At 41.3% G+C, this 243,793-nt stretch overlaps 4 protein-coding genes and 1 long non-coding RNA gene across 10 annotated transcripts; 3 read left to right on the top strand and 2 right to left on the bottom strand.

Moving 5' to 3' along the window:
• The first annotated feature begins 8,833 nt into the window (after positions 1 to 8,833).
• AOAH (acyloxyacyl hydrolase) lies at positions 8,834 to 85,964 on the top strand. Of its 4 annotated transcripts, XM_088166165.1 has the most exons (22): positions 8,834 to 8,969; positions 9,355 to 9,500; positions 19,772 to 19,867; positions 24,923 to 24,983; positions 26,073 to 26,172; positions 33,984 to 34,043; positions 39,731 to 39,801; positions 41,105 to 41,165; positions 41,672 to 41,742; positions 42,262 to 42,310; positions 42,652 to 42,700; positions 43,803 to 43,897; positions 50,950 to 51,041; positions 53,602 to 53,684; positions 58,653 to 58,689; positions 60,455 to 60,529; positions 66,328 to 66,500; positions 68,766 to 68,824; positions 68,906 to 68,965; positions 70,480 to 70,576; positions 79,299 to 79,375; positions 85,625 to 85,964. In XM_088166165.1, the coding sequence occupies exons 2-22, from the start codon at positions 9,356 to 9,358 to the stop codon at positions 85,751 to 85,753; spliced, it is 1,740 nt and encodes a 579-aa protein (XP_088022291.1). In that variant the 5' UTR covers positions 8,834 to 8,969; position 9,355; the 3' UTR covers positions 85,754 to 85,964. The 4 variants fall into 4 exon arrangements, with proteins under 4 accessions (XP_088022291.1, XP_088022306.1, XP_088022297.1 ...); XM_088166180.1 differs by lacking the exon at positions 70,480 to 70,576; XM_088166171.1 differs by lacking the exon at positions 79,299 to 79,375 and having other exon boundaries at positions 85,625 to 85,812.
• A 3,137-nt stretch (positions 85,965 to 89,101) lies between these two features.
• Positions 89,102 to 116,068, bottom strand: ANLN (anillin, actin binding protein). Of its 3 annotated transcripts, none has more exons than XM_014886881.2 (24): positions 115,931 to 116,068; positions 111,558 to 111,711; positions 110,904 to 111,188; positions 110,151 to 110,497; positions 109,238 to 109,460; positions 108,038 to 108,225; positions 107,794 to 107,901; positions 107,190 to 107,310; positions 106,232 to 106,348; positions 105,493 to 105,719; positions 104,901 to 105,052; positions 104,433 to 104,580; positions 103,665 to 103,800; positions 103,179 to 103,358; positions 102,426 to 102,552; positions 101,573 to 101,621; positions 101,437 to 101,493; positions 100,003 to 100,041; positions 99,643 to 99,664; positions 98,519 to 98,631; positions 93,929 to 94,015; positions 92,341 to 92,448; positions 90,804 to 90,976; positions 89,102 to 90,481 (listed from the first exon to the last, which is right to left on the bottom strand). In XM_014886881.2, the coding sequence occupies exons 1-24, from the start codon at positions 115,946 to 115,948 to the stop codon at positions 90,358 to 90,360; spliced, it is 3,303 nt and encodes a 1,100-aa protein (XP_014742367.1). In that variant the 5' UTR covers positions 115,949 to 116,068; the 3' UTR covers positions 89,102 to 90,357. The 3 variants fall into 3 exon arrangements, with proteins under 3 accessions (XP_014742367.1, XP_014742368.1, XP_088022284.1); XM_014886882.2 differs by having other exon boundaries at positions 111,567 to 111,711; XM_088166158.1 differs by lacking the exon at positions 110,904 to 111,188 and having other exon boundaries at positions 115,931 to 116,067.
• Positions 116,069 to 116,148: 80 nt separating this feature from the next.
• LOC148225191 (uncharacterized) lies at positions 116,149 to 117,811 on the top strand. The gene is made up of 2 exons (XR_015804221.1): positions 116,149 to 116,449; positions 116,637 to 117,811. It is a non-coding gene; the product is annotated as an uncharacterized LOC148225191 (long non-coding RNA).
• Positions 117,812 to 128,047: 10,236 nt separating this feature from the next.
• Positions 128,048 to 157,304, top strand: MATCAP2 (microtubule associated tyrosine carboxypeptidase 2). The gene is made up of 7 exons (XM_014886873.2): positions 128,048 to 128,222; positions 135,079 to 135,758; positions 143,976 to 144,119; positions 146,232 to 146,364; positions 147,550 to 147,855; positions 148,366 to 148,463; positions 154,168 to 157,304. The coding sequence occupies exons 1-7, from the start codon at positions 128,198 to 128,200 to the stop codon at positions 154,327 to 154,329; spliced, it is 1,548 nt and encodes a 515-aa protein (XP_014742359.1). The 5' UTR covers positions 128,048 to 128,197; the 3' UTR covers positions 154,330 to 157,304.
• A 4,435-nt stretch (positions 157,305 to 161,739) lies between these two features.
• EEPD1 (endonuclease/exonuclease/phosphatase family domain containing 1) lies at positions 161,740 to 221,453 on the bottom strand. The gene is made up of 7 exons (XM_014886876.2): positions 220,227 to 221,453; positions 190,271 to 190,322; positions 175,562 to 175,672; positions 172,085 to 172,219; positions 170,801 to 170,933; positions 163,607 to 163,801; positions 161,740 to 163,506 (listed from the first exon to the last, which is right to left on the bottom strand). Exons 1-7 carry the CDS (start codon positions 221,078 to 221,080, stop codon positions 163,307 to 163,309), a joined length of 1,680 nt encoding a protein of 559 aa, XP_014742362.2. The 5' UTR covers positions 221,081 to 221,453; the 3' UTR covers positions 161,740 to 163,306.
• Between the last annotated feature and the right edge of the window lie 22,340 nt (positions 221,454 to 243,793).

Below are 243,793 nucleotides of genomic sequence, written 5' to 3'. Positions count from 1 at the left end.
CCCAAAATGCATTTCTACTTACTCATTCTTCCAGAAGAGATGAAGAGGTGCCCTTTTCCTTCAGGAGGTGTGGTTTGGTGGGTGAAAGTCACTTGATACCCACTTTGTTATCTTCCAGGCATAGTGTTAGAACAAGATGTTTCCTCAGATATTTTCATTTTGAGAAAAAACTCCAGTGAGGGGAAGAAGTTTTATTGGAGGTTGTTTAACACCCTCAAGCTTTGTTGCTAATTTATGTCGGTACCTTTAAATATATGCAAATGCTGAGGCTAAATGATGAATGGTGGCAAAAACGTTACGAGGAGAAAAATACACAAATACTCCGGTGTTAATTTGTTTTCTAAGCCAGGAAGATGGGGGAGATACTATTTCTGTGTCACACTTCAGTAAAACCTGGGTAACATTCCTGAGTCCTCTTCTCTCTTTGTATCAGTTGGTACAGCATTGACTCTACAGCATTTAGGCAAACTAAAAAGAATCCCTGGTGTGGTGTCCAGCAGCTTAATTTAAATACAAACTTTAAAAAAAAAATTAAAAGGAAAAAGGGAGGAAAGCCTGAACCATACTTTTTTATGGCTGTGGACATTCCAGTGCAAAAAAGATTGGTCCAGGCCTAGAGTCTTTCATTGTGGAAGATAGATAGATTTGCAAAGCAGAAGATTGCTTGCTCATTTTTTCTGAAAAATTTATTTGGGTAGATTTTGCCTAAGCCTATTGCCTATATCCCTCATATTTAAATAACCTTGTACTGAGCATATATCCGGGCTCGAAATGGATTCAGTAACTCATTGCAATATATTACAGCTCTTTTTTATGCATCCAGAGCAAGAGCAGAAAGACATCAGAAAGGTATTTTAAGAGAGTAAACATGTATCTGAAATGCTATTTCTATTTCATTGAATTGGCTGAAAAGGACTGTGGAAGGCCAATAATGAGTGAGGGAGGCAGGCAGCCATCCCACTGTGCATGAAGGATGGTGTCTTGATTGATGATTTAATGACTCCAGTGTGTGTGGAGAGGCCAGAGACCAGGAAACTGACCAGGCAGAAATATCCTGTGTTTAAGGCACAGCTTGAGTGGGGGAAGAAGAGTGATGCAGTGCCTGCTTTCCCCCTCACTAACAGTTTGATGGTCCTTGTGCTGCTGGTTTTGATTCTCATGGGGCCATTCCTCATTGTGAAGGCAGAAGTCATGCCTACCTTCTCCAGGTTCAAGTCTCTTCTGGGATGAATTAATGCATCAGAGTCGCATCAAGCCCCAGCTGCTTCCCTTACATCCATAAAGAAGGGGCTTGAACAAACTCTGTTGTGTATAACAGAGTATTTTCTCTAATAACCTAATTTCTGGAAGACGACAAAAAATAAATGAAAATATAGCTCTCAATCTGATGCTAGAGGAAAAAATAAAGGTAGAGAAAGAAGCAAATTTGTGGGATACCCAGACAGGATAAGGAAGCAGAAAGGATGAAAGGTGTTCTGAGTAGAGAGCCATTTTGGAGAGGTATGTGTCTGTGTGTCTGTGTGAGGTGGCTATGAACAGTGGTAGATAAAAACAGCTGCCCTTGTCATCTTCTTGTATGTATGCAAGTCTAAACCATTGATGTTGGCTACCAGCATAAAATCTGATGCAAGTGAAGAGACAGACAAGTGCAAACAAAGCTCCATGAATTTTCCGTGATAGAGCTAGGCAAATTGTGACAGAAGAAGTTTAAACTGAGTATTAGGAAAAATTTCTTCATGGAAAAGGTTGTTAAGCATTGGAACAGGTTGCCCAGGGAAGCACCTGGGTCACCACCCTTGGAGATATTTAAAAGATGTGTAGATATGGTGCTTAGGGACACAGTTTAGTGATGGTTTTGGCAGCACTGGAGTAATAATTGGACTTTATTATCTTAAAGGTCTTTTCCAATCTATATGATTCTATGATCTGAAAGTTGAAATGGAAAGGGATGATCTCATGCCTGAGTTTGGCTTGTCTGTATAAGACTAGATTATCAGTGCAATCTTTATTGACTGCTACATCAACCTCATCTTCTTGAATTAGAGAATGTATATTCCTCCAAGTGCTTTGAGTTCTTTTATACAGCCTGACTTCTCTAGAGAGCATGAAGACTCTATACATGGCTGGCCTGTAAATTGCCTAACCAATATTTGAAAAATCAGCCTGCATTGCCTTTTCATATTAACCTATAGGTGATTGTCCTGGGGTACAATGCAAAAATGTGTATTCTATCACCATCTGTTGAAATGTGGGAGGGGTGGTGATCCTTATTTCTGTGGGAGATATCCTCTGCTGATGTGCCATCCGATAAAATCAGATCATTGTTATCTTTTCACAACCCATCCTTCCTCCAGAAGATATATTCTGTTAATGGGCCATTAAGTCCTATTGTGTGACTGATAAGATTACATCATCCCATTGGGAGATGCTCCAGCCAGGGGCAGGAGCCAAGCCTTTCCTACCCAGATAAAAAACTGGGGTTTGGGAAGTGAAGGCAGTCCTTTCCACTGGATCCCAGAGGGAAGTTGGACCTTTTCCACATGATCACTGGACCTTCGGAGGAAAACTGCACCTTCTACAGGAGCACTGCTTCAACTGAACCACATCTGTCATCCAGGAGGACTGCAGCCACCATTTATACGGACTGCTACTAACACCCTGACTGACGGGGTGTCAGGTTGTATTTCTGACTTTGTCGGTGGTTTTTCTTTCGTATTATTGCATGTATTTTATTTTTTCTCTTTTTTTCCTATTAAATTGTATTACTGACTTGGAGTCTTGCACTGGTTTTGCTTTCAAACCAACACAGTGATGGATACTATTCTTGAAGGGCTATTTTGCTATTGGAATTTGTCCAGGTCAGCTGCAGGTCTTTTATTATCAAGGCAAATTAGTGAAACATCTATTTTAAAAGACCAAAAAACCACAACATCCCCCACCCTGTTATTGAATAGCAAAGTGCCACCACAAAACGTATGTTGTAGAGATCCCATTTCTGAGCACGGAAGTCCCAGTACAAGCATCAATCAATATTCTTAAATAATCTTCTGAACTTTAGTATGTGCTAAAAATGCCTCTAGTGACATTCAGCACTGTTTCCTAGCCCAAATACTGGGAATAATTATCTTTTATTGCCATCTGTTCTGTGTTGAGATTAAGAGGCTGTTGACCTGCAATTCTTTTATTTGCATTACTGGAGGAAAGATCAAATGGAACAAATATAACCAAACATTTATTTTTCTTCTTTGATGTTGTGATGTTTCCCTTGTAAGTGCTTACAACCTGACAGCATCTATGGCAAGCTTTTGCCACCCTCCATCACGCTTCATCAACAGTAAACTGGGAGCCTGAGAGGGTTGCATTTCTGACAAAACCCAATGCAAAAGCAATAGCGCTGCAGGGATCAATGCAGTAGACAAGATTTTGGCTTGCCTAGCAGACTACTAGCTATTTATGGCAAGGCAATAGTCACACTGAGTTGGTAATGCTTGGATCTCACTTCTCTGGGATTTAAATGAGTACCCGAACTGCAGGACAGCAGAGAGTCTGTCCCAGGCTTCCTGACTTGTATTTACAGCTGGCTCTGAGTGACTCTCTTATCTAAGGCCTCTAACAAGTCTTTCAGTAATATTGCCACACTTTCTGGTTTCTTAATTGCCAGAGTTGAGGGTTTGGGGTATTTTTGTATAGATAATAGCAAGAATTAAGTCTTCTTTAGATTGGAAAAGGTCCACAACTGTGCCCACAGAACTCACACTGTAAACTCTATGTTAGTAAGATTACTTCGGGATTTGTAAGGTCATCTGCACACAATAAAAACACAACAGCCAGGTTTGTTTTCTGCACTAAGATCAAGCAACTAAGGAAATGTACTGCATGACCAACAATCACAGAGTCAAAGAATTGTTTAGTTTGGAAAAAGACTTTAAGATCAGTACTGTCAAGTCCATCACTAAACCATGTAAATTATTATAGGGCTCTTTACAGGCAGTAGTAAGAAATACACTTTGAAGATGCAGTTCATCCAATCTTTGCTTTGCAGAAAGCCATCTTTAGTAGAAAATCCAAAGTCATCTGCTTTTGTCAACCATAACAGCCAGACCTTCCCAGAAGTGCACAACCTGCTGTGAACAAGTGTGCAAGGTGAGGTAGCTGTATTTTTCATGGGTCCCCTGTTTGAAAGCCTTAAGAGGCTTTCCCACATTTTGTTGTATCCAAACTGAAGTAAGTCATGTCAGTGTTTTGCATTTCTAAGAGCATAGATATCAACAGCCTTGCAAGCTGGGACAGTTAATTTCATTAAAGGTGGCAGAATAAAAGGATAATAATCTCAGCTACACCATGACAATAACTTGGAACAAATTTTTAGATATGAGTGGAAGAAAATACTGGTTTAAATGCTTTCCCTGCAGCTTTGAATGACAATGAGATTGAGGAACTCTGAAAGAGACTCATAACTTGAACTGCAAGCAGCAACTGATAAGGAAACTGGGGCAGAGGGAATGACTCAGTTGGCTGTGGTGCAGTCGCAAATCCACATGAGGCTCTGGAAATGTTCATCCATGCCAGTGATAATGCACCAACTGCAGAGATGCTTATGAGAGTCAGAGAAATTTGGAGAGCAGTAATGAAAAATAACCAATGCAAAAAACCACTGGGAACTTCAGAGTCAAAGGGCACAAAGGACACTGTTTTGAAAATTAAAGTATGAAAAGAGACTGAGGTTATCTTTGATCTAAAGGTTTCTTCCTGCAGGTTTTATCTCTCCAGATATAAAAATACAAGGCTTATATCTATTCCCTTAAGAACTGAACAGCATGTCAAAGAGAAAGGGAAAGAAAACCCTCCAAGATAACATTTAATCATCAGAAAAATGCATGCATGAATGTGACAAAAAGAAAAAAATGCGTATCTTAAAAATGAATTTGTAAAAGAATCTAACCAAACAGGAAAAAAAGTGCAGTAATGTGTGCAGTGACTTGGACAGAATAGGATAGATAAATATACACTGCCAGCTGATCTCCTTTTGTAAGATAACTATTTCATATTTCTTTTTTCAGTAAGCGGCCCCTAATCCTGACAGATGACGAATCAATTCTTGCTCGTCCTATTTTGGGGCTTCAATGAAGTATTTTCCATCCTCTTTTCTTTTCAATGGCTTTTTTCAATGTATTTGCCGTATACATGAACAGATCTTTTGGGACCCTTTATAGAAAGCAGCATTGAAGCTAACTTCACACTCACATCTCATTTCACCGTTCTAATGGCAATCACATATTGCTCCCTACAGGGAAGGGGTAACTCTTAAATCATGTTTAAGACCTTATTCAGGAAATCAGAAACCCTAATTCAGTTCTTGGGATCAGCCTTGAGAATTGTATTTCTTCACTAGCTGCACATGTACCCTAACACTGCTCTGCCATCATGGAAATTCAGGCTTATCTTTGCATGTTTTGCCTCAGGTTTTTGGCAGCCATCACGTGTGCAAGTTTCTCTAAACTCTGCTTAAACTGAGAGAGGCTTGAGGGTGTGGCTGGCATGCTTGGGCTGGGAGTTACCGAGCGGAGCACTCCATTAGCCCCTGTGGCCTCTCTGGTGACCTCCAACCAAAGCCCTTCCCTATATGGTGTGTCCCCCACACATCATACTGACTACTGACTTGGATTTAATTCTGGAGGCCCCCACATGTGCTAAAACTCCCAAAAAAACATAGACTGGATCAAGCTGAGTGAGCTGAGCAAGCTCTTCAGTGTGTCTTGGCATCCTGAGAGCAACTACAGAGAGCTGCAGGACTTTGCTTTGGAGCAGAATTTAACCAAAATCCTGCAGAATAACGTACATCTCTCCTGATCCGTGTGCTGAATGGAGGGAGCTGTGGTCCCTCCCATTTCCTCAGCAGGAAGCAGCAGTGGGTGGGCCAGCTTGTACCATGGATATGCATGTGTATTTATTTATGCGTATATTATCATTAGTCCAAATTCAACCTTGAAAAAATTCAACAGACTCTATGTCTTCTGCCTAATAGCAAGTGAATGACTGTGGAGCTGGGTTATTTCAGGGCACTGAAGGTTTCCCATCTGCAAGGGGTGGTGATCTCACAACACCTCTGGCTCTGTGCTGTCCATGCCTTCTCTTCAAAAGCCACATGTGGAGATTCAGAGACACAAAATATTGACTGCATTCTCAGTACTATTGAGGTGAGTAATGCTGCAGGCAGATACTTAGTGGGGTGTCTAGGAGCATTTCTGCAGAGTTCATTCCTCCACCCATTTGGCTCTCATGGTCTCCAAAGGCAAGTGTCAGGGCTCTGAGGCACTTATGAGCTATAACAACCCTGAGCAGCCCCATCAGCTCTGAGAACCCACCCGAACTACACTCCTCTGCCACCTGGCTGGACCTGCTGTAAGCCCAGGTTGCAAACACATTGGAAAACAATAGAGCTGAGGAGACAAAAATGGTCAAAAGCTGCAGGGTGACCCTACCAGACCCTTTTGGACAGGGGATACCCCACACATCACCTCATCACCTCTCTGCACCTGGTGCTTTGCAGAGGGCAGAGCTCCCTTTGCTCCAGCTCTCATATTCTTTATTTCTAGGCAGGCAGCTTCTTCTGAGTCATCCTTGACCTAGGTCTACTTCTCTGATTTGGGTGTTGTGCATAACCTAATGGAAGCATTTATGATCAAATCCCTTCCTTTGAGGCTGGTCTAATTTGGTTTTTACCTCTCATTAACATCATTTATGCACTTACTAAGATTAAAAGGCAACATCAAGTGCTCCTTGGCTCCTGTACCAAGACAGCTGTAGGTCTTAAAATCTGCTTGGCAAAAAGCAGGATTTGCTATCTGATTTGAGTGGGAAGAAGAAAAAATTTGCACCAGTCTGGGGAGGGGCCAGTGGAGGGGAGAAGGTGGAGGGTTCACCTTCTGAGCCGGTCTCTATATCTAAGTATGCAAATCCCTCATTTCTCTTACCAGATGCATATTTTAAAAGCTTTGTGGGTTTTTTTTCTTTAATTGGTTTAAGAGCTTCACCAATGTGTAAGGCAGAGTGCAAAGCAGTTCTGTGTTACACACAGAGTTATCTCACCGCTCTTTCCAAAGGCTACAATGAAAGAGAATAACACAGCTGCTTACAGGATTCAGCTACATGCTTTGCAGGTTTACATGCCTGGGAGCAGCTTGGGATCTGTCTCTGTACTTTGTAAGTGCCATTGTTTTGCTTTGTGTTTTGCAATAGATATAGAGCAGAAACCATTCCAAAGACCTCTCTGCTAGGAAGGTTTTTCTTGCCTATTATTAGCACTCCGCTTTTGCAGCAAGCAGTCACGAGCCAAAATAGAGAGTTTTAAAGGACTTCAAAGTGTCATTGGGAACCAAGTGATATGTGTGTTACAAAGGGTTTAATGGAGCTGCAGTGCTGTAGCAGTATCTTTTTATAGAAAGTTTTTACAGCGTTAAGAAAAACATCATGCAGATTTCAGTAGGATTAGCATATGGATAAGGTACTTTGCAGTATGATTTTTCTTTATCTGCTATTAAAGAAAAAAGAAAACATTGCTAGCTATTGGGAGAGTGATAAACAGAAACTGTTCTGCAAAACTCAGGCAACAGCTATTGCCTTCATTTTGGGTTTAATTAGTTTTTATATTTTTTTAAAGGAAAGCATACATTTGAAAGCAAATGGTTTGACTTAAAGAACAGAAATACAGAGTGATTTGTACATTGAAGATTTTTTTTTCCAGAGCCACTAGATTATATCATCATTAGCACAAGGCAAATCTTCATCAAAGTTGAGGCAAACTTTCTGCGACTGTCTTTAAAAAGTCATAGGGGAGGCTCCGAAGGAAGGAAGTGGTTTGCAAAAAACACATCAAATACTGAAGCGGATCTGATCCATGTGTGATCATGTTGGTCTGCAGGAACTGGCTGGCAATTGCTGATTTTACTATCTCCTCTAGTTATTCTTTTTACAACACCATGTATAAATCTATTTTAATTTTTTCCTGGGAAGCATGTAGGGATACTTTATGACACAGGCTCCTCATTGTCCTTTAGCAACACATGTCATTGGCCTGCCCACTTCTGAAGAGACAGACAAGGAATGGAAAGATGAGTACCCGTTACTCACTGTGAGGGGAAGAGACTTGCCCAGGTTTCATACAAAAATACAGAGGCAGAGGTGGGGCATAGCATTGGCCCTCCAGTGCCTCAGTCCTAAATCGCCTCCTTAAAACCATCCTTGCATCTGCAGTGTCTGGGATGTAGCTGTTTGGACTTGTTCCACCTCTAAAGTCACTTCATTTAAACATGTTTTGCTCTGCATTTGCTTCAGGCTGGGAAATGACTGGTTTATGCATTGTCTGAGGGATTAAAAAAAATAGAGACAGGGAAACCTTTAGTTGTTGTGACTGCCAAAGTAGGAACAGCACAGGATTTCTCAAGGCTCTCAGGTAGCTAGGGGCTGCAAGCAAATGTGCTCAAAGCTGATGAGAGCAGGAGTTCAGCTCCCAGTGCTACCCTCACACTGGCAGCTGTCTCCCATCCCTATGCCTCAGTCACAGCAGAACTAAGGCCCTGGCAAAACCCCAGCACAGCAGCCCCATCCCTCCCAGCCCTGCGGCTCCATCTTGAGCAGTGTCTTTCATTTTTCACTCAGTCCTCCCAAACGGAAACCCTGGTCAGAAATTTTACAGAAGCAACCAGAGAGATATTTTCTTTCTTTTCTGTGGAGGAGGGCAGAGGAGTGACGGCACTGGGGGAAGGGTTTGTAGAGTTGTTTCTTTTTTCCTTTTTCCCTTTTCGCAACACTAGTTTTTCAGGGGAGTGTCTTGTGTTACTAATGCTGAGTGGCTCTGGCAACTACTGCGGTTCAAGGTCGTTAGTCATCTGCTGCTGCTGCTGCAGGAGACACGGGAGTGCTGAGCCAGAGCTGTTCATCCAACCCTCTTGGTCCTTCTAGGCCAGCAGGTTGGGAAGAGCTGCACATGGGGCAGTGGGGTTACGTGGGGGTGTGGAGAGCAGCCTGGGGTCAGGGCCACAAGGGCATCCTCCCAGCCTGGTCACGGCCTGCACAGGTCTATGGGTTCCGCTGGGCTTAATGGGTGGCAGGGCCTGAGAGGGGCTGAAGGGTCAGGACAGCACCTGTGATGTGCGAGTGTGGGATCCTCCATGCACCCCATGAGAGGGCAGACTCTGTCCCGCTTGGGAATCTGTCCCCGTGTTACAGCTGCAGAGGCATGCCAATCTCCTTTCTCCTCAAACTGCACCAGTGCAAGATATTCCCTGAGAGTCAAGTGAATACAGGTCCACTTGCACCCTTTCTGCCTGATTTCTTCCTTTTTTTCTTCCTTAGGATGAAGGAGTCTAGGCAAACATTTCTTAATTTATTCTTGCTCTTGCTTCTGCTGAAGACTTCCTCTTCCTCTCCCCCACCTCGTGGAAAAGACCCACGACCTCCTTCGCTCCCCTTTGGGCTGTACAAAGGACACACTTGTGTTGGTATGTATCCGGGTTTTGTTGGCCTGCTGGACTAGTTCATTCCTTACTTCACTGGTGAGCCGAGAGTTGTTATTCACATCGTAAATCACTCCTTTATCTATTTCAACAGCTGTACTGTAAAATACCTGTAGTCTGAAACAGTCACTGAAGATTTTTCAAGACCATCATGGGATCTGGAATTATTTTATGATTTTGTTTTTGACTAGCTGCTTCTCACAGTTCATGTTTTTGCTCTGCAGGGAATGGCATCTGAAAAGTTGGCTTTAATGTCTGTAGGTCTGGGATATGGAAATAGGATATTATGAGGTCCTAGTGTTTCTTAGGGTTCACAATTCATTTTGCTTAGCTGGCAGGAAGGCATGATTCTCTTCAGACTTGCCCAGGGTCTCTTCATTGATTTCAGTTCCTGGAAAACTATTCTTAAGAGTCGTTGGTCCATACTTGGGCCAGAGATCTTTGTGGTCTGGATGGTCATGTCTGGATAGCTGGGTTGCAAAGGCTGCTTCCTCATATTTCCTTTACTTTTTGTGTGCACACATGTCTGCATGACCCATACTGAACTGGGGCAAGTTGGCAACCCCCTTCTCACAAGACTTCAGGGACTGTGGTGATCCCCACAGTACCTATAGCTGGGGGTAGAGCAAGACTGATAACACTGGAGTCAATATAAACTGTGGATATCTCTGCACCAGAAATGCCCTTGGCATGGCGTGTACCTAGGGAGATGTGGTAGCTTATATTTTTTTTATGTGTGCAAATGGATATATCTTATGCATTACAATCAAAAGCTTTATTTTGTCATCAGCAGGACTTGTTGATCTTATAAGCCTTTTTCAGCCTAAAATTTTCTATGATTCTTTCAGCTTCCCAAGGCACATTTGTGCTGGAAACTTAAACCCTGTCACAGCTCTCCATCCTTCAGAAGGAAATAACGCTTTCCACTGTGGCTTGGAGAATACACTTGTAAATAATAATCTTAAACTTGATAAAAGTGGGTTTTTGCTTCACTTCTGAGCCACCTACAGTACCCCTGACAGTTTTCGTGGGGCAGTGTGAATCAAAAGGATAGCAGAGTCAGGGTGGTGAGGGGGTTCACCCACCAGGCAGACCATGAGAACATGGGGTGAAATGCAGAAATGGCTGTGAGGGGCTGTCCTTATTTGGGCTAAGGAGCCATGCAAGTGGTGACTGATCAGCTGCCAGAGCTAGGGGGAAGTGGTGTTGTTTAGTGGTGAGATCTTAAGGCAACTGCAGTTTTGATGGCACAGGAAAGGCAGTCGTCATAGTCATCTGTGGGATTTTTACACTAGTGGTTTTTAGATGTCAAATTGTGAGCATTGTCTGCCTTTTCCATCCTGTTGACCCAGAAAGTTCTACATTCCACACGTTGCATTGAAGTTGCCTTGTGCAAGATAACTTGTCCTTTTTTTTCCCCCTCCTAAAGGGAGGAGAGCTGTGCTAGCCCCACTGCTGGGACTGAGAATCTCTGTTCAGGGAGGAGACATGAAAAGCACTACCTCCCACACCAGTTTCTCTTTCTGAAGTGTCCCTTCAGCTAAAAACATCTTTGTGAGTTTGGCTCAGGACACAAACAGACTGAGCCCACCGCTGTAAACCACAAGATAAAAAAGAAGTGTGGATAGTGCTAAAAGGGCATGAGCCAGGGCTGGCAGGGAGGGCTGGTGGCTGCTAGCCCAGGTGGCTGCCTCTGGGCTTTCAGTGATTAGCTTCTCATTCGACTAACTTTGAAAATACTGTGTCCCCTCCTGTTCTCAGGCAGAAAGGGAAAGCACAGAGGAACTGATGGTTGCACTTGCCATGGCTTGGAGCAGGGGTAACATCAGCTCTTGCATCTGATTCAGTGACCAGCCCTCTTAGGAGCACATAGTAAGGCAATATCAGCTTGTGATTTCCTTCCAACAACTCGACCCCAGATACTTAGTTGGCTTCGTTTTCCATCTGGGAAGGTAATGAGAAAGACACATGAGTACTTCTGTGTCTTCTTTGCCTTATAGATTAAGGCCAAGATGATTTCATAGAATCAGAATGATAGAATAGGGTTGGAGGGCACCTTAAAGATCCTGTAGTTCCATCCTTCTGTGACATGGGCAGGGAAGCTTGCACTGCATCAGCTTGTGCAGAGTCCCATTCCAACCTGGCCTTGAATAGTGGCAGAGATAGGGCACCCACAGCTTCTCTGGGAAACCTGTTCCAGTGTCTTTTCACTGTCACCATGAAGAATTTTCTCCTTAAATCTTGTCAAATTTTTAATGTAAGAAACCCCTGTTGCTAAATGCATAGAATACTTTCCTGAAGAAATTTTTCTTTTAATGCAAGTTTAAATGTGTGGTCAGGTGTCTAATCTTTCAAAGTTATCTGCCTCCCTTTTCTGAGGGAAATGAGGTGGCTACACATTGAATTTCTTTTCATTCCTGTGTACCACCTGCTCGATTGAGATTGCTATGTTAGAAGCCAAAGCCAGTCAGAAAGTGAGTGCTCTTTCAGTAACAAAACCAAGAAGATATTTCCCATTAAGTATTTCCACTGAAAGTATCACACTTCTTGAAGAAGTATGTGAAAATAGTATGACAGAAGAGTGGAGTGCATCTCTGGTACCTCTGTTAAATGTGATACAACTTGGTTGCTTCCTCCTTCTGCTCCCCTTGCTTGCAGCACTCCCAGGATAGACACCATCATCTGCCCCAGTATATTTTGGTCATACTGGCAAAGCATTTGGGTAATTCAAGTGGTTTCCCTGCCCTTAGCAGATCCAGGGAATGGTATTTTGGGTAGGCACCTATGTGCCAGTATGGAAAAGGGCTGGAGGAGAGGAGGATGTGCCTCTGGTGAGGTTTAGGTAGCAGTTTTAATCACCTTCACTAACTGTAGGAAGAGTCATATCTTTTTTTCTGCATTTTCCTGAAAAATGTGGCTGCTTCATTCAGAAAAAGGCTTTTCATAATTGACTGGAGGATGCAGAAAGTGAGGGGGACACTGAAAGATGGACGGGAACTTCTGTGTTCACCTCCCTTCAACATAGTAAGAAAGGGAATTTGGGGAATGGTAGATTAGTCTGTTAAACATCAAAGCCTAGAAAAGTTCTGCAATAGTTATTAAAACTTTTTAAAAACACCTTCCAAAAGTAGTGCCAGATCAATCTAATTTTCTTTCCCAATGGGATAATGCCATGTAGACACAGAATAAGAAGCAGATATTATAGCTGGGCTCTAATAAGGCTTTTGGCACTACCTCAGCACTAATCTTATGCTTGAGAGATGTATGACAATGATTAAGCTTCTACAAGGCAGAACAAAATTGATGGGTAGTCTTCTTCAGAGTGTAATTACAAGTGGCTCACTCCTTAAGCAAAAGGATGTACAAAATCAGCTCATTCTTGGACTTCTCTTTTGAACATACTATCATTTCCTATTTTCACTAGCCAGGGTAATGACATTTGTGCTATTAAATCGAATCAGTTCATGTAAAGCTGAAATAGTTTGCAAGTGAAATGGAGGGCAGAATTAAATTCAAACCAAGCTTGACAACTTGGAGTACTTGCACCTGAAAAGTTAATTTCAATATGGGAATGTTGAAGGCACTCACTTCAGAAGAAATAGTCAATGACACACACAGCAGATGAGGAACAACCAGCTGGGTAGCATCCCTAAGGAAGATCATCTGGGGCTTGCTGTCATGAAGCATGCACACGTGGCATGCACCGAGACGTGCAAACAGAAGTCAGCTTGCAAGATGTGTGAAGTAACCTGTTACCTTTCTCAGCATTGACAAAGCCTCAGAAGAATTTCTGAATCTTCCCTTTTGGGGCTGTGCATCAAGAATGATGCAGAGTGACAGGAAGTTTCCGAGAAAAACAAGCATAAGCTATAAAACAAAGAATGAATAAATTAGAGTTAATTAGTCTAGAGAAGAAAAACTTGAGAAAATATGTATCTGTCTGTGAAAACATTAAAGGTTCATAAGAGCCATGGCAAGAAGTAACAGAAATGGATACTAGTGGGGACATTCAGGTAAGGAAGAGGATTTTCTTATGGCAGTGATAAGTGAGCAGAGTAATAAGTTCCTGAGAAATCTGTAGAAGACCTCATTAGAGATCTTTACCAACTGTGTCAGCCCTGTCCCTTCAGAACAGCCTAGATAGTTTAAATCGTCTGTTAGGGCAGAGGTTTTGTAAGAGGACTTACTCCAGGCCAGTATTTCTGGAATTCTGCGTTGTGACTGCAAGAAGCATTTGCAAAGAGCAGCATTTATTTGTTTTCCCCCTAACAGCAGACTGCTCTGCTCTATTGGTGATTAACTTTGGTTGCCCTTTTCAGAACGAGGTGTTTAGTCAGGGAGCCCTCAATAGGGCCAGACAGCAGTGTTCTCCATTTTTTTCTGCTAGCAAGCAGAGATCCTGTGGGTCAGCAGACAGAAAAGCAAATTTCCCTGTCTTTGTGCTCGATATAATGCCATTCTCAGCAGCCTTTGCAGATCACCACCTCCATTCAGCCAGGAGCACACAGTTCCTAGCATAAGAAAAAGCATGTTTTCAAAATGTATTTTCAGCTCTGATTGCATTAAAGAACGGGTGTTTCTGAGCTACCAGCAGAGTAAAATGCTGACCTCTACCTGTGTTGATTTGTGCAATAGTCACTGTCCTCAACAGTTTGCCTCTGTATAGCTGTGCATGAGTGCAACGCTGAAATATGCCCCTTGGAGTGGCAGCAGGACCAGTGGCATTAGGAGTTCCTGATAATTTCACACAATGGAACATGCCAAATGGAGTTGGAGGCTCTTAACAACTGTGCTCAGACACAGTGGTTGTGCACATATTGTCTGGCGGGGGGGGCACCATGACAAAATGTATGATTTACAGCTCAGTGAGCTCTATAAAAAAGCCTTGCCCAATATCAGTGTAGCACCACAATGTATTTTACTATAAGACTGGGAATCGACTTTGATTGCAGCTAATTCAGTTCCAAGCCATAGCAGCTCTGCTCACTTCACCAGCATTGCTCCGTTTAATCAGCAACAAATTTTGACCTGATGATCAGCAATGAATATTAAATTTGATTATAACATTTTTCCTATTATTATACTTCAGCTAGAACAAGCACAGGTATGGGAATGGTACAGCAGAGATACTAAAGCAATCACCCAGCAACTTTTCAGCAACTGATAGTAAAAATTTATTTTCCAAAATGACCTTAAGTCTTACTGAAAGCTTATGACTGTAAAATGTATTTACATCTATTGACCACCGTGAAAAGATGTGCTCAGCATAACACATCCATATCTATGTGTGTATGTAAATATGCAATCACATCTATGTGCATTTGTAGATACAGATAGTCTTGTACATTTTACATTACTGCTTGCCTTGAGTGTAAAATCATTTTATTGATGGCCTATTTGGATGCTGATTCCTACATGTGTGCTCTCACTCTTGTTCGTGTTAATCCTACAGAGAACTACTGCTCGTGTTTAAGGCAATCACTTTTACTGCTTTTAGGAGCTGTATATCTGAAAAAAAGTTTCTTCACCATCCTGAAATGGTGAAGCCTTTGCAACAAGGATAAAGTTATCCACTTACATTAACACCCCTTGCCAGCATTCGGGCTTCTGTAAATTTCCAATACCCTTTCCTGATTTGGAAAAGAGAAATATGTTAGTGTCACACATACATGTGCAGGGGTTTTTTCATATTAATTAACACAGGTAACATTTCTATTGGAAATGCCTAGGGTTATAGATTTTGTTAAATAGGGCTCTTTAAAGTGTAATGTAGGAAACACTAGGGATACATTTGGCTGCCAGGTATCCCTAAAGTCTTCCTCTAGATGGAAACTGAATTTCCAGTTTCCTGTCATAGCTGTATCAGAGTCCTTGTTGTATATCTAAATGAAACAAAAATGAATTACTAGAACTCTGAGGACCTGAGGTGGCCCACTGCTTTTGTATGAGCAACAGAAATAATAATTGTTATTCCAGGTTTTGCTGGAATTTGTTACAAATGCATTCAAAATGCTGCTATTGATATGAATATTTTAAAAATGTCTTTAGTCACTACACTATATATAATTTAATGCCCAGTGATAGATTTGTTAATAGTGTACCATTTAGTATTTCCAAGATATTTCATAATACTTAGCAAATTAAGGGTGAAAGAGTCTTGTGTATGCCAATATATTTGAATATGGGTACCTATAATTATGTTCCCACAGCTCAGTATCTCTGTAAAATACATTAATTCTATAACTGGGATGGGAAGCAAAGTCTGAGTTAAGAGACTTTATCTCTCAGATCCATTTCCAAATTACCTTTTAAAGCAAGAAATCCTCTGGCTTTATATAGGAAGATAACTGTCCTTACTTTACATATATGGCTATGTCATTTGAGCTGAATATTTCATTGAGCTGGAATGAAATCTTGAGATTATTAAGGACTGTTATTTGAAAGTATCATCTCAGTAATGAGAAGCAGCGCAGGAAGGCAATATGGATATTGGGCCCTGTTAGGAAAGGAATGTATAGTAAGTGAGATGCTGGCACAGGTTGCCCAGAGAAGTTGTGGAAGACCCAACCCTGGCAGTGTTCAAGGCCAAGTTGGACGGGGCTTTGAGCAACCTGGTGCAGTGGAAGGTGTCCCTGCCCATAGCCAGGGGGTTCAAACTAGATGATCTTTAAAGTCCCTTTTAATCCAAACCATCCTATGAGTATATGAAAAAGAAAGGATTCCTGTATTGTAGCTTTACATAATCATGGTCTGCCTGCACCTCACTGCTTTAATTACTTATGACATTTGCAAGAATATAAACTTTTTAGTACTCTGCCATCAGTAGAAAAGCATATCCAGATCTGGCCAGCCATTAGCAGCTACTGCTTGCTTTTAATTTACTATTGTTGGGGGTTGAATTGTTCCCTTTTCTTTCTGTGGAATTTTCTCCCATTGTTATGCTAAGTAATTGTGGCTACACCTTAAAACGACAGATAATGTTCTCTTGTAGGGGGGTGGGTGGAGGGGGAGGGGGGGGAACCGGAAAAGGAAAGGTGGGACGGGAGGTCTGGAGCGGGGGACTCTCTCTCGCTTGGCTCGTGGAGTGGGAGGACAGTCCGGGCTCCGGTCTGGCATCTCCCCTGCCATCCCAGTGCTGAGATCCACGCTCCCACGCTCCCTGCCGTTGGACATCACTCTGCTGCTCTCCCACCTCACCCTATTATCTCCGGACACTCTGCTGAGCACCACGACCGACACCATGAGGGGGGGAGTCACTTTCCCATCCCTCTCACCCCTGGGCTGCTGTCGCCATCACCCAGGCCCTTCAACTGTGCGGGACTTGCCCTGCCCCCACAGCACCGGTAACTGAGCGCAGGGAGAGGCCCTGCGGCCAAAAGGGACTGGAGCAGAGCTAGACTGTTCTGTTCTGTTGCCAATTTTTATACCTGTTGTTGTTTTTTTCTGCCTTGTTGGATATCAGTAAAGAACTGTTACCCTTATCCCCACACCTCCTGCCTGAAGGCTTCTGATTTGGACCTAAAATAATTAACAGGGAGGGGGTTGCATTCCGCATCTCAGGAAAGGGGCTCTTGCCTTTCCTTAGCAGATACCTGTCTTTCAAACCAAGACAGCTGTGCACCCTGGAAAATATGAAAGGAGTAGCTTCTCCCTGTCTCTCTGTTTGGACTCTTTTTTGTCTTTCTGACTTGTAGACAGCAAGATTGATAGATGAACATCTGACCTTGGTAAGAGTAGAAAGGAAAGCACAGAAAGACTGTGTGTTTAAGTTATCATTTAGGTAATTTAATTTTTCTGAGCATCCATCCTCATTAATAAAATAGACAAAGAAGTCAGGGCACAGGTAGTCCCTGCTGTCTGTAAGTTGTTCATGTGTGTTAATAATATAGCCTTTATGCAGTGACTTTTAGACATGTTCTGGTGTGTTTTCAGGATTTGCAGTGCCATCTCAGTACTAAAGGCTGGAGTCTGTCCAGTCAAGTCTGTCCATGCTACCCTGGCAAAGGAGCCAGGGTCTGTTTTCTGTCCCTGAGCCAGTGCAGGGCATGATTTGCACTAAAACAGCTGAAGTCTCTTGCACTCTTTGACATCCACCCCCCCAGCTGTGGGAGTGTTGGATGTCCTGTCCCTGGAAACGGTTGAGATCAGGTTAAATGGGGCTCTGAGCAACCTCATCTAGGTGAAGATGGCCCTGCTTACTGCAGGGGCTTGGACTAGAAAAGTCCCTTCCAACCCAAATTATTTTATGATAAGGCTGAAGTAAGGTTAAACCTTAACAAGAAGGCCCTGGCCTGTTCTTTGAGACCAAGACCTGAATACGTTATACCCTTCATATCGGATCTTCCCTTTACTTTTAGTTTCGATCCTTAGTACTCAACTTTTTTTTTCAGCTATTGTGTTTTTAATTAGTTGTTAATTCCTGGGAGTAGTTAGCCTCTCGCTATTTGGGGAGTTGGGGAGGGGGGCAGGAAAGAATGAGTGCCTTGCTTCAGGGTTTTTCTTGGTTGTATCTGTTTCCATTTATTCTTCAATTCTTTTAGGCTGACTGGAGGTAATGGTTCTTAGCATGCTTTATAAATCATTCTGCAGAAGATCATGAGTGAGCCTTTTATTTAATAAATGTGGAGAAGTGGGCTTTTATCCTTGCAAAAGAGATCACAAATTCACTGTAATTTCTTCTGGATTACTGTATTTGGGATAGAAGTAGTAATAGAAGAGTCAAAAATATTGGTTTTACAGCAAGTTCCAATTGCCCTACCTTCTCTTTTATTTGCCATAGAAACATCAGTTATTTATGTTGAAAAACAGCACTTTGATTTGTCAGGAAAATTAATCCACAAACACCAGAGGTTTATGTCCAAAAAGGAGACAGAGGAGTCCTTTTTGCTTTATTCGAATAAAGGGAGAGGCCATGTGACATTCCCCTGGGATCTCTCAAATTTTTGGAGGACGCAGCCTCCTTTTAATCCTATTTTCCCGGCCGCATTTCCCTCTCTCTTTCCCCATTGGCTGAGGTATTTGAGAGGCACAGACTTCCCGGAACGCCTGATACCTGAAATTCCCCTCTAATGTGTAACCCTCCCTTTTAATTTTTAATTCTTATAGAATTCATAGTTTTCCCCCCCCCGTTGCTTCTTTCATCTTTCGATATCCAATTTCATTTATCAGCAGCCTTACAGTTTGTTTGTAAAGGCAAACATCTTTTTCCATTCATCAATCAATGGAATCCATCCCATCGTTTCTTTTATCTCTCAGTGCTAGCCTTATCTACAAGCAGATCCACAGCTCATTTGTAAAGACAAATTCAACATTCCTCTCAGATTTAATAGCACATAGGTATGGGTGCTTGGAAGGAATTTAGAAGCTCACTTTGAAGAGTTGCGCCAGTCTGAAAACCTGAACATTAATGTTCTTGAGCTTTGGAACAAGGTAAGTCTGCAGCCACATCAAATTGCTGCAGCTCACCTCCATTTCTAGACTCTGCTAGAGCAAGTCTCAGAGATGAGATTGCTTGCACAGCAGAGGAAACAAGATTTGGTTACAGGGATTTCAAAGAGAAATCTTTATTCAGGCTGCTGGAAACTGGCAGCCTGGCTCCTTGATCGTGTCTGCCTGGGATACCTACCTCTCTTGCACAGGCTCTAAGTCTTGGCAGGGCCATCACTCTGGCTACCAGGTCTGACTACAGTGGGCAGACTTGGCATTGCCCAAGCTGTATTCCTCATAAAATGGTGAAGCCACTGCAGAGAAAGCACAATGCTGACCTACAGCAATTTAAAATTTACTTAAAATAAATGCTCATCATGTGGATTTTGAATGACAGTTCCGTAGGCATCACACTGAATCTATTTACTCCCCAAAACAGCAGAGGGAAAAGTGCTGCACATGTCATGAAACACTTCATTAACCTTGTTCACACCCATATTAGTGATGAGAAATAACCAGATTCATAGGTCATAGGAAGTGGTTTCTTTCCAAGCACAGAGGCAGAGCAGAATGAGCTGTGAAGACATTTTGGTTTTAACAAATGTGTATCTTGACTCAGCAGCCCTGTGCGTGCTGAGCATCACTGGGCTTCACAGGAAAGTTTGTGAAAAAATGATGCCATGGATGCTCTCTCATGATAAGCATATAGCATATATATTTGTGATGTGATTTCTCTTCTGTAGGCAGTTACAAACATTTGCTTTCTGGTTTTAATACTTCTCTGTGTGGCTTGTGTGGATTCCTTCTTTCTGATTTTTGTTTTCTTGAAGGATGTGTGCTTGTGGTGTCTGTCATCGAACAGCTTGCACAGTGGCACAACAGTACAGTAAAGGCAGCCATGGAGAGGCTGTGTGACTACATACCTGGTAAGTACCAAATAATGGGCCATATGTTGTGTTGGTGCTGATGTATTTCCCTGTTAATTAAAAGCTCACATGGGAAAGCTGAAGAAACTTTATCCTTCTTTTTTGCAGTATCGTAGATGCCTGTAGCTGGAAGATAGTAAGTTGCTGTTTACAGGAAAGTCAGTGACATGGTGTGCTGGTTTGAAAGTAAAACCAGTGCGAGACTCCAAGTCAGTAATACAATTTAATAGGAGAAAAGAGAAAAAAATAAAATACATGCAATAATACAAAAGAAAAACCACCGACAAAGTCAGAAATACAACCTGACACCCTTTCAGTCAGGCTGTTGGTAGCAGTCCATATAAATGGTGGCTGCAGTCCTCCTGGATGACAGATGTGGTTCAGTTGAAGCAGTGGTCCTGTAGAAGGTGCTGTTTTCCTCCGAAGGTCCAGCAATGATGTGGAAAAGGTCCGACTTTCCTCTGGGATCCAGTGGAAAGGACTGCCTGCGCGTCCCAAACCCCAGTTTTTTATCTGGGTAGGAAAGGCTTGGCTCCTGCCCCTGGCTGGAGCATCTCCCAATGGGATGATGTAATCTTATCAGTCACACAATAGGACTTAATGGCACATTAACAGAATATATCTTCTGGAGGAAGGATGGGTTGTGAAAAGATAACGATGATCATCTCCCTGATTTATCAGATGGCACATCAGCAGAGGATATCTCCCACAGAGATAAGGATCACCACCCCTCCCACATTTCAACAGATGGTGATAGAATACACATTTTTGCATTGTATCCCAGGACACATGGCTTCAATTAGATTCAGAGCTGGAATTTTGTCCCAAAGTGAGAGTGAATGGGGCTTTATTAAGCCCCACATACATATGAGCACCAGCACATGCAGACCAGTTCCCTTCCTTTTTCCTCCCCTTTGTCTCTTTGTTTGCAGCTTAAGAAAAGATTCACTGTATGCTCCACTACACCTCCTGTTTGTTGATATGGATCTTTATAGCAACAGTGAGATGAAAATGTTTTCAGCAGCTATGGGAACTGCTATTGTAAAATTTTTAAAATGAGATGAGGCTGACAGGTGTAAGATGTGAGCTTTTGGTGTGCACAGAAAAGCTGAAACGTAATTGGTGATACAAATTTCAAAAACGATAGCTATTCCATGCAAATATATGTAAGACTTCCCTTTTTCTGCACCTTATTTTATCTACCCAAAGGAGGTTGCAGCTCCACATACACACCTTTAAATAAAGAACAGTCTGAATGCCAGAATAGCTTTGTGCTTCGCAAACCAATCCTATAACTATTTAGGTAACTAGATTTCACATTCATGATATCTTTTTAATGTTATTAATGTAAAAAGATGGCTTAGGATTCTTCATTCAAATGTCATTTTTATACGATTTAATGAATTGTATCTCTGAGAAATCATCTCACTCTGTAGAACCCAGTTTCACAGAAGATACATGTATAATATTAATTCCCTTCTTTCCAAGGGAGGATTTCCCAAGGCAGAACGGGGCAGGGAGCTAATTCCTAGGATTCATTCATTGATAGAATGACTCTTACCTGATTTCTATTACGTAAGTCATATCCTCCGTATTTTAAATTACAGGCACATAACCATGAAGGTGCAATTAGAAGCACTGATACTGCTATTAGAATACAATTTTCTTCTTTAAATTATGACATGCTAGCTCTGTGCTCATGATTGACTCCAGTGGACCTTGTTCTTCTGACATGTCAGGATGTTTCTTTTCAGCTGCCATTCTTTACACACATAAAATCCTATTATCCTTGTAGTTGAATTTGTATAATCCAGTTACCTTCTGAGATGCATGGATATATCCAGCAGAAAAAAACCTGGCCCTGAACTTGAAAGGAGTGAAAAATCCTATGTATTTTGTGGGAGCTACAGTGTAACCCGATTTATCCCCTCCTGGGAGGTGAACACTGCAGCCCAGCAGGAATCAACAGCTTCCTCTTGCTGCTCGAAAGAGTAGAAAAGCTTTGGATGCTCCTGAGAAGCAAACCTACCAAAGCAGGTCATACATTTCACATGGAGAAACAATTTCATTATTATATATATGCCTACAATCGATAGCAAGAATAACAGCAACAAATTAATGGCAGTGAGGCTTTTCCTAAGGCATAAATAGGAGTAGGTCTCTAAAAACCCTAGAAAGTGGGTTTTTTTGAGGGCCTCATATAATTCTGATTACAGTCAACTCAGGTCATGTGATGCTCAAGAACAAAAACTGTTTAGAGAAAAAGAGAGAAAATTTCAGTACCTGTCAGTCCCACTGAATGTCACAGATTGTGTAGCAAACAGAACTGCAGCCTCATTTGTATGGAAATACTTGCAATGTGTGTAATTCAAGTGACATGGCAAATAAGCCTATGAAAATAAGAACAGTAATGTCATGAGTCAAGAAGGCTCTTCAGCAGATAGAAAGGCCAGGTCTGGGGGAAAAGGCAGTATTTACAGTGTCAGAGGTGCTGTTAGCAAGAATGTTTGTTTACCTGGATACTGACTGCTTGATGACACAGAGGTGTCTGACATCCAAAATATGCTTTGAGACCCTCTGTCTCTGGCTTTGCCTCTGGGTCATGTTCTGCTTCTGTGTTGACCACTGCTGTGTAAACACTTTAGAGTTCAAGTGCAAATGGCAACATGATAATAGCATCTTTTTTGCAAATATTTTTCCTCTGGGATTCAGCCGCGTTTGTATTTTAAGGACTATGAAGGAAAACCTTTCGGACTGTTCCTAGGGGATCTAAGGGATCTTAGGGAATCTCTTTTGCCTGAAGCAAGTGTACTCTACATTTTCTCTAAATTTTCCAGCATTTAGTTTTGTGTAAGCTCTTTTCTTGCCCCTGAATACCCACAGTTATTCATCATTTCTCTCTTTCCCCGTCTTTTCTGACTTACACTGCTTCTTCCTAATAGAGATTTCTCTCTGCAATATCTTCTCCTTGTGTGTGCTAGCAGACCTGGAGATTGGCGAATACATGAACACAGCCTGGCTCCAATGGCAAGTCCTGGAAGTGCTGTCTGTAGCTTAGGTCTTGGTGTTTCGTTGAAATCCAAAGCCTGAATGGCACCTGAATCTTCCAAGAGGACTTTATGTGCTCAATGATAATTTAACATCATTACTATTCCTTTTGCCTCACATAATTTTTTACACCATGGGGTAATTACACATTAAGTTTCCTATATACATAAGGAAATCAGTGAGACCAGCAAAAAACTTATAATTCCCCAGAGCTGATAAGCAGCCAAAATCTCTCTTCTCAGATACCAGGAGAGGTTACAGCAGGCAGCAGGCTCCTCCAGAGCCAAAAATGTTGTGGAAACCAGCTGATTTGGGAAACTCATAAGGAGACCATTGCCTCTGATGCACGGTGGAGGTGTTGGGGAAGCCAACCAAGTTTGCTTGCAGGCTACTTTAGGGAGCCAGGTATCCCACTGGCAAGCCTCATAAGAGTATATTCTAATCAGCAGTGATGCCAAATACAGGGTTATTGATGTCTGGAACATCTTTCATTTTAAGTGAACGAGAATAAAATCTAATTCTAGTCAGGACACCAATTTTTACTTTTAGGAGCAGATTGTGCCTAAAGAGCTAGTAGTGAGGAGTTATGTGGCAAAGGAGGCAAACAATGAAGCTAATAACTTGATTGAAATAAAACATCTGTCATGGGATAAGAAAAATCAGCTACTCTAGTTACAGAAGCTGCCTGCAACACCATGAGTAGGAGGGTGCTGGGAAAATTATCTCTTTGTTCCCTGACATACCTGCCTGGTACCAGTCCTCTTTTCTCAGGTGCATATTGCTAGCTGGGATGTCTGCAGTCCTGGCAGGAGAGTAGCTGTGGGAGCAGGAGCACACCCACACCCCCCAGTGGAGGCCCAGCCACAAGGATTTATACCCTCCACACAGCAAAACTACCCAGCTGTATTCAGCAGCCCTAGGTGTGTCCAGCCTGGCACTGGTTAAAATGAAATATTCAGCCCAAAGTTGGAGGGAAGTGACTGCTTTGGGTGTGTCTCTGGTTTTTCTCTGGGAAAGATGACAATACTCTGTGCTTTCTTCACCTTCTTCTTCACTTTCTTCTGTCTTGGGTAATAGACATGCAAGAGAAAATGATAACTCTAAGGAGTTTGAGGAGCTGCGAGTTTGTTGTCACGGCACTTGTGTGAACCTGTCTCTTATGACATTTCACAGCACCACCCCCTCTGGAGCAAGGCCTGACGCCTCCTTTGCAGGATATGTGCATGATTAACCAGCTCCAGTCTGTTCAGGCCAAGAAATAGGCAACTTTCCCTCTTGGGAACTGTCAGATCAGTGCCCTGCTTGTATTCAAACCCCCATTCTCCCTCAGTGTCTTTGCTTGGGTGCATGGATCACCTGTTATTTTACAATAGTACCTTAAAGAAATCTCTGATGAACTGTCTTATAGACGAGATGCTTCGCAGATATTAAGGAAACCACCTGAGCCAGCATCTCAAAAAGGCACATGGCTGTAGACTGTGAAAGGAAGCCAAATGAAAAGTGTCAGGTGTTTCTTTGAATGCAATTACTATTGCACAACTCCTGCTTTCCACAAAACAAATTCTCTTAAGTTCACAAACCCCCAGAAGCTCTGAGGCAGTTCTAGGAGTAGCATGAAGCCCAACAAAACTTTCAGCACTTTGATTTATGTGTTTGTTTTCTTTCTTCTTTCAAACCTACTGAGATGTTTATTTAATCTGCTTAGAAGATGCTGTGTCATGCACAATTTCTTTTGACTTTTCCATTATGCCATACTCGGGAAAATTAACAAAAGTTAGTTATCCTTTTTTGTCTTTATCATGTGACTTACCTAAAGCCAGAAGGGTTTTGTGCAAGATCGGAAATTCAGATTATCTCTGGTGATACACTGAGGTCAGAGATTCACATGCCTTCCTCTAAGGTAAATCAGCATTCACCTTAAAGAACCAACTGCTGCTGTATTTTGACTGCTGTGAAACCAGTTTCAACATGCTCAATTACTAAAAAAAATAAAATTCTATTTTCTAGAAAAACTGCAAGGTTTCTGTTATATGCTTGCTGAACTTTATGGACCACACATAGCTGAACTGTAAGTATTGCTGTGTCTTCTCAGATTTTTGCTTAGTTTGTTCTTGACATGTAGAGATGTGCTGTCAGTTGAAGTGAAGGGATTTCACTCCTAAAATTACATCATTATTAAAGCAGAGATGCTTCAGAGTGATTCTGGTTTGGCATTTGGCGCAGTTATTCCTGAGTGAATAAGCACAGGCTGCCACTGGTAACCCTTTTGATATTCCATTTAAATCTCAGATCAGGCCCACCTGATATAATTATCTTTTGAAATTCAGCTCATTTGGCTGAGGGAGGAATTTGAATAGCCTGTGTATGTGAGACAGGTTCTATAAAATAACAGTGTTGCTGCTTGGTTCCTGTTTTCCATTCTACCTTTAATCAGGCTTTTTAATTGTAAGCCCCTATATGCTGTCAGCCCCAACCTTGCTGTGCACTCTTGGGGAAGCCTACTATTTAATCTAAGTGATTAAAAAAATAAAATGTAGGTTATTTTATTCCTCTTTGAAAGATCTTAATTTAATTAATAGAGCTTTTACTAGAGCTTCTTCTTCCCTATGGCTTTTATTTTTGTTTTTAAAACTAGCCAAGGAACTGCAAAGTGCTTACAGGACTATAATCAAACATTTTAATTTAATTCTGGATTATCCCAGAGGTGTGTCCCAAAAAGGAAGAAACAATTCTAACACTCGTGCTTAGTGATTAAAGGTTAAGGATCTTTGAAGGATTTCTGGTTATTTTGTTGAGTAGATGATGAAACATTCATATGTGCCAAATTGCATATGCATTAACTCTAACCTGTAAATCTATGTCAAGCTTATAATTTATTAAAAATCTAGAATAGTTATAATGCATTTGATTCAGGTGCTGCATGTAGACCACAGTCCTTTTTCATCATCCTGGGTTCCAGTTTTAAATGCTGAGTAAGATGTCGTGGCAGAAAGTCATTAGAACCCAACACTGTACTGAGCAGCAGTTATGGGCCATGGTGAAGTGAGCTGCAATGATTGTGTGGTGTTAAGAAGACTTAGCTTCCCATGGAAATAGCTTCTGCTTTCAAGAGCCCAGAAAAATATAATAGTCTTTGTTTATGCACTATTTCATTCAGCATAGACAGGGAAATGAATGCTGATGTGGTTTGCCATTCCTTGAGGCTGTGTAAACAGGAACCAGGACAGCTGCTTTGTCATCTCTACTCTCCTCCCAAGGTGAGTTGGTTTCCCACTTTTCTTAAAACTACTGGTTGTGGAATGTCTTTTAAGCTGGAATTGAGCAGTTTGAAGCTTCCACTGCACATGCATTGTCTAGGAAATAAACATTTAGAGCATGGACATTCCTAAAAACTGTGTTTGAACAAAAGGTACATACTACCTGTAGGGACCATCATCAACTGGGTTGAGGGTGTGTGGGAGTCACACGGCCAAATTCTCCTGTACTAGTCTGGATCAGAAAGGAAGGGTAGGTACTTTATTGTTAAGCAGTACAATAACCCCTAAGTGGATACTCAGCTGAGGTTCATCTATGCCACCATGTTACTACGGCACAACAAGTGATCCCCACATTGCCTGATCTGCTGTGACAGCCTGCATGGGCGCAAGTTACCTGCTGCAAATGCAGGGCTATTTGACTTGGATTAGTCTGCAGTGCAAGAGGTTTAAGCTAATGTGCATTATCTTTTGCCACAGGCTGAAACCATATTTAATTACCACCACTTCTCTGATGTACAGTTACTTGTAAGCACATTTGCATGTCCCTGATTGCATGTCCTAGACCTCTCATACATATCTGCATAGGTGTCTAAACATGGGCTGTTTGTTTTGGGATTCTTTTGGTTGTGAGTAATTTTTTCCATCCCAGCCACCATGCACCTCCAGTCACACTAAAACCGTGAGTGATGGGGGGTTGTTTGGTGGTGTTGAAAAGCAAGCTATTCACTTCAGCACCTATTTTTGGAAAACTTTTTCCCTGCATCTGGATGGAGAAAGGCACATTTGATTTTCCAAAGGCCTGTATGAGATGTTTCACACAGGATCTAGTCTGGAAGTCATTGAAATCAGGTAATCTTTTTATGGGTTTCAATGATCTGCAGTTCATCTCAAAGATAGATTTAGTTCTGCCAATATTAAGGTCTGGAGAAACACTTGCCTTCCAAGACTGACAGTAACATTTGGTTTATAACAGGTGTGAGTCTATGCTCCATGGTAAGTTAACATAAAGATCTATAGATGTGCAACCACACAGGAGTGAAAGAAGATGAGTGCAAGAAGCAGAGAGGGCCCACACCAACTCGACTCAACCAGAATATTGCCCAAACTTTATCAAACAGGTGCCATCAGAAATCCCCCATCCTGAACTGAGTGTCAGAAGTGCAGAGTGCTTCTTGAAGTGAAAGAGGATGCAGGCAATAAAATGCACTTAGAGGGATGGGCTCACCATGGCTGCACAGTGAGTTAGGCTAAGGAGCCTGGAGAAAGGGGCTTTAAATTAAGGTGGCTCTTGTGAAGAAATTAGAACACCTGTGTTGAAATGTTAGGCTGATCACATAGAAGGGAAAGGATGCCACTCCTAGTGTTGCTGTCACATCTTCGTGAGCTCTTACCCACTTCCCAGAGCACGTATAGGACCAAGATGCTGACTCCTTCCACCTCCAGCAACCACTTCAGTGAGTTCACTGTCCAGAAGGAAAACAGCTGAACGTGGTGGGGCTTTGGTTTATTTTCTTTAAACAAAATTTGGACTCTCTTTTGCATATCTGGAGACTGTCCCTCAGAGTGAGTGGCTCAAGCAAACTCTCTTCCCTTATAAGTGGTAGTTAAACTCCTTTCTGTCAAGGTATTTGTTTCTCAACAGTAATAAAGGAACTCTACCAACAAAACAATTTTTTTTACTCTGTGCTCTTCTTTTTGGCTCTCCTCTTATCCCAAGAGAGCATGAGGAAATGGGAGGAGAAGAGCAGTGCTTGGAATTCATGCTCAAGTGGTTGATAAATTGCTCACAGTAACTCTGTGACTAGTCAGACTGAGTAAAGATGAATTATGGGCGAAAAAAATTAATATACAATCAGAGACACAGGTGCATAAAATGCAGTTTACCTCACATTTACTTCTTTAGTTTGTAATATGATTGATCCATTTTATCAGTTTTATGAGTCTGCAAATGTTGGCACAGTCCTCTGCCAAGTGTTTGAACGAGACTTTAATACTAATGACTGTTCTGTTCAACTCTATTGGTTTTCAGGTACTTCACTTATTCATTTAGACTTTTGGATGCCCATTTTCCCAAAATTAGTATCATACTTGTACTGGCAAAGGGAGTGAAAGAAATAGCATTACCTGTCCTTGGAAGGCAGTATAATGCCCAGATTAATTACCTCTAAGGTGGAAAATATCAACGTGTATCTGCTTTTTCCATAATTAGTTTATTTTCTTCAGTTTGGATGCTGTTGCTTTAGTGAGGTTGTGTGTTTTGAGGAAGATGCCCTGTTTCAGAGGCCTTTCAAACTGTCTGCTTGATGGAGACACTGCAATCTGTATAGATGAGACGTGCATCATTTTACATACTTCCTTGGTCTCTGACAAATTAGCCAAAATTACTATATTTTTTTTTGCCAAGCTACCTGGAGCTATTAGGACGCTATGACTATTCTGGAAGAATTTGCTCTAATTATGAATAAAAAATATTGCTCTGTTCACATGGAGCTCAGTGTTCTCAGCACGGAGCTGGAGGAGAAGGGCATCCAGCTTGGGCAAGGGCAGCCTCCTGTTGCTGGGGCTTGGGCAAGGTGGGCTGCTGTGCTGGGAAGAGTTTCGGGAGCAGACCTCTGATGTTGGTAGGGAAGACTGGAAGGGGCCCTTGCAGCTCCTGGGTCACCAGCATGACTGTGCGACCAGATGTCCTTGTAATGGGTCCTGTGAGCCCCTTCTAGCCACCAGCAGCTTGTAGAGCAGAGCAAAGGTTCTTCTCTGCCCTTAGTATGAAGGTAGCAACACTGGGGTCTCCTTCAAGTAAAGAGACAAACTAATAGGGCACATGAGAAGAGAAGGCTTATTAAAGGTGGCTGAAAAGTGGACGGTATCTGAAGCTGCTGGGAAATTCTTTGTGGTTGAAGGTACCTCTGTAATGCACATTGTGGTTTAAGCCACATCAACAACAGATATTCTAATACGGGCTGCAGCTCACTCCAAAAGGCTGACCATAGTACAGGCATCCAAGATAGCTGGTTTAGGATGACTGGATAATGTTTTAGCCGAAAATGTTTATTAGCTCGTATGCTGGAGGACTTTCTGCACAAGGTCGTGTAATACAGGGATACTCCTCTAGCGAGTGAAAAGGGCTGAAATAGGGTGAAGAGTTTTATGCACTGCCTACCAGGTTTTTTTTTCTGGCCCTGGGAACAAACAGGTTTGCAGGACATTATTCTCAGTTTGTCTCCAGATTGTTTTAAGCCAGCTGGCCTGTGTGGTTAAATGGCAATACTTCAATTGATTTGTTGAGGCCAGAATAATGGCTTGATTTCAGCACTGTGGTCATGCTCTAGTAATCACTAAAACAGTCTGTGTTGGAAGTTTGTGCTCCATCTTTCTGCTTTTTAGGGTGCCTCTTCTGCTTCCCATCCCTTTTATGCTCCAGATTATCAGAGACCTTTCGAGTGCATATTTTGTCTTAATCTTCATCAACAGGTTTTTGGTGGAAGTCATTTTACATCAGCAAAAATATACATATTTATGCTCTTATAATTTTATCTTGCCAGAGTAAGCATTACTGCCACAAGCACTCATGCTGGTTTGTGTACCCTCTATAGGTCTTTCACTGACTTTTTACAAAGCCACATCCCTCATGGATATTACTGTAGTCAGTATGCTGTTTGACAAAGTAGGAGCCAATTCTGGGAAAAAGAAACCCTTTGGGGTTTAGTAAAATAAAAATACTCCTGCTGTTTTCTCTCATTCATCTTTCTCAGTAAAAATGTGAGATTCTTCCTGGGAGGTGAGACAGAACCAAACTCCAGGGTGAGAGTGCTTCTGCATTCCTGATTAAGTGTAGGCTGCCAGTCAAAAGTAGACTTTGTGACTGGGACCTATTTCCTTCTTTTGAGACCACAAGCTGTAAAGCAAGCATCTGGGAGTCAGGCTAGGTCCTATGGAGCCTTCCTTTTAGCCTTTGTTTTTGGAAGCATGTAAAATCTACCAAAGTGTGAGTTTTTGCTACAGACTGAACTGAACCCTGAAGAAGCTACCTATAGACGGGTAATAGCAGAAGGCATAGTATGAGTGCTAGATGCTCTTCTTTTACTTGTTTCTCTGCATTTCCTCTGCTCCTCTTCACTGGCAGAAAATAAAGTAAAATAAACCCTGCCCCAACTGAAAATCCAAACAGCCAAATCATACAACCCCAACATTCCTCCAAATAAATCGGAAGGAAATAGGGTGGCATGGGGTTTGCAAGGTGGTGCATGCAGCTGTGCTGTGCCAATGTAGAAGCTGTCTCAGACAGGACCCTCATAAACAAGCCTTGGACAACCCACAGTCACAGAGATATTTGGGGTAGGAGTGTGGCCGACAAAAGTGTGAGGACAAGGAAGCACTGCTCGTAAATAAATCCCACTTTTAGCTGTGCTATTTGAGAAACTTTGCAGAATTTTGCTATCTTGGTACTTTTGGTTAAAGGATGATGAAAATGAGTTAGAAGAGAAACTTGGAGTGCTTTGTAAATATCTGGTCTCCTGGGAAAAAGCTGGCTAACAAGGATGATAAATGAGAGAGAATTAGAGTTGGTTCATGGATTTGTTTACTATGAGAAATAATCTGTTTGCCAAAAGAGAAATCATTACTGGGAATGCATGGTCTCTGTGGAGAACACTAAAAGAAAGCAGTGAATGAAATCCCAGTGACAACCAGCCCTTGGTCTCATCCATGGTTGGATATCTTGTGCACACAGGGTGGCAGACTGCTCCGGTTGGGGTGGATGATGCTGGCTGTTCCACAGGACATCAGCTGCTGAAAGCCTAGGGAACCACTTCCTTGGTGGTGTTCTCATACCATGGGAAAAAGAGGAGGCTCCTTGCTAGCCAAGGTGCAGCAGGAAAGGCTGTATGGGTGGTATGGCATTCAGTGGCAGGCTGACATGCTGGAGTCAACCAGGGATTACAGGTGACCTATGAAACTGGGAGTATTTTCTTCCCAGTGGGTGTTTCAACTGCCAGTCTTCTACAGTCCATCCTGGAGTCTTGGCTGAAGTCACTTGTGAAGTGAGAGAAGGTGTCAACTTTAGTGCTTCAGAGAGAGCATTTTCTATATACAAGGTCAATCCAACCTTTTCCTCTCTTGTTTTCTACTTTCTGAGTGCAATATTCCTGTAGCTTTCTGAAGCATGCCTTTCTCATAAGCTGCTGCTGTGAGCAAGAAAGGGCTCTCCTACCCTGCCCAGCTGAAAAGGATTGATACATCCTACCTCTCTGGGAATTTTCCTTCTATTATACTCAATTTCGAGCCATTTTTCACATCTGCCTCTCAAGTAATTTTATTGCAGAAATTACAGCAGTTGGTATTGTATAACGTAACTGTAGTAAACGTAAGATGCGTGATTGGTTTTGGGTACAGCAGTTGCCCGAGGGAAGAAACTAGAAAACAGTGTCTTGGCTCATTGCTAGCTTCTGTCATCTATTTGTGACATACCCTGATTTTTAGAAGGCTATAGACACCATGAATTAAACATGTATTAACTACATATATTAATGTGACACATATATTAAAACCCGGCAGCTTAGAAGTCTGTGTTCCTTGCTGCTTATGTTTATTCGTCCATATCCCTTTGTGTTGTTCACCATAAAATTTGACCTTTGAATATCATGGTTAATTAATTTGCTTTGATCACTGCCTAAATCAATTATAATGCCATGCTAAATTTTATCTCCAGCATAAAAATGCTTGCAATGGTTACTTTAAATACTAAGTAAGTCTGCTTTAATATTCTAATTTGACATGCTGCTGTTTAGAAAGGTGCCATCACATGAGGGACATTTTCTTTTTTTTCCAAATGCTGTAATAATAGCTCTTGCTGAAGCATCCCTATTTCCCCCCTTGCTGAGTTTCTGTAGCTCTGTCCAGATAAATATAAATTCGTGCTGACTACCTCAGAGCCCTCAGACCCAGTTGATGTTAGGCTGAGAGTAAGAGGCACTGATACCAGGACATTTTCAGACAGAACAGTTTGTCCCCACTAACAATTTTGAGCAGAAACCAGATGCTGACATGTTTGTGATACTCCAGATCTTTTTTTCTTTTGAAATGTTTTCAAAAATAATTTATTTTTATCTCCTTTTTTATTTTAAGTTTGGGGATTTTTTTGCCAATTTTCAAAGCCTACAGAACATTAGTTATTCCTGCTGAAAGAGACCAAACAGGCAGTGCTTTCAGCCTTCCTCATGCTGAATGCTGAGGCTATCACATAGTTACTGCCTCACAGATATGGTTGTTTTCAAAGGTGGCCTAATAAATGCAGCACAACATATGGGAATTGTCATCACTGAGATACAAGAATATTGTCCTGAATTGAAAATGGAGCAGCAGGGGGGAGCACACTGGAGTTAGAATGACTCCTCTGACTGTCTCTTATTTTTTTTTCCTAAATTGGAGTTGTGAGAACTTCCTTTCTTATGGAAAGATATGGCTGAATTTAGAAAGTGCTGTTCATCGAAGTTGTTAAACAGTTGTTAAATATTTTGGATGGCATGAGCATATCTGGGGCATCTCTTCACCTCCATGACTTGGACGAGTCCTTGTGGCAGACGAAGTAGTGTAATCTTTCTGTGCTGTGATACAAGACAAATTTCTTAAGGCCAGGTCAACACTTAACAGCATGGTGCATAAACAGTCCCTACTTATTGCCCATGCCTCAACATTTCCTCAGGCAGCACCCAAGGCTGAGGACCACATGGGCTGCAAAGATGTATTTGTTGAGGTTTTTGCAATGGCAGAGCCTTGAGGAAAGCTTGGATAGCAGGACCGTGGCAGTGTTTGGCAGTTCCTGGCCATGGCAAGTAGCTGTCAGGGAGCATTTGACCACAGTCTTGCTGCACCACACATGGCCCCTCTGTCCTCCTTCTGCCAGCAGAGCTGGTTCTTGGCTGTCACTCACACTCATAGATGGTGCCCTTTGCACAAAATTTCCTCTGCTCCTTCAAAGACCTTGTGTGCAAAGGATTTCAGGAATTATTTGCGTATCACTAGTAGCTGACTTATTTGTAACCCATGGCCTTATGATGGCCAACCTGATGCCTCTCCAAGATCTTTTCTTGGAATGGTTCTCCTGTTCTTTCTTTCTACAAAGGTATAAGTATCCACATTGTGGAGGTATCCCAGAATTCCTCTTCAGCACAAATTCACATGGACCCAACAGAAAAACTACCTTGCCACTGTCAGCAAGAACTTGCTCTCCAGGGCAGGTACTTCCAGAATAAAAAGCTAACATTCCTGGATCCTAAGCAGGGGATTTTCCTTCCAAACTCTGTTCCCTGGTTTATACCTTCCTGCATGCCATGTTCTCCTGCCAGGATGAACCTCAGCTGATAACTCTTATCCATGCAAGAGCAAAGTGTTTCCTCTGTACCCTTCCACAGCAAGCCAGACTGACCTTACATGAATAACACTCCTTTAGCCTTTTAATGGATGAGTTTTCCTTCAGGAGGAGTCACTAGAGAAGTATGTCCTCTGCAGCTCATGCAGTCTAGTCAGGCTAGGAATTTCAGCTCTTCAGCCACTCTGGACTTTTCCTTGGGAAATAAATGATGCCCTGGAGTAAAATAAATGAACTCTTGCAACTGGAGTTTCATAGAAGGTGACTGGATAATTGGTTGTTAGTCCTGTAAAAAATAACTGATGAGGAGTTTGTGGATTCATACATCATTTCTATGCTGTGACTGATATTAAAATAGAAAAAAATGGTAGGAAATGGGGAGAAAAGTTGATAGGATACTGTGAGGCTGATCTGGTTGTTTTTCATTTTGTTCTTGCTGTCGTAGGTGGGACTGAGTGTTGCAATAAGAAAAGCAAAAAGAATTACGAAGACTTCCAAGGACCTGGTAAGAAATCGATGGCATTAGGGTGTTTTACTCTGTACTAGCATTTTATCAGGAGTGAGTCCTTGTTTGTTTTGTTTTTTCTGACTGTGAATACTTCTGATTAGCATTGAATTGAATGCTGACTCACTCCTGCTTGATACAGGATGTGCTCTATCAGGTGACACTGGAAGAAAGAGAGGGAGAAATAAAGAAAAATTATGAAAGTATGGGGAGAGCATTAAAAAAAAAAAAAAAGAAAAATGCAGCTACCTTGTAGCTGTACGTAAGTGGATGCCTCATGAACTGACCCACTGCTTCAGAGCAGACCAACTGTGCTTTGGGGCTGTCTGAAATTCAAGCAATGGCTTGAATGTAAATTCTGCATATTTTTCCTGTATTTGTGAGATGCTGTCTTTGTCTCTAAAATTTGAAAAATGGGATTTCAAATCTTTCTGTCTCCAACAGTTTTCAGATTTGTAGAGGATCTCTAAAGGGTAACAGAGAAGGGCAGCAGCTTTTATTCTGCTGGGTTCACTTAGTTGAGTCAGTTCAGCCCTAGAGTTGGATTCCAGTTGTCTTCAGGCACTTAATACAGAGGAAATGCTTTAACTGTTTGTGAAGAAATTAATGATATTGCTTATTCCTGTGATGCTACTCACAAAAGTGAAAATTGAGGTTCCTAATTAGCCTTTAGGTAATTGCCAAGCCAGGGAAATTAATGAAGTGCTGGAGAGATGGGCCTCTGCTACTGCAGAACAGCAACCAGGATCTCTTACGCATTTTCGGTGCTGTGCTACTGATGGCCTGAAATTTCCACTCAAATTGCATGAAATTTTTATTCTTCTTTCCCTGGAGAAAGTCCCCATGTTAACAACTGTAATGAGATGCCCTGAGTCAAGCAGGTCTTCTCTGTGAGCTGGAGATCGGGCACAGGCACAGGGTTGGAGAGGGACTGGTATGGGGATGCTGCCCCTTGAGAAACAATTCCTTTGCTTCCTTCATGTGCTATATCCTTGGCATATTGGGCTGAGTCCCTCACATGGCCAGCCACATCCTACTCTCTTGTGCTGGGTGTCCCACATCCTTTCAGGATGTCCTGGGTGGGGTTGCATGGTTGGCATCAATCTTTGTGTGCAATAGGCTCTCCTATTTAGCCTTTACTTTCCTGTATCCTCAAAACTGCTCAATGCCCCAATACCTCTCTCAATCGCCATTGGCCCTTGGCCCCTTCCTGCTCCTAGCTGCCTGTTTACCGTGGGAAGGGCAAACAGACTGGAAACACAAAGGTCACAGCTGGTTTTCAATGTATTTCCAAACCTCCTGCACAAGGTCAGCTCAAATTAAAACACGTATCATATGCTTACCTGGGCCTCTCCTGAAGTTATTCTTAGTGTGCTTCCTGTAATGACTCGGGCTGAAACTTATTTTTAACCTGGAAAATAGAAAATAGCATTTACAGAGGCATTACTTCAGCCTGCAATTTCCCATTTACCCAGACTGAAGTTACTTTCAGATCTAGAAAAATAATGCAGTAAGAAACACAAAGGAGAATCTCTAGGAGGGATCACAATGTGAATCATGTTCTCATAAGCCATGTATCCCAGAGCAGCAGTGTGTGATGAAATAGTAAGGAAATCACCTGCCCAGTCTCAAGGCTGCCAAATCATGATCTGTTACCTGCACAGGCAGATACTCCTTAGTGAGAGCTGAGGTGCTCTCATTGCCTGGAGAGAAGATTACCTGGCTGAATGTGTGGGTGAGGAATCAGAAACACTCCAGCTGTGGTAGGACATCCTTGCATCAACATCAGTTAAGAAAGAAAAACATTCATCTGGCCTCTTTCATGCTCTGGCTCATACTAGATCAAAACGTCAAATTAGATCTGTTAATTCTTCCTGTATCTGCTCTTCTGGTTGCTTTTGCTGCATTGCATGTTTGGGGAAAGCCTTCTGAAGAAGTTCTTGCAAGTTAACATCTTGGCATGGCAGCTGTGTGTGACTGTGCATAAAAAAAAGAGATGTGATGATGGCTGTTGTAATGAGAATGGGAGATCCATCTGGATACCAGGATTTCACATTTACTTGGAATTTCTTAGGATCATTATGAGTTTGGGAAAAAGAAAAGTTATTCAGCAGATGTAGAGATGCAGTGAAAGCAGCTACAACTAAAAAAAAAATCTAATAAATGTCTCCATTCATTAAAAGAAGTGAGCTATCCGTAAGGCACTGGCTTAAACCAAACACCAACAAGCACTAGGGACTCATTGTTATTCTTTTTAGTAAAACCAATTAAAATAATTACAGAAATATCATTAGGGAATGTTAACAGGCAATGAACAGGATATTAGTGTTATCAATCACTGTGAGCATCTCTAGCACTAACTTTTCTTGTGGATGGAGAAGATACTAAGGAATATCTTTGAGCAATAGCAATGAAAGAATGGTGATTAGAGTTCTGGCATTTAATGAGAGCAGGCATCATTTTTACAATCCTGTCATGACTATGAGGTCCCTGAAAGTCACAGCCTGGTAGTGGGACAAATGGGAAGCCATGGAGGGAGCCCAAAGCGAACTGACAGGCAGAGAACATAAGCTGATCTCCTGCCCGCCTACTCTTGTTGCACAGGGGCAAGTTGTCTGTCAACAGCTCATGCTGCAATTGTAGCCTGTCTCTGCTGGGAAGGACACGATAGTGCCTGCTCACAAAAAGATTCCCTCTTTTTTCATACCTGTATTCCTTGTCTTTTGAGAGTAACCCAAGACACCCTCAAAGAGTAGATGAGCCACTCTCCTGCACAACGCCAAGCAGAGCTAAAGCATTACCTCCAGATCTCACTGTCCTACCTGTTGTGGGAATACAAAGGCTGTGGAGCAAGAGGCTGCTGGGCTTCAGAATGCTGCTGCAGCTGGTCCTCAGCAACACCCACAGCACTGCCAGGTCATCATCATGCATCCACTTCCATCAAAGTTGGGCAGTCTTTTTGATTGCAGAATAACCTTCCTTCGAAACCAGAAGGAAGCCAGTCAGCAAGAATTTTCGAGAGACTAGCTGAGAAAAAGGCAGGAAAGATTTTATTCTGTTTACAGCAAGGGGTAAACTTTTAGCACAGCCTGTGAGCAGAATAAAAGGAGGTTTTATTTATGTATTTATTTGTTGCAAGCCCTGTAGTTTGTCTTTCTGGTGCGGTTTTGGCTCCAGGTGCCTTAACTTCAAAGGCTTTGCGTACTGTGACTTAGGCTGAAGTGAAAAGCTGACAGCTCAGATGAAGACCCTGCAAGTCTTAACCTGGTGGAAGGCTTAAAGAGCCTCTGGTGCTTCTGTTGGCAGGATTAGTCCTACATGAAGGAGAGGGGGTGGCACTGTTAGATCTATGATTTGCTATGAAACAGCAAGAGTGAAGCGCACAGCAACACGGTCTCCTTTCAAGATGTGAAAAGGACGACTTTATTGTAACACTACATTCCTTATAAACACTAGTTCGCAGAACTGAGAATAAAATCAAACTCATTGGTCCAAGGAAGACAACACCCCCAGTAAACAAGCTTTCACCAAAACACCATGTTCTCACACATCTCTCCTGTCACAAGACCAGATGTTGTCACAAGACCAGATGTTATCACAAGACCATTGTTATCAATTCTTTTAGCTTTCTGTTTTCCTTTGAGCAGCCTGAGAAAACTCAGACTGCTCTTTTCCCTGGCTGTCCAGTATACCACAGGGGGGAAGTGATTTCTTTCCTCTTTCCTGGAAGTTTACATAGGTTTGCACATCTCTTTGAGAAAAGCTGGCATCCTGTCTGTGCACCTCTCATGCTCTCTGCCCACCTGACCATACACACAGAGCAAAAAGGAGGCCGGTGTCCCAACCACACTGCAAGTCCTAAGCCAGCCAATAGCTTGAATACAGAGGTGCAAAAGGATGGAGAAGTGCAGAGGGCAACTGGAGGTGCAGCAGTGGGACCAGGTTGGCCTTTCAGCCTGGCTGGTTTTAGCTTTTTCCCCCCACTTCTTCTGTGGTTGTGTTCTGGTTTCTCATTTCATTCCACCAGTACCTCCTCCCCTTCCAAGCCAGTGTGAGTAAAACTTTGTCATTTGAGTGTGTTGGACAGAGCTGAAGAAAGTTAAATGCTGGCTTTTTTCAGGTTTCTTGTCTCCCTGACCTTCGTTTTTCTTTTCTCTTGATTTCACTGTTGCCTTAATCAGAAAGTGCACTATTACAGCTCCTACTCCACTGCAGATCTTTCCTCCTCCTCCTCCTTTTCAGTGGTACCTGAAAAAGGTGCCACTCTTTTTTGTCATTACCTTGCTGCATGGTCACTTCAGCCACCAGCATAAATGTTGGCTGCAATCTCTGTACTATGGGCTGTGTCCCCTCTCCATTACCCCAGTTCTTCTCTTCACACTGAGATCCTGGCTGTGGCATATTTCTGTGCCTGACCTCCTTCTCTGCAGCATGAGAGCCTTATCTCCATCACCCCTTGACACCTGTCCAAGCAAACACCTTTCCAAGGAGCACAGGCAATGCCCTATGTTCCTTGGTTGGCCTCACTGCCTTGATGTGCTGCCTCAATGCTCTCCTTTGTCACTCAGAGTTGTGGGGCTATAGACCCACATCGTGTGTAATACGATTCCATTGGCCAATTCCATTGGCCTCTCCTGAGCTGTATCCAAGCTTTACCTTCTGTTTTATATTGGGCGTGGATTGTAATATCATTAGGTTGAGGACAACCTTACTCTTTTTTATGTGTATATGAAGTATGTAACACGAGGCAGTTGGTTCAAGGACAGAGCTTTCAAGTGCTATGTCTGTATAAACAATTACCCTTCTTTGCATAAAGTTATGGGAATGCCCAGCTACTCATCTGCTCCATATTTACATGGTAAATGTAGCCTCAGTGAATACGGAGAATTAGGCTGTGCACCAATTATCCTTCCACATTTAGAGACCACTTGAGTGCCCTCAGTGTTTCAAGACCAACTGAACTTACAGTGAAGCCACATGAGCACCATATTTTTGGGATTAATTACCCATGCAACACAATTCATTAGGAAGGTATCTTTCAGCTTCTGAAGCTTCCTGTCTATCTGGAACATCAACTGGATTGGCAGGGCTATGGGCTATGGGCTACTAATGTTAAGGAGTTTTTCTAGCAGCTGCTGTCTTTTACATCTCACAGGTTTGGCCAAGATAAAATCTAGATTTCCAGGTAAAAATCTCATTTAAAAAAATCAAGGGTATTCTATGCACAGTCTGGATCTCTCATTTCTCCTCTTCTTAGAGTTGTCTTTGGCCTTTGGCATGTAGAAACCAGACTCATGGCTTTAAGTGTGTGGCTTTCACTAGTTTTGCACCATCAGGTGCCACCACGTTTACCAAACATGTAATTTTTTACAAAGAATGAAAAAATATTGGTTACATGAGAGAAGATGGAGAGAAGACTGGAAGCTTTTCTTTCCTTTTTGAGTTTTACAGGTCATTGAAAGCAAGAAGAGTTGGGCTGTAAAATGCTCAGCCTTAATCCTTGACTGCCATGTCAGGTCTAAATCCTCTGTCATGTAGCATCCTTTTTGACATCATTGGAGTTTTTGGATGTTTCTAGGCAGAAAATACATGGTTTACTTCTGTAATTTACTGACACTGAATATCCTAAGCTACACCACCTCTGTGAATTAATGCATCCATCTACTTTTCTTTTTCTTCCTCTCCAGAAAAGCTTCTTGGGGTTCTCAAGTGTATGTGCATTCCCTCTTCTGGCCAACCTGTGTGAGAAGATTAAATAGTATGTATACATTTTCAGTCATTAACCAGAAACAGAACATGGTAAATTTGCTTCTTTCTAAAGTCATCCTTAGATAATAGAGCTTCCCATACTTTACTTATGTTGGTTTCCTTTATAAAACCACTGTCTAGGTTGTACAGAAGGATCTTGCACAGAGTTAAGCTAAGTAATACTTTCACAGGGATCCTTGTGGGTGTTTTAGGCTTAAACCATTTGGTCAATTTTAGCGCATCCCAGAGCTCAAATATGTGGCACACTCACAGATGTGACATCTCCAAGAGGAAGTCACCTTTCTCCTGAGATTTTTCTGAGCCCAAGAAACTTCATCATTTAATTTGTTCACCCAGCCGTGAAACCCATGTCTCGGTGCAGGAAGGCCACCAGCATCTGCATAACTCCGTGAGGAACCCGAATTTAATGTCAGTTATGAAGCATAGAACAATCCCAAGGTGTTTAAGGAAGTCACGTTCATGGTATCCAGGAAAAATAACTCATGATAGTGCTGACTTTGAGTCAGTTTCTAAGAAAGGCCAGGGACATCAGCTGGGCAATTACTTGCAAAGCCTATTTGTCAACGTACTCCAATGACGTGGAGGAATACTCAAGCAGGTCTAAGAAGAATTCAGGATTATCAGCTGTATATTTGACTGATTTAGCTGCCAAGACTAACTTGCTCACCTATTTCTGCTCATTTAATTGAAACTGCAAATATCAGAAGTTTATTTGGTATGGGTTGATTGGCATAAAAAATCTTGCAAGTGTCTTTTGAAATGTTAGTCACGACACATAAGCTGAGTTTGAGTCCTGTGAGTTCAGACAGTGGAGGTGGGAATAAAATTGTATATCATATGTTGGATTGCATGTGTTCAACTCAGCCTTTCTGAGCTTTCCTTCATGCACTCTCTCACTACCTTTGGTTTTTTATTTCCTCTTTCTGTAGCTAAAAGAAAAAAAAAAGAATAAAAAAAAGAACCAAACAAAACCAACCAACTAAAAAAATCCCAAACTTTTACCACAGATTTGTCGTCCTCGTTTGTTTTAGAGCCTGCAGGTTTGACATTGAAGCTTTACAGGAGTCCATCAGCCTCACCTCCAGAGCTGTCAGCAGATATTGAAATACAGAATTTGCTCTTTTGGGCAGGATCACTTTGCTGAAGTACAAGCACAGAGCTACAACTGAATATAGAGCAGTGAATATCATGTCAGTTATTATCTGTTCTGTACACTTCGCTGTGTTCTTTACTTTCTTAATAGATTCCCTTCCATATGTTAATACTATGGGTTTTGTTTTTGTTTTTTACAGTGTTCTAAGAAATAAACTGCCTTTTGAAGATTTTGATGGAGATAAATTTAGTACTTTCCCAGTAAGCAAAACCTTTCCTTTGGTACAATAATCCCTTGATAAGAAGGATGTCTCTGGGATTCCTCCTACTTTCTGCAAAGCCTTATCCATTCATGTGAAAATAGGTATAGGAATAAAATGAATGGAAGGTCTTTTGGTCATAAAATGCCGGGTTTTTTCCTGGATGAAAAAGCAATCATTCATGTGTGCCACCTGGGGAAATGCACACATAAAGCTGTGCTCACTGCAGAAGCAAATTGCTCTGCTGCTGAATGGTTGTTTACTGAATTATTAAGAGGTGAAGTAAAGTCATATTAAACCAAGAAATAAATTGCCAACCTGTCTTATTTCTGCATCAAAGCATGCTAGGTGTCACTTATTAAAGCTTAGCAAAGGGACTCTGGAATACAACCTGTTTACTGGGTTTTATTCCTACACCTTGAGTTAGTTTCTCGTTTTAGATATTTTAAATTAAAAGTGCAAGAGTAATAGTGGCTGTCCTATCTGCGTGTTTCTCCTGGACTTTAGACCTTGAGGGGCTATCACTGGCGAGGCAGAGACTGCAATGACAAGAACACGACCGTATACCCTGGCAGACGGTAATGACTTAAATTATTTTAAAGGCTTCGTATTAACAGTGGCTTTGAGAAAAATGAGCTCCAGATTTTGTTTTGACCATACTCTTAGACAGCACATCACTGCTCATTGCTTGGTTTCACTGTAAGGGAGACAAGAGAGGATGATCAAGACCAGGGATGGGACTCATTTGAAGGGGTGGCGCAAACATTTCTTACCTTTCTCTGAAGCATCTTCAGATAAAATTGGTCAGACATACCAGAGGTGGGGAGGGAAACCATGCTACTGACTAAAAGGATAAGTTTTATTCAGCAACTTCCAGTATTAACTTTAAATTAATATTGCATTTTGCGTTTGCATTTTGCTTGGAAAAATTTCCTCTCCTGTATCCAAAGGGGGAAAAAACCCACCCTTCCATGCAGAAAGGAATTTCTAATTCCTTTTTAATCTTGGTGAAAAATGGCAGTGGGGATCTGTTTTCCCTGGTTTTTTGTTGTTTTTTTTTTAATGACATTTCTTATCCTTTTGTGTCTCCATTTTAGTCCTGATAATTGGGATGCAAAAAGTGACTCTAACTGCAATGGCATATGGGTAAGTAAATGAAGTTACACCTTCCTGATTGCTGTTTCTCTTTTGACCTCTTTGGTCTTTGATTTAGCTTACAAATCTTTCTTTTTTTATTTTTTCTAGTTTTATTAGCTGATACTAAGTTTGTTTATTGATGCTTATGATTGTTTAAATTATAGCTTATGTGATTAATTTAAACATACATATGCTTATTAATATAATGTAATGGAAAACATCATTATTATGATGCAGTGTCTCCTGCAGGCAAACATTCAAGAATAAATAAATTCTCAGCCTCTGTTTTGCACTGCCAGTCTTCAGGTGCTAAATAGATATTCTTATCTACCCCTTCTCTTCTCTAACAGGGTGTGGATCCAAAAGATGGAATTCCCTATGAGGAGAAATTCTGCAAAGGTAAATCATTAGAGTCAATGCAAGAAACCATGTGCCCTATGTATTAATTTTATAAATATTTCAATACTTGCACATTCACAAGACAAGGGAAAGACAACAGGCTTTACCACATCATGAGAGAAGCAAAATTATTGACTTTTTTTATCTTGAAGATGGATGAAGATGAAACTTGAAAAACACAGGTTATTTCCTATTAAAAGTCAGCTCAGTAATGAAGCTGAATACATAGATTGGGGACGGCAGCAAACTGAGATGTCAGCTCTGCATCTCCTCCGGTGCCTGAAGACTAATCCAGAGTAATGGCTTTGCGATTTAGGGAAGCAGCTTAACATTTGCATTTATCCAGTTTTACCTCTTGCAATAAATACAAGCATTTTTTTTCCAGAGAAGGCCTTAAAGGGGTGAAGTGATGGCATCAGCTGATCTCCTTGACCATGATGTGGGTGGGTGCTTGTGTGTCCACACTGCACAAATAAAAGCCTCACAAACCAGTGGTGGCTGTCACTCACCTCACCTTATACTGAAATCAGTATCCTGGAGATGAACCATTGCCTGGCAAGACTCGTCAACATTTTTAGATAAAAGGCTAATCTACAAACGTTAAGTGAGATTAATTATAAACCAGACAGATTGTTCTAGCAGAAATACTCATATGAGTAGCACATCCCCTACCCAGTTTTGTTATAAGGAACTTTGAGCAATTTTCTGAGTAATCCAAGTTCCCTAAATATTTAAGTACTTTTTAATGCATAATCTATGGATAGTAAAAATATACACTGTGCACAGCAGAACCTCTGCTGAAATAACACACAATTTGAATACAACCATAATTCTTTTCCAATTAGCAAGACCTTCCCGTTTTTCATGCCCAGTCCCCAGTTGTTTCTCTAGGGTTGTTGGCAAATGCCCATTAGACCGTTTCTGCTGCAGAAGGAGTGAAAATCCTCTTGCAGTGTCTGAACATTTAAGCCATGTGAAGAGTGGTGTCATCAGTCACCCTGTGACTCCATCAGCTGCTACTGCTGTCCCTCTTTAAGCACTCTCCAAGCTCGGTTTCAGTTTGCTCTTTCTGCCCATGTGACTAACAAAATTCATCCATCAGGTGCAGACTCGAAAGGCGTTGTGCTCTTGGGAGACTCAGCCGGTGCTCACTTCCACATCCCTCCGGAGTGGATGACCATCACGCAGATGTCAGCGGTGAGAAATCACATTCAGCTAAAACCACTGATTGCCATTTGCTTTCTCTGTTATGCTACAGGTTGTCGAGGGAAAACAAGTGCAAAATGCTTCACTGCACTTGAATTTGTAGTTATGGTCTCACGTGTAACAGTCCCCTCCCACATCTGCTCCTATGAAAATAAAAAAAACACAGCCCTGTGCTACTGCTGCTCCTCCGACATCTGTGCAATTGGGTCAGGGAAGAGTTTGGCTGCAGTTGTCTTGGTGCTGTGCCAGAGACACAAACCACATCTAGCTTTCCATGCACATGCCTGCAGCTCAAGGAGACCCGTGCTGTCTGTGGCATCAGACCTGCCATTAGCAGGCTGGTTGGAATGGCTCCTTAGTGTGTGAGTGTTTGCAGAAGTGACCCTGCTGACAGTCGGGGAATTTCTGCTTGAGGCATCTGGCTTGGAAATGACATGCTCTGGATTGTTTTCCCTCATCCTATGGTATATGTAAAGCAGGTCTCATAACTCCAGTGTTTGTTTTTGAGGATTGTTGAACAAATGCATCTGCAGGTGCTTGAGGGTCATCCAAGTATTTATAATAGATTTGTCCTTAAGGGAAGAGTTCCTGTGACCATAAAATAATCACTGCCACACTGATGTCTATCCTTGAGTGGTATCCTAGCATTTCCTATTTTCAAAAAACAACAAAATGCACCTCATTGTGAACTATACTGAGCCTGCTGCACTTCACTGGCATGTAATGAAATAATTGAGAGGAAACGATCATTCCGGCAAACTGCAATTATGGGATGGAGATAAATGTGCAGGTATGTTCCTGACCTTCACCGTTGTTTCATACCCTGAAGTGCTGTTAGTCCCTAGCCAGGGAGGACTCTATCTTGCCCTTTTCTGCACAAGGGTCTGTTGCACAGGGTTGAAGAGATAGATCATCATTGCCCACCTTTCTTGATGGAAACCTTCTACTCATCCACTGCTGTCTGTAGAATAAGGTTACAGACATTTTCTGGAGACCAATTCTGTTTCCAGATTGTTAGTAGTTGCAGTGCTGTGGGAAGTCTGAGAGTTTCATGGGGTTTTTTTCCACTTTTGCTCCCACAGCTGATTTAAATGTTGCAGATTAGGAGTTGTTTTTCTTTGTTAAATGCTTATGAGAAACAGTTAGATGGATGACACTGATGACAGAGCTGATGAGGAACATAATAAATTAGCACTAATGATGATTGAGATTATCTCGTCTAATAAAGATGTTCATAATACTGATGTCAATGATGATTCTGACAGTAACACTGGTAGTAAAGCCATGTAAGCAAGACCAGTTTTAGACTATGTCAGCGTTTTATTATCACTGTAATGAAGATTTAGAAAGAATTTCTCTTGCTTGAAGCTCACTGATCCACCAGCTGATGGGTCAAGGTCTACTAATAGCATGCCAAGGCACAACCTTCGAGGTTGGGAGCTGGAGTGCAGATTACAAAAGTGAGTTTTGGAGGCTCTTTGTTTCTGTCTGTTGAGTGTAGAGCAGCTTGCATGGGGAAAGATCTGGTGCACTCTGTGTAAAGCCCAAAAAATATATGTGAGGTTTGGGATAGGAAACAGCATGTTTTTATTCTAGGATTATTTCCTAGCTTTCCTGCCAACCTGGCAAAAATATATCAGTTAAATATTAATGCAGACATACAGAGATCTCAGTTGTTTAAAAACTATTATCTGTGATTAAACTCTAGCAAAAGTAGAAACTTAATTAATTTGGAGCTCACCATGACTGTGGAAGTTGTCACCTGAGCACAAAAGTGCTAGCAATACCATTTCTGAACTAACTGAGATTTTATCACTGCCTCTTCCTTTTCCTTGTCCTCTGTGTCTTGCTTTCTCTGGGGGGAATATGAACAGCAGCAATTTAACTGCCTTGGGGTTGTGAAGGTGCAATACTGCTGTGTCTTGTGTTGTATTAAATGCCGCTTGAAAATATTCTTCCACTAGATTTATTTAAAAAATTAACTGATTTGTTTTATCAGTTCAATGACTTTTCAGTGCAAGGCTTCCCTCAAGGAGAATTTTGAAGCACATCCAGGGATGGTTTTGTGACCAGAGGGAGTGCAGGAAGACTATGTCCTCATCTTACAGGAAACATCGTCATTCTGGGACCACAAGCAACAATTTGAAGTTAGACTTTGGAAAGGAGAGGATAAGACATCAGCTTTGTGTACCTGCTGTTCCCTTGTGCTGTCTAACTCAAGACACTTTGCTTTGATTCTGCCAAAATTTATTTGATAAGACACATAAAAATACTAGTTTGTCAAATGGTTTTATCCAGTCAAAGTTATAAAGTTCAAAGCTTTTATTTCCATTTCAATAGAATCTCAAACCTCTACATGGAGTTTCAAATAGGACTTCCTCGCCCCTGCCCTATCCAAGTTTTTTATCACGTGTACAGGAAAAAGTTGTGCTTCTGTTAATTCAGATTTATTCAGTGTATTATGTATACAAAACTTTAATATTTTTCTATATTTTACATATTCATTTTATATGCTTTCTATATTTCATATATTTCTTATTTATATTTATCCTTTTATGTGTTTATATATACAAGTGTTTACATCTACAAGTGTAAAGTAAAATTTACACTTGGTAATAATGCTGTGGGCCCATCTGCTAATCAGTACCACATCAGTGGCAGCTGTAAATTCTAGTTTTAAAGCTAATTAGGTGAGGAAATCATTTTTCAGGAGAGACGCTGAGTGTTTCCTGAAGGGGCTCTGTAGAATGGTTGTTTCCCTTGATTTTACTGTACGTAGTCTACCTTGCAAAGGAGAGGCTGTGATGAGCAAGGAAAGAGAGAATGTGAATGAGAAGTTCACTCAGGGTGTTGTTTAGGTAGCTGGATATTCAGTACAGGGATGACAAAATGGGTATTTGGGCTGAACAGCCTTGAATTAGGATGTCCATGACATTAACTTGAAAAGCATTGCTGGGAAGATGATATACACTGGATTTTGGATTTCGTGGTCTAATTAGGAACTTACTGCTCTCTTATCTTTGTATTGTAAGGGTCATAACCCCTAGTGTAATCTGGTTCAGGGGGACATGCTTCTGTTATATATCTCATGTTGTATGGCATACATCAAGTTGTATCATTCACCTTTCCCATATCAAGTCCTCTGGCATGGTAAATATCAGAGTGGGTACTCCTGTTTTCCAGTGCTATTTCCAAAGCCTTTACCTAGGATCCAGTCACATGTACAATTAGCATCCCTCTCGGAGTATGTTCTTCCCACAAAGAGCACATGGAGACATTACTTGGTATGGAAAATATGCATTATGAGGTGGAAAGATCTTTAAAAACTGCAGCTCAGGCATGCTATTTCTACAGTTGAAACAAACCAACAAACTAAACAAAAAAAACACCACTCTTTCCTATATAGGGGAAGTCACGAGTACCTTACACAAAGAGAATTATACATCTCTAAGAAGGGGTCAAGTCAACTTTATTTTGGCTTTCTAGTTATCAATAGTTCTTGGATTTGCCAGACTTTTAAGAGTTTCAGCAAGAATTGAGCTGAACGTGCATTCCTTTATCCTGAAAATTTGGATGCTAAAAATTAAGTGTAATGCAATAGACACTCACTTTATAAGGTTTAGCAAAACAGAGGTACTATTGGGGTTTTTTTGAGGTAGATATTTTTTGCAGAAAGCTAATATTGAAAACACTGGTATGTCTAGTGATGGATATTGTGCTCCTGCTGCTCTGTCCATCTGCTTACAACTGACATCCAAATAGCTACTAATTACAGAATTTTTCTGTTGTATGTCTGAAATAGAAGCAACTTTCATATCTCATTTTAGACACATGTTAATTTTTAGGTAAAACACTATATTTATAAATGTGATGGAAATACCCTTTCTAGAAAGATACAATTTAAAACTATTGGATTTCTATTTTGTTGCTGAATAAAGAGGAAATTAAATCCTACATTTATCCATAGTCCAGTAAATACCTAGCTGCCCACAAACTCAAGGAGTTCTCAGGTATCATTAAAGTAACTGTATCATATTATTTATTTCTTATTAGCAGAATTCATCATTTCTTTAAATGTGGATTCAGGATGTCCTGATCCCACTGACTTCTTTTTTTTTCACCACTAGAAAAAAAGAGGAGTTTGATGTGTGAAATTGTTTTTAAAAACATTATCTAGCATTCCTCTAGATCCAGTGAAATGCAGGCAGCTCTCTCCAAGCTAGTATTGTCATGACTAAGATATTGCATTTTGTGGTAAATAAGGTAATAGTTTTGCTAATTTCAGACTTCTGTCCCTTCCAGCTTTACAGAGCAGAAATAAAATTCATGCTTTTTAAAAAAGATAGGCTATGCTTTTCTCAAGAGCTTATGGTTTGATTATTTGTATACTTAGAATGATAAAGTTGTCTGTGGTACTTAATTCTCTCACCAGGAATTGAATAGCATTAAAATCATTATAAAAAGAAACACCCAATTTTCTTTCAAATTAAGGTATACCTCAATGATTTCAGGATTTCTAGGACTGACATTTCTAAAGGCTTGTATGAGAGTTAGATTGCCAGTGTCCTTTTGTATTCTGATTTTGAAAATCTCTTGCCACAGCAACCCTGAACCTTCTTCCATTTAAGCACAGCTTGGCATATGTGTGTTTAGCATCAGCCATGGCTTTAGCTGTCCCATGCTTCAAGGTAAGACACATCTAGGAGACAAGGATAGTCACTGAAATTAGACCCATTTAAAGCATTTGAGGCTAAAATATGGCATTTGATGCTAGGCTGGAATAATTTTCTACTGATTCTCTGCTAAAATCTGGCACGTGGGCTGAAGTAGGTTTCTCAGCCAGAATAGTTTAGAGAATGCTATTTAAACAAGGCTATGCTCAAGAGAGTTTTATGCTAAAAGTCAACGCAGTTGCACCTCTAGAGTGGGACACATTTGCATCTGAGATTAAGCAACACAGTCTGTAAGGCTGTACTTTCCAAACTGCATCAATGCAAAGTTTAAGGTTCAGCATTCTTCTGAATTTTCCATTAAGTACTCATCTTCACCCTCTGGACAGGAAATATCTTCATAAGTCTGGCCCTAAAGTTCTTTGTTGGAACAGTGTCAATGTTAAATGTATATACAATTTTCAAATGCAACTATAATTTTAGGCTCAAATGTTCCTCTTCAAATCAATTTGCAACTCAATTAGGTTCTGGAAAGTTCATATTTAAGCCAAGTTTGCAGGCGAAAAAAACAAACAGTTAAAAATTACTGGAACTTGTCCAATGAAGATATTGTTTTGGAGTGCCAATGGGAAATAATGAGAGAATTATTCATAAAACGATTTGTTTAAAAAGTATTAAATAAAGCTTATCTCTTTTATACTCTAATATATGTGTCACTTATAAGAGATCATATGTGTAGGGATTTTTTCTGTGCTATATGTCTGTTTGTCTAACCTCTAAAGAAAACCTGTGAGGAGGAAAATATTGCAAATGGCCAAGCTATGCTGTATCCCCCACTTCTGCTCATAGCTATGCCCTGTAAGTGCTTTATTGCACACAAAACGAACAGATTTGAAGAAGGCAAATTTGAAGTTTCCCTGCAGCCTCAGAATACGAATATTTTTTATTTTTATATATATACACATACACTCGGACACATATATGTATGTGAGAGAGAGAGAGAGAGGAAAAAAACTGAAAGATAATTAAGACAGGCCCCCTTTTCACCTTGGTAACTAATGCAAATGTACTGTAAGTGGGTCAAATGTGCTGTTACATGCTTTAAACAGGTATCTGCTGTGCATTAGACTGCTCAGAGCTCAGAACATGGCTTCAGGATTTTCTGTCCCCCAAACCCCTTCCCCTTTACTTGCCTTTTCTAATTTTCCCCTGCATCTCCCTCCATCCTCTTACAGTCAAAACCCTTAGACATATACTTGGTGGGGAGCACAAGATTTAGCTCTCTGGCTCCTCCGTTACTCTGACCCTCCTGGATAAAGAATTACCCACCTGCTTGTTTGAAGTCTTAAGGAAATCCCACAATTGCTTGAAGAGAAAATGAAGCTAATAAATTATGTGGATTGAACCAGTCTATAGGTTCTCTGATTTTATGTTTTGACCTTCTTTTGGTCATTACCTTTTTATCAGCAGTTTTTCCTCTTTATGAGCACACTGGATTTGTACATTTGTCTTTGCAAGCATACCCCAGACTAGGAGAAGCTGGAAATTTACTCTATGTTCTGTCCTTCTGAGGTGGCAAAATTTATCAACGCTATTTTTCTAACCTTTCATGAGTTTTGGGACATTCAGAAAACAGAGTGGAGAAGAACAGGGCACTGTGTTTTGAATGTGCAACATGGCTTGTATCTGTAGAGAGACTTTCACAGGATCAGTCACTGTAAAAAAGTATTAGGGACTAATATCAGCAAAACAGAGAAGGGTAAAGGATGCATGTATTTGCACAGGACAGTTATGTCAGACGATCTGTTTTTCTCCCTTGTCCTTGCCATGCTCAGAGGCCTTTCGGACTCTGTTGCTTTAGTGCTATCCCCAAAATTTAGTGAGAACCAGGAAGAGGTTTTCGGGCGATCAGATGTTCTCAGCTCATCCTGCTATAGAGGGCAGGGGAGCTTTGAGACAATTTGGCATTATGCCTTTGCCATAGTCTCTGGGAACATCATGCTGTCATCTTCTCTTGTGCCCAAGGCTAACACACCTTTGGGCAGGATGGATGCTGGAGCAATCAGCTGCTGCCTTGGGAGTCTGCACCTGCAGTACATGCTCACATCAGGACGAGTTTTGGACTCTTTTAGGAAAAAAGGGTGTCAAGAGCTGCAATTCAGATATCTCCTTTGCTTTTCCTTCTTCCGTATCTTCATGTCTTCTGTCTTACAAAAGCCAACTTTTTAAGTATATGCATACATAATTAGCACTACTAGCTGTAATCTCAATTGCTGCTGTCCGCCTATTGCTCTGGCTAAGTGTTCAAATTTGCTAAGAGGATTTTAAGTCTGTGAGGGTGAAACCGGGTTGATTTAAAAATTTCTCTTTCAGAAATCATTTGTTAATCTCCCCATGGCTTTCAGTGATGAGCTTGACTGGCCCCAGTTCTCAGAGATCACTGGATTTCTGAATTCCACTATCGGGTAAGCCAACAGACAGGGTGGCCAAGTCATAGCAGGTCTCTAGGTCTCTCAGAGCACAGCAAGGAAAAAAACCAAAACATTGCTTGGAAGGAAAGAGAAAAATAGTATTCAGCTCTGCATCTGGTCTTTCTAAAACCAAGATCAACTCTGAATCTAGGGTTTTTAAAATATATTTGAAATATATAAGCAAGTCTTCTTGAAATTCAGGATAGGTTTTAGAACCTGTCAATCTGTAATTCAGAAGGAGAAAAACCTCAAAGAAATAAAAGATAAACTATTTTTTTTACAAAATTCAGGGGAAGGAGAGCATTGCTGAAAGCAACAAAAATCAGCCTTTCACTTTTCTTTTTTTTTTTTTTTAAATCCTCTTCTTCATGTGTCTTGGGGTGACTGTATGATGCCTATATCCCCAAATCGTCTGTTCTGTTGGTGTTGAATATTAAATTCTGCAACTTTTAGACTGGTTCCAGGAGTGAAAGGGCAGAGGGGGGAAGAAGAAGAAGTGCAGAGTTTGTTATCAGAGACTGCACTGGCTCCCCCGCATTCCTGCTCTCCTGCGGTGGACAGCGAGAGAGAGAGCTCTCCTTTGCTCTTGGTTAGTTTTTTGGCTAGCTGAGGCAGAGAAGCCCCCTGGATTATTTTTTTTGTTGTTGTTTTTTTGGTTTTTTTTCTTTTTTTTCCCTCCTATTTTCCTGGAACTGTCTGAACCTGCTTTGGACTGAAAACCCAGAAGAGCACCGGGAGCTCACACCTGTGGCCCACCGGGCCCGGCCTGGGCCGCGGCATCCCCAGCACAGGAGAGACTGAGAGCAGACTGAGTGAGCCGGGCAACCACGGAAAGAACTCGTCTAAATCTGCCGTCTCTTTGGAACAGCGAGAGGTTTTGCTGTTTGATATTGTTCATTGTTGTGTTGGGAGGTGTGTTGCCTGTTGAATAAACAGTTCTTTTTTTCCACTTCTCTCCAATTTTTTTTTTCCTTTTTTCCCGAGGGACCTCATTCAGAGGTTTCCTCCCAAATTTGCCCTAAACCAGGACACTCATGTTTCCTTTTTGCTGCTAAAACAGTGAAATAAAGGGTATCCCCATGGTTATTTCATAGTGTTCCCTACTGGGGGGAAATCTTTCATCTCCCCCTCCCACTTTTTTTTTCAACCCATTTAGAGGGAAATAACAAAAAGAAAATTTGAAAGAGTCTGTCACCTAATTTGCTGTGTTAGTTTGGCTCATGTGGATGGGGAAAGTTGCAGGGATAGATGGAAAAAGTAAGTCTATGCTAGAAGGGAAGGAAAATAAAGTCCAAACACAGAACACCTTGAAGTGCCTGTTGTAACTGTGAAGTCTAAAACAAAAAATCTTTTCATTAATCATCTCTCTGGCCAGCACTAAGAGGCCTTTGAATCCTGCAAGAGCTGTAGGATGCAATCATCAACCAGTGCCTGGTCTGACTTAAGTTTCAGATAATTTTTGTGTCTAGGATAGGTCAGGAATACAGCTGAATGCCAAACCAAGCATGAGTCAAGCCTGAAGAGGCTTTCTACCAGCAGAATTTAAAAGCTGGCAAAATAACATTCTTTTGCAGGAAAAATATCTGCTGCACCATATACTTAGACTTTTTGTTTCCTTTTTTCTCCCTGTGCAAAATCCAGGCTCTCAGCCTCAGTTACATTCACACAGTATCTGCTTTAAGGCAGTTTATTACTTGACAAGTCAACAGGAAAGATCTATGCAGCCTTCTCTATCAGAGCCATAGCAAAACCAACATTTAAAAATCTGTTACAATGCCCAGCCTCTCAGTACACAGTATTGGTCTGGGCTCCAAAGAATCTGAAGTTCACAAGTGATCAGCGCTTAGAACTGCCCCTGAAGTTGTCAGTGATAAGCCTTGGTCGAGTGTTCAGTTTTTAATCTCTTCCTCTCTTGAAAGAAAAAAACAAACAAACAAACAGCTGCAGCCCAGATGGAAATTACCATGTACTCATGGCTGGAAGCTTGATCTTGTCATCACCCTTTGGGCTGTTATCCTTTTGATTTGTTTTTTGCTTAGTTTTTTTTCATTTTTCTCAACAGTGAAGGAGATAAAGAAGAGAACTTAGAACAGCACTCATAGCCTGTTTTCAGATTAATCTGTACAAGATTTATAATGTTGGGAAATGATTGCCCTGCCAATATTTCTTGTCTTTACTTACTGTTCCATAACAACCAATTGAAAAGTCAATTTGTGAACAACGAACAAAATTTTTTTGATAAATGTATAACAAAAATGTTTTTAAATGCCTTATCTGAAAGACCAGGATAAAAGCACTGTTTCTGGATGGAAAAATGTCAGAGAAACTCTTAATCAAATTATAGTTTCTGAGGAGATATCTTTGCTTTATTTTAGGCCACTCTGTTCAAGATTAAAAAGACTTATGACCACAAAAGCAGAGAGGTGGTGAAATAGAAGAATAACTGGAGTATTGAGTTTTTCAGAGACAAGAACACACTTCATTTTTAGTATCAGTTGTATTTTCATCATTATCATATGGCTTAACCAGCTTGTATTTTTTCAATTTATTTCAGAGGGTGGACAGACTCTCTGTATCTACGCTTACGCAAAAGAAATCGCTGTAATCACAGAGACTTGCAGAACATTTCCCAAAATGGTATGTTAAATTTTTAAAACTTTTTTTACTATTATTATTTTTAATATTACTAGTGCTAATAAGTGATAATTGATGCTGCATTAGCAAACATCTGTCAGCAACAAAGAGAAATCCCTTCTTAGTTGCCTTCATTTCTTATGGAAAAATAAAGAACAGCACTTACTTAACTCAGCACTTAGTTAGCCCAGTGGTGCTGGCATCTTAATGTGCTCTCAGAACAGACTTTTAATGGGTAATCAAAGACATAAACAAAACTTAATACTGAGAGGACAATGACAGGACAAAACACTGTTGGGTTTTGATTAATTTATTTTGTGAGGCTGGCACACATCATCTTTCTAATAAAAAGGATATATATATATGTAATATGCATATAAATGCGTATGCGTATATATGCATATGTAATATGCTATAAATATGCTGCAGACCTGATCTACCTAGAATTAAGGAAAGTGTCTTGCATGGTACCCCAGACGCCAGTGTGCAGTGAAGAGGAGGAAGATTAATACAAGAAATAATAAGTGGTTAGAGAAGCAGCTAAGCAGGGAAGAGCAGTGGGTTTGAGAGCAAAGTGTGTCCCTCCTGCATCTCTCCTGAGGCTAATGCTGCTTTACATTTGGAGTGGTGACCTTAGAGCAAAGACATGCTTGATGGCTTCTATGAATGATTCTAAATTGGAAAGTATTAACTATCCTGGAGTGGGATACATACAGGAATAATTTAGATGAGCATGGGAACAGCACTGGCAGGAATTGCAGCAAATACCACTGTACAAAACATGCATGACAGAAGTAATTATGTAATTTACAGAAGTAATTTACTAGTTCTCTGTAAACTAGTGGCCCATCAGCCAGAGGTCATGGAGGGGCAGAGCCATTGAGGTACAAATAGAAATTCCAAGAAATCATCAGGAGTGCAGGGTAGAAGAGGAAAGAGAGTAAGAGAGGAATGAAGGCAAACAAAAAATCCTGAGTTGTCAGAGGAATTGTGTGAAGGGTTGACAGTACTCTTCCTTATAAATTGAAGTTTATGATGTTAGCTTTTGTTTCTTGGATTAGCTGATGTCCCTAACAGCTGGTTTAAAAGACACTTGAATATGCTGTGATTATGCCTTTTTGTTTCTATTGTATTTAATTAATTTTCATGCTTCCAAAAACTGGCTACAGAAGCTTGAGAAAATTTATTTTCCTCGGTTAGATAGTTTGGCTCTATGGGATGTTCTTCCTTTCCAGCAGATGATTCATGCTGGCTACAAATGAGAAGCCCTGCTGCCTCTAGAACTACTTAGAAACTTACTAAATTGTTGGAATTTCCTGAAAAAAAAAAAAAAAGGGATCAGAAAGGATCTGCCCTGGCCCTCCACCTCCAACAAACAGATACATATGAATATCTCTAAGGCAGGTGCCAAGAGAACAGTGCTGGAGTCTGTTGCCCAGAACAGGATGAGGAGCAATGGCCATAAGATAAAATCCAAAAAGTTTCACCTCAACATGAAGAAGAACTTCTTTACGCTGAGAGTGGCAGAGCACTGAACAGCTGCCCAGGGAGGGTGTGAAGTCTCCCTCTCTGGAGAAATGCACCTGGATGCATTTGTGTATCACCTGCTCGAGATGACCCTGCCTTGGCAGGGGAGTTGGACCAGATTATATCCAGAAGTCCCCCTTAACCCAAAAAATTCTGTGATTCTGTTAGTCTGTGATCTTACCTGGCAGAAGAGTTATCATGATGCAGGGATCACTTCGAGGCTTAGGTGGCATTTTCACCTTAAAAATTGCATTCTGGTGCCAGCACTAATGACACTGGCAATGCCTCTCGTATGCCTTCCTCCTTCCTGTGGTATACATGGTGCTCCTGAGGCTTTAAGTCTTCTGTGAATGTGTTTTCTGTCTTTGGTGTCATCAGTCATGTGCTTCTGATTTTCTTGTCTGTAAGTTGCAGGGCACTAGAGTTGGTGGCTCCCATCATTGCATGCCCCCAGCTGGGCTTTCTGGTGAGAGATAATTTTAAAAAGGACCAAACTAAATGGTCAAGGATGACTAGGTCAATAGTTCTCATTCATATCCAGTATGTCTCAGTACCTGATACCCTAATTATCTTGTTCTGCTTTTTACATTAATGGGAGTGATACTTAATGTGCTTCCTTTTCCCAGTTCCCTTGTAGATTTTTTAATAATCTCTCACTGTGTTCATAATTCATTTTTCTTTCCACATATTCCCTTTCCACTTACACTACAGACACGTACAGGATATAAAAAAGAGGTGAGCCTGTGTCAGGGGAAAAGACTGCAGAAAATTAAGAAGTGAATTTTAAAAAGGGAAAAATTACAAGTGAGAGAAGAATTTCAGGATATCTTCTCTAAATCATCACACTGACACTACATTGTAAAGGTTCATTTTTATTGCCTCATTTGGTGTAATAGTTTCCGAGAATGGGAAGATTTAAAAAGCCACGCTTAGTGCCAATAAAGCAAACAGCTGATCACCAGCCTGACCTAACCCCACCCGGGACAGCTAAACCTTTCTCTGAAAATTATGCTTTACAGCCCCACATGTGTGCAACGAAAGGAAGCCGATCTGGTGGAGCTAGAGCCCAGGGATGGCAAGCCTATCCAAGCACCAAGAACTATGTTTCTTGTCCAGCTCCCCTACAAAAGCACCAGCATTCTATCAGACTCAGCACGAAGGGACATTCCCCCACTGCTCTTCTCAGGACATGCATCTTCACTGTGGAGAAAGGCTTCTCCAGCCTCCATGCTAACAGGATTTCTGCCTTCCCTATCTTAAGAAATCCCATTATCCTCTGGAGGTGGTGGACCCTTCCCTCACAACTGGAAGCAAATTCAACCTTGATTTCTCAACCAAAACTAAAAAAAACCAACCTCTCACTGGTCTGAGAATATTTGGAAAGCAACAGAGAGAGAGAAGGAGAAAAGATGCAGGGGTAGATTCCAGGGAATTCAACAGTGCGAGAGTAACTGTTTTGCTTTGTCTCCTTTTCTCTCTCAAACGTTTTCACCACAGATTGCATATTGTATCATAAAAGCTTCCTTGAAGACTCGATTTACCCATGAAAACTGTTTTCTAAAAGACCCATTCATTTTCTTGATGATTTGATTTGTAACTGTGCTAATGCTTTCCACAGAGCTGCTTATAACTACCTATGCTTGTGGAAGTAATATATACCCAAGAACAGCTTATGGCTTTTTTTTTTTTTAAATAGATTTTAATTTCTAGAGATCCCACTAGTTTATTTATGCTGAAACTACAGCCACAGTCCAGGGAGCCTTGTGACAGAATGGCTTGAACAGGGGGTGTTCAGCTCTAACTGAAAGAAGGGCTATTAAACAGAAAAAAACCCACAATTGCTGGTAGTTAATTTCCAAGCCATAGTTTCTAAGGTTTTTGTGGGCCTCTTACCCTGCTGAAAAGAGCTTCTCAATAGAAGGGCTAGATTTTTGAATGGATCAGCAAGCCCCAGGAGAGAAGTAGCAGATTGATAAATTCATTTTTATCTTGGAAGAACTGGATTATTTAAAACATAAAGGATTCCTTGATATATGTGATTGGCATCACTGTGAGTGATAATAACAAAGGCATCGCTATTAAAATGCAAAGTGTATTATTGCTACCTTAGGGGTTTATCTCTTAGATCTCTTCCCCCATACCAATCCAGCAGGGATTTAATGATATTCTGTCCACAAGTTTCCCCTCAAAAGCTGCAGGGAAGACAGGATTTACTTGTCAAAGCAAGCTTCAGAAGCGCAATGCAGAAAAGATAAGAGAGAGACCAGGGAAGAGTTGAGCTGAGAATAAGAGAGTAATTAAAGAGGAGAAGGAATGAAAAAAAGAGGAGAGAGTGAAAATACTGCAAAATAAGAGCAAGTACTACCTGTAGGATCTGCTTCTCTGAAATTTATGTTTCTGTATTTTGTTATGAGGTGAGCTTCTTGCAATCAGAGACCTAGTCTCATCTTGACCAAAGCATAAAGTCTTTTTGGCTCCTTGTTTGCTATCCTTCCTGTACTGCGGGTGATGGAGTTTGATTTGTGTTCTGGGGATGGTTGGGATGAATATGCATAGCCTATAAAGACCTGCTAATAAGTTTAATGCATAAAAGCTGTACTAAATGGGAACGCTTTTCTCATTCAAAACATAAATGGAATATTACATACGCTCACAGATATTTAGGTGTAGCCAGCTCCTTTCCTCAAGGAGGAGAGATTTTCATCCAACCCTTTAGGTGAATTGCAATTGAAATGCAGAGCTTCTTGGGAGGAGTGCAGCTGGCCTAATACTACTTTTTCTAAGTCTGACACTTGTGGGAAGAGCAGTGCAGGAACCCAAACACTGGTGTCTACAGCTGTTTAAGGTGTTTTATGGCATCTTTCCCACCTCCAGCTGCCTCTCCAGAAGTGCACAATCTCTCATGCGTCTTGTGATGTATCTGCCAGCCCTGCTGCAGGTGTCTTCGATACTCTGGGATTTCAAAAATGGCACTTGGTGCCTATGTTTAGGACCTGAATCAGTCCCAGTATGGTATAGCTGTGAGACACTCTCTTAGAAGAGTGAGAACAGTTCCCTTTGCAATTTATAGGGAAAGTTAAAATAGATTGACTGTTGACAAGTCAGGTTGGCTGGTTTACAGGAGACTACTCTGTTCAACAGACGGGAAGAAGCTGCCGGAACTGGATTAAAAGCCAGATCCAAACAACCCTGCACTTAAAAGTATTTGATTTTCTACAGGCTGAAGTGTGTGACTCAGATAAGAAAGCAGCAGGTGCCTGGATACAGCTTTACTTCTTAATGCCAACACCTAAAAAGGTTACAGAGATGAATTGTTGCTCCATTTTTACTTTTAGTTCTTCTGCATTCTTGGAAATATGCAATGAATGGTTTTGCATTCAGAGGGTTTTTTTGTCACTATAACAATGTTGTACTATTTCTCTCGTTCCCCCTATCTGTGATCAGGTGGTTCTTCAGGAAACATCCTCTCTTTAATAAAAAGGTGAGTGCTTAACAGGACTCAAGAGCTAACTCGAGGTACAGAAACACTGATGAAGTTCTATCTCTTTGACAGAAACAATCCACTGTGAGGATTATATGAGTGCACAGCTCTTATATGAAGCACAGCTTCCCTTGACCAGTGTGCTCTGTGGTGTTGGCTGTTGCTTCTCTAGTATCAACATTAATAAACGGGGAAAAAATGGGTTTAAGTGTGGATATCACCATCTCCAGGGCCTTGAACTTGGCTCTGTTAAGCCAATGGAGCATTTCCAGTGATTTTAGGGAAGAGACTAAGTCTTTCCATAAATCTCTATGTTGGGTCCCCTGTCACGATCTGCTGTTAATACAGACGGGAGTCGTGATGGTTCATTTTGATTTCATTGGGAGCAAAAGGCAACAACAGGGGACAAGTCAGTTTGCTCAAAGCAGAAATGCACTTTTATTGAGTGCCAATAACTCAGTTTTTCAATAGAGGGAGAGTTAAAGGAAACAAAAGTAAAGAGAGAAAGAGAGAGAGAAAGGGGGGAATGGGGAATAGCTACCAACAGACGAGATGGATGTCCTCGTGGTCTGGCCCAATAGACTCTGGTGTCCTCATGGTCCCAGCCAATAGACATGTCTTCTGTGGGGAGATCTCAAAGGCTTCTCCAGAGGGTCACTTTCTTATAGTCCTTTTCCAAAGCAAGTGGCATCCGGCCAAGAGGTGAGGAGATTTATGGGCCATTGTGAGGTGCTCCAAGACAGAACATGCAGCGGCGCTCCGAGAAGCAGCTGTAGGCATAGTACCGGTTTGAAGGCACTGAACCGGAGACAGCACAGCAAGCACAGTACACCAGCAAACAGTCCCTTGGCCAGCATCCACCTCGGCCAGGCCAGAACTCCTGTCCAGAAGCGGGTGGGGGTCCTTGGGACAGCCTCTATCCTCGCAATGGTCATGAGGTGTATGAGGGAAACTCTGGACCGATTCTTACAGTCCCCTTAACTGTGTGTAGCAATGTAGATAGACATGGGCAGGTCCTCTGTTATTTCCATATGGATATAACTGAGTAGCTACTGGGTAGTGAGAGGCTGCAACTCTCCTTTCACATTAATTTGGGTGGGTGTGGGTCAGCTGGGCTTTAGTTTGCTTGACACTGATATAATTTGTGTCTTAAAGAATTGATTTTTCTCTCCTCTAGAAAAAGTAGGAATGACTCCTTGCCCTCTAGCACTGAGTTTCAAACCACATCCTGATTTGATCTTGTGTTCAATTCTACACATAGATTTAGTTGTCAGCCAGACCTAGTCTTCCTCTCTGATCTATGATTAAAATATTCCCATTTTGATTGACGTCTTTGCCCCAAAGTTAAACTATTTGATTTGGCTTCTGAATAATACAAAGAAAATAGAAAGTGAGCAGGAAAAGCAGTGAAAAAGAAAAGTCCATGAGTAGCAAAAGGGAGAAGTGAAAAAAACTTCATTTAAGTCACTTTACTAAAATATAAAACTGGAGCAAAAGAAAACAACCACCCAAACAAGAAACAAACAAAAAAACAAAAAGAAAAAAAAAAAAAAAAAAAAAGAAAAAAAACCAAAAAACCCAAACAAGCAAAAAAGACCCTAACACCACGTAAAATCCCCCCTCTCAAACATAGGAGTACAGTAATTTGGGTATTGGCCATATCCAACCGGGATACTTCCAAATGTGATCTCACACAAGCATGGTGTGTGATTCAGACACTGAGAGTGTATTTCCCTGTTAATAGAGCTCCATATTTATCTTTTAGTTTGGCCAGAAACCAGCTGTTGGACAATCCAGCCATAGTTATCTATGCTACAATTGGGAATGATGTCTGCAACGGGTAAGGTGTAAACTAAATGAACATTTATATAGCATAAATTTGAATTCTTTAGAGTACTGCTGATTGCCTGGACATTTAAGTCTCACTGTTTTGTGCTTGTCCATAATGGCATTTTTCTTTGTTATTGGTCCTTCTTTATTAATTTTTTGCTGAAAATACTTGTTTTTCCTTACCTGTATTTGTCATAGGCACCTACCAGTCTTTCTTTCTTTCTTTCTTTCTTTCTTTCTTTCTTTCTTTCTTTCTTTCTTTCTTTCTTTCTTTCTTTCTTTCTTTCTTTCTTTCTTTCTTTCTTTCTTTCTTTCTTTCTTTCTTTCTTTCTTTCTTTCTTTCTTTCTTTCTTTCTTTCTTTCTTTCTTTCTTTCTTTCTTTCTTTCTTTCTTTCTTTCTTTCTTTCTTTCTTTCTTTCTTTCTTTCTTTCTTTCTTTCTTTCTTTCTTTCTTTCTTTCTTTCTGTCATAAAATAACCAATGGTATGTCTGAAGTAATTATTTCTACCTTAGAAGAGGAAAGGAACAGTAACAATGGGGAGGGGGGAAGGGTTTAAAAGCATGTATATTCATTTTACTCAGGGTGCTGCCTCCTCTCAGGAGGGAGAGCATGACTGGTTCATCATTTCTGAGGAATGACAACATATCTCAAGGACTGTTTTCACCCTGCCTTTGGTGCCTGCACTATTTGCTGTGTTCTCCTGATGAGGTGTTTTGTCTTTCTGGCTTTACTCACGTCATAAGCTCTGCAGAAGAATGAGCTGAAGCTTTCAAAACTAATAGTTCTGCTCTTACCCATTAGCAATGCTCACAGGGACACTGAGAGGTCACTAGCTGGATGCTTCCGTTCCTCCTGGTAGTGGGAAGGCAGAAAACATCTTGCAACCAGGCCAATGCACATCCTTACTGCAGTTTTGGTTGTAGGAGGTCTGAGTGCTGTTGCTAGTGCAACATTATTTTCCCCATGGTCAATCTTCAGCTTTTCTTGTATGCAGAAGAAATCAATCTGACTTACACAGAGACTTTCAAAACATGGACTTTAATAAATGCTGCATACTCAGCTAACTTTCTTTCCGAAGGTTTTGAAAGTCTGTCCTGGTTTCGGCCAAATTTGGGGGAAAACCTCCAGGAGGAGCCCCCAGACAGCAAACCCCACGACTCCTCCCCCCCCCCCCCCCCCCCACCGGGTTCGGGAAGAATTTCCTTGGAGAAGAGTGGGAGAAAAAACCTGTTTATTTAACAAGCAAGACACTCCCCAGCACAGGGAAAAAAACAACACCAGCTGACAAAAAACTCTTTCACCGTTCTGAAGGGATGACAAGTTCAGTCTCTCTGGCGAGTGGTCGCGCAGTTATCAGTCTCTGGCGCTGGGGATGACTGCTGCAGGTGACAAAGTGTAGCCTCCCGGTGTTTCTTGGGGTTCCCAGGTCCCCGTCCGTTCAGATGGTATCCAGGAGAGGGAGGGGACGGGGTGGAAGAGAAAACAGTCCAGGGAAAAAGTTGGACTGCCTAGCTGAACTAACTAATAAGCAGAAAGCAAGGGCAAAGCGAAGGAAAGAAAAAGGCAGAAGCGAGCAAGCAGGCAAGCAAGCAGGCAAGCAAGCAGGCAAGCAAGCAAGCCGAGCTAAAACCTCTCCTAAACATAGACCATGGGGGAGGTGAGCCGGCTGATAACAAGACAAAACAAAGCTTCACTCTCAGACTCAGTCCTGGAAGCACAGGACATAATACCAAACATAATCAGGACACACGATTGGAGATAGAAACACCATAACATCACCCTAGGACAAAGTCTTACCTACAGGTTGTATAATGAAGTGGGAGTTATATGTAGGCTGTCAGATGTAGCCATGAAAATGGTAAAGGTTTGGTGTCCTAAAACTACTTAACATGGTTGAAACTTTGCCGGGTCTTGTGCTCCAGACGAGGATGTCTAAAGGCCAAGCAAGCTTTTCCTTGGCACTGCAGAACCTGAGAGCCCTCAGCTGTGGCAGAATTTGGGCCACAGAGCCACCTTTTAGGTCCTTTCCTGGCATGACCCTCATCCTAGCCACAATGCAGGCAGCACGCAGAAATCACCTCCCATGAAACCTTCACCCTCTGTTGCTCGTGCTCTCTCTGCACTCCTACTCAGAACTGCCAAATCTGCCCTCAGCACCCTGCTCCTGTTAGGGGAGAGATGCACAAATGCTCAAAATCAATACTACCATGTTCTGACTGAGAGGGAAAAGCAGTCACAGGCTTCCTGGTACTTGCTTACAAGACTGTCCTGTGGATCTGTTTACTGGGAAGCTTATGGAGACAGCATTGCATGTATTGCCAGGATGATAAAGCCCGTACTTCCCCCTCCACAAAAAAAAATAAAAATCCACCTTTGCTGAAGTTCATGGCTCCTGCCATGGAGACTTTCAAGGTATCTTCTCACAGACTTGAACCAGGCTCTGTTGTGTAAATATTTCAATTCTGCTGTGTCACTGCCTTTGCTAAAAGCACATCTTTTTCTTTCATTTTATTCCTCATTCTGCAGGCTATTCTTTTTGCTTACCCTGTCTCTAACACTGCTTTCTACTCGTCGGAAGTAAAAAGAAATTTTCCAGAAATTTAAACCGTTTTGAACTTGCCTCACCCATTTGTATATTCCAAAACCTTCCAGATCAGTATCTAATGGTTGCTTGAAACTCTGATGTCTTTTTATCCTAGCATTCACTATCTGGCAGAGGCACTTTTATCTGCTCTAATTCTCACTGCTGTTTTCTGTCGGTTTTCTTCCAAAACATCTCTACATCACAGCATCAAGAGAGGCTATCAGGCTGTAGTGATCCCTGTGACTCCTGCAAGGAAAGATTCCACAGCTTCTGTAGCACCGTGCTGTTTCCATTGAGGGGGATGGACAGCTGAGAGAAATTTTTTCAGTGTCCAGTTACTGTGTAATTGCCCTGGCTCTGATGTACCTACAGAGGTTACAGAGGATGCAGAGCACCTGATGGGTTTGACTTCAAACCTAGGGCTTGGCAAAAAAAAAGTCTTCAAGGACAGCTCTTACCTGCAGAATTATGACTTTCCTGGCCTTATTATGTATTTTGGCTTCAAAAGAGGACAGTGTCTTGAGCATACCAGAGACACAGCTCTTCCCAAAGCATTGTTAAAATGCAGGTATTTCATCCCATGTGAAGAGGAAGGCAATGAGTAATGTTTCTAGAGGGAAAAGATAATGAAATTGGCAGCCTGTGTTACACATTCCCAGTAGTCTCTACACCTTGGTGTCCAAACAGGGGGGTTAGAAAAATAAAGACAGATGGCAATGGTATCGCTCAGCCCACCGAGGTGTAAAGATGGGATACAGAGACCTAGGGAAAAGAAATCGGACAAGAAAATAATGAGCACTAGAAGTCTCAAATGCTGTACACTTACTGCAAATATTAGTCGTATTTCAGGCATGGCACCACTTCTGCAGCCTCTCCTGCATAAGTGCACAGATCTGCACTTATGGTATCTGCAACAAACAGCAAGGTGATGGCAGCAAAGCAGGGTGAGCAGAAACCCATCGTGAAAGGATCTTGTACAAAGTGACACCAGTGCCAGCAATAGCATAATGCCCCTTTATTATATGGCTATCAGCACCAAAGAGCTGGTGCACCCCTCCAGCCCTAAAAATAGTGTGTAAGCAGGCAACACCTCTAGTTCTCATTCCCTGGGCATACTAGCCCTGTGCAGTGAGCCTAGGAGAATGAAGTGAGGGTACCACAACAGGCCCTGATGCTCACCCAGGCACCTTGGAGTCCTTACGGCAGAGCCAAAATCGAACATGCCTACAAGGTTGCTTTCTTCTCATTTGGATTTAATTTTATAGCCTGGCACAGAAAGGAAATGTGAAGAAATATACTGACATATCTACATGACTTCAACACTGTATGACAAGAGAAAGTGGAATTTTGAATGTCATATTAATTTTGGCTTATGCTGACATGTTTACTTGTGGTAGAGGCGTTACATCAGAACAGTATTTTGAAATCAAGTGCTGCAACACCGGTAGGTAAAATGAAGTAATTTCAGAGCAAATCCACAGTCTTACTTCAAAAGTAGCTTGATTCGGTGGATGTCACAAGGAAAAACCTGAATCCTAATGCTGTTTTTCAGTTCTCCCTGCTAGAAAATCTCAAACACTTCAGCAGCACATACTGCATTAAGATAAATTTCTGGGCCCAGGAAACTCACACAATTACTATTTTGTGTGCAAAATGCAGCTCATTGAAGAATTCCAAATCCTTCTAAGGGAACATGGTTCCCCCACACAGGACTCAGCACCCACTCCCCCACTCTAAATCCAAACTTTGAATGCCTTGAGACAGAACAACAATGCCTTGGAAAACTCCTGCTTCTATGGTGTTCACTGACAAGACGTCTGACCTAATTCACCAGCAGCTTGCTCAGCACTGCAACCATCAAGTTTGCCTTTCTCTTACCCCCTGGGAAGCCAAGGAAGAGATGAAAAGACTTTGCAAAGGAAAGAACCTGATGGAGGCCAATGGAGCCTTCTGGCCAGGAAGATGATTTCTTTTCTACAAGCAAGGAGCGCAAGTAAGAGGACAAAATGTAGGAACCACTAAAACAATGAGGCTGGTCATTAGTGCAACCTGTCTTTCTACTTGACCTTTCCTTCTGAACACCTTGGTCAGCTGAGCCACACCACCAAGACAGAATGAAAACTGTCACAACACCCTGCTTCCCAAGGTGGATGGATCCTCTCTTGATGGGATGGGACAACCTTCTCAGGACTGTGTTCCCCCCTTGCTGCCAGTCCCTGTTACAGACATGTGCACCATGAGAGCACAGCAATAGCTCTCAGGCAGGAGAGAGCGTGAACTCTTTTTCTGTAATAAAGTGGTTGCTATAATAACATAATTAGAGCAGTATTCTCCAGGCAGCCCGGAGTGGTTTTGCTTGTTTGTTTCTCTTATATAAATTGAAATGTATTTCAACTTTAGGATTTCATTTCCCCCACACACTCCTGCAGCATTTACAGCTAAATACAAGAGGGGAAGGATAAACCTGAGCTGGGAAATCTGGCTTGAAGAGATTCATGCCTGACAATGAGCCACAAAATATGGGCATTCAGTCCTTGTGGAACACTGACACAGCTCCTGTACCCCAATGGACTATTTTAATCTTAGGTATCACCTCTCTCTAGGTTCACACATTTGTCCAGACCCCTCTCCTGCCCTCCTAGGGAGCTGTAGTAAGAGGTATAGGACATGTGAGAGACAAAACTAACTTAGATATTCCTACCTTGCATAATCAAAGAGCGTGTTGAAGGTAAGATATGCACAGCAACCCATGGGGAAAGAAGTCCTACTTTCACCCGGCCGTGATGAAGGATAGGTTTTGCGTCACTTCTTTGCTTGCTTTCTCTCTTCTTTTACTTCTTTCTCACTTATTGAACAATAACTGCTTTGGTTTGGTTTTACCTTGACACCCAAGTTTTCTTGCTTTTACTCTCTCCTCTTCCCCTGTCTCACTGGGGAGGAAAGGGAGGAAGGAAAGCAGGTGAGCAGCTATGTGATGCTTAGCTGTGCACTGGGTTTAACCCACAATAGGAGTCCACTCTATAAAAAAGGGATTCGTTTGTCTGGTTTTGGCAGAGAGATGGGGCACACTGAGGGAGGTTTTTATATCACGTCTGATTTTGGCATTTTTCTAATGTTTTATTCAGCTGACTTAATGTCAAGAGCAGCCAACAGAGAAAATGACAGTTTGGGGTGCCCTTTTGGGGATTCCTGATACAAGGTCGTATTGGCATCCTCTTCTTTAGGGAACGTGACACGCTGGCCCACATGACCACGCCCAAAGAAATGCTCTCCAATGTGGTGCAAGCTCTGCAATACCTGGATTCCCACCTTCCAAATGGTAGCCATGTGATTTTAACAGGCTTGGTAGATGGTCGCTTCCTCTGGGATAACCTGCATGACAGATACCATCCTCTAGGTAAATTTGAGGTGTTGTGGGGTTCCTCCTGGTTATGTGCCCATTCATGTTGCCTTCTCTCCCTAAAAAAATCTATGAATCTATTGATGACTTCAAGCAAACCTGACAGAGTGGAGGAGATATGAGAAATATGAAGCAGATATTGGCTGTGCTGCAGATGTGGGAATGACAGCTCTTACCATGCCCAGTGCAGGACAGGTTAGAACCCTATTCTGGTTCTCTGTTTCCCCCACCAGCCATACCCACCCAGCTCCAAACCAGGTTCAACACATGCTGTGGTAGTGTAAACAAGCTGTTCTACCCCAATCTTGGCCCAAAATTGTGGTCATCCTGATTGTTGTTACAGGTGGAGGTGGGTATTTGGTTTGCACTTACTGACTGGTGGATGTTGTGGTAAAACTGGATGTGGACCAAGACAGAAGATTAAGTCCGAGGGTTGCAAAAGACTTTTTTTATATTAGAGAAATAAATTTTCTGCCAGTGCTGGGTGCCTAGCACCTCCTACACTATTGTGCAGGCATATTTTGGGACGTTTCCTCAGAGTGTGAAGTGCTTTGGGGCATTTTTTTCAGAGATTTGGAGGCTGCCTTTTGGAGCCTGTCATCTCAGGGTGTGAATGACACAGTACCTCTGACCATTAACAGACCACTCATTCCTTGGCTTTCTAGACCAAAAGCATGTATTTACTTGTATTTGAGTAAAATAATCTTTTTTGCATCTGACAAGCAGGAAGTTGTTGTCATAATAGTTCTCTTCAGGAAAGAGAGAGAGAAGCTAAATCATATCATTAAAATGGTAGATTACAATGTCAGATGATTTTGGCAACCACTGGGTAACACAGCTTGCAGCTGTGCTGTGGTTTCCCCAAGGTTCCCTAGTAATTACCAAGGGGAAAGAAATCTTCCCCATTTCTATTCCTATATTTTTGTCTTGTAAGCACTATACTAGTATCAATGGGAAAAAAAAAAAAAAAAAAAAAAGGAAAAATCTTATCCCTTTCAGGGCAGGGGAAACCTGTCAGAATTAATTTTTAGTCACATAAACCCATGTCTTCCCTTGAATGCATGCTTATCACAGCAACAGTTCCCCTAACTAGCTGGGTATCTAATTATCACAGACAACATACAGCCAAATCAGGAGTGGTTAACTATAGGATCAGTTGGAAAATTTTCAGAGGGGCTGATTTGCCTTAGAGGGACCCAATTAATTCTAAGCAATAAGGGATCCCTTCTGGCACATCTTCCAACAGGCTGTGAGCAGGTTTCCCCATTTGGCTGCCAGTCAGCTGTGACCAGCCATCAGTCTGTCTTTCTGCCACATCCCTGGTCCCCACAACAGCCCATCCTAGGGCCTCATGCTTCAAACTACAGGAATATGGAACATCCAAATAGCCAGAACTGTTCCTAGATCTTTGAAATCCCCACCTTTTGCTTTCTGGGCAGCTGAAACTCCTGCTGGGTGATGGGTAGCTTTGTGAAAGGCAGGAAACACATTTGTTTCAGGGAGCCACTGCAAAGCAACCTGAGAAGCTCTTTTCACTTGGGAGAGATTATGCTGTGCAGTTCCTAAAAACAACAATAAGAAATTCCTATTTTGTTACTCAAAAAGTATTAAAGCCTGATGGGATGATCAGTGTACTACAAACAATAATACAACTAATAAAAAAAATGTGGCCATTTAATTCCCATCTTAGTTGTAGTTACCAGAGGAGCAAAAAGATTGAGAAAATGGATAATTTTCTCAGCATGCCAAGCTATTGCACAGCACAGTGAATTTTAGGGAATGTTAGCTATGTGTTTGACTTGGTAACTGAATTTCCTCACCCACACAAGCATATCAACTTCGCTCCATAACAGCAAAATTGTTTACCCTTTTAAGGCCAATCTCTGCAAAGTAAATGCTAAACTCAGAGTATATACAGGCACCCCTCAGCTTTGCAAACCCTGCATTTCTTTGGTGGGTGAGAGACAGGTTAATGGGAAAATAGGAGGTAGGCATAGGCTGTGATGACTAACCCCACACAGGAAATAAATCACCTATGAAAGGCAGGAGAGGGATGTGGGAGAAGCAAGTGTGGGGACATGGGCACCTTAGCAGGAAGGATGCCTTGATGGTGGTGGGAGGGTACCCTCGGGGTAGGGGGTGTGGTGGGCCTCTTGGGGTGCCTCTTCCCACCCAGGGGTATAAGGCATGGGAATGCACAGATGTGCAGAATGAAGTCATATTTGATCATTGGGCACATATTTGGCTCTCTGTGCTTTGCAGGACAACTGAACAAGGATGTCACATACAGTCAACTCTACACTTTCCTCGACTGCCTCCAGGTATAATCTGCAGCTGTAGCTTAGGAGCATCCCCTTTCATATTGGTCCTTGTCTAAAACCCCTCTCCTCATGCCTGCCCAGGTGAGCCCCTGCAGCGGCTGGCTGACACCCAATGAGACCCTCAGGAATCTGACCTCAGAGGTAAGTCTTAATGGGACTGCAATGGGATCACCCCAGTGCTCAGACACTCTGCCCTGTGTCTGAGTTCTCGAAGCCTAATTGCCTCAAAGGCAAGACATCAGAACATTTTTTGTTCCCAAAGGCAAGGAGAGGTTGTGGAAACATCCACGTTTATTCTTTCAAATCCCTCTCAGGCTCTGGGAGGCAGCTTGCTCAAGTTAAGGGATTTGTGAAGGTATTACTCAATGCCAATGCTCAAGGGATGCGATCTCCCCAAGACAAAACTGTTTGGATTCATGTTCTTTAAGAAGAAAATGTGCCTGATAAGAAGGGAAAGGCTTTTGAATCAAGTGAGCTGTTGGTATGACAAGACAGCTGCATAGATTTTTCTGGCGGTGGGATCAGGTCCTGAGAGCAAGAGCCTTATCCTTTTTTCATTTGGGATTTATGCTAATCTTCCTCAGACACATTTCTGTGGGCTTAATCACCAGATGGTGTGACCAGGGAGCATCCAGGCTCAGTGCAGGAATGGGAACAGACAGAACAGAGATGTCTTAAAACTCACCCTAAAAATCTGGCTGCAGAAGTGAATGACACATAATAACAGCCACTTATTTTCTTATGGTCCAAGCTGATTTTTAATCCCAGCAATCCCCTGAAGCCATGTAAAAGGAGCCAGTAACCAAATATTATCAAAGGTGTCGTCTCTGTGTATAGTTGTATTAATGTTAGAATTCACTAAACAGCAAAATATGACCTTGATTTCATCAAAGCTTACATATGTATTTCATTTTATGCCCTGTCTCTCTTGACTTCAGAGAAGGCCATTAAGCAAATTCCTAAACCTTTGCAGGATTGCAGCTTATATATTCATACCAACAATACAGAACATAGAGTACATGTAACTTCTGGCCATGAACAATGCATATGTCTGCAGGGTATGCATTAATCATTCTGAGCCCCTGTCTGAAACTAATTGTATATGTTATTATCCAAACTCCACAATTATGATCTCTGTTATGGCTGCAGAAATTACATGGGATGTATCAGTTAGGCAGACACTCAGTGGTGGTAATTTACTCTTCTGAAAGTAAGAGTGGAATTTGGTCAGCACAGATAAGCATTATCACCCCCAACTTAGTAGTAGCAATGATAATAGGAAAAGAGGACATTTCTCTTGTAGAAAAGTTTTGCATTTCTTTAAGAAAGAGCTCCAAAAGTGAGAAACTTATATAAATAAGTGTAGGGACACTACTAAAAGAGGTCTCCAGTGAAATAAGCATATGCTGTAATAAACTTATAAAATCAGCTGAGGCCCCAGTGCAGCCTGTGAGGATGAACTGGGTAGTCCAATGGCTGGTGGTGCTCATGCAAGTCCATGTTCTTATGACGAGCCTCATTTTATCTCCGGTCCCCCAGTTGAAAGGGCAACATTAGCTTTCAAATCCCTGCCTGCACATTAGTGAAAAAAGTTGAATCCATGCAAAGCAACATGAATAGCAATGAACAGTCATTAAATAGTTTGATTTTTGCAGAGAGCATTACAACTTTCCAATGTCCTGAAAGAAATAGCAAGATCTGAGAAATTTGCCAACTTTGATATTTTCTACATGGATTTCCCACTGAGACAAAGTAAGTTGGTTTTTACCCTGTCCTTCTCACAAAGCATTTATTCAAGTTCTGGCCTGCTGGTGTGCTGCTTATATTTTGATTCTGTACCAGGAGAAGTATGGTCAGCCAGCCTAGGTGACCCTGCTGTCAGGGCTGCAGCCAAGGAAGTATCCTTAATGCCAGCTTCTCCTGGCTTCCATGGTTAGGGTGACCAGGCACATTTCCTGAGACAAGATGCCACCACCTCCTTGTGGTTCCTTGGGAACCACAGCCTCCCCGCTGGTCCCAGCTGCTGGCACCCACAACCCCAGTGATGCACAGCACACTGGCCACTTGCTCTTGGGTAGCAAGGTGACAAGGACAACAGACGTGCCTCTGATAAAAAGCAGCTTCTCAGGCTGATGAAGACAAAAAAGAAATCTCAGCTCAAATTGGTCCTTAATATTTGGTTTTACTTTTGAACATTGCTTTTAAAGCAGGTTATCTAGGCTAGAGATGCATACCTGCAATAGTCAAAGTGGTCTTCATGAGATGTAGTTTACTTCATCACTGACTGGCTTCAAGGCTAAGCAGTGCCTTGGGAAAGAGATCTTTTCATCAGCCATTTTCCTGCCTCAGCAACACAGTCCTCTCACTATTCCCGAAAGTAGAAGCACCTGTCCCATGAATAACTGGCATCTTTCCTATGTTTCTTTAAACACCTACATACTAGTGTAACTTTTGAGTTTAAGAGGTTACAAAACTTCTCTTTCTGTGATCTTTAGTGACATTAAGTAGGCGCATTACCTAAATCACTTTCTTCTGTAACTGACACTTAAAAATAAATTAAAACATCCAGAAAACTTTTGTTGTTAAGCATGAGCGTGAGCAGACAATGTCCCTGTGGGGCTGAAGACCAACACCTGTCCCTGAATCCCTCTCAGCTCTGCTTGCCTTGCAAGATGCATAGGGTGTTGAGTTCCATCGGCGTGGGATCTGAGACAGAAAAATCCCACACTGTGATCCATGTGACAAAAGCCTTTATTCAGTTTTGACGTCGCTTTTTATACCCCTTTCAATGTTCCCTGGCAAGCGTCTGTGATTGGCTCACAGATCAGGCTGCCCAGCCCTCTGACCAATAGCTGTCTGCAGCCAGGGCTGGAACTCATTGGATTAAATCCTTGTCTGTCTCTAATCTTGTCCTGTCTCTGTTCTTTGGGGGCTGGCCTTTTAAACCAGGCTGTTTATCCAATCAGTAGTCAGATTAACTGCCCAGTACAAGCCAGCTTGCACTGTGACAATTCCCCACTTCTTTTTCATTAATTTGAAGAAAAATTTTGAAACACAGATGTGCAGCTTGTTCTCTGCAATCTTGCCTGCAAGGGCCCTTTTGCATGCAAAATCACATTAACAGCATTTATTCAATTGGAATGGGGTTTTACCTAGCTTAATAAATTTGGCTTTTTTGGATAGTGATGAGTTCCACATACTAGAAGCCGCAGGGCTTTTGTTCAGGGGCAGTCAGGTGAATTAAACACTTTTGGTTTCACATGTAAACAATTTAACTGTTTAACAGCAATGTAACTTAACTCTATAACCATGAAACTTTAAACTTTTCTTTTGAAATTATAACCTAGTATAACATTCAGTTTTAGAACTGTGCAAAAGTCCAACTTGATAAAACAATTTGTAAACATTAAAACATTTTGTAAACAAACAACTCTGTTATTTCAGTGTCCCATAACCCTGTGAGGTAGGTGCAATTTCTGTCATTTACTTACTTAACCAATGATACATGAGCTTTTGAGGTCTAATAGATGATCTGGGATTTTCACTCAGGCACTTTGCCTGCTTAACAGGCTGGCTGGGTTTCCAATTCTATCTTTTAGAAAAATTGCAATATTTACTGCCATAAATCCTTTAAATTTAAATTTTTTTAATTGAATTTTATAAGCTTAGTATTCCAAATTATGGATGTGCTTGATGTATCATTGGAGTTGTGTTGTTTTTATTTAGAAAACTGTTAACATAATTTTCAGCTTGACATGCTACAGGCTCAATGCTTAATAACTACAGTGTTACAATTCAACATTAAACAAGAACCACTTAGTTCTAAATCATTAACATTTTTTTAAAAACAAGAAACCGTTTAACTTAAAACCATTTCAAATAAAAACATATGTATTTCCTTTATTCCTTACTCCCCTTTCTTTGTTTTATTTAAAAAACAATACACTAGATAACTTGAAACTCTTTTAATTAAGAAAATACGTATTTTCTATCCTTTCTCCCCCTGTTTTGTTTTTAGAATTCAAAACAAGAAGCAAAACATACACCTTTAAATTATTTTTATGTGGTGAGAAATACAATTACTGACACGTTATAATCCAATTTTAGTGTTTAATACTGTTGAAGAGTTTTCCTTTAAATGATAACTTAGGAGAATCTTTTCTGGATAAGATTCTTCATGTTTATCCCAAAGGAAGGAATTTTTGCTTTAGCAAGGCTAAATTCGATAGTCAAAATGATTTCATTTTAAACTCAGAAACATTCGGATTTTATAATTTTCTCTCCTTGTCAGTCAAATTCCAATTTGGCCACAATTGAAATAGACTGAGAAGGTTTTGATGATGCACATTTTCTTTTGCATAGTTAAAATCCCAACATGGCCAGAGTTGAGACTTTAGACTAGGCAAAATTTTTTATTATATTTTAAAACAAACCTTTGATAAATTTTAAACATTGTAAACTGAAGTGACAAGAGGAATATACTTTAGAAATTTTGCAACTGTGATTTGCTAATGAAATACCTTTTACTAACTGATCCATAGAAATTTGTTTTGTAGAACTTAGAGTAAGCAAGAATTTCAATTCTTAAGATAGCTGATTGAGTATGATGCTATTGCAATGTATATGAATAAAGTTAGCAAACATTCAACTGTGAACATCAATACACACTTTAAAATTTGTAGACTATATTTGCAACTCTGATAAAATATTCCTTTAGCAACTGTAAGAAAACAGGTTAACAAGGCAAATATCAACTTAGTAAAACTTGCAAGATATGCAGACTTTGCTAAAATCAAGCTGGAGGTGGATGAAGCAGCTGTTGAGCTCTGCTGAAGGTGAACATTGCTGGTTGCATTGCCACGATTGACTAGGTTTTTTAATCTTCATTTTTAATGTTCTGGGTTTTCCACCTTGAATACAAGGTGAATTGAGGTTACTTTGTCCTCTAGCCTTCTTTTGTAAGGCAGGAATTTTGGGACAGTTTGCTTTCATGTGGCTATGTTGTCTCCGATGGAGGCGATGTGCTCTCAGCCTTACTGCAGTTGTAATAGAATTAACTAACATTTCTATGTCCAGAGCTGCAGTCCCAAATTTTGCACATGCATTAATCATTTCTTCTAATGATGGATTTTCTTTGGGCAATGCACTTATAATTTTTCTACAGTCTTCATTTGCATTATTTTGCGCTAATTGTAACAATACTAGATTTTTTGCATCATTATTATCTACTTCCTTTTCTATGGTATTTTGCAATCTCTCTATGAACTGTGTATATGGTTCATTTGGGCTTTGTTTTATGTTTTTATATCCTTGGGTTGGCTCAGACATGTTTGTAACCTTATTTAGGTCTCTCATTCCTAGTTCTTTTGCCTGGTTTAGTATCACAGAATTTAAGCATGCTTGGGTCTGAGGATCTTCCATGGGACGTACTCCTAACAACTGGGGAACTCATACCCCAAAGCACGGATCTTGCTGTGATAATCTCGAGTTTTGCAACTCTTGCTCCTCTACATATATTATTCTCCAGGTTGATTCAAATATTGTATACTGTAGTGGAGTACAGAGTAACTTTGCAATTTGCTTCATATCATAGGGTGTTAGTTCACTATCAGTTACGAGTTTAAGCATATTAATCACAGCAGGGGATCCCATCCCATGCTTAGCAGCTAACTGGCGTAGCTCTAAAATGATTTGCCAATTGAAAGGTACATGTTGATTAGGTGTTGTTCAATTACTAACTGGGAAAGCCTCAACTGTCCCATTCCCCTGTTACCGGCTGCCTGGTGCTGATAAATTCATTGGCACAGAAATTAATACAGCAGTTTCTATACCCCCACATTATATCGCCTTTTGTTTTACCTCTGACCAGAAGATTACCGGGTCCCTGGAAGAAACAACCTGTGATTTAAACATTAGCGGGGCTGGAGCTGCTGTTTGAAGGTTGGCTGCTGAGATGCAGCTTGTGTCCTTTCCCTGGATGTGTTGGCTGTTCTTCTGTGCAGAGACCTCTTGGAGCTGTTCCGTGCTTGGCTCCTGGTGTGGAGAAACTGTGGGTGCTGTATCTCCAGCAAGATCGGGGCTGATTCTCAGTTCTGAAATCGTTTTCGGGGCTTTGGTGCTGGCATTTCTCAGTTCCGATGCACTTCCATGTTTTTCTTGTGTCTCTCCTGGTGTGACGTCATCATGGCACGCTTGGTGTCTGGGCTCGGTGGGGGTCTCCATGGCGACTCGGGGTGGCACCACGCCCTCTTGTCGGGGCAGAGACACGCCCTCTGGAGGCTGGGCTGGGGCTGAAACCCCTCCCCACAGAGGCAGGGCTGCTCCGGGCCGATGCACAGGTCAGGACTCCGCCTTCCTGAGGTTGGACCAAGACCGCGGGAACCTCCCCCCAAGGCGTGGTTGGAGCTGGAGGCACGTCCCACCAGGGCTGGGTTTGGGGCAAAGGCGCGCCCCCCCCCCCCAGGGCTGGGTTTGTGGTGGAAGTACGTCCCACAAGGGAGGCTGTGTTTCCTTTCTCCCTCCCCTGGCAATGTGGCCACTGCCATTTTGGTATTGTTCTCGGATGTCTCAGGCAGCAGTTTGGGGTGTTTTTAGAGTCTCTGGCCTGACAACTGAGGAATTACCAGCCAGTAAAGTCTCTCTGCATGGAGTAAGTACCTTTTCTTCCATGCTTTCGCTGGATAAATCAGCTTTTATCTCTTTTATCAGCTTTAAGGTATTTTTCCAAGGCTTTAAAGCTCTAATTGCATTTTTTATCATTTTTTAAGGCAGCATTTAGTATTTCTTCTCCAATTTTAGTCCAATAGTCTATATTTAATGCAGTTTCTACAGTCGGTTCCACCCCCTTTTCTTTTGTCCATAGTATTAAATCAAAAAGAATTCTTTTTCATATTCAATTTCCCAGTCCTCCAAAAACTCTGTCCATACCTCTATCACTGGATGTGTGTTTGTAGAAAAGAAGCTCCCCATGGTTTTCTTGTAGCTTTTCGGCTGAAGTTTTCCTTCATCTCTAGGACGCTCTGGCTGTGGTCAGTTCCTGTCACCTCTCTTTTTTGGGCGTCTTTCTTGTCTTTTGGACGTATTCCTGACTCTGGCCAGTGTTTTCCCTGCCTCCTGGGCAGCACCCGTCTTTATCAGATGGCCCTGGCTTTTTGCCAGCCTTTCTCTGCCTCTTGGGCAGTTCTCTGGCTCTCGGCCAGAATTCCCCATCTCTGTGGATGGCCCTGGCTCTTGGCCAGTATCTACAGTCTCAAGGATGGCCTGTCTCCCCCGCTCGCAGCGGTATGGCTATGCCAGATCACGTCGGGGTCACCAGATGTTGAGTTCGATCGGCATGGGATCTGAGACAGAAAAATCTCACACTCTATGATCCATGTACAAAAGCCTTTATTCAGTTTTGACGTCGCTTTTTATACCCCTTTCAATGTTCCCAGGCAAGCATCTGTGATTGGCTCACAGATCAGGCTGCCCAGCCCTCTGACCAATAGCTGTCTGCAGCCAGGGCTGGAACTCATTGGATTAAATCCTTGTCTGTCTCTAATCTTGTCCTATCTCTGTTCTTTGGGGGCTGGCCTTTTAAGCCAGGCTGCTTATCCAATCAGTAGTCAGATTAACTGCCCAGTACAAGCCAGCTTGCACTGTGACAATAGGGGTCCAACTTGAGGAAACACCCAGCATGAGCTGGGAGATATCACAAGGAGAAACACACTCTTTAAAAATGGATCAACTTGAGATGAGGGATTGAGTTGGGCAACATATTTCGAGTAGTTAGACAGTCATGGGAAAGTAGGAAAACAGCTTTTTTTTTCTATATCCAGCCTGAACCTCTCATGTTACAATTTGTCTCTCCCTCTCCCAGTGTGCACTGCTGTGAAGAGACTGGCTTCATCCTCATTGTTTTCCCACAGGCTCTTCCCCAGAATGGACCATCTCTGTCCCTCAGCCTCCATTCATGGGGCGAGAGCTCCAGCCCTTGCCACCTGGGGGCCTCTCCCAGATAGCCTGAATGTTTAAATTTTAAAAATAGTCTATAATAATTAGGAAAAAAGCTTGAGCTGCATTTTCTTGTTTTTATATTTACATAGAGAAGTAGTTTCATGTGGTCCTTATTGAAAAATTTTGTCTGGGGACTATATTTTAAATTCCAGCATGCAGGCATCTAAATCCAAAGCCACAAAGGGACAGAAGAACCCTGTCAATACTTTAAAGTGTATTTCTCTAATGCTTCTCCCCATTAGTGTTTGGTTGTCTTTGAAAGCACAGAGCTGCCATGGCACCTAACATTATTTTTAAAAAAATCTACTTTTGCAGCCAAATCCTATCAAAATTCAGAAACTTATTTTATTCTACATGACCCAATTCAGGAAGTTGGTTCTGGGTCTCATGAAGACCATGGAGGAGGAGGAGGAGGAGGTAAAGAAGTGAGAATGGGAGAGGCAGTCTTTCTGTCCAAAAGTTTATGTCAGAGAGGTGGGCTTCTTGTTCATTCTTGTAGCACAGAATTCCAAGGGTGTCCAAGTCTCCTGGCAGCTTTTGCCTCAGCTACTTAATATTTAACAAGTCATTAGGATTTGGAATGAACTGCCTGCTGGGTAGGCAAATTACTTTAATAAGTTAAATTACTAACTTTAGTTAATTTATTTGCTTTCACAAAAGGAAACATCTTAATATAATTTGCTGTTCTTGATTACATCATATTAAATAAATGAAGTAAACAAAATCACACATGCATATACAAACATCAGCTTTGAAAGACACATTGCAAAATTCCCTGCAGCCCTGGAGCCAAGGATTTGAGCTTGCCATCAGGAAAGCTGTCAGATCGTGAGTGTGCTCAAAAGCCAGCTAAGGCTGCTGACCTACTTTTCTGGTCTCTTTCTGAAGCAAGCGGCAAATCCTCCCCTAAACTCTCCAGACATCAAATATTTAGCAGTGGTTACACATGGAGTATTTTGATTTCAGGCTGGCCTGGGCATATATATGTACATTGCAGGTCCCAGGTTTCTCCGAGTGAAATTTGAGTAAATTAGCATTTATTCTATATTTAGGTGGGTGTTCAAGTGCACATGTTGACCTTGACTGAAGGAATTAGTGGTTCCTTTATGAAGCAGTGCAATAAAGAGGAGGATAGGGGTTGCTTGTTACGCCTTTTCCTTGATACGGATGGGAGCAAGTTCCAGTCTAGTCCAGCCAAGGCAACAGGCATTTCTAAGACAAACTCTGGACATACTCAGCTAGTGGATATTTGCTGGACTGCTCTAAGATTTTTGGAAGTCAGGTATCATAGTATAAATTGACCTATCTTGATACAAATTTTATGTATCTTACTTCCTCCTCTGCTATTTCTGGCACTGGAACAGTAGTCTATGTACAAAGTAAAACACAGTACACAGCCTTGTACTCCATGTACAATATCATATACAAAGGGTTAAGTTTACTCTGCATCTATATGTGCACTGCATGGTGTAATCTAAGGTAAATATATGTTATGCCCAACATACTGTAAATTTAAAACAAAGCTACAAGCCCCATGTCTTGAAACAGATTACTCGGGCACTACCTCAAGCATCACAAGTGGGTTTCTACAGTCAAAGCAGGAATATCACCTCTCTATGAATTAGAGTTAGCATGGGGACCCAGACTTCACTTTTTGACACAATAGCCAGGGTCCAAAAACCAGTGGTAAGCTCAGATCAAACTGTGGTGCTTGAATGGAGAACATTTTCTTCCTGACAGGATGCCTGTGTAATGCTATTAAGAATTCTTAATCTGTCATTATGAAAGGAATTACTGAATTTACAGTCTGTTAATGCCATATCCACTAGTCCCATGTTTGATCACTCCACAGCCCTTTTGAAGAGAGAAAGCTTTTTACTTCTCTAATGGCTCCAGGGCTTGCAGCACAACATCATTTGCATTGAATGTCATGCTTATGTAATTCAAAAGGTTATTTTGTTGGAGTTGAAAAAGACCACTCAAAAGATAAGTAACCAAAAATGAGAGTCTGCTCATGCAGACTTCAGCTCATGTGAATATTCTGCTACCATCTCTTTCTCCAAAAACTGCTGTTTTCTTTATATCTATTTATTTTCTTTTGCACTGCTGAAGATGCAACTAACATGGGAAATGCAAAAGCACTAAATCAGTATTAAATAATTTACAGCTTTACTTGCTACAGCATCTATCTTAGTTGGGAGGGAAAGTGAATTGTTTTATGATCATTTGTGTTCAAAGCGCTTCCTTGGATAAATATCGTAGAGGGGAAAAAAAACAATAAAGGCTTAAATACTGCCCCAAGGAGAGGGGATTGTACACACTACTGGCTCTGACAACTCTATATGAATTATCATAATCTTCACACAGAGCTGTCATGTGCTCAAAATACCAGCGGTGTTTTGAGGAGGAGGGGGTACATCTCTGGGTGGGCATCTCTGTGCTCACTGGTGATAGGCCCCTCTGCTTGCGCTCTTTGCAGCGGCCGAGGAGTGGCGCAAGATGGGAGGCGAGCCCTGGCAGCTGATCGAGCCAGTCGATGGCTTCCACCCCAACCAGGTAAAATCCCGGACCCAGAAGATGGGTGGGAGCAGGTGGGATGTGGAAGCATGTGAGATGCAGGAGAATGTGGGATTCTGGTGTCTATTGCTGCCCCAGGCATCCAGTTGACATGCCACGGGGATGTAGGTCTGGGGAATCTGTCTATTTTAAAGGAGAGAGAGTCATAGAATCATTTAGGGTGGAAAGACCTCTAAGATCATGGAGGTCAACCATTAACCTAACACTGCCAGGTCCACTAGTAAAACCTGTCCCAAAGTAGCACATGTTAAATACCTCCAGGGATAGTAATGCACCCACTTCCCTTGGCAGCCTGTTCCAATGCTTGGCAACACTTTCCCTAAAATATTTTTTTCTAATATCCAATCTAACCCCTCTCCAGTGCAGTTTGAGGCCATTTCCTTATGTCCTATTAATTTTTTCATGGGAGAAGAAACCAACTCCCACTTCATCACAACCTCTTTTTAGGTGTAGAGAGCACTAAGATCTCCCCTCAGCCTCCTTTCCTCTGGGCTAAAAAACTTCTGTTCCCTCAGCTGCTCAATAAGTCTTGTGCTCCAAACCCTTCCCCAGCTTTGTTGCTCTTCTCTGGACAAGCTCCAGTACCTGAATGTCTTTCTTGCTGAGAGGGGCCCAAAACTGACCATTGGATTTGAGGTGCAGCCTCATGAATGCTGAGTACAGGAAGACAATCACCGCCCTAGCCTTGCTGGCCACACCATTGCTGATACAAGCCGGGGTGCCTTCTTTGGTCAACCTAAATGACAGCTGTAGCCAAAGAGCCGGTATCTCCACTTCTGATGGCTGCACTCTGTTCTGACTCCTGCAAGGTCTTCTGCCTATTTCCCTCACTGATCAGTACTGTGGCCAAACAGGTCTTCATGCACAAAACCTGATCCTTGCCACTTAGGGTGACCAGCTGCCTGCCCAAACACCCATGGGAGTTTTGCAGGATCAGGACAGTAAGGCAGCACTGCCGAAACCAGACAGAGCCCCTCCAGCCCTGCCCCTGCCCTGCAGCCTCTGAGGCTGCAGATTTGTTTGTCACAGTCTGGAACAAAGATTCTTTTTCAAGTTATACATTTAAATTGCTTATGCTCAGCAGCTACTTATTATTATATTTTCATTTGCTCATTTGGCCTTCTAGGACAGGTGGCAGGAGAAGGTTTGCAGTTGGTTTATTACAGAAATAAACAAAAGGGAAGGAGAAGCAGCTGCTCCACTGTAAATCCTTGCTTCGGCTTGATAATCTAGCGTGAGATTGCCTGGTACCCACCATGTTCACTTCAAATTAGTTTTTTTCCAACCTTGTAAAACACATGGAGAGATCATGTTCTGCAGTCAGCTGCAAAAAAAAGACAGTTGGTTTTCTACACACTATCTGAAGGTTTTCCTACACATGTGCTGCAGTCAGTCTCCTTTGCAAACAAACCCCATCACACTGCCCAGCCACTGGCAGTGCCATTTGGTAGCTCCCCCTGCTCAAAATCATGGGGAGATTTTACGTGTGAGATAATGCCCTGCATGTGTTGACTCCAACAACCCCACTTCCATATGACCCAATGTGGTGAAGTTTTCCACACTGGGAAAGAGCAGTCAGTGGAGAAGAACTTCAACAGGAGTGAGTTGCAAGCACTGATGGATTCCAGCATTTCAGCAGCTTCTCCATTGACTGTTCTGTCAATTAAGCTAGAGGAGACCTGCAGGGGGAAGTCCAAAGGCAGAATAGATGCTTTAGGTGCTATCTTTTACACCCCTGTTAGGCACAAGGCCATACAGTGCCTTGTTAGCCCTGCCAAATTACAAGATCCTCCTGCTTGTAGATTAACACCTACATAGTTGAAATTCCTACCTGTCTACCACAGAAGTACCAGGAAACACCTGCATGAAAGTATGAACTCGCAGCCAGGGATGTGGAGAAAGCGTGCCTTGATTTTTTGCTGCAGGCTTTTTGCAAGGAAGCAATTAGTGAAAACCTGGCAAATGAAATGAGAGCAAAAACAGTGATGAAACAAACTCCATTCCCAACCCTGCCATCTGGGGAAACTGCAATATGAAGTCTGGAGTGCGATGGAGACTTCTGTATTATTTCCTTTGCATTATTTTCCTCTCTTTCCCTAGCCTGAGGCTAGCCTGAGGTTTCTTATAACCCCCAGCACCAGGCCACAGTGGGAACCAGGCTTGTCATATCACAGCTTTTCATCCAGCATCCTGCCCATCCTGCATCCCACCAGCAGCTGCAAGGTAACACAGAGTTGAAGGCAGAAAATATTCATCTTAGCAGGATCCTTCCTAAGCCACAAGAAAATTATGAAAGGACATTGAAGGGCAGCTGCAAATCTGCTAGCGGCCCCCAGAGTGTTAAGCTACAAGATGCAGTCAAGCACTGCCATATTTCACTCTCTCTGGACCTGGCATCCTGCAGTGGTTATGATCTCTCCTTCCTGCTCTTAGGATGACATTAATGCTTTATAGGTACATTTTCCCTTACAGTCAAGGTGCCAGCTGTAGATATGCCACACTTCAAGTGAGTTATTGTCCTCCTAGGATTTATTAATTAGCCTTATTCAAACATCCACCATTGTAAATCCATTTTTCTTTTCCTGTTGGCGTAGTCTGTTATCAACATACCACTATTTGGATTGAGACTCAGCACTCTGCCCCAAAAGAGTGACTCTCTTAATAAACAGAAGGAGAAGTGTGAGCAGAGACTGCTATTTTTGAGTGTTCTTAAGGAAGATGATAAACACTCCTCGTACAAGTTTTATTTAAAGTTTTACTTTCTCCTGACATGAATGCCTCTGGCCAGGTATGGTTTCTGTAGCATATAGAGCTGCCTAGCAGGAGAGGATTGATTCCATGCAACTTGTCAAGTGAACAGAGGCTCTTACTTCCATCTCTGCAGCTATTCTCCACACCTCACAGACAGCTTGATAAATTCAATGGATAAGATACCTCGCCAGGGCATTTCTGCTTAATTTTCCCTCTGTAGATCTCGAAGCACCTGACAAATATGAACTAATTTTTGGATTGAGAAGTGCTCCAAGGAAAGCATAAACATCTTAGCTCTTGCCTTCAATGGAAAGAAATTTTGAAGTTTAGGGTGAAGGAGCCACTTTCTGTGCCCCTTTCAACCCAAGGCTGAGCTGGCAAGTATGATCACTAGGTGATCCCTAATGACTGTGGTACAGCAACGTGGATAAACTGGTGTCTGTTGTCAACCCCTGAATTTCACCTCTGTTTATCCACTGTCTTTAATTTTTAAAAAATAAAAAGTAGTCTGCCGGTATAAACATGGCAGAAGCAGGTGTCAGCATGTATATTCAGGAATTCAGATGTCCAGACATTCTGGAGGGATGTGGGAGGGAATTGAACCTTTCTAACTAAAGCTTGCATACTTTGTAAGGAGAAGGAAAAGAAGATAAGAAAAAAGGCCACACTTGCCCTGTCCCATAAGACCTAGTGCAGATTTTCATGCATTGGAGAAAGGCTACGTTAGGCACTCAGGCAGGAAAAACTAGCCCACTCCAGGGAATATTTTATATGAAAAAAATCATGAAAGATGGGATAAACACCAAGTACTGATTTATTGAGCTGGACCTAGAACTACATTCCTTTCCTATAAAGTTTTTTGTGGGAAAAGGGCTTTCTTACATAGCTTTTCTAAGTTGCAAAACCGGAGAGAGCAAACAAAACACTCATAATTGGCATAACTGCATTCCAGTAAAGTTTCAAAGCTAAGATTTGCCTCCATCAAGTTTTTCCCAAAATGCGCATCTCAGGATGGAGGTGGAGGAAATTCATGCTATTTACTTTTAACACCTAAAAGTAAAGTGATTCATTCAGTCCTCCCAAGTTTCCTCTAGAGCTGTTTTTGAGACACCATTCCCCAAAGTCCAGCTTGGTTGTCCTTGGAAAAAATCTGATTTTTTCTTCACAGTGACTATAGAGGGAGCCCAGGGATTTTCTTCAGCATCTCCTTCTTACAACAAAATTTCACTGCAAATCCTTGTGAATGCCAGATGGCTTCAAGGACACCGCTTCCCTCTAGAATAGTCGATTGCTTTCTTTGCCATGCATTTCAACAGGACCCTGCATAAACCACTTCCTTTCTTGCTTTTATGAAGTTTCCAGGGAGAATGCGAAAGCCCTCACCATCACAAACTGGAACATGAGACGCTTGGAAGATTCTTAATGTTTATGTACAGGCAGGAAAGCACAGCTTGAGTGTGATTAGCTTTTTCCTTTTTCTTCCTTAAGACATAGCAAAGCATGTTCCAGGCAGAAATAAAGAGAAAAAGCTGAAGTGATGCATATCAGATGAGCTGGGTATTTACACTTTGCTGAGAATCATGCCTATCACTTGTTTGGTGCAGAAGGGGAAAACAGATAGACAGAAGCTGGTGAAAAACCACAGCTGCCTTCCAGTTGCAGTCACCCAAAGCTCTGTGAGAAATGGGTAATGCTTCCTTTTAAAAACTTGCTTTGGGGTTGTCATCTTCACAACAAAAAAAATAATTGCAAAGTTTATAAAAATTATACCACTTCTCAAAGTACAAGAACTTTGAAATTTAAAAAAGACCTGCAAGAAAGCAATTTCCAGAGTCACAAACCCTTCTCTGTGCTAAACTACTCATCCAGAATTAGTTATTGAAATCATCGGGACATCAAGAAATCATGTGTGCGCAGGACCTAATTCAATTTAGGGCAGTCTAAGCACATATACCTTGAATTAGAGGCATATATGTTAAATTAGTTCAGCATTAGTCTGAACACTGTAGGACATACCTCCTTTACAAAGGGTGTACCATGCAAAGACAGTAGGGTTTTTTAAACCACCCACCCAACCAATCAATTAACCAACCCCACCTATCCTACTAAAAAACACATGGAAGGCTTAGGGAGGTTTGTGAGGGAAGTTTGTGAAGAAGGTTTGGAGACTACCATGCCAGAATGGACCACTCTGACAGGGATGGGTCTCAGCCCCCTGGCTGCCACAGGGTGTCCCAGAAGAATGTTTGGTCACAATAGAAACTGCAACCAGGAGAAAATCCTCTAATTGAACAAATCTCCACTATCCCTCTTCCCTGCCCCAATTCCTTCATTAGTTTAAAAAGACTTTGAGAGACCAGAGTCTAAGAGCCTCCAACCCACAAGTTACTCTTTGCACGTGAGGCCTTAAATAAAAGAAAGATTTTTGTCTTCTAGCCCATTATAAGAGCTTATTTTAAAGCACAGGATTTAAAAAGTAGCACATAAATTCCCCACAGGCTCCAGTACCTTCCAAACTCCAAAACAACAGTACTCAAATAGTTTGATTTTATAAACCCACCTTGGCCCTTAAAAAAAAAGAGGCTTTTTTAGCCTTATTTAAACCTCATAATTGCAATCAATATCCATATGTTGAAAAGATTGGATGGAAAATAAAGTTCCCATATAGGCCAAATATTACTGCAGGTCAGGAGTATAACAAAAATGCCTTAGAAAGGTGTACAAACTTGGATAAAGGAAACTCAGGCTTTTCTCTCTGTCCCTTTCTGCTACCACTGATGTTTTTCACCTTGGCAATATAGCAGATAAAATTTCTCTTTGATACATAGCTTCTAGAGCAAAAACCTCTTTGAAAGCTGGAGGGAGACTGATATTGAGGAGAAAAACTATTCTACAATTTCTGCGGGTCTCATGGGAAAAAACTCTGAAGACAGCTCAGTAGCAGGTGCAAACTCAGAGCATCAGACACAGTTAGTTATGAAACTAGAAATAATTTGGCCTCTTTTTCCTCAACACCTGTGGTTTCCTCCCAGGAGAGCACAGAAAACATTTATTAGAAGTACCAAAGATATTTGGGAGCATGAATTACTTTGGACTTGCAAGAGTTTTATGCATTACACTTTTGACATACTTTCAAAATGTCACAGGAGAAAAAAAATTTAAAAATCAGACTTCAGGGCTTTGAATTAGCAGTTTATGGACTAGGAACATAAGGCATCTGGAAGTGTTTGGAGACAGACTATCATCATTAGACAAATGACAGGTCAGGGAGTTGCAGATATATGACCCTCATCCCATTTTTTTACTGTTTGGGATTTGGGCCTGCTCAAGCAGCTGGAATGGGGTATTTCCTTTGGTTAGAGGTTACAATCCATCACATGATTATACTGGGCAGTCTGCCTTATGGTGGGGTCTTCTAAGCTCTAGCATGAAATGACTGTATTACAGAGGCACAAGAAATTGATTTGTGATTTGCAGATTGCTGCAGCCCTTGGAACAGGCATTATCTGGCACAGGGCGCTTCATGAGTGGCCTCAAGTGCTTGGCAAGGCGAATCCATTCAACGACCAGATTGAAGCCATATTCAAAGATCAAGGTGGACACTGATTTCCGAACTGCTGGAGCCCTCACGTGATTTATGGTGGCACTTCCACGAGTCAAGATGATAAAAGACACACACAAAGAAGGGGGAAGGGAAAGTCATCAGAGTCAGTAGCAGTGGACATGATAAGAGCATTCTTTTCAGTTTGTATATCACCTGCACAAGTAGGCTATGCTTTTTCTGTGGAGCTACAAAAATAAAAATCAAAGTATAGCTGCTAGCTAGACCATTTATTGTACCAGTCTGAAAATGTGTATTTCTTTAATCCATATATAGCAAACTCCTAGCCCTATTTTTTTTTCTTCTCTAGAACATTTCTAGGTTATTTGTCGTGTTTCAACAGTTAATTTGATCCCCAAAGGAGAGGGAGGGGACCCCAAACTCATTATATTGCTATAAATTGTATGTAATTGCCTTGACTGTCAATACACTATTTAGCTGTTTTTTACTTATTAAAGTGCCAGGAATAACAAGGCACTACAATTTCAATATGCCTGGCAGCATCAACACAGGCTGACTGAGCACAGACTCTCTTCCACCATTAATAAGATATTAATAAACACTTCATGTATTCAAAGCAGGTTGCTTTTTTTGCTTCCTAAGAAATAGAATATGGCTAGTTCTATGTCTTTTACAGGCATAGCTGGAGAATCACTGAAAATACTGGGCAGCCCTTACTTCATGGGCTGACTTGAAGATGGAGAATTACTTTGTTTTTTCACCAGCTTATCCAATGCTCTCAGTAAAATAAAGAAATATTTTAAAATTGGAATCAGCTCTACCCTACCCATAATCTTACTGATGATAGAGGGATCAGAGAGGATAAAATGGCATTAATTATGGGTGGAAAAGATCTGGTAAAGAGCAAGCATTAACACGACATGATTAAAACCAACCCCAACAGCCCAAAACTCAGGTAGAATTGTTCTGCTCCTTGTTCTGAGCACAGCCCTTGCACACAACTGTGTCACATGTGAGGCAGCTCTTGGGCTGTGGTCCAAACCCAAGGATAGGCCTGGCTATAGGACATGCACCCACTCAGCATTTTGAACAGGCAAGAGATAACTTGGCTAATACTATTTTGATTGACGCATGTATTATTGCTTTCTTAGATCATGATCCTTTTTATAGAGTACAGTCAATGCTGGGTCTTTTATTAGGATATTAAGATAGAAATTCCTTTGGGATGACTGCTAACGCATAAGTAAACATTCAAGTCACCTACTCTAGGAAACCAGAAGGGAATACATTCCTTAATTGAATGAGACTTGTTAATAAGTACCCAATTCATTCAAGGCATTTAGATGTTCCCAAATATCCAGTCTCCCAAAGACTAGTTTCAACTGCAGAGGCATGCCTTGGGAAGACTATTTAGCATCAGGAGGAAAAGGAAATCTCCTTTCTTCCTGTAGAAATTCTCTTCAAGCAACATAACATTCCATGTACCCTGGCCAGGTAAAGCACTTCCTATTTTTTTATTACCTATTCAGGACTCTGTATCTTTCATTAAATACAACAGAAGGACAGAGACAAGTGCATCCACATGTTTTTACTACAGCCCAAGTACAGCACAGGCAATAATTACAGAATATCAGGTTATTTTCTCTACATCAACACATAGAAGTGTAGCAATTAAAAGGGGGAAGGGAGTCATGTTCGGAAGCCTAATTTTCAAGGCAATTTCTTCACAAATTATTGTATTTCATTTGAGGTTAGGATTGAATAACACCAATTAGGAGTTTTACAAAGTAGTGAAACTGACATTTCCTCAGCTAAAATAAGCTTCATTGCCCAGAACAAAGCATTTTTCTCTTAGAGACTTTCTTACTTGTGAACTTCTTGAGTTTCTGAACAACAGGGAGAAAAAGGTTTCTTCTAAAATTAGAACGCATTTTCAAAGATGACCTGAAACTTCCATAGCAGAGTCCCAAAGCAAAGCCCTCTCAAAGGTTTGTCCAGTACCATTGCTCCGTGCTGGATACAGGGTCTCAGGACACCAAGGAATGGGCTTGCCCCTAGCTGAAGGCACACTACCCAAAGCACATGCCCTTGTGCCTCAAGGTGAGCTCTGCACCTCCAAACCCAGCTGCATGCAGAAACCTGATACATAACTAATGCAGTAACTATGTGTTGAGAAAGATGAATTTTGGGACTATTAAGCGATGAGCTTTTACAACTGCTCTGTCTCTCTATTCTTTCAAATGCAAAAAAACAGCTGAAGATCTGCAATCACAACCATCAATCACTTACACATATCATTCTAAAAATATATGCCCTATACTTAAAAAAACACTGTTGAAAAAGCTTATTTATGCTAAAGCAGTGACAAACTATGAATTTTAGTCTCTTCCATTAGGTTAACTGTCTCCTGGTGCTTAGATTGGTTGAAGCTGAAAAATGCACAGGGAAAAGAAAAACAGGAAAAACAAGTTTCTCTTGGAAAACTAAGTATATTTCAATGCAATTCAAACTTTATTAGCAGTATATAGTTCTAGAAGGAATGGTCTGCCAAGATCTTTTTTGGGAAAGAGTCAGCATGTGAATAAATACAGAAGGGATTATATCACTGGTTGGGTCCAGCACACTGCATGTGGGAAGGCTCTCTTGATTGTTCGGTAGTTTGCAAACTCTTTCATCGCAAAGCCTTAAAAGAGCAGAGGAACATGGGAGGGGAGGAGGCAGCACCCAGCAGTGCCAGCCAGGAAAGCATAAGCATAGCTTCCTGCTAAGCTTGCGTCCTATGCTTCTGCTGGCTGCAGGAGCCCATGTCCTCACCACTCAGAGCCTGTGCCCAGAAGTCACCATACAGGTCAGTTTTTCTACCTAACTGCACCTGTTGCACTTTATACCTTTTCCGTTATGAGGAGAACTTCTTGCACAATGAACAAACACAGATTGATTTCTACAAGGGATAATAGTCCAATTAGCCTAAATTAAAATGTTCTCTTGAATATCATCTAGTTCTGTTCTTAACACCTTTCTGTGAACTTATTTCATAATTCAAAATTTAATGATTTTAACTCACTTGGGAGTTTAGACAGCCTACCACACATCTACTGCTGAAATTTGCTCTTGCACTGTCCACGTTATTCTGCTGCCATGTCTGTCACAAAAAAAAAAAAACAACTAAAACACAAACATCTCTCCTCTTCATATTTGATGAGCTGCTGCACATGGACAATCCGGCCTCCCACTACAAAATTCACCTACCTACATCCAAGGCTTCACATTATCAAGTGGAATTCTGGGATACATGTACAGAATAGAATCTTTCCTTAAACATTGTGTGAAGCTTTTCTTCAGCCTACAAATTAGTACCTCAAAGGCATAGATGACATTATGAGAAAAGCGGGAAGGGTTTAACTTTTTATTTTAATTGAATGAAATAAATCTTAAGACATATTATTGAAATATTTAAAGACATCAAAAAAGAAAATGAGATTTAAAAGCAAGTACAAAAAGAGAAGGATAAGGTAACAGAATTTAGTGTTTTGAGTGTGAATATCTAACAGCAATAGCAATTTTTAAGTTTTCCACTACTGCATTCCTACTGAAGTAATGAGCTGGTATTTCAATACGCTCAGTGAAAAGCTGTGAAAACTGCAAGTTTTAACTGAGAAATGTTGCCATTTTCATGATGGGTCTGAAGTACTGTTTTGATAAGCATTTGTAGACATGTCTATGAGGGGGAGGAAGACCCGTTCTTTCAGCCAGTGGAGTATTAGTTGGTATATAGCAGCTTTGCACAGTCTTATTATCAAACAAACAAAACAAAACAAAAAAAAGGCACTTTTACAACCTATTAACCTATTCCTGGTTCTCAAATGGAGAATTCTAGCTTGTAAAAAACCACAAGTCCCAGGAAATATTGGTGTATACTACCCTAAACTTAAATTTTTGCACGATTTCTTTTATATAATAGTCCTAACAAAAATATTCAAGACCTTCCATTTCTATCAAAGTGCAATATATGGCATATGTAATTCCACATCTGCAAATCACATGGTGTACATGCCACACACTTATCCATACTAGTTTGTATGAGAAATTGCAATAGTATGGATATCTTGTGCATGTCTTTTGTTCTGACCACAAGGATGGTGTAGAAGCAGAATTATCTATACTGCAAGTTGTAGAATAAAATTGACTAGTTACTTCTATGCCTGATCATTACAAAAGAACAAATGCTAAACATTAAATCTTGTGCTTCAGCAGCATCCTTGTTAAGAGTATTTTGAACTATTGTTTTTTTCAGGGAGCTGAGTTATCTAGAAAGTTTGTCTTTCACTAGCTAGTGCCTCCCTTCCTGCCCTGAAGTGTGATTTCCTGCAATAATTTAGCTGTTCAAAAAAGATAATGCATTTAGCGAGAAGACTTCCAAAAAATGAGTTTTATAAATATTTAGCACTTCAGAAACGGATGCCTACCGTACTCAAAACTAGGAAGTAAAAAGTTTTTTAAATTTTTAAAGTGAAATAAAAATAACATAACATAGCATAACATAGTCTTGTATAATGTTAAATACTCTCTCAAACTTAAAGCATAAGTGACCCAGAAGACTTCCACATTTTCATTTACATTATTTTCTTATGTAGTTCCCTTCCCAAGTTTAAAGCTTTCTAGTAGGTTTGTAGCAGGCATCAGGCTGCCACATGTGAAGGTCAATGAGGACTTGGTTGAGCTTTTGCATCCAAAGGTTACGCTCTTCTTTAGTATCAGCAGACAGCCAGTTCCTAGAAGGCAAGGAACCCCATGGATTATTCTCCATCTCCAATTAGTTATTGTAACGAATGTCAAACTTATCAACCATAGGAGTCCAAACAGCAGGCTTAAAAATTAAGTCAAACATTCCACAATCCTGCTACCAAGACATCTGGCATTTCCACTCCTAGAAAGCAGTTAGGACTACAAGTGAACAAAACAGTTCAAGTGCGACCCTTAGCATTTAAATGACCTTTGCATCATTATGACAAAAGTTGTAAAGCTCCTACATTACTAAAACTATCACATAAGGTAAAATACCCTCCCACAATCTCCATGATTTTATGCACTCACTTTGTAACACAGAGTGTGTCTCTGCATTGGCTGACAAGGGTCTCACGGTCATCTTCTCTCTGAGGTCGGACAGTTATTAGTTCAAAAGTGTTGGGACGGGCACAGAACTCCCTGTTGGCAGGTTCAATCTGATGATTAGTGCAGTTAGCCAAGTTTATCCGGCCCAAAGGATGCTGAAAGTGAAATCAGTTAATCAGTCAAGAACACTGTAAACAAGAGTAATTCTGAACAACATATGCTTTCACAACTTTGATGATATTAAGTGAACACGTCTTCTCTCAGTCAGCTGCTCCATACAAAAAGGTGATATATGTGCAGCTGTAAGAAATTTATTTAAAAAAATACTCCATGATTTAAAGTAATCATGGCCTAATGCTAATATTTCCAAATGACATCTATCTCTGCACAATGGAACAGATATACTAGGGGTGAGGGGAATGCATTTAGTAAGTTTAGTATTTCTGTAGATCACCAACATATAGCTGACTCTCTCTCTGGAAAATAGTGAAACAAGTCTAGATTTTCCAGAACAGAAGCCAGAAAACAAACCAAAGCTTTTTTCTTGCAGATAAAAGCAAAATAGGAATCACCTTCTTGTTTAACTTAATTTTCTTTTTTTTTGCTATCTTATCTTACAGTAGGTAGGGATTTTTACCTCTCTCCTGGCAAGGAAAGAAAGTACATTGATATATTTTGGCAATGTCAACCATCAGAATATGGTCCTCCTCTGTTAGCAGGGAAGAAACTAATCTCAGGCATCTGGATTGGCAAAGAAGTCCCAAAAAGATCAAAGTTTGCCACAGAGTTTGGGAAAGAAAATGTTCTGCCACTAAATAAGAAAGTGTTTAATGGTAAATAATTTCAGTGAGCAAGAAAAACCCTCTCGGAAAGCAGTCTTGAAAAGAACCTGATAGTATTTTAGTACACTGCAGGAACACACTAAGGAGACAAGAAGTGACACCTCAGTGACAGATGAACCTTTGATTTGTCTCATTAGCCCAACAAGAACTTAGTTTTCTGTGAGAACCATTTAAGAAGCACCAGTTCTAGTACAATGAGGAGCTGCAAAAAGACAAGGACTTCAAATAAGACAGTCTATAACTACAATTATGCTTCTACAATATACAAGGATTGCCCACTAATTTTTTACCATATTGTTAGTCATCATTTCATCCAAAACTTAAGGCAACTAGATACGGTCTGCTTATTAAGCTGTACAAGTCCAATCAATTTCAATTAAATAATTAGTGATTTAATGAGCACAATGGAAGGCCTTAAGACTAAAGGGGAAATTAAATCTGGATCCTCCATCACTTTTCCTCCTTTCCTACCAGACAGGAAAGTCAGTTTCTAAGTTTGCCCTGATTTAGGTCAGCTTTATGAAAACAAGCCCCCTCCATTCCCCAAGGAAGCTTTAGGAGCTTGAATCCTATGCTTTAGCAGTTTAAAGTCTAAATATTACTGTCCTTAAAAATGAACAGTTGCTTGTGTAGGGTACCACAGAACTTGAGACTTAAGCTTTAGAAAACAGCATTACCTTTAGTTTCTCATCATCTGGGTATGTCCAATAGGAGATACAATTTCCAGACAGCACACACCAGCGCCTATGCCATGCTCCAAATCCACTGACATCTTCAAACATAGTCTTAAAAACAAAAAATTAATGGGGTAACTTTGTACCTTGAGCTTGGTCTGTACTTGACTATTTTTCTACCAGAATGGTTCTCTAAGTGCAACCCTTCATAGGAGTAAATGAAAGAGAAGGAAACAAAAATTATACTGACAGAGGCTTCTACTTGGACAGTTTATTTATTTTCCAGATTGTGTAGAAAATTAGCTCACGCTATCGTTCTCAGGTTTGCAGCCTTTTGATAAAAGGCACCTATCATTCTTGTTTAAAATTACCAGATTTTCATGTTGATAGTGACAAGCACTCCCATTATTTTAAGATAAAGAAAGGTTAATTATAGTATATGCAGTATGAATGATTCACAAAGCATGTTCAAAAAACGATTTATTATTATTAGATATTTGAGTAATTTTAATCCTAATATGTGGATTAAAAAACATGCAGCTATTCAAGAGGCCGCACTTAAGAGAGTCCAGTCAGTTCAAAAGAAAATAGAAATTTATTTTTAAGCGTTTGCGTTGGCAGTTCTTTTACTGGATGCTGGATTTCAAGCCCATTTCCTTAGTATTGGAATGGAGAGTTTAGTATCAGACTTCTATTCCCGATATCTCTTGAACTCATACAGAGCTTTTTATGTTTTTTCAATTAATGTGTGAGATTCTCACTCTTCACAATTCAGATTATAATATTCAATGATGCAGGGAGTTTCCAAACCCTTACTCCGAACAAATTCAGAGTATGTACATAATTCTTCAGGTTTTACACTTTGCATACCAGAAGCAAGTATTTCTCAAATTAGTACACAGAAACTTGGGACAGCAAACACCATGTAAAATGTTTACATCTAATGAAATCTGTCCAACTTCAATTAAGTAAAGGGAAAGGAGACAGCAGGGTTTGGAAAGAGTCTAAAGAAATCATGATTTCTGGAAACACCAAAATAACAGCAAATGTTAATGTTTCATTTTCATAGCACATTTACTGCCATCTTGTGGACATTTCAAGAGTTCCAGCTGTTAGGCTCAAGTATCAGCTGCATTTTCTAGGTCCAGTTTTAGAGAGAACTGCACAAGAGGTTTCTCAAAGAAATACTATTGTTTCTTTGCCATTTCGAAAGGCTGAAAACACAGTGGGAAAAACCCAATAATTTGTTTTTATAAGACACACACAAAAAGAGTCCTGTAAAATTTTCTGCTACAGAAATTAAAATCTCATCTAACTTCACAGATTTTAGCAAGAAGGTTAACTGAAGTTCAAAATAACAAATAAACAGAGGTTTAGGAGAGAGATACACAAACTCTAAAAGGTAGCCTTAACTTAGACAATTGTAGAAGATAAACTAAGAAACATTTGCGGTCTGATTCAGAGATGGAAAAAAAAAAATCAAGCCAGTTTTACGCTTCAAACATAGGTGTGACATTAAAAAGTTACTATATTTAATAGGACCTGTAATTTCCAAGGCAGGAGTTTGAAGTGAATACAGTAAATACCTTACCAAGAACCCTTTCTCCTCCATCGAAGAGTCCACTTGGCATTTCAATTTCAGATATATATGACCTTCCAAAGGAGACAAAAAGGGAACCTGCAAAATGTAAACCAATCATTTAATTTTGACTCCTCTCAACTAAGTCTTACCAGTTCAAGCAAGCCACCTGCACCAACATGTTAGCACTGTCTTGTTCTTAGGACCTTCAGCCAGAAAGAAGCAGTCACTCAAGCAAGACAGTAATAATTGCTTTTGATTTCAAATTCATTTAAAAGCTTTCCAAGAATTATTTATTAGTTTGTTCATATATATAAACATGCACTCTAGCTATAAAGACAGGCTCTTCAAGCATAGTTAGAAACAACAGAAGGCACCAGTCCACACCTTTCAAGCTTCTGCCTCAGTTTGACACCAAGTTGTTTGGAAAATATCAAAGTGAGCTTAAACAGGAATGGTACTTGGATACCATAAGCATTTTTGGCAGATACTGATGTAGTAGTGCCTACTCAGATAAATCTTTGCATAAAAGAAAATCTAGAAAGGGGAAAAGTAATGAAAACAGTTCATGACTGGCACTCAAGGTGTTAAAAACACCTGTTATGTAATTTCTAACAGAAAATGTTCCTAGTCCTATCTTCTGCTACTGGGAAAAATATAGTAGCTTCATTGCTATACCAGAGGTCAGTTAAACAGTTATTTGATAGTCAAGAGTTTTGAGGAAGAGCATGCAACAAAGGTCTGCCTTTGAGCTTTCCCTAATCCCTCCATACATAATGCCTCATTACCTTGACTACTCCCATGAAATCATATCCTTTTTTTTCCCCCCGACAAGTAAACTGAGGCAAACTTCTAATTCAACAAGTAAATGATGACATACACAGTATTCTGCACAGTGTATTTTATTGCTAATCTGAATAAGCAATGCTGCTAAGAATCTTGAAAAGAAGTTGACAAAAAAATCAGAAACCTTAGTCTTTTGTATTACTAGAAAATCCAGGAAGGTCGATGTTGCTACTCAAATACAAATAAAGAACTGTTTGCCAGGGCATAAGTACAGGCATGCATACACAGTAACAAAATCACTTTCAGTACTATGGAATCAATGGCAATCAAATGGAACTAAATTTTGCTAGTAGCTAAGATGAACAGGAGTAACCCTTAATAGTTAAAAGTGCTCATCTGTGGGCCTCAGTGCCTGCAGAACACCAAAATAGGTGTTGTGATTAGAAATTGGTCACCTTCGAATTGCAGACATCCTGCAGCTTCCTCCCAGACATAAGACACACACAAACAGGTGATCAAATTATTTTTATATGTTAGATCTACTCAACTAACACAGCATGTATGGCTTGCTCCTGTACTCAACAGGAATAGTATAGCACAGAAAAATTCTAAGCATTAGGTAGGAGTCTGCATGACCACTTGAGAAGCAATAAATAGTAAAACAATTCCATGTAACAAAAGTAAAGAAATCCAGGACTGATGCAACTTATCAGCAAAGACAACTATAACCCTACATGCTACACCAGGGAATAATGGCATCTAACCCTAATAAAGCACAGTAAAATCCGTTTCTGAATGAGGCCCTCAAGGACGTTTGGTCATTCCCTGCTTCAAGGTCATGAGTTTTTTTATCCCCTTTAAGTTTTACGTCAGAAGAGAAGAATCCAATTTATGAAATTGAACAGTGAAGAACTATGTGACAGGCAAAGCAAAGAGGTTGTATAACAAACACAACAGTTTTGCAGAGCCTACAACACCATTACTAAAGAAGGTCTCAAAACACCTTCCTGTACACATAACGAGAAAATACTGAGTTCCAGTCAACAATATATCTCTTTCAAAGGTTTAATGGTGATGGAAAGAAAGCAGTTTCACAAATATCCAGCTAGATGAAAAACTAAGCTAAGCTATCTTGCATTCTGGTGTGGATATTCAGGTATTTGCCATAGGAACACAGCTTACTCTCGTTGATTATCTGTAAAGGGTCTCAAGATAACTCAAGAATTTGAAAAACTGGTTTCTTAGGATACTTTTGATTAAAAATAGGAGATGACAGATACTAAAATTACTTGCTTAATTTTTAGAGACAATATGAAAATTCATCTAAAACACTTTCTTCTGCAGGACTCAAATTATTAACTAGACAAAACTATTTTCATAGGTTAAACAAATTATTTCTGTTAACGATATCAATTCACATAATTTCTAAAGCCAAAAACATATACACCAAGCAAAATATTATAAGTGCCCATTTGTGTACAAATAGGGAGCTCATTTTTTGACATGTTTAGTATTTTCAAAACTTTTTGCTTAAAAAACACAAATGTCTTGCTATGTCTTGTCAGAACAAGGTTAGGATAAGAAGCAAGATTATTTAGGTCCTGAGAGATTTTAATTTTCTTCAGCAGCAAGTTGAGTTCAACCAACATTTAGGCTGCCAGACATTTTTCTCTGCTTCTCTTATCAGCACAGCAGATGATTTTAAGTTCTGTGTAGTTCATCAAGAAGCTGGCTCAAATTTCCTGACTAGAAATCTTTAAGAAACACACCAATTTATTCTGAAGCAAGAAACACCCTCCCCTAATGATCTAGGAAGCAAGAGAAACATGCTAGTTAAGGAAAAACCCTAAGTAACCTAAATAACTGAGTTCTAGCAGCATGCTTATTATTGTGAAAGACCAGAGGTAGAATTCTGCTAGTCTTAAAGGCTTCTTCTAACATTTTGCGTTTAGTTAGTAAATCTTTGTAAGCAGTTTCTCAGAAGAATAAAAAAAAAAAAAAAAAGCTGCAAAAAAGGTCAGAAAGAAATGAGCAACATGCACCAAGAAGCAGTTTAACTATTTTAAATTATAAACTAAAGGATCATAGCAACCTTGTCCTGGAACATATAGCCCAACAATTCTTTTTCCTCCCCCTCAAAATTTATCTAGGGAAAAAAGAAACATGCTAAATACAATTAGTGTAAAGTTATAGTCTAAAAGAAAAAAGGACACAGTTATACATGAGTATATTTTGGTCCTTTATACCCTGAGTTTTAACAGTACATAAGTAAAAGAGGGGAATGACACTCAAAAAAACCATTGTGGCATCAGTTTGTTCCATATCAGAAATGCATGAAGCAAGTTAAGAAGCAGCTGTTTGGTACAGCCATAGGACAAGTCAAAACTGAAATTTTACTGAGGTAGTTATTTAACAAAAAATCCCAAACAAGTCATGAATAATAATTGCCCTTTTTACCAGATTACTGTATGACTGTGACTGCAAAAACTTAACCAAATGATAGTTTCCCTGGAATTCTTTTAAAACACTGTGCTTTTGCTATATTTCACTAGTCCAGTGTCCTGTCATGCAATGCAAAGCAATGAAGTCCAAACCTAAACTGCTGAATATAATGCAAAAGCTAATTCCATTAAATCCAAGAACAAGGGGTTTCCAATCAGGAAGCTATACACAAAGATTTCTACATAGTTCTGGTATAGTATTGTTCTATATAGTATAGTTCTGGTGAAGAGGAACATTTATGCTGAAGAACCAAAGCTGCTACTTCTGAAATTCACATAGTAACAACAGTGAAATTTAACCATTAATTTTTACCAGCTGTTTCAGTAAAGGGATCTACTTCTATCTACAAAAGGTAAAACTTCTAAAATGCAAGTTGGGATTATTGGGATATTGTGTTTTAAGGCTCATACACAAACACAACTAGTCCTTGTTTTCTCATCTCTTATCAAAAGCTGTAATTGCAATAATACTATCATCACAATAAGACTTGATTAGACAAAAAAAAGAGAAAATTATTCTTATACTGCTGTTTGGGTAGCTGAAGCTGTGATTTAATACTACCATAAACTGCATTAACATTTTAATTAATTTAAACTAGCTTAGGATAGCTGGTGGCATAAACACCTATTAAAATAGGTTTTAAGTACTAGGTATTACAAGGTTAGAGATTACAAGGAATGTAAGAATGTATTTTTTGAACTTCTCATAGCAAAAACCAACAAACATGTTTAGACAAGGAAGTAATGACATAAAACTCAGTAATAGCTCTCAAAAAAATTAAAACAATTTGCTTCTACAAATTTAATTGTGATATGAAAGGGAAAAACTCATACTCCTAAATACATTCAAACGGCAATTTTTAAGTGCAGAAAAATTCAAATACTTCATTATCATTAAAACATGCTTAATGCCTTCTTTAATGATAACTGCAAGAGTAGAAGCAACAATATGAAGACAATGTATAGAGATGCCAACTGCATACATCAATTTTTTGTCAGTGAAAGCAAATCAGTAATCAAATTCCTTCATTATCTTTGCATAACCATACCTTACACTAAGCTGCAGAAATGAAAGAGCATCTGGCATAGTAATGTAAGTCTCCCTGTTTATCTCAAAATTACATTTAATTAATATGAAATCATATGTAAGTAACAATTAAGCAAAAGTTTTTAATAACTATATAAATAACGTATCTATAAACTAACATATATGTTTCATTTCTAGGATGGTACTTTTACCTGAAAAGTAAACCCAGACTAACTTTTCTAGTAGCATGCAATTACCTTTGTATTAGTAACCAATAATTTCCATTACCTGGTCCAGTGCAAATTTGGTATTTCCTACAGAAGACAGTGATAACTTGTGGGATCCAACAAGGATGAAATTTGTACTCCGTATGGCATTTGGGCCACCTGGACTGGCCATGGCTGTGGAGAAGAGTTTAAGTGAAGTCATAACAAAATACACAATCAGGATGCTGCAAGGCTTAATAAAAAGTACTTTATTTGCACTACTGTATGCATGCCCAGTACTCCAGAAGTGCTCTTTGCAGTGCAGCCCAGCAGCGCATTCAGAGAGAATCTTTATATACACCATTCCTCCTCAGCAGATCTTTTCTTTCAGAAACAAGCTTTGAAAACATCCACAAAGGAGAAAACAAAGCATTTTAAGTCTCAGAGGGATAGAGAACATGCTAGGGCACACTACAAAGCACACATGCCCTGCAGTAGGAACATGGCTTTTCAATCTCTTAACCTCAAGTGACACACTGCAGTCTTGCAGAATTTGTACATCTTTCCTTTGCACTTACATCATGAGACACACACACTGTAGCTCAGGAATTTTACTAGCTGCAGCAGCATGACACACATTCCAGATTTAGTTCATGAGCTCCTTATTGCTGCCTTATTTCTGCTAAAGCTAGCTCAAGTATGCACTTCTCTAACTAAAGTATGAGATAACACTTTTATCCACTTAGAAAAACACTTAGAGATGCTGTTTTTCCCTGTCAAGAGTCAGAAATATATAAACAAGTTTATACATGTTTTTTATATACAAATATATACGAACAAAACACTACACACAAGCAGTATTTCAGGATCTGTTCATATTTTCAAATTATTCTGTATTACTTTGCTGACAGCAGACACTAGTTCTCTACTTTAAAAATCATTGATTTAGTTTGAATTCTTACTTTCAGGAAAAAAAATGTACCATGGGTACCTGATACCAGATTTTAATTTTGATTTTGTAAAGATATCTTCTGTTAAACATAATGGCAACTCGGATATAAGCACAGGGCCAGTTTTTGGGCTGGAAAATTTAGTGTTTCTTACTCACAAATTGTCATCTCTTACAAGTATTACTTACTGATACAGTAGCTTTGACAGCAAGTGTAGATTATTCATCCTGGCATAAGATGTTTAGACTTAACTTACCTGGAGTAAGAAGGTTGCTTTTCTACGAAGAGAAAAATAAAAGCTTAATGAAAAAGAAGTTCTGACAGTTTCTACAGAAGACAAAGCTAAGGTAAAAATAAGTTAGATTTGAAGTACTTTTAAAGACCCAATCAAATAGAAAAAAAATAGAAAAGAAAGTCCAAATAAATGTGTAGTAACTGCATATTTCCAGCATTATACATGTAACAGAGCTGTTGACAGAAAGATTTAGCAGAAAACGCTCTATAAATTGTCAAGACAGAAAGAACCTGTTATGGGCACAGCCTTAATCTGTGCGAGAATGTGGCCCTTGGAAGGGGTCATAGTCAGATCTTGTTACAATATTACATTCATACTTACCGAGGTAATAGATGTTAATAATCTCTTTGGAGTAATAACCTACAAAAGAAGACAAGAAGATAAATGCATTTGCTACTGAATTTGTCCACCACATTTGCATGAAAAATTCCAGTAGTTTCCCTGTCTAGTTATCTCACATCTTGAATGGGTACTCATTACTATGAATAAGTCTTTGGTTTTGACTGCACATAATATATCTCAATGGAAGAAATTCTACATCTCAACGAAATAATTACTGCAGAAAAGTTAAAGCATGCATTAACTTGGAATGATTAGCATATTTGAGAAAACCAGTCTTAGCAGGCCCTATTACCTATGTAATGGAATTTCAAAGTTACATATGTTTAACTAAAGCTAAGAGTTAAAATAAAAGTATGGATATGTTGAATATGCTGCTGTTATATATAATTATTTTCAAATTAATATCTCAAAGTGTGAGACTATATATTAAACACAAACAATATTTATGTACTCTTATTGAGGCTGAAAGACAAGTCTAAGCAGCTTGTCAAAAAGCAGATATAGGCTGCCATTGGCAAACCTATATAACATCATATCAGCAGCTTGTCTACAGTAGCACAAAATCATTCAGTTTCAAGTGAAAATTCCCTTAAACTACAGCACAGGAAAGAAGCAAAGTCTGGGACTTGAAACTTTTATTAGAGAATAGATGGAAGCTTTCACTGTGCCATATCAAAGAATAAAGACACTTCTTATTTCTGCTTGCAGACACAGGACTTAAGTACTCATTCCAACTGTTTTGAAAGACACTCAAGTTTCTTGTTTTTACCAAGTGACAGATATCTTGTCAAGGAGGAAATCAGCCATTAATTCACTCCGTGCTCTAATAGAATGAAAAGAAAAATATACATGCGCTCCCCCAAAACCAACACAAAATTAACAAACTACCACATAAAAAACCAAACCACCTCCAGAAAGGCTTGTTCAGTGTTACATATCCTTAATAAAGCACAAACATTTGATATGCACACTCTTATTAAAACAATATTTATTTTAAAAAGTAAGCATCTAGTGCTTATACTTAATACTGGAGAGAAAGAGTTGTTTTTAGTTGATCATTAAAACCTTTAAGACAAAGCAAACTCCAAAGTAGGGCATATTGACTGGCATAGTTTCACTGAAGGGGAGAAAAAGGGCAGTAAATCACTATCACAGGCCCCAGACCTAATAAGTAAAGGTCTGCAAAGCATAGCATTTTGCAGAACTAGTAAGACTTCTTCCCCACTAATATATTTCAGACTCAATCAAGTGCTGCAGGTCCAATCTACTAATTGCTGTAGGTCTCCATAATCCATCTGTCATGGCAGATGTTCCAAGAAGGAAGTAAAAGCAAGCAACAGATTGTCTATCAGTCAGTTCTCCTAGTGCACCTTATGTTAAAATATTACATACTGATTTTCAGGTTTCATTTACCTTAGATTTATTTATTTTTTTCCTTTTATCAGTGCTTGTAACTTCTTTTCTCTGCACCTGTAAGGCAAGAAGGTATTAAGAAAGCACACCACATCATTCTTCCTTACAGCTCCTCTTAACAGCAACTGATACATACCCAACTGTAAACTTCTATATTTATTTCAAAGTCATTTGACACATCATGCCTAAATGGGAAGAAGAAAAAACAAGTTAAACAAACTGAAGTAAAAAGGCTTTTGTTTTGGTTTGTGGCAGGGTTTTGAGGGGCTTTTGCTTGTTTTGGTTGGTTTTGTTGGGTTTTAAGTCACTCTTTACTTCTTCCCTCCTTTTGCTCCTTATAACAGTCCAAGGAGCAAGAAGATTTTAGTATATAATTATTTTAAAATACTTTCCAGAACTCCAAGAATGGGAGGGGAGGACAAGGAGCAGATGACATGCATCTACTATTTCTCAGATTGCACCCTCTCCATTACAGACTGGATTTTTTGAGTAAGTAGCTTTAAGTGAAGATTCCAGAACTTTAAAAACAGAATTTATTTATTTTGAAGACTGTGCTAACTACTTACTAACAGTCATTTGAAGTCTTTATACTTTTTTAGCTGACATGTGAGAGTCAAAGTTATAGTTGTAAGAGCACTATTTTTCCAGATACCAAAACCAAATAGCTATATAAAATGTTAGTTGCTGAAAAAGAGAAAAACACATCTCAGGCACAGCAATCCATCTGTCATTGCAGGTGTTCTAGGAGAGGACAAAAGGCAGAAAATGCAAGAGATAAAATAGCTGATGGATGGTTGAGTAAGTCTAGGTTGCTCTTCTGAGAGAAGTGCCTTCCAGCTATTTTTTGAAGGAGGAAATAGCTATACTACAAAATCTCTCCATACTTTGTTGCAGATATGAAATTCCTATAACTAAGACTTTAAATGTTTTTATGCATGTTCCACCATCAGAGTTAAAACTGGTTCAATAAAGAGTTTCTTTACACTTACATAGTAAACGTCGTAGTAAAAGTAAGAGCATCTCCATTGAGAGAACTGGCAGTACTTGCTAATGGAGTTGCAACCATGTTTTCTGCTCCAGATCTCAGTATTATTACATAGTAGTAATTTCCTGCTTCTGTAAGTACACATCAGACAGTTTGGTTAGCCAGAGGACTCAAAGTATCTTAAAAAAAATTCCCAAATACTGCATTGCTATTAAGCACATCTCTGTTTCACCCTACTTAAAACATTTAGTTACAGTTGAGACTTGATTATAAACTTAATCTTGAAACAATTTTATTTTCTTTATGATGTATCTACTAGTAAAATTGTCTCCAGAGGATTCACAGCTACTGCTTTACTGCCTGGGGCATCTCAGGCCAGACCTACATTAACCAGTGTATGAAAGGGGAGAGGAAGAACTTTTAGACAGATCAGCAGATAATCCTAGCTCTTTATACTCCTTAGGTGTGCCAGCCTAACTACACATCAGCTTTCGCTGAAACATTGAAAAATTAGTTGGAAGCAGATGAACTCACTGCAATAGCTAAATTTTCATTACCTCTAGATTTCTGAGAACATCGGAAAGGACAAAAAAAAAAAAAAAACCAACCCAAAAAAACCAACCAACCAACCAACCAACCAAACAAACAAAAAAAAAAATAAAAAAAAAAAAAAACCAACAAGAAGAATGAACCAGAAATATATGTAGGGAGAATGAGGAAGGAGGAGAAAAAGAAAGCTTTTATTTGCTAGTTTTACCTGGCTTTTGAACTGCAGCACATACAAAATCTGCTTTTAGAGGTAGACACATTTCTGAAATGGAAACAGATCCCCTGGAGGGAACAAATTCAGTGGATGTAGTAGTTTTATTTTTTTTATAATGTGGTCTTTCGTTCTTCAGTTTATTCAATTCTTCCAATAAAGCAGTTCTCTTCTCAGCTGCATGAAGAAATTAATTTAGTTCTATAGAAGAAAAAGTACTGAACATTTTTTTCTGCCATAAATATGTAAAATGCAGCTTAAATTTTTATCATTTTACAGTGTAGTAGGAATATAAAGGTCAAAACAGATACTAAAAATGTCCTCTTGCCTAGAAAAAGCTGACAGATACTATCCTGTTTTATTCCCAAGTGAAAAACTATTAATAAATGGCCACAATGTAACACAATAAATGAGTAGGGAAGAAATTATGAACCCTGTCAAAATGTTCATTACAAAGACTTGAATTTGAGTATAAAAACCAACTTGCAAAGAGAAGAAGTCTCTCTGCTTCTGCTTCTTCTTGTGACCCTTTTCCATGTTCCTCATCAAAACAGCAATTCAGAGCTTGACTGGCTTGATAAATCACTGTCTGTTGCATGTTGATCTTATTGTTCAGTTCCTAGAGTAAACCAACAGTAAAAATTACTACCAAGAAGAGATATTCAGTGTTGTGTTCAAACAAGGAAATGTCTCAAGATGAGCATTTTGGGGGGGGCAATGAAAGAAGAAAAATCAGATCCTTTAGAGAAAAGTACAAAAGCCTTGCAGTTTACCATTACCTCGACAAAATAACATTGCAGCACAACTTTTTTTTGATGTCAGAGGTATGGTGGGGAGTGAAAGACTCCCATATTGTATGTTCCATATCCCACCTACTCTTCCCTTCACCGGGGGAAGCAGCACTAACCAGAAATCCAGCAATATGGATAAACAAAGCACTAGTAAAGATCAGATTACCTACTGAAAGTAGGTAGTTACAAATTCTGCCTAATTCAAAGGCAGTGCTAAGATGCAGATTGTCTTCTTTTCAAAATAATGGCTCGTTCTCTCCAGACTTAATCTATAATACATCCTTTTAAGAGAAGCATCATCAGTTCAAAATTGCATCATCATTCCCTACCATTAGGTATTTATGCTAAACAACCTAATTTTGCAGTTCTAAGCAGTATGTTAGTGTCCTGGACATTCACAAGGGCAATTAAATTGGAAATAGTAGATTAGAAAGAGGATTTTAAGAAGTATATTAGGTACCTGCATTTTCTTTTTGATATTGACTTGATCAGATGGGCCATTTCTTCTCATTTCTAGTTTCGAAGCAACATCTTCTTTGCGAACAATTACTTGTTTTATTGAAGGACTATAAGTTTCCTTAAATCTTTGGGATCTGTATACATCAACACTTAAAAAAGGAAACACCACAAAGTGTTTCACAGGTGTGCCAAGCCTTTTTAATAGATACATAGATACGTATTATATATTGAAGTTTTCCAACTTGCTTAAAGGGCTTTAAAGAAAGCTTTCCATCAGCTGATTTTAAATTTAAGCAACAGAAAAGACTACACAATCTACAATACTACAATAAAGGCTGAGATCTTGCAAAACAGATTAATTTGTAGCTTAATTTTGAGTTTGAGCAGTATGCATCTTTAAAAGAGTTAAAAAAGCCAGTGTTTTAACTTGTACACTTAGAGAATCAGGGGTGGGGGTTGCATTTATTACCTGTAAGGAAGGTTGTAATCTTCTGACATAGAGCCAGTACTGTCTCCAGATTCTCCCCTGGGAACTCTAGTCCTTTGGAACTTCTCAGACGTCAGACTTACATCACTGATACTGCTACCTTCCCCTGTTGACTTAGAAGGAGAACCAAAGGCCTGAGGAAAAGAACACATTATATTACAGATATCTGTTCACATAATAATCTGTTTTCTCTCTCCTTTACTTGTTTTACATATAAGCAGTAAATTTGCTTAATACTATTTGAACAGATGATATTGTACAAATATGGGCATAGAGCAAGTTTATGTATTTAAGGACACTAACAAATTATCAGTGAGATGCCACCTTTAGTTTCCAAATCAGTACAGTTACATAATTTCAGCTCTTCAGATTTTGCATCAGCAGTCATAGCACTCATGTGCTATACTATTTACAGAGAAAAATAACTTTGCCTCGTTATGCTTCATCAGCAAAATACCACTTGTAACTTCTTTATTTGCCCAGATATCCTCATACTACAAAATACCACAGCTCACAAGCCAATCAGACATCTCTGTAATAAACAAGCCCTTCCCCACCTTCCCTGAATTCTCACCTCTGAAATAATAGATTCCACAAGAGGGGTTAACAGAGACATTGATGAAATGTTCAGTGACTCTTCCTGCTCATTCTCATCACTTTCATCTTCCAGGCTCATGCTCATTTCTTTCTTCAGCTTTTCTATGTCTGGACCATCCTCTTGAAGAATTTCAAAAATCTCATTTATCACTTTTGAGCTATTCATCTCATCATCCACATGTGTTTTGCCTTCATATACTTCACCTGAAGGGTGACATTTTTAAATACATTAGTAGCATCAAGAATCTCATAAAACAAAGCTAGAAGCAAATTCATTTTGCTTTACAAGCAAGCTTGATTAAAAAGCACTTCTTACAGTCGGGCATATAGAACCTAAAAAGTACACTTCCACAGCTATTTTAATATATAGTGTTTTTACATAAACTGCATAATTAATGCAGAAAGGAAATGAAAAGACACATTTTAGACAAATTTCACCCTTTTAGTTCAAATACATCTTAACTGCAAGTCCAACAGTAGAGCAGTCATTTCTGTCCTTTCCCAATGAACTTTTAATGTCAGCTTTTCAATGTTCCTTGAAGACTTCAGTGTCAAGAGAGAAGGCTTAGATATGATAAAAGAAGTTTCCTAATTTGTTTTATATAAACCTCATTACAAAGCACATGGGGGTCAGCAAATGGATGGTGAATTCTACACTGTCCTAGACAAATGGCCATAGAGAGCTAAATTATTAATATAATCTACTCAATACAAACCTTTTGGTTTCTCATCAATTTCTTCTAGTTTTGAGACAGACATTGCTTTTACAGGGCTCTTTGACTCAGCAATCTTCAGAGGACTGGGTTTATCAGTCTCTTCACATTTAGAAATACCTAAGGGGTTTATAAAGAAAAGAAGTATTATGTCTAGTCTTTATTTTAGCTATTGAATTTTAGAAGTTTTATTAACAAAAAGACCACTAGATTAAATATTCCAGTTAGCCACACGTCAGGAAAAAACATTAGAATACCCTCTACAACCTGTACATCTAAATTTCCATCTTATAATCAGAAAACTGACATCACAAGAACAATGCTGAAACCATAGTGAAGTCCTGACACTATAGAGAAAAAAGGGAAAATTTTAAAGACAAACAAAAAAAATTCACTACACAGAAACCACTGCATGCAAACCAAATTTTTCTAGAAGGTCATTTGATCTTACAAGTAAACAGGATACCAAGAGTGTTAAGCAAGTTCAGACTTTTTCCACAAAGATTCTTCTGCTCAGTAAGCACCAGAAAGGACGTCAGGAGCACATCACAATATTTTTCATGTGTCCTACCATAAGAATAAATATCAAAAAAGGATACTGACAAGGGAGGAGTTCCCTCCCATTAGATTCTAGTGGAAATCTGGATACTCAAGTACAGAATAGACTAAATATGTAATTGACAATTCTCATTCACTTCCCTGCACTTAACCTCCATTAAAGTTTGAAACTTAGGTATACTCATTGAAAAACAAAAATACAGTCTTGCCTTGCCATCCTTCCAAGTGGTATAGGAGTACAGAGTACTACTATAATACAAGAAGATTTAGATAAGATAATCAGTAACCAAAGCAGAGGTCCAGTTCCACACATCAGTGTTACTGGCCTCTTTCATTGCTCATGAATATCAAGTGCAGTGCTCCTGCCCAGCACTAGTGACAGGCAAACTGTGACAATTCTCACCTGAAGACTCCACTCTGGAAGACTTTACTGGCCTGTCACCTGCTGATGTGTCTTCTGATAATTCAAGAGCAGATACATCTGAACCAGGAGGATGTTTTGGACTAGCCTGAGATTGGCTTTCCTGGCAAGAACAAAAATAGAATGCATTCAAGAGGTAATGTTCAAAGTGACTAAAAAAACTACCAGAAAGAAACACATTTTAACATTTGCTAGGAAAAAGAAGTTGCCTATATTTACTATATAGTAAATCCCTATTTACTTATCTAAGATACATAGCTGAAGTAGTAAAGAGTAAATGTTTGCGTGAGGAGCTATTTTGCTTTTGCAGTTAGAGAACATAAAACCCCCCACACTTAACATCATCAAAAACTAAATAAATCAATTGGCTCAAAGCAGCATCCCTTGTCTTAGTTGGTTCTACAAGAGGTAAAAAAACTGATACTTGGTTAATAATCATACAAATCATTCCACAAGTGGTCTTGTGCAGACCAGGCACTCCCAAAGCACAGGTTTTTATCTTTTTTATACATTTCCACATCTAACTCTGTATTCAGCAAACGTTAAAGCAATTCAAAGTATCATATTTTGATTGATCACACATTACCATTTTAGCTTCTGGAAGCTTCTTCTTTGAACTGTCAGTTTTCTCCACACTCCCCAGATTGCCCCTATCAAATCGGCCACGAAGGCATGCAAGCTCTCTTTCACGTTCCTAAACAAATGAAGGGAAATGGGAGAAAAGATGACAGCTTTAAGATGTCACAACACTTCAGATTCCTCAGGTAGCGGCAAAACAGTAATAATCTTCCCCAAGCTCACAAGCTAGCTATGAATGTAATAAGTCGTACCTGTTTAAGCTGAAGTGCTAAACTGGCAGTAGAGGAATTTTCATTGAGAAGCCTCTCCTGGACTGTCCTTGTATTTCGGGTAACAATGAGTGTTCTGCACCCTGAAGTATTCGTAGCAGGTCTGTCTGCACTACGCTCTTGACAGTGCTCCCCAAAGCGTTCCAGGAAGGGCTTAATTCCTGATTCCCCTACAAGAACAATTATTTTGCCTTGGAAAAAAAACCCTCGAAAGTAAATAAATCACTGCACTTTCATATCCTGATGAAGGTTCCCAGTGAAGCAATTAAGCTGTCTCCTTTACAGCTCTTATTTCATTATACAAACTGAACCCAAAAAGCGAATCATAACAGTGATGTTAATAAAACAGTAAATCAAAGCAAGTAGATGTCTCTCTCTTACTACAGCCCATATGTAAAACACCAGTTATTTAAACTGGTTTGCCTTTTCCAAAATCCTCTAAAACCAGCCTCACTTATATCTTTAACAGAAATAAGCATTCTGTTACACAAAGAGAATATGTTGTTTGGCATCCACTCTGCTTGATTGAGCTTATCTTACTGTCAGCATATCTAAAACTTGCTTTTCTGGCCATCACTTTTAAGAGTTCAAGCTGTTAGTCCTGGTTCCTGACATAATAAGCAGCTGAATTTAAAACTGAGGATGTTCACATGTTTTGACATCAGTGCTATCACTGAAAATAAAGACATTGCAAAGTTAGAGTATCTATGTGGCAAGCTTTGATTTCTTCTAAATATGCAGGCTCTTAACAGTATATCAAATGGATACATATAGTATCCAACAATCTGAAATAAACTTTGAGCAATCTCAATTAATGTTAGGGTGCTTTTGCTCTTAAAAGTTACTAAAACCATATAATTTTCTGAAAAAGTTTTCCTACAGAACCCGATCCACCTTTTTTTAGGCATTTTTATAAAAATACACAGGGAAAACTGGAAGAAAATCCTCCAGTTTTGATCAAAAATCTAGAAATCTATATCCCCTGCAAAATACAGAATTTTAAATAAATTATACAAGTTACAATAATTATCACAGCTCTCATCAGCATTTTACTCAAGCTACAGTTGAAAATAGGTATTATCTGGTATGGTACCTTAAATTCTTAACAAATATGTAGTTTTCAACACAGCACACATAGGCCTAATTTGAATGAATATTTACTGAAGCTGAAAAATAGACTACCTGGTGTTGTGGGTTTACCCTTAGGTTCAAGTTGCACATGTGTTCCTTTGACTGGCTCTGCTTTGGACTGAAGTGGTTGAGGCAAAGCTGACTTCGCCGTTTGTGTATGCCCTTCAGTTTTCTGAGGGCTGCAGGGATACTCTGTTGGCCGTTGTTGTACTTCAGATTGTTTAGAACAGGGATCAGTAGCTCTTGAAGATTGTATTAAAATACTGTTTGGATCCTTAACAAGGGAAAAAGAAAAAAAAAGGAGACATATTCTCTCAAGCAGAAAAAGAATGAAAGCACTCTGCATAGCATACTATCACCTAATACACCTATTCCTTCAACCAAAAAAAGTCAAGAACAAGTGTTAAGCTTTAAATAGACTTTTTTTTTAAATCCAGTATTTCAAATGGTTTCAGCATTTGATTCCAGGTGGTCTTGCCTATTTCAGGTATTATCCCACATTTCCCTAGACAAGAACACACATGGCAAATATTATCATTGCAGAAACTGCATAAATTGAATAGTAAATGTCTAGTACTACTTATTTCATCATTCTGATTGAGTCTTCATACAGCAATAATATTTACAATTTCAGTCAATCAACTACATGAAGTTACAGAGTGAAACCCAGTATCTCTGTAACAAGTCCCCCTTCTGATGGTCAAGAGCAGCTATCAAGCACATTGATATCAACAAAACACATAAGTACTCTCATCTTTAAGTCTCAATAAAAGGAATTCTAAGCTGTTTCAGACCTGCTATTAAAAAAAGGGCATGTGGGATTGCAATAAGTATAAGTTGTAAATAGACTAGGACTGCTCAAACTAAATCTATAAATTCAGATTAAACAGTTATGTGCTAACATTTGTCTGCCCAATACAATACTTAAATAAGTTTTTAATCAGCAACTAAATCAGACACTCACCGCTCTCTTTGAGTTTGCTGGTTTATTAATAGAAGCCTCAACAAGCCTTTGAGAACAGGATGCAGCTTCCTGCTTTACACTGCTACTATTGATTCTAGCAGATGCTCCACTTGTAGTGGACAATTTGGATAAACAAGTAGTGCCAGGCTGTTCTTGTGCATTGTTTTGCTTTGCAGATGGATGACTTAGGTCATCTTCCCAGGAACCAATTGTAGCAGCAAGGTTAGCTAAACGGCCTCTTCTCCCAATAGGGGTTTCACTTGCCAGGGCATTGGATGTCTGCTTAGGTGGAGAAACAGACAGATCTTTTGACTGGAGAGGAGACAGAGGAACATATTCAGAAGGACCTGGAAAAAAAAAACATTTGTTTTGCTAATAAAACATACTGAGATATTGTTGCATCTTTTGCATTATTCTAGATATTATTTTTATCAAAAATTAGATATTCCTGCCATCAACAAAAATCAAACTACCAGCCCTAGAGGCATTGAGACTAAGAAAATTAAACATTTTTAATCAAGCAGTTTACTAATTTTATGTCAGTGCTGTGAGGAGCAAGGCATCAGACTAGTAGAGAAAAAAAAGTTTACAATTAAGCTGTTGACAACAGATTCAATATTTTAGGTCTGCCCCAGTATTGCCTTAGAATTCTTTAAGAAAACATTAGCCTTCCCACACACAAAATTATCTTCTAGTCAACATAATCATCAATGCAAACACAGACATCAATGGTGCTTAGCAAGCGAAACATACCCTCACTATCCCAGCAGCGCAGCTGTTCCGCCAACTTCTGTGTACATGTTTTGACTGAAAGGGCAGCAGGAATTTCTGACTTGGTGTTTAGTTTTACTTTCTCAAGAGGCTGAACCAATGAAGCTCTGTTAGAAGCAGTTTTGTGTGATTCTGAAGTCATCTGAGGAGAATAATGGCTTGTGGAACTTGGAGGAACTGGCTGTACTTTCTCTGAATTAGAAGTTTGAGTCTCTATATCATTAGGGCAGAGCCTTTTTGATGGTGATGGCTTTGTATCTGGTTTTACTGGATAAGTCAGAGTATTCAAGCAAATTAGTATTCAAACATTCTAAAATATTTTCTGACAACACAAAATTGTAGTGCAAATAAAGTTATGATTTATGAATATCCTGATATGCTTCCCAAAAAAGTGCCCTTCCCAAATCTACCAAGTACAAGATACTCTCTTTGGCATTACGCAATTATTTCTAAACAGCTTACTAATAACTTGGCACACCTGCTCTCAAGTCTAGCTAAACACGAGCTAGTCCTAGTGGCCAGATAAACTAAACAGTGGTCAATGCAGTTAAGATAAACTCAGTGTTTTCACTTTCCCTTTGGAAAAAAGATGAGACTGGTATCAAAGCAATCTTTATTAAACATGCTGCAAAATACCTTCATCACCTGGAAGAGGTGCCTGGTTACCGGTTTCTGCCAAAGGTTCTCTGGCCCTCTTGGTCTGCATTGTGGGTCTTGTCCCCATCTTGGGCCGCTCTGCCATTTTCCTCTGTAGGTTCTCTCGCCTGGCACGGGTTCTTTCGAGGAGTTTCTGAGTGGTCAATAAGTCATGTGTTACCAGACATTGCAGTGTGTTAACTGGTAACACCTCAGAGTAAAATATGTTGGAATTCTATTTAGCACAGATAGCCAGTAGGTTTCAAATTTCAGTCATTAAATCAACTATTGTCTCCAACTAGCCTGGCTCTGAAAGAAAATCAGACTAAAGAGACACAAATAATGGCAAAATTAAAGAGCAGCTTCTATATACTCCAAAGTCATCAGAAACATTGGAAAGTAATTTTTTTTAATCCTGAATCACCACATGACAGTCTTGATCTGTCAAGTCTTGCTAGCAGAGTTTTCTGGCACATTGCTAAAGCATCTGGTGAAGTCACCTGACTGGCACTAACCCTCTAACAAAATAAATAACATTGAAGCGATTGTCAAGAGTTTGTAAAAGAGTTCAACAAATAAAAGCATGGCTATCAATATTTTTAAAAAATTGCTGTTACATCTTCTAAACCAAAAGGTGAATTTCTTTGCCTCAAACTTAAAATTTAAGAATAGTATGATATTATACCTAGCTGTATTATGGTAAACAGCCTGTTTATTAATATATGTCCATACAGAAACACATATAAAGAGATACCAGTTATGCTACATAACATTCTTTTTCATTCCCTACCCACTGGAATTTTGAATACCCTGATTATGTTCCATATAAAATAGCTGTTTTAGTAAATGTTCAAAGTGATTCCTTACTTAAACTCAAGTTTAAAATAGGTTGTGGTTTGTTTGTTTTGAATATAGCATTTGTAAGTCATTATCACTCAGTTTGATCACATCGAAAGGATACTTAATAACTCTATCAGTCTAGATTTTAAGGTTGCTATCAGTCTAGATTTTAAGGTTGCTATCAGTCTAGATTTTAAGGTTGAGACAAGAAATTGTGCAATTGAACTAATGGCCTTTAAAGGGAAGCATATAAACTGCACTTGTTTGGTGGCACATAAATTATTGTCAGAACTGTACCAGCCATTATGTGTCCTGTTGCACAGCAATTAAATACACATTTCACATTTTTAACTGTCTAAGGCTGAAGTCTTAAATAATGTTCCATTGTGGGCAACACAGGACAAAGAGAATGTAATCTCAACAGGTTTTTGAGAAAACAAATCTCAGCTTTGCTAACTTTCACAAAAGAGGAAGAATTTGGAAAAAAAAAAATCCCCAAAACAAAATGCATGAAATGACATGAATGCCTTCAATACAGGTTACATGCTAGTTGTGTCCATAAGTCAACTTTCCTTATTTCCAAAATGCAGAGCTACAAAATGCATATAAAAAAATCCGTTAAAAAAAATCCTAGGAGATTTAAATTAACGGTTCTTCTTGCAAGAACTTGAATATATGTCTTACAACAGTATTCCTACAGTTCTATTCAAATAGCAGTACATTCCTTTCTGTTTTGTTAGTTGAGCAAAACAGAGTTTCAGTTGTTACATGTGAGATGTCACTTCCCAAGAATGCATACCTCTGTTGTTCAGCTCCAGCTCCTATTGGCTTCTTGCATCTCAAATTTTCCATTCAACTGCCATAATTCCAACGGTGCTATTACACACGATGAGTAAGCCACACTCTACAACGTGAGGCTTACTTTCCAAGTCCATCAACAGAATATTTTCTACAAGTACATTGTCCAAGTGTTCTGATGACAAAGTTTCAGAGTATCATAGAAGTCTAAAATCCTAAAATAGACTGAGTTGGAAGGAACCCACTAGAAGTCCAACTCCTGACCCTGCACAGAACAATCCTAATAATCACACAATGTGCCTGAGACCATTACCTATTTTATTACATCAAGGAATCTGAGGACTATGAAGTCAAAGTCAGAGGATTACTGTGTTACAAAAGCACTTTCTAAAAACCAGAAAAAAACCTTCCCACTTCAAATGTTAATAGGAAACTTCAGTTTTTCAGTTTTTCAAAAGTTTGTTTTCAAAAGTATGTTTTAAAGTATATATTAGAAAAGATACCTAGGCCCATATATGATTACAAGAATTTGTTCTAACTACCCTACTTTGCTAGCAAAATAAAGTGAGCAAATAACGGAATAATCAACTTCAAACCTCCTATTTGCAAATTTTCCCCAAACTGCATTGCTTATTTTTCTTTGCTCATCCTCTATGCTAAGCAACCATCCTTGCCTCTATGAATGGTAAAAACTACTTCAAAGTACAAAATAACCTAGACAATTTCTAACATCCTGTAGTAAGAACTATAAAGCCTTTTGCACAAGAAAGTTGAGTTATAAAATCAGCTATGAACGGAGTCACAAATGTTCACTGTGATCCTGAGAACGTACTCACTGTACCATATGCTCAGTGTGATCTGTATTAATAATTTGGTTGACATTCAGAAGGTTCAGATTTTTTTCGCAAGATTAACCAAAAGAAACATGATTTCAGAACTGATTTAAAAGCATTCCACTGACTCTTACACCAAGATTTATTTGAGCTTAAATTCATTGAGACACAGACAAAATTTGCTACTGCAAAGTGATCCGGAGACGCTGAAGTAACAGTATGCTTCGTCCAATTGAGGCTTGAATTATTACATTTTACATAATCAACACTTACAGTGCCTCACCAGGTCCCTGCAAGTAACAGAGTATAGTAATGTGTAGACAAAAATTATTGGAAAACAGTTAAACTAAAGGAAAATTGTATTAAAAGAAAAAAAATAGCAACGCCAACCACAGAACATAAATACTTAAAAAGAGGTAGTAAAACGCTTTCTTTTCACAGAACTTTGGGAAGTTACTAAACTTCAATACTAGGACATTAATATTGGTCAGAACTTGACACAACAGTGGAATGTCCTCCACAGCAGAAATATTCTTGATAAGGTGACTTTTTATGCATTCTGCAATACTGGCTATGAATGAAGTTTACTCTGGGGAGTGGCCTCGCAGTTGGTCATTTTCAAAGCATTTCAAAGTCAGCTATGTACAAGAAGGGCGTGTACAGGTTGGAATATCTCCCAGCATGCAAAACTATTTTAAACTTCATTCATAGTCAGGACTTGAAGTTTATTTAAGACGAGCTGGATCATGTCACTCCCTACCAATTAAGGAAGGAGGTTTTAGATGTTTCCACTTAGCAAGACTTTACATGGGGATAGGGTAGAACTGCCTTGGCATAACATAATCACTAAATCTGTTCAGATCAACACCTTATGTTCAATTTTTAAAAATCAGACCTATGCAGTCACCTTCTTCGGGCACGCAAATTATCTAAAGAATGTCAGTTTGATAAACAGATTGTTCACAAAGAGAGAAGAGTATTTAATCAGTGTATCTGCTTTGAGGTTTTTTTTTTTTCCAAGTAGTTCAGGTTTTATTTACATAGGCTGTGGATTGAAGGCCCTTTTTACTATGACATTTCTCAAAGCAGTCACAAGACATCTTTAAAACTACACCTCTGACATGAAATCAGAGTATAGCATAGTATCTTTAAGAAACCTCCATATGGATTCAAGGTTGTCAATTGCTCATTTTACTATAATTTTGCCTCTGTAAAACTTAAGCACACACACAGCTAATTCACCCTAACAACTGACGGACTTGTTTTTTTTTTTTATATGTATATATAAAAGAGGAACTGTGCCTGCCAAAGAAAGTGACCAATCGCAGATGGCAATAGTGCCAAATAGGTCACTTTCTTTATCAGATGTTCTCCACTTTGGACAGACTTATGATGCGACCTTTAAGTATGTCAGGCACAGAATGTCAACAGCGCTCCCATCTGCTCCTGGGATTCTTTCCGTCCTCGCTGGAAATCTTATCTGGCAGACGCGCATGAAAGGCAAACGCTCGGCTTGGAAAAGGGCCTTTCCTCCGCAAACCCTTGCGCCAATCCTCCATGCTCCGTCCTCTCCCGGCAGGATCTGACACAGCGCGGGCGGCTTCAGGAGCGGAGGCACCGGCAGGAGCAAGGCGGGGAGGGGCTGCGAGGGTCTCCCCTCTGCAGAGAAAGAGGGTCACTGCAAGCCCGCAAATCCCCCCACAAGGGGGGACGAAGGTGGCTGACAGGACTCCGCCAAGAGCAACTATCCCGTCCCGAGAGCGCGGCGCAAGGATCAGCTCCCTTCCCTTCGGACCCCAACCCTTCCCTGGGTCCCCGCGGACCCCAACAACGACAACTCGAAGCCTCCCTGGCTGCGCTCCCTCCCCAGAGGGGACTGGACGGGCCAAGCCGTGCCCTCACCTCGGTGAACGGATCCATCGCTGCGCCGGTACCACCAGTATCCGCTCACCAGAATCGCCCACCAACGAACAACCAAACCTCCACCCTAACCGCTACCGGGATTTGAATTTCAGCGCCCGCCGCGCGCAGGCACGACGGGAAGGGGGGCGGTGCCCGCACGCGAGCTCTGATTGACAGGGGTGTCGCTCAACCCGGCAGCAGGCAGCCGCGCGCGCCCGCCCACCGGGGGCAGGGAGCGGCGGCCGCACCACAAGGGTGAGTCCGCTTTCTCCGCCTTGGAATTACGGCTGGATTCGGGAGCTGCACCGCCCGCTCCTGCGTGTGACCCTGTCTGCGGCCCTGTCGCCCAGGTCTTCCTTGTGTTGCGTGCCCGGAGTCCATCCAGCCATGGCTGATCTGTCACAGAATTTGTTTAGAAAAGACCTCTGAGATCATGGAGTCCAGCCTGTGGCTGAACACCACACTGTGAACCAGACCATGGAATTGAGTGCCACGTCCAGTCTAACACCTCCAGGGATGGTGAGTCCGCCACCTCCCCGGGCTAGTTCCCATGGCCAGTTACTCCTTTTGTGAAGAAATTCGTACTAATATCCAACCTAAATCTCCCCTGGCACAGCTTAAAGACTATGTCCTTTTGAACTCACCTTCCTCCTCCTCCTCGCTGACAGCCCCTCCTCGAATTAAGAGGCTTTTACTTCCTTTACAGGCAAGAAGAGCAATAGTGCCTGGTTGAGCACACATCCTGCTGCAGCTGCTGAGTTGGAAGATTAATTTTTCACCTGGCATTGATGTGGAGATGTCAGCAGAAAGCCTGATTTTTGTGTGACGCAGGGGATACTTACCCAAGTGCAGCTGTGAAACTTGTGGATCCTTTTCATTATTCTTGTTTTTCCTCATGCTACAGCCTGTGGGTCTCATGAAATCTCACCCACCACTTCCTACAGCTGTCCCCTGCACCATTTCACTGGCACACCCTTCTCAGTGAATGTGGAATTAGCAGAGACCCACTGGTTGCTGAGGTTGCTGAGGTTCACTCGTTGTTATCCATACAGCACCCCAAATGCCCTTCACATACATGTTTTCAGCACAATCACTGATACATCTTGTTTTTTTCATATCTGCCATTCCCATCAGGAGGCTGCTATAGGCTTGCCTGCCCAAATGAATAAACCTTGTAAAATTTCCAGTCTATCCATACATATTGGCACCTATTTAGACCTTTTTGCTCCTATGCAAATAGTGTTTATTACCTTGCCCTTCTTCACTAGTGCTGTGCTTTTTGCCTCTTTGCTTATTTATAGGCAGCAGTCTTTTACTCTTTTAGCCTTTATTTTGCCTTCCTGAACAAACCAACACTCTTCTAATTGTCCCTCATTAAAAAATCTTTCCACTGTCTTATTTTCGAACAGCATGGCATCAGTGTGCAACAGAATCTAAAAATACTCTTCTGAAGAAGTCTTCAAGATTGCGCACTCTTGCAAACAAATATCTCTGCACTGTTCTCAGATAAACGTGGGTTGGAGCAGTCTGAGGTCCAGCATCAGAACTTGCTCACACACCAGGCAGAAAATCAGGACTTACAAGATGGGACTTATCTCTCATTCATAATCTATGAACTGTTCAGTGGTAAGAAAGAACAGGCTTTATTTCCTTCAAGAGAAACTAGATTTAGCTATCACTGGTGAACAACAGAAATATTCCATTAATGGAGCAGTAGAGAATGCAGGAAAACACCAGAAGACAAAATAGCCAATATGGAGCTCAAAGTCATTGGCAGAAAATAGAGAGAATTAAGTACTTTCTTTCTCCTGCCGTTCCAAAGGAAGAAAAGTTGTGCACAATTTGAACCCTTTAAATAATAAAGAGTTACTGCAATCTAAACATGCTTTCTGCTTTACATGAGAGTCAGTGAGACTTATACGGTGCAGCTCCATCTGTCCTTGGTTCATTTCCAAATGTGGCTCCATCCATTGCTGGCATCTTTCAAATGACACAGCATAGCATGATGCTCAGTGTAGGGGCTGACAGAATGGGGGTGGCTGCACTGTTAGTGTACATAAGGGTGTGTAAATAATACATATGCTAATTATTGTTATTATTAAAAAGAGGAAAATATTTATTCTTAATCTGGGCAAAAAATTTCTTGTAAAAGGTATTTCTATACAGTGTAGTCTGAAAAATGAAATGGAGATTCCTAGGAGTGTATAACTGCTTAAATCAATGCAGTATATATATGACAAATGTCCTTCCCTTTTGCTCTCTACAGAGCCAATAATTTCTTCATAATTTTGATCCAGACTCATCAAGGTTTTGCTAGAAATAAATAGAATACTTAGTTTCTCATCTTGTCAAGGAATTATTCTGTTTTCCAGGAATCAGTGGATTATCACTAAGGAGCCAAAGAAAGTCAGCCCTTTTCAGGAACTGTGCTATAAAAATGAGGCTTGTTGTCTGCATAGTGGTGGAGGTACAGCTCTTAGCAATTAAATTTTCAGTAGGAGTTATATTTTTCTTAATAAATGAGTAAAACTATTTATACAGCAATTTATGGGGAAAAAAACAACTGATTTTTTACTGTGTGCAGGCATAAAGAAAAAGAGAGGGAAAGAAGGGAATGCCATGTGAAACCAGCAGAACAATGAGCCAGCTCTGCCTGTTCAACAGCTTTATATTTTATGCCAGAGTTTTGCATTCAAAAATTCACCCTTCACTGTCTCCTCCCTCACATGATGTGGTTTAAGATGTCTTCTTGCCAGGCATAAGCTAATGAAAAGAAATTATTTCTGTAACTATAAACAACACCGTACAAAGCACTTGGGGAACAGTTTTTGCTGGCTTGCAGTTTTCATGAGAGTTGAAAACTTAAGCACTGGAGCCAGTCATTTTTCTTTTAACGTGGCAACAAGAACATTTTTACTTTCCTAAGTTTTCCTTTAAAAAGTTTTAAAGCATATTGACTGTTTTCAGGGGTATATTTTCATTTCAGAAGGTTATAGATGTTTGCACTAGTACTTTAATAAGAGTAGAGCACTTTTTAACTAATAAGAAGAACACTTGTCGAAGTGTTTTTAACTCTGGCTTCCTTACAATACCAATACCAATCAGAAATGTAAAATATTGACATTGAAAATGCTGATCCCAGTGTAGTCCACTGTGTAGCTCCATTATGTAATTGTCAGAGAATATTTCCAAAAACTTTCTGCTGAGAAACTGAGTTCACAATTCTGATTCCAAAGGAAAGATGAGCAAGGTGCTTCCTTGATGCACAGAAAAATTCTGTCAATTAGAGAAAGTTACTACCTTCCATCTTGTAATTTCCTTTTATTCATTGTTTAATAACTCAAAAGTTGATGCACACCTATCTTGCACTTGCAAGCAGAATCAATATGTAACATGATAATTAGAATACAGTAGTGTAGTATTCCTTGTAGTGTAGATTACCTTTCAGAAGCTGTTTTTTACCAGAAAAATCCACTCTTCCATAATCAGGTGGAGAGCTGTCATAATTCAGAAAGCCATTTCCCACCTAGTATAGGATTGCATGGGAATCCACAGGAGGAGAAGCAAATGTATGTCCTTGTACATGGTGGTGTGCATCATAATTTCTGGGCCATAGTCCCAATTAAAATTAATTATTTCCCAAAACTTATGACAAAGGGGGAAGAAGAACCTTGGGGAAGAGACAACGTGATAGCCTTTGCAGTGCTTCTTGAGGACATCTCCTTCCCCTGGCCCACCTTCTTTTTGCCTCTACTGGATCCTGGAGGATGTATGGTGCAGGTCTGACTCTCTGTGTCTTGGCTATGTCTAAGTTGAAGTCATGCTGTAAGAAATTCCCCTCTTCACAGGCCCTCCAGCAGGATCCCTGTAATAAGGGAATCCTGCACTACACAAGAGCAGTAAGAATATAATATCCATCCTTTCAGTGATTCTGAAATGAAGAGCAAATTGTGCCCTCACATCCTCTCGAATATGCTAGTATGGCAGAGAGCTGGCCTGGAAAAAGACAATTTCACCTCCAAACAGTGAATAGAAGGGTAGATCCATAGCCTGGCAAAACACTGCAGTTTGGATTAATCTGTATTTTCTATTACAAACGTTACATAATCAAAAACATTTTGATGGGCAGCTTTTAGGATAGGTTAGGTTTTCTAAGCCAAGCCAAAGGTGATTATACTGCTTTTATCAGCTCCAGTGATAATCACAGGCTGACATTATCCAGAAAAAGAATATATTTATGTCAGGAACAAGACAGGTTTCATGAGTGAGTAACCCGATGTGTGACATGGATTTAAATTAGCAATTCTCAGAGCACAAGTCTCTCTCCTAATTGTCCAAATAGGAAATTCATAACCAGCTCACCCAGACTAAAACAATGCGAGACCCCATAGACATTACTGTGTAACTTTTACCTAGGACTTTGTTTTCTATTACAAAAAGGATTCATTCATTACTCTGCCTTGGCAAGTGTAGTTGGGGGGAAAATCCTTAAAGTGGATGCTTGCTGAGGGAAAATATTACAGAAACTCTCTTATGAGGAGCAACTGAAGGAAAAAAATCTCAGAGAAGTCAAAGCTGGAGGGAAAAGCAAAAACGTTATGACAGGACTTGATGATCTTAGAGGTCTTTTTCCAACCTTCATGATTCTATGATTATGGGGAGAAAGAACGAAAACAAGATGAGTGAAAAGTGGCAGACAATAAGGAAGAATAACAAAGAAACAGAGGAAAAGAAAGAAGATACATTAAAATTGAGAAGTAGTGAAACAAGGAATGAGACAAAAATGATATTTCATTAACAACAAAAGACAGTTTGCAAGTGGACTAAGTTTCAGAAAAAGATCTCTGGGTGGTTGAATTCTGCTTTTTTACAGGGCTGTTAAGAAATATTTGCATTTCATGCACCCTCAAAAGATTTAGTGTCTTCAGTCAGTATAATACTGCATTTGTATCACTAAATCACAGAAAGTTTCTCAGGGCTGTTCATTTAGGTCTCCTAATATTTACACAGAAGAAGAATTAGACTTCCTTCTTTTGTGTCTCAAGGTAAAATACCCCCTTTTCTTTCTTTATCTATATGGTACAGATGTACCATTTGCTGACATAAGAATTCTGAAATAAAGCAAAGGGCATGAGAGTACTTAGGTGCAGCTATGTTAATTTAGACCAGTATATTACTCCCAGTACCTGAGACTTGCTTGCAACTGCAACATAGTGCAAATGGAGAAATCACATAATCACGTCAGCAATTTCACCAGCTGCCAATTTGTATTGCATTTTATGTTTTTGAAATATTTTTCTGAGCAGTGGAAAAATTAGGACATTCTTATTGAGAAACCATTTCTCACTAACAAAAAAAAGTGTTCCATCAGCTCTAGCTTTTTTTAAAAAGACTCAGTAGGCTGTAAGCTTAACATTTTCTGACCTCTTGCCATCCTATTCTCATATTTTAAATAAATAAATGAAACTACAGGATACACATAAATTATTTATAAGGAAGGCCAAGAATGTTACCTGCAAAATCACTTGAAAGTTTTTAAAACCAAAATAGGTGCTTCAAATTAAGTGTAGTCTATATGTTTTGCTAAATAGGGAAAGGACATAAGGATATGAAATGGGTTTTATGTGAGTTCATGGTAGTTTTTTTCACTTTCTATGTCAGTTCTTTAGAAAAAAAACCCAGCCATGGAGTATCATGAAATCCTTTCTGCAAAAGTAGCATATTTACACTAGAGGGTGCTACTTGGACAGGATTTTAGGCAGTTCAGTGTCTTGCTTTGGAAATCGCTTTTTCAACATTTGGAAAAAATGCATATCTGAAATAAGAAACAGATGTTTCTTATGGGACAAATTCTACTGAAATTTAAATAAACATAACTGAAATTATATTTTCCACATACATACCCAAGAGGGACACTGGTCCCTTATGTCATCTCAGCTTCAGTGCAACCTACATGTATAATTACACTGATGATGTGTTAGAGATGAGTAAATATCCTTAATGTTTCAATCTGCTTTTGCTTAACAAACTGCTATGACACAGAAAATAGACTAACTAATGGAGTATGAAAATAAGACCATGGCTCTTTGTTAATGAGAAGGACAGAAGCATCTGATGGACTAAAACCTAAATTAGCAGTCTATAGTACAAACACAGTGTTACTGAATGCCTGGATGTGATACGACAAAGGGTTCTCACCTTACAATAATGCATGAAAGAAGGCAAAGGGAATGAAAATGGCCAAGAGGTTATTTTAAATAATTCTTCCTTCATTCTTCCCATGGTGCTGAAAATTGTGAGAATTCTGAATGTGTCTCTCTACATCTCCAGGGCCTTTGGCTGCCTCGAGCCAGAGCTCACATGAAGATGCTACACATCTTGGGCCATGAAGATAGCTGCTGCTCCCTAACAGATATTTGCAAGTGTGTTGGTATGGGCAGCCTCTGTTCTTATATGTCTAATCAAAAATTCTCTTGAACTTGGCAGGTCTGTAACAAGGCAAGCAGTGTTTGCCCTGCGCTGTCCCTGTCTGCAGCTCCAACACTAGGGCTCTACTAACACCACGCTGAAGAGGTAGCCAGGGAATCTCCAGAAACAGCCAGGAGGTAGAGGTGAATAAAGTCTGAAAATACCTCTGGTTTGGTTTACACATTTCCCCAACACTACTGAACACCATTTCCATTGGCTGAATTTGTCACTGATACCACCTGAAGGTGTTATTCCTCATGGAGTAAATAAAAGAGCCTCAGCTGTTTTATAGCCCCATTTAACTACACAAACTATGTGGGAATCTGCAAAGCTCAGTAGCAGTGCCAGGCTTGTACTTGGAAACTGGAAAACTTGGAAACTGGAAAAAAAGAGTGAGTTTATACCTTGGGTTCTACCCCTCACTGAGTCAGTGTTTCTCCTTGAAAACTGGATTTACCAGAAGACCACCTTCTCCAGGCCAGGAAAAATACCTTTTGCTCTACAGAGCCTGTCCTAAGTGTAAGAATCTGGATGTGCCATAAAATGAAATACTTTGATGAAGAAGTACATCATCACTCTTTCCATTAGTGGGTCATTGCCCACTAATGTTAGCTGTGAAGGGTCCCCTTTTTCCAGCACTGGAGCTCCTGCTCAAGGAGACTGCCGGGCCCAGCATGTAGGTGAGAGATGCCTCCAAAAGTCCATGTACTCACACTTACTACTGTACAAGTACCAAGTTTGTTTCTTGTAAAAGGCTGGTAAGGACTTGTGTTGTGTTTTTTTGATATCCCCTTCTTGTTTTACAAGTCTGTTGTATAGTTTGGACTAGCAAAAAATAAGGGATCAAACAAACAAAGTGGAAAAAATGAACAGCAATAGAGAGAGGAACATTGTGCTTTTTTCAGGTTGGTTAAGAAAAAAGTGTACTGCTCATCTGAGAAGCCAAAAAGGATGATGCACTACTAGGAGAACTTTGCTTTTCAACTGAAATGATCCCAGCACCACAAAAGAGTTGACCAGCTTCAAAAGGCACAAAGTAAAAATGTATAATAGATGGTTATTTTTGATGGTTTCTGGTTTAACCCCAGCCATCAACCAAGCCCCATGCAGCTGGTCACTCACTCCCCCATCAATGGGATCAGAGAGAGAATGGGAAGTGTAAAAGCTAGAAAAACTTGTGGGTTAAGATAAAGGCAGTTTGATAGAAAAAGTAAAAGCTGCACACATAAGCAAAGCAAAACAAGGGATTAATTCAGTGCTTCTCATGGGCAGGCAGATGTTCAGCCATCTCCAAGAGAGCTGGGCCCCATCACATGTAATAGTGACTTGGAAAGACAAACACCATCCCTCCAAACATCCCCCCTCTTCATCCTTCTTCCTTCCAGTTTATATACTGAGCATGATGTCAGATGGTCTGGAATGTCCCTTTGGTCAGTTTGGGTCACCTGTCCTGGTTGCATCTCATCCCAATCTCCCATGCATCCTAAACTTCCTGTCCAGCAGTAGGAAAAGCAGAAAAAGTCTCGGCTCAGTGTAAGCCCAGGTCAGCAATAACTAAACGTCTCTGTATTGTCAACCATGTAGTCAGCACAAATCCAAAACACAGCCCCACACCACCCACTGTGAAGAAAATTAACTCTACACCACCCAAAACCAGCACAGGGCAGATTGTCTCAAGCTGCCTGTGCTACCTGACCTGGTATTTGTGTTGCCACATCAAGGCACTTGTGATTTATCTGCTGGTGTTTGCATTTCGGCCAGCAGCCTGTGCTCTGGCTGCTTGCCAGTCCTTCCTGCCAGTCCTGCCTGCCACTGCCAAAGGCAACATCCTGCCTTTCTCAGAAGGACCCCTGTAGAAACAAGGCATTGCTGCAGAAGTGGGCAAACGGTTAGAGGAGGAAAGATCAAGAGGGGTGAGCTGGTCCATCAGTCCATACTGAAGGAGCTGTGTGCTCTACTGGGACTATATTTTTAGAACCCAGTTCTCTGCCCTAAGGAAAGCAGCCTCTTGTTCATTAGTAAGTGTAAGTGCATTTGTGAGTGTACAATGGACAGATTTCTTTCCTCATATGATAGCAGACAACAGTCAGATAAACTCATAGGTTCACATTGCAAGGATCTTGCATAGTTTTCACTTCTCTGTACTTTGCTGCAAGGTTTGTCTATGTTTTGTTTGCCTTTGTTACATTGAGTGTAGGGTTTTGAGCCTCCTTAGCATAAAGTGTGAACAAATTCAGTGGATAAATCAGTCTGAGTACTGGAGCTGTATCAAGTTGTGCATCTTAAAATAGCAGTCCCATTGAATACATCTATGAATAAGCAGCTCTCACAAGCATAAGCTGCATTTGCTGTGTTCTAGAAGTGTAGGACCCAGCTGAAATCAGAAGGCAATGTCAGACTTTACTGAAGGAGCTTCTAGAAAAAATATGTTTGGAAGGACAGTCAATTGGAGTCACTTGGTCAGTGAAATTGTTTGGTCAGGAGATACTCAGCCAGCTTAAGAGTCATTAAGCAGGGAGGGAAGGCTGATCTTGCCACTCTGAAGGGCCTGAAGCTTTTCCAAATTATGCAGAGTTAGTTAAGGACTCTCGTTCTCAGCTTTCATAGTTCATCAGTGAGTCTTTGTTGTAATAGAGAAGTGGTGGAAAGATGATGGGAACATGAGGGAGTTACCAAATAAAAGCAATGTTAAAACAAGTGTGTGTATATATATATATACATATTTAAAATCCTAATGCACAAATACACATATATATTTATATATGCTTATATGTGCTGGAATTTTGCGGTGTTAGCTTCTGACAGATACAGAGATCAATAAAATGTGTCACTGCTCTTTCAGACTGCACACATTGCAGAGCTTATTGGTGCTAATATTCCTATAAAGATACTCCTCTGCATGCAAGACATTGCAGTACGCTTGACCAACTGACTATGACATTATCTCGGAAGGCATGACCAGGTAAATCTGCAATTATCTCTGGAAGTATTGTTACGTTAAAGCTGAAATACAAGATACATGTCACCTTTAATTCCAGCTCCTAACAATGGGTGTAGATCCGTTTGGACTGTGGAACTGTGTCATTTAAGGTGTATTCCACTGTGTGGTTGGCTCATCTAAACATCACAATTTGTCCCTATGTTCCGTTATCTTCCTACAATGTGATCAGTGCCAGCTGCACTGATAGCCTCCTGGAATTTTTTCATGACAGAGTAGCTTTTCTTTTTCTTGCTGTCTTTCCAGGCAAACTAAGATGTTTTTAAGGTCAGAACTGCTAGAGCTACACTATATATATATGTATATATGTAAAATTACATATATATGTGTGTGTGTAGCATTCTTGTCATGAGATGTTGACACTGAGATACTCAGTAATGTTTTTCTCAACTGACCTTTCCATGCTATGTTTTTAGTCAATAAATGTGACAAAGCTTTCTTGAAGACAAAGCAGAAAGCAGGGACAGGTGGCTTGTTAGCATCCCTCCTCTGTGCCTTCTGCTGCTATTGCTTTTGGCATCTTCTTGCTACAGTCAGGAGCTAAAAAACCTTCACACTGTCCTGCAAAGGAAAAGGCTAGCGGGGAAAGAAAAAGAAACAAAGTAGAGGCAGCAGATTCAGGGGTCACTGACTGTCCAAGCACTCAGGGAATAAAGGACTCATTTACACCAGGGAGAAGCAGTCAGGAGATGAGAGAAATGGAGACAAGGCATCCAATGGATGGAGCAAGGAAAAAAGGTAGATGTGTAAAATACACCAAAGTAACTGGTTACTGATTTCATTGCTATGGCATTCGAGTATATATAAAATGTCATCTCTATAAGGAGAATTAGGGTCTATGCAGCAAAACCACTGGGAACTTATGGTAAAATGGTACATTGACTTTATATTCTTGCAGTTGTCTATCATTTCTTCATCAGCTGTGCTAATTATTTGCAGTGCTTGAACCGATTCACTGTTTTTTGGGGTCTTATCCTGTAACTGCCATGCATCACAAGCAAACTCTAACCCATTGGGGATAGCTTTGTCTCTCTAAATTTAAAAGTGTTTACTCAGTTCCTGCAATTTGAGATTTGGAGACAAGCCTGCAAGTTCCAGATGCTACATTGTTAGCAAAATCCTTTAGAGGGTATTTTAGGTGAAACTTGGACATGTTGACAGAGCGTATATCTTTTCAGATCTTCAAAGAATTCAAGTTAAAAGGGACATCAAATTTGTCAGCTAGGTAGAAGTGTGGTTCCTCATTAGCAACTGAGAAAAATGACACCTCAGTCTTTTCATAGCTGGTCTTAAGGTTTGACTGTGTGTGAGGCAGTAGAAAATAAAATGAAAATATTTGCTTTAAACCCTTATTTTTGTTTTTTTTTTTTTAATTATTGCCTGTGAAGACTGACATGAAAGCAGACAGAGCTATCTGAGCAGTGTTTACTCAGTCTCGTGATTGCATACTTGCAAATATGCATGTCTGTCTAAGAAGGATTCACGAAACTCACTAAAACTTTCCCAGGCAGGACATAGAAAGGGATTCTCTGAAGTGTCAAAGAGCTGTGATGTGGAGAATTTCCTCCTCATGATACAGTCAGGTCTTACTGGACGGTGCTATGGAGGGAACCTCTATGTAGAGTACATTGCAGATATGGATTTATTGATGAGAGGGAACGTGGCAGATATTTAAGATACTCAAAGCACCACACAACTTCCCAGCTCTCCTCTCCCTGGGAGATCACTACACTCACATGATCTGTGTAAGAACTAATGTGCTGGTAAGTTACTTTCGATTAACTTGCTCTCTCCAATAAATGTTGACCATTTAAGAAAAGTAAATGCCTTATTAACACAGTAGAATGTATTGATATGTAATCTGACTTCAGTAGTCCCCTTAAGTCTGGGTGAAGAGTACAGAATCTTCCTACACCGTGCCAACATTAATGGGTTGCACAACCATGATTGCTAAGATAAAATAACTTATTCCTATTTGTTCAATTGTTCAATTTTAAAACGCGCAGATTTCAAGGAGTGAAAGGTTTCACAAGCAAAGCAGCAGATTGCACAAGTAAGGCGACAGGAGGGTGTAAAGTATGTCTTCTACTTAAAATTCTATTTGCTACTAATCACTATGTGGTAACCATCAGTTTACGCCTCTAAACCGTTGCCCTGATGGAATTCCTCCATTCTCCTTGCATGGGACATCCCCGAGCATGCGACCTGTCTCCCAGGGTGGCATATATTCTGCAAAGCACCCTTGCCCCATGCAGTCCTTCCTCTGCCTGCCACAGATCCAGCAGATCATTACCAATCACACCAACTTTTACCAATTGCAGCGATGATGGTAGCTAATGATTATCAGAGGACTGCAACGCAAGATTCTGCGTGAGTTATGCTCGCTAGACTCCTGCAAAGGATGACACTAAAGCGTCCCTATGGTGCTGACAGCTGACATCAGCAGTGCCGGTGGGACACAGCGGGCTGATGTTCCCAGGTGGCGTCGGCGGCGTGGCACCCCGGGACACCGATCACTGCACTACAGATCCCAGGGTGCCACGCGCCCGCGCCCCGCCCCCGCCAGCGCACGGGCCCCGCGGAACCCGCCGGGAATTGTAGTCTGCAGAGGCGGGCGGGGGCTCTGCCAGCGCGGCTCCCGCCTGCCAGCCCGGGGCCAGCTGCCCTCCGCGGATCCGCCGAGGCGGCGAGGTGGGTATATCCCGCGGCGCCGGGCGCTGCCTCCCCGCCCAGCAGCCGGGAGCCCGCCGAGCAGGAGGCAGCCGGCGGGGCAGAGCGGCGGCACTGCCTGGCGGAGCACCATGCTGAAGTCCATCTGTGTCACTGGTGAGTAGCGGGAGCGGAGGCGGCGCGGTTCCCGCCGCGCCCGGGGCGGCCAGCGGGCCTCCAGCTTTTCCCTGCCGAGCGAGGAAGCATCGCCAGGGCGACGCCGCGGGTGTCCATGGGGTGTCACCTGGTCCCTGGGGACGGGGGAGGGCGCTCCACACCTGCCTGGCTCCAAGAGCGGGAGCCCCCGCGGTGAGTGGGCAGTGAGTCATCTGCGGGCCCTGACCCTGCCCCGGGACTCTGGGGAGTGCGGAGGTGACACCGGCTCCGCTGGAGAGAGGAACAGACCATGCAAGGAAGAATGCCAAACTATTGTTGATTATATCTGGCGTCTTACATGCTTTGACTCTACCCTTTGCTGTGTTCTCAGAGAAGTTAACAAATCCTTATGTGCGTATAAAAATCAGTATTATGACTATATAATGATAATATAGACGTATACTAATAATATAACTTGGTGCCCCACAAAACTGTCTTCTTATGCTGTGTACATGTGGAACGCAGAAAAACCTACAATACAGTTGCTGCTTGAAAGTAGATGGTTTCCTTGTTTAAATTGGACATCCTTTCATGTGCTTCAGCTGCTCAAGCCAATGTTGCTTTTCCATGGGGAAATCTATAAGAAATCTGCTGGAAGTGTCTTAGTGTGCCCTCATTCAATATCCTTGTAATCATAACTAAGATCTCTTACAGCTGCTCTTTCTCTGCATAATTGAAATGCTGTTCTATCTGTGCATGGATATGACTAGAGTGTTACTTCTGATAATGGGAAAAGAAATAAAGTTCATGGGATCGATCAGAGCATCCCTGGAGATGTGCGATAGCCTCTGCAATCTTAAAGGATGAGATTTTGTGAAAAACAGTTATTTTGAGTCCATATCCCTTCATCAAATATTTCTGACTGAACCTATGCTGCAGTAGAACAAGCTAGAGACCTGCTTGGATGAGAGTTTCATCCTGTGCAGGTCTGCCTATAAATCAGTGTTCTGTGATTATATCTTGAGTTTATTACATCAGTGGGAGTTTGTTGCTTGATTTCATTAGAGCCAAGTCTTCACTTTTACTGATTATTACTGTGCCCATGTAATTTAATTTGAAGGGCCTGAATTTGAAATCAGTTACATAATACTCTATTTCAAAATAGAAGTAAATGTGAGGAAAATACTTGCAAGTCAGTCCATACCTTTTCTTTTCTTAAGGTAGAAAGAGTGCATCTCAAATAGCATTGTCATTTTAAAGAACAAAATCCAGACTGCCAATCAGCCCTAAAAACGCAGTTACTTACAAACACTGGCAGCTAATGAATCAGAAATACAAGTTAGCTGATAGCTGAAATCTGCCCTTGGTTTTGAAGCTCAGAATTAAAAGCTGGATGACAGATAACAGCTTTACAGGAGAAAAGTAAATAGGTGGATTTTTTGGGAGGAAATAGTCTTAGGTTAAATGTAAAAGTTCCCAATATCATACAGGCTCTAGTTAATAACTAGGGTTCTTGAGAAAATAGAAAGTAACTCAATGTCAGTGTTTTTACAGAAACTCATTGCCTAATTCTGCTGTTAAACCATGTTCAGTCATTATAGACAGAGCTTCCAGTGCATTCTAGTTCAAGTTGCCTGACAGGTTCGGTTCAAAACTAGAGTGTTTTTAAACTTTAAAGGTGTTTCCAGTGGTGAGGAAATAGAATATAGGATGGTGGTCAGATTCTGTTATGTCATGAATACAAGCCTGTAGTGTTTGAGAGGGCGTGGAACATTACAGATTCATATGCAACACTTTATGTTGCCTGCTTTTATTCAGAATATTCTTTCTATAGCCCTCTGCACACACGAACCAAACAGTCTAGAGCCCATAAACTACAAGGTGCTGTGAATCTATTCAAATTGTCTGAATATTGGAGATACAATTACATTACAAAGAAATGTTTATCTTTGCACAGTATGTCAAAGGAAGAATCTTACTTGTCACATCTGTGTAGTTCCTTCTCATCTCACAGTTTCAAATTTAACTATTGCTTGTAGACAGATCACATACATTATTTGCATTCCTATACATTTGAAAATTCAAGTCAGCCTTGAAATGATTTCTGATTTTGAGTAAAAAGAAATTCAGTCGTATTCTAACATGGTAATGGTAATCTGAAAAACAAAAGTAGTGGCTCAGACCATTACATCCCTAGGAGAGGAGGAAGTGCTCCATGGACATGTTTGCTAAGCACCTTACGTGCAGTTTGGACAGGATTTGTTCATTGTGCATATGTAGCCTGAGTGATAGTTGCCTGAAAACTGCAGGAGCTCACTGGTGCTTTAGAGCAAGGCTAGCCAGACACAGATATCCGTGCTCACAAATACCTGTCATTAACCTCATTCCACCTATGGAACTGGTATTTAAGAAACTGCTTGGATAGTAGCTGCCCTGTAGCCTAGAGGAAGGTATTATTTATACAACACTCTCCAAAGGCTGGAAAAATGCTTACACTGGGATTTTACCATGCATGTTATTGACATACTAGCTCAATCCATCAGTTTCTAAAGGACAAAGACCAATAATATAACCTGATTTCTGAATATAACATAAAATCTAACAATTTTCTAACAAATAACCTGTAACAAGATTAGGGAGTGTCTGCAGTGGTACAGGGTTCAAAGCTAGTGACCGGGATGCAATTTATACATGGAAAGTGTTTCATTAGTGCAGAATTGTCATGAAATTTGTGGTTCCCATGTATTCTCTGTTAGCACTTATGGACTCCATCCCTTTTCCAGTACTGCTGTGACACTGGAATAGCTACCTGCATAAATGGAATGTACAGATAAAACTCCTCTTTTTGCAAAATCAAGCCTGTGGTATTTTGAATTGTTCTGTGACACATAGTAAACTTGTCTGCAGGATGGAGTAAGTGCAGTACTGCCAATTCCAACTGATGTCTTGACAATGATGGGATTTTGGCTAGGGCGCAACCTGCTGTCTTGTGGGATTCTTCAGACTCACAGGGGTAGCTACCTTTGGCTGGCTGGCTGGCTGCCCTGCTAGCCCAGCTTATGGGACAGCAGATGCCGAACACCATGGCACTAAAGAGGGGTGGAGCTCTACTCTGGCCCAAGACATACCAAGTTGCCGTTAACAGGAGGGTGTTCTGTTTTTTGGTACCCTAATTATGACTAAATGGGGACAGGCAGCTCTTCTTTCCTCTCCTTGCTTATGTCTACATTACCTTGCGCTCCAAATGTGGTAGATTGTTTCATGTAACAATTCACCTGTACCTCTAGGACCATGTTTTTACTAATGTGTTGTTGCAGAAAGGAACAAGATATAAATAAATGGAAGTAAATGTGATGGAGAATCTTTTAGGGAGAGATTGTATTAGTTTTGTTGTGGGTTTTGGGGTTTTTTTTTAGTTGCTGAAGGACTTGTGGCTTTGTGACTGTTGAGTGTTTGGAAGTGAAAACGATGAAAAGAATCTTTGTACATAAATTTCACGAGGGAGATTCTCAAAAGTAACTGGAGCCCCGGGCATATGTTCTTTGACAGTTTTCTACTGCAGAAACAGAAATAAGTCAAGTCAGGAAATTCAGGTTTGTACTTCTCAGAACACATGTAGCACATGTGAATGAGATACAAAAGATAAAACCTATAGGATCAGTAGTGTGGTATCTGTATCCTGGTGTGCAGGGTAGTGTTAAACCATAGCATGGTGGTTTTCAATCTGCCGTTTTCATATCTTTTAGAAGTAATCTCTAGTCATCTGTCCAATGGTATCCAGAATTTAAAAACTGGAAATCACTGCTAAGCAATCCATGCAATTAATCTGTGTTGATAATCCATTCCAACTGGCTACTTTATAACAGCATGATATTACAGTACTTTTTGAATCACTGAAACAGGTTTTCAGGAGGCAGGCTGTGCAATGAATTTGTTTTATATTCAGAATACTAGACCTCTTTTTCAATCACCAGGCATTGCTAATCATTGGAAACTCTTGGATATAGTAAGACAACTTTCCTAAAAGACAGTATATTCTTTATTTGGTTGATGCTGCATTTACAGATATGAGTTTGAAATATCTGTTACAGCTTAAACAAATGTGCTAGAGAATGAACTTTGAAATTGGTGCTTCGCAGCATGATTTTGACATAGTCAAAATATATTATTTTGTAATCTATTTGGTAGTGATGTTTAGAAGACCTATATAGAATTTTAGAACAGTTAAATGTTAAAAGTTAAATTACTTCTGTGAAAACTGCTTTGTTATCTATTATAATATTTCAAATGTGCCAGGTTACCTGTTGATTCTAGGTTTCCAGCACAAATAGGCATGAAACAGTACCCTATAGTCAGAAGAAATTAAAGACAGCCACACTTAGTTTGGCAGCTGAGAAATCACTTTGCTACAAGATTGCACTTATAAAGTAATTACAGATTGGGAACAACTATTTTTGATATCAGCCATGTGCATGTGAAACCTGCCAGTGCATGTTCAGCACTCAACCACCATTTGTGACATTTTCAGGAGAATTTTGATTTATGGCATGCAGCGATTGTCTAGATATAAAAGCATTTATGACTGACCAACTGTACCTCTTTGCTATAACTTGCTGTGTTGAGTTTTTGGTATTAGATTGATTGAAACAAGCATTGCAGAAGGGAGAGAATGGGTGGATTAAGGTCATTTAAGGTCGTTTCCTTGAATAAAATTTCTGGGTTTTTTTCTTTTGTATTCATCACTTCTTAGATACATGTGTGATATTAGTTTTAACTGTTCCATTATAGCAGCAATTAAAGGCTTTTATATTCTTTGTAGCTTTTAAGAGCTGGTTAGTAGAGAAAGTGAAGTGTTAATGCCTCTAATTGCATGTTTTTTTCTTTGTCTATATTTTAAGAAGTAGCTGTGTAATTTCCAACTCCAATTTTGTCTACTTAAGCAAAGTCATGTGCTCAGAAATTTAATACGTGTTCAGACATTCTGGAAACCTTAATTTTCACTTACCCTTCTTAAAAGTAAGAGTTCTCTTTAGTAGTTGATACAGGTCTGAAGTCAATTTCAAATATTTGCCCAGAAGTATGAGAGTGTTCATCCTATCCTATTGTCCAAAAAATGTGTCTCTTACGTATTTAGTTTGATGTTGTTCTAGTGGTGGGGAACTGTGGTTTCTCATCATGACAGCTCCTGGGAAAGCAAGATAAGCCATATAGGTAGGTTGTTGCGTATGTGATGAGAATGATGTGACAGAATTTGAACAGGAATGGCAAGGAATATATTCCTGTGCCAAGCATAAAAAGGGAAATCACAAGCTTACCATGGAAGAAAACTGATTTTGCATAGGATACACATGCTTTAGTGAAAGGTAACAATCTGATGCTTCTATCTCTCTTCTTTCCGGTGGAGAAAACAGCCAGGCTGTAGATCACCCAGCATATGTTCATGCGAATAGGACCTCTGGTCTTTTTGTTTTTTAGGACAGGATGTTCGGGAGAACTGAGGAACACTGGTTGATATGGAACTGACAAAGGTCCAACACCATGAAATACATTATTATGGTGCTTATGTTGGGAGTAAAACCAAATTTTACTTGAAAATAAAACTGAATTTAAGCCACTGTTAATTCTTTTCTGCCTTGCAGGCATTTAATGATCTCTTGCTACTGTTTCATTTAGGGTATAATTACTGTATGTGAAGTAATTACAGCTTATCTATGTATAACTGTGGAACTGCAGGTTTTAATCATGCTTCAGGCATATCTCCTCTTCTGTAAACCCTTTTATTTTAGGTACCTAGAAGTAGGTAACATTTCTCTGTGGCACAATTTATTTGTACCAATAGTTTCAGCTGATCTAAAGTTCTAGGAGGAACTGGTTGTTGAGAAAATGGGATGGTTGGAACCAGTGAAGCAAGGTCACTTCTCTCTAATAAGCCAGCACAAAGTCAGTTAAATTCAGTTTTAATCCTCAATTATTTTTCCATGCAGCTGCTCTGCACCAGGGACCAGTCTCCCTCGAAGGCAATGCCAGGGGTGAGAGCAATGAAGGAGGGTTCATTCATTAAAGAGACTTTATTTGCTTCTTGCACTTAGTTTGGTTTACAATATTTCTTTTCAAGTGTTTTATTTAAGTCAGCTGTTACTGTAGAACACCTTTGATTAGATGAAATACCCAATATTGTCTTAAGGCTTTTCAGGAGTGTAACTAGCTGATCTCTCTCGCCTCTTTAAATATAGCTTATTGTCTGCATTAACGTGAAACTGAAGTCTTTTAAACGTACATTACTATCCATATGCTGTTGTAAATTGTACACAGTGGGTGACCCTTGCCAATGTTCTCACCCTTTTGTGAGAGTAAATTCCGTAAATCAGATTTTGCAGATAAGATCATACCAGACTGGTTGTATCCAAGCACGGATCCCTGTGGAAAACACCGTAAACACTACTTAAATGCTTCTATACAGTTCCTGGTTTTTTAGTTTTTAGTTTTTCTTATCCTTACAGAAAGCCTGCTTTGCCTGATAAAGATCAATCAGCTCAAAACTATACATTTATTAATATAGCACTAAATGTTTGTGAAGTCCTGCAGAGTCTTTTTTTAAATAACTAAGTTCTTAGCTGCCAGCAGTGTAGTTGTGCATGGAGATGCAAGCATAAAATACTTGTTCATCTCGATCTTACAAGTGCCAGTCTAATTGTTCAAATGTGATACACACACTCAGTTCTCCCCTATGCCTAGAAGTCACGATAAATGTGACGTGACTGCATTTAAGACATTTTGTGTGTCCTTTATGTTGCAGTTTTGAGTCCTTAAGATTAGTATCACTGTGTGAAAATCAGGCGTGTCCTCATTATTTTCTTTTTTTCCCCCCTAAATGCAGAAAAACTTCACTGGCCTAAGACAGAGCTTTCTAGGAAATCGGTCCTGAATCTGGAAGTAGATAAGCTGAACATTAATAATGAAAACAGCCTTCAGCATCCACCTTCTGGGATCCTTAAGGACATTTTCACAACAGGAACCAGTAGCTACAATGTCCTTCTGCAGAGCAAAGAGGAGAAAAAGCACCACGCTCAAAAGCCATCGTCCGTCCACCACAAGAAACACAGGAGGACCACCAAGTGCTCCTGCAGCTCGCGAGGCAGCGAGCACCGCCGGGCGAAGGCTCCGCTCTCCTTGCTGGGCGGGCGGTGCTGCGGGCCCCGGCAGCCGCCCCCGCTCGGCGCCGACCCCGCGGCCGCGGGCCTCAGGCTCGCCAGCCGCGCCCCGGCCGCGGGCAGCGCCGCCGCGCTGCCGCCGCGGCCCAGGAGCAGGACTAAAAAGCACTCCAGTCTCACCAAGCCAAAGCAGTCCCAGTCCTCAAAAAGCCTTGGGAAGGATGGTGATGCCGCTGGACAAAAGCTCTGTTTACTGACTGCAATCAAGCCGTCCAATGTGGAGAAAGAGAAGGTTAAATTTTTCAACTCCGATTTCACGTACAATCCTCAGTTTGAATACGAAAACCCTGCTCTGCCAAATGTGTTAGCTAAGCACAGCCATGCATCTGACAGATTTCTTAAGCAGGTATAGTTACTTTTATTCCCCTCCATTTCCAGTGGTTATTTCTTCGTACACCTACGTGGTATTTGGCTTTGTTTGTAGCAAGTAATTTTTCCTTGTTCTCCCCTGCTGTTTGAAAAATGTATCTAAGATGAGAATAGTAGCAGCACTAGTAGAACTGAAATAATATATTTTTTAATTAAAAAAATTAAAACCTTTCTAAAATTTACAGGATTTTAAAGGATAAAGGCACAGTTTCTTCCTAATGGGTTTACATGAAACATAATTTAAAGCAAGAAAGTTTTTTAGGCCATGAAGCAGGGTCCAGTACAGGAAAAATACAGTGCCTAAACAGCATAGAAATCCTGCCAATCTTCTTGGTGACACAGGGACTGGGAGAGGACAGTAGTCGTTTGAGGTCATCATTGTTGGATGAGCACATTTTGGTCTTCCTTGTTTTAATCAGCTTTGAAAGGGTATTTGAATATCCATTAGACTCAATCAAGCAGCAGCCAAATTCCATTCCAGAGAGAGGTAAATTTTAAGAAGACAATTTTGGTTTTTCATAACATGCAGCCACATCGGTAACATAGCTACAGACATTCCCATTCTCTGTAACTGCCTTGGCTTCCTACCTGAGTTATAAAAAAACCTAAACAACAAAAGCCTTGCTTTCAACTTTGACCTAAGTGGCAAAACCCAGTGCTTATCTGTACAGTAGCAGAAGCAGTATTCTTCCTACTTCTGCTTTTGTTAAATGGTTTAGAAGATTTTTTAATTTAAAATGGTTTAGCTCTTATTTAAGTCTGACAAGCTTTTCTAAACAGAGACTCTTACGTTTTCAAGTTTCCTTTAACTTGGGAAGACATCCTGCCATTCCATGAGTTTCACTTCTTTGTGATGTGAATATTGCACTTAAACCTAAAATTCCTGGTGGGAAAGGTACATGAATTAAAAGAACTAGAGATTATGGGAACTGATCCCTGACTTGTGAACAGACGGATTTTTTTTTTTTTTTCTAAACACAAGAATGCACAAAAGTGCTATTGCCCATTACATCATTGTATTGATAGTCTCCATTTTCACACTGAAAATACCTGTATATTTTAACAACTCAGTTTCTGGGTTTTCATTAAAAAATTATTTGCTTAATGAGAAAAGGGAACAGCTGTTCTATTCTTAAAATCTTCTCCATACTTCCAAACAATGAACTAAGTTGTAATGACACCAAATAAAACTGCTCCTCGAGTAGAGCTTTTTAATAGGTTTTCCTTTGATTTTTTTTAGCAATATTAGCAACATAGCTGACAGCAAATCAACAACTACTGATTTGACAAACCAAATTTAATACAAATTATCCCTTTTAGTGTGGACTAGCAGAGCATTAAAAGTCCTTTTATGTATGATGATTTACTGGTGCAAGCCTGTCTTTGGTTTACGCTTCTTTTAATAAAATCTCCTAAGCCTAAATACTGAAAATTTTAACGAGTGATTCCTTAATATTATTCTGATTTGTAACTCTACCTTTTTCCCTGTTCATAAAAAGTATGGGAAAATAAAGGCTCTGTAACAGCTTTATGAAAAGAAGCGAAGGATTTAATAATCAAGGAAGTATAATATTTTTGACAATTAACGAGGAAGATGAAAATTGTTTCACAAGACTTAGTTTGAGTCACTAGAAAAGCATATATTCAAAGTTCAGCTCTTAAAAATACCTAACAAGAATGCCTTGCACTTAAAAATGCCCAAACCAGCAGCTTTAACAGCCCCAAGCCCAGCAGGTGTCACTCTCTCTCTTATTTACAACTGGCTTTAGAAATTTTCATCTCCATGCAAATTTGAATTTAATTTCATGCAAATGTACTATCTGGAAAAAGCAGCATTAATCAAAATTTTAATCAGCAACTAGTGTAGGAGCACTTGCTTTTCCTCACTGCTATTTTTTTTTCCACACAGATTTTACTTGTCAGAAGAAATATGTAGGTATCTCACAGGAAGTTAAGTTCAGAAATGATGACTTCAGTTGCAAAAAATGTACTCAGTATCAAGAGCTGGTCTGCAGTAAAAATGCAACTGTATGTAGTTATCCTACATTGAACCTACAAGAAGGTTCAATTCAGTTTTGTTAGGGTTTTTTTGAAGTGTATTTGGCTTCTGTTTATTGCTCTGCTTATTTTAGAAAGCCTTGGTAACTGTGAACGGAGTTATTGCTGTTTTTTCCTACAGAAGGTGCTCATGGCAAGTTACTCTTGCTTGCTCTTTTATGAGTAAAAACCTATAAACTCAGCTTTTAGTGACTGAACCCACCATTTTTAGGGGGCTTTTAGGATACTTAAGTGAAATGAGCTCAAAACCTGACATTTCAGAATTTTAGAGAATTTTTCAGTCATGTCAAAAATCTTTTTACCCACAACTATGCATAGCCTGCTAGGACATTAAAACAGATTGTGTTTTCTTACTGCCCTTCCTGCATTTGTGCATATCTATGAAATTGGTTAATAGAGCATTACTGAAATATGTCTAGAAGACAAATCACACCCTGCCCCATTTATTTATTTTTTTACAGGCAAAGAGCATTGAAGATTTGCAAATCATTAACTCAGCAATGCTGCAATGGGGAGCACACAGGCTTGTGAACACCCACTTTAACCCATGCCTCTACTTAAATCAAAGCTTTTAAATCTTGGGCACAGCCCAACACTTTTACTGATTGATTTTTCACTGACATAGAGAACACATTTTTAAGTTATTGCGCCTTTGAAAAATGCTAATTTTTGTTGTCTTTCTTCTCATACTGTGTTCTGTTTGTTTCTCCCTACTTTATGATGTTTTCTTCATAATAAGGTTTTTTCATGAGTCACACAGTATGGTGCCTTTAGGGAAGTAAACTGGAGAACAGAAAATATAATGCATATTTACACTCTTCACATTGATTAACATATCTGATATTACAGAATTTATTTATCTTACAACTGTATTTCAGGGTCACTGCAGCAGCTCTGTGCTCTAAAAGTCTTCTGGCTCAAACTACTTATCCCTCATTGTGAAGTTTCTTAGCACTCAAAGCGTTGGTTATTTTTGTTCAGATGCTAGAGGTGGCAATATTTGCGTAGAAATAATTGTTCCCAGTGTTTGCAGAGCAGATGAACTCAACAGTTGCAATTTGCTGAACCAAAATCAGCAAGTTGCAATTTTAGGTAACCTGTTTCTTTAAATTGTACAAGGCAGTAAGAATTCTATATTTCTATATATATTATACATTCTATTTCTATATACATTAACAAAACGGCAAAAAATTCCCAACCATTTAGTTGAATGAGTGATCCCCCCAGGAAAGAGTTATACATCCTTTTCTCTTGTACTTATAAGAGTATAGCAATTTTGAGTTCATAAATAAACCAGTTATATCACATTGTGTGTGACACCTTTTAAGGCAATAGTAAAAGTAGCCTACAATTAGCAAATTTATCAGATGTTGGGAAAAAATTTAGGTGGAGCTGGAAGGCTAAACAACATGGCATTCAACACTGAGTAATCCTTTGCTATGTGCAAGTGATGTCACAGATTAGGCATGTGGAAGATTCAAGAACATGACACTGTCTGTAAAAAGCACTTCATTGTAAAACACTTCATTCTCCAGTAGTAACAAATTCTCTTGTTAACTAAGATTTATAGATAAGGTGGGCTGATACATAACACAAAGCATATCAGGCCATCCAAGTGGCACAGGTTCTCAGGGTCTGACACAAATGTATCTCTTCCCCTAGAAGAGACTAATATATCACCTCCAGTAGGAAGATAGCTTTACTTCAGAACAGTCTCATACAAAAACCCAGTGAGTATTAACTTCAAATGATTTACAAAGTAATTCAAAAGTTTTAAATTAAAAATATTTCTTCCAGCTCTAAATTACTTAATTGTGACCTTTATACCACTAAGAACAAGTGTGCAAAAGAAAAGCCCCTATAAACACTGAATAAAACCCAAAATACTACAGCTTGAGCAGACTAGCCTCAAAAGCCACACTTACCTTCCCTCCCTCCATTCCTCTTGTCCCAAACAGCCACCATTTTATGGCTGTGGATTAGACTAACAAGCTCAGCCTGGTACTGAGTGTTACCTAATGATGTACCTTGGAAACTTTTTCCCCCAGCAGGTAAGTTATGCAGGAAGAAGAGCAATGATGTATATCTACCTTGTCTGTCTTACAAATCTCAGCAGAAACTGCAAACCCTTTGCAGCAAAGCTGCTTCTGAATGTAGGATGAGCCAATTCAAATGAGGGACTGACTCCTATATCACTGAGTCTATTCTCTGACTTCCTTGCCTCACACTGCTCATAAGAAGTCTTATCAGTCCATATTTCTATAATAACTCTCAGCCACTGAGCTGTGTTGCTGAGCATGGGTGACTTGGGATTCAGAGACCTACTTGGCTGTAAATAATTTGTTTTAAAATGCCAACACTGCCATAACCTAAACCACTCAATTAAACAGCCTTGCCTTGCTCTTGTTAGTGCTCCTGTATCGTTGCTTTCTTGAGCATCAGCAGAGTTTGCTGTGCAAGGGGGCTTTTCTTGGGATTGCTACTTCTTTTGGCACTCTTTGCTAGTGATTAGAGGGGTAAGCAGACATTTTATGTAATACTGAAAAGAACAGGTATTGTTACTCCGAACCAGTAACCCGGTACAGCCGCATTGTTCTTCTTTTCTTCCAAGTAAAATTGTTGCTGAAGAGTTTGTAGTTTGGCCTGAGGAACTGCAGCAGTACCAGTGTTCTGCTGGCCCAGAGGCTGGAAAATAAACTCACAGTTGGATGCTGCAGTAGGCAGCAGCTGGGCTGCTGGTCTGGATTTTCCCCTTTCCCAGTAAGTTCTTGCAACACCTGACTGAGTCATCTCGCCTTGGAGGCAGGTGCAGAATCCCAAATTAAGGGCTTGGTGTTGTCATCAGTGCCTGGAAAGCAAACACTTCCCAAACCTTCTCCCCTCAGGAACTGCCACCAGCGGGAGTGGTTGTGGAAACAAGTGTCCAAACCAGGAACATCACTGGGGATGGGGCTCATCTCAGCGTCGGGCCATCTGCCACTCCCCAGAGATCTGTGTGCGTTGTGTCTGTGTGATGGCACTCCCTGTTGTTTTCGTGCTTCCAGAGCCACACCTGCCCACTTGGAAAGAATCTTCGGGACTTTTTTCTGTTTCACTTGAATCAAAGTCAATAGAGAAGGTGATAGGAGTGAGAACCCTTTTTAGTAATTTCTGAATATCTGTTCAGCAATGAGCAGGCTTAAGCTTAATGACTTTCTCAGTATGCAGGATTTCAAACTTGCAACACGTATCTGGATGTGAATGGAATTCAAGGATGTGGGTTACCTAGCGTGCCACATAAAGAAATTTGCCCTTGAACTCTATCAGGGTTCTATGAGTTAGAAGAGGCTGGACTGGGTCTGTGTTTCTTCAGGAAGCCCTGTGTCTGAAAACCTGCTATTTGTATTGTGCTGTTGATTCAAGTGTCTCACCGTGTAAGAGCCTGACGGAGAGACAGAGGCTTTCAGACGGCTCTTAAAATGCTGTTTATTGCATAGACGAGGTTACAACAGTTGAGGGTCGAGGGTGAGCCTATAGCTGCTGGCTATAGGCAAGCTGTGTGTCCTGAAGCCCCTCTAGTTCTGGTTACAATGCATTATATACTTTTCATTACAGAGCATCTTAATACCTGACAACCAATCAATACTTTTACCTATAGCCTATTATAACTACTAACATTACCATATTCATGTTACTATTTCCAATCACAAAAAGTTAGTATATTACAGTTTAAGCTAAAAGTTGTTTTTCAGGTTTTTTTGCAGTGGAAAATTCTGAGATCTTTTCTCTACTTGCAACATTGGCTTTCTTGTTTGCCTGTGAAAATCCTTTTGTTTGGTAAAAACATCTTTTGTTTGAGCTGGATTTATCCTTTGCTCTAAGCCATAAAATCCCCTTCCAACTAACTTTGCTCTTTGCCTTCTAGTTACCCAGTAAGACTGGCTCAGCAATTCTTTTCTTCTATATCAAAACTTGCTATCATTTCTATTCCTTCTTCAGATTCTACATTCAGAGATCTTTCTGTTACACATACATATCTGTGAGACCTTCCTGTCAAATCCTTATCCTTCCCAACATCACAGCATTTAGGAAAGTCTTCAACAGCCCAGGAAGGTGCCTGCAGACAGGCAGGAAGAGCTAGAACTTGAGTCTCCTGACTCCCAAAATCATGCCACCTCCTGAGCATGGAGGTCTCAGCTCCAGGAGTTTGGCTGTTATAGACAGCCAAGCAGGACGTTTGATGTGTTTGGTCCTTGTTTTCTCAGTTTGTTGTAATGAGGTGGTTTTAGAAAATGCCTGCACTCCAGCTAGGGTCAGAGAGTCCTCTGGGATTTCATTTCAACTAAACTTAGGCATCCTAGAATTTAAGTGGGTACTTAGTGTTTAGTCTTACAGATTTAATTAAAATTTAATATCAACAAGTTGTGAAGACAGATTTCATGCTAGAAGATTGAGTGCTAGAAGGTTGATTGAGAGATGACTTCTTCCAGAGTGAACGAATTAAGTTAATTAATTGTTCATAGAAACCCTATATACCAAACAACTAAAAGGTGACATAAATATCTTAAGGATTTGGTACCTGGCAAAGGAGACTGAAGAACTGTTACCATGAATTGTTCAGGCTGCTGGCTGAGAATAAATTTTCTGGGAAAAGGGTGGGAATATTTAGGTTGCTTCTTTAACCAAGGATTTTGTATAAGACAGGCAAATGCCTCAGCATTTGCAGACACTGAAAAAATTATAAAACAGACAATGTTTTTAGAAGTTAAAATTCATAGGTAATTTTAAAAAACCGACAAAATGGTTTGGAAAAATATACAATACAAAGAAATACTGAACATTAGGTGCAATATTTCTTTGGCATTCAGGTAAGTGACATTTCCCTCATCAAAGAGCTATTAGACTTTAAAAACATGTCCAGCTGTCATTTATGGATTTCAGTAGCAATTACTCAGAGTTGCTTAGTTTCAACTCAGGATTGTTGGTAGCTGTGAGAGATAAAAAATTAATCCCATTTTTGTGGAAAATCAATCGGAATTACATAGCTGGAGACAAAGGTGTTCATGAAGGGATGTAAGTGTATAATGTAAAAAGAGATTCAGACTGCTAGGTTTTTACCTTTATTGCTAGTAGTATTTTCTTAGCAAGAGCATTAATTTTCTAAGGTAGTGCCAAGAGCTTCTATTATCTAGTCTATGACAAAGAGTTATTTCCTGCTGCTGGACTGGTGCTGGGAAAGAAGTTATTCCATACCACATTTTCTTTTAAAGAGTGTGAAATGACATGCTGGAATGCAGATAACTGGGGATAAGCATTTCATACCCCACCAATAAAATCTTCAATATACGTAGTTCACATCATAGTTATGGGAATTGTGCTAAGCTTTGCGCCTACAAGGAACTTCTTCTAGCAGCAATTCACAGAATTGTTGACATCACTCTATCTCATGAAATAGGCTTTCATTTTGGGGAGTTATAAAGTACTGTGGTTTAAATGAAACGTTTAAATGAAAGTTCTGTAAATAAAAGTTCCTGCTCTCTCTCCTCCTCTCTCACACAGACACCCATGGTACAAGCGATTTCATTGTAAGGAGACGTTTTCATTGTAAGGAGACTTTTGGTAGAAGTACTATTGTTAAAATTATAGTTACACATCTGCTTAATCATGGTTCAGTGTTCCTAAATTAGAAAATGTCAAGAAATGAAGCAAGATGACAGTCATAGTTGATATTTATCAAATTCTTTGGAAAAACATAAAAAGAAACATGCTGTCAAACTGCAAATGTCCTGGAGACCTTTTAGGTCTGTTTTACAAGACTGTTGTACAACACTGCCAAAATTAAAGAGAAAATTAGTATTATTTCACTAGACTGATAATCATCTAATCATCACGCTCACATATGTGGGTCTAAGATGAGTTGATGAGAATCTTTTTTCGGTACTTTGGCATCAATGTACATCTGAAGATGGTATAAATTCACTGCAGAGCATGTCAGCATGTATTAAATGAGTACAGCCTGTTAGTGACTGCTACTGAGTTAAGAAGGATTTTAAACTAAGAAAAAAAGAGAGATTGAGAGGGAAAGAAAGAATACAAGTGTCAGTCTGACATGGGGATCTTACTGCACTGATATTTGCAATGCTTTTTCATTTTATAGTCCATTAATATTATGAAGCGGACACTGCAGAAATATGGAAGCTATGAAAAATTTGAACAGGCTGCTGGAGGCAGCTTGCTGACCAAAAGTCGCATCTGGAATCATGTCAGAAAGTACATGGTGAAAGAAGGCTGCCTTGGTGAGGTAAGTCCTGCACTGGATCAGGAAAGAAACACTTGCGTAGACCTTAGACATTACACGTGGAGGGACCCAAGAGACCATCTGGGAGGCCTTTCCTCCATAATTACAAGAATATTCTTTACATCATACTTTTCTTATGGCTAAGCCTGGTCTAATGTTTGAACAGTTGAGACAACCCAAATTCATTGTGAACACTTCAGTCATTTCTCTGAGCCTGTTTCCTGATTCATATATGCGTGTTCTTAAATTATCTTTTTTTGGGAGTACCCAAGAATGACACCCTTCCTTCCCTCCATTTTTCAGCTACTTGGAGACCAGCACATTTCCATTTATTCAACAGTTCTGCCATCTGTTGTCCTATATCAAATTATTTACACCAAAGGAAAAAGTTAAGAAAAGGCCAAGAAAAATAAGCAGTGGCCCAAGAGAGTGATTTATAAGAAGCACAAATGAACACAAATGAAAGTGACATAAATGAATAAAAATGTCTGAAAGAGCTTGTTGAGTTTGTTTGAGTGCTGTTTTTTACCTGGCTTTAGCCATCTAATTTTTTAGAGCCCTGTGAAAAAAACTTGTTTTCTATGTTCAGAATTTTAGAAGACCAGTTTGATGAAGTTACATGAAATTGCTTGGAAAAGTCAGATGAAGCTGAATATATAAAAAAGGAATTAATCCAAATGAAATCACCAGTTGACAGAGTCTAAGACTTGGATGAGATCACTGGCAGTGAGCAAGAGGAGTCTGGAATCATGAGACAAAAATTAATTTCCCAAAAACTAGGCTTAATTGGTAAACATAATATTATTAGGAGAAACTGCTAAACTCATCACACATTTTTGTGAGACTATGATTTGGCACTGATAACCAGACTTTACTTGTGTTTCTAAGAGTGGGATTAATAAACTACAATTTAGAGCAAGCAGAAAAAATTTGTATGTTTTGTCTTTTCCTATGCTTTTATCTCCCTCTTTATTTTTGCCTTGGTTTTGACTTCATGGCAGCTGGATCCTATGTCCTCGTCCAGCAACCCATGTCCTTCTTAATGAAATGCTTTACTTTTTCTGGGAAAATAGGGTTAATACATCATACTTAGGATGGTCTAAAATATGAAAATACTTTCTCCAGCTGAAGAGGTGTTAATAAAGTTAAGTGGCACCTGTCCTTTAAATCTAAATGCTTTGGGATTTACCAATTTTTCCTGCCCCTTAAATGAAAGTTTTATGGGACTGACCATTTGCTGTTGAACTTGAAGCTGAATGGTGAGTTTTGAGTACAGGGAAGTGTTATATTCATGCCTTTGATCCCTGGGTCCTTTTCTTTGGATAGTAAAAAAAGTAATCTTTCTTTAAAGTAGTCTCCCTTGTACTCTTCTGAGCGGTAGTTTCTTTAGGATTTACATAAAGAGAGAAAGGTGCTTAGTCTTCAATAAAGAGTTTCACTTTTTCCTTTCAGTCACTTGTTTAAAAAGGCTTTCTGATGTTAAAATATATCAATATGCATTATCTTCCTTCTCTGTCAGTTTTTGTTTTGATTACCAGTTTTCCAAGAGAAAACAGGAAAGCAAGAACTATTTTGCTGTATAGAACCAAACAATACCAGTATTTCAATACTTCAAGTCTGCATCATGTAACAGGAGAAAAAGTGCCTAGTACTACCCCCCTCTCATTCAAGTGGCTTTAGAATTGCTTTCAGACAGCTTATTATATAGATACCTAGTCAGTTTCCTAGATAAGGTGTTCTTATCTAGTCCTTTTCAGTTCTTAGTAATATTCAGATAATTCAACACAGTTCAAAAACTGGAATTTCCTCTAATTTATTAGCCATGCAATTGCTCCCTGCCCTCCGAGTCTAGTCAGCGTTACTGTACTGAACTTTTCAGTCTCATGTTGGTCTACACCCTCACTCACCCCATAAAATCTGAGGTTCTGTCAGTAGCACAGGTGAGTAGGATAAACTCATTCAGAAGGCTCTCTCAGGTGATTGCTGATTGCAGGACAGAGTTGTGGAGGGCAAGGGACCAAAGAGAAATGAAATAATGGAAGGGCCAGAAGAAAAAGCAGGAACAAAAGTGAGAAGAGAGCCCTTTCAGTTCTACCTGAACTCTCTCCTCTTCAGATTGTGGTCCATCTCACGGAGGACCTGCTGTCCCGAGCCTCCATGACTGTAGTGAATGGCCGCCCCACTCTCACCATCAATGTCTCCACTGCGCGAGAGCACTGGCTGGAGGGGATGCTGAGACACGAAATTGGTATGAGCATGACATCCCTTCTGCAGGCAAAGAGGAGTACTTGCATGCATTGTTACTTATGGCACAGTGATGGGCCAGGCACTGGACAGATACAGAAAGAGGGAACATCCCTATCCAAAGAATTCATGCTGGAGTTGTGCTAGAGAAGGAGAAACCTTTTTATTACTGCAGTAAAAGATTCCTAGGGTTCCTGGACATTAGCATTTTAGGTCAGATCCAGAGCAATCTTTTGAAGCAGGCCTACCAGCTAGTCCCACTTACATCACTGACGTTCCCATGCCAAAGGAATCTTGGAGCAGGCAAAGAGTAATCCTTTCAGATGGTGCTAGCCCAGGCTCTGCTCCAGGGCATGTCTTCTGTGCTGTCACTGCTCAGGGGCGTTTTGCTTGTGACAGCAATTTTTTTTAACTACTCTGGAGTTAAAAAAAAAAAAGAGGAATACAAAAATAGCGTGACTGTTCAACCTCAGCTCCAGCCATGTCGCTTTACAAACCCGCTCCTGTCATGCTGCACTGCTTGCATATGTAGGCATGCTTTAGGTATGAAGAATTTACCCAGTGATCCCTAAACTGCTGTAAAATTGCCGTGGTTTTGCATTACCACAAGGTTGGCCCAGCCCTGTGGAAAATTTCTACAAACTTTTCAGTGCATCTGTTTCAACTAAGTACATAAAAAAATGGATAAACTTGGCTAGTGCCTGAATAGCAACTGAAGAATAAGCCTAGGCAATTGCCTAGAACCACTGCTACTCACATTTTAAGGGACATAGCATCTTCCAAGGCTGCAGTAGTGCTGTTTAATCACCTTCAGGAGGCAATATTTCTGCCCTTTTACTTTGATTTTCCTTTGTGCTGTTCCCTACAATGCCTAGCCTATGCCAGAGACAATTCATCTTTTAAGACTTCTGAAAATTCACTTTCGCAGATTTTGAAAGTCAAGTCCTCCTGATAGTTTCATTCCTTCAGGAATTTCACTTGCAGTCAGCAGGTGAATATTTGTGTGGTGTATATATCTCTGACAAAATTCTCTGTTGTAGCCAAGGCTAAAGTCATCACTTTTCCCAGTGCCCAGTCCTACCAGCTCAGAGTTCTGAAATGGGTATCTCCTTATATATTTTATAATTTTTTGTTAATCATTGGATGCTACTGTTCTAAGTGCCACGTTCCTTTTATTTTTTCTTTTCAGGAACTCATTACTTTCGGGGTTTTAACAACAACAGTCAGCCTTGGTGCAATCGTAATGGACGTAGAAAACACGGGTTAAAACCAATCAACCCTACAGAAGAGGGGCTAGCAAGCATTCACAGTGTCCTGTTCCGCAAAGACCCTTTCCTTTGGAGAGCTGCCCTGCTCTATTACACAGTGTACCAGGCCAGTCAAATGTCCTTCAGTCAGCTTTTCCAGGATGTGGGGAAATTTGTCAAGGACCCTAATACTAGGTGGGATTACTGCGTACGCGCCAAGAGAGGATGGACTGACACTTCACAACCAGGTGAGTTCCCTATTTGTCTTCTCTTGTTTTGTACTTCAGGGAGGTTTTCATAACATGCACAGAGCTCCTTAATCATGTCACACAGTAAAACCTTTGCAAAAGGGAGAAATCAGACTCCATGCTTTCTGAAATGGTGTCCCAGGAATTCTGCTAAGGAAAAAAAAGGCTGAAAATGCTCATGAGTAAGACCTTCAAGCTGAATCAGTAAAGGATTTTTTTTTTTGTGGAAGTGGAACATAAATGCAAAATTTTGAAAAAATCATACTTACAGTTTGACCTGCTTTCTACAGATGTAATGTTGTCTGTGGTTATTCACAGGTTCTATCTTCTGTGTTTGATTTCTTTTTCTGGCTAGTGGGTTTGCCTTCTAGCTAATTTTTGGAAAGGTTTCCAAAGTCAGGGATATAAATATCTAGTTTTTAAAAATAAAATTGTTCTGCTCATAATGGCTTCTGAGAACGTGCCTTGACAAAACACTGACAGAGTACAATGTATCTCCATTCCTTCCAGGCTGTTTCAATAAGGACCAGGTGTACTTGGATGGCATCCTCCGAATCCTGAGATACAGGGAATCCATTGATTTTCATCTTCTGACAGCCCTCGGAAAGGTGACTGAACTCATTATTCCCAAGGGTATTGTTTTATCATTTCAGCAAGCCTGACTATAATTAAGCTATGAGTCGTGCTTTTACTTTGATCTAGAATTATCTGCTCTGTACAGCACCTTCAATTACACTGTGCAAGTTGCAAGTATTTTGAGGCCCTAAAAATTTCTACCAGCTTGTCCTCATTCTTCACTTTTCAGATTAAGATTTCATAGTCATATTTCTCAGACTTTCTTCTCTTTATGGGTTACTACCTTGCCTGCAGTACAACAGACTGCCTTGGCTAAACAAGACAGGTACTAGATAAGGCAGTGGTCCTAGCAGAAAACAAAACCATTTGACATTAATGCACCCCTCCTTCCACCACAAAGAGTACTTCATCTCAAAGCTGATGGCAGTTATTTTTAAAAAATGAGGGAGTTCTTTGCCTCTCATTTGAATAATGGCATTTCTATATTTACAGAATGTGAATGAATTTTAGATCCATTCTAACTGTCATGGCTTCTTTGTTCTCAAATCACAGAATCACTAGGTTGGAAGAGACCTTCAAGATCATTGAGTCTAACCCATGCCCTAGCACCTCAACTAAACCATGGCAACAAGTGCCACATCCAGTCTTTTTTTAAACACATCCAGGGATGGTGACTCCACCACCTTCCCGGGCAGACAATTCCAGTACTTTATTATTCTTTCTGTGAAAAACTTTTTCTTAATGTCCAGCCTATATCTCCCTTGGCGCAGCTTGAGACTCTGTCCTCTGGTTCTGTCTGTGTCCTCTGGTTCTGTCAGTTGCTGCCTGGTGAAAGAGACCAAACCCCACCTGACTACAAACACCTTTCGGGAAGTTGTAGAGTGATAAAGTCACCTCTGAGTCTCCTTTCCTCCAGGCTAAACAACCCCAGTTCCCTCAGTTGTTCCTCATAGGGCTTGTGTTCCAAGCCCCTCACCAGCCTTGTTGCCCTTCTCTGGATGCGCTCAAGCTCCAATCGTCCTAAGAAGTGCAGAAATGTCACACTTCCTGAACCAAATCCTTGGGTTGTTAAGCTTTCACAGTTCATTAAGCAGGGTCCATACTCACATAAACAGGGAGTCAAATTGACTTGAGCTTGAATTTAGAGCTGCTATACCAGCATTTCTTCCTACTTAGCAATCAATGGGTGATAAAGGAAAGGGGCATATTATGATAGAGGGTTTTGGTCCACATTTGAGTTTTCCCTTTACTGTCAGAAACATCCTTATTGATAAGTAAGAGCAATTTAGGCAACTAAACCAAGTCAGGAATCTTTGAAAATAAAATCACACTGTCAAATAAGTCTGCAACTTTGTCTCTGAAATTTCCTTTTGCTTTAAGCCTGCTTAACTTCACACAGCTTCTGCCTGCTAAACCACTGAACACACAGTTCCTTTACTGCTTTATGCCTCTCTTCAGAGAGTCTGCAGGTTGTCAGGCCACTTGAAAAACACACTAAGTCATTCTTCATAGAATTACAGATTCCATTATCATCCACATGCGTGGCACCCACATGAAGGGTCTACCAGCAATTCATTTCTAGCAGTATGATAATTTATAAGTGCTTGACTTTACAACTTTTAAAATCTTAAAATGTATTCTGAATGGTTTAGCTTCAGACATCTGCAGTCAAGCTGGAAATTTGTGTATCAGAGCAATGCCTGCTCTCAGCATCACAGACTAGTTGAGGTTGCAGAGATCTTGCAACATCATCTAGTCAAACTTCCATGCTTAAGCAGTGGCAGCTAGAGCAGTTTGCCCTGGACCATGTCCAGTTGGGCTTTAAATATCTCCACTGATGGTGACTCCACAACCTGTCTGGGTGGTCTGTGCCAGTTTTTGCACCCTCATTGTACAAATGTGGTTTCTGGTCATATGGAATTTTGCGCATTTTAACTGGTGCCCACCACCTCTTGCCCTGCCAGTGCGTGCTGGTGAGAAGGGCCCCATTCCTGTGTTTGTATACACTGACAATTCCCATAAGTTTGCTTTTCTCCAGGCTAAACAGTTCCAGCTCTCTCAGCCTTTCCTCACAGGAGAGATGCTCCAGTGCCTTAATCATCTTAGTGACCCTTCACTGGGCCCACTCCACTATCTCCATATCTTCTCATGAAAGAGAGAAATATAAAATTTGCACTGGGATCTAGCCTAGTGGTTTATCACCACTTTAAATGGGGGATTTATTTGGTTTTTTGGGGTGGAATGGCAGGATCAGGTTGTTCCAAAGGGAGTATTAAGCTTGGCTGACACATTTTCCAGGTCCTGCTTTCCTGTTGCTTCTGACATTACTTACAGTGTAGAAAAGTGCGGTGTGGATACATGCAAGCTGTTCAACATACCTCGAAGTGACTAAGGAAAACACTTGAAACCTGAGAATAGGTGCTTCTTAGAAGGAGCAGTTTTAAAACTTTGCAGGAAAGAATCAAATAGAGGAAGCACTGCAAAATATTCATGTGGTAATTTCATGCAAATATTGCTGAAGAGAAATAGAATGCAGATATTAGGTGCACTTGAGTATATCGTAACTACTACCAGAGTTTGAAAAATGTAAAAGCAGCAAAACATCACCTACTCTTGTGTTTCCCAAGAAACACATGAGCACATTACGAAGAGCATAAGTAAGCCTGTTTTAGCCTCAATCTTTTTTATCTAGTGTAATGACTAATAATGTGGTAAGGAGGACAACCTGTTTCTACCTGTCATAGTTTTGATTTGCCAATTTAAATATACTCATTTTCTGTTGTGAGACAGAACCAGGAGCAAAAGCAAGGCAGGCCTAAAACTTAAAAGGGTATAAAAAGAAATGTATTAACTACACAAAGAAAGAAAAAAAACCAAATTCAGAATAAGATTTTCAGACCACTCCTTCCTCCCCTCTCCCAAACTTCATAACAACAAAACAAACATACAAAAAAACTACTTCAGTCAGTTCCCAACTTAAATAGTCCTTTTCATTTCACTTCAGAGAGAGAAGTTTCCTCTTGTCAGGCCACAGGGACTTCTCCACAAGGAGGGAAAAATAACAGTTCTCTTGTGGCTTCACTTTCACGATTCACCTCTGCCCAGGAAAAAAACTTGCAAATCGTGAAGCTCCTCCCATCTTCACAGATTTCCCAAGGCTGTGCTTATGGGCCATGTTAAACTCACTGGCTGTATACTTTCAAGAACGAGCTGTTCCAAAACAAAAGTTCTCTTCATCTCTCTTTCTCTCTGTTCATGCTGCATCTCCAAAAATAGAGATCCCCTTTTCTTCTGGGGGCAAAGGATCCTTAACACAGGTGCTTTTAATCAACAGTCTATCAAATGGAACACTCCAACCCCCCATGTCTTTCTCCATGGTTTATAGGAATTTTCAGTTCATCTCTACAGCTTGCAAAAGGATTTTCAGCCAGCCTTCATAGCATCTTCTCATTCTCCTTCCATCTAAAGAAGCTTAGCTCTTCTATTTTTCCCTTCTCACTCAGGGGAGAATTGAAAAATCTGCAAGTCTTGTCTGAGCATTGAAAGAGTTAAGATTTCATATGGGAAAATGCAAGGCTGCAATACTGGAGCTGTGCCAGGATCTCAGGAGACTCAGGCTGTGCTGGAAAGGGGGAGGAGGAGGGAACGGCTGGGACCTCAATGAGCCTCCCTGGGTCTCAGCTACAACACCCACTGCCCATGGCCACCCCTCCTCCCTGCCGGGCCATGCAGCTCCCCAGACAGGGGGGCCCGGCTCTGCTCCCCTGCTAGGCCTGCAGTGGAGCCAGGCCCGGGCCCAGTTACCTGCACTCCTGCTGGAAGAGACCTTTTATCCGGGTTACCTCCTTCAAAATGTGTTTTCACGGAGGAAACTAACTTTCTCCAATTGGTTCCTCAGGCTGTCAATAACCAAACCAGCCTCCAATTGGTCCCATCAGCTCACAGAGGAAGTTCTCATAGAGAAAAACCTCTCTAAGTCTATGCTCCCCCGGGCATAACCAGCGCACCACCAACAGGATGGGATTATGTTTTTGATCTCCTCAGGATGTCAACTTTGGTAATTTTTCTAGCAATTACAAGGACTGGGAAAATGCATCCCATCCAAACCATATCTCAGATTATAGATGCGTTTCTTGTTTGCAGTAGTAACAGAAACCTCTTAACTTAAATATGAGGGGGGAGGGATGCTTTTTCTTTCTTTAGGCAGGAAAAGAGGTAGAATTTAATTGTATGTAGTGCTGTGTGTCTACACTGAGAGATGGTATGGTTTTGTAGAGGTCCTCTGTATCCACTTCTAAGTAAGTTAGTTAGGTGTCATGCCACACAATCTTCAGATAGGAGTATCTTAGTGACTTGAATAAGCCTGGGCATGGGTGTCCATTCGTTTTAATTGGGAGCATCTTGTCCTTGCAACTAAAAAGCACACTTGTGTACTAAGATGGAAATTGATTCTCTGTGTGGACTTTGTTCTAATTATCATCACTGAGATATGTACCTGTCTCTATGGATCAGGTTTAGCAATCTGGATTACACTGTCCTGTCTTTCCAGAAAGCCCTTCCATGCCCCTTGCACATTGGTGACTTCTTTATGCGCACTTTAATCACTGCTGAGTAGAAACTCTCACCTGACAAGAGGACAGGCTGCTTCCAGGGAAAGCAGACTGTGCAGGGCTCAGCTCCTTAGAGGAAACATGGGTCAAAAAGGTTGGAAGGAGCAGGCTCCACTCAAGCCACCTGGCACAGCATGTGAAGAAATAGGACGTGTCAGAAAGTAAGCACAGCGAGGCTGGTGGGCTTTGCCAGTGCATATGCTGCTGTCTGCAGGGTGCCAGAACACACAGCTGGAGACAAAGCAACAACCACACAAATTTCATCACACTGGACAGATGCCCAAGGATTCCTGCTCTGTGTTTCCATGGCAGCATGTGCACAGCCAAAGCATTTATCATTTCTGGACTATCATTCAGAGCATCTTGAGTTACTTGATTAGAAGTCCTAGCTTTTAGAATCATAAGACTATGAAGATAGCTTTCTTGCCTAAGGAAAATGGGTATTTCTATCAGGTGCTGTAATAGCTGCAAAATGAGAGTTCAGCACCAGTACCCAGAAGGCTCTGATGCTATGAGGCAAACCCAGGCTCCACTCTGCTATTGAATGGGGAAAACAAAAAAACTAAAATTGGGATGCTTAGGTATTGTTCATGCTGTAGTTAGTTACTAGAGGTGCATTTTAATTTAGCTTTGCATAAGCACATTTACTAGTGGAAATGAAACGGCAGAGTTCAGGTCAGCAGGCACCCTGCATTTCCCAAACTGTTTCCTGTGCCATACTTGTCCTGCCCTCTCTTTCTAGTTCCTTAGTCTTTTGCACAGTGTTTTTTCCATTCTCATGTAAATCTTTCCGCCTTTGTTGAGAAGACATTCCAGGGCTCATATGTACTCCATCCTTTCCCTCTCTATTCCTGCAGCTGCTGTAGATGATTCTCATTCATTTTCCTACAAGTCTGCTTACTGATTCAATCAAAAACAGAATCAGAAATTATGAAGGCATTTGCTTAATTTACACTTCTTTTGAATCTTCCACTGAAGCACACAGTTGCTCATGTTTTCAATGGTTCTCCAAGATTTTAAATTCTCCTGCTCTGAAATATTTTATCATTTACAGGAGGGAATTTATAGCAGCAGCAGAGAAGCTATGGGACTGTACTGCTAAATTGACCCATGTGCTTCCTTACAGATCTCATATGAGGATGTGGATCGCCTGAAAGGATTAGCTGTGATTGAGAACATGAGGGTGCCACACTTTTTGCAAGACCACGCCCGGTACATGGAACACTTGAAAAAGATCATGGAAGTCAATGAGCTGACTGATGACGAGCTCCAGGATCTCATAAATTAACAATATTAGACCTCTATTCACTTACTGTATGAGGATGTAGAACAGGACTTCATAGAGCTTGCAAAAAGGGTCTGATGAGGGATGGGAGGGAAGAGTGGCCAGAATATGTGGAATTCAGAAAAAGACCTTTTATGTCCTTTTGCATTGTGATTGTGTACTGATTATTTTTTAAGGGGATTGTGCATTTTTGCAAAATTTGGCTTAGAAATTCCACTGCAGTAATCTGTCCAATCATCTACTCTCTTTTGTATGCTTGGTATAGTGCTCAATGCTGTTTCTTGTAATATATTGCCTTTTCCCACCCAGTTTAGAGGTGGAGAAAAGGATACAGAGGAGAAATTCCCCCTTAGTTCACTTTTGTTTTCCTTATCTTTGGTCATAGCTGTCATGGTTCATAGCAATAGAACTGCTGTAGATTACGCTGCATTGCTGTCTGCATAATTTTCCCATTTAGTCATCATTACAATGAAAACAGAAAGTTTAAAAACAGTGCACAGAAGCAGGTCTTTGTGCTACAGGATCGAAGTCCATAACATTACAAAAAAGTTTCAGGTTTTTTTTTTAGTGAGAGGATTAGCATTTTAAAAAAGAGAAAAGGTAGGTAGTGCTGTTTTAATGACTGTAAGTGGATAGCAAAGCTTTCCCTTTCATTCCCTCAAAAAGTTACACCATTCTACATATTTATGTGTATAAGTACATGTTTCAGGAAGCTGAATTCTGGGAAGAACCTCCCTCCTTTGAGGACAAGCATAGCATGTCTAGGAAATTCAGCATGGCAGTGTTTTGGAAGGAGGATGGAGCAAAACTGATTTCATGATCCATGGTTCTAAATAAATTCAGGAACTTAGGGCCATGATTCAGCACAGCAGGCAGCACTCAATTCTTCATTGGGTCACCTGAGCCTACAGAGTATCAGGTCACATTTTTGAGCGGTACCCCCACATTGCAACAAGCTTGGGCTTGCAGAGCTCATTTCAGAAACAAGATGAGACTGGAGGAGTGAAGACAATTCTCAAGTGCCCTATTCTTATGTTCCAACAGAAGTGCTGCACTATCTTGAAGCAACTTTACCTCTGTTTTAACTGCTGGTGCTACATCCAGGACCAAGAGAGAATGTTCCTTACAGCAAAGAGCCTTCTCTAGTCATATGATGAATAGCTTAGATGATGCAGGAGGACTTACTACATAAACTATATTTTCTGATTGTGGAGTATTATTGAATTGGTGAGGCAAAGTATGTAAGTATTCTGACAAAGGGTTTTGTTTTAGTAGACAGGATTTTACAAGGGCTCCTCTGAACTCCTGGGAAGGAGCTGTGGTAAGAGGCTGGGCAGAAACTAGTGGGAGCCTTGGAGAGGGCTTCTGCCCTTTCTTACCCTGCTGCTTTTACCCATGGGTAACAGGCTTGGCATGGAATAAGGTGAGTTAGATGGTGCCAAGGTTTCACCCACGCTGTACTTGCATGGACCTGAGCCAGAGTATCCCTTTCCTCTTATCCTAATCTTTAATGTAACAAATGCAATTAACTCTCCCACCTTGGTTTACACCCAGGACATTACCAGATATTACAGTAAAATCTGGAAAACACATTTTCTGATCCATAAGAAAATCTGTGAGGAAAAGGTGATGGTTGGCTAATAGATCTGAAGGTTTATGAATAATCCGTGAAAGCAGCTGCCTTTCAGGTACCATTGCAGGTTGTTTGCAATGGCTGGCTGCCTGCTGCAAAAAACAAAATGTGTTCAACAAGCATAAATTTATTGATTTTAGTTATTTTCAAGGCAGGGACTGTGAATTGCTTGCAGCAGCCTTAATTTTGTGTCGTCAGTATTGTTCAGGAGCTGAAAGCCATTCAGCTTCTGTATGCTGTTTTCTCTCGTTTTCTTCTTCAGGCTGTCTAGTTTAGTCACTGGTGACTTTGCCTGCCCAGTTTTGTTTTAGAGCTGTGCAGAGCAGCCACAGTGTTGCAGCAGCCTGATAGAAACCATTTGCAGTCAGTTATGCACATGTGGTTTTGGCTCCTTTGCCAGAAACAGCAAGAAAGCTACATATGATGAAGTCAAGCCAAGGATTACAGTCAAAAGCTGTCTTTGGAGTAAACTGGACAGAGATAATGGGAGATACACCGTGGAAAAATCTGGCTCACTTTCCTGACCCTAGGGTATGCAATGGGGACAATCCTTTAAGAAATAAACAATTTTGTACTGATTTTATTCTGGCAGGAGAGATTCCTGCCTTTCTCTCATGACTTCTACATAAGCAAAGTGGTTTTCCTCTTCCCACAGTAGTAGCATCTTATAATCTAAAGGCGTGTGCATGGGTCCTCAAAACCAGGAGGCTGTGCTAGTCACACTTTTGCCACAAAATGCCATGTCTGCAGGCCTGACACTTTTACCACTCTGTAGCCCTAAACACAACTACAGGCCTTTTTGCTTTACTTGAACATGTGCATCACCTTTTTTGCAAAGCAGTAGGTGCCATTGAATTTCCATTCTTCATTATTCTAGAAATAGATTTGCCTGCTGCAAAGTTTGGAGTCTGGAACTGGTCAGTATCAATATGTAGCAATAGATGAAGCTGTCAACTTCTGGTTTTGGCATCAGACCAGTCATTCCTCCTTTATAAAAATGTTTCAAATTTTGAAGTGTAGCTTTTGTAAATTTTCCTGAATTTTTGTTATTTACTGTGAAGAGGCTGGTTACTGAGTTGTGATACTGAAGTTCTGTGATAGAGTGTGCGGACAGCAGTGGTGAGCAGCAGCGAGCTCATGTCACTGCACAGTTTCATGGTGTCAGTGCTATGTTGGCAGCCTTTCCTGGCTACCTGGGTTGGTTCTTTTGCTTTGTATCTATGTCTTGCTATGTTATTCCTACACAGAAACCTGGTTGGCATTGGAAAAGCCTCTCCGTTTCACCAGATCAATTTTGAAAGACATTTTATACAACTTTTACAAATAAAGACAAAATAATGACAGAGATGAGAGTACTGAAGTGTAACATCATGTTGTGCGAGAGGGCTACTCTCTCCAGTGGCCTCAGCTCTAGGTTATGGTCTAAGGCTGCATTGGAGCCTCTTTGCTGCAATGCAATTCTCAGCACCATCCATGTGGGAAATGGCAACTCCAAATGTTGCACTTTAACACTTTAATCCACCCCCAAGTCCCCCCTCTCCTGCTGCTTCGTTCCAGTGCTCCCCATCCCCTCTCACATTATAAAATGTCCTTACTTATCTCCAGGGAGTCCCATCATCTTCTTATGGCTCAGCAGGAGCAACGGTAGAGAGCCCACAGATGAGGGAGCTCTCAAGAGCGAGCAGTGTCAGGTTGTCTAGACACAGTTTTGAAAAGAAAAAATTCCTGAAAAAAAAATCCTAAAAAACTGGTGGCAGGAGAAATGCAGGTGGTGGCACAGAAAGGGCCAGTACTCCTGCCATGTCCCACGGTCAGAGTGGGATGAAACCTCCCTGCAGGGACCTCTTACACTGGATCTGTGCATTCCACTGAACATCTACTCCAGAACAGCAGAGCTGGGCTCATGTTCAGGCCCTGTCCCAGCAGTGCCTTGAAAGTGACACTTGGAGGGTCTCACATTTATACTTTAGGGCCCAATTTCCATCCTGTGGCACATTCCAAGCAAAATACCTGTCAGGCTGTTTTCTCCAGCTTACTGGCTTATTTCTGTCTTGTTTGACTTTTGTCCTGGTCTCTAGCATTCATCCATCAGGCTGGGTTTTTTTATTCCTCGTTCTTCACATTCCTTTTTATCTAAGGAATATATTCACTATCATATAATGCCTCTCTGAGACTAAAAGGTAAATTCACTCCCATCCCCCAAAAATCCACAGATGATCTGTAAGTCAACTTCCTCCTCTCCTCCTAGCAGTATTTTAAAGCTAAGGTCCTCTGTATTTTTGATCTTCCTATATAGTTTTCAGTCAAGAAGCTTTTCCAGGCACAGACAAGATAGGTCACCAGACACACAGGACCATGTGTGAAGCCTCCAGTGGCGATTCACTCCTCCATCTGTTGTCTCATCTCTGCCCTTCCCCATTTCCCAGTCTCTCTAGCCCACAATCCTCCAGCTCCCAGCATCCTTGGTCAGTAAAAGGAACAATAGCTGTAGAGTTGAAGGAATCAAGGCTCCCCCAACGGAGAGAGCAAAGGTACAGAGGTGCCCAGCCAGGCATGTATGAGTGACCTCTGTGGGAGCCTGCTGACATCTTCAGGCAATAAAAATGGGGGGAGGTAAAGTGACTACTCAGCTGCAAGGCAACCTCTCTTGTCTATAGACAAGGGAGTAAGGAGGTCTGAAGACAAAGCTTCTCTGAAGGCCACTCCCTAAAATCTGGTGGGAAAGTGTTCTGAGACCCCGGTACACCTTGTGTTTTCACATAAAGTTTGAGCAATGTTGCAGTTCAGGTCTGTGCACACTCCTTTTTTTCCCCTTTTTTAAATGAGGCCTTTCACACAGCTGATAAAGAGAAATTTGGACATCCCTCAAGCTAGGAACATCTCTGTGCAGGGTTATGAGATGGCCAGAAGGATGGGTCATCAAAGAGTCATCCAGCAACATATTTCCTAAGTCTACACCTAACCTGTAGGTACTTCGGAGTAAATCCTTTGAGCTACTTTGATTTTACAAAGGAGCTTTTATACCTTCAGATATGGAGGTAAAAATTACTTAAGGCTTAAAGGCTTGTTTGCAATTGTGGTCTTGTCCTGCTCTGCGGAATGTGGTATGCAACCCAGAACTGCTGAGTAGTGACAGTGAGAGCCATGCATTCTGCTGTCATGGCCCTACAGTCACCCTGAGAGCAGCTAGCTCACAGACATCTCTTCTTGGAATGAAAAAAGCGGCTGCAGGCTGTTTCCCACAAAAGCCCTGATTCACAGTCAGTGTGACTCCTCACATGGGGAAGAACTTTGCCTTTTGCTTAGGAAAAACAGAGAACATAATCCTCCTATAAAGTTTTTCTCATCTAGAAACTCTGTATGAAAGTATTAAAGTCAGTAGCCAGGAACTGTCTGCATGTCTTTGCCTTGCTTCCTGCAGCTAAGGAAAAGTTCATAACATAAATACTGGACATTTCCACCTAATTTCTGGGTGCCTAAATTTATGACCTGACATGCCCCTGGCGAACAGCAGCTACTGACCCGGGAGCTCTGCTTCCCATCGTATCTGCCCGTGGCCAGTATGCTCAGTTTAAAACCAAAAAATCAGCTCGATGTCAGAAGGCAGCATTTATATGTCTAGGAAAATCTTGAAGAACCGGACTGATCCTTTTTTGTCATTTTCTAGGAGCACCAAGCACTGAGTCCCCTTACGGTTTGAGTGCCAAGACCAAGGCTGATTAACTTGTACAGTCAAGCCTTCACTCCTGCATGATCCATCAGGATTTATCAACCTACTGCTGCCACAACCTGGTTCTTGGAAATTCATCTCCAGGACAGTTATTTCCTCCTCAGAGGTTATCAGCAGCTCTCCAAACTATATCATACCTCCCTTTTTTAGATGGCTTGCAACACTGCGGTGCAACAACACTGCAAAGCCAAGTGACCAAATGGACATTTGCCAAATAAGTTCTTTTAAAAAGCCCATAGGACGAAGCAGAGGCTTTCCCACGAAGCGAATGGGTCAGTGCAAATAGGAAAGGAGAATAATTTGGCTGAGAAGAATTTAAAAGCTTTCATTGTGATGAGCAAAGAGGCCAAATACTAGACATGGTAGCCTTGGTGAGCTGGGTGCTGTTTTAAGCTTTTTCCAGAAGATGCTAAAAGGTAGAAACTCAAATGTGTCTGCCAGGAGGAGAGGCTCCCTGCAGAAGCCCCCACTGTGTGGTCTGACCAACCATGGCCACCGAAGGGACCATGGGCTGTGTATCAGCTGTCACCACATCCCCTGGCCAGGGGAGGTCTGAGGCTAGACAGGAGGCAGCACTGTGTTGTAAGGAAGTGGCCAAGGCTCCATGTGCAGTGGGCAGGGAAGAGTTTCACCAACCTTCACTGTGCACAGGTGAGATGAATGGCATTACAAAAAAATAAACCTGGACCGAATCAGTCTGTAGCCATTGGTGACATTTGCTAATGAAGCAGGACCCTGCCTCAGAAAATTTGGGCTCCTGAGGAGACCCCAAGATGTGTAAGGTGTATCCACCCTCCTGTAAGAAAGGCTCACTACTTCTGTACCCCCTCCTTAGTTGCTTAGTTGCCTTCCTTGGCACTACCTGGGCACTAAAGCCACAGCCAGCTGGGTCAGCAGAGTTTCCACTAAGATCATCTTGAAATAACATTGCTATTCAGGTTTGCTCCCCCAGGGGCAAGACGAACACAGCCACCACGTCAGCTTCTGAAGAACTATAGCACAACAGATGTTCTTGGAAACTCAAAAATCCACCAGACTCACAACCACCTCACCCTCCTCCAGGGTTGTCAGAAAAAAGCAAAAAAAGCAAGCTTTTTAAAACCAGTGAGACCACAGTGAGGCACTGCTGATTGCCAACATGAAGTAACCAGGCACATACCTCATACAGATGCTCCACACAAGGCAAAATTCCACCTATAGATACCCAATTCCTCCATCTTATCCCAAGACATCTTTTTATCCACCAAGTAATCACCTTTCCAGAATTCTCCATTGGGCTGAGTAGCCTCCAGGCTATAGACCAGCCTCATTAACTTTCCCTATGGCTCATACATGGGTTATGAAAGGGGCTCAGCTCATTTCCCACACGAGCAGCCCCTGTTAACTCATGAGCCAAAGCAAAAGTCCTTGTAGCACCTGTGAGCACTATCACCTGCTCAGGAGGCTGCAGGTGCTTCTCCAGGCTTTGGTGCCTCTGCACTTATTTACACCCGCACCAGGATAAATGGGATCTGGCCTTTCAAAGTTTTATTTCTAGAGCTATAAAATAATTTCAGCCTCCAAACATATTTATAGCAGGGAAACACTAGCTGGTACAAGAGAGTGAATGTGTTCTTGGGAATTTTACTGCCTCTCACCTCATGTAATATTCATTTGACTAAGGCAACTCTATTGCATCTTCACCTATATTTTGCAGTTATCCAGTAAGAGTTTCTTGGGGAATCTGGTGCTGCTCAAATTAAAAGAGGGCAGCAAAATTGTACCTAATTGAAAAGGACAAAGCTGCAGCAAGGATCGAGAATGAAAGCAGGAGCCAAGGTCTTCAGCTAGTTTCTCTAATGACCAGAGATAAGTGCCTACACCTCCTATTTTCAACAGGGAATGTTGAGCAACCAAAGGTATATTTTTGATCTGATGCTCTGAGTTCTTAGTCATTCACTTAACCTCTTGAAATATCCTTGAAATCTCCCTCAGTCTGAGTCACTCTCAGGCTATGCCACCTTTTTCTGGGCTTAGTTTTGCATGCAGACAAAAAAGCTGTTCAACTGTGCATGTTTTCATGGGAATTTATTTAGTTGTTGAGAAATTAGTTATTATTGAATAGGTTAGAAATGAGGTGATATCTCAGAAAGCTAAAGTAATAAAAATACTGCAAGAATATAATACTGTTTAGCTCTAAAACCCTCAGTTACAACATCTCCTTTGGTGTGGCACTGCTGTCAAGAGTAGTGAGCCAGGCCAGAGAACTCTCCTCTCAGCAGCAAAATATGTGGTCATCTGCAGCCAGGAGCAGCAGGCATTGGATTAGTGGGCAACTCAGTGCCTTTCACAGTCAACCTATTTCTTTTTCAGATGCTGAAGTCCTGATATGTTTCCCTTCTAGGCCACTGGTTATTAATTGCTGCATGAAAAATCTCATGTAGGTGGCAAATTCAATGCTCCATTTCTGACTGAAGTGCCCCAACCCAGGATAAACACAGAACCCAAACCTCCTTGGAAGCAGCCCCCATCCCTTCCATATGCACGATGACCACACGCTGTATTTGGACCTCCTGTTGTAGTGAGCAAACCAGGCTTATGCAGCAGTGAGGCTCAGAAAAGGGATGCATTACTGCCTGGTCTGCCAGAAGGAGAAACTGAAACCGCCTAAAAAGTCAATGGGCAGAGGTCAGTGCATCATGTGGGCCAGCCCCTGCAGAGACTGCATGAATATGGGCTCATCTATAGACCTCCAGGATGCATGGCCTGTTTCTCCCCGATGCAGAACACCGACTCCTAATAAAGACTCATGGCTACCTCTCACTGATGCCAGCTGCAGGGCCCAAGGACAAGTGCTGTTCCTGTGAGAATCTCAACAGGGAGCACGGCAAAGGGCAGTGGAGAAGCGGACCTGGCTATGCAGAGAGACAAGCTAGTGCTTTCTCAGCTCCTGAAAATTATTGTGCAGGAAGAAAACCCAATATTGAATGTTGCATCAAACAAAAAGACAAAGTCAAGCTCCAGGAAGCTATTCCAGGGCAAAATGACCCTGCCAGGAGCATAAGGAAGGAGGAAAGAAAGGATGAAGAGTGCCTACATGGGGTTGCAGAAGAACAGTGTCTCTCCTGGCTGGGGCAGAAGGACCACTCAGGTCTCACTGCAGATCACATAAGGACCAGCTCCAGCAGCTTTTGCAAGTGTTGAATGGCATTTGAGACTCACCAAGAATGTCCACTGTGTCTCTCTTTTTTGGTTCTCTCTTATTACCTCAATTTACAAACAGGCAAAGGAAAATAACCATCACCTGCCCCTCCCAGCAAAACCCTGTTCAGCTGCATTTTAGCGAAGAGCTTTTCCAGTATTAAAAGTACACTTTATTTTCTGTGCAATTCTTATCCAAATCTCCAGGCATGGGAATGTCCACTGTGTCCCTGGAAAAAGCTTGCAAATTGTTCTGCTGCCATAAGACTCCATCCAGACCTGTCCAGTAGGGGCACAAAGCCAGGACCACCAAAATCAAGTGCTGATACTTTCTAAGTGCAGGGAAGAGAGAAGGAAGGAGAGGTAGGGGAAGGCAGTCCTGCCCTGTTGTGGAGTTGTGAGTGGCCAGGAGCAGAAGAGGTACCCTCAAGTTCATGTCATCGTTCATGCTTAGTGTGGGAGTCGTTGTGTTCAACCGTTATCCCGTTCCCATTCCGTGTCACCTCCTTTCTGTTCCAGTCCTTTTCCAGGTAAAATTCAGCGAGCACAGGGCAGTGCTCTGAAGCCACCCCACCCCAGGACCAGTTATCAGGGATCCATGGGTTTGTAAGCCCTTCTCGCACGACAGCCCAGTGGCCTGCATCAAAGAGAATCACAGGGAAACATTAAGTGATATTGCCCAAACCAGACAGGCTAACCAAGCTAAAGGTTATACAACTTCACTCAAGCAACTCTACCTGTGAAAATCTTTTTTAAGCTCCGACTGATCCAGATGTTATCCAGTGACTTGGACCCTTGTGGGTTCTTTGTGCTGATGTTGGTGAAGGTGCTGGAAGGGACCAGATAGTGAAACTTCTCCTTCTTCAGGATGTCATGGTCGCTGCTGTCTGGGGCCTGGTTAAAGTCTCCAAGGATTATTACATCTTTTTCTCCTAGAAAACAGGAAAAATATAAAAGAATGAGAGGAATGGACATCCATCACTCAAGTATAAGAGGATAAATGGAAAGAGGAAAAATACAAATACTGAATAAACAAAGTGACTGTACTCTGAACTCCTGAAAGGAATGCTGTTTAAAGTCTTTTTCACTGACTATTAACTCATGGCCATTCTCTTCATGACAATAAAACCAGCCAGTACACATTTTATGCTTGTTTTTAAATATCATCTCAATTATTTTAGAGTCATAGAATCATAGAAAATGCTGAGTTGGAAGGGACTCATAAGGGTCATTGAATCCAACTCCTGGTCCTGCACAGGACACCCCAAGAATCACACCATGTGTCTGAGAGCATTGTCCAACCACTTCTTGAATTCAGGCAGGCTTTGTGCTGTGATCACTTCTCTGAGGAGCCTGTCTCCAACCACTCTCTGGGTGAAGAACTTCTTCCTAATACCCAACCTAAACTTCCCCTGAACTCAGCTTCAGGCCATTCCCTCAGGTCATGTCACTGGGCACAAAAGTGAAGAGATCAGTACCTGCCCCTCCTCTTCCCTGCTTGAGGATGTTCAAGATCACAATGCAATCTCCCCTCAGTCTCCTCCAGCCTGAACACACCAAGTGACCTCAGCTGCTCCTCATACAACTTCCTCTCAAAGCCCTTCACCATCCTCATGGCCCTTCTCTAGATACTCTCTAACAGCTTAATGTCTTTTTTATATTGTGTCACCCAAACTGCCCCTAGCACTCAAAGTAAGGCCACCCCAGTGCAGAGCAGGACAGGACAATCCCATCCCTTGCCCAGCTGGCAATGCTGTCCCGGCAAGTTGGCCCTCCTGGCTGCCAGGACTCTGCTGACTCATGTTCAATTTGCCATCAACCAGGACCCCCAGGTCTTTTTTCCACAGGGCTGCTCTTCAGCCTCTCATTCCCCAGTGTGTGCACACAATCAGGGTTGCCCCATCCCAGGTGCAGAATCCGGAAGTTGCCCCTGTTAAACTTCATATGGTTGGTGATTTTTCATCTCTCTAATCTGTTGAGGTCTCTCTGCAGAACCTGTCTGCCCTCAAGGGAGTTGACAGCTCCTCACAATTTAGTGCTGTCTTCAAACTTACTTAGTATTCCTTCAAGTCCCATGTCCAAGCCATTTATGAAGATGTTGAAGAGAACTCAGCCAAGGATGGAGCCCTGCAGAAGCCCACCAGTGACTGGATGCCAGCCTGATGTCACCCATTCACTGTAATTTTTTTGTGCCTAACCTGGTTGCTCCTCCATCATGTTGCATGGTTATGCAGCTGTGTGCTGGGCATTTTGTCCAGAAGGCTACTGTGAGAGACAGTATCAATAGCTTTACTTTTTTCTTTGCTACTCCCTGTTAGTGACAAACTCAAAGACAAGCGGTTTTAGTCTCAGAGGTTTTTAGAAATGTGTGCCTTTGCAATCTTCTTTTTCTGCAAGAAACACCTATTGGCTTTAATTTATGCTGACTTTTTTTTTTTAATAGATTTTCTGTAAAAGTCAAGGACACTTTTGTGAGGAATCCAGGAAGATGCAGCCTTATGCTGGTATATACCACAGTCCCAAAAGTGCAGTGCTCATTCTAACCTCTGCATTTAAGAAATGCCAAGGAATAGGATCAAGGAGCAGTCTACAAGCCTGATGGCAGAAGATGAGTTGAGAAACCACACGGACACTCCCTGACTACAGTAACTTTCTTTTTCCTGGCTAACTGAAGGGATACTGCTCAACTTGGAAGAGAAAATTACTTCAGTTACATTTTGTTTCCAACCCTAATGAGTGAGAATAGAAACTCCAGACCTTAATCTCATGTCCACAAGGTGTGCTTTCTTAGCTCCACAAATGTGGATACAGACATCCCATCTGTGCCATCGGGTAAGAGGACAAAGCACAAGCCTCTGTGCCCATTTCAAATCACTGCCAGAAATGTCTGAGGAGACAACTGAAGAAGAATGCTGAGAGCTGACCAGAAATGCTGCCATGTCACTACTTGGAACTGGAGAAGGATGGTGAAACGAGGCACAAATGCACAAAATAAAATTATCCCAAAGCTGACTTCAGAGGTGAGATCTATGAAGAGCCTTATTATAAGCTTTTTGTTTCCTGGGATTGAAGTGTGAGAGAGAATGGGGTGGACAGACTATCATACTTAGTGCTCTGGATAAACCTCCTAATTTTTTGCTGTTGCTGTAGAAATCACTGTCCAGGAGAGGGAGCACAAGCTCAACAAAATCTATTCCGCTCCTGTCTTGCAGTACAAAAAAGATGAATTGGGAAATGGCAAGAGAGCAAGCGGAGACTAAGGGCATACGACTTACAAATACTCAAAACATGGTGCTTGCTAAGATGAAGAGGGGCAATTAATAGTTAATGAAATTATTTGTGGTTTCTCTACCCTTTTTAAGTCACAAACCACATTGTAAACAACATGACGTTTAAATATTATCCTATAAAACATTCATGATATCAGTCTTCCCACTTTTGAAGGAAAAAACCCCACCTGAATCTGAACCTGAGCTCTATCAGAACCCCCCAACACTTGTTTAATTAACACTTGTTTAATTAACACTTGTTTAATGGCCCAGCAGCACTTGGCTTGTTCCATGCTTTCATCTCCATGGGAAAAGGCCATTGCAGAAACCTCTGGAGCACATCCTTGGTATTTAAAAATGACAGAGATCTTAACAGCAGTACCTTGATTATGCACAAAATCTATTCTATTCTATCCTAAACTACTCATGCTTCTTTTCGCAAATCCTCAAGCCTATTTTCTTGATATGAAAAGTCTATGAAAAAACCCCACCATACTTGCAAATGAAAAATTTAACTGACTGAAAATTTTAACCTTTCCATTCTGGAGAGGTTAGAAATAGCAAAGGATAAAAGACCCAGCACTTATATGTGTGCTTGGAAGGAGGTAAGAAGTCAACCTGCAGCTGACTGCTCAGGGAGGGAATCACTATATTCTTCACCCATTTAAAATTTGCATGCAAAATAACTAAGCATAAAATCATAACATTGTAAAGTTGACAGACAGAATAGGCTGGAGCATGTTAAAGAAGCTGAAACCCCATTTGCCATTGGGAAGAGAAAGAAGTGGTTTTGGTTCCCCTCTGACAGGACCTTCTGGGGCTGCTCAGATGGCAAAAGAGTGGGGAATACATCAGGCAGCCCTGCGCTAAGCAAGGAGGAGCAAGCAATCAGCTTTCTAGACCACCAGCAACTTCATTTCCCCTTTGTCCTGGCTCACTGTCAGCCCTGCTCCTACCTCTGCCAGCTCCTGCAACAACAACATCATGCACGCCAGCACTGCAGTTTCATGTCTTGCCTGCCTCCCAAGACCCTGGCAGACATCCAGCCATGAGGGGGGAGGAAGTGAACCCTCCTGGATCCTCCCGAGTGTGTGACTGTCTAACTGGACACTCCTGGGTCTCTCAGCAGAAGCAGGGAGAAGAGCTGCCCACAGCAGCTGCAGCTCTCAGGGGTCTCATGGATGAGTCCCAATGGCTCTCAGCAAAACATAGCAAAAGTTCTGGAAGAAATCATGGCCTGCTCATAATGAGGGATAACTGATCAAAAGCTGCAGTCATGATGCCCACAGTTACAATCAGACAGAGAGAAAAACAGAAAATTAGGACAATTCTACTGGTACGGTGCTGTGATTTTGCTCTTTTGGAGGAAATGAGTTTAAAACTGGTGAGGCTTGATTCTGCTCCTCAGGAGCCAGAGGCTCCTCGGCCAATGCAATCTGGTCCTGGTCCTCCTCCTCGTCCAACAGACAGAGCAGCGGGAGCTCTCTTAACAACCAATCTTCTGCTGCAAAGGTCCCTGACACAGACTGTACTGTCCACAAGGACCCAGACCCTCCATCTGTTGAGACGTGGCGGCATAAAGCCCACAGCAGCCAGGCACCTCCTGTTCATGACCTCTCAGCAGTGCTCCCACACACATTCATGCCCCCTGAGCCCAAAGCAATCATGCCATTGTCAGTGGAGAACTCCTCAGGTGAAAAAATGTATCTGGTCTGTTTGCAAATGCATCTTCAAATTCACTAAAACACCAGTGAATTTTGGCAGTGCCTGCAGGTGGCTCTTGGCCAGCAAAGCAAAGCAGAACCTTAACTCTGCTACAGTGGCTTAGCTCTGGTGTACCAAGGCAATCAGCTGAGGGACTGATAGTGCCTGCAGAAGGTCTGCAGTGTTGAAATATGCCTCTCTGCAGGAATTGGGAAACCCTCCTTTGCTTCATGGCAGGCCAAGAGGACATACTTCCTGATTTTACCATGCCCTGGATGGTTTCCCTCATGAACTAAACAGACTCTTAAATGCTCAAATCCTTCCTGGACAGAGTGACACACATATGATGAGAAGGATGTGATGTTACACTGGCTGCTAAGAAGTCTTCTCAGAAATCTTGTAAGCTCAGTGCCTGATGCATGGATAACCCATGGAATATGGCCAAGCCACGTGGAAGAAGATATCACAGAATCGTAGAATGGTTTGGGTTGGAAGGGACTTTTAAAGATCATCTCGTTCAAAACCCCTGCCATGGGCAGGGGCACCTCCCACTAGACCAGGTCACTCAAAGCCCCATCTAACTTGGCCTTGAATACTGCAAAGGAGGAGCATTCACAGCTGCTCTGGGCAACTTGTACCAGTGCTTTATGACCTTCACAATAAAGAATTTCTTCCTAATATCTAATCTAAACCTATGCTCTTTCAGTTTAAGAGGATAATTCCCATTCCCTCTTGTTCCATCACTACATGTCCTCATAAAAGGTCCCTCTTCAGCTCTCTCATAGGCCAATTCAGGTACTGGAAGACTGCTATAAGATATTCCCTAAGTCTTCCCTTGTTTAGCCTGAACAACCCCAGATACCTCAGCCTTTCTTCACTGGAGAGGTGTTCTAGCCCTCTGATCATCTTCACGGCCCTTCTGCGGACTTGCTCCAACAGGTCCATGTCCTTCCTATGCTGGGGATCCCAGAGCTGGATGCAGCTCTCCAGGTGGGGTCACATGGGAGCACATTAGAGAGACCGAATCCCCTCCCTCGTCCTGCTGGCTGCACTTCTTTTGATGTAGCCCTCAGCAGGATGAGGCTGACTTACTGGGCTGCAAGTGCACATAGCTGGGTCATGTACAGCTTCTCACCCAACAGCAATTGCAAGTTCTTCTCCTCAGGACTCTCTCAATCCACCCAGCACCCCGGTCCCTGGGTCCAGCCACTACCAGGACATCCAGAATAACATCTGTGTGCTGCCCATGGTCACCACACTGAAGACAAACTGGTGGAGTTCTTGAGAGAAGACAGAAGAGCTGCTGCAAAGAGTTAGCTATTAGCTATTATGCATCTCTCCTGTACTGATGAAAGGAAAAAAAAAGAGAGGCAAAAGGAACCAGGAACTACTAATCTAATGGGAGAAATATGGGGATACTATGCCCTGTTTTGAGGTTGTGGATAGTAAACAATGTTCCTCAAAGGCTCACATGCCTCTTAGTAAGAATAAAAGATAATAGAACAGGCATTTGTTAGCAAAATGGGAACAGAAATTCAAATTTACTGCAGTACCCACAGAAAAATCAGTTCTTACTGCCCATATTTTGTGGACTAATTTGGAAGAAATTGAAGGGTGGTGGTAATTTTAAGCATGATATTCATTTTGGCAGGGTAATTCAGTACTTCAAAGTCACATGTGTGCACTACCATTTCCTTAGCAGACCACACCTACATCCCACAAGTTGGGAGGAATCTGAATTTCTTCTTTTGTGAAAGACTAAGCCAAGAACAAGCATGCTCCAGTAACATGCCAGCCGTATGAAAATTAAAACATGAAATAAAGAGAACACCAACAGTCTAAATTTAGATGCAGTGGAAGTGCAGCTCAGTGGACTTGAGAATAGCTACACATTTATTCCATGTTTCAGTTCAGCCTTCAGGGATTAAACAAATGATCCTTTTGTTTACCTTCATCCTTTCCAATTTTAAAGTATGTGGACAAATAGTTAAATCAGTAGCACTTAAAATAGCTCTTACTGGCTTCTGAAGCTCAAAAGGAACAACAACAGAAAATGCAGAAAAACTGAAAATATCTCTTGAGTTATACAGGAGAGGTATTAATGCCTCCAAGTGACCAACCTTGCTGAGCTGGGCCAAGCTCAAAGTCATCATGTGCATAACCTTGCAACACTTTCACATCTTTCTTAAGCAGTAAAAAAAGTGCTGGACTTTCTCTGTTCCTATAACAAGAGCAGCAACATTTAGAATTTAAACTGCTTTGTTAGGCTTCACAGGAAGTTAAACATAATTTGCAAGCTTCAAAATAAAAAGCAAATTCACAGAAATGAAGTAAAAAAATCCAGCTGCCTATTTCATTGCTCAAGCTCTGGCCTAAATTTTGGTGTCATTTTATCCTGGTGTAGAGCCAGAGCAACTTATTTGAAATCAATAAAATTATTCTACATATTACATCCAGGTACCAAAGCAGGATTTGGTCTCTTTTCTCATTAGCAACCATCTGCAAATTTGCATTGGTTTTTCCAAAGAGGTTTCAATTATCCAAAAATTAATATATAGAAACTATTTCTCTTGGAAGAAAAAAGTAATTAAGCTTTGCTCTGATATCAGGTAAGTGTTATTTCCACAAAGCACTTAAAATAGAATCTCAACTCTAGTGACTTTTCTTTCCTTTGGCAGAACTTGCTGTTACAGTAGCATAAAAACAGAAGGAACTTAATTTGAAAAAATGGTGTCAAAGTCAGTAGGATCTCCTATTCTGTTAATTAGGAAAGGCTGTAAGACAATGTGCAAGGGAAAAGCACATTTGTCACACTGCATCACACAAATATGGGTAAAGACAATTGTAAGGCTGGTAAGGGTATTTCTGAAATGCTCACTGAGACAAAGTTTACTCTTAAAAATTCCTTTGAATTAGATATTGTGCACGTGATAGCTGGCAGTTAAAACCCTGCCTTACCTTTCAGAGTCTCCTGCAAACTCTGCGCACAGGCTGCCAGTTTGTGGCTGTCGTGGTTCTTCCCAGTGCTCTCTCCTGCAGAGGGTGGCAAGGCCAGGTGAAGGTTAACCACAGTCAGATCATTCATTCCAACCTGGGGGGGGGCAAGGAGGAGAAATCAATGCCGTACATGTGGGGAACGGAAGGTCACAATGCAGAAACACATGCCAGTTCCAAGTACTTTCAGTAGTAAATCTAGGGCAGTAGGACTCACACTGCTGTATATGTAGTGTGTCTTGGTGTGTCTCAGTGGGGGGAGGAAGAGGAGGGAGGCATTTGCATTTTGCAGCTTTGTTTGCAATAACCTTACACCCTCTCTGTTCTGGGGAAACTGGTTTGCATTAGCAAACAGTTTCCTTTCACCACAGCTGCAGAAAGAAGTCAGCTGCTTATGAAAATCAGTTTACGCAAAACCAGTTGTTAATAAGCTACAAATAATGTCATGGTCATTACAGGGGCTAATTACTACCGTCTTGTGAGCTTATCAAAGTGACTAACCAAGAAACTTAATGTACCTTGAAAAGAGCTGTTGGCTCCCTGCAATCTGCTGTTCACCTTCTGGGAATCATTTGGACCTATTTGCATGATCAATTAATTACTAATACTTTATTGATTAATAATTATTTGATCAATGCTTCTCTCAAAGCCTTACCAGAGATGTCAAGTTCCCTAAACTGGACCATTTCACCACAGCCTGTGTGGAGATGGGCTCTCTCTGCTCATATGTTTGCTCCAGCATATGCCGAAGAACTGGTTCCAAAAGTGATGATGTTCTTTTAGATAGGTTTAGCCGCTGTGAAAAAGCTTTAAAATGGAAACTCTGAAGTGTGACAGCAACATAAGATAGGCCAGCACAAGTCTCACTGGAGCACTGTGCTTTATACACACACATACTCATATATATGTAAAATCCATCTCCATTCTCCCTGTACTCATCCCTCTTTGTGGCACTGACAAGAATTCCAGCCCTGTGGCCTGGCTGGTACTGAGGGTCCACTGACCCTCAGGTTCTCAAACGCTCCCTTGCAGCAGGGTTTACTCCCACAGAAGCAAGGGAAAGGACTGACTGTGGTGAACTACCACATGTATTATGATGCATTAAGCACCTATCCATAATCAAGCCGTGGGACAGTAATGAGAAGAGTCAGAGGCTCATGCAAATTTTTAGCTGTCAGAAGGCTGTGTCTCTTTTCATCTTAGCCAAAATTTTTTAGTAAAAGTTCTGCAAGGAACTCTGGCAGTTACCTTGAAATGTGCAAGATACGGATGAGGATATGAGTGCCTCCCATTCCCATTAATCTGTGCAGCCTCCTGAGATGAGGCATATTTCAACTCAATGCCAGCTGTTGTATCCCAGAGGAAGCCAGAATATTCAACTCCCTGGAATTAAAGAATAAAGAGAAATGCCAGTCACAAGATGGTAAAAACAAAACATTCTGCCCAAATGTAGCCCCATATCTATCTATCTATCTATCTATCTATCTATCTATCTATCTATCTATCTATCTATCTATCTATCTCTATATTATCTATGTCTATGTCTATATCCAGGCATGGTGCCTACTGAGAGCAAGAAGCCCAAGTGGCTGTTCCCAAGCATAAAGGAGAAACAGCTTCCTGGGCTATCAGTGGAAGATACAGAGGATAAGTAGAAAGGCTTCTTCAATTCATCCCTGGCAAAACTCCCATCAGATGTGGGAGGAATGCTTCCTGGGAAGCTCCACTGACTTCACTGAAGAGTGAGTGTGCCAAGCTGAAACACACATCACTCTGCTTACTCACAGCTCCTCACACCTGCACACTGGTTATTGGATGCCCAGTTAATTCCAGCACTGCTGCAGTAAAGCCAAGGATTCAATAATCTGTTTTATCTTTTACAGGCAGAGCATGTTCAGGACCACTGTAGGGGTGAAGGATGCTGCCTCTCATGTGTGTGTTTGGGCTGATGGGGTCCTCATTTCCTCCTACGCCAGGCAAGGCATTGGATACCTCTGAGCGTGGTCAGTAATGAGGTAGTTTGTTGCCCATATGATTAATTGTCTAACCATGAGTTTGGTGCCTTGAGATCTCACTGGGTGACTGCTAGGGCTTGCAGCAGATGACGCTGTGCACAGTTGTTCATTCTCCCCAGACTCGACACCATCTCACAGACTTTTTTCACCCACAAGCTAAAAATATCTGGGCCCCTTCAGTCTCTTGGGTAAAATCTGGTCTAGACCTCTCAGCCCTGTCAATTTCTCTGTCTCTTTTCCAACTTGGATGTTTCATGCTCAGCTCTCTGCTCCTTTCAGCTCTGCTTCTATGATCCTGAATGTTTTGGGGTTTTTTTATTACTTCATGAGGTGGAATTGGCATTTTCAGAAAGCTGTGTACACTGGTCACACCAGCAGCAGTATCTAATTTAAAGACTGTCAGCCTCTTCTATCACCCAGACACCATTTTCCTTGGCATCATTCAAACCCAATTCCCTTAGCAAATCACAGTTAAATCCATTGCAAGGAAGAGTATTCTCCATTTCAGCTGCAATAAAAGTGTTAACTGCTCCACTGACTTCCCAAAGCCTTGAAGGGATCAAGGCTGGTTCAAATTCTTTGGTAGTTCCTTTGATAACTCACCTTTAAAATACTGACAAAATTATTCCACCAGTAAGAAGCCTAAGATCTAAAAAGGAAAATATGTGGAAGAATAAAACTGCTGTCAACAGCTGTTGGCTATTTACAGGCTCCAGACTTTGTATCAAAATAGCTGTCAAAAGTAATTGCCTGGTTGAAATGCTCAGAATGTATGGAAGCACAAGCCGGAGGCACCATCCACAAATTTGTATTATTTAGCCCTACAGAGCATCTCAAAATCAGCTTGTGCCAAAGATGCTGTGTTCTTGGAGTTACACTGTATTACCTCACGGCATTTGTGTACACAGTGCTCAAACCTGACGGACTCACTAACTAGCCCCAGGAAAAGAATAGACTTTTTGGCTTAATGGAGGGTTTTCCAGCTCAGCCAGATTCCTGTTAAAGCAGCTAAAAGGAAGAGTTAAGTAGATAAAAATTCTGTTCTTAGTTTGGCTGCACACTTCTACCATAATTTTGGGAACCATTCATTCTTACATCCCTCTCCGTAAAACAAGGTGGATGATAATTTTTATTTTTTCACCCTATTGTCAAAGCTGCCATTGTTATCTTTGGAAGTACAGCTTAAGAAAGATCTGACTAAAGACTCTGAATTTAACATACAAATTCTGAGACATTTATTAATAATTCTGGGTAAAAAAAGGAAAAATGGAGGGAACAACTTTGACAACTTTGCACAACTATTTATAGTCAGTGTTTTAATGATCTGGCCTAACAAGAGATCCCAAAGGAAAACTCCAGCCATAAATAAAAATGTTCCGAAAGGCATTTACACTCTGCACTTCAATTAAGTGTGAATTGTTTTAAACTTCAGGCACATTCAGACACCCTGTATCTTTCCAGACCCTGTATGTCTGTCTAGCTAGAGTACAATCCTTGTGCTGTTCAGGTGGCGGGTTTTGGCTTGTTTGGGTTTATTTTTCCCTCATTCTTGGGTTTTTCTCAGATGGGCAATAAAAGGAGGTGCACCTGCAAAAACAGGAGTTCAAAACCAGTGAATGGTGCAACCTGATTTGGAAAAGCCAAAATAAAGAAATGTGCATTCTAAGCAGCATGGCTATAGGACACAAGTGCAGCCACATATTTAGTAACAACAGTGATCAGAATAGATCATTCTGGATCAATAGATTGTTGAAGACTGCCCCATGTACTGACAGGCACTACTTGTTGCATGATAGGTCTCAGATCTTGCTTCTACCCATAGTAACATCCACACTGCAATAACTGCACCATGAGAATGAGCCTGTTCAGCAATAACAGGCTGGAGCTCAAGGAGGACACTGCTCTGAAAACTCATTAGCACCCTTAAGGGTGAAAAAGAGAGATTTCCCTTGGGCGAAACTGCTTTTGAGCACTGTTAGTGCCCAGCCCAGTGCAGCTACACTTTGAACATGGTCAAGGGTACGCAGGTGCAGCTATCACTACCTTAATAAATCAGTATCTCCCTGCTGTAGATAGTTATACACACACACACACACATATATGTTCTCAGGGAATATATGCTGCAGGGAAAAGCACAGTGCAGCACGGTGCAGATTTAAAATGGAGTCCACAGCATTTTAAACACCTATGCCTATGCCGAAGACTCTGGGGAACACACAAGGTAAACTCTTCCAGGTGAGGCTGGCAGGCTGCAGGGCTCCTCTGCGGGCTCTTCACTTGCAGACTAGGAAAACGGGAAGCCCTTTCAAATGACAGCCAGTGCAGCACCAAGGAGCAAGCTCAGGTGACTTGCACAAAAAAATGTCAAAAGTACTCCAACCTGCCAGGGGAAAAAACTCAGGACTCTTACCTTGTCAAAATGCGTGGTTTTTCATGTATATACCTGTACTGCTTTTATCGACCTCCCTCAAATACATGCACACCAAATATACACACACACATCATCCTCCTTAGAAGTGTGCCACAATTCTTCCAAAATATAAATTGTACAGTCAAATTAAAAGCTATAGGAACAATTAGCTTGAAAAACAAGAAATGCAAACCTTGCCCAAAAGGATTTGCAAAAAGTGCTGCCTTAAACATTCAAAATATGTCCTTGGTTGGGGGGGGAAAAAGCAAAGCCAAAGTTCAGACTTAGGGATTAATGTACCTTGTGTAGCTGGCCTGAGGGTTTTTCGGAAACAACACCCTTCCAACATCCTCTAGGGCCCTTCCACTTGCGGATGTTTGGCAGCGTCGGCTGGTTCAGCTCCATACAAAACTAGAGAGAGAGAGGAAAGGGGAAAAAAATAACATCAGCTTGGAGGGTTTTTAAAAAATTGCAAAATAAAGTGTGTAGTAAAGCACTGGTAAAAGGCACAGAGGAGCACAGGCTGTGCTCTTCTGCCTTCCCTGAAGACTTGCAAAGGAGGTGGTCTGAGCCACATCCCAGGCTGACTTACCCCTGACTTGGAGATAAATATAAACTAAAATAACTCAGTGGAAATGCTGCAAGTAGAACATTTATCCCTCAGACCCTTTTATTTTCCTCCAGAGCTACTTGTTTGATTGGAAGGACGTTTCCTCTGTACTGCCTCTGAAGATGCTGGCTGCATCATATCCCACTCCTGCCTGGGGCTTCACAAAGAGCTGCCAAATCCTCCTGAAGACAGGAGGCCTCCATAGCATGGCTGGCCCCACTCCAACAACACAGCCACCGGCATGACATGAGAGGAAGGGTGTAGGCCAAGCTCAATAACTGGAGTTTCGGGGTTAAGGCTCCTCTGACTTTACGCCAGGGGCATGTGCTTGATTTCCTCCATGCATGAAGGAAGCAGCTGCGCACTTGCAGGCAATTCTAGCAAGCTTTCTCTTGCTTCCCAGAGGTGCTCATCTTCCTGGTCACTGCTGAACAGCCACAGCACTTGGACACCATTACATGTTCAAGCACATGGTCAGAGCTGGAGAGGCTACATCCTAATGCCCAGCAGATCAGAGATACCAGAACTGTGGACACTGTGGAGAGCCCCCAAGTCTTCCTGTGTAACATCTTGAGACTGAAATAAAAGTAAATAAATAAATAATAAAAGCCACCCTGAAAAATCTGGGATCTGAAAGTCCTTGGTTCAGACAATATGGAATACTTTTTTTCAGGGGTTTCAAAACTAGGCTCAACAGGAGCTAGAGTCATTTGTAAGGCTGATGTTGGCTCCAGGCAGGCTCTGGCTGAAAGCTGGCAAAGTTGGATGCCCTGGCTGCGGCACAGGTTCTGGCTGCAGGGAAAGGGGCTAGTAAAAAGTCAGCCCTGTGAAAGAGCAACAGAGACTTCTACCATACAACATCTTGTTCTGATATTGGAGAAACTGCGTTGAAGTGCAGAAGCTTTCACAGTGAAGAAGTATCCTCAGAGAAAATCTTGGATCCAGAACAACCCTCGAGATCAAGCAGCAATTTAACAAAGGATCTTCAAGGCAAACAATAACTTCATGTGCACAGTGACTCTCTGCAGTGGGACATGCCTAACACAGTTTGAAGAGCTACAGAGCTATACAGATATAAGTATTTCCTACATGGATATGAGTAAAATGACGGAATAGTTATTTTCATGTTTATCTTTTGATTCAGAAATCAAAACCAAAACGACTCCCTTGTCTGCAAGTTCAGCATCCTGAAGGCTGAAGATATAAGCAGCCTGATTCTCAGACACACTCGGTCTCAGAAGACCGAGAGCCGCTTTGGTTGCACACCCAAGTGAAAACCCTTGGCACAGCTTTTAAAACAGTTTTCTGATGTGCAGAGGTTGGCTGGAGCTTCTTATTCAAGATGCCACATTAACATATGTTGTGGCCCATTATGTACCTTCAGGCAGTGCCGGGGCTGGGCTGATTTATGCAACTCAGAGGCAGGTAGGGTGTTTGCACAGCCTGGGAACACAGCTCTGCTCTCAGCTGATCGCCAGGTGCTACCCCAGCTAATACAATACATCATGGCAGTAATAATTACTCACTTCTGATAGCATTCTGACGTCTTCAAACAGAGTGGAGTTGGTCAATAAGTTCTCTAAGACTTAAATAACTTAAATCAGAAAAACAAAAATACTTTTGAAATTAGGAGCTTAAATGTAACCTGACAAAATACTTATCTCTAGGCTGCAGCTGCCTAGAAAGTCCAGCCAGCACAAAGCATATGACAAGATTGAATAAGTCCTACAGAAACTAACACTTTATTAAAAAGAGCATCTGCAGTCTACTAGTTTGAATAGTTTGTTTCCTTCAAATTGATTTTTTTTTAGGGCTTTGATTTGACTTCGTGCAAGCAAAAAGACAACAAATAAGATGATACAGTTTGCTCTGGAAAAAAGAGCCCATTCTGAGTATGGCTGCAGCCATGGAGAACTTGGCCTACAGCAGCTGATTTCAATCTGTACTCATTTTCCAAGGCTTACAGGTACACATATTTTGAAGCTGTGACAACATTCTTGCTGAGGGCATGTTTTTTTGCTAAAGAGAGAATGGCATTTTTCAAATCATGTTTTGCCCACAAAACCCAACATCAACCAACATTATGCTGCTCATGCAGCAAAAATATACAGACAAGCTCCTAGTCCACACTGAGAATGAAAAAAAAAAACTTTCCTCTTTTGCAAATCTAAGTTAGAATTATGCCAACCCCTTTAAGAGGCAATTCTTCAAGTGGTAAAGAAAATTAAAATCTCAGTCAATCAAAAAAATCTTCCTAAGGAAAAATACTTCTAGTGTTGTTTTTCTCTAGAGCCTTTCAGGCAAGTTTCAGTCTCCTGAAATTCAACCAGTTTGTTCATTATAACCTACACATACCAAGTCAAAGCTGACATACACACACTGTGAGACCAACAGCACCACAGCTTACTTACACAGATGCCCTGTGGTCTTTCTCTTCCAGCTGGGTGCTGGTTTTTGTGGGATAGGCAGTGCTATCAGAGAGCAGGAACACGGCAGCACCAGGCTCCAAGGCATACTCTAAACAAAAGAGTAGCCTGTGATCAACCTCCTTGTGTCAGGCGACTACTAGCCCATTGGATTCAATGATCTTAAAGGTCTTCTCCAACCAAAATAAGTCTACAACTCTATGATTGTCCCCATCTGGCATGCAAAGCACCAATAAGAGCCACTCTCCCAGGAACAAGCCCTGTTGCATTTGCTGATCAGCAACACGTCGTTTTCCCAAGAAGGAAGGATCCAAAGATGCAAATTGCTCTTTGTCCACTTGATAAAGTGCTGGCACCTGTCCCTCCCTGCCTGTCCAGAAGCAGAGAGAGGTACTTACGGCTGACTTTGGAAAAGAACATAGGGAAGCTGGAAGAAACTGGAGAAATGCACATTTGAGGAGCAAGGGGTCTTGGACTAATTTTAGGAGCAGGGAAAGAAATATATACTGGGCTGGCACATGCTGGAGACCATAAGGCACTTAGAGTCTTCCTAACACACCTATCTGCCTCCCCAGAGCACTCCAAGAACATCTAATTTGTGCATTAAGTTTGATTTGTTCCAGTGCAGTAACTTTGCCTACTAGTAGAGCTGCCAGCAAGTGCTCTGCTGTTCTTCACACAAGCAGCTCCCACCACCTCTTCTTCAGGATGCCCTGGTTACTCTGTGTTTTATTTTGGGGGTGCTATTCGTGCAGCCAACCCCATTTGTGCAGCAGGGTCATCCTTCCCAGATGATGACACCACTCCATGCTGAACATCTTGGCCTGCTAAGAGTTATTCCTGTAATGCCAGCTCTGGGGACCACTCTGAGCCAGAAACCTCCCCTACGGTGAGCAACTTTTGCTCAAAAAGAAGATGGGCTACTCCTATACCCCAAGGAGACAAAATGTAACACAAGGAAAATAATGCCTTAGGGTTTAATAAATGACACATTTCTTATTAGCCAGGGATCGCTCTTTGGAGGTTACCTTTATTTCAGACCTGGAGTCAGAGCAGAGGCTGTGAGAAGGGTAAGGGGAGAAACAGCAGTGAAAAGGAGATTGCAGGGCGAGCTTGTTGTTGTTGCATGGCAAATCTATCATTACCTGAACTTCAGAAAGGCATTCAAAACAATTAAATATCCATTAAAGTTAACTACCACAGAGGCTGCCAGGACAAAAGGGCACTGCAGTTGAGGTAAACAACTACTTGCTTCATCAAAGAAAAGGTGATTTTGGTTCCTCTTAATGGAAAAGAGAGATGAGAACGATAGAATAAATTTTCCCTTTCTAGATGTCACATATGCACAGTTACTTTTAATAGGCACTAGAGGGAGCAGCTTTAATGAGTACAAGAGATAAGTAAGAAACTATCAATGTCTTATAATTTCAGCTATGTGTAGGTGGCATATTAGCAAAGATTTGTCTTTCCATGGGGAAAGACACTTGCAGTTTGAGGTAAGGGCTGTTTTGTGCTATGGAGTGTCTCCAAGTATGATGGATTTGGTGCATCGAGGAAGGGTAAACAGAAGGCTCACAACTCCCTCCAATAAAAATCCCATCCTGAAATATGATCTAATATATTCCTGATAGAGGATACAACAAAATTGACAGTGGCTTCATGAGACCATCTGGCAATGCTCATTTTTGATCCATCTTTTAATACATACTTGAGTTCCCTGCTCTATCCTTATGTACCATATAAATTAAAAATTAAATGCACATTATCCTTTCTTTATTCCTCCAACTGGACTGTACTTTTATTTCTAATTGAAAAAGCAGACTTGAACACCTGTAATCGAAATCTAATCTACCACAGGACACAGTGACAGTTGGCTCACCCTAATGAAGCCTGACCCAGAAAGCCAGGAGCAGAAGCATTACAAATATTTCCAAGAACCTGAAACTACCAACTTTGGTTTTCAAGCAAACTTTCTGATTTGACTTCCAGAAGATAAGTGTTTTGTTAGACCAAGTTTCTGAGGAGGAAAAGCAGAGTTGAGGAGTGAAAAGACTTGTGTGTGCTGTAGTTTATTGTACTGGCTATTGAGGTAGACATAGGGAAAGATGAGAGGCTTTGGGACAGCTGTCCTGGTGCAGGCACACGTGACAGCACAAGGCAAGTCAAGGGGAGAGCAAAGACACAGCAGGGCCAGGATGCTCAGCACACTTCTGCGGCTGGGTAACACTGAATGCACCTCCCACAGGCTGGAGCAACTCAGGAAGAGGACACAGAGGAGCATCAGGTGTTTCAGTGACATCTGGATTCTGCTATAACCAAATGTAACAGCACAGAAGGAAGCATTATTGTTATTAAAGCCTGAAACTGAGACTCATCACTGGATCCCATTTCCCACTGACAAGAATGTTGTCTCAGGCCTTCATTGCTTGTTTGCCTTTCTCTCAAGCATATCCCTTTCTTGTTTGCAACACGGCTGAAAAAGACACACAGGAGAATGAGATGCATCCCCTGCCGTGCAGGATACACTCACCAGCTCTATTCCACATAAGTAGCATGTGGGAAAACTGGGGTGACCCTACGTTAAGTTATAACATTTTTCACATGCCCATTCAAATAGTCGCCTTCAGGAAGACTTCATTAAAGACTGCATAATCTTTAGCGGTTATGTTGTTCGTGAATTGATATTACACAAAGGCAGATGGGAGTCTGATAGGCAGGTAATAATGAATGCTTTCAAAGGAGAACAACCCCCCTTCAGGGAATCAGTTACGGTCTTAACCATATGTATATATTTGTGATGGAAAAAGTTTTTCTCCATATTGTACAAAATTCTGCAATGACATTGGAGCTGAGGAAATAATTCTTAAAAATTTAAAACTTTGGGAGAAAAGTTCTAGAACAGAGGAAAAAAAAAAAAGGAATCAATCCACTGAACAGGCAAAGGCTATAGATTCACACCTGGAAAACTTATCTGCCCCTTTGACCATGTCAGCATGTCCTACTTGCACTGGGTCATCGAGACCTTCCCATCCTTTCTGTACTTTGTTGTTTCTAGAATTGAATCAAAACGTCTAGATTCATGAGCAAATAAATTCTTGCCACCCTTCACATTCTTCACAAACATTACCTGGTTCACCCTTCAAAAAGCTCTATACACTCATTGTAAGAGGTGAAATTGCAGCAGAACTCTTCAGCACAGCCAAATATTCATCCCTTGTCTTTCTTCAGAAATAATATAGGACCCATAGGCGCAGTCACAACCTCTACATACCTTTGTGTGCTATGTACATACAAAGGTCATTTGTTGGGATAATGTGCAAATTGGGGTCCCAAAGTTTGGTCCATCTGAAGACAGCTATGGCTTTTTCCTCAACTTAAGGAGGACTCATATTTTCCCTGGAAAATGTGCTGCTTCTGTTTCTTAAAGAGCACACCAGTAACTCAGAGTAAGGATTTATTTCCTCTGAAGATCAGATTCTCACTCAGCTCTGGAATGACAGCTCTAGGCACTATGTTATATACCACAGAGCAAACACTTACCATACTTCAGCCTTATCATTAGCCTCAGTGACCTTAATTCCCAGCCTTGCTGCAAAAGCCACTTCTAAGTTTTACACTTTTAAAAAAGGAAAACTTCAGGACTGAGTTTCTCAGAGGAGATAGGATGAGGAAAGATCATTTTTCAAGCCCAATTATATATAGGCTAGAAACTAAGTGGTCCAGTCCTTCTGCCTGCTTCAGAGGTGGGTAATTCCATGTCTGCAGAGAGGCACTGCTCAGCAAAGCTTCAGAGTAGACCATCATTTAAAGCTCCCCGGGGTTAGGCAGATGCTTGGCAGGACTGGAAGGTTTTTCAAACTGAAGGCATTGTTTCCCACATCAGGTATCTGAGCCCTTTCATGAACTTGACTCTCTTTTGAACCAGCCCATGGATGTGGATCCAGATGGACACACACCCCTCTCCTGCTGCTGCTGTGTTATTCACCCACGGTACTTTGGGAACATGCCAGAAATAATTACGCTGATAAGTTTAACGTAATCTCAGCTATCAAAAGTGTGTGAGGGTTTGTTTCCATATATGAACTTGTTGGAATCAGACCACTTTTTTTTCCTAAGTCAGGCTTTACAGGATCCATTGGGGAGTGGTAGGAGCCTAAGTTTGCACTCCCAAGTTACTTGCTTTCTCTTCTGAGTACTTACTTTGGAAAAAGTTAGCAGTGAGTTTCTACACTGCCCTCCCAGATAAATTATATCACCACAGCCACCAAAATGCTTAATTTTCTGTAATATCTAAGAGGAAATCACAACATTTTAATGTTATTAATCAAGGAAAGCTGCTTAAGCATGTAAGCTTAGGTCTCCCTCCATCCTCATGGTAAAACTTCACTAATATCTAGAGGTAACAGTGAGCTGGGTGTTTTGCAGCTTCATTTCTTCCCTGCTGTTAGTATTAGATTTCCCCAACTGATTTACATCTCTGCATAAAGCAAGCATTCTTTCCCATGGTAAGAATACAAAAACAAGGAAGAAAGAAACATCTGACTCATAACCATTGCCAGCCTCAAATATTTATTCTTCCTTCAGGCATTGATTACACCACCCTATAGAACACTGTGCCACCTTCTGTAAAGTTATTTAATTCTGCCTCACCTCCTAATTCCTTTTTTTTTTAAAATGCTTATTATCTGGAGGATCTCTTCCAGGCTACAAGCACTAGGCCATGTTATCTCACCTTAAAAAAATTTAAAATCTCATACTCCTTTCTTTCTTTTTTGTTTTACAGCTCTAGCCCTTAATTTAAAGGGCCCAATTTGACACTGATTCCTCCCTGAAACAGCTCATTACTTATAAGTTTCTGTGAGTAATAATACATGGTTTTCTGTCTGTCCTTACTAGCATGCCCTCCACAGAGTCTACAGGACTGTCCTTCAACCCTGACCAAAGTTCTGCTCCAACAGATGCCATGGATTCTGGCTTCCCATAGAAAGTATATACATTACCATCAAAAATTATTTGGGATGACATTAAAACACCCTTGCTGCTATATCAATATATTAAAAAGGGGAAAAAAAAAAGGCAAGAAAACCAAAAAGCACTCTTCCTCAAATTGCTGACTATTCAAAACTGTTCCTTTCTTTGAACTTGCTTTGCCTTCTACCATCTTCTAGAAGAAATCAAGGAAAAATAAGTCCCCTCTTTCTTCTACCACCCACAACCAAATCTTAACACTTGCCAGCCCTTATAGACACATTTTCTGTTTCTCCCTGCTCTGGAAATGTAGAGAATGACTTCACTATTGGGTGAGTTTGGCTTATGTTCAGGAATAAGATCTGATACAAAAAAATGCCAAGCTATTGTAACAAACAATCTCCATGTCACCACTGCTCAGAGAGGCGGAGTTGTGCTCTAGGGAAGAAGAGGGCACCTAATAAGGGACAGCATTTCAAGAGAATCTGCTCTCTGTAGCTTCCTGTGTTGTGTATAGCAAAGCTTCTAGTGTTTTGTTTATTAAGTTCACTGATCATCAGAAAAGAAACAGGCAATGCAACTAGAGAGAAGAAAATCCAGCCAAGATCAAAGACACCAGAAATCTTGGTAGATGAAAGCCTGCACTTCCAATGCTGCTGATGTTAATTTGCAGGTGAAGGGCCTGGAAAGACAAAGTAGTCATAGGTCCTCCTGCAGAGAGCTACTGAAATCATCGTGGACCTGGTCAGAACTGTAAGGTCCACCAATACATGTCCTTAAACCCCCATCCACCTAGATCCCTTCTAGAGGACAGAAAGGAGGAAAATATGAAAGGCCAGAAGCAAACAGTATAGTTGCAGTGTTACTAAGGCAATTTAGTAGATACGATAATGCCAAAAAAGCCACCCATTTAGTAAGAAATGCTACATCATTTGCAGCTCCACTCAGACAAAAATGATTCCTTTCTAATTACAGCTATTCTTCCCTTCACCCTGAGATTTCATGACTCCATGGGATGAAGTCTGAAAAAAGTAATACTTTGTATTCCTGAGTATTTCCTGCACTCGGGTAAACAAGCAAGACAAGGGAGAGAGGAGGAAATACAAAGAGGGTGTGGAAAAGCAAAAGGGTAAAATAATAGGGAATAAGGTGAGAAAAACAATTAAAGCAAAATCAGTGGGATGATTCCTTTTACTCCAAGTGGTCAGTCATTGACTCCATGGTGGCTTTGAAGGAACAGGGCAGGAGGACCTAACATCAGATGATGAACTCTGCAAAGTCCATCTCATAGCTCAGAGACTTGACTCCAGCTATCCTCTCTGGAAATGGGGAGCAGAAAAATGAGGCAATGACAGGGCTGGAAGAAATTGATCTAATGTCCTGACTGAGTCAGTGGCCAAGTTGGCATCTTCTTTTCCTGATCTCTGAAACCAACACTACTGTTTCCTTATCTAACTCTAGAGGACATCCAAATGTACTTAATTTTAAAGAGTTCAACATCCTTTCTGGAAAGGATAGGTCTAAGAGCAGGCAGTAAATATAACTCCTTTACAGCAACTAATTCATTCATTGCAAATTGCCTTATGATCGTTTTTAACCAACAGCCCTAAGCAAGATTGCAAGATAGGGCTCACACTGTACAGAAGGATTATGACAATTAAAAATAGGCACACAAAGACTCAGTCCCAGACTACCTGCATTTCTGGGCTACATTAAAAAAAAAATTACATCAAATGCACACACAACCACATTTATATACATGCAAGCAAGATGCGATGTGCCTATGCTTACCCCTGCAAATGAAAAACAGCACCTCTCTTTCAAACACCAAAAAGCTCCTAGGGATAACCTTACACAAATAAACAACCTGCTCTGCTCGGAGAGGGATTTTATAAAGAACAGAGATTACAATGGGCTTAATCATGATTAAACACTGATCTGGCTCAATCTACTCAAAAGCAGACAAAAGATAAATAAAAACCTCCAGCAGATGCATTTCATACTGGAAATTCTGGAACCTCAATTGACGTCATACTTTTTATGTTCTGATAATATCTGGAGGAAACAGTACACTAGATCAAGAAAACAAAAGCAATTTTTTAGTTAAAATTCTCCATGTACTGTGTAAGAAGAAGGCGGCTACAGCAGGGAACACACAGGGCAGCTCAGCATTTTACAAACTTTTTTGACTGCAGCTGAAATTGCACCAGCAGAGCGATGCTACTAAAAAGAAACAAGCACCCCCATTTTTGCCTCATCTCCTACATCTTACCCTCTAAAACTGTGCAAAAATAGTCACTGAATTTCCCCTCACACAAAAGCCACTTCTGGTCAATGGCAGTCATGTTAAATTTCTTCTAGTAAAATAATGCCACCTCCTCAGTATCACCCCAGTTGTGCTTCACTGATTCCTCATGCACAGTGTGAAAATTCTGTGTGATGGGAAGGGGCTGAATTCAGCAAATATTTCCCAGATGCAGACATCTGGTCTTTCTATGGGTGAGGAAATCCAGGAAACTGATTCCACATCATGGAAGACAACTCCAACCATTAGTACTGCTGAAGGAGGTGGGAAAAGTCAAAAATTGAGCACAGATTGTAGAGATTGCTTACAGAGCTAAGTTTTCCATTTAATGCAACAAGGCAAATATGAAGCAAGAAATAATAAGAAATAGATGGGGTGGGGGGTGAATCTACCTGGAGGAGAAGGCTAATCAGAGTTTTTCTATTCTATCATATCCAGCAGAACTTTCCAACGGATGACCAAGTAACATTAGGCCAGCAGACAGAAGAAATCCCTTCTTGTATTGAGAACTGCCATGTCCTCATGTCCAGTGAATGCATTCAGTGCTTCAGAGATACCAGGTAAAAGATTTTCAATCCCTCTTGATTTGTGACCTCCAAAACTTCTCCAGTGAAGGCAAAAATCCCCACACAGACAGTGCAAGCCTACTGATAATTGTTTTGTTCATCTTCTTTTCACTGACCTCTTGGACATAGCTCACATACACTTGCCATCATTGTTATAGGCAGACCTTAATAGTGAAACTCATGTTACTGATTTTAAAGCTGCAAGTTATTCAACTTCAAGAACATCATCCCTAAACAAAACCAAAATTCTCACCCCAATTCCTATTGTCCTTCAGCCCACCTAGTGTATAGCAGTCATAGCAGTCTAAGTAGGTCTCTTCTAACTTCAGGCACAACAATCATCACTTTGCAGATGAATTCCACACTTCACAAACTGCAGATCAGAATCATGTGATTTACATTTCCTAGATGAGAAGCCAACAAACTTTTCTGTCTGTGGAGTCAAGTGGACAGTCCTTTGTCATCTTGAGAAACAGCAGATGCATTTATGTTTTAATATACAAATAGGAAAACAATGGGTTACTGTTGCTTGTCCACAAAGCAGGCTAACCTTTTAAAAAGCTGTCCGGGGTTATTAAATTTTACAAATTATTAAACTTTCCTCTATAATCCACCTCTGAAGGAGAAATTAGAAGAGTCCCTCAGCACCTGAAAAATGCAGGAGGGAATGCTTAGAATGCAAAGAATATTCTTAGTTTTCTTGTAAGATGGATGACTCTTCCTGCACAACTTACTGGTATCAAGCACCAATGAGAACAATTGCTTTGATGTATATGCTTGCCTATGGAAAAGAACTAAGAATTTAAATGCTAAAACAGTAACCAATGTGAAATATCACCTGGCTAGGCAGTTCAACCTAATTACTTCCACAGATTTATTTTTAAACTATAAAAGCAGCATGTTCCTTGGGAGAATTATTTTTTTCCCCTTCCCCAAATAAATACAATTAACATTTGCCAAGTAGAATTCTTCTTCTGCAATTAAGGACTTGCCAAAATTAGAAAAAGTAAAGTACTCAAAAAAACACTGAGGCAAGAGTGCTGCTGGGAGTGTCTCCTAGAGCTGTGCTTCTGAAAGAAGAGATGTTCCAGATAGGACTTGGCACCATCAAGTCCACATGCCTGTGATACTTCTTTCTGAAGCTGGAGCAGCCTTGAACCCTTGTGGGGACGAGGCTGGCACGACTGGAAGCCTTCCCATGGCATCTTGCCATCTGCGTTCTTCCCTGCCCTCAGCAAATGCCAGCAGCACTTCTGAAGGAAAGGCATGTAAGTAACGCAATCCCACAGCAGAAGAGCAAGCTCAGCAAGGGGGCAGGGGGAACCAAACACATCAATTTGAAGGCTCAGGGTAGGACAAAATACAGGTAAACACAGACTTGGTTTTAAGCAGCCTGCAAAACCACTCACGTGGAGCCTGTGCTGGAATGGATCTGATGAATTACGGCAAAAAAAAGCCACAAACAAACCCATCTTGGAGAATTTTCTCCATGTAAAGACTCTTGTTCTTCTTACGTGACCTGATTCACTGAAATAAATTATTATTTTTCCATTCCTTCTAACAACAGCAAGCATGGTGTTGGGGCTCAGCTCCACAAGCAGCACCCTGTCTGTGGTGCTTACAGGTGCCTGTGGCACCGAGAAAAACAAACCAGCTCATGAGCAGCATCCAAGGGTCAGTCAAGCTTGTACCAATCCAGGACAGGCTGTAATTAAAACCTGCCAATCATCTCTCCTGTTTTGGCAACACCAGGCATAAATGCCACCAAGTGCAGTAAATCTTCGGCATTTTAAAATGTTGGAGTTTAGGAAGTTAAACAAATGGACTCTTTGCATGACACAAAGTTTCTCACAGTATGTTCAGTTCATTTTCAATAGCCAAGGTGGGAGAATTTAAATTTAAAGATACTTAAGTACCTAAGATAGAATGGCACAAAATCCTTTTCCAGAAAGCAAGACCCCAACAGTTCAAGCAAGTTCTCCCAGCTTGCTCCAACAGTCCACTGGCTTCATGTGCCTCACCTCACAGTCTGCCTGCGTTATTCAAGGCCAGAATAATTTGATGACAGTGTCTTGAGGCCCTGGTTCTCAAGAGACTAGCTGCACATGCACTTAACTTCAATGCGGTTTGATTTCATAGAGCTAATCTGCAGCACCTAAGTCTGGGGGGCACTGCTGTTCAGCAGGGGGCTTCTGCTCACTCTGGGATTCTGTGCAAATGTCAAAAATATATAACACCTTCAAAGCTGGGCAGCTAATTTCAGAAACAAGAAAGTTTCCAAAGTTCCAAAACATCTATGACAGACTAGAAAGGGTCCTACAGGAATAGCAGTTTTAAGTTATCATGTCCATAGCTGCTTTAAAGGAAACTTCCCTTTGAGAACCAGAAAAACCCATTATAGAATAAATATTAAATTATTATAATTTAATCATATTCTGTATTCCTGCAGTATAATGCTGATATATAATGACTTAAGAATACAAAACTCAGCACGGTGTTCTCAAAACCTGACCCTGCAAGCAGCTGGACAAGGGATTTTGACCTATTCTGTAGGTTTCTTTCTCCTCCTGTACTTTAAAAAACAAAGACAACAAATTTCTTTGAACTTACATAATTCAAGTCTGTTTTTTTCCATAGGGCTAAACCAGCCTTCAAAATTCTTTAGGCTTGGCATTTTATGAAAGCAGATATCAAATATTCAGAGAGATCAATTTAGAAAGATCATTTTTTCTGAGGCTGAGCCTTTCCAAAGAGCTTCCTGCAGCACTCCAGACAATGCCTCAAACTGCCACTCCCACCAGGCTGAGGTCACTTAACCTTTCCAGGCCATGTTTTTGGAGGCATCGGGCCAAAGGAAGGTATGGGTCCGTTGGAAAGGTGGGAAGTGTACAGGGTGTGAGGGTCCAGAGAATCTGACTGCTGCAAATGATGAAAATTTGCTAATACCAACCTGTTTTGCACAATGAGTGGTTGAGAACTATGTCTTGTTCATGTGTGAAAAACTACAGTGTCTCCTGCGCAGACCTTTGTCACTGCCTTTTATCAAAATCTACCTCTTCATGTCAAAATTAGAGTTCATGAACACCAGTGAAGAGATGTCCCATGTGAATTAACTGGGGTGGAGGACTTCGGTGAAATGCATCTCCAGTCAGTGGCAAAGCACAAGGCTGAAGCACACATTGCAGCTGTATTTCATTTTACTTATTATTTCTAGAGTACCCAGGAAATGCAGCCTGAACACAGCACTGCAGGACCTCCTCCTTCACACTGACAAGGATGTGTTCAAGGCAGGAGAAGGGTTTCTCCCTCCTCCCCAAGCCTTGCCACACCACTTGTATGTACGGACGGGCTGCTTGAGTCAGAACCAGCTCAATGCTTGCTCTAAGACAGCAGGTTTTCCAACAGGGCTCAGAATCCAGTTTTCTTTGCATCCAAAAAGTCTCTCATGCTTCCTCACAGCTGGCTCCTTGCTCTTGCAGGTGAAGAAGTTAGTGTAGAAAGTGAAGGGAAGCCACTGGTCCCAGTAGGGGTGATGGGAGTCCAGTCCTACATGCCAGGCCAGAAGAATCATAAAGCAGAAAGAAATGTGGTTCTTCATCCAGAAGAAGGCCATCACAGAACAGTTTGAGTTGGAAGGGACCTTGAAAAATCATCTGGTTCCAACCACCCTGCCATGGGAAGGGACACCTTTCACCAGACCAGGTGGCTCAGTGCCCCATCTAACCTGGCCTTGAACACTTCCAGAGATGAGGCATCCATAGCTGCAACGAACCTGTTCAGGTGCCTTCTCACCCTTACAGTAAAGAATTTCTGGGAATCTGACCTGAGCCTGCTGTGCTTGCAGTACCCTTGGATGAAGAGCAACACTGGATTTTATTAGTTACTCCTTATTATTATTACTGCTTATTATTAAGCATTGCTTACTCCAAGCTTGCTGTAAAATCAGAAAACACCAAAAGCACATAGTCGGCTTAGACAAAACACTGACCCTCTGCCTTCATGCACTATGTAGCTAGGAAGATGTCCTATTTTATGCAGCATGGTATTCCATGAAGTTAGGAAGCACAACTAACACAGAGGGCTTTAAGAGCTTAAATGTGTTACAATAGTTGCATTAGATGTATTTTTTAATACCTTTTCCAGTGCTTCTCTGTCAGCCAGCTCCTGCACAGCCAAAAGCTTGATACTGTAAGAAAGAAACAGAGTGAAAAACATAATTAATCACTCCACTGCAAGCATTACAGAAATCTAAGAAACAGCAGAACTGAAGTTCTCTTTTTATCTTCTCTCTTAACAAAAGAAATACAAGAAATGCCCATGATGAAACTAAAGCAAGAGAGACGTCACTTTCTTTGCCTTGAATTAGCCATCACAAGCAGATTTTTTGGTTTCCAGATTACAAGTGTATCTAAATTTGCCTTACAGAGAAACTGCATCAGTCATTACTTTTGTAATATCCCAAATTAACACCAAAGGATCTTCTGAATGACACAGAAAAATATTCTAGACATTACTATCAGTTGTAGTCTACTTTGTTCCTCAGTGTCAACAGGTTTCTAGGAGTCCCAAAAAGCCAGTTCCAGGGATTTACAATATTATACATGAGGTGCAGTAATTAAGACAACCCAGCTCACGAAATTTGAAGGAGAGATGAGGAAAATGTGCACCACCATTTAAAATTACAGTAGAAAGATAATCCTCAATTGTTATTCTTGTAATGATCTTTGCTAATCAATCCCAAATTTCTTCACCTACTTAATCTTTTCTAAGTTTACCTCTACGGGCTAAATCCTGCACATTGAATTTCATTCAATTCAACAAGGTTATGAGAGTGACTCAAGCAAGATTCTACACCTGTATTGCAGCTCCACAGGCTCACTTCACTTACCCAGTCTTAAACCCAGTCATTTAATATATTATCTTTGGACTCCAGAGGCTAATTTCCTTTAACCAGGGATACAAAAACACTTGCATGGCAATAGAAGAATCAAATGATGAATATAAATATTGTTTAAATTACTCTCACCACCCTGCACACCATAAAAAGCCAGTATAGCTAATAGCTCATATTCAAGAAGGTATGAATAGCTAACATAGAAGTTTGCCAAAGGAGATAACACAAAAAGTTTCATTAGCCTTTCAAAACCTCAGAGGAATATTGCATAATTCTTGAACATTCACTAACACCTTATAGGCTAATTATATACATCCATCCTGCAACAGCAGCTGGCAAAACATAGTTCTAGTCCTGTCCTTATTTGGCTTTCCACTGCAGGTATTCACAGCCTAATCCTTAAACACCAATGTGCTTTTACTTTAATGGACTTCTAGCTTTCAGTGTCTTCAAGGTATCATAAAAAAGCCTATAGCAAATGAATTATAAACTAGCCACAGACAATGCATTTCTAGTCTGCAGAGAGTATTACTACTAAGATAAAGAGGGTGGAGATGGTTCAGAAAACAATAGGATAATGAGGAAAATGAAAAAGGTATTCCATTAAAGCCCAACCACTACGGTACTAGGAGACATGAGGTTTGGTGTTATTTAGTGAACACGCCAGGCTGTACATATACACATTTAGCTGAAAAAAGGTTTTTGAATTAGAGTCAGTTTCCAGACCACCCCTGCACAGAACTAGAACTGCAGCCATTATGGACACAGGTCACCTGGCTGCCACTATCAAGAGAGAGGGTCCCCAGAGCAGAGCATCAATGAGCACAATGACCTACATCTGCTGAGCTGAGCACAGCACGGAGCTGAACCTTCCATTCCATATAGAACCTGGTAATTTTGAGGAAAAGGGAAAGAGGAGAAAGTGAGGAAGAGTTCAGCAGAGACTCAGTGAAATGTTTAAGCGAATACTTGGCCTCATGACAGTGTCCTACAAAAACTCAATTCTATACCTTTGCCCGAGTTTTTCCAAAAGCCTCATGCTTTCTATCAGCCAGTGAATAAGCCTAAAGTTAACATTGAGAAACACTATTTGACTTCTCTTGCTTTTCTGTTGCCTTCTTCAGCACACAGCTGTACCAAATCTTGCTTCAGCTAGACTCACAAACATTATAAATACCCCATGCAAAAAGCACTCATTCCCAAACCATTTCGAGCAACATTAAATAATTCCTTTATCTCTTCCTTTTAGTCTACAAACTCTTCCTCTTTGCTCTTGAGATAAGATCCCACAAACGTATTATAGCTGACAGTGAAGTTTTGTGGAACACTTACATATCTAAGAGTAGAGCATGAATGCATGTAACTGAAGTGCTTACTGACAGACACGTGTGAGTTACTTAACAAAAGGAACAGAACAAAAACATTTGGGGTTTCAAATTTGTACATCAAAATTGTACATACAAAACCTACCCAAACAGGCCTCACTCATAAATCTATTCTGCTCTAAGAGATGGGCATGAAACATGAAAGTTGGACTAAAAAAAGAAAAAAAAAATGCAGCTGAGCTGTGCTAATGGTACCTGGTACCTGGGAGGGAGCACTCTCATCAGCTAATTGCTCTCCCCATCCCTCACCTTAGTCTTCACTTCTGCTGCAGAAAGGGCACGCTCATCATCATTCACACTGCAGCCCCTGTTTTTCCTTCAGCATTTGCCAGATGACAGGGTAACAGTAAGGATGGGGAAGTTACCCAGGCGTGTATGTGTTCCTTGTGAGGGCTGTGGTGGTCCCTGCTGCCCCAGTTGTCAACAGCCTGAAGTTAAGGGCTGTGATTAACTATTTCCTGATTGTTTTAAACATAGCCAGATGCTTAGAGAAATACATGCAGAACAGGGAAAGGTAACAGCCCAAAAGTGATAAACATAAATACCAAAGATCTTGAGTGGCTTAAACAAATGTGGGGGAAAGTGGTGGGGTGGTGTGTACAGAGGGGGTGGGGTTTTTTTGCTGTTCAGCTGTTTGTTTTAAATATGCACCTGCTCCTGGACATTGCTGCTAATGCCTAATGGGACCCAAGGCTTCTCTTCATGACTCTGTCTGCCTCTACGATGATTACCTTGCACAGGAGTAGGTGAAAGAATGGCAGGCTCCCACCAATAGCACGGCAGACTAAATTTAACAGGTTGAGATGATGAGGGAGCAAGTCTGAGCACTCTGGAGCTGCAAAGGCATCTGTGCCACTCCTTTTTTGGGGCTGCCCACACTGACTAGGTCAACGGGCCACCTAAGTGGGATGTCTTTACAGTGAAGGAGCAACATTTAAGACTTTCATCAATGCATACACTGTAAAAAGACATTTTTGCTGGCATATACCATTTACAAAAGTTGTCTTTCCCGCCCAAGACCCTGTTCACTCACATCCCCATAAAAATAAAAGCAGAAGGAGAAAAGCAAAGCATGCTCAATGACTTTTAACCTTGTACACTTCCTTCATCTACCCCTATGAAGCTGGATGAGGAAAAAAACCCCAGTTTCTCCTTTTCCCATAAAAGCATCTACATCTTCTCAATCATTCTTTAAATGGAAGGAAAAACTGTGTCCCTTGCCACACCTTAATAGCTGCTGGAAGCCACCAGAGAGTATCTGAAGAAAGCTGATGGGCTTGGATGGGAATACTATGCCATATTGCTTTGGGACTAACTACCAGCTAATGACACAACAAAATATATTGGAAGATTCTCAGGAAAAAATATATCTACAGTAAGAAGAAATGATGATAAAATGAGGGAGCTGCATTGCCTACATATTAAATGTATTTAAATCTATCTATACTATAGATAACACATAAAAGAGATCATATGCATGTTATATATAATTTTCAAAACATTCATATATGTATATACACAACTATAACTAGGTGAATATATTTAGGGCTATTTTTTTGCAGCTTCCTCATTGGGATGAAAGCAGACATTCTTCAATGTCAAGTCATTACTGATTTGCCTGCAGCATGGTCTATAACAAAAAAGCAAATCAAGGCACCACATCTAGAAAGGGAACCAGGAGTAAATAGAAGGAGCAGAGAAGCTGAAATCCATCAAGCAAATTGGCAATGTAGTGCAGGCCACACAAACACTCCCACCCTGATGTTTGCATTCATGGATCCTATTACATTATGTGAGTGATTGAAGTATTTCTCATGGGGAGAAAGGAAACTAATGGAACTAGAAAAGGGAAAACATGAATTATGGATGGTTACTACTAAGAGCTGAAGGGGGAAAACAGCAACATTACAAGGCAGGAGGCAATTGAAACTGTTAATTTCTTCCCTTTCCTATTTCAGTGGTTCCCTGGATTCAGGGATGCTCTCTACTTGCTTGTCTCTGCCCTAAACTTGCATCAAAGCCATCACTTTGCAGGACCTAAGATTTGCACTGAGTATCTGATCTATGTTCAGCTGATGCTGTGGTTTCAGTGCAGCTGTATCATTACAGGAACAGAACAATGATTCATACACTCTGAGCATTGTGTATTCCCAATGCACGAGAGAAAAACCAAAAAGGCTGCAAGAACAGCAAACTTCTTCCTAGAATTCTGGAAGGGAATAAAACATGCTCACAATGACCCAAACCACAACCAACTGCAGAAAAGATGTGAATAGTCATGTATGATGAGACCAGGAAGCCTCCTTGACCACCTTCTTGGAAACACCCAACCAAATGGGTGAAATCCATGCTGCTGTGCATACAGACTTTCATCACGTGAGTGTGATAGGTTGACTTGGGAAGAAGAAACTCAGAGAGAGGTTATCTCTAAGACAATTTCCTCTGTGGGGGTTGGGACACCTGCAACAGCCAATTAGAGAAAGTTAGTTCGCTCTGTGAACACACATTTTGAAGGAGGTGATCCGGAACTGGGTCTCTTTTTTCTTTCGGGCGGCTGAGCAGGTAACATCAACCCGAGCTTCCCCCTCCCCCATGCGGGGGGGAGGCTCAGGAGGCCGCTTGGGCCCCGTTTGCCAACGAGGAGACCCAATGGCCGGAGGGAGAAAAAGTTCTGTGATAAGACCTTCACAGCTTCCTCCTCCACGGGCCTCCGGCTCTGGCGCGGGAGGGGAGGCCAACTCTTGCTGCTGTCAGACAGGCCAGGCCTGCCCGGGTGGCCATGAGCAGTGTGGGGCTGCAGCCCAGCCCCAGAAAGGCTGATTAACACCTCAGCTGCACCCCATCAGCACGGCCTGAGCCTGGCCCAACTTTTGTAGTTGTGTTAAACTTCAACTCTTTAGTGCTCAGATAAGATTTGCAAAGCCTCCAGCCTTTCCTTTGAATATGAAAGGGAAGATTTCTGAAGTCAGCTAAGTTTTTTAGATGGAAGGAGAATGAGAAGATGCTGAAATGGCTGAAAATCTTTTTGTAAAATTGTAGGGATGAACTGATGTACTGAATATTCCTATAAACCATGGAAAGAGACATGGGGGGATGGAAACGTTCCATTTAATAGATGATTTGACTAAAAAGCACCTGTGTTGAGAATTTCTGCCCTGAGAAAAGAAGGGGATTTCAGTTTTCTGAAGATGAAGCCTGAGCAGAGAGAAAGGAGACAGAGAGAACCTTTGCTGTCAAACATTTCATTCTTAAAAGTAATACCCCATGAGACAGACATGGCCCACATCTACAACTTTGGGACGGCTGTGGAGTTGGGAGGAGTGTCACGATTGCAGGTTCCCGGGCGGATGCAAATCGTGAAAGATAAAACCACAAGAGAACTGTCTTCTTTCTTGTGGAAAAAAATGCCTACAGCTTTCAACAAAAGGAGGCTTCTCTCTCTGGAAGTCAACTGAAAAAGACTAAATTGGGGACTGACCGAAGTATTTGTTATATGTTTGTTTTGTTGTTATGAAAGTTGGGAGAGGGAGGGAAGGAGTGATCTGAAAAATCTTATTCTGAATTTTTTTTTCCTTTCTCTTTGTTTGTGTAGTTAATAAATTTTCTTTTATACTCTCTCAAGTTTTAGGCCTGCCTTGCTCTTTTGCTCCTGGTTCTGTCTCACAACAGAAAAAATAAGTTTATTTAAATTGACAACTCAAAACGAAGACAGTGAGAAAGCAGAGCAGGTCACACTCAGCAAAATTAAGAGGGGAGCTGCTCAAAACTCAGAGAATCTCTGTGAGGCTAAAGAAACCTTATCCATCTACCAAGAAAAGGTGTCTCCCGAGTTGTGAGGCAGTGATGCTTTTTCAGGACTCTTGCACAAATTCTGGAGGGTTCTATCATAGAGAGTGGGTTAGGAGCAACAGGGAAGAGTCCTATTTACCTCTTTCTCCACATAGAGGATCAGATCTTGGGTCTAATTCTTTCCTTTTTTCAGGTAAGGGGGAAGGAGACAGGACATAATTTCTACTTGTAAAAAGTCTCTCTGAAAATTCCCTCAAACTTTTACACTAGAGAAAGTCACAGAAGGGTCATCCTTTGGGTGCATGTAATGCACATGTAAATACTGTTCTTTCTTTCATTATTAGTCTGCATTTGAGGTACAGAGTGCTGAAGACTCATGCACTGTGCTAACCATACTTTTCAGAAACACTTGATAAATTAGAGGCCGTCCTATGACCTTTTCTCTTGATATCTTGTTATTATTCTTTCCTGTCTTTCTCCAATTCGGTCTCTGCAAACTGGTGCAATGCCAAGAGAGGGACAGCAGTTAGACAAGTAAAAGTCAGGGAAGACTTCCAAGATCCTCAGAAGAAATGCTGGTTATTAAGGGCTAGGATACATTGCAATTGACTGAACAGAATCAAAGCTGATTCCTGAGAGGCAAAGGTTAATTAGGCAAATGGCTCAAAAGGATCGATCTGTTCTAACCCATTATTTGTTGACTTTTTTTTTTTTTTTTTAATTTTAAAAGAGAATTTAAAATAGACTAGGCCGTGGAAAATAAGTCCCAAATTCCCAAAAGCATGAGATGAAACCATAAAAGGTCTGGGACTGCCAGGAACATAATGACTACACAATAGCAACCAATGAATAAAGAAACAGTAAATCAAATGCCTATATTAAATTATACTAAACACTTCAATCTTGTTCATACATAAATACTAACAGGGACCAAGTACATGCAGTGACAATGCAGCCAAACACACAAAATCATTCAAAACTCAGGGTGACAGTCCAGCAGGCTTCTTTGTCAAGACTTCCACCTTCACCGATTGTTCCTGTGACAAGCACTTTGTTACATAATAATTCAGGCAACAGAAGAGACTACTACTGCAAGTGGTGCATGTGTATATGCGTGTTACATCTGTGCACAAAAAAATTGCACCAGTTGTACAGACAGAGTTACAGTTGGTCTGTAACTCACTTCAGACAGACAGCAAACCAACATTAGTTGCTTGCATTAAAAAAAGGGGAGTAGTTGGCTTTTAGTTTAATTCATGTAATGATAAAATGCACTTTTCCTTGGTATTTAATTTCTTATTGTATTTAGCTAAGAGCAATAATGTCTTCATCCAAACGAGTTCACATTATGGTCAGTCGTTTTGAAGTTAGGCAAAATCCTCTGTATAATGTCACAGTCACAGGATTTTATTTTTTAATTTTAAAAAAATGCTTGTTTCTTTATAATTCCACAGGAAGAGAAAGACTCACTGAGAATGTTGTGTCTGTGGCAATATTGATTTCTTCTGAGTCCTTAAAACTGGACATGAACAGCTTATTTAACTTGCACTGTATTATTCAAATCTGTCCAACAAGGGAAGAGACTAACACTGAAAACAAAAATTTAGGTGGTCATAAAAATCAAAGGTGACTTAGAGCTTCCAAATACAGGCATTATGTTACAGTGTACACAGTCTCTGGCATTTGGCTCTTTTTCTGGATTTTCTGAATCATTTGCTGCTGGGGTAGAGAATTCCAGAAACAGCACCTTCTCCCACCCAATCCTGACCTACTGCAGCAGTGGAAAAACTGAGCAGTTAAATAAATGGATATGCTTGGGAAAGGGCACACCACCACGCTACTGTTCTGATATGAATTACAAAGCTTTCAGCAAAATTATGGGGCCCTGGGAGGCAAAATGGTTAATAGGGACTCTACTTTTTTACTTTAAAAATACACCTCTGTGTCTCTGCAAAATAACATGTGATTTGAAATAGCTGGTTTCCCTTTCTCTGTTAGGTACGTGAGCCATATGCTATTAAGCTCTTATGTGAAGTTCGTCATGGCCACTTATTCAGCCTCAGAAACTTAAAGGCAGTATTACTTTGCCATACATGCACAGCCTCATCTCAGAGAAATTAGTTTACACAGTTAAAATCATTACAAAAGAATACAGTGAAAGTCAGTTTGCTTTGCAAAATGCTTGCTCAAGAGCAATGCTGCAGCTTTATGGTAGTACAACCATAATCAGCTGGTGACATCTGAGTGCCACTAAGATTTAGCCTGGTGTTGTGCAAAGAGTGTTGAAGTTTCCTGGCTGAATTTGAATACAGAACTCTGCAGTTTTTTTACAGCACACTCTTAAGAAAAAGAGATTGACCCTCAAAACCTAGCTCCTACTTCACAGAGGCTTCCAAAGCACCACAGCCATAGTGCATTTGATATGCACATCTTTTTCAGAAGATTTCATGCCAAACTGGAATTTTTTAAGTGGTGGAAGGCACTAAACACTGGGTATTAAAACAGAAGAATGTGCACAAGAACATTCATCCTCCTGAAACAGAGGTCAATTGCACAGTCCAAAAGAAAAAGTGAAGAAATGAAAAGAAGAAATGGAAAACTGAAAAGAAACGGGCCAGAGGTAGCAAAAGCAGAAAATCCAAGTTTTGCCTACCAGTGAAGATGACACCCCTCCATCTTGCATGCACCCAAGCCTTTAAATGTCAGAAAAGCCACAGAAGGCATTTCAGCCTTCTGTCAGTCTTCACTACTATTTACAAGTGGTATTGATGTTAAGCCATAAAGAATTTTGTTTACACTGATGCTACACGCTTAGGTTGCCAGAAACGCAAAAAATATTGTAGTGAGAAAACAGCAAGGGCCCACAGAGAACGCAAATTAGATAAAAAAAACAACCTGTCAAATAAGGGCAAGAAGTTAAAAGCCTTCTTTCCAAGAGCTAATTACAAAAGTATCTTATCAGCTTCATCTACAACATCACGTGATACTGCCTTAGATAAGAGAATTTAGCTTATGGGGCATTTGAAGTGTCATTTATATAACTTTAACCCCAATAACAGACCAGATGGTCTTTCTATCAGTCCAGTTGTTTTGTACTTCAGTAATGACTTCGAAGTGTGATGAGGGTTATGTGAAGCTTAAGCCTCCAGTTAGCCAAAAGCCACAACCACATATAGCCTTTGCTCTGAGTAGCGGAGTAACACGGAAATGTTTTGATTTAAACCTCCAGTGGATGCATCACATAGCTGCAACTCTAATCTATGAGCAAATGTAATCCGTCCTCAGTTCTCAAAGTCAGAAAAACTGGCTGAGTCGACACTGTCCCAGCCAACAGCTGTCCTCAAACCAGCCTCTGCTTAGTTTGCTGGCAGAGATACACCAAGCAGACAAGGGACAGACCACTCAAAAGAAAGGATAAGCAACATAAACACGCAGCCGGGCAGACTACAGCCTATTTCCAGTCTGCTGGAAACCATTCACTTTTTCTACTGCATCTCAGAAAATTCCTTGAGACGGAGTGTGGCAAAGAGAACTTCTACCAACCAAATCCTGTGCGCCTGTCTCTAGCAGTACTGCAGAGCCACAAACACAAGAACATTGGTCAAAAGAGACCATTTGAAGCAGCAGTCTCCTCAACACGGGGCTATCATGAAGCCAGCTGTAGTCCTGAAAATCTCTAAAACACTAAGACACCATGGCCTTGAGATAACATCTTTCAGTGCTGCATCAGCTTCTGAGTGAGGAAGCTTCTTTTAATGTCTGTCCTGAAGATCCCAAGCCGAGCAACTGCCCGCTTTACTAAAGCGGAGAATTATTTTACCTGCAGTGCTGAGCTATGGGGTTCCATTTGAGCTTCACAGGGCTTCGTTGACACAGCTGAGATTCTTTAGGATTTTCTGGATTCAAGGGCTATCATCTGCCACAGTAGCCACTGCCTCAAATTACACACTGTTATTGAGCATAATAACTTATTAGTCATCATAAAGGATAATTATCCTGTATGGCAAATATCTACTGCCACAAATGGTCTTTGCTGTCAAAGGAAGAGGCTTATCTTACTAGATACAGGGGTCAAGTAATGTTTTCTTTCCCCTGCCCCAACAGCAGCTTGTGCCAGATTCTTTAGAGATATACGGTAAGGAAGGCAAAGGGCACTTTCCCTACTGCTCCCATCTAATGTAACAGGATGCCACCACCGTCCATGTAAGCATCTCATCTGGTGGTTCCCAGGTTTTCTGGGCTGCAGCCAGCTACGAAGATTGAAGCTGCCCTCCACAGCAGATGACATGGTGGTGTGAAATATTTGACCAAAAGATACACAAAAGGGATGTTTCACCAATGATGAGACCACAGTCAAATCAGTTACACCTCAGGAATGAAGTAGGTGGAGGGCAACTAATCCTTTATTTGAGCTCCTGCCTAGGTCCTAAGCTGTGTGGCATTTTATGACATGGGTTTATTAATGTGCCATGTTAAAAGTTTCCTTGAAGAAAGCACAGCAGAAGGTTTTTCCCCTTGTTCTATAATGTGCTTAGCAAACAGCACAGTTGAGTTACTTTACATTCATTTATCACAGCAGCCTCTTTGTTCTAGTATCTTATGACTTTGAGATCAGGACAAACTCCATCAGTTAAGGAGCCACATTAAAGTGATCGATCTCTCCTAGAGAAGACAAAAAATCTTAAGTTCCTGTGACGAAAGTTATCACTGAGTTTTAAATTGTGGAATACTTATATGTGGAATAGCAAGTTTCACATTAAGACTGTTATATGGTACACACACAGAAGCTTATATCCCCTGCGATAATTACTATTTCAAAAGGAGATCTTTTGGTCAATGTCTGCAGAAACATGCAATGTCTGATGTGCACTGCACAGCGGCCTGCCTAGTAAATGCTTCCCTGCAGCAGAGGTCTGTGCACAGAAGCATGACAGCTCACAGTTTCTCCTTTATCCTAAGGAAAAGTCATGTGCTGTGGAAGCTCAAAGAGGAATGCCTCAAAGTGAAGCCTCCTGAAACTCAAGGTGAATGGGAAGAACAGCAATGAAGCCAGGACAACATGTCATTTCTAGGGCAATTCCTGCAATTTCAAGAGTATGAGTCATGATTTGATGGCAAACAGAACCCCTGCATTTGTCAGTGTTATTAAAAAAAAAAAAAAAAAAAAAGCAAACAAATGAGAATTAGTGATAGTTTCCAAGTGCTCAGATTTGATAAGGAATAGTACAGCACAGCTGAGCAAGGCCAGGCAGAGCAGTATCATGCTGAAACACAACAGTACTGCCCAGGCACCCTGCTCCCAGTGCCAGCACCATGCTGGTCACATCCACCCTCCTGGGGTGGTCATATGGCAGGGCTCTATCTCCCTCAGTGGGCAGCAGGACTGACCAAATGCCAGAGGTGACCACCTGGAAAACCTCTCTCCATGCCATGTTCACACTACACAGCAGCTCTCTTGCCTGTGTCATTTAAATTTAATGTCTTTGTACACCTCATCTATATCCCCTGTGGACTTCCACATGCTTTACAGAGGCAGCAAGTGGTGATGCCCCAAATGGCCAGGGCGTTATCTGGCTGTCTCTTGCAACTGCAGACAACGTGGTCTGAGCAGTCACCACTCCTGCTCAGCAAGCTGTATTCAGCAGCTGTTTAAGTGAAGTCAATTTACTTGGCAGACAAGAAGCTCCCAGATGAACCTGGATCAGCTCCGGGTGCTGAGAAAAAGTAACAAGCAGCTAGTGAGATATCTCAGGGACAGTGCTTCTTCTTCAGTGATTAGAATGCGCTTGAAGCCACAAAGAAGTGATGGCACTCGTGTCAGAGATGGAGATGGAACAGACCCAGAGCAGCTACAGTTCCCAGCCACAGTCTACTCCACTTAGACCACCTCATGTTTCAGTTCCTCATTTAGACATTTTACAGTGCAGGAACGCATATACATTATTTAAGTGCTAATTATATAGTGTATAGGGCTCCTACTTCTGACTTAAGGACATCATTAAAGCATTATTCATTACTTCAGTATCTACTCTTCACTATTTGGATCATTACTCTGATTTTTGTAGGAGCCCCCCTTCCTAATCCCCTCTCTCCCCCCCCTTTATAGCTCCTAGCTAAAATTTTCATTTCAAATTGCAAGCCCTGGCTTTTAGATGATTAATTATGGAGGTGGAGGCAGAGGAAAAACCTGGTGGATGACAAGTGGTAGTTTAGAAGCACAGGACAGCAACAGAAACGTCAGACTCTTCCCAGCAAGGCCCCGTTAAACAATAGAAGTCTGAGGCTGTCTCCTTCTCAAAGGGCATCAAATAAATCCCCAACACTGAACAGCTGCAGCTTAATCTTAAATGGCCATATGCTATTTAAAAAATAAGCCAAAATAAACAAAAATTCAAGCCAAAAGCAGAATATCTGAGAAATCACAAAGGCTGGGAGGATGGAAAGGGTCATTAATATTATTTAAAAACTCTTAATAAACACTGATGCCTGCAAACTGTCACAACTGCTGCTATACACAGCCAGCATGCAGGTATGTAACCAATTACTGTACAAAGTTGTAGAAATGACTGTTACATAAATTGCAGAAGACTGCATCTATGGAGGAATTCTATTTAACCAGCCTGCTAGTATCCACCAAGAAAAAATTGAAAGATTTAAGGTCTAAAGAAAGGAGGACTTGTCATATCTGCTTTACCAGATGCATAATAGTGGACAATAAAACACAATTCTGCTGTGTCAGTGCTGTCACCAAAGGTTCTTCTTTAGAGAGGGTACAGGTAAACTTAAAAGCAAAATCCTGAATCCTTCCAATTTTAAAAGACTGTGAGCTTGTTGGGGATTTTAAAAAAAAATCTTATTAAAGCTCTTCAAAGATCCATGGAAAGGAGATTTTGTTAAACACATGATTCTCAGTATTTTCTTATTTGTGCTGCACAGTGTGTGTAGGGCAAAGATTTAAGGCGCTTTGCCTGTGAGTGGATGCAGCCTGCCATGAGCTGCAGCAGTGTGCATTCCCTGAACTGAAATAACCCTTCACAGGCAGGGACCCGGCCAGACATCTTAGGGGTTACTAGGATTCACACTGAAAGAGGAGAAACACTGACTCCCACTCTCTCTCACTAATAAAAAAAAAATTGCCATAGGCAGATGTCTCTTATGTCAATGTCTCACACGCTTAAATTCAGCTGGATAGTATATGGTTGGGATTGCATTGCCACAAGATTGAATAAGAGGAAGTTCTCTTATCTCCCTTGGTTAAGCAAAAACATCATGTCTTTTTTTGCTTTATAGAGAAAAGAGAAAAATAGCAGACACACCACACAGCCTCTGTAATACTGTAAGGGAAAGAAGTTCCTGATGTTATGCAATTCCTAGCAGTATAAGAAAGGTTAATAGTGTTTACTGAACGTTTAAGAGGGCATAACTCTAGCATACCTGCACAGCATCAAAAAGGTGATTTCATTCCTTTTCCTGTTTATTGCTCCATGACTAAAAGCTCAGAAAGGAGAAGGGGTTTGGAGGCAGAAGCCATTTACCAATTCTCTTTTCCATTCACCTTGGCTAAGCATTCCAGTTTTTTGCACATGTGCAGCATGCATTAAGGATACTGAAGCTTCCATTAATCACTTCAGTGGGACCAATTTTGGTTTGCAGTCCAGGTGGCCAGGACACCCAGCGAGAAGGAAAGCCTCCACATGTTCTCCTGATGAAGGAGAGTCCATGGAATAGCAGCTTGGAAGGTGCAGTCCCTCACCAGGCTGGCTCCTCTCATGCACTATGCTAATCAGGCACCTGGGGCTCCCTGAATCTTAATCAACAGTTGAACTGCCTATGGTCCCTTAGAGGTTCAACAGCTTCACTAGCTTAAGCAATAAAATAATAAGCAAATTATAACCCTAGGTGGCATATAAATATAAGTCAGTAAGGAAAATCACAACCACTTTCCCAATGCCTGAAACCCCAATATTCAGGAAAAGACTAGCCATGTCACAGATAAGAAAGCAGGTGCAGCAGCATTCAGTCACTTCACTGAATAAAAAAGCTGAGTTCAAGATGGCATTTTGGCATCTCAGTAAGGTCACCATGAAGCAGCACCACCACTGGAGACAGGAGCACGAGGAAACAAAAAAGTGAGCCGTAATGGAGCAAAGAGGAGCAAATTGGTCTCTGGGTAACACCATAGGTCATAGCCAATCTTTTGCCAAGTCCACAGGATGCTCAGCACGGCAGTCATGACAAGATTGGATGGTCCTACTTAGACAGTGCCAGATGTACAAATGACCACGTAGTGATGCAGGAGGATGAGGAAAGAAGAGGTACCCTTGGGGAAGAAAGGCTACAGAGGCTGCAGTCATGCTTTTCTCTTTTAGAAGAGCATCAGGAGGAGATGACAACATATAAACATATCTTATGACATACGGACAGAGAAAAATGCTAAGGACAGCTTTCCCAGAAAAGCAGGGTAGAAGAAGGGGGTGGAAAGGAGAATTTAAAATAAATTGCCCTTCTCCTCTTCAGAGAAAAGCACAAATAGTTCAGGCAAAATTGACACATTTTAGTAGTCAGCATGGGCATAAAAAGAGGCTGAGCTAGCACTCGAACAGATCTCCAGCAGTGATGCCCCTCCCTTCTTTTAAAGGGATGGCAGAGTGCTCTTCCCAGAGCCCAGGTCACTACTAAATTTCCCACTAGCTGAAGTTTGCTGACCACAACTAGAAGCAGAGAGACAATCTGTTCTGATGAGCAAGCAGGAGCAACTTGTGCATGCACAGATACAAAGACAGCATGCAAAGGGAGTTTAGTTACACCATGAGGCAGACTCAACACTTTGTTGGGATCAATCTGCCCTCTGCCTCCGGAAAACATGAATTAGTCAACATGGCCACAAACCACCTCACAACCAGCTCTGCAATGAAGAAATCTCTCACGAGGCAAACCATCTGATTTCCTAAGTCAGCAAAGCCAGTATGCTGGGCTTTTGATTTCCTCTCTGCCTACCCCCATCCCAAAGCATAATAATGCTTTAAAGCCTTCCTTCAAGAAGGGAAATACCCATCATGTCTACAGGATGTGAGGTGAAAGGGATGTGGGTTAGCTGGAGGAGGAGGAGCAACGTGTCTCCAACTGCTGTGTCCTTTACGTCATACCAGGACGTGACCCAAAGCTCACAGCAGCAACCCATAGAATCATAGAAATATTTAGCTTGAAAAAGACTTGCAAGATCACCAGCTCCAACCATTAACCTGACACTACCAAGTCCACCACTAAACCCTGTCCCTAAGCATCAAATCTACACATCTTTTAAATACCCCTAGAGTTGGCAACTCAACTACTTCCCTTGGCAGTCTATTCAAACACTTGGCAACCCTTTCAGCAAAGAATTTTTTCCTAATATCCAATCTAAGATCATGCATATCATTGTGGGATCTGACTGTGAAGCATCCGACCCACCTCCCACTTTAGCTGTCCTATCTCCCAGGAACACAGCCTTTTCTACAGGACATGGCTCTGAGGGATTAAAGTAAAAAGAGATTACAGACCACAACAGATCTGCAAAATTGTTAACGGTCACTCTAAATTAATCCTGCTAATTTTTTTAGAAACTATCTTTGCATTTTTTAATATTCCTAAGAGGCAAAACTTGAAAGTTAGAGCCTAACACTGCAAAGGAGGCTCCAACATTTGTACGCCATTGATTCAGGGATCCCAATCATGCCGGCTGCTGCTCATGGTTATAGATGTTTCCAAGTTCTTGTCATTAGGAGAAACCCTGGAAAAAACCCAGCTTCCCTTCTCCTTAAACATCTCATTTAGCACTCCAAAAACACAAAGGTAATAACATCAGAAGGAACAGCAGAATGAACAACAGCACAGCCAGATGTACCAGAAGTTCTAACTTCACCTGAGCTCCTGACCTGCTAGAAGGCAGGAAAAGGTGATATAACTTAAAGGAATAAAGGAAATGTATTCCAGCTTTCTCTTTGGACCTGTGAATGCCTTGAGAGCTGTGAAAAGTCCTCTGCAGCAGCACCTTCAGGTATCAGGTGGGTTGACCACCTGATAAGGCCACCACCTTATAAATAATACAATCCAAACCTCCAAGGTCATATCCTTGCACTGAAAGATGTCCTTGTAAAGACATCTGAATATATCTATTTATTCATTACCTTGTTCTCTCTCTCTCTCTACTTGTATCTGGGTTTGGGGGAAAAAAAGCCAGTTCAGTAGAAAGCACCCTCTATCCTGTCCCGTTAACCCACTTTTATTTCCCCAGACTACAAGCACACAAAAAGAAACAGCAAACCAGATGCGAATCATCCTCTGAGTGGCTGCAAGAAGGGCGATGGCAGGGACAGCATTTCTTCCTGCTGAAACCCAGCCCCACCAATGCTAAACATTTGTGCTTCTTGTTGGCAGGCCAGCAAGCAGATAAATGGAGCACAGCCACAAACCAGCCTGGCTAAGCATGCATCCTCACTAACACACCACAGAGCCAAAGGTTCATCCCACCATCACACCATACAGTCGCCCTACACCTTGGCTCCCTGCTAATTCAGGGTTACGTTATTCCCAGGAACCACTGTCTGCACTCCTGAGTGGAAAGCCAACAATGAAACATGCTAGCCTTCCGGAAAAAACATACTCTGTGAGAAGGAGGGGATTAGGAGAGAACAATGTCAGAGTGTCTTCGGTGATCTGGAAGCAATCCAAGCTTCAAGCTGTACAATGACATGCAGGAAGGAGTTTTGAAAGCTTCTCATTCACAGAGGACCCCTGCGTGCCAGACTCAGAGATGTCTGGACATAAGAATGGCCTTTACAGCATAAGGATGCAAGAGGACTACAGAGTCCCCTATGCAGACCAGCCTTGGCCAAGCAGGGAATGGTGGCTTAAGCTTAGCTTTTCCTTTCTTGGCATTGAGCGTTAATTGTGTAATCCAGATCCTTAATCTTATTTAGGTCAGAGGCTTCAGCACAAAACAGTCTTAGAAACACCAGACTTCAGTGGGAATGAGAACATCTGCTTTATGCAGACACAGAGCTCTCCATATATTAGAGCTGAAGTGCAAATGTATCTTGGAAAGGGATGACAGGAGGAAATCATGCTTGATGGGGTGCACGTACTGGTGCAAAATTATGTCTCGTGCAGCTTTTGATATGATTTGCCTGTTTTGTAAAAATCTCCAAGGCAAACTCTTAACAAGCACCAAGTCAAACAAGCTCTTAACAGACTACATGCAGGGCATGAAACAGGATTATGTGGATGCTCATGAAGATGTTCCTCATAAGTTCTCCCTGATGCTCTGGCCACCCACTGCCACGCCATGCATGCCTCCAGTTTGCCACTGATCTTCTCAAGCCTGAACGGTGGTAACACCTCTAAACCAATGGAAAAATGGTGAAGCTGGCAGCACAGACATCCCCAGGGAAGCAAAAACATTGAATGCTGAGCACTGGTGACAATGTTATTGGATTCAATAGTGGACATAAAGAAACATAAAGAGGGCACCAGTGATTCTTCTCAGTGGTGTTTATAACCTGCAGGTCTGCAGAGTCCATGAAGGAGAAACTATAAAGCTTTTACAACCCTGATTCCACCCCTATTTCTTGATTATTCTGACGAGGAAGTAATCATTGCTCCATGGAAAGCATTCCAGATTATTTCAAGAGGTGTGCCTCACATAGACTTTGTTAGTATGACTGACTGCCTCCTAAAGTTGTGCTATAAAAACAACCTACAAAAACAATCAAACCAGTCATTTAATATCTATAAGCAGTAACACAGTACTAAAATATATCTTGCCATTAATTGCACCCATAAGGCAAAATGCCAGTATGGAAAACAAGACATAAAAATAGGGTGACAAGGAAACATGCAGAAACGTTTGACTGGATGAAGCATTAAGGAGGAACAAAAACAAGGGATAATCAAACTGTCCAAAATTTAACCACCAATTCAATGGGAAGAAACTTCTAGATGTGACAGCATTTCCAAGAACATCCCAGTTTTGAGGAGTAGACCTGGGAGGTCAAACATGAGCCAAGCACAAGGAGTAATAAAAATTGAAGCAACAATCTCTGTGCTTTCTTTGGATGGTGGATTCATGCTGTTGTGTGTTCCTTACTTCTTGATAACATGAAATTGGCCTGCAGCAGATAAATACCCAAGGAAATCTCATCTCCAGCAGAACTGAAGTTTTTAAACCATCATAGTTACATTCATACTGAAGAATACATCTAGGTACAAGTTAAGAGTATACACACTTCGTGCTGGTCTGGCTGTAGACTCCAAACATATCTCTAAGCGCTCCAAAAACTGGGGCACAGGGAACCTTGCGTGGGCAACTCAGGCTTTCTCCTACTAACACCAGGATTAGCCAAATCAAGTTGGCACTGATGACAAATGACACCACCATGACAAAGCTGATATTCTTCCAGTACTTTCTATTTTTAAGAGATACTCTGAACAGCATGCTGTGCTGAAGAGCTGCTAGACAAAAAGATTCTTCTGATATAAACTCATCAGTGTCTCGTCACAGAGCTGACATCTCCAGACACTATCTTCAGGAAAATAAGACGCATATGGACAAGGAACCGTAAACTGTCAGTGCAGCATGCACCCACACAGCATAATCAGATAGGAAAAAAATACCAAACACTCACACTGACTCACACTAAGGTACATACAAACTCCTTTAAAACGGCTCTAGGAAGTTAAAAATAATACCACATCCAACATATGAGGAAGTTAACAAGTTATTTTTCTGCAGAACTTTTAGTACCTCTGAGGAACAGAAATAGAAAACATAAACACTTTTTTCCTTTAAGGCAATGGTACAAGAGGCTCCTCTAATTGCAATAATTCCTAACACCCCCGACATAAAAGGCGAGGCTATAGTTTTCAGGCAGCTTTTGCCTGAAACGTGATATCTTAAAAGGCACTGATTTTCAAATTGCCTGGCAAGAGGCCTCAGCAGAGAAAGAAATACTGCAAGACATCTTGGAGCAAGAAGATGGCATTAGAATGATTTGAGGGAAGTATCAAAGATGATCCAAGGAAACTGGAGTCCTCAGCCTTGTAGGTGAGAGATGATATCATTCAACCCTCGTGGTGTGAAAGCAAAGGCTTGACCAAGCAGCATTTGAGATAACCGGAAGTGGTCAAGGTATGGCAAGACAAAAAGCCAAGTGAAACCAAGTAAAAAAGCTTTAGATTCAGTAGAGGTGGAAAGAGGACATGGAAGTAGGGGAGTCATGCTCAGGTTGCAAGAGCAAACTTCAAAGATAAGGTCAAAGATAGAAGTAAGTTTATGAGGCAATTTCCTTTCAACCTATGGACAACCAATATATAGAGATCTGCCCAGCTTCTTGCTTTCAGTTTCTTTTTGCCAAACTTCAGAGCTCAGCTGGGCAATATAGGTCACCATCATCCTTGCATACTCCTCAAAAAGTCTGCTGCACACACACACATTAAAAAAAAAAAAAGGAAAAAATGGATAGAGAAGCAAGTCAAACCACAGCCAAGTCCAAGTGCTCTCAGTTTAAAATAGAAATGGGAAACACCACATGCTTGGAGGTGGCTCTGGCACAGCTTCCATCCAGCAGCAATGCTTTCAGAACTTTTACTGAACAACAACCCAGAGATGACATTGTTTAAATATCTAACTGTATCTATATCCACGAGCTGATGACTGAAACTTTATCTTGTCCATTAAGCTAGGGCTTCCTTTTGTGCAATGCTGCTTTGCCCTAGAGAACTCAGAAGCAATTAAAATAAGGCCTTGTGTGGGTTTCTTGGTAACCAGTGCATTATCTTCACCAAGAGATCCATCTGGGATGTGTTGGAAGTACCTCTGTGCTATCTGCCAGCAGTACTGACCCCCTTCCCCTCACCCAGCCACATGCTGCTTATTGCTCAATGCCATGTTTTTGGGAGAGTGGCCAGTACAGAGGGCAGTGGGCAGCACTGGTAGTCTCCATTGATTATGAAAGGGGACTGTAAACACAGCTAGAGATAATGGAAAGAGCTGTACTAAGGACTAGCAGGAAGATACAGACAGATAGCCAAAAATTGCACTGTCACTGCTGCCAGAATCATAGCAAAACTTGGGCTGGTCAAAGCAAAGGTTGCAAAGGGTAGTCAGGTACCACTATAGCATTTTCTTGACAATAACATTTATTTTAGCTCTTAATTCACCAGCAGCTCTGCTGTTTTGTGTATGGGGGTAGAATCTCTTGCAGACACAGTGTACTTCTATGCATTGTGGTGCTGGTATGTGCCTCAGCACCATCAGCTCCACACATCACAAGAGGGGAACAACTCAAAGACTTCTCTAAGGCAGTCCTTACAGAAAGGGACTCCATCATTCCATCTGGTGGAAGAGCACTATCTGCCTATGTGTAGCTTAAAATAGGATTATCACTGGAAATTTCCTGTCCTATTAGAAAAGCAGACTGTTTTAAAACAAGTCATATGGGTTGTTCCCAGTTAAGACTATCCTCTCTGACAGGGGTTCACACTACTCCATATTTCTGCCTGCTTAGAAGGAGAAAAAAAGAGTAAGGTAGTCATTTAACGTTCTACCGGCAGTAGGTTTGACAGCAAACCCGAAGAACTTGCCTTGCATGTAATGAAAGGAAAACTTGCCTGACAGTTCATTTTTTAACACCAAATTAAGACCTGCTTTTGACACAACACCCTGAAATTCAGTGGCATTGAGATAATAAGACCACGCTTGGTCTTATTTGTTTAAACAGAATAAAGAAACTAAATATAAGGTTTCTAAGTTAACATCCAGTGTATATCCAACAGCACACTGCTTCCAGTTTGGCAGAAAGGTGACTAACCTTTACTCTAGCCAAGCCTGAACAAGAGAGGATGGGCACTGACCGGCAATTACCTCAAGTGAGCCTGGAGCAAGCCCTAGGCAGCTGAGCGCCTGCGCCTCTGCACCCGCAGGGCTGTGAGTAACAGAGCGACACGGAAGCAGAGGGAAACAACAGAGCTATAAATACCAAGGAATCAAAGGATAAGTCTGAAGGTAAAAGCAACAGCTTCTTTATTCTGCCTGTCTCATGAAGCAGAGGGAATGGCAGTTCTGAAGGACTGGTGTGCAGCAAGCATAAGGGATTTAGGGCAGGAAGGCTGCCACTGCCTCACGCAGCCAAAGCAGATTTGATCGATTTGCTGTTCAGTAACCCATTAAATACCCGTTCAGCTGTGAATGGCTTGGACAGTTGTAGTAGCTAAATTTGCACAGGAGTTTGAGCATGTTACCTGAAACACCTATAAAAACAGTGAGAAAAATAGCCATGTAGAAGGAAAAGGAAATTTTCTGGTTCCTTCTCTTTATCTGTATCCATAAGCCTACAGTGAGAACTGCTCCCAGGTATAGCCTTGCCCATTGGGACGTTCACCACAAAGAGCAGAAGGGCATTACTGTGCTCTTCCCCCAACTCTATGACAGACAGGGACCGAACAGACAGATAACCAGCCTGCATAGTCATAAGGCTCCCTTCCAGATGGCCTCAGAGGGATTCCAACCCATTCTGCACAAGCAGGCTGCATTAATTCCACTGCTCTCATAGCACACATCCAGTATCCACAGTGTTCTCAGCCATCCCTAGCACACACGACAATATAACTCCAGATGTATTTTTCCATAGGAATTGTTTTTTAAATTATATTTTTATACAAAATTGAATTTCTGGAGCATGCACCCACATGGGGCATATGCAGGGTAAACTTATTTCTCTTACTCACTGGCCTCTAATAATTTTATCACAGGCACTGAAAATAACAGCTTGGCACTGACACCGGGCTCCTTCCTGCACAAATCCCAAGCAGCAGGGATGGGCACTGAGCCTCCCCGACGGTGACCAAGCAGTTTAAACACTCATGCCATTTGAAAATGCCACATGGTCTGATCAGGACATGGATATGCTATATATGCCAGGGGTGAGATGAAACAGTTTATTGACAGAAAATATCATTTTTTTTACCACAGCAACATATTCCCTTCATATTTATCTACTACTGATACAATGCCCACCCAGCTCTTGGCATCTTACAAGGCATTTTGGAATCTATTGTGGAGCACCCAGGCCTGAGATGAGGAAGAGGGCCAACATGAGAAAGGAGGTCTCTTGTAGGCCTCCCTCTCCCCTCAGCAAAGCCATCATGCACTTTTACTCCCTGATAAATCAGTGGGGATCACCAGCTACTACTAAAACAAAGTGCAGTACCTCTGTAAAACAATAATGAAAAAAAATCTGGAAGTGAAGAAGCTACTGCATTCCTATTTTTAAGCGCTGTTACTATTAATGTGCCATGGTTCTTGTCTCCATCACCACACCATATAACAGTGTTGAGAAATTACTGCAGCATATTATAATTATTTCACTAAGGACACTATGCTTCCATCTGTCAGCTTACACTTGCATTACAATGAAGAACAATGTGACTTAATTTTTAAGTTACGTGCACACTGTAATCCATGACCTATCACCTCTTCTCTGCTCATCCAGCCAAATCTTGAAATCATGGGTCACAATGAAGCTTTAGGAAACACACTGAAGCTCAACTCCACCAAGAAGGATGCAGCTAAATTTGAAAAACCCCAATTGTATCCTAAATGTCCCTGTTTAACACTGCTGGAGACCCATGCTCACAGTGAGCTAGATCAGCACTTGATTGCAGAGACAGTTTTTTCCTCTAGTTAACAGTGACTGACCAAGTTTCTGCTTGTACCTTGTCAGGAGCTTAGCAGTCGCTTGGCTCCTCTTTCCCAGTAAGAAATGGGAATGGTCTTATTGCTCTTTTCAAAGACAAAGCTGGAAAACCACCCTTCCTGCAGCTGCACTGCAAGTTCCCAAACCACAGAAAAATCACAAAGTATTAAATATTTCTGTTTAGAAGATGAAGTTCTATGTGTAGGTACCTAGTCTGTCTCCTACAGCCATGTGGCAAAAGCTTTCTGAGAAGTCAAGCAGTATGGGGTTATAGTCTTGTGGCCTCTGCTTGTGATTCAGGAACAGGCATTACAACATCACTTAGTAATTCACCAATTTATTACCATAAATCAGCCAACCCATTTAATCTTTGCCACGTGGAATAAAGCAAATTTTGCAGGATCTGCAGGAATAAGCTGGCAGCTCTGGTTTACCAAAATACCTGCAATGTGCAGCACGAATCCAGTGACACAAAATAACATGTGCAAAAGCAAGCATGGATTGAAACTACGTGGCCATTAAGTGCTGCCAGATGTATTAATTAGACACATTTGGAGAAAAGAATAATATATGAACCAACACTTGCCCCACTAATCTGTTTCATTTTAGTCAAGCTTTATGGCACAAGTAACAGTGGCAGGGCATGGTTATAATTTTTTCAAGGAGAAAAAAAATGTTTATTTTATATGGATAAACCAGCATTTAACTATTATTTTTCCAGCCACATTCTTAATTTTAAAGCCAATAAAAATGACTGGTTGGATACAGCTCTTGAATGTTCAGGAAATATATTGAAACTGCACTTGTGCAAAGTTAAAACAATGCCCAGATTTCCATTTAAAACAGAAAATCACTGGAAAGGCTACTCGGGGATAACTTCAAGGGCCTGTCCTACATTCCTATGTCATGTCTGAGGAAGGAAAGCTGTGGGGGCAAGAGAGATCAAGCAGGATCAAACAGCTCAGTGCATTCACTTCTGAGATCTCCTGCAGAGCACATGGCTCCAGATGCCTTCTCCAAGAGTCTGGACACAAGGATGATGTACGCCCTTAATGGTCTTGCTGAAAGTCCACCCACTGCTCTTGATCTCTCCTGCAAAGACCCAGGAGTAGCAAAATATCTCGAACAAGCAGCCCATCTCCTGCAGGAGGAGCAGGTGATGCCCATATAGGCTCCCCATATGGGCTCAGTACTGCATCCATACTTGAAGCACAAGTTTGAAAATGGAATTTAATTAACATATTTTTGGTTATTTTGAAGCTGACAGCAACTGTTCCCCCAGCAGCAGCCCTGAAAGGGGCTGAAACCCCTATCCAAGGGAGGGGCAATACTTCAGAAGACCCCTAACTCCCAGGGAGAGGGCAGTGCTCTTTAGCATCAAGCTTGTCAGCCTTCATGTGATTTTACACAGGCAAAGGAATGGGCCTTTCCTGAAGACGACTAAATCAGTCGAGTTTCATTTCACTGGAAAACTAAATGACTCAGGGTCTGACCTGCTGTTTTCCCATGCCAGATGGTATGCAGAAAGCAGTTCAAGGCTCTCACTAGCCTCCCGTAAGTAAAATATCGTTGGTCTCATGCAGGTGGAGGCCAAAAAAACCCAACAAAAAAGCCAACACCCAAAACAACAGCTCTTCCATCACCCCTATTTTTGTTCTCTGAGGTATCAGAAAGTGCAAATTAATGGTGGCTCTACATGCATCATTTTTTCTATTGCTCACTAAAATCCCTTTGTGAAGTGCACATATCATTTAACAATTCTTTTGTTCTCAAGTTTTTTCTGAAGTTGCAGGAGGCGGGATTTCTTCTCTATTACATAAGGAGAAGAGGGTGTATTTGTTCTTTTGCCGTTTAAGACTTATTAGCATGGTCAGGTTACTCGAGCCAGGCCCTCTTTCCTGATCTTTTCTTGCCGGGGAATTATTCTTGGCAAGGCTCCAGCCTAACTCAATGGAGGGAAAACCAAGTAGCTTTACAAAGAAAGAGATATAAAACAGATGCACCTCAGGGCTTTGGCCGACCGCTGAGAGCTTCAGCAACAACAGAGAAACAACAAATACAAGCTGGTGATGAGCCTCTGAAGTGTGCAAGTACAACCATCATTACTATCATGATAAATTACTACGCTGTCCGTTCTATGGGGGTGCAATCTTTTTCTATCATCTTGATCGAAAACACAATACAACCCTGGAGGCAAGGTACCACACCACACCCCTTCCCATGCAAATTAACAAGCCCCAGTAGCAAAGAAGTGCCCCTTGTGAAAGACCACTTCTCAGCCCAAACTGAGAGACTGGAGTGAAAAGTAAAAGCCCCATCCTGTTATTTTGTGTAGGGGAACAATGGAAAAATTTGTTCTCCTGCCTCCAGCACCTAGTGCAGGGGCTTGAGCAAGATTAAGTTTTCCTCATGTCTTAATAAAAAGAGAAGTTTCTGAGCCAACCTCTGAAGGAGTCTCTTCCTATTAGGTGACAAGACGACGTGCTTAAGGTCTCTTAGGGTAGGTAAGGCTAAGAAGAGAAGCTTTCAAGTATGGTGGCACAGCAAGGGTTACCCAGGGCCTGCCTCTCAGGAAGCAATTCTGGGCTGAAGTTTACCTACTGTTTCCCCAGCTGGAACACTGATTTAAGTCTCAGACACAGAAATTGAGATTAATTTCTTGCCTTGAGAGATCTCTATGCTTCTGTCTAACCAAACTGAAAACAGCTAACCAGTTACAAACCTTGGGAAGAAGGAAGAACTGACATGGTCCTAAGGCTTGCTGTCCATGGCAAGAAACAAAACAACACTAGTGCTAAGTACAAACCTTATACTGGTATTTGTATTTGTTACTCTACAGGCATGCAAGTAATAACTTTTTTATAGTGAAAAGAGTCAATCACTGGAACAACCTCCTAGGGATGCAGAAGAACCACCCTGTTAGAGGTTTTCCAACCTTAGTCTGTGTGACTGAACACAGATAATTTCCTGCAGGCTCCCCTTCCCAGGAAAGACTGGATCAGATGATATTCTGAGGTCACTTTCAACATGGGCTCTTTTGTGGTTCTGCAGTTTTTGCAACAAGCGTTAAGGCATTATTATTTACACTTTTTGCATGTAGAAGATGCAGCCGCACTAGGAAACTGACTAAAGAAAGCAGCAGAAGGAAACAACAGCTTGAAATCTGAAAGGCAACAGAGCTGGGCTCTGTGGACCTTTGGACCCACTATTGTCTTGACACATGGTCCCCCTCCTTTATATAGAGTACAAGTTCTGGCCTTCAAACCCTCTATCAATTTTCATTCAGTCAATTGTGAAGTGTGTTTACAAGAAAAAAAATCGTTAAGAGGTCTTCACAAAGTTGCTGGTCAGTATTATAAGCATCAAGAAAAACAGCTGGAACACCTCCACTGAAAACCATGGTGGGGAAGGTGCACAACTGATCACTGCCCTTGGCTACTTGCAGACTTTGAAGCACACAGTCAAACTGGAGTTTGCACCTTTATGGTGTCCTGTCTGTCAGTGTTGCACATGCCTGCCCCACACTTCTTCATGGGATCACCCAGCTGGCACCCCAACACCTGATAGCCAGAGAAAGTGGTTACAGGGTGTCACAGGAGCTCAGTTTATGGCAAGGAGGGACAGGCCTGAGGTAGGTATGGATAGGAGTGGCAAAAGTACCTTTCCCTATGGACCTGGGTATGGGACAGTTCTGGGGTACTTCCACTGTCCTTGTCCAGAGGACAACTCCTTTGGAGTTGGAAACATGGGGCTATTTATTCTCCACAAAAAACACTTGTTGCCTTTGACCTGAACTTGCCCTTTTGATCATGCTGCTCTTACTTCACATTTTTCTCTCTTTTTTTTTTTTTTTTTTTGAGAATGGGGTGGACATGGAGGTCAGATAGAGGCATGCATCCCCAGAAACAGGCCAACTCTCAGCTTTCTGCCAAGAAATCCCTGATTTTCTGAACAACACCTGCAAGAAACACCGCAGGTTTGGGCAAATTCCCCCCAGACTTGATACTTCAATCCAATTACGTGTCATGCTCGCCTCCTCGTTTATCATGTTAAGCTCTTCTAAAATTACCCTCTGGTCCTCTGAATGAAAACACCTCGCTCCTTCACTTCAAACACTGTGATAAACATAGATCCTTGTAATATGAGAAAAGAGAGTGAGGACCTTGCTGTATTTCATTATTTTTGCACTACTGCAATGAATTTCAAAATAGCTTAGCAGTAGTAGTCATGCTTACTGATTTAGTATACACTCCCTTCACTCCTGTTCAGAAATTTAGCACTTCTGGGAACAAGCGTGAAGACTTTGAATCAGTTTTGTTTTCCTCTCCTCCCTTCAGCAGGTTACAATATGACATTTTCTTGCTTTTTGTTTGGTTTGAATGAAAGTTTGGCCCTATTTCCTTCCTGCACAACTGTTCCCTCAATGCAAAGGGCTGGAAGACAGGAGGAGCTTAGCCTTCTAGCATGACCTGGAAAGAAGTAGTACTTTTCCCTGTTGTTAACACGTGAAAGAACAAGCCCAAGGGGTTTTAAAGTTACTTGCTGTGACCAGGTCATTAAAAAAAAACAAAACCCCAACCAACCAAAAAAAAATTTTTTTTAAAGAACGCAAACCCCAAGGCAAGGCCCAAAGCAAGCCTTTTAACTGGCATAAAAGTCTCCAATATGTAAAATTAAGATTCTTTGCTTCTCTTTACACAGTTTTACTAATCTTCTTGACTTGCTTGCTTTATTTCTGGACTTAAGAAACGAGGTGAAGCAGCTCCTTCAGCTGTAAGTACTGCAACAAGACCGTACTCCAGCTCCTGAGAGCATCTTGGACTACCTGAGCCCACCCATGACTATAAGGGACCAGCACGAAGGAGCACACTTATTCATGTACATTAAAGCAGAGCAAGCAAGTGTCCATTAGCACAGCTCAGGAGAGCACCTACTGTCAGGCCAAACAGCCTTCAGATCCACCTCCAGCTTGGGTCACAGCTGGAGACTTGCACAACACACGTGGGACACCCACAGAGCACCTTGAAAACACACCCATGGATTATGTGAGGCTGACGTGCTGCTGGGCCCCATTAAGTGATATATTCTTGCCTGGAGAAGCAAGAGGTAAATTTCTCCAGCTGACTGTCTACTGAAGTTGATTTACCTAGGCAAAGATTAGTTTGCAAGGCATTCTGTCCATTCCCAGCATACACAACCTGACCTGGGAAGGAGACCACGGAGCTCAAAAGCAGAATGAAGGCAGTTTCTGACCTCAGCTGAGGCTGTTTTACAGCTGCAAAGCTCCACTGACCCCACCAAAGCTCACACAAGCAAGAGGAAATTCCTCCCTGAGTTGCTGAGTACGGCTGTTCCCTCCATTTTTTTTTTCCTGCATAGTGTTGCTTTTTTCTGTTCCCATGTTTATTTTCCCAGGAAGGTTTTGCAGGCTTGTCTGTGGATGCACGTTGCTCTCATATCTTTCCAGCTTCTCACGTTATCACAAACTGGATCAAGTACAGAAAACAATTGCATCGTACTTACCCTGTGTGATTGATGACACAAATATGTGCAATAAAACAGAACAAAAACAGGTACTTCTACCAAGCTTATTTGAAATTTCAAAGTATCCAGGAGACATTTCACAGCATGCAGAACACTGAGTGCCTGTTGGTTAAGCTGGACAGAAACTAAGCACCATAGAGTCTAAGGGCAAAAATAAAACAAACTTCTAGGGCCATAGTCCGCATACACAGTGGCCAGCTTGGGCTAAGGAGCTATATTTTACAAGTCACTTCATCTCTCTGGTTTTTGTAATAGATAGGCCATCTTTTTGGAGCCCTTTCCCCCAAAATGTTGAAGTTGTAGAAGTAACAGTTAACACTTTACTGGATTAGGTCCTTAAAAATCCCATATAAAGGTATATAAAAAATATAAATAAATCACTGAAGTCACTTTTCTTCCAAAACTGGATCATTAGAATTATTCTGAGACTAGTGATAATCTGAGGTTTTTTTCCCCAGCAGCTCCACTCCAGCCAACCAGCTGCTTACTCAGGATACCTGAACTAGTGAAGCAGAATACTGACAGATGTTACGCTGAAGCCATCAGCGTATCAATAACCCTCAATAACCCCGCTGGTTTATCATCTTCCTTTTGGGTATCAAACAGTGGTGACTGTGAGATGACAGATGTTTCCTATGAGGGAACATCAGGCTCCCAAGCAGTGCACAGCAGAGGTATCCCTGGCCACAAATACTATACTGCAGCACAGGGTTTCATATCACTGTCACCATCCTGCTCACACACCTGACCTCCACAACCACACCACAAGAGCTGTTATTCAGCCCATTATTGGAAAAGGACAGAGATAACAGTTCATCAGCACTTCCCCTACCCACAAAATCACTTTCAAAGAAGCCCAAGAGTTCCCTGCCCCTATTCATTTCCTGCTGGAAGTCTGAATGGCAGCCAGAGAGAAAAGTTACTTTACCTCTGTTGTAAACTAAATCCCAGATCAGCTGGAACAGATTTGACACATGAGAAGGAAAGGGCTAGAGTTATTTCAAAATGCTTATTGCAATCTACATTTCTGTGTCCAGCAGAAAGTTTAGTAAGACAGACACCCCCAGCACTCTTGCCCAATTACAGGCAAAAAAACCACAAACTCTCACCTTTTCATTAGCATCTAAAGTATCATCCTGTTAGCACCACCACCAAGTGACCTTGCTCAGTGCAGTCAGGGCACAAAACCTGGCACAAGGACAGCACAGCCTCCCCAGGCAGGAGCTCCATGTCCCACATTCCCGAGGATAAGCAGTCCCCCCAGATCAGAAGATGCCCCATGACCACTTATTAACAAGCTGTGTCACCCTTGCAGGATGAGCTGTGGCATTCCACACCTGTTAAACAGCCCTGCTACTGTCCCCCATCTTCTGGCAGTAAAGGCAGCTCTCCACGACATATTGAAAAGGCTCTCAATGGAGAAACAATCTTTTACCAACCATTAACAGGCCTAAGGTGACTGACTGTAACAGCCCAGTCTCCCCAACACAGCCGTGTGTACACAGATACACCTCCTCAGGCGCTCCACTGCCTGTCGAGGGTTGTAGCAGTTTTACCAAGGGACAGCCACTACAGTCCCAGTGTTACAACTCAAACAGGGTTTCATGAAAGAAGCGGGAAACATTCAGTAATCCTAAGGAGTGAGTCCCACTAGGACCACAAGACTCTACAGTGCCCAAACCTCAAAGGCATGAGCCTACTACAATCCTGTGTGGAGCTGAGCCTGCAGGTCAGGTGCTGCCTCTTACCTGTTCTCCAGCAGCGTCATGCACACAACCTCCCGCACGCCTGGGTTGTTGGCCTTCTCGATGGAGCAGCTTTGCAGGTTCCACGTAGCCACTCTTAAGACGGGTCTGCCATCTCTCACTTCCCCAAAGATCTCCACAGAGGGGCGAGTAGATATGATCTGGGTTGGACCTCCGGGAGGAAAATCCAAGTCCTCACTCTGGAGGCTTAGAGAGGTGGGGCTGGGGTGAGGCTTGGCCATGAAGTTGAGGCCACCATTGGTGTTTGTTGAAGGGGGCCTGGAGCGCTCTGCAAAAATCTGGTGCCTGATTTTGTCCAGAAAGGAGGAATTGATGCAGTCCATCCTTACCAGGTCCTCTATACTTTTGAAGGGCCCGTGCTCTTTACGATAGTCCACGATGCTGTTAGCAATCTTCTCAGTGATGCCACGGATGCTCATGAGCTGTGCCGGGGTGGCGGTATTGATGTTGATCTTGGTGGCGGACAGGTAGTGCTCAGAGGCCTGGTCCTTGCGGAGCGAGCTGGGCGAGTGCTGCGCCGAGCTGCCCTTGCTGCTCACGCAGATCTCGAACTTCACCTGCTCCAGCTTGGCCGCCCCCACCCCGCTCACCAGCGCCAGGTCCTCCACTTTCTTGAAGCCGCCGATGTACTCGCGGTACTCCACGATATTCTGGGCCACCACTCGGGTGACCCCAGGCAGGGTCATCAGCTCCTCCTCCGTGGCCGTGTTGATGTTGAGCCTCTCCTGGTTGACGAGGATGTTGCTGAAGTTGCATGCCGCGCTGAACTTGCGGCTGTGGCACAGGTCGGCTGGGTCGCGGGGGATGGAGCGGTGGCAACCCAGGCTGCCCCCCATCTCACCACCGCCAAGGGCCGCTGCCGGAGGCGCGGGAGAGGGCGCGGGGCGCTGCCGGAGCTACCCACCCGCGATTCATGGACCTCCGCGGGAGGTCCGCGACGGACCGGACGGCGGCGGGGCAGCTGCGGACAGAAGCCACGCCGCCACACACGCCTGGTCAGGGGAACCCTGTGCCCCGCGAAGGGGCCCCCGCGCCTTTCCTCCTCCTCGGGCACCGCCGCTCCCCAGCGCCGGAGGAGCCTGCGCAACTGCTACCCGCCCTGCCCCGCTCCGACCCCCGGCGCCTGCCGTTACCGCTTCCCCGCGCTCTGCCGGCGGTAGTAGTAGCTCTTAAGGGAGCCCCCGCCCCTCGGCCTGGCGAGGCGGGGCCGTCGCCGCCGCCGCCACCGCCCCCCGGGCGTCAGCCGCGCCGCGCCCGCCCCCGCCCGGGCACCGTGGTGATCGGCCGGGCTGGGGGGGGGAGCGGCACAGCCGCGGCTGCCTCCCGACCCCGACCCCGGCCCCGGCCCCGGCCCCGGCCCCGGCCCCGGCCCTGGCCCTGGCCCTGGCCCTGGCGGGGACGAGGAAGAGGAGAGTTGGGCTCCTCCTTCCCGCGTAGACACAGAGGGACTAAGAACATCCCTAGTGCTGTTGCCGGGCCGCTGAGGGCAGGCTTTTTCCGTCCCCAGGAGAAAGGACCAGGTGTTAGACGCTCCCTGCAGCAGTACTGTCCCAGACGTTCCCTGGGCTCGCCTCTCTGCAGCTGGTGGTGCATAGGTGTGTTTTCAGACCTCATGAAAACCTCAAACGTCATCTCCACTGATTTTGTGCTCCTGAGGCACTACATTTTTATACAGAGGCACTACATTTTTATACATCGGGGCAAAGTCTGCATTTTCTCCTTTCCCTTTTTTTTTTTTTTTGTTTGTTTGTTTGTTTTTAAACATCTCAAGCAATTGCGAGAGTGCTGTACTAACTGAAACTCCCCACAGAATGATGCTTTTGGACACACTGGGTAGGTATACTAGGTCTGCCTCAGCCGGGGTGATGGTCTACAGCATGCTTAGCCCTTCCCTGAGAGTAACCTCATTCTTCACGTAAATCGTGGCTGTGTATTGCCCGTGTGCCTCAGCTGGCTTTAACATAGTTTGTTCGTGCCCTGAGAGCCACCGCTGCCCACCACGGCCCATTTTGGTGAAGCCACTGAAATCTTTACCCAGTTTCTACTGCATCCAGTCCCATGCTGTACTGTCTGCAATGTTATCTGTAGCCAAATTATCTCATTTGAAACTAGCTTGACTGTGCCCACACAGGAGTGACTGCAATGTCAATGAATCGAAATATAATCAGTAGGCGTAAATGAAAGGAAGGGGGGAATTGAAAGAAAGAGCAAACATATGATTGCAGATGCCAGCTATGCGCCCTGATGCTGCCTTGTGCTGACAGTCCCTCTATATTTCTTTTAGCTGCACAGAATATGGTATATGTGTATTTTCAACATCAAGACTCTTGGTTGGCCTCCTAATGAAAATAAAACAACCACTTGCAGTAGCAGCTTGTACATATATTTTTCATGGCAAGCTAATGGAAATTATTTGGGTCCATCTAAAATAAAAAGTTAAATTTATTCGGCTTCTTGGCAAAGTAGAATGGGATGTGCTTAAGGGAGTGCAGGCTGCACTAGGCTTCAGCAGACTTTCAGACTGCACAGGAGCATGGGTGCTTTAACATTGGCTCTGGATACTCTGCTGCATATCACACATTTCCCTTCTGTTTGCCTGAGCTGTGGAGTTAGCAAATTATCACTACTGGAATGGTACTGGCTGCATTAGGGCATTGGCTCTCTGCTGGCTGCTGGAGCAGAGAAAGTGCTCACTTAGGTGATTAAATGCTTCCATGTCTGCTGGAGAGTACTCTGTGTGCTGCAATAGCAGTGGCCAATGCAGCAGAAGTCATGCTGGGCCTATTCCTGCTGGGACGATACCACTACGGAACTGGAAACAATTAACCATTGAAATGACTATTCTTTGTGAGGCAGTATTATTACAGTAATAGCTCCACGAGATGTTATCTCAATGGAGAACACACTCTTTTGCTTTCTACAGCAGGTTGTTTTGCATGGATCCAGATTCATTAACTAAGTTTTTAAGCTGAAAAGCCCCAAAACCCATCTGAGGCATTGTCTAGGTTGCAGGCAGCACTAGGTTTTCTGTGTTTCAGAAAAAAAGGAAGGAGCATCTTCAGAAAGAAAACAGATGCCTTTTTGTCCAGCACTTTCTGTTATAGCAACTACTCAACATTTCTTGAATCTGCAGCACCCAAATAATCTGTAAGACTGGATGCAGCTGAGGAAGCAGAGCTAAGAGGGATGCAACAAGTGTCCCATCACCTAATCCTGAGTATGACCTCATGCGAATGTGAAACTGGAGGGGGATGCAGGGAGAATGAGAGGATTATCATCCCGTTAGACCCATACCTGTATTTTTTGTTGTTGTTGTTGTTGACAGTTGTAGGAAGCTTGCTGAGATCTGAGTCAACCTTTGGCACATTTCAGGAAAACACCAAAAGATGTGAGAAGGTACAGGGTTGGTTTATATCTTGAAAACTTAAACAGAAAACAAACAAAAAAGATTAATCAACTGGCCTGACATCGGTGTTAGGCAATCCATTCATTTTAGAAAGCTAAAAATGAGGTTTGGTCAGTGAATAATTGAAAAGACAATGGCAAAATTTTTGACAGCCAGCATAGGAAACAGAAAATAAATGTCGTGAAGCCCAGGTAGGTACTAGATTTTATCTTTGATCCAATCCTGAGCTCAGTGTATGTAAATTTATTCAAGAAGAGAATGGATTGATCATGGTCTCCTGGTGATCACTGGCTGGCAGGTAGCCTCGCTGGTCTGCTTTGCACCTATCCTGGCAAAGGGCCGTGAGTCCAGGATTCCTGAATCTCTGTCAGCCCCAATAGGGGTTTAGAGGGCTCTGAGACTCCATGGGTGGCTTATTCCTCAGTATCTGCAGCTTGCTGCCTGCTGAGCAGCTGGCTGCTGTCCAGGGCTGGCTTAGAAACCTCCCAGTGACAGCAAAATTGAGTTTCACTGCTCTGAGGATGTGAATCTGGGGAGGATCTCAGGGCCAGGCAGGCTCCAGCAGTGAGAAGTGTAGGGGGACACCCTCCAAAGGCCCTTGGGAGCAGCCATCACACTTCATGTAGAGTCTTTTTGTGTTTCACTGGACAGTGTTACAAAGGAAGGAGTTAGAAAACAATGGTTTTATCATTGCCCTGCAGCCATTTGTTGATCTTGGACTTGCTTTGCCACTGTCTACAACCCTCCTCAACTGTACATCTCACATCCTGTCCCCCTAAACTGGTAGTGAAAAAGGTTTCTGGACAGTGTGTGGCACCAGGGCACACAGGGAAAACGTTATGTCACCTGCTTGCCAGCTCTGGAGGTGTCAAACTCCTCTTCCCTGCAGGAATTCTTCAAAGAGGAAAGAACAAAACCAAACCTCTTCTATCTGAAGGAGGTTCTGTGGTACTTCAGGCCTATAAATCAATGTTTAAGCATGATATGGAAGTGCTTGAACACAATGAAGTGGGAGCAGGTACTGGTGAACAGTGTCTTTGGCATAATTAATGCAAAAAATCAGCCTACAAACCAAGAGATTTTAAAGGCTAACTTCTTAGTATTTTAAGATGGTCTTAAGAGAATCTATTAATTTACTTTTACACTTTTTAAGATCCCTCATCTACACTGCAGAGGTTCTAAACAAATAAACTGGTTTTTTTGATGAGGGATAGAAGGAGCTAAAAGATGTTACGCAACAGAAAAGCACAGAGTTTGTCTTCAGTCTTCAGGCAGCAACTGCAGTTCCTACCACCCCACCATGTGATAGCAGTGCCTTTTCCAGCTCTCACACAGCCTTGAGGGGCTTGGCAATCACACTTTTAGAGCCTGTGTTTCCACACCTGCTGCACTGGGCTCCTAACGGGCAAGAGCTCAAAAAGTCAGCTGTTTAACTGCAGTGCCTATATTCTTATTTAAGGGAGCTATTACAATAATTGTTTTCTTTCTGCAAGGACATCTACAGTAACACTTGTAACAGATGTCCGAGAGAGAAGTCAGGCACTGTTTTTGTGAAGACAAGTAATAACAGGTAGGAGTTAGCAATTTCATGAGTGGTGGGACTTACAAAGTCTGATTCTTGGCGGCTGTTTCCTTTTTCGATTTTCTGGTCTTTTTTAATAAAACTGAGTCTCCATTAGTCTCTCAGTGGGGTCACTAATCTGGACATCTTTGTTATATATGGCCATCAATATTTGTGGCTCTTTTAGAGACTTTGTATTTTTGAGACATTTAACCTTTATCAAATTTGCTTGAAATTAGCCCACTCTCTAATAAAACCCCTGGGGAAGGGATGAGGGGCAGAGTAGCAGAGCACACAATCACATGAGTTTTTCCTTGGGAATCCAATGTCTATGATGTGAGCTCTTTTTCCTGTAAGGCATTCTATATAGCTGCCAAACTTGTTGCAAAAGGAGTGATGTCACCAGTGCTGTGTTGCCAGATTACGGGTGTCACATCCTACAGAGAAATACAGTCAAAGGGTGAGCAGAAGTGAGTCATCCTCATACCTTGATTAGGGCTTCACTTGGCTTGCGGTTGAGTCTGAAACCCAGACCTCTCCATTCCAGAGGAGATCTCAACCAGTGGCTCACCAGTGCACAGTAGGACAGCTCATCCTAGAGGGAAACAAGAGGAACCCAAGCTAGAGAAGACCTTTCCCAGCAGAGCATGGGATGCATTTTCCAGTTTCCACAGACAGCAGGGTTGGTTCACATGCCCCACATCTGAGGTGACTCAGATACCCCTTGGGTCACAAAGATAGAAAAAACCTAAAAATCTAGTCCTTCCTTGACCCCAAGCAGACTCATCAAGGTCACTCTTACAAGAAGATTGCCTACTCCAGGCCTCCAGTGGTGGCATCTCCTGAGCTTACCAGATGAGAAACACAGGACGTGGTGGAGCTGTGACCCAGCTAATGTTTTCTTTGAGGCCTAGTACATGAAGCTTCCAGTAAAAATGCTCACAAATCACTGCTGTGTGAATCTGGCACGGGGGAGAGTCAGAATTGGTGACTTGTGAGCCAGGTTCCTAAGCTATCACCCAGGGCAAGCTTTATTTGGTTCCACCCAAAGGAAACCACCAAGTGAATTTTTGTGGAAAAGATACAGGCAATGAGATCTTAGGCACCTTGACAGCCAAGCAGGAGAAGAGGAAAAATCAACCAATATGCTCGAAAGGATTGTTCAGTGTAGCTTTCAGCACTTCACACAGCACTTTGGTTATCAGCAGTTGGACCACCAGCCTCTCAACTGAATAAATTATTATTTTGCATAATCTGTAATTTTATCCTTTGCTTGTAGTTACTAGGTTACCGTAATTAATTTTCTTATTAACAAATTTTAAAGAAATGTGTAAAAAATCCATTTCGTACTTACCTTTTACTTTTCAAAGAGCTTCATGACAATTAGTTAACTCATGCATACAGCTTTTTAATTCTGTGATTCTGAAGTTACTGTAGCAGCCACTACAATTCTACCCCAATTCATATATTACTTCTAACTTCTGCTGTTTGGAGGGTTTGCTTTTGGTTTGGTTTTTGGCTTTTGAGGGATTTTTTTTGTTATAAAAACATAAGAGACTAGTCTCTACTCCTTTAACAGTTGTGTTTCAGACCCTGAAATTATTCAGATAGACAAGACCTGGACTTTTAGTTCTCCTAATTTTCTCAGGTAAAAGGAGGGGTCAGTCAAGTCTCTGTGTGGTTTACTTGAGTCATGTTTGTTTCCTGTCTTCCCAATCATGTATAAAATTCTGTTTGCTAAGAAGAAAAATTAAAACACAAAGTAGAATCAACTTTCCCTTAGTTCCAAATTCTCAGAGGAGATCTGCAGAGGGTAGAGCCCCTGTATAAAACCAGAGCTCTGTTGAGAATCAGGTCATTGGCTTATGAAAACAAAAATGTTTTGATTAAAACTTTTCACACAAAACATAACACATTGCATAAATTAGCATCTCTGCAATGCTCTCTTGAGAAAATCTGTCTCTCGCATTTCAAGTCTTGCACTAACAATTAAAATGGTTTAATGGCTTCTACCACTCCCAGCAGACTTTGAACTTCTCTAAGGAGCCTCCCTGACAAGCAGCACAAGTTGCCTAGCTATTACAACACCTTCAGTGAAGGTTTGATCCAATTCCCATGAAGACAAAGAAAAATGCCCAGAATGATTCAAAAGGCTTCTCTGCTGACTTAGGCAAGCAGGAGGACCTGCACTGTTGGTGGAATTGACTTGTGTGATTCTCCATCTGAGAGCCAGGTTTGTTGAAATGAAAGCATGAAGGAGGAAGAACAGCAGGACAGTATAGAGGTCTTCCTCTAGGAACAGGTCCTGTAGGATGGCTGCTTGGAGGACATAGGTGAACTCAGGTCAGCAGTATTTGAGGAATGGGCAGCAGAGCATCTGAGCAATACTGGACCAGTAGAGGACAAGCAAGTCCCTGAGTACCTGGAACTGAATATCATTCAGCTAATTAAAACCAAACTGAAGGACCTATTAAACCTAGCTTTGATCCCTGGAATGACCCTGGCACAAATTAGGATTTTAAGTTCTTGGAAGGTAATTAGATGTTCAAAAAGCCCCACGAGCACGGCTGTACCAAACTCACTTTTTTCTTTGATGGAATGACTGACTTGAAAGACAGGACAGAAACAGCTGATTAATGACAGAGGGTGTGGAAGAGCATATACTTAAAAAGCTTGTGGGTGGAGTCAGAAAGCCTGCAAGAACTTGGCTGGGTATGATCAAAATTCAAAACAGTCTACACAGGTCAGAGGGACATTCCAAAACTGACAAGATGAATTTTGTAGAGACCTAGGAAGGAGAAATCAACATCATCCATTTAAAATGAGAATTCCTGAGCCACAGAATGAATAAGAGTGAGCAAGGTGGCCCATTAAGTAGAGACCAAAGTCTGTTTCTAGCTTACCTTACGACTCTCAACACCATGATTAGGAAAATTGCTATGCATTGACACAGCTGCAGTCAAGAACATGGTGCTTAGAGCCACCATGCCAAAGTACTGGTGAATTGCTGTCAGATGTTATACATGTTGCAAAAAACCAGTTCTCCCAAAACAGACCCCACAGCCGTGAAGTGGTTACTGTCTAAAGGCTAGATCCTAGTCCTTGCTTATGCCAAGTAATATGTACTCTAATAATTGGAAACACAGGAACTATGAAGTTCTGTTGGAAAGGAATAAAGCTAGCATAGCCTGAGGTGAGGAGTTTGCTGCCTAAATAAGGACTTAATGTACATAAGGTGTTAGAGTATTCTTTTTACTGTGTGTGAAGTTTTGGCTGAGGTCCCGTCCACAGCTCCAAATCTTGTTCTAGCCAAATAACATGTATTTTGGAAAGACTTTTCCAGAGTTTGAAGAGACAAGGAAAAATAGCTGTGACCACGTTACACAAGCTTTTGCATTATGTCAGAGCACGAGTTCCCCACACTCTGCAGGCTGTTCATTCCTGCTCACCTGGTGTGTTCTCACCACCATGACTCAACACAAAAACAACACAGCACATATTGGTTGGCTGTTATTTCTATGCAAACACTGTTCTGGGTATTGTGGGATGTCTGTTTTTCCTGTGATGGATTCTCAGACTTTGCTGTGGTTCGAGCATGGCTCCAGCACCTCCTGCTTCAAAAGTAATCTCACTAGATATCCTGAAATCAGGTTTTAATCCTTCTCTCAAGTGTCCCAAAGCATGCAGTTGAGTAATTCAGATTTCACACCACATATAGCCATGTCACACACACACATTCTTGCCAGCCAGTAAATGAGCCATATTCTTCCTGTGTTAGTCATGGAGCATGTCTCCTTTAACCTCTGGACTTGCAATTATGGGATCTGGAGTGCTCCTCCCATGACTCAGGAGATGTTCTTGTCACCTGACACTGCAAGGTGCTTGGCATCCCTATCCTGATACCTACCAAGTGACATCAGGGAATGCTGGTAATCCACCAGTATGACTCCTAAGACAGGAAGATGGGACACTCAGTGGGGTCAAACTTGGAGAAATGGTTGGATGAATGACTCAAGCTGACTAAGGCCCATCCCAAAAGTGCCTGTTGATGACTCTAACTGTTTCTGACTGTGCATGTTTGCACACATGCAAACTGTAGCAATCAAACACCTTTGCGAAGACAACTCCTGCTCCTTCAGTTTATGTACCATACTGCCATCCCAAACAGGATGAGAACTCACTCCTCACTGAGGATTGACGCTTAGGGCTAACTGCATGGTGGTGTTCCATGGGCTAGTTTCTTGGGCTTCCCGTGTCAGGTACCTACTTTGGATATGCCAATTCCTTTGGTCTGCCTGACATCCAGCATTGCCTTGGCAAAGTCACAAGGCTGCCTACACACAGTTCACCTCTTAGACCATTAGATTTTCCGTGTATGACTTACCCTAACCAAGCAAGCAGTTGTTACATGCATTGTTACCTCCATGCTGCACAAGGATGGGCAGACTGATTTTCACCAAACCAAGTCATCACTCCTACTATTTATTTTTTTCACCTGAAGCTTTTTACATTGCATTTCACTGCTCGCCATTGTTATTCCTACTAGCATAGGACAGTAAGGCTTTAGAATGGCTGGTTAAAAGAGAACCATCAGTGGTCTCCATGTATTTTAGAGAACTTCAATACAGTAATATATCCATCATACCAATCACAGTTTGCAGGTTTCTAATGGCGGCTGGGGAAGCTCTGTGAGGTCTTTGGATCTAAGCCTGCCATTTGCACACTGTGCATGAGGATCTGCCATCTGCACTGCCATTTTCGAGTCCAACTCTCTCTCGTATGATTATGACTAGCTGGAGAGTGAGAGTTGCCCACTGTGAGATAGGGTATCAGCACATGGCCTTCACAGGGGCTGTTTGAGACAGGCAGCCAAGCATGCTAAAAGTTGGCAAGGACACTAAACTGCATTCACATCAATCAATCTTGACACTGTCTGGTTCTGAAAGAGCTGATTCTTCCAAAGACAAACACTCAAGGCTTCTCTCCACCTTTGCGATAGATTGAAAAGAAATGGGGAAGGAATTTTGCTCTGTCTGTATTCTCTTGCTCTTGATACTTTTAGATAAGGTGATACAAACTTGCAGATTCCCTTTGGATTTCAGATAGTCATTGTTTAAGGCACAATGATAACTCTGTATCACAAGAGCAAGTAATGAAAGAAACATTGTTAGAGAAGAAATCCTTCGAATCAAGAAGGCACTGTGTTTTGGCCTTCATTAAGCTCTGAATTTCATTTGGTTTTGCTGGGCGGAGACTGTGGCAGTGACAATGTCCGGTGCACCGCCTAGCAAAAACATTCCACCAACTCAATGCAGGATCGATCATAAGTCAAAGTGGATACAAGAGACAAATTCTCAGCAATGTTTGCAAGGCCCTCAGCAGCAGCAGAGACATTCTTGCCCTTGAATTTCAGGAAGGGTTAGAGATTCTCAGGACATCAGGCCACATGTGGTACATGAAAACAAAAAGGCTAGGCAAGAATTGGTGTTAGCATAAACCTAATGGGGAAAGAGCACAACCAAAAAACGCACAAAAAATGCCCCAAAAACCAACCAACCAACTAAACAAACAAACAAAACCCCCACCCAAACAGAAAACAATAAAAAACATCTGGTTATATAAAGGTCAGGACAGGTCTCCTTCACATGATTCAGGAATTTCACAGTGCTTCTTCTAGCCCCTATTTTTAATTAAAATGTTCAAAAACATTCCATCAAGCAGTTTCAAATTCCAGAGCTGGAACATGCAACTATAATCTTGGTTTTAAATGTTAAATTAAGGTTAAAAAAAAAATTGGAAAATTGGAATATCTCAACAAAAATTCCTTGGTTAGCATAATCACTCTTGCTAAAAGTTTTGGACACTTGTGATGTCAAACAATTTGTCTAAGCTCATTGTTATAAACAGACAGAAACAAATCCCAAACTTTTAAGGATTTTTTCTTTTTTCAAAACAGTATGAAAAAATCTGTAATATTTGTCTAAATTATGTTTATAAAGGAACCAGCTGTAAGGGGCTTCGCTCATTATAGTGTGTCACTTTGTATGGTCAGATATTTAATGCTTTCATATTTTAACGTCTGGACAGAGAACAGAGGCTGCTCACAAATAAGATATCCAACACTCTCCATAATCTCTTGCAATTGCCTGTGACTTCATTTTACAGGTCCTTGACTTATATGATGTCACCATAAGAGAATTATACTCAGGTCCATTTAATATTGAGGAGCAAATTATCCAGCAGAAACCATTTGTTTTGCTTCCCATCTTCTGTGCCACCAGCTCATCTTTCTCTTGGCATCCACCCTTGATCCTTAGAGCTATTTATAACCTGGAGCTAGCAGTGGTAGAGGAGCAGCAGCAAAGCCTGAGCTGGATGAGGAAGCATGGGATGGCCCAAGGGTTTCTCTGGGTACCCTAGCAAGCTTCCACTTTTATCTCCTCTTCACAGTTCTGCTCATAAGGCTGTGCCAGCTCACTGCTGTAGCTTTTTTGCTCTCCCTGACAAACAAGAGACTCCTGCCTATGCCTCTGAAGCAATAAAACGGTGTTAAGATTTAAATTCAGTGCTTGGACGGCTGAGATGGAGGAGAGTCCTTTATGCCTGGATGCAAGAGGAGAAAATCCATTACTGCTAACCATGGCCTGACTATTAAGAGTAGTAGAATTAATTTTAATAGCATTAAACCCTTGAAATATATTAAATTTCAGCAGAAAAAATTGAGTGATCTTTCCCTTGCAAATATGCCCATGACAGTGGTGCAGCCCAAGGCAGGGGTCCTGAGAACCTGAGGAATCACCATCCTTGGAGATATTTGAAACACAGCTCTATGTGTTCCCAAGTAACTTTGACCAACAGGTCAGACTAGATGATCTCCTTTTCAGCCTAAATTATTCTGCAGCTTTGTAGAATATGGTGGTCTTGGACTTGTTGCCATGATAAATCGGAGCTGGAGGAGGATTTGGTAAGCTGCAGAGAGCACAGATACTGAGAGAGAGAAAAGGGAATAGAGGAGAGGTTGTATGGCATTGATAGTTTCATATTTGTTCTTTGCAGATCCATAGGGACAACCATCCCATTTTAAACTATAAAGTAGCTTACAGCTGTATGGTTTGAGGTGTTTTGGGGTTTTTTTTTAGTTAAAGAAGGTATGTTATTTAAGCTGGATCAAAAAAAAAAAAAAAAGGAAAAAAGAAACAAACAAAAAAATCCTCATCCATCTGCTCTCAAATAATTAAAATTTGTTTCTGATTCTGCAGGAATGGATATGGTGATTTGTTAATACTGTAAGAATAAAATCCGCAAGTTCTGAACCAAAGCTCTCTTGAAATGGTCCAGCAGAAAGACTCCAAGAGAGAAGAAAATTCTGCAGGGCTTCCTTAGCCAAATAGAGAGAAGTTCCATCACTTTAGAACAATGGAAGCAAAGAGAACTCAAGGGAATTATTCATCTTGTAAATGGAATTTGATTTTCTAATGCAAAAAGCAGGCTTTAATTACAGCAAATTGAAACAATAGAACATTTCCTTACTAAAAGGCTGGAGGGCTTTTTGTTACTATGATTACTATGTGCAGGGGATGTTTGTGATTAGAAGCCCAAGTAATTATAGGAAGATTTAACTTCAGCCAACTACTTTGTAAAAGTTACCGTAATTGACAATGGGAATGTTTTCCTGTAACATACTTCTTTTAAGGACCATGATGTGTGATGTGCTACCCTGGGACAGAAAAGGGATAGATATCTCTGCATCGGGAAAAAAACACTTTCTGCATTGGAGAGTATTGCCCAGAAGAGAAGCAACACAAAAGGATCTTCATCTGCCACAGCAAATGGGATTTCCCATCCCTCAGAAGAAAGATATCAAACACTTAGGTCACATTATAATTCTGCCCAGTACTGCATGAAACAGACCATGCTAGCTCATGGTCATTATATTTGTTAGCATCTAAAAAATTTTTTTTATTACTTTATTGTGACTTTATTATGACTAGTGGCATTACTAGGATAGCCCAGAGCTCAGTGGATATGATATGATATGATTGATATGATATGATGTAATGCTCTGGTCAGGTATTCAGGCTTAAAATGTTGAATTTAAAGTTTATTCCATAGCCACACTCCCATCATGTCCTGGTGTCCCACATGTGCTGGTTCCTGGCATCCCTTTTGGAAACAGAGATTCCAAAACTTGAGGAAACGGAAGGAAAAGAGGAAACCTATACTACTGTGAGACTTTCTGAGTATGAAAAAATGCATGCTATGTTTCTTAGATGCTGCAGTCACATTAGCACATAATTACATTAACATTTAATGCTTAAAAATGTCAGGAAAGGAATAGGGGGAGAAAAAATAAATTAGAACTCAGAGACAGAGACAGATGAGATGCACACAAGTTTAAATCCTGGATTTGGATTCCCAATAAGGAACTGTTACCATTACTTTTGCCTCATGTCAAACTGTAAACGAGAACTTAGTGTGTTAATCTTAAAATGCCCCCACCTCCAGCTTGCTAAGCTAGTTGAAACTAATAAAATTGAACTACCACTTCAAAATAGTTTTGTTCCCTGAAATTGTTTCATAATGAAAATTTTGATGGGGTTACAACAGATCATGCTCTTCTGAGGTCTCAAGGCTATCAGCCACGTTCCATTTAACCTTGGCAGTCATCTGAGCAAGAACTTCAATCCTTTTGTGGGAAGTAGATGCATTCAGAGCAGACTTGGTAACTGATGCTGTGCCAGCATACCAAGGAGTGAGTCTAGAGAGCTGCTGCTTTCAGACTGTGGCAAGCAGGGCAGCAGCCAGAGGCCCGAGACAAATGAAGCAAAGAATCATGAATATCTGAATACAGCCAGAGGGTTGTAGAGCATCATACAGAGCATTTCATCTCCCCTCTCTTCTAACAGCAAGGTTCAGACATTTCCAGGATAGGACATGCAGGAAACTACCAGGGAAGCTATTATCCTGGATATTTCTGATGATCCCAAGTCCCATTAGCAAAGTGCTCAGAAGCACATGCTCTGCGTGATCCAAAAGGAGCAGGTCTGAAAAATGAAAAACTAACCATGTGGGATTGGAAATAATTTGCTGAGGTACCTTCCCCAGTCTTTCTGATCTAAGTGCTTCAGGAATATCACTGAAATCTTTCCTCATAGCACCTTTGTTACAATGGAAGTGCCATGAAAATCCTTTTACAACTGAGAAACTAGGAAATAAAATAAAATGCCTGAAGTCTCAGAGCCTGATCTGTCCCAGGCTTTCCCCTTGCCCCTGGAACATGTGCAACATGCAGACAATCTTGTGAAGTCAATCGAGGCAGGATAGAAAATTGGAACAGCAACTTGTTTTGAGAAACATCATTCAGGCACTGAGTCAAAGCAAAAATTTACTTCCTTCAGTACCCTCTCCTGCCAGCTCACCAATTTTTTCAAGACAATATGCATAGAAAGGTATTTCTGCATGCACGTGAAAATTAAATGTCACTGTACTGTAGTGGCTTGTGGCATGGACATATTTTACATCTGAATCCTTGCTCATGATGGTTTTATTTCTCGACTGTGAAATCTGGGCCACCTGACTCCTAGATTAATATATTAAGAAGATAAAATTATATAGCATAAGGGTACTCAGATAAAAAGCTTAGCCATGCAAGGTCTTCTTATTATCCTTTTTATCCTTTGCTATGTCAGAATGAATTATAGCATCTAATTTCAGCTAAACCCCCTATTCAATACAGATAGGATAACATTTATTTTATTTTGGAATTTAACTTTAGATGAGGTGACGTACAACAGAATGGAGCACAGACACTGCAAAACAGTCTCCCATAGTGCCACAAATTACAGAGTACAAAGGAGTAATGCAGAGGCAATTAAAAATGGAATATACCCCTGGAAGTTGGCATGCTGCAAACCCATGATTAAGTAGCCAAGCTGAGTCTTCAGCAATGGTTGTGCTTACATCTAACCATACTGCAGAGCATGAGGGGAAAAAGTCCAAACAAGTAGAACGTTGGTTTGGTTCTGTGGCAGTGGTTATTTTTCTGTAGAAGAAAAGGGCTGACCCTATACACCACCCCTCCCTTCCTGTGCCATTATTCATGAAGTCATTCAAAATCATACAGTACAGCTGAGTAAGTTCGCAGATCTTGCCTGTGCTGACACCTTCCTCTCCATGCAATAAAGTTTCCAAGCAGCTGCTCATCTTGCAGCGACACCACCGGCATCACTGGCCTAATGGTCCTGCTTGCATGCTTGTGTTTCTTTGTTTTCTTTGAAGAGAGCCCCTTCAGAGGTCTCATTTGCCTGGCTTCTAAGAGGTTGCTTGACCTCAGCAACATGACCTACAGACTCACAAGAGCTGGGATTGTCAGCAGTGTCCTTTAAGCCAAGCAATGCATTCAGCATTTGGGACTGACCTCTGGAAAAGATGCTCTATGCTGCAACTACAAAAGGCAGTGAGAGCAGGGGCACTGGTGGATTGAAATATATAAATTAAAACTTTAAAATGGCCATGATAATAGAGCAGGAAAAATGTTATACCTCCTCCTAGCTTAGACTACAGGGTGGAAAAGGCATTTGGCAAAGACCATTTCAAAAACATGCTAAGGCAAAGAGTTAAGATAGGCCTAACTCCGAGTTTCATATCTGTTACCAAGGCGTTGTATAGTCTTAATTGTTGCAGCAACTAAGTTATCACACCAAGGCACTGAAATAAGTCACACAACAGAACACTGTAATTCACACTGCCAAAGCTATTTTTATTCACTTGGAGCTGTTTTTACAGACTGACATAACTGGACAACAGTTATGACAAGCCTTTACTGTGATCTTATCTTCACCGAGCTGGAGATTTTGTTGTAGGAGAGGCTGAAACACAGGGCTCTGACAAACAACCCAGCATAGAGGAAGCCTACATTATAAATAAAATACATGAGCAATAGGGAAGAGGAAAGAGGAGAAGAAGAAGAGACAAAATAATACTATGTATTTTTTATCTAAATATTCACCTTTGTGCAATCTCTTGACGCAGGCAGCTGGCTTTTGTTTCCACATTCACTTTCAAAGTCCAGCTGCAGACCTGACCATACATAGCCACAGATCTTCAGAGCATGTCATGTCAGCACAACAGGATTTGTTCATTCCTTTACCTTACCACATGTGTGAGGTTGTCTAGAGAAGGCATGGATGCCCCAACCCTGGCACTGTTCAAGGCCAGGCTGGATGGGATTTTGAGCAACCTGGTCTAGTGGAAGGTGTTCCTGCCCTTAGCAGGTGATTGGAATTAGATGATCTTTTAGGTCATTTCCAACTCAAACCATTTTCTGATTCTATGTTAGCCCACACAGCTTATCTTTACTGACCCAAGCAATACCGCAAAAGAGCAAGAATTTGTCCTCGGGGTACTTCATCATTATTGTATAATAAGTATATAATATATATTAGGTATACTAAAATAGTAACTTTTTCATAGTGCTTCCCAATTTGCAGACAGACTGACTTCTTGTATTGGCCTCATCATGGAAATTGCTAAGATTTAACTTCATTTCACTCAAAGAGCAATTAATTATAGCAGAGAAAGTAAGTGACAGCTCTGCAGCCACACAAGGCTACAAACTCTGCTGCTTGACAAAATAGACTGTACCTCAGTAAAGCAGCACCTATGTGGGCATAAAGTAACCAAATGAAATGAAATATTTACTTCCTCTTGATTTCAGCCTGGTCTGAAAAAGCAGAAAAAGAAGCCTTTGCAAACCATTCCCAGATTTGCTCTGAAAAGCTCTGCTCAAAAGCAGCTGGCAGCTGAGGCTTAAAACCTACATTGATTAGAGATGACCTGTGCTGAGTTAGAAAACCTGATACTTACAAAAGGCAGCAAGTAGCTGTATCCCATGTCATTAGGAGATGTTTTCCCCATAGAGCGCTAATGAGTTGGCACAGCTTTGGCTTTCAGTGGGAGCTCCTCATCTTCCTGAGATTGCCTGACAAACTTCGCCAGGCACAGACTACTTCTTTGTCATCCTTCCTGCAGTGTTCAGCCCTGGCTAGGAATAACACAGGCTGCTATAACATGAATAAGGACAAAAAGTCCCACTGTGCTGCTGACACTGGGAGAGCTCACTGCCTTGTGGTGAACAAGGCAAAAATTTTTCTACCAGTCCTGATGGGGATAGCTGAAATGTCAAGGCTGATAGCTGCCCTTTCTCTTCTGACATGATCATTAACCTCTGGGAAGGAAATAAATTACTGAGCCACTTAACATGTCATTAAGAGTTAAAACTGTATATTCAGCATCTCCAAGTCGAGTTTTAGAGCAGCTTGGGCATTTAACAGCCATCTGTGAAACTAGTGCTGATAGTATACAGCACTGTTTCCCTAAGGGAAGCTTTAAATATCTCCAAATCCCAGGCAAATAATTTTTTCCATTCTCCCTGCTTAGCTATACTGGTGTGGGATGTATAGTCTGTCTGTATTTATAAGTAACCCACTTTGTTTACCAATTATTTTAAATATTTTCAGGAAAGAGAAGAAAGAAAACTTGGTATATTGCAATTGCCTGTCTGCCCTCATTAACTCAGTAATTATTGCACTGTAATTCAATTATTTTTTGTACTCAGTTCCAGATAAGAAGACTGCAAAGGCAAGCTTAAGAAGTTTCCTCTTCTCTTTTTATTCCTTCTTTTCTTTGTTCTCTAAAGCTGTTGTTCCCTGCCTCTGCATCATTCTGCCCTCCTCGTTATGATATGCAGGGGACTTGCTGCTGTGCATTGAATCAGAGCTAAAAATAATTATCTTCCTTTCTTTTTGTAGCTTTAGATTGTTTTTAAACCCAGATCGATTGGCATTTGCATGGTGCACACACTCTGAAAGCTAAATCAGTTTTATCTTATTTTGTCCAAGTTAATAAAATTTGCAAACATGTTGTGACCTATTGCAGGAAATTATGATGCTTTATACCCAAATCTGTGATGACTCGACTGTGTCAAAGCAAACTATAAACCAGCTTTTGACGCTCTTTGCTGTAGCAATGGAAGTAGGGGGCACAAATGCAGGTCCCATGCATGGAACTCTTCCTACCAGAAGTATGAATGGTGCAAAATAATAATGTAAGGCTGGAGTTTCTAGACAGGACCAGGTTCCTTCTGCCTGGGGCAAATATTAACTGTCAATCTCAGCTGCTCTGTGGAGGTGCTGTATTTTAGGCTGAATATCACCTGTCATCTTCATGAGTTTGTTGTGACCAGAGGTGCAACCATAGTGGAACCTCTGAGGGCCAGGGCATAGAGCTCTTCTTCACTGTGGTTTCACTGCAGTGTCTCATCTTCCATCTTCCATGTAACCCCAAGGGTTTGGTTATGCAAACACAGTTGTTATCCAGCACAGGGTGCTTTTCTGTCACCTGCAGCATTCCTTGGCTCAAGAGGGTGTCATTTGTTCTCCATTCAACTTCACATGCAAGTTGGATCATATCCAAAGAGTGTCACCCAGTTCATTTGCTAAGGGGGGTCTTCTTTTGTTGAGAGTTCCAAGAATAGATTTTAGTTGCAAAAAAGTAACTCTATCCTGCTACTAGAAAGGGGGGTGTGATGTTTAAATACAGCTCCTCCTTCTTAAAAAAGCAAGCTTCAGGCTTAACTTGGTTGATGGAATTTCCTCAGTCAGTGTATGTTTGACCAAACTGGTTTACAATTGTATTTTGAGCCCAGCTGTAAAGCAAAAATGATTAATCCTTCCATTGCTTGACCTAGAACTGCATTTCAGAGCTTAAGCACTTTCCTTACTTGGAGATGTGTGGTATATTCCTCCTCCTGACACACACACTCCCATGTAGCTCATCAGAGCAACTGTGTGGAGCTGCTGCACCAGAATCCTGCTTTCTAAACCAAATGACAGCCACCATCCTTCCTCTGCTTGGCGTTCAAGTCTGTTGTCACTTAAGTTTGGCAAGCCCCAGTGACATCTGTGTGTGCCTGATCCCACCACAAGAGATTGGACCTGTGAAGGGCCATGCACCAGAGCAGACAGAGCATCATGGTCCACGGATCAGCTCCAAAATGGGGAAAATAGCTCTGGTTTTTCTGAGGCTTTTCTGGGGGATTATTTTTGAGTCCCACCACAGTTGTGAATGGATAACCCATGTCCTCGCAAGCAGTATTACCTGCTCCAACAGGAGGCTATAGGGGAAGTATAACCCAGAAGAGGAAGAGGAGGTGGTGGATTCTGCTGAGTTTGGCTTAAGTCAGGCTGAGTCACAAGGAGGGATGACCAAAGCGGACGGAAATGCCTCCTCCAGAAAGTTTTTGGAAACTACCCGAGTCCTCTGAAACAGCCTCAAGGCCTAACTCTGTGTCTGAATCCAGCATCAAGGTCTGTTTCAGACAGTGCACGTCTTTGGGTGCAAAGTGAAGTTCTTCTCAGTGTCATTATTTTTCTTAAGGGATGCACATGACCATGTTAGCATACTAATAAATGCCTTTGACATTGTGTTATCAGAAGGTTTTAACACCCAGCATCAGGAATGAGGATGTCTTATCTTGCAAAGGACAAGAGGGACAGATGCCTGCTGCTGCCCTATGAGGTGGGGGGGAGTCCGTTCAGCTCCTTGCCTTCAGTCCTGCCTTGGCAACCGTGAAGGAAATTATTCTTCGTGTTCTGAAACCACAAAAATTTACTTACTTTGCAGATTTTCTTTCATACTTGGCAGCAAGGCCCAGCGTGAAGAAGTGAAACTAGCTCAGGTGGCAGCAGCCTGAGCCTTTGAAGTGGCAAGAGCTACTTTTCCCAGAAAGTCACTGGTGACTTTCTAAATGACCTTGGCATGCATTGGTGTGACAACCATTAAGACCCAGCTGTCTGGCTTGCCACAGCAATGTAATTTCCAGATTTATTGCAAGGAAATCCGAGAAGTCCAACACCACATTCTTCCCAGAGAGGGGATGGCCAAACAGGACTCCTGCTGATTTTTCTGTACATGGACTGTGTCCATTTAATACACCCCCAGCTCTCTTATCAGTCCTGTAAATGTGTCTGTAGCATTTACAGTACATCCAGCAATGCTGTAGAGCAGTAAAGCAGCAGGATTATCCTGTAGGGATGGGTGAATTTCTCTGACCTCATTTCAGATCTCCTCAGGTATTATGGACTGGAAAGTTTGTCTTAGATTCATGCATTTCTAGGGATGGAATAAATAAAAAGTAAATCAGAAGAAAATAAGGCAGGGAGGAATGGTAGTCAGCCAGTGAAGCCAACAGTACAAAAATTACTGTGAAATTAGAGCTGAGATGGCAAAGAAACAATTTAGTACGTCCCTAGCAGCCTGTGCCTTGTAGAAAATACATTGGCTCTCAGAAGGAAGAGGGAAGATTACTTCATCCCTGGATCATCATCTACTCCCTAGCAAGAGCATGCTTTAAATCTAGATTAATGGACCACCCTAGAAACCCTAATGTAACATTTTGAAAGGTAGGCAGATTTGCAAACCTCTTCCAAAAGCATACTGAGTAGTTTGCAAAGCTCTGTGTTCCTCAATGTCTACTTTCGGTACCAGAATTTTGGGAAACTGCAGCAAATGACACCATGCTTTCACCATAGAAGATTCACTTATTTTTTTCATTTTATTAATGTTATTTTTTAGAGTCCTTCTGAGACTATTTCTCATTAATATCGGCAGTCCTGAACCAGCTTGCTTCCTCAAGGTGTGCTGACCCATGGCAGTGCTGGCAGCCTACCTGCTCTAAAGTCACATGTACTTTTTGGGCAGTTCTTCACCCCAACCAGGGAATGCAAAACTCAGGCAGATAAGTTTTTCAGGTGGAAAACTGAGTTGTGAGGAACTGAAACATCTTGCTTAAGGATATTCAGCTGGTCAGGGACAGAAGTGGATGTCAAATCCCAAGCTTTTCAAGACCAGGTCAGTGTTTTCTGCTCCGAAATGGAACTTGCTTCAGGAGAGCCAACTGTACTCATCCCTCTGCTAGGGACCCTTTAGCAGCACAGCCCTTCCCATCTTGCACCAGTCCTAGGGCCACACAGGATGGAGAGGGACCTCAGACCTGCTTCGTTCTCCCAACCTCTCCTCCAGTGATTCCCTGGCACAAAATCATTTTCATCTATCAAGAAAAAGAAAAATGCTATTTTATGTTCTTGGATAGCAAGAAATGAACATGCTGCCAAAGTCACTGGTACAGTACAGCACCATCCCAGGAGGCAACCAGGTTCTGTCAAGGGAAGTGCTCTGCAGACACAGAGGGATGTGCTGCCTAGGATCGCATGGTGGGCTTTTGGCAAGGCTACCAATGATGGACTTTCCAAAGTGATTTCCCAAAGCTCTTTCTTCCTCTGAGGGGTGAACGAAGAAAAAAACTCCCATTCTGTTCAAAGACATCCATTAAATTCCCATTTAAAAATGTATTTGGATATAATTCAGCATTAATTGTAAACATGAGTTTCAGACTGTGTGAATATTTTATTTTGATTTGTCATCTATATTTTTAGAAACAGAGGGCATAAAAGATTGAAGTAATTTTGTTTCAGTTCTTCCATTCTAGAGATTTTTTTCCCCAAAATGCCTTGTGTTCTCCAAAGAGCCTTGTGTTTCTGATGAAAGAAATTGAAATTAAAAGAGAGATCTGCACTCTAATACTTGCCTGAAATATGGATCTACCTGTACAGATGGCAGTGTGTAAAGTTTAATTTAGGCAGGTAGGAAATTCTCTTCTCCTGGTCTCTTCTCAGCATTGACTGTCCTAAATTCCTTCTTTATCACACAGTTTATTTCCCCAGGGCTTACCTCTTCCTAGATAAAAGCATACCTTTTAATTTTAAGCCACATAGCATTTATGCTCCACTATATTTAAAGACCTACATGCTTTTCTAATGGCCCAGGATGCTCTGATGGCTAAATCATGAAGACACCCATACCCTTATGCATGCCCAAGGGCTCCTGATGCTGCTTCAGCCTCAAGGATCCTACTCAAATAAAATTTATCATGTTGTAAAAGATTGTCATTTACAGAGAGTTATAAAATTTGGTGCCTTTTTGCCATTGGTAATCTGCTCAGCGGGATTTTTAAATTCCTTTACCCCCTCTACTCCCCCCACCCCCGAGCCATTCCTCTGTAACTAGGGTTTGGTAATGTATGGCTGTACATTTTCAGTACCTCCTGCTAGTTTCCAGCTGCTCCCTGGGTTATAGATGAAATTTTGGAGCTGCTGTATGTAATTCATATCATAGCTGTTCAAAAGCACGGTGCCACCACAGGCAAGCTAGAAGCCATTAGGCCAGGGTTTGTTTCCCATATAATATTATTTCTCATAGCTGCTGGAGGAGCACATATACTCTGACTTCTAACTATAGAGCTGAGTATCTTCCACCTCACTCCCCTTTTTCCACAGCTTGTTTTATATCTTCCAGACATGCATTCTTTGAGCTTTACACGAGTTTCTGAATCCAACTGAAAGAGCCAGGAGGTCCATGATGGAAAGTCACCACTTCTTAAGCCCAGCACATGCAAGGTAAAGGAAGACTAAGTCCACTGCCAGTTACTACCCTGCAGTGCTCCTATTCATTTTGTTTGGCACTGGTAGTCCAGTGAAAGTCACTGAAAGGGAAAATGTTTAATATAGGGACAAAAGGAAAAAAATCTTTGCAGGCGCTGCCCAGCTTGGCAGATTCTCTCCTTTTTAAAACTCTTTACAGCTTACACTGTTTTAAAGAGAACCTGATCAACAAACTGTGGAATCAGAGACCTTAACCTCAGGGTGCAGCATGAGGCAATGAAAGACAGCCCAGAGATATGTGTAGGCCAAGAGTTCCAACCATGCATTTCTCTCTCCTGCAACTCCAAGGACCAGACTCAGAAATAAGCCAAAAGGTGGAAACCTCTACGCTGCTGATGTACTTACAGCCCTTTTTTCTATGAAGTCACATCAAGTGACCTCTCAAGGCTGATATTGATCCTTTTGTACTACTACAGCAGCCAGACAAGAAAGGGGAAAGTAATTTGGTCACTGATGTCAATATTGTGGAACAGATACTGCAGGACCAACTTCACAGCCCTGGGTGCCTAATTCAACACTCTCTCTGCTCTCCTATGCACAGTTTCGTAGTCACAAGAGATATAGGACAAGAAAGCTACTCTATATTTTTTTTAATGTCCGGAGCACTTCAACATGTATCTGTTAACTAGATTTTAAAAATTCCCTTACATCTGACAGAAACTACACCAAAAAATATTCTTAATGAGATGCCTGAATGCTGCTTTGACATCAGAACTGAAAAGTACCTGTTGGTTTTGCTGCACTGAAGTTTACTCCCCTAACTGGTGCACAAAGTCTAGTTTCAAGCCATTGAGGTTAGCTGGTCAAAGTCATGGAGTTAGTTCTTACAGCCTCTGTCACTCCAAATCTCTGCCAAGGTCAGTTTGACAACATGGTTTCTCCATGTTGTCCTTCTTTTCATCATAGTTTTGCTGGTGGTCCAAAACATGTGTGTCACCTTTAAATTAAAAAGAAAACACACACACACACACACAAAATCACACACATCAAAGAAAAAAAACAAAATCAAGGGGCAGCCTCAGGG

This window comes from Sturnus vulgaris, chromosome 1, assembly GCF_052056855.1.
Source record: "Sturnus vulgaris isolate bStuVul1 chromosome 1, bStuVul1.hap1, whole genome shotgun sequence".
NCBI classification, from domain to species: Eukaryota; Metazoa; Chordata; class Aves; order Passeriformes; family Sturnidae; genus Sturnus; species Sturnus vulgaris.
This window is presented reverse-complemented; position numbering and strand designations above follow the sequence as displayed.

Bases quoted from the DNA above. Each gene is read 5' to 3' on its own strand.
- AOAH (XM_088166165.1), top strand. From the start codon at position 9,356: ATGAAGGAGTCTAGGCAAACATTTCTTAATTTATTCTTGCTCTTGCTT. The intron at 66,501-68,765 runs GTAAATTTGAGG...TGTGCTTTGCAG, and splicing joins TGACAGATACCATCCTCTAG to GACAACTGAACAAGGATGTC. The intron at 68,966-70,479 runs GTAAGTCTTAAT...TGATTTTTGCAG, and splicing joins TCAGGAATCTGACCTCAGAG to AGAGCATTACAACTTTCCAA.
- ANLN (XM_014886881.2), bottom strand. The intron at 111,189-111,557 runs GTATTTTGCAGC...TGACTTATCCAG, and splicing joins ACCTCTTCCAGGTGATGAAG to TAAAACCAGATACAAAGCCA. The intron at 105,720-106,231 runs GTTTGTATTGAG...GTCACCCTTCAG, and splicing joins AATTGATGAGAAACCAAAAG to GTGAAGTATATGAAGGCAAA.
- MATCAP2 (XM_014886873.2), top strand. From the start codon at position 128,198: ATGCTGAAGTCCATCTGTGTCACTG. The intron at 146,365-147,549 runs GTATGAGCATGA...TTTTCTTTTCAG, and splicing joins GATGCTGAGACACGAAATTG to GAACTCATTACTTTCGGGGT. The intron at 147,856-148,365 runs GTGAGTTCCCTA...CATTCCTTCCAG, and splicing joins GACTGACACTTCACAACCAG to GCTGTTTCAATAAGGACCAG.
- EEPD1 (XM_014886876.2), bottom strand. From the start codon at position 221,080: ATGGGGGGCAGCCTGGGTTGCCACCGCTCCATCCCCCGCGACCCAGCC. The intron at 190,323-220,226 runs GTAAGAGGCAGC...TCTTTCTTACAG, and splicing joins ATGACGCTGCTGGAGAACAG to TATCAAGCTTTTGGCTGTGC. The intron at 172,220-175,561 runs GTACATTAATCC...CTTTAATTCCAG, and splicing joins CCTCAGGCCAGCTACACAAG to GGAGTTGAATATTCTGGCTT.